Source organism: Aptenodytes patagonicus, chromosome 2 (genome assembly GCF_965638725.1).
Source record: "Aptenodytes patagonicus chromosome 2, bAptPat1.pri.cur, whole genome shotgun sequence".
In the NCBI taxonomy this organism is placed as follows: domain Eukaryota; kingdom Metazoa; phylum Chordata; class Aves; order Sphenisciformes; family Spheniscidae; genus Aptenodytes; species Aptenodytes patagonicus.
The window spans coordinates 7,404,648-7,693,005 of NC_134950.1; the positions used below are offsets into that span (position 1 = coordinate 7,404,648).

Here is a 288,358-nt window from a genome sequence, read left to right on the forward strand (position 1 = left end):
AAAAGGGAAAAGAAAGAAAAAAGACAAAATCACTACATGCCCTAATTTATACCATTCTAAGGCCCATTGAAGCAAATTAATTTTGTGCTAATGTAATTCTCATCCCACCTAAAATAAATCCCAGCCTGATTGCAGCCTGCCTGCATACAGTATAAGGACTCACTAGGGCACAATGCAAATTATACCAACTACTTACCAACATAGCTGACCTCTGCGCTAACCGAAGGAGAGAAATGGGACTGCACACCACCATTTTCTCTTTCCTTCCTAAATTGATGAGGTGGTCATTTTGTGTGTATGTGTAATGGCATGAAAGCACAATAGCTTGGAGCTGGTAGGCATTACAAAGAGCTAAGCTAGCCTGGATTTATATTCATGCAACTTTTCCAGTTGGTGTAGTTACGCAAGTGCAAGCCTCCATAGTGGGACTTCCACCAGAGTAAGTCTTGCACAGATTTACCTTATGAACGAAAATTATCCAACCAAACTAAATCATTTCAGTACAGAGCAGTTGTAAGAGCTGGTTTACATGAAGCTACTCAGAAAAGTAGATCTGAATTTTTAAGTGGATTAGTTAAACTGCATTAATTAAAGCCCTTTGTGGGAACTGTCAGAATTAAAGTGGCTTTGATTTGATTTGGTTTACTTCTCTTCCAAGGCTAAGTCATATAAAGGCCACTTTAATTGTGAAACGGGAGGTTTAATGCAATTTAGCTAATTCACTTTAAACTCCTGCCTTTAGTTAATTTAAATCAACTTTCTTGATTGTCCCTGTACAGACATGACCAAGGAAAAGCAAAGACCACTTAAATAGAAACACCTAAGGGTAACTTTGGAAAAAATCCAAATATTTCACTAGCACATCCAGGATGTTACTATCTTCATCACCAACAAGCTTTGGGAATTGCAGGTAACAACGTCAAGGCCCAAGGAGACACGCTGAGAAACAGATCCTCAGTGCTGAGCTACAGCTACTTATTAGAGACAGGATGGCCAATCCTGCACAAAAACTTTACTCCAGCCTAAAATAAAAGATGACAAGTTAAGAAAATGCCTCTCAGCCCTCAGAAAACAACAGGGCTTGGGCCATGGGCTGTGGAGGGGGAAGAAGAGAGCTGCCTGAATATGAAAGAAGAAGGAAATTTTATTTAAAGCTCTGGTGACAATTTCTGCATCCTTTCTCCCTCCTGAGCCAGAAGGCACAAACAATATTGGTAAAATGCTGTTGGAGGAGACCTGGTAAGAAGACCTGGAAGTATCATGCAGACCTGTTTCAGGCACTGGTACAAGGTAATAGCCATGCAGCAGCCTGAAGCTCAGAGATTTAGAACGTGGAGGCATACAGGTGACTTTGCATGGCATCAGCCCCAGCTCTGCAGGGCCAGCACTGAGCTGATCTGCCAGACCATCCCAAAATGTTACCTATGAATTGAAGAATTCAAGGTGAATCTTTGAAAACTGTTTATTTCTACAGGTGCAGTTGCTTTCATAAGACACTTCAATGCCTACGAAAATCTACACCCTTTTTGCATCATCTTTTTAAAGCTCATAGACTGGCCTTATGCAATAGCACTGCAGACGGTTAACGTTACGGTGAGCAGTGTTTCCAATGACAGGGTTACTCTCTGCACCAGATGAATGATTAGAGTAGGAAACTGCCACATTAAATGAGAGGGAGTACAAGACAGGCTTCTTGCGCTGCCGAGATCCATTTTAGTATTGAATCATACTCCAAACGGCAGCCTAAGTGAGAGTAGAGGTGGTGATTAGTAGGACTGTGTCTGTTTGGAGATGGCTGTATGCATGACTGAGCATGAATGGCCTGATTATGAGTGGGTGTAACTCCACTCAAAGGGACTGAGCGGGCAGAGCTGAGGTAGCAATGATTAGCTGTCACGCGAGGTAAGTTATTGTCTCCTGTGATGCTAAAGATATACTGTACTTAATAGTTCATTGGCTAAATGCATTCAAATGGTTGATATTACTGCAGCCGGAAACATTCATTCATGTAATTAGTTTACCTTCCTAGTTTAAGCCAAATGGAAAATCCCCCTGTAAAGCACTCTTAAGCTGGTGGTTGTGCCAGTGTTGATCAGCACAGTCCTTTTGACTTTGCAAAGTTGCCCGGTTTTCTCCAGGAGGAGGCGAGGTCCTTTAATCCTCTACCTTATCACAATGCCTTATCACAGCCATTACAGGGATGCTCTGGAATCTTCTCTGGATAACCTGACCCCAAGATTTGTAACAGCAGCCACTGAAATCAATGGAAAATGAGCCGTTGTGTGACAGGTTTGTTACCCATCAGTGATCTTAATTCCAGGTGTGTGACACGGAGGACAGGAGATGACTAATCCCTTGTCAGAGATCCTCTGTGTCACAGATTTGCAGTTATACCTTTTTCCAGAGGAACCTTTGCTACTTGCCCGTAATAAATGATCTTCAGGTGACTTCCTCTCCTTTCTCTGTGAGTCATGAATATTTGACTTAACAAATTAATCTTTTCACTCCCTTCATGGGAAGACAGATACCTTTATATATGGAGTGCATGAGACAGAAAATAAAAAAAAAAAGACCATAAAGGAAAGTGTCTGATTTTCAAGTAACTCTGTTCATCAGAGGGGTTAGGCCAGACCCTCAACTGCAGCAGTGCAATGCTATTTAAATCAGCAATTGTACGGCCCCATCTTTTTCTACCTCACTGGCCCAATTTTGCAGGCAACAACATTCAGAGTCTAGACCTGGGTCTAAAATCAGCGCTGACCCAAACAGTTTCAGCATAATGGATCCTGTCATCATCCTCCAGTGGTGGTTAGGAGGGAAGTTGGACTTTTTATCCCATGAAGCTGAAGAGTTCAAACTGAATTTCCCTCTCTTCATAAAGCTCCTCAAATGTCAGGGCTGGGAAGGAAAGAATCCTTCAAGGTCCTCAACATCAGCATAACCACATCATCAAATCTAGCATAATTTATCGTTTTGCAAAGGAGGTACCCAGCATGCTGTCTTCTAGTGACTCTGTTTCAGAGAAGTAGAGCTTGGATTTGGATTAGCTCTCTTAATGCACAGGTACGTGGCTTTAGGGGGAGAGGACCCTGATATGAAGGTCTGGTGCTAATATCATGCTCCATCACCTACGTGGCCAGGAAGAATAACAGCAGTCAGTGGTGGTGACAGCATTTTGTCACTGCCGTGTTATTGTATTTGTTCTTTTGTTTTGAGTCTTTTTGTTAAGCCTTCAGCAGCAGGGCTGGGTTCTGGAAAGGGCTGCTTGGATGCTCATAGTCCTCCTTGTGCAGTATTACATCCCATGAATTGCTCACTAAGTACAGGCGATACTTAAATTTCCACACACCACTTACAGTCATCCCCAGAAGGCTAATTCTGCTGCGGTCCACAGCAGGATATCAGGGTCTCGATCCTCGTCCGTCTGTTTGCTTGTATTTGCTTCTGCATTCTTTGGTTTTGACCTATCAGATGCGTTATTGAGCCCTGCAATTATTTTTCCATTCATCTTCTTCTTTCCTGACTCATTTAGCAAACAAATACTTCTTGACCTCCTGTGCGTTGAGAAGCACTATCCAGCTCAGTGTGGTGGAAAGTGTGAATCTGCTGCCTTTGGAAACCCTGCAAGCCAATAGCAGGGAACAGTTATGCCCTGGACATTTTCTAGTTCCACTCCAGTGATTGCTCATGTAAGAAAGTAATTTTTTGGTCTGGATTCATGCAAGAAGAACAAAACAGCTTGCCCATTTCCTATCTTCAGGCAGACTTCCCAAAAGGTATAGGAATAGGATCGGTGGGGAGCCTAGGGGCTTCCCTGGCCGGGAATGCAGCAGGTGATCAGAGCATCGGTCGAACAAGCACATTGGTACAGTCAGGAGGCTGCTGTGTCCCAAAGCAGACCAAAACTGCTGAGTGCCACAGCCTACCTGCTCGCTGATGTCCCTCCTGCAATGAACTGCATCATAACTGGGTCTAACATAACAGTGCAAGCCCAAGAGGCCGCCACCCCAAAGGCTCTCACTGCTGTGTTGCTGCTTCTCTGCATTTTCTATGAAGGTATGAGAAAACTAATGTAATGTAATGAAAGATTTGTTCAAACAGGGGTGTACTGCGTGCACCAAATGTCCAGGATGAAATGGCACACCCAAAGCTTCCATGCTGAGCTGCCAGGGTGTCCTCAAAAGCGTGTCTCATCGCCACTGTCTATTTGTGATCACAAGGTGGCTATTTTAATCACAGAGAAGTCAACCTGCCTTTCTTCCAGCATTTCTAGTGCAGAACAACACTGTTCTGTTGTCCTTCTGCAGCTGAAGGGGAATGCGTTGGGGCCGATGGAGCTTCTGTGATGCTCTTTTGCCACTCCCTTTTGTTTCATGCTCTTTGTTTAGTGAGAAAGGCAGGGCAGGGACTCTGGCCTTATGCGAGGAAAAGCAGTTTTGCTATCAGGTAACAGAAGTTGCTACCCAAAAGGAGAATTGGAACAAGGATGAAAGATTGGAGCGTGTTTCCAAAAATTGAAAAAGGACGTGTGCCAAGAGCTATTGAAAGGTGAGTCCTTGCAGTCAAAGAGTTGGTCTGTCTGGAAGAGCCTGACAATGGGGGCTCTTTTCCTAAGATATTGAGGCTTACGCAACACTTATGCAAAAGGAAAGGCCCCAGAAGGTTTTCCCAAAATGACAGCACAAACCAGAAGAACCAGTGAATGGGTTCATTAATTGCAAACTTTATTTTGAGGTAAGTTTCACACAGATATAGTAGGTAGTGCAGAGCTCCCTTTCTCCACGGCTACAGGGAGCTTCCGGCTGCCTATAGGACCATGACAGGGTACAAGGATGGTGGGTGGTGTGGAGCTCCCTTTGTCCATGGCTATAGAGAGCTTCCAGCTGCCTGTAGGACCATGACAGGGTACAGAGACGGTGAGTGGTGCTGAGCTTCCTTTGTCTACAGCTACAGGGAGCTTCCAGCAGCCTGTAGGACCATAACGGTACAGACCAGGGTTATGTGTGTTTCCTTATTTTAGGTCAATGACCTTGTAGAAAGTTGCAACACTCTCTAGCTGAGTGGTAGAGGAAGGAGAGGACAGGTGCGTGCCATGATCTGGTCATGTCCCTGTCTGGGGATGTAGCTGTCAAAGACAGGAGCATCAAAGAACAGAGCAGCCACCCCCCATTGCCATGGGAAGCCCCTGCCTCCCTGCCCAGGGCTCTTCCAGCCTCACGTCAAGGCTGTCCATCCCATGTCTCCCTGACAGACAGGAGACACCCATCCTGGGCCAACCATGTCACCAACCCCACTGCAACGTGGACCACCACTAGTGTTTTCCCTGCTGTGACCTGGATGCTAGGGCTGGTGCCAGGAGCTCCTGTGTGGCCCAGTCATTGGTTACCTGGGAAAAAAGGATGCATGGCTTTGTCACGGCTGGGGGGAGCTCCCCGCTCCCTGTAAGACCATAACGGGCTATAGGTTGGGGCTATCTTATCTGTCCTGTAGCACGCTGACAGCTCTCTGGCTGAGTGTTAGAGTAGGGAGAGGACAGGAGTGTGCCATGGTCTGGTCACGTCCCTATCCAGGCATCTGGCTGTAAATAGACAGGATAATCATAGAATCATTAAGGTTGGAAAAGACCTCTAAGATCATCGAGTCCAACCGTCAAACCAACACCACCATGCCCACTAAACCATGTCCCTAAGCGCCTCATCTACGCGTCTTTTAAATACCTCCAGGGATGGGGACTCCACCACTTCCCTGGGCAGCCTGTGCCAATGTTTAACCACTCTTTCAGTAAAGACATTTTTCCTCACGTCCAATCTAAACCTCCCCTGGTGCAACTTGAGGCCATTTCCTCTCGTCCTATCGCTTGTTACTTGGGAGAAGAAACCAACACCCACCTCGCTACAACCTCCTTTCAGGTAGTTGTAGAGAGCGATGAGGTCTCCCCTCAGCCTCCTCTTCTCCAGGCTAAACAGTCCCAGTTCCCTCAGCCGCTCCTCATCAGACTTGTTCTCCAGACCCCTCACCAGCCTTGTTGCCCTTCTCTGGACACGCTCCAGCACCTCAATGTCCTTCTTGTAGTGAGGGGCCCAAAACTGAACACAGTATTCGAGGTGCAGCCTCACCAGTGCCGAGTACAGGGGCACCATCACTTCCCTACTCCTGCTGGCCACACTATTGCTGATACAGGCCAGGATGCCATTGGCCTTCTTGGCCACCGGGGCACACTGCCGGCTCATGTTCAGCCGGCTGTCAACCAGCACCCCCAGGTCCTTTTCCCACAGGCAGCTTTCCAGCCACTCTTCCCCAAGCCTGTAGCGCTGCATGGGGTTGTTGTGGCCAAAGTGCAGGACCTGGCACTTGGCTTTGTTGAACCTCATACAATTGGCCTCGGCCCATCGATCCAGCCTGTCCAGGTCCCTCTGCAGAGCCTTCCGACCCTCGAGCAGATCAACGCTCCCGCCCAACTTGGTGTCGTCTGCCAACTTCCTGAGGGTGCACTCGATCCCCTCATCCAGATCATTGATAAAGATATTGAACAAGACTGGCCCCAAAACTGAGCCCTGGGGAACACCGCTCGTGACCGGCTGCCAACTGGATTGAACTCCATTCACCACAACTCTCTGGGCCCGGCCGTCCAGCCAGTTTTTGACCCAGCGCAGAGTACACCTGTCCAAGCCGTGAGCCGCCAGCTTCTCTAGGAGAATGCTGTGGGAGATGGTGTCAAAGGCCTTGCTGAAGTCCAGGTAGACCACATCCACAGCCTTTCCCTCATCCACTAGGCGGGTCACCTGGTCATAGAAGGAGATCAGGTTGGTTAAGCAGGACCTGCCTCTCATGAACCCGTGCTGGCTGGGCCTGATCCCCTGGTTGTCCCGCTCATGCCTTGTGAGCGCCCTCAAGATGAACCGCTCCATAATCTTCCCCGGCACCAAGGTCAGGCTGACAGGCCTGTAGTTCCCCGGATCCTCCTTCCGGCCCTTCTTGTAGATGGGCGTCACATTGGCAACCCTCCAGTTGTCCAGGACCTCCCCCGTCAACCAGGACCGCTGATACATGATGGAGAGCGGCTTGGCGAGCACCTCCGCCAGCTCCCTCAGCACTCTCGGGTGGATCCCATCCGGCCCCATAGACTTTTGAGCATCCAGGTGGCGTAGCAGGTCATTGTCTGCTTCCTCTTGGGTTATGGGGGGTTCATCCTGCTCGCCAAGAAGCAACAGAGGAGGAGCAGCCACCCTCCATCACCATGGGCAGCCCTCCCCTGCCCTCCCCTCTCAACCCTTGGTCACCTGGCTTCTTGTCTGCCAGCCTGGTCTGGAGCAGCCCTTTTTATACCCGTCCTGGGCCACCCACGTTACCAACCCACCCTGTGACGCAGCCACCACCAATATTCTTTCTGCTGTGACACAGCCATGACATCAATAGGGCTGGTTCTAGGAGCTGGTGGCTGCCTGCTGTAACATAGCCATGACATCACCAGCGCTGGTGCCTGGAGTTAGTGCTGCATCACTGTGACACGGTTATTATCTTCCACCATTCAGGCGAGAAGAAACAACTGTATAATAAAAATTAATTACTTAGTTAAATTAAATAAATAACAACTGGCAATACGGGGGTGGGAAATTAGGTAGTTGTAGCTCTATTTAAGGAACAGGACCTCAGCAAAGGTTAGAAAAGAATTAAAAGCAGCAAGTCCTACCCACTGCCCAATTTTAAAGATGTGTGGTACTTGCTGCTGGGATTTGTGGGTTTGAAGACTAAATTCTGGAAGAAAAATGCTTGTCAAGTTGACTGAAGGTAATGTTTCACACCTTTGGAATTAAAGACATGTCCAGTGCCAAACCCTGCATCCGCAAGTGGCTGACAGTGCTGAGCATGGTTCAGGGTGAACTCCAAGATTCACATCCTTCTTTCCCTGAAACAAGATTTTGCCAGGGACTGTCCTGTGCTACACGCTTCAGCTGGACACTAAAATGAAATACATGAATTAGCTTCCTTCTGCTTCGTTCACTGCAGGCTATTACATACAACCTCTTTAACTGACAGGACCAGAGGCAATGGGCACAAACTGAAACACAGGAGGTTCCCTCTGAACATCAGAAAACACTTTTTTATTGTGAGGGTGACCGACCACTGGCACAGGTTGCCCAGGGAGGTTGTGGAGACTCCCTTCTTCATGATATTCAAAAGCCGTCTGGACACGGTCCTGAGCAACTGGCTCTAGGTGGCCCTGCCTGAGCAGGGGGATTGGACCAGATGACCTCCACAGGTCCCACCCAACCTCAACCAGTCTGCAGTTCTGTGATTCAGGCACATGGAGGCTTATTGCAAATCAGCTGACACACGGTAACTGTTTAAGCTCCATTAACCTTCTTTCAAGTTTGGCCCAAAGGCAGCCACTACAGTAACTGACTGGTAAAGTCAGTTTGTATGATGCCACAGCTAGTGGCATCCCACAATAAGCAGGCAGGGACCACATCCTCTGTGTGCAAACTCTGACCTTCCTTTGGAGACCACCAAAACGGTAGATAATTTACAGTTATCAGATGTACAGTTATCAGGAACACCAGCGGTGTTCCTCAGGGCTCAATTATAGGGCCAGTTCTGTTCAATATATTTATTAATGATCTGGACACAGGAGTTGAATGCACCGTTAGCAAGTTTGCTGATGATACCAAACTGGGAGGTGCTGTTGACTCTCTTGAGGGACAAGAGGCCTTGCAGAGGGATCTAGATAGATTGGAGCATTAGGCTATGATTAATGGGATGAAATTTAACAAGTCCAAGTGCTGGATTCTGCACCTGGGATGGAGTAACGCCAGACACAAGTATAAATTGGGAGAGGAGTGGCTGGAGAACAGCCCTGCAGAAAGGGATCCGGGGGTGCTGGTCGACAGCAGGCTCAATAGGAGTCAGCAGTGTGCCCCAGCAGCCAAGAGGGCAAACCGCATCCTGGGGTGCATCAAACACAGCATAACCAGCCGGTCAAAAGAGGTGATTATCCCGCTGTATTCAGTGTTGGTGTGGCCTCACCTTGAGTACTGTGTGCAGTGCTGGGCCCCACAGTTTAAGAAGGATGTGAAGGTCCTTGAGGGTGTCCAGAGGAGGGCAACAAAGCTGGTGAAAGCGCTGGAAGCCATGTCCTATGAGGAGCAGCTAAGGACTTTGGGCTTGTCTGGTTTGGAGAAAAGGAGGCTGAGGGGCGACCTCATTGCTCTCTACAGCTTCCTGAGGAAGGGCAGTGGAAGAGGGAGGTGCTGATCTCTTCTCCCTGGGATCCAGTGACAGGACACGTGGGAATGGTTCAGAGCTGCGCCAGGGGAGGTTTAGACTGGACATTAGGAGGCATTTCTTTACCGAGAGAGTGGTCAAACCCTGGAACAGGCTTCCTGGAGAGGTGGTCAATGCCCCAAGCCTGTCAGTGTTTAAGAGGCATTTGGACAATGCCCTTAACAACATGCTTTGACTTTTGGTCAGCCCTGAAGCGGTCAGGCAGTTGGACTGGATGATCGTTGTAGGTCCCTTCCAACTGAAATAGACTAGTCTAGTCTAGTTATTCTATCAGATTATAATTATCCAGGCAGTGGACTTGTTAGCTGTGCAGTTTTCAGCTGGGAGAAATTAAAATCCCAGAAGGCTCCCTAGTCCTATATATTTTGGACTTAAACCAAGAAAGTTGTCTAAGGCAGCTCATCTGCTGCCTTCAGGAGCCATATTGCCCTTGAGGAAAGCAGGTGTTTTGACATCAGTAAAGCTGCTGGGATGAGAACCAGACTGAGCAGCTCTGAACAGTTCATTATCTTTTTCTGTGCCTGTGTGCGAAAGAAGGTGCTGAAATGCTGTAATCCTCTAGCATTTTGCACCTTCTTTGCCTTCAGTCTTTGCAGAGACAAGTGGTTACATGGGGTGCAAAGCAGTGACGACTCAAGCCTGCAGTGTTTCCAGATGGGACGAACAGCACTGGTGCCTGAAAGACCTCATGAGAGCTCCTGCCTGCATTTTCAGACACTAGGATTTCATTCACTTCAGCTAAGCTCCAGATAAGCATGTGGACTTTGTGATGCTCTTCTGAATTCAGCACAAGCTCTGAACTATTTAAAGCTTTTGTTCACTCATCATTTCTCATTTCCTCCTTTTACCCAGAAATCTTAATCCCTTTGTGAAGATACTGTTTCAACTGTCTCAGCAACGAAAGACATACAATATAAGAAAAGGAGTAAGTGCACCTTGGCCAGGTTTAAATGCTGCAGGAGGTGCTGCAGTTTAGAGATGACAGAGCAAGTCAATAGTAAATAAATCCTGGCTGCATGTTTTTTTCACCTGTTTCCTCTATAATGAATCCTTTGGAAATCTGGCAGAGCTGGGACCTGAGTAAGGGGCTCTTTGGCTCCCTATTTAGCTGCTCCATCATGAAATGTAGTGATAGAAAAGTAACTGCATAAAAATGGCACCTAGGTGCTGTAAATATGTGTTCTCTGTGGGTCTCCTGAGGCATATGTGCTGAGTTTAAGGACCATTTGTTTTTTTGCTCTCTCTCTTTCCTGTAGCTAGGGATGTGCTAGCCATGTCACGCTCAGCTCTCCTGCCTCTCCCACAGTACTGCCAGTTAATGCCTGATTCCAGAAGCTTTGCAGTTGGCAATGTTTTAATAAGCAGAAAGAACACAGCTTGATTCTCAGGTAACAGGCTGAGCTAGCTGTGCTGGCAGTCAGAGAAAAAAACATAGTATTGACTTGAAGACTGAGTGAATTTGGAATAGAAATTGTGGAGGAGGAATAAATGTGGCATACCAGGATGTCACTTTTACACTTTCCAGATGATAACTGCACTTTAAAGTGGAGAATCTCTGACAGTGACGTCCTCTTTTAAGCATCCAACGTCTATGCCCGTACTTGGTCCTCCTGCAAACCCCCTGCTTTTCCAGTTCTGTCTGACTCACATTGTGTATTCTTCACAAAATACACTGACACAGTCTCTGTTTATGAGAGTTACTCAAGTTTGTTTCCAAGTTAGAACCATCATTTTATGAGGAGGTGGCTGGGTTAAGAGAGGAGAAGTTTGCACTTGTTGGGCAAGGACATTGAAAAGCACTCACCGGGAATAAAAGTTGCAAGCTAAGTAGCACACATCTGACCGTGTTGCATAAAAAAATGCCTGGAAACTCTTTTCTTGCCCCTCACTGCAATATCTTTCAGGGCACCGTGAGATCAGCATCCAAGAGAAGTTTATTTCATCACCTTCTGCTACACCATTCACCACGGTATTTATTCCTAGGAAATTAGTAGATCATCTGGAATCTGTCAATTGGCTAAGATATTTGGGATGTCACTAGTGGTACCACAGAGGGAACAGAAGCTTTCTGCAGGGCAAGGCTACATCTGGGTGTGTGACAGCGGCGTGCCCACAGTGGCCTGGTACAAAGGGGAAGGGGAACCATGGCAAAAAGGCAAGCCAAAGGCTAAAAGTAGCTAGTGTCCTTTCAGGTGGTAGGATCAGTCCTTGCTAGCAGACCCTGTGGCACTGAAATATCTAATTTATTTTCAGGAAAGGGTGAAAAAGGATTAAAAGCAGGAGATCAGGCTTTTTACTTTTCTGGAAGAGAGAGGCAGTTTGATAATAAGCTGCTTTCCCATCAGCAGCTCAGGGCAATGCACTTCCAAGAGCCACGTCCCTCAGGACAACACCCTTGCTCAGTGCGGTTGACCCCCTAGAAATCTTGTTACAGTGTGAAAGTGAATGTCTGTGTGCGAAGGATGCTAAAGCCTCTTTCAGAGGGTGAGGAGCTGACCCTGCAGGGAGGGATGTTTCACAAACTGACCTGCACTGGGATGTTTCCACCCCCAGGAGAAAAACACCCCCCCCTCCGTCCCCTGCATCTGCTCCCAGAGGCAACCCCTCTCTTCCAGGGCTCCAAAGACATATCCAAACAAGTGTCTCTAAAAGACATTAAATCACTATTTTATTAGGCCACATTTGGCACCAAAGATCAAAATCAAGCCTATGTAAAAATCACTAGAAATATGTGATTCAAGGAAAAGTCAAAAGCACAATGAAAAGAGTTATTTGTTTGCCTCTAAAAGATATGTTTGCAGCCTGATTATAATAGTCCTGGAGAACGAGAATGTGAAAATAACTACAAAGAAAGCTCTGAATATCATACTTCACTGTCCAAACCCTGCATAATGTAAACAGTGAATAAATGTTCCTAATGGAAAAAAGGTGAGTTATTTTTAAAATTTATTTTAATGGTTGCTGTGTTATTAATAATATATTTAGAGAATTATTTTCAGCTACCTCCCTAGATCCAGTAAAATAATTACATGCTCCAGAACAGCAGTAAAAAGATGAGGAACTACATATATCTTAGTGACCAGTTCTATAAATATGCTACTAAAAATTAGTAATCATTGTCATAGCTGGCTCAAGAGAGACTTGTGAACTAATTATAGATTGAGCTGAGCATTAAAATTGAAGCCATTTGCAAGATATTACAGCAAATGTAATGTTCCTGAGAGATAATAGATTGACAGTCTTGGAACTTCAAGTGGCTGCGTAACCTCTGCCACTTGGTCAGCGCAAAAACAAGTTTTCAAACATTATTCCCCTGTCATGCCTCAAATCAGACTACGTAGAAATACTACTTGGCCATGGAGTCTGTGACCTCTCGAGATGCTGCCAGCTGGGGTGAACATGTGTCTGGCGAGGTCTGGTCTGAGATCACACCACACGCTGCAGAGACCACCAGGACGTTTTCACATTTTAACAGCCCTGGACTAGCTGCCAGATTGAAAAAGCACTTAGGCACTTTTTTCAGCCAGCCCTATTTGGGACCTCACTCAAGATAATGCGTAACCCATTGAACTTCTTGACCTGAAGACCCTGTAGCAGATGTGCTAATCACAACACAAATTGCCCCAGTAAACTACTTAGATATTTTAAGATCTTAGCTGTTACTGTCTGGTTTTGTGTTTTACGGTACTTTGTGTGATGGGATCTCGGTCCGTGATTAGTAGCCTTGCCACAATATAACACACACAGAATAATACCAGAGGCATTATGCTCCTCAAAGCTGTATTTCAAGAATGTGAAGTTTATTTCCTGATTTAATGCTGCCACAGTCAAGCAGATTTGGTGCATTACATGGGCCTAATAAGAAGACTTCGTAAGTATTTTAAAATTGTGGATAACTTGAGAAAAAGGAGAAAGAGAGTATATTGGCAAGTAAATCATACTTTCTTGTAAATCATACACAGGATTTCCAGAATTTTATCTTGGAGCAAAATCTGGGGCTGAGTGGCTGACAAAGGTTAAAGCCCAGTGAGCACAGACAGGGAATCTTTATCACCTTCCACTGCAGCTCGATCACTGAAAATAAAAAATAAAAAAAAAAAAAAGAAAAAAACAATACAGAGTGCAACCTTGAACATCAAAAGGACTGAACAGGCTGTCAGAGAGGAGTGGGTTACTTCCACTTGCTTGATCTTTTTGCTCCGGCTAAAATATTATTAATATTTTAGTATATTGACTGCTGTATACTTTTCTGGAGCAACACCTTTAAAAACCAAGCCCATGCAATAGAGAGATGAACCTGGATGCTCACTGGTTGAGATCAATTACAAGAGACAATGCTGTAAAAAAATGGGCAAAAATATGGAGTGAAGCTATGCCTTCTTTTTTTTTAATTTGGATTACATTTTCCATTTACCTATGGAGAACAGAGCATCTGGTTGCAAAGAAGATGGTAGCTGGACTGCAGCATTCAATTACAAGTAATCTGCATCACTAGATACTCTTAATGTGCCTGAAAACTATTTTGATCCAACAGAAATTGGTTTACTGTATGCATTTACAGGTACACAAAGAAAACAAAAAATATGACTGAGCTAAAATTCAGCTCATTATTTGCTATTGTGGCATTAATTATTGACCAGATTCTTATGATACTGTGCAGTTTAAATCTGCCACTAGCAGTAGTCATTCTTCTGAACAACATGTTGGAAGCTGGTATATGAGAAATGAAACCTTAAAATGTAGAGTAATAGCACAGCCCAGTGGCTTACCAAAGAATAAACCACCATTTAGAGATCCAGTGATCTGGACAATTTCATGTTGTATTTTATTAAAAAGTCTGGAAAATGTGAGGAGGGGAAATTATTCTCGGGTCAGGTAGAAGTAAGAGATCTTTATTCAAATCCCTTTTCTGTACCCAAAATCACTCTGAAAAACTGCTTCCAGTTATGCTGGCTATAAAGCCCAGCTGTCACTCTCGTGTCATTTTATGTAGAATTATTTAGGGTTATTATTCAAAACTATATTTAGAATAATACTTTTATTTAGAATAATTTATGCTCTAAATTATGTTATTATTATAATTCTATTGTTATAAAGAATTATTCTGTATCTCATTATTCTCTTACATACTTGCTTGGATCTGCTTTTATTCTCTTGTACAATTTGCATATATCCCAGCAGTCATCTGAAATCTGTCTGCACTGGCTTGCATCCACCTATTTATTCCAGGAAATAGTTGCTGTCTATGATAATAGTTGCATTTCATATGTATGTATGAAAAACATACACCTCACCACACACCCACCCCCAATTAGTCCTGGGTGTCTTATACTGTGCTACAGCTACACGTTAGAGGAAAGGAGTGGCTTGCTGTTGCTGCGTGGGCACCAGTCTGTATGCTGGGGGTTTCAAAAACACCCACAGACCAATGCAGGGTACGTGGTGGGGAGGCATCTTGTAGCACCAGTTGCAGCTCTGGTCCTCAGCCATGCAACCTGAGGGTCTTCCTGAGACCCTTCTGGCCCACACATGCAGGTCTCCTCCCATGAGCAGGAGGGGTGGTGGGGTGGGAGGATGTTGCGTGCCCAAGTCTCATTCCATTAGGAAGACAGGATGCATTTGGGGGTGCCCTGGGACACAGGACAGGGAAGAGCTCTCCAGTTCCTCACAAACAGTGCCTGGCTGGGCCAGTCCATGGGAGAAGGGTCCAAACAGGGCTACTGGACACCTGAAAATGGAGCCTATGCATGTTAGCACATGGAGAAGGCAAATACCTGACCAAGTCACCAGGAAATACAGTGAAAAGTACTGTGCTTTAGGTCTGGCTCCCTGAAGCAAACAGAATATCTTAATTCAAGAAGCACTGCCCTTTCTCCTGGGATGAAGTGCCGACCCCATCCCTTCACAGGCGACACAGCTTGGGTGTTCAGATTGCAGCAAAACCTGCACAGAGTCCAGAGTACGGATATGCCAGCTGGGAGGAAGGGGATGGGAACCCCTACTGTTAGTGAAAACTTTTGAAAGAAAAAAAAAGATCATGCAGTCACCAAACAAGATAAAAAACCCTGCCAGAGAAGTGGCAAATGAAACGCAATTAAAAAAAAGCGTATGAGGTATGCCACTTGAACCAGAAGTCAGGTCAAAGAGCCTGTGTTGATAGCGTAGCAGACACAGGTCCCCAGAAGCCAGATAAGCACAGATTGACTAGAGGAAACAATGCATCTGTCCTAGATAATTCCCTAAATTAATTCTACCAGAAGATGCTACAGATAAGAGGTGACCTTGCACACTGAGTCAGTTCGTTAGACAGGGTATAGCTGACATAGCTCAGTCCTGCACACCACAAATTTCTGAATCTGAATTTTAGCATTGTGTGGTTTAGATACGTCAATTCAAGTTTCCATCATCGCTAGTCCCATGGGTAGCAAAGAATGGGATTAAAATAACAATTAATAATTATTTGTTTTGAAGGTGTGTGGTGATGTTTATCTGTATTAGTGTTGCCATGACACTTGCCTTCAGGACCAAAGTGTGGTCCCTGGATGGTTTTAGTTGTTAGGACAGAGGTAGCAGACAGCTGTGAAGCAGTAACCTGGTGCACTGCCTCGGCATGGAGGTGAAGCAATGCAGCACTGGAGTCCTTGCAGAGAGTTGCTTAGAAATCCCTCAGGACTGGAAGGCAATCAAAGATGAAAGTGCCTACTGTGGGGCTTCAGCTCAATGTAGCCACCTAAAATAAGGGGCAAAGATAAAGGGAAGGAGCTCTTATCACACACATGTCTTTGGCAGCACCAGTTTCAGACCATGTGAAGCAGCCATGCCATGCACATCCTTTCACTCGTCTAGAGCCCGAATGTGGCCTTGCCCAAAATACAAAGTGTGGTTCCCAGTAGTCCTGCTCAGTTACAACCAAATGTCAAAGATGCCTAAATTTGGCGGGCCTTGCTGCTTGAGTTTACAATCCTACAGGAGGCTGCAGTGACACTTCTGTACCGCCGAAAACTTCCCCAGACCCAGCACGGCTTAGCAGAGCATCCTTCCAAAAGCAGGATCTCTTCCACCTATTTTCTCTCAGACCCAATCCAGTAGGTGCTGCCAGAGGATCTCTTGCATGCATGTTCCCTGGATGACAGAGAAGGGACCTCAAAAACAGGAGAAAGTCCACAACTGTGGAGCCCAGCTCCATCGAGATGCTTCTCGGCAAGCCTTCATGTGGCACTGCGTACTGTGATGGAGGACGTCCTGTCCTAAGTATTCTCCTGTTGATCAGCCGTAGGCAAAAGCATACTGAGTAGGATCATTTTATGTGGCTCCCTGTTCAGCAGCTCTCATTTTCTTCTGTGTATCATTCTTACTCTAGGTCTTGATATCTGATTAGGGTTGATGTTGTCTCTTCTCCTTTTTTGGCAGGGCACAGTGTGCTTCCTTGCTGTTCAGTTTTCCTTCACCCTTTCAGGCACCAAGTCTGTTTGTCTATCCATATTTTCCTGCTTGGGTTTGTCTCTTTGACTGAACTTTACGCTTGTGTAGTTGGTGCTCCAGAGCAGCTCTGCCCTCCTGGCTCTCCTGTTCAGCAGGAGTCTGCAAACTCTTGAATTGTCTGTACAGCCTTCCTTCATTGTTGAATCCATCTCTGGACCCCGTGTTTTCTTCACTTGCTTCCCTGTAATCTCTTCCATTAGTTCTCTCAATCCTCTCTGGACAAAGAAAACCTCCACCAGGAACTTCCTCAAGAACCATGTCCACAATTAGAAAATTAAACATGTGAAGATCTTTTGATCCAAAATAGCAAGGGATTCACCTAAGCATTCACATTCTGGCTTATAAATTAATTGTCCTTGATGAAATATAGGTTAAAACACTAATATTTTTATGTGTAAATTTGGAACTATTATAATACCTTCCCTTCTCAGATACTTCATAGAGGAAATATGCAGAATATCTTTTCTTATTGTTCATGCATTGTTCTGTTACCGTCGTCTATTTCCATTCTTTTATTTATTTATGATAAACTCGTTCAAAGTTTCACTAAAGTTTCACAAAGTTTTCACTAAAGCATTGCCGTATGTCATCCTTTGTCTTGGGAGGACTGTTACCTGAAGGTCCTATTGTACAAAATAATATCATATCTATGGTTCTCCTGCCTCATTTTAGCATTTGCCATAGTCTCTTGAAGAATGTTGTGATTTCCAATGGTGAGCATGTGGTACTGAAAGTTGCAGATCCTAGAAGCCTTTTCTACTTAGGAAAAACAGCGGGATGTCCTTCAAAATATAGTTCAGCTTTTCAGATATCTAATCATGATCCTTGGTTTTTGTTCCTTTTCCCTTTGTCCAACCACTTATCACAGTAAGGAAGATTATTTCATGCTATTCTTTGCCTCATCCCTCATGAACTTTGTCTTTTCCGTGTGCATATATTATGTTTGATTTTTGCCTTCCTCTTTCAGCATCTGAATTTATACAATTTAGGGCTTGTAATGGTTTCAGACAGATAAAATATGTCATTCATGAATGGCTTGGACTGTGCTTGCTGTGTTTCCCTTCCTCACTCAGAATGTGAAGAGTTTCAATAAAATAACATCCTTTTTGTCTAATTTCCTGCTTTGACTTGGTCTTTTCACTCTCCTTGAAAGCAGAGTGAGTAAGTACTTGGGGACTATGTAATTCACTTATAATTGAAACAATAGACCATAAAGGCTCCTTGAGAGTAATTACATCTATCGAGCCAACGAGTCGGTTGTGCATTTGCACTAAGTCCGAGTAGTAAAATATATTTATGATTTGTTTTTTAATGAAAGTTACTGTTCGCTTAGTCTTTAGAGGCAGCACAATGCATCATGAGACAGGGAGGCTTACACATGAATCTACATGAGCAGTGTGCGTGACTCGTCATGAAAAAAGGGCGCAATATGCTTTGTCTGGGCATGCTGCATCCAACCAAAGAGTTAGTACGTGTGTGATTAGATCCAGTCTGAGACGTAACGTGTAATCTAAGAAAATGGAAGTAAAAATTAAAGTAAATTTGAGAGCGTGGTGCTCAAGACTAGACAGTGAAAAGGGGATAAACTAAATAAAATAGTATATTACTAAAATTAGAAGTGCCTCAATTCCTTTGTTTGCTTTTATCCTCAACTATGTCATAAGCTGACTCTGCTGACAAGCTTAGCTGAGGGCAGAAAAAAGTTACCCTCAGTAAGTTTGCAGACGACACCAAGTTGGGCGGGAGTGTTGATCTGCTCGAGGGTAGGAAGGCTCTGCAGAGGGACCCGGACAGGCCAGATCGATGTGCCGAGGCCAACTGTATAAGGTTCAACAAGGCCAAGTGCCGGGTCCTGCAGTTTGGCCACAACAACCCCATGCAGCGCTACAGGCTTGGGGAAGAGTGGCTGGAAAGCTGCCTGTCGGAAAAGGACCCGGGGGTGTTGGTCGACAGCCGGCTGAACATGAGCCGGCAGTGTGCCCCGGTGGCCAAGAAGGCCAATGGCACCCTGGCCTGTATCAGAAATAGTGTGGCCAGCAGGAGTAGGGAAGTGATTGTCCCTTTGTATTCAACACTGGTGAGGCCGCACCTCAAATACTGTGTTCAGTTTTGGGCCCCTCACTACAAGAAGGACGTTGAAGTGCTGGAGCGTGTGCAGAGAAGGGTAACGAGGCTGGTGAGGGGTCTGGAGAACAAGTCTTCTGAGGAGCGGCTGAGGGAACTGGGGTTGTTCAGCCTGGAGAAAAGGAGGCTGAGGGGAGACCTCATCGCGCTCTACAACTACCTGAAAGGAGGTTGTAGTGAGGTGGGTGTTGGTTTCTTCTCCCAAGTAACAAGTGATAGGACAAGAGGAAATGGCCTCAAGGAAAAATCTCTTCACTGAAAGGGTTATCAAGAATTGGAACAGACTGCCCAGGGAAGTGGTTGAGTCACCATCCCTGGAGGTATTTAAAAGACATGTAGATGTGGTGCTTAGGGACATTGTTTAGTGGTGGACTTGGCAGTGCTAGGTTAATGGTTGGACATGATGATCTTAAAGGTCTTTTCCAACCTAAACGATTCTGTGATTCTATGATTATAAAGCAATTAGACTATATTAAGCCATCTGTCCAAGTGGGATTCTGGACAAATCAAATCCTGTGCAAGGCATTGGACTACAAATGAAGGAGCCTGGGATCAGCTACTAACTGTGTCGGAAACATGGTTGCGTGTATGATCCTGGGATCCAGCTGTGTCTGTGCCCTGTAACCCTCTGTGACCCTGGGCAAGCCACTTAGTGGGCTACCAATACCCAAATGATGATCTCCATAAAATGTAGAACAAAATGAGCCTTTTTTTCTCCCCCTGTCCACCAATAGAATCATAGAATCATAGAATGGTTTGGGTTGGAAGGGACCTCTAAAGGCCATCTAGTCCAACACCCCTGCCGTGGGCAGCGACATCTTCAACTAGATCAGGTTGCTCAGAGCGCCCTCCAGCCTGACCTGGAATGTTTCCAGGGATGGGGCATCCACCACCTCTCTGGGCAACCTGTGCCAGTGCTTCACCACCCTCAGCGTAAAAAATTTCTTCCTTATATCTAGTCTCAGTCTACCCCCCTTTAGTTTAAAGCCATTCCTCCTTGTCCTGTCGCAACAGGCCCTGCTAAAAAGGTTGCTGCCATCTTTCTTATAAGCCCCCTTGAAGTACTGATAGGCTGCAATAAGGTCTCCCCAAAGCCTTCTCTTCTCTAGGCTGAACAACCCCAACTCTCTCAGCCTTTCTTCACAGGAGAGGTGTTCCATCCCCCTCATCATTTTTGTGGCCCTCTTCTGGACCCGCTCCAACAGGTCCATGTTTTTCTTATGCTGAGGGCTCCAGAGCTGGACGCAGTACTCCAGGTGGGGTCTCACCAGAGCAGAGTCGAGGGGCAGAATCCCCTCCCTCGACCTGCTGGCCAGGCTTCTTGTGATGCAGCCCAGGACACAATTGGCCTTCTGGGCTGCGAGTGCACATTGCTGGCTCATGTGCAGCTTTTCATCCACCAGTCCCCCCAAGTCCTTCTCGGCAGGGCTGCTCTCAAGCCCTTCATCCCCCAGCCTGTAGTGATACCGGGAGTTGCCCCAACCCAGGTGCAGGACCTTGCACTTGGCCTTGTTGAACCTCGTGAGGTTCACATGGGCCCACTTCTCCAGCTTGTCCAGGTCCCTCTGGATGGCATCTCGTCCCTCTGGCATGTTGACCACACCACTCAGCTTGGTGTCATCTGCCAGCTTGCTGAGGGTGCACTTGATCCCACTGTCTGTGTCATTGATGAAGATATTAAACAGTACCGGTCCCAATACGGACCCCTGTGGGACGCCACTCGTCACTAGTCTCTATCTGGACATTGAGCTGTTGACCACTACCCTCCGGATGCGACCATCCAACCAATTCCTCACCCGCTGGACAGTCCACCCATCAAATCTATACCTCTCCAGTTTAGAGAGAAGGCTGTTGTGGGGGACTGTGTCAAAGGCCTTACAGAGGTCCAGATAGACGACATCTGTAGTCCTTCCCGTGTCCACTGATGTAGTCACTCCATCATAGAAGGCCACTAGGTTAGTCAGGCAGGACTTGCCCTTGGTGAAGCCATGCTGGCTGTCTCAAATCACCTCCCTGTCCTCCATGGGCCTTAGCAGAGCTTCCAAGAGGATCTGTTCCATGATCTTCCCAGGCACAGAGGTGAGACTGACTGGCCTGTAGTTCCCCGGGTCTTCCTTTTTTCCCTTTTTAAAAATGGGGGTTATGTTTCCCCTTTTCCAGTCAGTGGGAACTTCTCCGGACTGCCACAACTTCTCAAATACGATGGAGAGTGGCTTAGCAACTTCATCCGCCAGTTCCTTCAGGACCCGCGGATGGATCTCATCAGGTCCCACGGACTTGTGCACCTTCAGGTGCTTTAGATGATCTTGAACCTGATCTTCTCCCACAGTGGGCAGCTCTTCATTCTCCCAGTCCCCGCCTTTGCCTTCTGTGGCTTGGGAGGTGAGGCTCGAGCACTTCCCAGTGAAGACGGAGGCAAAAAAGTAATTGAATACCTCCACCTTCTCCATGTCCTGGGTAACCAGGTCTCCCGTTTCATTCTGGAGAGGGCCCACATTTTCCCTCGTCTTCCTTTTATCCCCAGTGCACCTATAGAGTCTTTTCTTGTTGCCCTTAATATCCCTGGTCAGATTTAATTCTATCAGTCAGGGCTTCAGCTTTCCTCACCTGATCCCTGGCTGCTCAGACAATTTCTCTGTATTCCTCCCAGGCTACCTGTCCTTGCTTCCACCCTCTGTAGGCTTCCTTTTTGTGTTTGAGTTTGTCCAAGAGCTCCTTGTTCATCCATGCAGGCCTCCTGGCGTTTTTGCCTGACATCCTCTTTGTTGGGATGCATCGCTCCTGAGCTTGAAGGAGGTGATCCTTGAATATTACCCAGCTTTCTTGGGACCCTCCTCCCTCCAGGGCTTTGTCCCATGGCACTCTACCAAGCAGATCCCTGAAGAGGCCAAAGTCTGCTCTCCTGAAGGCCAGTGTGGTGAGCTTGCTGTGCGCCCTCCTCGGTGCCCTAAGGATCTTGAACTCCACCATTTCATGGTCACTGCAGCCCAGGCTGCCCTTGAGCTTCACATTCCCCACCAGCCCCTCCTTGTTGGTGAGAACAAGGTCCAGCATAGCACCTCTCCTCATTAGCTCCTCTGTCACTTGGAGAAGGAAGTTATCATCGATGCATTCCAGGAACCTCCTGGATTGCTTATGCCCTGCCGTGTTGTCCCTCCAACAGATGTCAGGGTGGTTGAAGTCCCCCATGAGGACCAGGGCTTGTGAGCGTGAGGCTGCTCCTGTCTGTCTATAGAGGGCCTCATCCGCTTGGTCTTCCTGGTCAGGTGGCCTGTAGCAGACCCCCACCGTAATGTCACCTGTCCCTGCCTTCCCTTTAATTCTGACCCTTAGGCTCTCGGTCAGCTCCTCATCCATCCAATAGGACACCTCCTTCTTCATTAGGCACTACAGAGGCTGTAAACTCCATGGGGGCTTTGCACAGGTGTAGCAGCCCAACCCGACAGCAATATGTAGGAATTTAGCCTTAGGCTGAAAGAGTAGCTCCTCCTTGTGCAAGACAGAGCCAAGGAAAAAACATATTCAGGCCCTCACTGTGTTGGGGCCTAGCAGCTACACAGTCTCACCAGCCTGGAGGTCCACCCAAGCTAGATAGCTCCATAGAGTACCTGCAGATTAGTGCGGTAAGAGTTTTGCACTAACACGGCTGCACTGCTTCCAGCATCTGGGCCAATACCCCATGTCTTCAGTGCCATGTAAACACAGCAGCACATTTGGAGGCTGCTCAGATATCTCTGCCGCACCTCTACAGTGTGTCTTTGCAAGAAATACGCGCTTTATATGCTCTATGTGATGAGGCTTGTTCTCTGCTCCACAAAAATGCTCTTTTCCATGGCGAGTCTTTCAGCTCCCTTTTAAAATAACCATGCGTTAAAGTGCTTTTCACAATGGAGATAATTGAATACATGTACATCTATCACAATAAAAGCCAAATCTCAGACAGATACTAGGGCACTATCAAAGACAAAAAAATAATAAATAAGAATTCCTAAGGCTTTCAGTCCAACACTTTCTGTCTGCCAGCACTAAATCCATTAAAAAAAACTCAAGTGTTTGTACAGCACCTAATTCTACAGAGTATATGGGCACTACTGCAATACAAATAAAACTTACAGCTATTACTACTAAAAATAATTAACAATGTTGTCATTTGTAAATTCTTCTTTTTTAAAACTGCTTTTCTTTTTTGCTTTCTGAAACCTTTTATATTTTTCTACTTTAAAAATATTCAAGTCGTTAAAAAGAAAATTGAATGTTTTTATAACAAATACCAAGTAACAGCAAATGTGTACATCCAGGTTATAAAGATGAGGTTTATAATGGCAATACTGATAGATCGTTCCTGTTACCACATCAGCAGGGCACCACCAGAACATAGTGCTCCACAAAAATGACATACCGAGCAGTACTGAAAATAACAAGAAATTTCTTGGTAGGCCTGATTTTTTTACTGTTCCATCAATGAGCCAGCAACCCTGGTTTTCTTAGTTTCCTTGTTTGGTTTGGTTGGTTTGTTTGTGGATTTTTCTGAGATGGGGAGGAGGTTACTAGAAAATGTGGGTGCTTTTATCTGTGCCATTTTAATGTTTATATTTCCCCTGAATTGTCAGCGACAAAATACTATTTAAATACCAGTTTTACAATACTGGTAACAAAGAGAAGAGAGACTATAACTTTCATGAGGTCAGATATTCTTTAGGAAAAACATAGGCTTTTTACAGCCTTTTACGGTTTCTTTCTGCTTCTTCACAGAATAGCAGCAAATTCTCGAAAGGACAGGCCATCTGTAATTCCAGCTTCATTGAAAAAGGGATGGAGGTACTTTGCCGGATTCAGGCTAGATTCCGTATTTACAGTGACATTTATTTAAAACTGATTAATGGGTTTGTGCTGACAGAGCTAATGCTCAGGAAGAAAACCACCTGTCACCAGGCTGGACACCTCATCCAAGCTCGTGTGCCAGGTGGTCAACCTCATCGACCATCAGTTTCTGAATCCTCCACGCCATTACTTCTATGAGCATCCTTGGTATGAGCATCCCTGGCTCCTCCAAGCTTCAGTATCCCTTCCTGTACTGGCTGATCCTTTGCAGGCATTCCCAGAAAGTTTATGAACTTTTTGCTAAGACATAGATCTGCTGAATTTTAAAAGTAATAATAAAAACCCTTAGAACACTAGATTTCCTAATTTGGAGTATGCATAAGGGCTCCCTCTTAAGTTTCTGAATTACACAAAGCTTAAGACATTTCATACAGGTTTTGGATAATTGCCTCAAAGACATGCAAATGCCTCCCCCTCTGCTCCTTAAGAGCTCCATTCATTAATAAGCTAAAGTGTACAAAGCAACTTGGCTGCAAAAAAAAAAGTGCAGTGCAATACAATACAGCTATTCCACATCCAGTATGCAGTAGGAAGGAAAACAGAAGTAAAATAACTTTCATAAGATTTTTAAATGAGACAAATCTGAGGTACACTGCAATGAGCAAGAGTCTTGTAGTTTGACCCATGTCGGCTGGGTTTTCAATCCATGGCATAATGAAAATGTATCTGTAAAATCTGCAGGTGTGATGCATCTGTGTCTGCTTGTACCTGCCTTGAGCACTCATGCAGCAGCACTAGTATGCACACCACTTACACACACGCACACACAGAGTGTGTGACATGCTATGACTGAACAACAAGTTGGGATTAGGGCAACTGATGCAAAGCTTGAAGCCAACTGCAAGATGCCACAAATGACTTGCAAAGGTCACATTCCCTTCTCTTCAGGCTTAAACAAAGCTCAGGTTGGGAAGCTCGTGTGCCTATTGACCACAGCCCCACTTCTACCCTCCTGCAGGGCAGAGAGGAAACAAACACAAGACGGTGCAGATTGAGGCAGTTCAGAAAATAGCAGTGTTTGTTTTGACAACTCCTGACTTCTTGGGCATGAGTTGGTATGATTTTCCTTGGCTTTAAAACTGTAGTTTCAAAATTCAACATGCCCAAAATGACTGTGCCAACAAATTAACACAATTTCAGACGTGGGGGAGAGCAGCTAATCAGAGTAGGAGGGTGGAGGAGCTGAGAGATTCTGAAGAAGAATATCCCGGAGGAAGAAATTGCTGCCCTTTCTTCTGGATACTGTTTTGATTGCTTTTTGGTTGTTGCTGTTGTATGTTCTTCACAGTCATTTGATGAAAGACAATAAAAAATGTAACACACTAAGAACAGGCAAACCCTGAAAAAATAATATATCTGTCAGGGAGGGTCTAAAATTAAGGAGAGAGAGGCTGTGCATTCACTTCTTACTGCCTTTTCTTCAGGCTAAGGAAATGGTGTGAGCTGCATCTGTCCTTCAGGCCTCCTCCTGCTTCTCCAGCCACCCATCTCTGTCTCGCCAAGCTGCTTTGTGTTTGTGAGCCCTCCTCTGATAAACTGTTGCTGACCTGGCAGCTCCTACCTGAGAGTGTAGGACTGCAGAGAAAACACTGTTTTTCTGTTCCCTCACCCTGTCTGATCCCTTTGGCCTGCGGCCGTGGATCTGGCCAGCTTCCAGAGAGTGAGTGTGGTGATAAGGGAAGGCAGAAAGGATTTGAAAGGCATAGATACAGTGATACACCGGGCACCAGCAAGGAAGGTAATGTTATTACTGTGATGCTGGCATGCGATACAAAAGGGCAACATAGTGCAAACTCAACCATACAGTCGCAATTTATCCCAACTCTTGGGAATGACTGAACTAAATATTCAGTTAAAAAAAAAAAAAAAAAAAAAAAAGTCATTTGTAATAGTACCAAGTGAAAAAAGTAACAATTCTTGCTTTAAAAACATTATCAATGTGAATTCAATGGAAAGTTTAAGAATATCCTAAGGGATAAGAACAGAGAACAGACATCAAAAAAACCAAAGCCACCTCCTGTTTGTAGCCACTGGAAATGTCTCCTGCCCTGCTGTGGAGACTGACAGAAAGCAGGGAAATGGGCAGATGCCTTTCTCAGGAACCACAGTGCCAGAGGGGAACTCAAACCGTACCACCTCCTCACTCCAAGGTGTGATGAAAGGTACCTACACCCTCCAAAGATGCCTGCCGCCTCCATCCTGGGCTTTCATAGCCTTCCCAGTAACGTGTCCCAGTATGTAATTATCCTCCTAATTGCTAAGTGTTTCCTAGTGTCTAAGCAAGGTTGCTCTTAGTGTATAACAAACACCTCTTTAGTCCTGTCCTCAGCCTGAGGAACAAATGGTGAGTATCCCCTTTGTAGCACTGTTCTCTGTTTGAAGACTGTTTCCACATCCACATTTGATGCTCTCTTTATTAAACTAAACAACCCTCCTTTGGTCACCCTTTCTTGATAGGTCATGCTGTCTAAATCTCTTAGCACTCCTGTCGCTCTTGCTGAGCTCTCCCCTATACCCACAGATGTATGCATGCACATACGCACACTCCTTAAAGTATGTGTGCCCAAAATGGGACACATACCCCAGGAAAGGTCTTGCCCCTGCTAAATAGAGTGGAATAATAGCCTTTCATCTCTTACATGTGACATACACGAGAATGGCTCAACAGCATCTTATCTGCTGGCTAATATTCAGCCTCTGGTCTAATACAACCCTGTACTCTTTTTTTACTGTACTGGGACACAGACCAATATTCACCATTTTGGGGGTTTTTTTGCATTTCATTTTTCTTTCAAAGGTAAAACACTTTGCACTCACTGTTATTGAATTTTACTTTGTCAATTATAGGCTATTTCTCAAAGTTATCATGATTACTTGAACTCTAATGCTGTCTTCCAAAACACCTGCATCTCTTCCCAGAATGCTATCTTCTGCAAACTGTGTAAGAGTACGCTCTATATCACCAGGAAACTCGGCAACAAGAACATCCAACCATTCTGGAATTGGGGCAGACCTGTCAGCCCCAAATTACCTCGGTGGTGGAAAGTGAATAATTTATAAGTCCTCTTTGAGCATGACTTTTTCAGGCAGTTGTGCTCTCCGCCTCGTAGCAATTTCCTCCGAACGAGGACGTTCCTCCTTCTCAGACAGCTTGTGCCTTCCTCCAGCTGGTGGAGGCTTCCTCATGCCTCATCACAGAAAGTGGCCTCAGGGACTTGATGTGCTGGACTTTGTCTGCTGATGTGGGGTATCATCTGGGTTAAGCAGTGCTCACCTAGACCAGTTTTCTTAGTCTGTCAGTGAGGACATTTCACAGGGCTATGCCAAGAGTTTTACTACAGCCAAGACAAAAAGACAGTTTTGCCTTTATCCACTGGGTTAAAGAACTAAACTGAATTAATGTGATATGCTTTATTCTTAACAAATCCATGTTGGCTGCTTCTCATAGGCTTATAATCCTCTAGGGATGAGCAAATAATTCATTTCAGTATCTTTCCAAGTATCAGAGCTGCAATGTTTGATTTATAGTTGTGGGTCCTGCCTTCCCCTGTTTTTTAAAGACATAATTTATTTTAACATAAATCAGCAGAGCTGCCATGCAGGTTACACCCATAGAAATGGATGGAACAATGCAGGGAAAGTTCCTGGGCACTGGGACTGAATCCTCCCTATCTTACAATGGGAGAAGAGTGATGGTTTTATCTCAGCCAGCTAGCATTTTCCCAAACAATTCCTGCACACCATGCAAGAGCTGGTGCAATCTGGATGAGGTCGTCCTGTTTTGGATGGTAGAATTTTAAAAATATAACTGTAGCCAACCATGCCAGTCAGCCTTGAGCAAGATAATGGCCCCAATGTTTTTGATTTTGTAGAGTTTGCCTCGCTGATCACTGTAGAAAAAAAAAATAGACTACTTTCAGAGATCTGAAATAATTAACCAAGTAGGTAAATGAAGGAATGTGATCCACTTCCTACAAAAGAAAGAGACTTTGGGGAAATGGCTGGCGCCAACAATTTTTGTATATTTGATATATCCCCATCAGCAGGGGTCTGATACAGTAAAACAGAGCACCACACATGGCCCTTCAGGATCACAGCTCAGTTGCTGGGGCTGGATCACTCCCTCTGCTCTCCATCCAGTCTGTCCTCAGCACCTGAGGTTTTTCAGAAGAAATTTGGATGGGGTACAGTTAGCCATAGCAATTAATTCACAGCCAGTCTCTGGAGCTACATTAAGCAATGTTTCCAATAATGTTTCCAATTAATTTTTAGGTAATAGTGGTGCATGCTGTTCTGCAAGGAACACTGAAGGTTGGTAGAGGTCCATTCATCAAAAAATGATGGGAATCATGGCCTCTGTGGTGTACACAGATGTTGTTCTGATCTAGGGAAACATTAGAGAGAAAAGTTAACATAGCAAGACAAAAGATGTATCACAGTAAAATATTTCTAGCCTTATAATTAAAAAGAGAAGAGGGTAAAAGCATATCTATTCAGCAGAGAGAGTGGAGTAATAACTAAAGATAATCTAATTACAGTCTAAAACCAGAAAGAACACTTTTTTTTTTTAGTTTTCAGTGAGACAGATGAGACTGTATTGTGGAGGAGACTCAGAAGTGAGCAGAGACTATAATGATCTCCAGCAAAATCCTTCTGGCACGTGTAGCAGGAGAGCAGAGGTGTGACAAGGGCGAGATGTGATGGCAGGTTTGACGCCCTGTGACGGGACCAGAGCGGAGCCAAAGCCTGACGGCAGATCCACTTGCAAGTTGTCCTCAAAGTAAGCACACCAAACCACAAAAAGAGAGTTGACTATGAAGAGTTTGTTTTTATTAGAAGACAAATTCAAACAATCAATTTTTAAAATAGAGAAAATTGGATGTTCTGGGTGAGAGACTTCAGTGTTAAAGATTTTCTAAGTCAGTTTTCCTCCGTATGTTCTCCACTTGTGAAACAGTCAATGAAAACTTCTCAAGGGCAGATCTTGCCTGACCAACCTCACATGATGAGCTGAGGGGCAGCTTCGATGAAAGTCGAACAGCCCAGAGTGTTGCTTTTGGCAGGGTCTGGCCACATCCAGGTGCTGGCAGCTGGGGCTGCAGTGCAGCCTCTGTGAGGAGAGGCCGGGGCTGCCCCGTGCCGGACACAGCCGGTTCCAGCTGGTCCCAGCCGGCTCCAAGGGCCCCACCGCAGGACAGGGCTGAGCCCCTCGGCCAAGCTGGGGGCGCCTGGGGGAAAAGAGGTGCCAGAAAGGGCAAAAGGCGGCACAGGCAGAGGAGGAGGAAGCCAAGGAGGGAGCAGCAGCAGAGGGACCCCGAGGCCGGAGGAGGAGGAGGAGGGCGGGAGGTGCTGCAGGCCCGGAGCAGGGATCCCCTGCGGCCCTGGAGAGACCCCGCTGGAGCAGAGACCCACCCTGCAGCCCGGGGAGGGCCCCAGGCCGCAGCAGGGGGATATTTCCTGCAGGAGCCGCGGCCGTGGAGAGCCCAGGCGGGAGCAGGTTGTCCCTGAAGGGCTGCAGCCCGGGGAAGGGCCCGCGCTGGAGCAGGGAGAGGTGTGAGGAGGGAGGATGTGGGGATGGGAATTTTAACGATGGACATTCCTGAGTTTGATTTTAATGAGCAAACACTGTACCACCTGGCACGACAAGGCACATAAGCAGAAAATAACGGAGAAAGGAATGTGCAGCTGGAAGGAGAAAAACAAGATAAAGACCATGAGGGCATTTTGCATGATCAGGAAGAACGGGCCAATCTGCTAGAGCATAGATGCACGTGAACACAAGGCTATAACCTATCTGCAAGCTGCAGGTAGCGTGTGTATACTTCTGCTTGCTATAAAAGATGCTAACAAAGAGCAATAAAGGTCTTTGGTTACTGCCTGCCAGAGTCGGTGCCGCTTAATCCCCACAGGAGGAGTGGCCGAGAGGGGCTGTGATGGGCTGACTGCATCACAGCCTACAGCTGCCTCAAGGGGGGCAGCGGAGGGGGAGGTGCTGATCTCCTCTCTCTGGTGACCAGCAATAGGACACGAGGAAATGGAATGAAGCTGCGTCAGAGCAAGTTCATGTTGGACATTAGGAAAAGGTTCTTCACTGAGAGGGTGGTCGGTCACTGGAACAGGCTCCTCAGGGAAGCTGTCAGGCACCAAGCCTGTCAGAGTTCAAGGAGTGTCTGGATGACACCCTTAGTCATATGGTTTAGTTTTAGGTAGTCCTGCAAGGAGCAGGGAGTTGGACTCGATGAGCCTTATGGGTCCCCTCTGACTTGAGATATTCTATGATTCTATGACCGTAACCCCCATGCCCACCCCCTGCCCCACTTGTGGGGAGAGGAGTAAGGGTTAAAAGTGAAGCTGGGTCTGGGAAAGGTGAAGGTAGGAAAGTGTCATTTTAATTTTTTTCTCTTTGTTTCTCACCACTTGAATCTATTTTAATTGGCATCAAACGAGAATAATTTTCCCCAAGTCGAGTCTGTTTTGCCTGTGATGGTACTTGGTAGATGATCTCCCTTTCTTTATCTCTCACTTTTTCATCCTCTTTTCTCCCCCTGTCCTGTTATGGAGGGGGAGTGACAGAGCAGCTGAAGGGGTGTTGGCTGCTGGCCAAGGTTAACCCACCACACCCAGATAAGATTGACTTTAGGACAGCTTTCAAGACAATCTCTCACCACAGTCTCACCTGGGAGCTGAGGAAGCCTGAGCTCAACAAACAGAAGGGAAGCTGAGCTGGAAAACTGGCCAGGTCGCTGGCTCATGTGGTTGCAACCAACGGATGAACGTTCAGCTGCAAGCTGGCAAGGGAGAACCCCGGGGGCCACCACAGGGCTCCACACACACTCATCAGCAACCAGGAAGATGACACAGACTGCACCCTCAGCAAACTGGCAGGTGATAGTAAAGTGGAGGGGGCAGAGAAGAAGAGGAGGCTGACACAGTGAATGGCAGCACTTCTACCAACAGAGACAGGCTATGATAAACCCAAGGACGGGGCCAAAAGAAACCTCATCAGGTTCAAGAAGGAGAAGCACAAAGCTCTGCACCCAGGGCAGAGGAACCCCATGCATCAGCACAGGCTGGGGAGAGCTGGCTGAGTAACAGCCCTCCTGGAAAGGACCCAGGTGCTGGGGCAGAAGCCAGCTGAAACGGGAGCCACCGTCTCACTGCAGAGAAGGCAAACCACAGAGAGGACTGCAGGTAAGGGATGTTATCCCTTCTCTGCCTGCCACTGGCAAGGCCACTCTGCAGATACCGAGTGCTCAGGTCAGGACCCCCACTTCAACGGGATGCTGAGGAACTAAGGAGGGTCCAGCCCTGGGCTACCAAGGTGGTCAAGGGCCCCAGGAACATGGACCTGTTTTCTCTGGCAAACAGTAGGTGAGGACCATCTAAGAGCTGTCTACAGCTACCAAGATGGGAACTATAAAGACAGTCAACCCAAACTCTCTTAGCACTAGCAGACAGGATAAGAGCGAGCAATGGCCTCAAAAGGCAGCATGGGAAATTCAGGTTGGACACCATGACAAACTGTTTCATCACTAGGAGGGTGGTGAAGCCCAGGAATAGGCTTCCCAGAGAGGCAGTGGATTCTCTGTCCTCGGGGGTTTTCATGGCTTTGCAGGACAAAGCCACGGCTGACCCCACCAAGTGCTAGTTAGAGCCCTGCTTTGAACAAGTGGTTGGACCAGAGACCTCCAGAAGTCTCTTCTGACCAGCACTTCAATGACTCTGTGACTATAACAGCTTGTCCTGGTTTCGGCAGGGATAGAGTTAATTTCCTTCCTAGTAGCTGGTACAGTGCTGTGTTTTGGATTTAGGATGAGAACAAAGTTGATAACGCACTGATGTTTTAGTTGTTGCTAGGTAATGCTTACACTAGCCAAGGACTTTTCAGCTTCCCATGCTCTACTGACTGAGAAGGCTGGAGGTGCACAAGAAGCTGGGAGGGGGCACAGCCAAACTGGCCAAAGGGACATTCCATACCATGTGATGTCATGCTCAGTACATAAACTGGGGAAAGCTGGCCGGGGGGGGGCCGCTGCTCGGGGACTGGCTGGGCATCGGTCGGCGGGTGGTGAGCAATTGTACTGTGCATCACTTGCTTTGTGTATTATTATTATTATCATTTTATTTCCATTATTAAACTGTTTTTATCTCAACCCACGAGTTTTTCTCACTTGTGCTCTTCCAATTCTCTCCCCCATCCCACCGGGTGGGGGAGAGTGAGCAAGCGGCTGCGTGGTGCTTAGTTGCCGACTGAGGTTAAACCACGACAGTCCTTTTTGGCACCCAACGTGGGGCATGAAGGGTTTGAGATAATAACAGATTAACCGGAGTGTATTAAGGAACTTATATCTGTTAATAGTTGTGGGTTACAGTGTTGGTTTCTCTGTTCTCGATATTGATTTGTGTAATCTGCATCGTGCTCCTTTTTTTGCTGTACATGTTAAAGATTGGTGTTGGGTTTTGCAGTTTGCTGTGGTCTGCAGTGATTAGTGATGTCTCGCTTGTGAGGTTTGTTTTTAGAACATTGACCTTGACCTTAGTGTGGTATGTGAGTTTCGCAATGAAGCTGTTACTGTACCACGGATACCATTTCGTGGAGACAACTAGCAATTACAGTAAAATTTCTGAGAGTTTTTTTACAGAGGAAATACAGAATGGCAGTGTCACTACCTTCTTCTATGATGTTTCCTCCTTCATTACGGTAACTTTTTAGTATTTTGAACAGCCTTGGGTAGTTAAGATACTTCTGTTGGTACTTCTTGGGAATATTGTTTCGGTTTTGTCTAAAGTTGGTAAGCAATTTAAGAATATCATCCAGAGATCTGCCCCAAGGCTGAATAGTTATGAGTGGCAGGGTGTGTGGGACAAGATGGGCAAGTACCTAGGCCAATGGGCACCCCCAGTGTTTTGGAACTTCACCCCTGAGCAAGTGCAGAATCCTGAAAAGTTAGTAGAATATTTGGAAAAAGTATGCTGTCACCCTGGCAACTCCAGAGAGATGCAGCTCATTGCAACGTGCTGGGGCCTGGCCCATGCCTACCGAGCCCTGTTCAACACCATTCAGTACCCTCAAAGGGAAGAGAAGGTCTCTGGATCTGATGGTAAAACGACAGGCCCCGTGGCCACTCAGACCCCGGCGACAGGCCCCGTGGCCACTCAGACCCCGGCGACAGGCCCCGTGGCCACTCAGACCCCGGCGACAGGTACTGCGGCCACTCAGACCCCGGCGACAGGTACTGCGGCCACTCAGACCCCGGTGACAGGTACTGCGGCCACTCAGACCCCGGTGACACGCCCTGTGGCTGAACCAAAGAACCAGCCTGTGCCGGTATCAGTCGCCCCTGTACACAAGAAGAAATCTTGGAAGCGGAAGTCGGCTCGTTTAGTAAGGGAGGAAGAAGCTTCTTCTAGAAGGGAGCTGGAGGAAGAAGTGTACGAGACAGACTACCCTGGAGAAGAGCCATCACGAGAACAGGAGGAGGAGAGCCGGCCGCTGATCGGGGAGGAGGAAGAGGAAGAACTCATAAATGAGGCAGTGACCACCCGATCTCTATCCCTGAGTGAGCTGCGAGATATACGAAAAGATTTCAGCCGTCATCCAGGTGAGCATATTGTCACCTGGCTGCTCCGATGCTGGGATAATGGGGCCAGTAGCCTAGAATTAGAGGGTAGGGAAGCCAAGCAGCTGGGATCCCTTTCTAGGGAAGGGGGCATTGACAAAGCGATTGGAAAAGGGACATGAGTCCTCAGCCTTTGGAGGCGACTCCTGTCAAGCGTGAAGAAAAGGTATCCCTTTAAGGAAGATGTCATATGTCGCCCAAGCAAGTGGGCCACCATGGAGAAGGGTATCCAGTTTCTGAGAGAATTAGCTGTGCTGGAGGTGATTTATGATGACCTGAACAATGAACAACTATCCAAAGATCCAGATGAATTCAAGTGCACACAACCCATGTGGCGGAAGTTTATAAGGAGCTCACCATCGTCATACGCCAATTCATTGGCAGTGATGACCTGGAAAGATGGAGAGGAACAAACGGTGGATGAATTGGCTGGTCAACTCTGGCAATATGAGGAAAGTCTCTCTTCCTCCCTCGTCTCGGCTGTGGAGAAACTGTCCGAAAAACTGTCCCGGGAGATCCAGCAACTCAGAGAGGATAGGTCCTACTCCCCACCTGTACGGATCAGTATCTCGGCTATTAGGAGTCAGCGTTCTTTTGCTCAAGAGAGAGAATATAAAGGATACACACCACGGGGCACTGATGGGAGTGAGCGAGCGGCTGCGTGGTGCTCAGTTGCCAACTGAGGTTAAACCACGACACAGCTGTAAAACAAAAATGTGGCTGACTAGTTTTGGTAAGTAAGGAAAGTAATACAAGTCAGGAGGTGACACAGTGAATGTCACAAGTCAGGAAGAATATTTGCAGTCACTGCAAAAGAGTTCCCATGTTTGGAATAAGGAGTTTGAAGGTTAAGTCCTCTTGAGGAAAAACTGCAATAAAGGTAAAGGTGATATAACGAAAGTTGGTGAGATCATAAAGATAGATGACCTGGGGGATCTCACCTTCTTTATTTTGAACATTTATTTTGTTTTGTTTTGCTTTTTAGAAAAAAACCCTGCTGCTGTCTTTTCAAGGGAAGCATAGCAGGGAATGCTCCTTGAGCAACTGCTGCTGTGTTCCTACAATTGCTGGACGGCTGGTGGGCCTGGGGTCCCTCACAGAGCCCCAACAGTGCTGCTCAGCTGTGTGGCAGCATCTTTTCCCTGTGCACTCCAAGCTTTTGGTGCTTGGACACAAGTGGCGGAACCAAAACTAAGCAGGAGCCGAGAGTTGCCATCTTAAATACAGGTATGAATCCAATTCATCTTGTGCAAAGGGTTTCCGCACTTCTAGAAGTGAGGAGGAGTGGGAATCACTGCCTCCCTGGAGGCAAGTTACCACCGGTGAGAGGATCTGCAGGGTCCTGCCTCTGTTGGGGGGGAAGAGCTGAGTCTGAAAACCCACGTCCCCTCAAGTACTCCACTGGGAGGAGCAGAAATGGGATGTAGGGACCATGACTGATAGCCGTTATGGATGCTGTAAGTGCATAATGACTGGCAAGGCTGAAAGCAGATCTCCGAGACCTGTGGTGTGCAGCTATGGTCCCAAGCAAACGCTGCCGTCTATGCAGCCTCTTTGAAAAACTGTGATCACATCTGACTGACTGAGTTCAGAAAAGACAAATTCAGTGTGGACTAGGTGAAAGGAAGGGCTTTTTGAAGGACCATGGGAATGGAGAGTCTATTTTATAATGTCCTGTTTCATAATGAGTCTTGTTTAGTCTGGCAGAAGAGTGGCTGCAAGGGAACATGACTGCTTTCTATAAATACAGCAGGGAGGGAAACACTGGGGAGAACTATTTAAGTGAAAAGCCAATTCTGGTGCAAAAACAAGTGGTATAAATTGGCTCAGAAAAAAATTAGTCCAGAAGATTTCTAACCAGCTGAATAGGGATGTCCTAACACTGACTAATAGCTGCAGTGTGTTGAGGGGGGGCATCCAAACTATTTTTCTGACAGAGTTTGACAGGTTTTGAACCAGATCATGTGTCTTTGTAATAGCAGACAATGGGACTCAGTCACCCAGGAGCTGCTCTGCCTCTGGCCCTGCAGAGCTGGTGTGTTGGAAGGCAGAGATACTGCACCCCCCTCATGCTGTGCTACCATCAGTGCAAAATTACACTGCTCTTTAAATTGCTTTTGTAAACACAGCCTAACTGTTTTCTTTTGCTTTCACAAACTTCTTGTTAATCTCAACACTGTTCTTCCTTCTTTGTTTGCCTGGTGTCCCGGAGAGACACTGTAGTCCAGCCAAAGGACCGGTGCCGCCTTCTGTGCTTTATCCTCCATTTTTTCCAGCATTGGAAACACTGCCTCTGAAGCAGCATACCTGTTATTCCCTCTTCTCCTTTATCTCTGTGTTCTCCCATCCATCTCACTCTTCCTCCTTATCACTTTTCTTCTGCCCTGTGCTACACCTGCTTGATCTTCCCTATCATCCTGGATCTCTGACTTCAACTCCCAGCTCTTCTTCCACCACCATTCATCACTTGCCTCCCACGTCTTCCTGAAGAGGGGTTGATATTACTTACCTGCAAATTGATATTACATGGGAATCGATGCCTAGCAGATTCTGTGTGGAGTGTGTGCCTAACAAGAGTATCATATGATGGAGAACATAAATTAAACAAGAGCAGATATACATTAATATAAAGTGTGGCTTGAGGGACTACAACTGCTCATTTCATAGAATCATAGAATCATTAAGGTTGGAAAAGACCTCTAAGATCATTGAGTCCAACCGTCAACCCAACACCACCATGCCCACTAAACCATGTCCCTAAGCACCTCATCTACACGTCTTTTAAATACCTCCAGGGATGGGGACTCAACCACTTCCCTGGGCAGCCTGGTCCAATGCTTCACAACCCTTTCAGTGAGGAAATTTTTCCTCACGTCCAATCTAAACCTCCCCTGGCGCAAGTTGAGGCCATTTCCTCTCGTCCTATCGCTTGTTACTTGGGAGAAGAGACCGACACCCACCTCACTACAACCTCCTTTCAGGGAGTTGTAGAGAGCGATGAGGTCTCCCCTCAGCCTCCTCTTCTCCAGGCTAAACAGTCCCAGTTCCCTCAACCGCTCCTCAGAAGACTTGTTCTCCAGACCCCTCACCAGCTTCATTGCCCTTCTCTGGACACACTCCAGCACCTCAACGTCCTTCTTGTAGTGAGGGGCCCAAAACTGAACACAGTATTCGAGGTGTGGCCTCTCCAGTGCCTAATACAAAGGGACAATCACTTCCCTACTCCTGCTGGCCACACTATTTCTGGTATAGGCCAGGATGCCATTGGCCTTCTTGGCCGCCTGGGCACACTGCTGGCTCGTGTTCAGCCGGCTGTCAACCAGCACCCCCAGGTCCTTTTCCTACAGGCAGCTTTCCAGCCACTCTTCCCCAAGCCTGTAGCGCTGCATGGGGTTGTTGTGGCCAAAGTGCAGGACCCGGCACTCGGCCTTGTTGAACCTCATACAGTTGGCCTTGGCCCATTGATCCAGCCTGTCCAGGTCCCTCTGCAGAGCCTTCCTACCCTCGAGCAGATCAACGCTCCTGCCCAACTTGGTGTCGTCTGCAAACTTCCTGAGGATGCACTCAATCCCCTCATCCAGATCATTGATAAAGATATTGAACAAGACCGGCCCCAAAACTGAGCCCTGGGGAACACCGCTCGTGACCGGCCGCCAACTGGATTGAACTCCATTCACCACAACTCTCTGGGCCCGGCCGTCCAGCCAGTTTTTGACCCAGCGCAGAGTACACCTGTCTAAGCCGTGAGCCGCCAGCTTCTCGAGGAGAATGCTGTGGGAGACAGTGTCAAAGGCCTTGCTGAAGTCCAGGTAGACCACATCCACAGCCTTTCTCTCATCCACTAGGCGGGTCACCTGGTCATAGAAGGAGATCAGGTTGGTCAAGCAGGACCTGCCTTTCATGAACCCGTGCTGGCTGGGCCTGATCCCTTGGTTGTTCCACACATGCCTTGTGAGCACCCTCAAGATGAACCGCTCCATAATCTTCCCCAGCACCGAGGTCAGGCTGACAGGCCTGTAGTTCCCCAGATGCTCCTCCTGGCCCTTCTTGTAGATGGGCGTCACATTGGCAAGCCTCCAGTCATCCAGGACCTCCCCCGTTAACCAGGACTGCTGATAAATGATGGAGAGTGGCTTGGTGAGCTCCTCCACCAGCTCCCTCAGCACTCTCGGGTGGATCCCATCCGGCCCCATAGACTTGTGAGCGTCCAGGTGGTGTAGCAGGTCGTTAACTGCTTCCTCTTGGATTATGGGGGGTTCATCCTGCTTGCCGTCCCTGTCTTCCAGCTCAGGGGGCCGAGTACCCTGAGGATAACTGGTTTGCCTGTTAAAGACTGAGGCAAAGGCAGCATTGAGTACCTCAGCCTTTTCCTCATCCTCGGTGACAATGTTCCCCCCCGCATCCAATAAAGGATGGAGATTCTCCTTGGCTCTCTTCTTGTCATTAATATATTTGTAAAAAAATTTCTATGAATGGACCATCAAAGACTCCAGGAGATTGCAAAGCGTGTGTTGGGGGACAGAGAAGCAGCACAGCTGGGTTAAGGAGGACTTTTTGCTTGGGAATTTGCCTTCCTTTTTGAGGTATCGGCCTTCTAGCTGGAAAGAAAGTCCCAGATCCCCAGTCCCTTGCTACATGGCTCCTTCTATGTGTGACTGTTGTCTGGTGTGCAGAGAGCGTTTAAATTAGTTGCCAGCGTGCTCACTAAAGAGCAAAACACATCCTGCTTTGAAAAATGTGTCATCTGAAAGTCAAGCAGAGAAGCATGATGATTATATACCCTAAAGTGGACGCTTAAGGTCTGGTCGACTGGACGCTCTCTGGTCTCTGCTGACTGGATCTCCATTGACTCTACTGGGAATTTAGACACCCAGCTCAGAGCTAGATGCCCATACACAGACAGTCACATTTAACCAATTGATATGCAAGTGTCAAGTGTCGTTGGAGATGCCCCAGGGTATCTCAAATGTATTTATGGGACTAGCAGAAATTACACACGATCTACAGTGGACTTGTGGCCTTCTGAAGCAGGAGCTGGAGGTTAGGCAGAGTCCTCTAGGACATCTTAAATGGCACTGAAGTTCTATGTGTAGGCAATTGAATCCAGCTCTGTGTATCTTAATCTGGAGCTGGATCGCCCCTGAGGCGGCTTACAGCTAAAATAAAATTTTCATGTGCGGCTGAAGAAACCAAATAAGCTGGTTTTGCAAGCTCCGGAGTTTCAGTGCAACACTTGCAACTCGATATTGATTATCCACTAAGAACAACAGAGACCTAGAAAAAAAGAAAACACTTATGTCTCCAAAGAGGAGCAAAAGCAAAGTCTGAGTGAAAAATTATAAAGGTAGGTAGGTGACTGTTAATTGATTTATATCACAGGATACAGTGGCTGAAGACTTTGACACTGTAAATAAGAAAACAGCGTTAGAAATGGCCTAAACTGAAATAAGACCAACTTTGAATGAAAACAAAGTGTTCACTGGCTCAGAGGTGTGAGATTAACTTGGCTGCTGATTCAATGGATCAAAAATTGCATTGATCTAATGCCTCTGACTTTCCACGTTATGTTCAGAAAATGTAACCTACGTACAGCTAGACTGGAAGATTGCTGCCTGGCAAATGCTTTTTTTCTTCTTAATGGAAAATTTTGGCTCAGTTTTTCCAGCGGTCCAAAGCATCCCCTGCTTCCCACATTGTGAGATGACAACAACGCTCAGCTGTCTTTGGCCGGAGTTATGGCACCGTGCCAGAAAGTATCTCAAGTTGTGAAAAGTCTTAAATCAACACATTTTACCACTGAAGAGTGAGGCAAAACAGCTTCTCAACCATATGAAATATTCATGTCTAGCATCTTGTGAGATACCATCTGTTTAGATCAAACCAAAGCAGAGCCGATAGTGACACAGAAACACACTGGATAGGAAGTAGGATGACGTGACTTGAAGATTCATTGTTTCATGACCTACAAAAGACCACTGCAAAACCAGCAAGCATTACTTCAGGAAAAAATAACTTTTCAAACAAAGAATAATCCGAAAGAGAAATGCTGATTGTTTGGGTCTGTTATTAGGAAAATCATAACGTACTTCAGATAAAATCATGCCTCTCATGAAGGCATTGACAATTTAATTGCAATTTAATATCTGCCTGAAGTGTCTAAAAAGAAAAAAAAAAACAAACCCAAAACTACCAGACAAGCACTTCTACAGCCAGAAGAGTGAACAAAGGACAAATCCTGCTGCAGACATTGTAATCTCCCAGCATTTTATATTTATATTTCTAGAAGTAAATATGTCCTTTTTTCCCTAAAAGCCATTGTTCACAGGGCATAGTACTGGGACTTGGGAGACCTGAGTTTTTCTCCTGCCAGAGCTACTTTTCTGATATATGACCTTGAGACAAACATTTTGCTTCTGTTACTGCTTCCCCTCCCACTTTCAGTCTATTCCAGACAGAGACAGTTTTACTGTGCCTTATACGATGGGGCCTCTAGGTGCTATTGCAATGTAAATAGTGGCAGCACAGGTGCAGTTGCGAGTGGAATATGGCTTTTATTATCCAGTTACAAGGTCACTGTTGGGTGAAAGGATTGCTGCATAAAACATTACTGAGCCATCAGCCTATGGCTGCCTCACGGTTATATAATAATGTTATTTCAAACACAGGGAAAGTATTTGAGGCTCTCCCAAGCTCACCAAGTTTGCGGCGCCGCGGAGCATCAGGGGTAAAACGGCCCCACGCAGGTGAGTATGAACACGGAGATGCTTAAACTGCCGTGGCCTTCCCCACTCCGTCCCTGTTGTTTGCAATTTACCCATTCCTTCTCTCAAGGTTAACTAAGCTTCGTGACACCTTGGAGAATAAGAAAATACTGTACCCAGTTCCAGGAAAGATAAAGAAAGCAGACATGAAATAGCTGCTTTGGAGTGGCAGAGCCGGAATCGGGACCAGGGTAATCTCCCTTCCCTCGCCACGCTACGTACCTTGTGATAAAACTAAAATGCTACCACTTTAACAGCAGTGTCAGTCACACAGTGTGGGCTCTGCACCAGCTTTGAAAACCAGGGAAGAGAGCATCAAATGTTCCAGCCCACTTAATTTGAAAGCTGCCTATAATAAACCCTTGGGAACATGTAAAACAGACAGGTCAAATTACATAGTTACACAAATATCACTGGATTTCTGGCATTTAGGAGTAAAAGGCTTTGATCTGTTCAATTTAAAAGTGCCTAAAACATGCATACGCTATGTTAAAATCTAACATTAAATGCTTTTCTTTTTGTATTTTCCAAAAGCTTAGCTAGAGACAATTTGTACACAGCATGACAAAACTTTCCCTTAATAACATAAATATCTATGCACAAGTAATTTGGCACAGTGTGTCATTGCAAAATATTTTATATTCAGTAAAATGACAGCTCTTACCTAGTTCTTATACACAGAAACCCTTAAAGAAACAATGTATTGCCCTTTAAAAGCCCCTCTCTATTCCTCACTTTCCCATCTGTCTTATTTATAGCTCTCCTTTGTAAAGCCCTCCAAGATCTAAGAATGAAAAGTACTCATAAAAACTCCGTGTGAGCCGGGATTTGAAATCAGCAGCGCTTATGGATGTTATGCATATGAAGGAAAGACTTCAGTGCAACACTCCAGTATTCAAAATCAACCCTACATCAGTGTCCTTGTCAACAATTTTGCTTTAAACCAGCACTCACTCGACGTCTGTGTAAATGCATCAAAATGCCCCTTAGACCTCCTCCCACTTACTTTCAGCAGGCGTTTCACCGCATCTATGAGCAGGGATCCTCTCTCCCTGTTTTCCCTCATTGCACAATTGGCTTTCCATGGGCCTCTTTGGCAGCTCCAGCCCTTTTGGAAAGCAGAGTTTATTCCTCCCCTCCTCTTTCAGCCTCGCATTGAGGAGGAGGTCTGTGGCGGGGACTCGATGCCACAGAATGTCAATGCCAGAAGTGGCCTTTCTCATGGAAATCAGGCGCGGGAGTTCGGCATTGTCTGTGCAAGAAGGAAAGACGTTGCTTTTTTGTTTTTTCCTCTCCCTTTCTGGGAGATTATATTTGAACCGATGAGCTCTGGCTCTCTCATGCCTCGCGAGTGCCAGATCCTTCCTCAGGACTGATTTCTCCATCTCCTCCCTCACCTACATTGTTGCGCCACCTCCTCTTCGTCACGTCCAATTAGTCATTACGGGCTTATCTTGGCATTTTTAAGATTTCGTGGATAAAAATGCCAAGTAAGTGGATTTGACATGAACTTACTCATGCTGAGGACTGTATTTATCTATCCCAATATATGGCACACAAGCACTGCTTACACCATTTGGCCCCCCCAGGAGAAAAGGAAGTACTCTGCTCGACGAACCAGTGGGCAACAGGAGATGTGCAGGGAGGAAACGACTTCCCTGGGGACACACTGGTGTCGTACTGATATATCCCTGGTGGCATATTTATTTATGCCCTTCCCAAGAGTTTGCTGTTAAAAGCCTTCCTCCTGATCTGACTCAAGAGGGATTTGGGGGGGGGATCAGTAACACAGATACTGCAGTTTTCCAGCGTTACAAATCTGAAGGCCCAAGTCCCAGTGTCTTAATATGCCGCTCATCATGGTTGAGTCACATCGGCCCCAGATGGTTGTCTGGTGAATAAGGTCACTCCTGGTTGCTGCCGACTGGCCAAACTCATCCCCTTTGCAGTCCTGCGAGCCGGCCACAGTCAGGCTCGTGGTTTGGAGACTGAAAAAAAAAAAAGAAAAAAGAGCCCCATCAAAAAGCATGCTCCAGCAGAGCTGCAACCTACCAGAACTGCTGCGCAAAGCCAGCTGATCCACGCACAGGCTCCCTGGGACAGGCTGGCATTACACTCACCGGGCAGGTCAGCACCTAACCCTGCACACCCCGCGCTGCACCTGTGCAAGAGCCGCCTTCCACTCGAACGCTCCTGCTCTGAATGTCACCAAATTTGAGTGTTTTGCTGGCAGTCGGAAATACAACGCTAAATCCAGTTGGGGTGATGAGAAATGAGCCATGGCACAACTTCACTGACAGTTAAAAAACTCTCTTTAAAATGATTTCCTTATTAGATCTTTGCTGTCAAATGAGCAAGACCCAGACCATGTATGAATTCAGACTGCAGATCCTGGTCTTGCCGTGATAGGGTTTAAACTGGTTTGTTAATACTCTGGGAGAAGGGTATTGTGCATTTCAAAGGCAGGGAAACTGTATCCGTGCCCTTTGATCCACCATCAGGAAGGGTTTAGTGAATGCACCTCAGTATGTATTTCTGATGAATGTTGAATTGTATTTCTGAATGAATATTTCTGATTAAAAATCGCTTGGAACTGTCGTTTTGGAGCTCTGACAGACATGTGGCACATATAAAGTACACAGCGTGCTCCGCATGTAGGGCAGATGAAAGACGCAGTGTAACTGCTAATTGATAGTGTATTTAAATATCATGCCTGTGTACTTATCTCAACTTAGAGCCTGCAATACGTAACGTGTTGTTAATGCATACACCTTTCATGAAACAAGGTACAAATCCAAAGAGTCTAACACACCGACCTTGCACAGGTTGCATGCTGTGTGCGCGTAACCTTTTCACAGCTGACAGTGTCTGAAGCAAAGTGTTTACACATAAAAAATTTATGCACGCATTGTGCACTGAGGCTTTGAGATATGCAGCCTTCCATATGTTATACATATTACATACATGATATCTATGCCAAGTATTTCCAAGAAAGTAAATGCAATTGCCCATATGCTCCCCAAACAATGGGAACGTGCAGTAGGTTGCGGGACCAGGGAAGCAGCTTGATCCTCGGGGAATACTGAAGCACCGTGGGATAAGGAAGAACACTAGAGGTGGAAAGGAGGCGGCAAACTACGCCGCCACTAGCTTGGCTTGTGTATGTGTGCACAGACGAAAGGCGGCGTTTAAATTCGTGTGTTAAGATTTCCTTCCTCCCCCTGGAGAGGAGGGAAGGATTCACTCCACTGAGGGGTGTGAAAGAGCACCTCCTCCCTCTTCCACCCCATCTTTCCACCGAAGGATCAGAGGCCTTTACTTGAACACACCGCTCTGCCCTCGGCTCCGCAGCAGCCCCGCGCAGGCCTCCTCCCGCTCCCGCCCCACACCCGCCGACCTCCCACCGCAACACCTCCCCCGAAAGAACTTCCTTTTCCCTCTGGTGTGCTCTCCTGCACGCTCCACCACCAACCCTCCCTCCTGCATGGCCGACAAGTGTTTCTAGGGATTGCGGGGGGAAAGCGCTGAACCGCACGCCGGTGGTGGCCGCAACCCGGTGCGCAGTACAACGCGAACGACACGCGCTGCTCACCACGCGCACATACAGCGCACCACGGGCTCCGTAAAGACCGTGTGCACCGCGCACCGTATACCCCACGCACCCTGTGCACCCCAGACACCATGCGCAGGCTGCAGGCCGTACACCGTGCTCTCGGCGCAACGACCAGCTACGCCACGCGCACCCGCACCCGCGCACCCTGCGCGCCACGCACGCCGCGCACCGCGCGCACCCCGCCCACCCGGCACGCTCAGGGCGCGCGCCGGCGGGGGGCGGGGGAGGGGGGGGGGAGCGCCCCGGCGCGCGCTCATTGGCCAGCGGGGAGGCGGCCCCTCCTCTCCCTGCGGCGCGTGCGCGCGTGCTTGCCTGCCTGCCTGCGTGCGTCCGGGGAGCGGGCGGGGAGGGGGGGCGGTGCTGGGGGCGGGCAGCGCGCGCGCGAGGTGGAAGGGGGCGGGGATTGGTTGCCATGGGGGTGACGTCAAACTGTGTCGGGGACAGGGAGCGGAGACACGGAAAAGGTCAAACTAAAGGCGAGGAGGAGACGCAGCCGCGGCCGGGCCGGGCCGGGCCGGGCGGGGCGGCTGCGCGGGACCCGCCGGCCGAGCGAAGGCGAGGGGCCGCCAGCGGGGCGGGCGAGGCAGCCCGGGCGAGGCAGCCCCGGCGAAGCAGCCCCGGCGAGGCAGCTCCCCCGAGGCAGCTCCCCCGGTCCCCGCGGCGGAGCCGGCCGCCCCCCGCCGCCTCTCCTCACAGGTACGGGCGAGCGGCGCCCCGGCGGGGCCGCCCCGCTGTGGAGACGGGCTGGGGCGGGGGCCAGGCCGCGGCCTCGGGCGGCGAGTGGGGCGCGGGAAGGGGGCCCTGGGGCGGTGGGACGGGGGCGGGGAGCGCCCTTACTCCGCCGAGGGGCGGAGGGGTGCCCTGGGCAGCGGGGCGGGGGAGTTCGCGGCCCCCCGTCACCGGGGAATGAGGGTGAGCCTGTGGAGGCCCCCCCTCCCCCCCCATTGCACTTCGCGGGGTGGGACGGGGTTCTTGCGGGGAGGGAGAGGTGCCCGGCACCCTTCACCGTACTCCCCCGGGCCGGGGGGTCCCTTTCCCACCGCACAGCCCTTGGGGACTGTGCTCCCCCCTCTCACCGCGATTTGACCCCGTTGACCTGGGAACAGAAGTTGGGCTTCTTTTTTTTCCTTTTCTTGTGGGCTGTAGGGACTTCTGCCCCCCGCCCCGGCCCCCAGCTTTGCATAACTTGTCTCCCGAGTTGACTGTCCCTTCCTCCCTGCACTTTGCCCTTGCCCGGTGGTCTGTAGCATGGGGGAGTAAAACTATTCAAGGACTGGGTTGTTTTTTTTCTTTAGTGAGAGAGCTGCATCACAAACAAGGCAGACTTCCTAATAATATATATATATACACACACATCCCTTTTTTTCCGTGCAGCAGCCTGGTGCTGAAGTAGGATTCTGTGATAGTATAGAACAAGGCCCTTGGGCGTGATTTTTTTTTTTTTTTTTGAAAACCCTGGAGTGAAGCTGCTATTGGCATGTAGAGTTTGAATGCCACAGGCAGTCTGTTGTCTCTTCATGTTCAAAGAATAATTTAGAGGAGCAACAATGACTCACTAATAGAAAGAAACCAGGTGAAGTTCCTTACTTTAATACAGACTTACTCTGTGACCTTGGATCAGTCTTTCTGCATCAGTCCTCTGTTTGCTTAAGAATCAGGAATAGCAATGCTTTCCAAAAATGTCCTGTGAATAAATATACTAAAGACTGAGAGACACTTATCTGCTACAGTAATAACAGGTAGATAGCGATATTATTTCTACGGTAGTAGCACAGAGGCTGTAGCTGGGATGCGAGTGTTTTGTTTGCAGAATTTTCCTGTAGTAGCTACGCTTCGATGGAGATAGGCGCTTGCTTAACAAGACGTTTAATAACCTGTGATATTGCATGATCTGCGCTGTGTGGTCATCTTACACTTCATATTTTTATGAAGAGTGAGCTCTAATATGCTTTCAAGGAGCTGCCATTCCACAGTGCAAATAGTTTGTGGGTTTTTCTTCTCCTGTTTGCCTAGAACAAAGTTGGTGTCATCTTCCACTGCTAAGGAAACCTTGGAATTCCCAACGTGGCTGATCATCTCTGATAGCTGGCATCTCTGAGCTATATGGTGTTAGATTTGGTGTTTTGGTAGGGAACTGGAAGAGATATACTTGATACGATGAAGAAATTACTTCTGGCATCAGTTTGTAACTTACCATGATACTATTTAGTTGTACTTGCCAGGGTTGGGTAGTTGCATTAACTTGATGCTATCTCAGGGTGCTTCTGTATTTGCAAGAAAATACTAAAGGGAGTGACAATAAGTTCCTTACATGCATAATGAAAGATAAGATGAGTAGTTCAGTTCTAGGAACAGTAGTTTCCCTCTTACCTTATATGATGCTCGCTGTAAAAGATCAAATGCTTTAAGTATGCCATAGGCAAAAACTTCAGTACAGGGGTCCTAGAACTGTGGAGGAGTTACCTGTCGTGGTTCACATGCTGCTGCTCTGAAGTGGTGTGCAGCCACTGCAATAACAGGTGAAAGCAGCCAAGCGCAGAGCTAGGAGCTGCTGCTGTGAATACTGACCTGAGTGAGCTAAGTTTTCCCTCTTTACAGTTTTGCTTTATGCTAACTTGTGCAGCTAGATTACTTGTCTCTCTTTTTTTTTTAAAAAAAAAAAGCTATTGTAGAAGGATACACAAGGAAGAAGCACTATTTGACTGATATCTTAGGGGTTTTTTGAAAGTATTTTGATCTATAGTTTCTCACTTGTCTACTGAAGTTAATACGAAACTTCCATAATCAGTTTTAACATTAAATAGGAAAGCTTTTATGTGTTGAGGAGGAGGTTAAGCACAACACAGTTGGGGTTGTTTGTTTGGTTGGTTTTTTTCCTTTTTTCTTAACAAAACTGAAAGCCGCTCTGGTGAAATGGCAATTTACTGTTAATTCATAGTATGTAGGTGCCCTGGAAAAATCAAATACCTGGTTTCATAGCTACCCTTAGGCATCTTTAATTTATGCAAGCAGGGCTCACTGGGTAACTACTCTAAGTCTCATTGACCTTAGTAGGTTTGCAGAGGTCATATTTTAACACAGATAAGTTGTGCTTGAACTGTTTTTTCAATAAATATTAGGAGCAAGTATTTGTGTGCATAATTACATGCTTTTTCCAGTTCTCCATTACATTTTCTTTTTCTATAGCTTCTTGCTTATAAGTGCTACAGTAGATCTAGAGTCTTCTTGGATTTTATTTTTTTCTCATCTTAATATTAGGAAGAAACACGGGTTTTTGAAAACAAGTTCTTTTTCAAGATCTCGGTAAAACAGAGCAAACTGTGAGGTTTTACAAACAGCTAGAAAGGCCAGTTTTAGGATCAGAGAAACTTGGCATCCGGAAAGCCAGAGCAACCCAAACGTATACGAGTGACATCAGCATTTTTCGGAGCCATTTATGCTATTCACTTCTGTTGGTTCCCAGCAGTGCCTTGTGTCTTATGTAAGCTTGCGCTGTACATCCTGTCCTGCTGTTCTCATGCATGAAAATTCATTGGTGTTATCTTACTGTAGGTTTTGAGAGCGGAATAGTTACTGGCTGCTTGTTGTCTCAAATGTCTACATGCAAATTTCTTACGAGCGTGCCAAAGAGGTCTATGCCGGGTGTCCTCCCAGGAGACATCGGAGGAATAACACAGCTCGTCCCCCTGCTTCTTTTGGTAATGGGAACTGTAACCACTGTGAAGTAATGTGGCTGTGGAGATAACCGTGAGGGAGAGGTTTTACTGGACAGAAGTCTCAATCTGTATCATCCATAGATGGACCGCTAATGCAGTTGTGATGGCTGGTGATAAAACAGCCACAAAACCCGAAAGACTTAAGGTTTCAAGAGAAGCTTGAATAATATTAGGACTGGAAAATAGAGGCTTTTACATACTATTACTGTGCACTTCTTGTTAGAAGGTCTCGGAGAGGAATTGTGCCTTCAGATACTGATGCTTTAAACTTGTTCTTGTAGTTAGCATTTAGTCATGCATAATGAAGATACTGTCACTTGATGGGTGAAATTGAAGCAAACCCTCCATTATAAGCTCTCAAAAACAAACATTCCTTCTGTTTTTCTTGCCTGCTAAATCTAGCTGAAGCTTGCTGGCATAAAATCCTGCAGTAACGCAATGTTTATAGTTTAATTTGAAGTAAATCGGGCACCTTCTTTGAACAGTATCTAATGTTTCAGTTAAAAAAAAAAAAAGTTTCTTAAATATACTCTAGTTTCTTGTCAGTGCTCTAGCAGTGTGAGGGAGCCAAATTCCTGGTTACCTGTCTTGGTGAACATGGTTGTCCTTGTCTGGCTCCACGGCTTGTTTTGAACAGCTGGAAAGTTTCTTTATGAGCACTGCTGTAGCGCAGTCATGTACGTGACTGTACAAGACATAGCTCTGCGGTGGAACCATATACAGAAGGGAAGAAGGGTTGACATGGAGGAGAAGCGCACCTGAAGAGGAGTACTGATGTGGAAGGCCCGTGGAAGTAATGAAGAAATCTTTCCTGTCACTTCCCACAAGTCATCTGTTCCATACAAACAATCTCTTATTGTAATGGAGAAACAAGGGGAATATAAAACTTGACAAGGAGGCTGGTTGTCTGAAAAGGAACAGGTGCAGTGCTTTGACACTTAAAAGCTAAACAAATTCCTGTAAGTGAGCTGTTCTTGCAGAGTTTAAGGAAATTTATTGGCAAAACTTCTAAGAGAGACTTGAATTTTCATTTTGAGCAGGGAATTGAATTATCAGTATTGCTTTCATCACACAAATCTAGGAATGCATGGGGGGTTTCTTTTTAGCGCTCTTGTTATTTTTGGAGGATATGCAAATCTGTTTTAAAACCATATGCAGGAAAATGGACAGCAATGCAGTTGTATGCATTTTAGAGACTTGTAGCAGCTGTAAGAGTAAACCTCATTTAAAAAAGAAATATTTCAAAAGCACCTGCATGTAGCACGTTCAAGATTCCATTACGTTATATTTTATTGCTTTACAGATACTTATGTGAATATGAAAGTCCACATATATGTTGTCATTATTCAATAGTCTTTTCATTTTGTAGATGTAGGCAAATAAAATGTAGTCTGGATGCTTAAATCTGCTAAAATATTTATAAGAAAGTTGGCTTTTGGAAAAAGTTTCCCACAGGATGCAGTGGGTGTCAGGTCTAAAGGTCAGTGGCAGACAAAGTAAAGTGAAGACTCTTTTGGATTTATTTTTCTACATTTTTTTTTTTAAACAAACCCTCCTTATGTAAAGAAGCGTGGAACCTTTCTTTGTTACTTCCTAAATTTCCAGATGCTAACATGCATTTACAGGTTCATTCGTACTTAAGCATTTTGTTGAAAACTTTCTTTTTTTCTTTAGGAGAGGAGAGGAAAAAAAACATCAGTGCAGTTAACATACTCATGAACTCTTAGCACGGAAGTTCCTGGTGTAAATCAAAAAAGCCAGATGGAGTTTTAAGCAACTGTCATGTACAACTTAGGAAACGAACATTCCTGATACTAATAAAAGGGCCAGATTGGAACTACATAATTAATTCCAGTGTCCTTTTCAACACATGATAAGATTTGGCTATAACAGCCATAGAGTTAATGGAGACAACTGTCAAGTTCTATGAAGCAGTGGATTGTTTGCCTAAAATGAAAATACCTGCATGCTTATTCTTGTACGTATCTACTGGTGATTAGTGCTCATGCTGCAGTTCAAATGGGAGAATAAGCGTGAGTAGTGGCTGACTTGGTCTTGAATCTATTTCCTGTCTTAGATATTTATATTTATATAAATATATCCTGTCTTAGATATTATATATTTATATACATATTTAATATGTATAACTTATCTGCATACTTATTTTATGTATATAAATATATTTAAAGACAGGAAACAAGTATATAGTTTTTTTGAGGTGTTGCATGACAAAACCTTCTCTCCATTGGAGTCGATTTGAAATGTAATGGCTGGGGAGCCCTAGGAAACAATCTTGCAATTAAGTTTATTCGCTGTATGTATCAGTGACCTGGAAGAAGTGTGCAGGAAAGTGCTAAAAAGAAAAAAAGGCTTATGAGATGGCACAAAGTCTGTGTCAGAGACAGACAGGAGGAGGAGTGGGCAGATGGCAGTCAGTACAAAACAGGTGAATAATCAGATTGAGAACAAGCTGAATAGACTGTGCAAGCGAGTATGCTGTTTGCATGCTGCTTGCATTTTTGGTTTAGTTAACGTGATGGGGATTTTTCCTGTTGTGATCTATGGAACAGAGAGGTAAAAATCTTGTCGCTGGAAGCATATATAATGGTGAAAGTATACCTGCCATTGTCAGAGGGAACTTCTGGGATGAGTAGAACGGTCATTGCTTTCAGAACTATCTGGATTGGAGAACCTTAAAAAAAAAAACCTGTTCGGTTTTATAGACTTCACCTGCAAGTTTATTCAGATCTATCTTTGGCATGCATAACGTGGAATAATATTAAAATGATCTAAAATCTTAGTGCCTGGATAATATGGATGTGCTGCGTGATGACAGGTTTTGTTGGTTTTTTTTCCCCTGAAATGGTCTAGAAGGTAGCAAGACGTATTTGTGATAATTTGTTTACGTAATTTATTTTATCTAGTTTGTTTGAAAACTTTTTGGGTTTTTGCCTGGCTCGGTGATCTTTTCCAGACTGTTGCTTGGAGGCACTATTGGAGTGATGAAGGTAAAGAAGAACAAAGGGATGGTTGTACTGATGAATGATTGATCCCGTGACACCTAGCACGATGCTAAGGATTATTAAAAAAAAAAAAAAAAAAATCCAGAAACAGAAAAACTCCTCCCCTGCTGATTCTTGCTTCAAAAAGGTTATATCAGCTTATAATAATAATAAGGCATACACATGGAAGAGAGTATATTTAGATCCTGTTGATCAGCCTATTGCTAACTTTGTCAATACAATAGCAATGTCGGTCTTTCCTGTTTATATTTGTTTCAAAATGTTCCTGCTTTTTTGGGTTTTTAGGGAGTTCTGTAAGTTACAACAGCAATGAACTGGTCTAACTGGAGAATGCCCTACTACCCAATAAAGAGGCATTGCTTTGTCTGAGCTGGCACTTAATAAGACGCACAACCCACCTTGCAGTTTAAAATTTATGTAGTACAGATAAGTTTTCTATGCCTGAAGTTACCCTTTAGTAATACCAGTTTGCTTCTTGTATGCTGTCTTCTTAGGATGCCTCAGTCTGAACAACACCAGTAAAGAGTTCTAACAGCACAAGAAGGTTGTGCTGCATTTCTGCAGAAATGAAGGTTAGAAAGATAAAGAAAAAAAGATTAAAATATTCACAAGAAGTGCCCTAGATAAGATTGTTTCATGTCTGAGGGCATGTTGAATCCTGTGGGAATGAGGAAGGTAAACTGCTAAAAAGCTGTTTAATTCTTACGTTTCTCACTAAATCAACACGATGTTAGATATTAAAGTGCTATTAGTGAAATTTGTAAGAACATGGAAATTTTATATAAAGAATATAGAAATAAAGTAAGTCCAAAACAAATCTTTTGCTGTGTCAGAGCTGTGTGGAGAAAGAACGTTGGAGGCTTAACATGAGTATAATAAATCAAAATGCTAGATGAGCCTCAGAGGACTTTGTTCATTCACTTCATTGTTTTCTCTGCAGATACAGCATGGTTCAGCCAAGTGCAGGGTTGTCGTCATTCTGGTGTTCAAAGTGTTTCTGAGTGTTCCTGAAGACTGAGCTCTTTTCTAATGTGTTATCTTAAACTGCTCAGTTCATCATTTGGAGTGTTCAGTGCACTGAGTACTTTTAACATGCAGAAATCACAGTGAGAGTTCGCAGTTTTGGGTGAGTGGTGAGGTATGTTGTGTACTGTTGATAACCTACAGAAAAGGCTCAAATTTGTACCTTCTGGAAAGTACTATTTCCCAAAGCTGATGCCTGGCAACAGAAGATGCCCTGCTGACCCTCTGCAGCTTGGCAGAAAATGCTCCTTAGTGCATGAGCTTCCTAAGCTTGTATCCCAGGGTACAGACTGCTCGGGGCTGCTGGCACAGAGTATTTTTTTTCTTTTTTTAACCTTCACCAAACTGTCTCCTTTCCCCATATCCTCAGTACCAGGCAAACAGAATAGTAAAATAGAGGGCAGAGTTATTTAGTAAGACAGAAATTGGAAACAAAAGGGTTAAAGTAGATCAGACTGAAAACTCTGTTCTGGTTTAAGCAAATGGTGACCTGTCTAGCTGTTTAGCTACTGTTACCTAGAATTTCTAAGGCATGTCTCAGCTGGAGAGTCAGTACTCAAAGCAATAGTCTCGCATCAGTGTTAGCTTTGATTAAGTGTTTAAAGTTAAAATTGCTGTGACTTTTCCATCACATCTTCCTTTTTTTTGCCTCATCCTTACTAGCGCTCTGGCTGGGGGTGCGAGAGTTGTGTATTGTTTGTGGCCCCTTCCCTTCCTGGGGGTGGGCACCTTTGTGCTTAAAGACTGTTGCTTTTTCTTTTTATCCATATTCATTCTGCTGGCTGACTGGTCCATATGTGGTATGCATCGTTATTTTAACATACATCCTTACAACATACTCATAGGCTTAATGTAATGTGTATTGTTAACCTGATGTTTTCTGAGAGTATCTTTAGCTTTTTATAGAGACAACATGCGATAGATTATTAGCACTGCTGATAAATTTTCTAACTAAATGATCTGATTATATACAGACCATGCTTGTAAATAAATAGTCTTTCTCATCATTGCCCCTCAGTCTATGTCTTTTGGAGTTTTGCTTAAATTTTTATTCAGTAAACTTCACCAGTAAAACTTTAACTTAAGAGTAATCAATATTGCACTCGCTTCTAGAAGGATAAGTAAACACGTTTTTTCCATCAAAGTAGGTTAAGACAAGAAATATTGCAGCTAACTAATCTTTAATATTAGTTTGACAGGTATATACTTTATCCCAATAAGACAAAGGCAGTGTTTCAAGAATGTTTTTCTTGATGGTGGTTCTGTGAGCCTAACTCTAATCTCCCTGTAGGTCAAGGACATCTTCATTTTCACATGGCCCTTTGCTGTGGGATAACTAAGCTGTCTGCTGACAGGATCAGGCACTTTCAGGTCACTGGAATGTTGGGAATGTTCTAGGATGAGGGAAGCTAGTTGTTCTGCAACCTGTCCCTCATCTGTTCTGACTATACCAAGGGAGTATTTAAGGAAATATCAAGGAAAGTTAAGGTGACTTATAGAGCTTTATGAAGATTGGTATGCTGTATCTCTAGCCTTTGTAGCAGAAGAGAAAACTATAACACTAAACAGAGCTTGCCATGTTCAAAACTTGAATCAGCTGTTCAAGAACCAGATTCTTTAACAGAGCAACTTGTGATATTTTCTTTGCTTAAAATACACATCTATTTTGACGCTTCCCTCTCCTCTGATTTTTTTTTTAATTACTCTGTAACGTGAAAAATGAGTTGCTGCATCTGATCCAATGCTTTTAATATTCTTAATTACAAAATAATGCAGTAGTTGATATCCTCAGATATGATGTGATTAGGCATGATTGTCTGGTCTTGTATTTTTCATTTGATTTCAGCCTGTATGACTGCTTTGAGTTCAAAAGCCTAATCAAAATTTTACAATGAATTTTTTCACTTTGAATATGGTGACTAAATGACTTGTCTTGATAAACACACTAGTTGGATCAGGAACTGCTAAGCTGGTTGTTCAGTTAAAAGTCAGGTTATGCCAAATATTAACTAGAAGCAGTAAAATCTCAGGAAAGTAAAATGAATCTATGTACTTAAACATTCCTTCGTTCTAACAAACTGATTGAGGCTGTGATTCTGTATGTTAATGTGAAGTTGCATACTACAATATCAGGGAGAAGTACTGGTTTATTTGTTGCTCTTTCTTATACAACACAAATTTCAGTGTGAAGTTCCTTGTTGTTACAGTTCATGATACCTGATTTCCTGCTTATATGTAAATTAAGAAACAAGACATTTATTTAAACAGCTTGAATTGCTGTTGTGCATAGTATTACTTCAAATTTCTCCTAAGAATACCAGGCATCCCAATAAAACCAAACCTCTGCTGCAGTTCTCAAAGACTGTTAATCATTAATTATTTTTCTTTTTGTGAAAAGAGGAATGTTTTCCTAAGTCACCTGCTTTAAATGAAAAGGTGAATACTGGTTTTCTGTCAATTTACTGATAAACTACAAATCTTCTATTGTAGAATTTTCCTTAATAGTTTAGACAGTTTATAATATGCTGTTAACTTGAACTATGTGGCTGTCTGCTTCAGTCATTTCTTCACCCCCTGTAGAGTCAAGAAGCTATTTTAGCCGTCTGGTTAATCTTTGCGCAGATAGGACTTTCAGATCATTGGAGACTAAAGCACTGTGGTGTACAGGTCATTGATAACTCTGTGATGTTTCCTGTCTTTTAGGCTACTGATTTAAGTTGGAGAATATAATCGGTTTGAGGAGTTCCACTTTTAAGTAGTATTGTAGTTAAGTTGGAATTTGAAAGATTAAAAGTGAGATTTCATTTGCATATGGAGCTTGACAAATATTGCCAACTGTGATACTCTTTCTTGAATTTAAGTGGAGCCTAAGGCAGCTGACTCTTCAGAATCATAGAATCGTTTAGGTTGGAAAAGACCTTTAAGATCATCATGTCCAACCATTAACCTAGCACTGCCAAGTCCACCACTAAACCATGTCCCCAAGCTCCACATCTACATGTCTTTTAAATACTTCCAGGGATGGTGACTCAACCACTTCCCTGGGCAGCCTGTTCCAATGTTTAACCACTCTTTCAGTAAAGAAATTTTTCCTCATGTCCAATCTAAACCTCCCCTGGCGCAACTTGAGGCCATTTCCTCTCGTCCTATCACTAGTTACTTGGGAGAAGAGACCGACACCCACCTCGCTACAACCTCCTTTCAGGGAGTTGTAGAGAGCGATGAGGTCTCCCCTCAGCCTCCTCTTCTCCAGGCTAAACAGTCCCAGTTCCCTCAGCCGCTCCTCATAAGACTTGTTCTCCAGACCCCTCACCAGCCTCGTTGCCCTTCTCTGGACACGCTCCAGCACTTCAACGTCCTTCTTGTAGTGAGGGGCCCAAAACTGAACACAGTATTCGAGGGGCGGCCTCACCAGTGCCGAGTACAGGGGGACGATCACTTCCCTCCTCCTGCTGGCCACACTGTTTCTGATACAGGCCAGGGTGCCATTGGCCTTCTTGGCCGCCTGGGCACACTGCCGGCTCATATTCAGCCAGCTGTTGACCAACACCCCCAGGTCCTTTTCTGACAGGCAGCTTTCCAGCCACTCTTCCCCAAGCCTGTAGCGCTGCATGGGGTTGTTGTGGCCGAAGTGCAGGACCCGGCACTTGTCCTTGTTGAACCTCATACAGTTGGCCTGGGCCCATCGATCCAGCCTGTCCAGGTCCCTCTGCAGAACCTTCCTACCCTCGAGCAGATCAACACTCCCGCCCAACTTGGTGTCGTCTGCAAACTTCCTGAGGGTGCACTCGATCCCCTTGTCCAGATCATTGATAAAGATATGAAACAGAACTGGCCCCAAAACTGAGCCCTGGGGAACACCGCTCGTGACCAGCCGCCAACTGGATGTAACTCCATTCACCACAACTCTCTGGGCCCGGCCGTCCAGCCAGTTTTTTACCCAGGAAAGAGTATGCCCGCTCAAGCCATGCACAGCCAATTTCTCCGGGAGAATGCTGTGGGAAACGGTGTCAAAGACTTTACCCCGAGAACAACTGGTCTCACTATTACAGACTGAGGCAAAGAAGGCACTAAGTACATCAGTCTTTTCCTCATCCTTTGTCACTGTTTTTCCCCCCACATCCAATAAAGGATGGAGATTCTCCTTAGCCCTCCTTTTGTTGTGAATGTATTTATAGAAACATTTTTTGTCTTTTACAGCAGTAGCCAAATTAAGTTCTGGCTGGGCTTTGGCCCTTCTCATTTTCTCCCTGCAGAACCTCACGGCATCCTTGTAGTCCTCCTCAGTTGCCTGCTCCTTCTTCCAAAGGTCATAAACTCTCTTTTTTTTCCTGAGTTCCAGCCAAAGCTCTCTGTTCAGCCAGGCCAGTCGTCTTCTCCGCTGGTTCGTCTTTCGGCACATGGGGACAGCCTGCTCCTGCACCTTTAAGATTTCCTTCTTGAAGAACGTCCAGCCTTCCGGGACTCCTTTGTCCTTCAGGACTGCCTCCCAAGGGACTCTGTCAACCAGTCTCCTAAAGAGGCCAAGGTCTGCCCTCTGGAAGTCCAAGGTAGCAGTTCTGCTGACCCCCCTCCTTACTTCTCCAAGAATTGAAAACTCTATCATTTCAAGATTGCTATGCCCAAAGCAGTGGCTTTGTGGTAGGGCGGTGAATTTTGGTCTGTTGTTGGTGCTTGAGTTTATTTTACACAATGACTGGAAGCCTGTATTTGCAGCATTTCCTTAAGTGTACTTCATTGGTCCCATTGTACAGGTGAACTTTTATTTAACTGATTTTACAGAATATATTTGTTCTAGAAATGCTATGGCTGATGCTTATTACTCTACTACCAGTTACGTTTTAATTCTTCACATTGAAAGAAGATTACAAACTGCACATGAATTTTTTTTTTCAATTGAATTTATTTCACAGAGGAGTTTCTTCGTTTTTACAACATTTCTATTGAGCTAACGTGGTCTCCACTGACCTCTGCTTGAGATACAACAGTTCTGCAAAACTGACTGAGAATTTGCTTTTGGTCACTCAGATAAAGAATAGAAGTAGTGGGTGTCTGTAAAAAGTGCTTTCAGTAACTTGTCCCACACTTGCAGGTAAACAACATAGAAGAGGTTGAGGAAAATAGCTGATTTACCAGTTGAGTCAATCTCCAAACACCCTGAGAGTTTTCTTCAATTACCTATCCTGGTTTCTTTGGCTTATAAGAAAGCAATTGAAACAGATGATAGTCCTTGTGGAAAGCTGAATGAAGATATCTTTCAGCTCTTTCAACAGTCTTAAGGACTGTAGTATCCTTTCTCTTCAAACCTCTTTCAGGGAACATCATCAGGTTTATGAACTGAGGATGGCAGGATTCCTATTAAGAGCCACGCGTTTGCTTATTTTTTATTTTTGTAAACACATTATTTTTCATATATAAACGTGGTGAAATGAGGTGGGCAGCTTTATTTTTTTGGGGCGTGTGGGAGGGCATTTGTTTTGGGGAGATGCCTGGCTTTAATGAGATTTTATTTTGGGCACTAGTAAAGTTCACTTTAAAATCCTGATAAAATCAAGTTTATAATGTAGAAAGTCTAGACTTAATGATGTTTTTGTGGGGGAGCTCCACTTTTAGGCTTGGCTTGCATCTCTCATGCAAATTTTTCTGCAGAGCTGTACCCTTGACCTAAAGAGGTAACTAATGTTAACACGTTAGTAGCCGGCCAACCACCAAAGGAGGGTTGAACCACATCCTTGGTTAGAGGTTTTCACAAATATTTTTCAGGAATATTTGTATTCAGCAATGTATTATACTGGCAAGTTCTTCAGGGGAGGTTTTGCCTTAGGTGCTTTAGATGCTTTGGACTACTCGGAAACATTTTTGTTTATTTTTGCATTCTTTTGGTTTGTCTTTGCCTCTCCAAGGTCAGGATGCTTTCTGGACTAATTTGCACTGTCCGCATACCAGCAGGTGGAGCATTGGTAACGTAAGACAGACTTCTGACTCTCTGCAGCATTTAGGGAAAGTGATTGCCGTGTAACTCTTGCTCAGTTGATTTCTGTGGAGGTAGTGTCTGCTGACTGTGTTTGGCAGAGACGTCTGTGGGAGCAGCTCCGTGTTAACATGCAGTGTTAACAAAAAATGCTGAAGGACAGTTTTCAGACTTGCAGTTGGGTGAACTTTGATGCAGAGAGTGAAAGGCAACCAACTCAGTGTTCCTCTGCTGGTTTTTTCAAATGTCAGTTTCCTGCTGCAAGGCATGGAAGTATTGAAGCTACATCTGTATGGTTATAAAGTTGATACTACCTTTAAGGGAGCATGATTTTGCCAAATTCATTTTTTTTTATCGTTGTTTACTGTGTCTTTATGAGATATACAGCTCGTTCACATTACTGTTCCCCACTCAAAAAGTTGATACCAGAGGTCTTAAGTATTGCTATCTTTTTCTTTTTCGGGGGGGGGGAAGGTTCCTGTTGTGGTTAAACAATCCACCTATATTGATTTAACACTGTATTGCCACCAAAACAGGCAGTCCTGCCCTATACAGTACCTTCTTCCGGTCGGTGCGAAGGATTGTACTGCCATCCAGTAACTGGATACCTGCTGTAGCAGAAAACTGATCTCTTTTCTTTTTTTTTTTCTCTCCAGGATTGGTTTGCAGCTAATATAGTGGTTGTCTGAGTAACTTGCATCATGAAATTATGAAATTCCTGTAACAGTGAAGGAAGCAGGAATCCCTCAGCTGGAAGACAGAGAGCAGGACTACTCTTCTGCCCCAGTGTTCTTACCATGTTCAATTTAAACCATCCTGAAAGCGCACCAGTAGTCAGGCTCTGTGGCGTGAGTATTCTCTTCGTGTTTTTGGAACAGCCATTGTGCAACAGCCTCCCTCATTAAGATAATTATAAAGCAATACTAAATTGCACTAAATGATGTTCTTATTGCACAGTTGTTTTCTATTTGAGGTGTGACGAAGATCTCAGCTGCATGTAGTTGTTGCATTCATGCATTACTCTGTATTTTGCAGGCACACACAAAATTTAAGTGTTTAGGTTCTGTGACTTCAAATGCAGCTAATAAAAATTGCTTCAGGATTAACTTTGGAATAACTGTGCGTTATTATCTCCAGAATGCTTATCACTGTAGGCTGGATGATGGCATTCTTTGCTACTGATCCTGTTTTTTTCCCCTAAGACATAGATTTTTTTTTTTTGGTTGGTTGGTTTCAGAGAGGAAGATGATGAATCCTAAATAATTTTCTTTGAGAGAGTACTTTGCCAAGACTGAATGTAGGAATAATTTGTAGCCTATCCTACAAAATTTTTTAAAATCCTGCTCAGAGCAGGGCTCCCCAAATAGTAGAAGTAGCTCTGACCGGACAGCATTTGGCAGTGCAGGTTTAGGATATTTCTTGACATTGTGAACATTGATGTGTACCCCAGAATGGACCTGTAAATTTCCAACTTTTTTAGAAAATTTGCTGCCAAATGAAACTGCATTGGGATATTATTCTAATTCGTATTGCTGAATTATATAATGGCTTAAAGCTTCAGAAAGGCTTTCCTGCTGCATGTGCTTCTCCTGCCACTTACTTTGGCACACAGTGGACGTCTCACTAAACTGATTCAACTTGCACAGCAGTTGAAAGGTCATGTAGTGAACTACATTCATGTTTTAACTGGGATCAGGAACGCAATTTTGACATGACTGTTCTGATGGTCTCCAATTTCTGTTCTGCTGTTCTTGTGGAACATGCAAATCGGCTTCTTTTGGATGAAACAAAATTGAAAAGTGTGCTTCTCTGGACTTGGCTAATGCATTTGTTTTAAGGCTATTTAGACCATAGGTAGGACTAGAGCTAATTCTGAAGTGAGATCCCCTGGAATATACGTAGTTTGAATATTGTCTTCAGCACAAATGGTTTTGTTTTGCAGATTTCCTCCTCTTGCAGTACACTACCCTCTAATGTAGGCATAGGGTTTTTTTCTTTAGATTAATACATTGGTTATTTTCCACACCAAAAGGTGTGGGGAAAAAAAAAAAACAGTCAATGGAAGGAAGTGAGAGTTCATTTTAGTTACTAGTATTATTGATTAAATTGAGTACCTTTCGTTCTTATTTTGAAACTCAGTGACAGCATGAGATAATTCAAGGTTCACTAGACCAGAAGTACCCAAAAAGCGGGATTATGTCAGATGAATGACCTAGCTTTCCCCTTCACCAAGCTGTTTTGTCTATTGCATTGAATTGTTGCTTAATCTGTGTGGTCCTAGGAGTGAGTTGTAGGAAGCAGTCCTTCTACTCTTAAGTTACTCCCAAACTGTTTGTTTACTGTAATTGGTTTAATTCTGATTCTCAGTAAAGCTCTGCATTTATAGTGTGACAAAAGAACAGTTTGATGGGTCATACTGTCCATCTTCTGTATTTAGCTTATTATGATTTGAAAAGCTATATTTAATACTGGGAGGAAACAAAATTGAGACTTGCTAGGGAAAAATAGAGACTTAAAATCTGTAGCCTCTCCTTAAATGTAAGGCATCCTTGTGTATTGCTTAAGAGTGAAATTTTAAAAATTTCATGTTCAAAATTGTCTTGTGGGAAACATTCTACTGCCTTTTTCAAATTTGAGGGAGCTTCTATAAGCAAAGTAAGTGAAAATATCTTTCATATTGCCTGGTCTTAAAGAAACTGGCATAAAATTATAATCTTGAGTTTTTTTTTCTGGAAGGACATTATGAGTGATCTACAAAGGTGACCATGGGATAGTGTTTGGCAGCATATTTAAATTCAGTAGGCTTAGGTATGTAATTTCTATTTTCTCTGTAGTTTATTTTTTAAAATATTTGGCACCAGCTGATTAAAATAGTTTTAACATTAAATACTTGTGATTTTGAACTGTCAGAGCTGCTGGCACTGTAGTCTATTGATGACACCTGGCTATTTATAGGAAAGTCTGTACTGATGTCATCTATGGATAATTCTTTTTCCAAAGACTTACTGACTTCATCATGTCTGAGAATAATTATATAAACAAGGCTGTATTGCTGGAAGCATATTACAGGAATTAATGAGATCATGGAGTTGCAAGTGTAATGGTCAGAAGAGACTTCTGGAGGTCTCTGGTCCAACCACTTGTTCAAAGCAGGGCTCTAACTAGCACTTGGTGGGGTCAGCCGTGGCTTTGTCCTGCAAAGCCATGAAAACCCCCGAGGACAGAGAATCCACTGCCTCTCTGGGAAGCCTATTCCTGGGCTTCACCACCCTCCTAGTGATGAAACAGTTTGTCATGGTGTCCAACCTGAATTTCCCATGCTGCCTTTTGAGGCCATTGCTCGCTCTTATCCTGTCTGCTAGTGCTAAGAGAGTTTGGGTTGACTGTCTTTATAGTTCCCATCTTGGTAGCTGTAGACAGCTCTTAGATGGTCCTCGCCTACTCTTTGCCAGAGAAAACAGGTCCATGTCCCTGAGGCCCTTGACCACCTTGGTAGCCCAGGGCTGGACCCTCCTTAGTTCCTCAGCATCCCGTTGAAGTGGGGGTCCTGACCTGAGCACTCGGTATCTGCAGAGTGGCCTTGCCAGTGGCAGGCAGAGAAGGCATAACATCCCTTACCTGCAGTCCTCTCTGTGGTTTGCCTTCTCTGCAGTGAGACGGTGGCTCCCGTTTCAGCTGGCTTCTGCCCCAGCACCTGGGTCCTTTCCAGGAGGGCTGTTACTCAGCCAGCTCTCCCCAGCCTGTGCTGATGCATGGGGTTCCTCTGCCCTGGGTGCAGAGCTTTGTGCTTCTCCTTCTTGAACCTGATGAGGTTTCTTTTGGCCCCGTCCTCGGGTTTATCATAGCCTGTCTCTGTTGGTAGAAGTGCTGCCATTCACTGTGTCAGCCTCCTCTTCTTCTCTGCCCCCTCCACTTTACTATCACCTGCCAGTTTGCTGAGGGTGCAGTCTGTGTCATCTTCCTGGTTGCTGATGAGCTTGGGCTTCCTCAGCTCCCAGGTGAGATTGTGGTGGGAGGCTGTGTTGAAAGCCATACTAAAGTCAAAGCATGTTACATGTGCCGTTCAACTTTGAAAGTAGCCCCCCAGCTCTTCATGGGAGGCTGGTTGGGTACATTCTGCCTTTGATAAATCTTCAACTGTTCATGATTATCTTTTTGTCCACATCTTTAAAAATTAATTCCAAATGAACGTGCCTTCCAGAAGTTGGTGGTACTCTGTACCTCCTCTTTTGACTTTCTCAGACATGAGTATGGTGGGTTTTGTGCTTGTCAGGAACCTTCTGTGAATGCCATGACACCTTCTTCTAGATGATACTGGTAATTCTGTATAGAATACAGCAAAAGAAGACTAATGCATTTGGTAGTTGGTAAGCAAAATTTTTAACAGTCAGTATGAAAATCAAAGATTATTTTCATGATATAGAAAAAAATTTCCTGCTAAAAGTCACTTCTGTCTTCTCAAAAAAAAATGGAGTGCCTCTTATTGTAGTCCCATAACTAAATGTTAAATGTTATATTGCTCCAACTAAGGAAACATGACTCAAATTTGTCAGATATACTTCTGGCAAATATACAGACTAGGAAAGTCTATTTTAATTCTTGTTGTGTTATAAATTATTGAAGGAGGTGGCTTGATTATAGAGGAAATGGTGTTTGAGAGGCTATGAAAGTAGTAATTTTCTAAGTATATTTGTCAGATCCTATGTAAAATTGATTTGAGAATATGGAGTAATGTTTTAAAAATGAACTGTTTTGCCAGCGCATTATGTCTGTTTCCAGTTACTGTCAGTAAATTCTGAAAATTATTTTCTGAAAAGAACTTGGTGAGATTTACATTTTAAACAGAGATAATCGTTCTGAGAGTAGTTGAAAGGTGTTTTGTATTTTTTTTATGTTGTATGCTTTTTGTTTTGTTTTTGAGATTGTTGATCCTGAAGTGGATGCCATGACTGCATGCTGTTCTTGTGTGGACTGTTTCCTTTGTGGAAGCAGGCTGTATATGTGTACCTAAAAGAATGGGTCTCTTGGGTATTATTGCAAAACAAATAATTTTTTTTTTAACTTGTGTATAAGGAGAAAGATGCTTTGTAAAACCAGGTGCCATGGACTTACCTGATGTTCGTGACTTGCATGCTTGCTGGGTTGAGCTTATTTTCTTTGAAGTAATTAAAAAAAATTGTATATGCTCTGGGAGCAAGGTTAGGATTGATACTGGTGTACAGATAATTTCGCAGTCTGATATCCTTCAGATTTAATTGCAATGCAGGAGATGAGCTCACTTTATACAGCAGGGGAAATATGCGACACTGTACTTTCACCAAAGTCCACAGGCTGCAGTAACAATCTCCAAAATTGGAGCTTACCAAAATTAAGTGTGAGAATGCCAGGATTTGTCATATTTGCAACTATCCTCGTTTGCAAAGATTGGAATAAGTTCACATGGGATTACCCTTAAAATGGGAACACTTGTCTTGTATTGCCTGTAGATCTCTTGGTGCCCTGGCCCTTACCAGCTTCTCCAGCAATCTAGTAATACGGCGTAGCCTTAATTGTTGGACTGCTGATGTTAACAGACTATCCAAATGTGTCCTTGTTCAGCAAAGGTAAGCAGAGGGACTTGGCAGTATGAATGTCTCCTTGCAATTCTCAACTTGTTTCCATCACAGTGTTACAGAGAACTATTGTTGGCAGCTGATGTCACCAGAGAATTATAATTGCAAATGTGAGTGAAAAGTCATTAAGTGAAGGAGTGTGCTAAATGTGTCATTGATTCGAGTCTGCTGCACCAGACTTAATTGATATCCACTCAAAAAAAAAAAAAAAAATCCCAACAACCTAGCCTAACAAATGACATATTTATATAGCTTTTTTTGGTCCAAATCTTTTCACGGAGGTTTTTCCATTCATTCTTGGCCATGTTTGAGTCGGCAGGCATGGAGGGCTTCAACATTTTAGGAAACTTGCTACTGGAAATAGTAAAGACTGAATTATTTGGTTTTAGGTTATTTTTTTGTGGGTAGAGCTCTTCTGATACTACTGCAAAGAACATTTATTAAATGTATTCTTTGTTTCTGTTTCTAGTCAAGTGTTAGGGTGGTTTTTTGCCCTCCTGCTTCTGTCTTCCACTCTCTTAAAGAGAGAGTGATCAGATCAGTTATTGTATAATCAGTAGTGTGAACTTTCTTTGTATTTTTCAGGTTGGAGGATCTTCTGAATCCTATACTTAAAGATGTCTTTAAAAAGAAAGAGCTCATTTTCTACAGACAGCTTTGTCATCTTGGACCAGAGATATTGGTTACCTTGGAAGAAGAAAAGGCAGACTATGGGCCTAAATTAGGAATTGGAAGACTCTTCAGAATAACATGGAGACATGTCATGTAGAGGTAGCAGTAAAATATTTAAAGTGATTTGTTTTAATAGTTTTTAATTAAGTATCTCCAAGAATCTACCCCAGATTAAACAATCTACTTTCAGTGTAGCTCTTTACCAGGAATGAGAAATTCCTTTCCTGTAAAGGGGACCAAAAGAGAAAGGTAAATAGCTGAAACTATTAAATTAGAACTGTACTGTGGACAGCAATATTGAGTTATATGTTAAATCCATTGAGCTTGTATAATCAAAATTTCTTGATAAATCTGAAGAAGGAATATATTTATGGGATCATCAAGAAAGGGAGCGAATCTTCATGTGAAATCTGGCCTAATATGTTCAGAGTATTCACATTTGTCCTAAGTTTGTAGTTCTAGTTGTTCAGGTTTCTCTTATGGTCAATGCACTGCAATGTAGCTATCCTGCTAGAAAAGTTTAAAATCTAAAAAAGTGAAAATAGCAGTGCATGTTGCTATATATCACACAGCAATATAAACTGCTGAACGTCTGTGCTCTGAGGAAGAGAAATACAAGTAAGGGTGCTAATATTCTCTCTTCCTTTTTCTGTTCCTGACTGCAGGTTGACTTATTGGTTGGGATTTTTATGAGGATAATTCATTATGATAAGTTTAGTGTGGCAGATGGATTTTTTGGGGTTTTTAGTTCATTTTTAAAGCAAAATGATCTTGGATTAGCCACTTCCTGCCCCCTGTGGTGAGTGTGGAGATGACAGATTACTGCAGAACTTTCTAAGTTACCTGAAATAAAGACTTAATTTGGCTGAATAACTTCTTGGGTATGTTACTCCACCTAATGGAGAGCCAAGATGGTATTCTGTAAATAAACATATGGTTTCTTCAGGCTGAACTGTGTTGCTCAGCCTGAGCAATACAAGACTGTGGTGGTGGGGTGGGGGATGTCTAATTGGTGCCATCATTCTTAGCCATAGCAGACTAAATTTATTATTTTGTTCTAACTTTGTTCAGGCTCAGATGTGGGGCAATTGGGCAGAGGCCCTTCTGAATCTGAACTTTATTTTGGCTCACACCATCATCCTTTTCCTGTAGTTTGTCCTCCTTAGATCTCCTTTTGTCAGGTAAGAATATTATTTTACAACACAGACTTCTAGGTGTTTGTTTTTCTGAAATGATTATTACGGCATATGTGTCCAGCCCTCACTTAAATTCGGTCTCGGCTGTGTTAGTAACGTTCTACTTTCATGCTTTCCCATATATTTTTAAAATACCAAGACACCTTTTTTCCCCTCTTTCTTTACAATTGGTAATATTAGATTCAATCTCTTTCGCTGTTTTAGAATTCATGGCCCAATTTACAAAAAACCTTCTACCTCTTGTACCAAAATTGCTAGTTGTACCACGTATGTATTAGTGATCAAAAGAAGCAGTGTGTGCTTTCCTGAAAATACACAGGAAATGCGGTGTTAAAACTACTCATGTACGCTTCCTACTTCATCATAATTCATCATGCATTAACAACTTCTGGTGCTGCAGTGAGCTCTCTGTGGGTGTTAGAAGCTCACTACAACATACAATCAGTATTCAAGGCAGTAACACACATCTGAATCACTGCATGACATAAGTGCTATTGGAGATGATGTGATTTGGATTACATACAAGCTGCAAGCTACGGTTCTTAAAATGTAGTGCTGATTCAGACACACTGTTTGACCCAGGGCAAATAGCTTCATTTATTCTTTGCGATCCCTGAAAAAGTGGAATAAAAATGCTTGTGAACTATAAGGCTAGTTAAAACTGTATAAAAATGGTGAGAATTTAATTACTTAATACTTCAGAGTTGGATAAATTTCTTTGAGCATTTAGTTTTGAAATAAGCTGTCTAGTGAAAAGAAGTTGTTCTCCCCTCCCTGATCCCCCTTCCCCCACCAAAGAAAGAAAGAAAAATAGGGACTTGAGTATAAAATCTGTTCTGGCTACTTAACTGTAGTATCAGAGGAATGGGTTTGTATTTAAATAGTTTGGTATAATTGCACTACTATAAGGTAAAAAGGGAAAGAATCTATTCAAAATAAATGTTTGGATTTATATTAATCTCTTTTCCTAGATTTATACTTAGGAGGAGTTTGTGGGGGAAGGAGAAAAGAGCATAGTGAGAGCATATCAATTCATGTAGCGTTAGTCTTTAAACAGACTATACTATAGTATACAGTAGAATTTTAAAATCCAGATTTAACTACTAGAAAACTGGTGAATGCTGGCTGTTGACTTCCATTGTGAAGTTCTTCCTACTATTTTTTAAATTTGTGTGCAGTTCAAGAATCCCTTTTATATTTAGGATTTAATGTTTAATCCTCAATTCTGTTCTGGTCAATATGCGACTTTAAAAAAAAATCATAGGAAAAGTGAGCATCTGTCTCCCTCTGTCAGTTCTAGTCACTTTTTTGCTTGCATCAGGCATCTGTGGCTAAATTGCTTTGACTGATAGATGGACCGATTGACAAGACCTTGACTCCAAAACACACACACACACACACACACAAGAGTGCATGCAGACGGGCTCCTTTGACTCTGTTTACATTTAACTATTTGTGTGACAGCTGAGGCTTCAAATTCAATGAATTATAGTGGTCATGCTGGTTGTAGAGTGAGGACGTCTTAAGGGGTGGGGAGGAGAGAAGGAAGAAGCTGTCTTCGGCAGCTTCCCTCCTCACCCCCCTTCCTTTCTCCTTCCTCCCCTCCTTCCTCCTATCTTGTTGAGCTCTTTGCTCAAGGTGCTCACGTAAGGTGCAGTAAAAGTTCAGTGTGACTGGTAAAATAATGCCTGAAGCTTGGGAAAACTGCAGTAAATCTCTGTGGCCTGCATGGCTTTGATTTGGAAATCGTGAATGAACACAAACTTAAGTATCATAATGGTGTCCCTTTTTTAGTATTAAACCTCTTCTGTTATTCTGGGCTATTGTCAGCTGAAGAACAGTTCCTAGGCAGGTGATCATACATTGCTGTTGGAAAATGAGAAATAGGTAAATTTCCTGTGTCAGAAGGACTTCACGTAGTCTTAAAGATTTGCATTGTCTGCATGTTCTCTACATGTGCAGTTAGGAGGGGATTTCGCACTTCAAAGAATGATACTTTTATTGCTGTTCTTAACAAAAACAGTTAAAGGCATTAACAAGAAGCCAGCAGTCAATATTCCTTGGTTTGTGATGACATTAGAATAAATCCTGTTTGTTTTCAGTGCTTTTAAGCTTTACGCAAATGAGAGGGCAGTGCCTTTGACAAAAGCTGGAATAAGCTGTCTACTGATATTTGTTTACAAAAAGAAAGTTTGGGAGAATAGCTGAACATGCTTTGTAATAAATATACAGCTTCAATTTTGATGGAACTTTTATAGAAGTTGTATCTTTCAAGCATGTAGTTGTACAAAGTGATCTGTAATGCCTCTACCTTCTTTAACACCACATTTGGAAATGAAAATTTCAACTCCTTTTATACAAATATAATCACTTTCTAAGATGCTGTGTAAGTATTTGTAGTTGACAGTGAGTTTGATAAAGCAGCAAGAGACTTCATCGTCATGTATATTGGCTATTTTATGATGATTTACATGTTAAAACAAAAGGGGGTGGTGGGGAGTTTGTTCTCTTTGGGCAGGTGACATTGTAGTAACCTTCATTATTCCTTAAGAAGTAAGTGTTAAAGGAAAGCAGTCTAAGAAATGGTTCATTGCAACTTAATGCTCAACAACCTAATTAGTCAAATACCATGTGCCTACCTCTGCATGAAATAGCCTATTTCTTTCCAATGTAAAATAGGAATTTTTAGTTTTGGAACAGCCTGTAAGAGGCCTTTGTTGCAAATGACCACTGGCTTTTTAACTATTTATTCTCAAAAATAATGAAGGTCAGCATGGTATCCATAGTGACTGCATGCAGCTTCCTCATTAATCTTGGCATACTGCTGCAATAACGAAATTCACTTACTGCTAACAAGTTTTCATCTTTCAGGAGGAAACCTTTATTTGAAAACTGGATGTGATTGGGTTTCTGTAACTGAGAAATCTTGAATATTGTAATTTTTCTTCACTTTTAAACTCCTTGTCATAATTTCTTTTTTTATGAGTTGCTGTGGAGGCCTAAACAGAATCCCCCAGAACAAGCAACCTTAAATTGCTGAAGTCTACATATAATCTGGCAGTAGAAAACTTTTTACTGCCAAAATTTTTTCTTTCTGAAGGGATAAAGACTGCTAAATGGGAGTATATCAATATGCTTTCAGCTCTGTTAGTAAAAGGAAGACATTCCACTATAAACTACAAAATGAAAGGCATATAAGTATTATGTGAATATGATCAAGCCAGAATTACATGGTTAAAAAAAATCTGCTGATAGCAGTTTCAGACCCTTCACGTCCATCGCAAAGCCGGGGGAAACTTCAGCAACAGCAGGAGCGCCACGGGAGCCCTTTGAATTTTGACTTTTGGATTACTTCTGTGCACAACAGTGGGGAATCAGAGCGTTAGGAGAATATGCAACAACTAACTCAGTGCAATGCACTTAATAAATTACTTTGGTTTAAATTAAATTATTTCCTCTTTAAATGTTATGCATCATAAATACTAATTTTTACTATTATAAAGGTTCTTTTAACTTAGAGGAAATTGATTGTTGCAGAACAGAATGCAGTCTTGTGGGAGTTTTGATAGTAACTTGTTGAAGATGGGAAGTAAAATGGTTCCATCCTGAGGCTGTTACTGTTTTCCCTCCCTCCCTGTCCCTCTCCCTCAACGCTACCCAAAGATAAGTGGTTTGGTGTTTGGTTTTTGGCTTTGGTTTTTTTTTTTTATTAGTTGGTTGTAATAGAGCTTTAAACTGATCAGGTAGGATTCTGACACTGAAAGTAAATGTTTTCAGAATTCTGTCACGTTTCTGTTTCTGATATTTTCTTTATTATGAACGTGGCTTGTTTTGCTACTGTCTTTAATTTTGCATATGGCCTTATTTAAAAATATAAATAATTATGAAAGGATAGCGATCTGCAAAATTCATAGGATGTTCAAAGTGGAAGTCCATTCATTTTTGAAAGCTCCAGGAATGAGGGTGTAGGGAAGTAAAGTCAAGGGATCTTTAAAAAAATTGTAGTCTATTTGATTTATATATATTTCAAATGTAGAAATGAAATACCTATTTATAAATAAATATAAAAATATAAGTAAAATAATAAATAGATTTGAACCTAAAGACATCTTAAAATGTATATTAAAAATTGAGAATTTGTATTCTAATATGTTGCATTTAGAAACTTTGTTAATTTAATGTCAGTTGAGAATCTAGAACTGTATTTTTGTTACTGAATGTGAAAATAAGGTTTTCTTCAGAATTAGCTGAACAGTAATTGGTTGGAATGTTATAGATGCAGCACGTCTTAAATCTTTTCCTTTTTATTTCCCCTCCTCTAAAGGTGACCGGCTGCTTTGTACTGTTAGCCAGTTGCAGTGATCTATAGTAGTCTGTTGCTGTAAACATCCCCGACTGGAAGCTGTACCAGTTCTAGCTTTCAGTCAGATGTTTGCTGCACCTGGCTATTCTTGGGCAACATCAGAAGGAAAAGCTGTCATAAATACATGGGCGCATATATCTCTCTGTAATGCTGTTTCTATAGACACAGTTGAATTGCCTTCGAATGAATTAACCTGATTGTTATTAATAGTGTAGGTATGATTTCTTGAAATCTAGTCTGAAATGGAGATGCAAAGCTGTTGCACATGTATCACTCAAAACCGAGTCCTTCGCTGCCTTGTGGTATGAGCTACGGAATTATGCTTCACTGGAACACAGCGGCGAGTGATGGTTAACTTCTTGTACAATCATCCATAAACCAGACTTGCTTTATGAATTGTCTGTTTTAGCAGCTTCTGTTACTCATGACTTTTAGGAAAAATTATTATAAATGCTGTCAAATATTTAGCAGGCATTTTACCTAATGTGCCTTGCTTTTTGTTGTTTTTTCTGAAATTCCACGTTCTGAGTCTCCTTATGAGTGGGTGGTGCTCTTATTGTTTGTAAGCTGGATATAACCCAAGGCCAAAATAAAGGTTAAAAAAAATACGACACGGGATGTATTTTTGCGCTAACAATGCATAGCATGCATGCTTGTTTGTGGTATGGTCATCTTGGTTTGTGCTACCCCCCACCATAGCACTAAAGGTTTTATTTTTCATGTAAGTAACAGCTATTGAAAGTACTTCTCCAGAATTAACTCTTCACTGATTCAGTTCCAAAATGACTTAAAACAATCATGTCAACAGGAACAGCCATCTGCAAAAAAGCTTCAGTGCTTGCCACTTTTCTCAGAGTGGGAGCTGCACGTGCTGTTTCCTGGATCTTGTCTGGGATTTCTTTTCTCCTTTGTTTCTCTCTAGTCTTCTATTTTTTAAAGGAATGGCCTATGCAAGTAACTTCTGCTGCTGCTACGACAAAGTATTCTTGCACTGTTTTAGCTCTCCTTTCTTCCCCCTCCCAAAATGTTGTCTTTTTATTCCCTAACACTTCAAAGAAAAACTGTTTAATTTATTTGATAGTATAGTAAACCTAGGTATTATTTGTATTATATATATATATAGCTTTGCTATAGCGATTCTGTAAAAGAAGATTATGTCCAAAGATACAAATACTCAGCAAAGTGAAAGATTTTCTCTTTAATTTATCAGAATTAAAACTCTTAGGATTTCTTAGTCCTGGGAAGGCTAGACTAATAAGCATTAGAAAGGTAATGATTTTGAGGCGGGCAGTGAATGATCAAATGTGAACCAAGAACATCCATTCTTCTTCTGTGACGGTCCCGTGACCGTAACTGTTTTGTTTGTTACCTGGGTGTTCTGTCTGGTGACATAGGAACACGTGCGGCGATAGGAGGTACTGAACTTACTTCTTGATCCAATTCATTGCTAGCACCTCTACAAAGATTTGTTTTTAAAGCAACTTAGCAACTTGCACACTTGATACAATCTCAGTTAAAACCAGGTTTTTTAAATATTATCTCTTTGGCTTGATCATTCATGTAGGTGTATTTATGAAAAGGACTTTGAAGCAGAATCTACAGATCTTAATTTCCTTAAAAAAAAAAAAAGGTGCTGGTAGTTGTTTTCCAGGCTTTCTTTGCTGTAAATATTTAGCATTTCCTAGTTGTGTATAGTATTTGGACTTAGAAGAAAGGAAGTGTTCTCTGTTAACAAACTTCTCTGAATGATCAAAGTAAACATGTTATCTCATAATTAATCTAATAGTCATTTTGGTTAGTGCTGTCTTAGCCTTTCCACATGCCAGGTAACAACAGTGCTTTTTTTTTTTCTTAATAAGCTTAGTTCACGTGCAGTTTGTCAGTCCAGTCTTGTGGAATTTTACTTATGCGTACATTTATATTGTACTAGTATCTAATACATGTACTCAAACACAGCTGTCATATGTCTTCACATGAAAACAAATTGAAGTGGCTTGTAACTGCAAGAAATAAATAAATCTAAAAAAAACACACTGCATTTTTGTTTGAGGTTTTTTTGCCAAGTGTTTGAAATACAAGGATCTCCTTTTTCTATACATGACACCCAAAGTACTGACCATCTTAACACATCTCAAACATGGCCGTTGTTTGCAACTGAAGAAGGTGGGGTCTCTCAGAGCGGTGTCCAGATGCGTATTTACGCCATGGTTCCAGGTGAGCTCGCAGGACAGGGATTGCCAGAAGGGATGATGGAATTTGGCATGTTAGCTGTGCAGTTCTGCTGGTGGGGAGGAGGACTTGAAGCAACTGTTGCAGAATTAGGCAGCACAGGGCCACAACTATGCCAATGAATTTTGGGAATGGAAGAGGCTTGACACGTCAGCCTGGTGATCAACAAGCAAGTTACCCCATCGCATTACCGTGGGGCCCGTGACTATTGCTTGCATTATAAGGGGTCATGGATCAGTCTCTGATGTTTTGCAGTGCACTGATTTCGAAGTGGAGGAAAATACCTGAATGAAAACCAGGTTGGTGGTGCAGAGGCCAGCAGTGAAACTGCAGGGACACAGCTAGTAATTTTGGGTGGCTGTCATACGCTGTATATGCAGGTGCAATGTACCTTTGGAGATGGAGCTAGGGAGGAATACAAAGGTCCTCACTGGCTTAGCAAGTGGAGTGCCTGTGAAGACTAGTGTTTGGGGTCTGGATTAGCTGCCTGTGGTTTTCCTCTGAGTGGTTTCTATGACCGCTTAAGAGCAATACTTCAAAGTCCTCGATGACTTTAGACTGGCCTCTGTGAAGCACTGTCTTCCCTTGCTGTGACCTCACAGCTGCATTCAGCAGAAATGCCTGAGCTCGTGGTTTTTCTTCATACAAAGAACAACTGTGAAACATTTGGGGGGCTTCTCCCCCTCCTCTATGTGTGAAATAATCTGCATCTGTGGTTCCTTCCCCCCAGTAAATCAAAACACCTGTTTGGAAGAGAGCTTTGAGAAGGCTGAGGCCTGCCTCTTGGCTGATTGAGTTTATTGAAGTATTATTTTCCTGGACTGCTGAGATCTTGTTTGAGACTGTAGACATTAAATTAAACATACCTGTAAAATCTAAGATAAGGTGTTGAAGCTAAACAGTGTTCTGCTCTCTTGCTGTTACAATTACTTGTATTTCTGAGTAGCTAAATCCATGTGGAGGAAAACAAGAATGAAAAAGATTGAAATAATGGGAGTACCTTGAAAAAGTTCTGGAGGAGGAATGGGAATTAGTTTAAGAAAACACAACACAAATAGGAAGACGTACAAATGTAGCAACAAAAGCTGTAAAATTTAGCACACTAAGGAAACTGTTGAAATGTCCAACACCACAAAGATTTATTTTTGCATAAACAGTTTGAGATGGACATCTTTGAGGACTGTTACCCAGTTTGTGCCACCCCGTTAATCTCCCGTATGTATTTTGGTGGTGTTTCAGTTTTGAAAATTACTTGAATTTGCGATTTCTAGAAGGTGCCTATTCTGAGCGTCAAGGGCCTTGGCAGGTAAGTGCAACAGAATGCTGATCTCCACGGGCTGTGAGAAACCTTTCTCCTATTTTCCTTCTTGTACCTCTACAGCATCGGGGACTGCAGATGTGTATTACCGTGTTGTGGTATTTAGAAGATTAAATGTTAAAAATACCTGTTCCAACTTCATAATGTTAGTAAGGCTTAAGTGTTGCAAGTGCCTTATGAGCTGCGCAAATTGTAGCGCTCACAACATACTGAAGTATGTCTGTGCAGATTCATTTTTGGATACCTTGAAAGCCAATGCTGTATTTGTATTGTTAAGCTAATTTTTAGTTCCTGTAAACATCCTACACTCAGCTATAACAAGTGGTAGGGCTGGGGGGTGGATGTTTACTTCAACTGACTTGGAAAGGCAGCTTTCCTCAATGATCAAGTGACATATTGGCAAGAACGGAATACTATTTTTCAGTAGTATTCAAATAAACATTGTATTGTAAATAATTTCTGTGGAAGTAGTATGTATTTCTATAAATGTCAATATTCAAATTGTGATTTATATTGGCTGTATAAAGGCATACATGTTTATCGTGAAGCAGTCTAACTGATGAAATCTGTATCTTTTTCTAATTGCAAATAAACTGTGATAATACATCTTCGCTTGAAAAGTAACTTCTGATGCCCTGATGATAGAGAAGTAATCTAAAATCTTATATTGAACGTTCAGTTCTCAGCTGCAGCAGTGATTTATTACTTGTTACCTACTTGCTCACTGTCAAAGGAGGAATAGATACATTGGGTAATGCTAAAAAAAACAAAACCCAAACCAACAGATCATTAAAGCAGTAAAACTACTAAGATTTAACCATTTCTGCTGCCCTTTATATCTAACAAAATGAGAAACATCTCATTTTGACGGGGAAAATCTGGATAGGAGAGCGAGGAAGGAGACGAGCATCTTTCGCTTTTCGTGTAACTCTTCTTACATCGTGTCTTCTCTCCTGGAATCCCATTCCTACTAGCGATGGATGCGTTGTTAAATGAAGTATGGCTCCAGCATTTGGAGAATATCAAGTACCAAATCTAACTGTTCAAAAAGAATGCAGATATTTTTATTAAAATGAAAGAATGAAGGACATTGGATTCGTCATCATTGTGAAGCATAACCTGGTTTCTTGAGGACCATTTTTACAATTTTGTATGTCCATGAGTTTTTGAAAGGCTCAGACCCTGAGGTGTAACATTTCTTACTTGCAAGGCAAATACATTATCAAAATTATCAAGAGAATTTTTCTGCATTTAAATTCACATACATGAGCACCTTTTTGTTAAGAGTTAAGCTCTTTGCTGTGCTTTTTATTTTTTGCTTCCAAACTAAAAGAGGTCTTTTTAACTTGCAGAAGTCCTTGTGGGTGGGTTATGTGTAACACATGGCACTGCAAACAATTGCATGCAAGAAAATGCATCAAATTCTCTATTTACACAGAATTCTAGTGTGTGAACACTGCAGTACAGCCATGTATTTACTGTGTGTACATGTCTATGCATGTGAAAAGTTCTAGTGGAGTTTGATTTAGTGCATCTGTTTAACGCATTGACTTTTTCCAGCTGGGGTGAACTAAGGAAGCATGAGGGATGCGAGTTGTCCTCCTCAGGAGGGACCGTGTAGTTCAAAAAAGCTTACCTCCAGAAAAGAATCTGCATGTCTCTCTGTTCCCCAGAGTTAGATGCCTCGTGGCATCCCTAACTATGTCTGAGAGCACTTCGCTCGAGGTTGCTGCGGTATATCTTCTCTCTGTTCTGAAGAAGCATCCTACTGTGAGTTGCCCTGCTCTGGGAATGTCGGGTTTTGACAGCAGGACAGAAGCACGGAGAAGGCGGTGAGAGGCGAGGATGTACCTGTGAAGCTGGAACATGTTGCAGCTCTGCTTTTGTGTGTTACGTGGTGATTAATGTTGACATATGCTCTTGACCTATTTCACTAATGATTTTCTACCCTTGCTCATTAAAAGGAACACGCAGTGCATGCACAGCTCTGTATTGCATCACTGAGTGCGGTGAAATGCACTTGCTGTTCTTTCTCAATCTGGGTCGGTTCCCTTCCTCGGTGTATTCTGCGGCGCCACATACTGCTGTAGCCGAGGGATAGTGCAGTGACCAAAAAAAGGGTCTGATGGCAAGAAAGAATCCTCAAATCAACATTACCGCTGACCAAAAGGGGTAAAGATTCATCTTTTCAGCAGGTGCCTCTATCTGGAACTAATTGGTAGGGTGGATAGTGAGTAAACAATCTGAGCAGATGTGGATGTGTATTTGGTGTTTCAGCAGGTTTGTTTTAAATGCATTTGAGATCCAGAATTCATATTGCAGAAATGTAAATATGACCAAAACTAGAGTCTTACTGGTTTTTTATTATCAAAAGAACAGTTGTGACTGCTTTTGATGGGACAGTTAAAAATCAAGTAGGGGTAAAATGTTAAAATTGGTAAAAACAAAGAGCCTATTGAAGCTTGAAATTTAATTACCATATTTTGAATATTTGGGGTCTGCATTAGTTTGAGTTCTATAATGGTTTCACGCTTGGGGGGTTAAATTTTGTTTAGCTACTCCTTGGATAAATGGGCAGTAGAGTAGGTTATAATGATACTCTCGTAAAACAATTTCAAGTAGTTTGGCTCCTCCTAAGGGAGACAACACACTGAAAAGTGTCAGGACCAGTGTCATGAGATGAATTTTCTAATGGTAAGCCAAGCTGTTGGGGTGTTTTTGTTGGTTTTTTTAGGGAGGCTTTGATAGAATGAGCATTGTGCCAGTGCATCCTTCTATGTGCTTGGCTGCACATGCAGATGTTGTAAAAGCGTAAGCTGCTAACTTATTTTACTTTCTGTGACAGTCTTAATTTGAGAATTAAATAGATTAATTCCCGTACTCTTTCTCCTCAGCCATATTTATTGGGTAATGTTTGTCAGTCTAGTTTGTGCTAAAGTAAAACAAGAAGTTAAACTTCTAACCTAGAATATGTGTTCAAAGAGTCCAAGCATAAAATAACACTGCGGAATTTGAAGCTCTGCGTTAAATCACGTAGTTCACTTTTTTCTTCCATTGTGTTGCTGCTTTTTAAACAGATAAGTCATAATCCCATGGTGCCAGTGACGGCATAAAACAAAATTGGATAAATAGCTGGGAAAAGGATACAGTGTGCATGACTTATAAGATTGTCTGGAAGTTTTACATAGATACTGCAGCAACGGTAAGTCACTTAACGTTAGCCAAAAATTAAACTTCTCTTGAAAAACACATAGGCACAGTTAATGGTTTTTTTCATGGCAATTTTGAAAATGCGCATTTCCTCTTCTGATTAATTCCTCCTGGTTTTGTCTTATGCTAAAAATCCAAACGCTTATTTAAATGAAAGTACATTGGATACCCACCTTTCTTGTCTGTTGTGGCGTTCACTGAGATTGTTCTTCCCCTAATTCAGTGCACTCCCTCTTAAGCAGCTATGCCAGTTCTAACCAGCTTAGTTCACGTTTTGTAGGGGTTCTGCCTGTGTGGCGATTAAGGGCATAGGTAAAACCACTTAAAACTTCCACATAATACTCTTGAATCACTACTGAATCCACACGATTCTGTAGTAGTTGAGTGTGCGTAGTAAGAGTCTTAACTCTGATGCTGAAGTTCAGGAAAGCTCTGGGTTGTTTGGGGTTTTCTTTCCCCCTCTGTTAAGGAACAGCAGACCCCTAACGTGTCCATCTTTAAAAGAGGGGAAAGCCTCACCCATGAAACAATGCTTGGGGCCTGTAAGCCGAATGAAGGAAATGTCGTTCATGTCAGTCTGGATCATTTGTTGTCTGATAACATCGCTTTCTCAGTAGAGAAATAATTTCCTGTAAACAATATGGCTTTATCTATCTTTAAACCCTGCCATTTTAATAAAGTGGAAAATTGTTCTTCCAAACTTTACACAAGCTTTATCTTTGACAGGAAAAAAGGGAGGTGGCAGGGATGAAAGATGCTTTGTGAACTGAACTCTGTTTACTTAAGGTTATGGAAAACATGCTGAAAACATATACATTAAGTGCATAGCTTAATGCATTTTTTTATAAGCCATTTCCCCAAATAGTAATAAATCAGTTGAATTAACTATCTACTAACTAGGAGAAAATGTGATATATTAATAATCTTTTTTGGAGATGTTTCACCCTTAAAGTCTAAGGAATTTGTAAGCTAGCAAATCTCACCTTGACCTGGATTCCAATTTAGTATTAATAGTCAACAGAAACGTTACAGCTGAGTGCGATTTCATGAAATATGCTCTCTTTTGTGCCTGCTGCACATGAAGCCTTGTCTATCCTATTAAACTGTCTGCTGGAGCTATTGTAGGTTGCTTCCCCCCTCCTACCTGCAATGGAGACATAACATATACCCAGTATTTCCACTTTCACAGCTCCTCTGGTTCTCCAGGCGCAGGCACTTCTCGGTTGCCTCACGTGCCGAGGGTTTTACTGGTCTAGCTCTGTCAGCTGGAGACACAAATCTCATACAGTCGCCTTCAGAGAAGCGTTAATGAAATCCTTCTTCTGCTATTAAACAAAGAAACACCCCCTACCCCTTCTTGCATAAATTAGTCTTTAAAAAAGCTGGTGTTACGGGACAGAGGCAGGAAAACAAGAAGCAAACTGGATCTTAACAGACTGAGGAATCTTCATGAGAAGGGGGAAAAAAAGGTACTTTAAAATAGAGTTTTCAGGTCAGAGGCACAGTGTATGCGTGGTGTTGGTGCTAGAGGCCAAGGCCAAGAGAAGATCTGTTGGCTTCTGCTTCAAGACACCGAGTTAAGTGAAGTGAAAGCTGCAGCTACAAACTGAAAAATTGCTTCCTAACTTTTCTTTGAAAAGCTGAAAAAGGGGAAAAAAACCCAAAAATGGCTATCTTAACTGAAGTAACCTGTTGTCTTTCAGAGAATTGAGGTATTCCTTTGTATCTTAAATTTACTGCTGCTTCCCAGTTTTATTTGCTAAAGCTGATTAAAAAATCAAAGAACACCACAAAAAAAAAAAAAAGGAAAAAAATAAACACCAACCCTGTCATTTTTAGATGCGTAGAGACTTGTTTTCTAGAAAAGTTACTTCCAAATTAGAAACCCAGGGAAGGGAAGGAGGAGCGCTAAAATTCGGAACTAAATTTTTTAAGAATCTTATATACGCAATATCAGTTTCAATTCAGAGGACACTTGTGCAGTTTGAGATTTTTCAGTCAACTGTGTAACTCTTTGAGTAGTTTTTAAATGACAGCTACATGCTAAGAACAGAAGCACCGCTTTGCATAAACAGTTTCATACAGGGCTGTTTGCTGCTGCACCTCTGTAGTTAGACCATATCATTTAGAAGTTCTAATGATAAATCCTTAAAATGCCAGATTTGAATTGGAGATGACAAAATTTTAATGCTCATTTTGATGCATGTTAATAAACTTAAACTTTTAAAGAATAAAATAGGTTGTTTCTAATTCCAGTCAAGGAGCATTCAGAAGATGCTTAATTTTGGTTAATATACCCACTCCATATATTCAATAATGTGAGAAATTCTTGTTTTCTACAAGGGAGTTATGCATAAGTGGGATTTACACTTATTTGTATATTATGTATGTAAACAAAGCTGTTGAAGCCAGTTTAAGCTCCAGGGAGAGCAGGACTGGACTTCTGTTTTTGTCTTAACTTCTTGGGACGACATTAAAATGCAGAGACATCTTTAGTTTTGCCAATTTGCCATATAAGCTTTCTTTTCCCTTCTTGATGCCTAAATACCACAGTATGTGCCATGTGTGCTGCTAGAGAGTAAGTGGGTGGCAGTATGATAAGAACATTTTCCATTATTTCACTTGTACATCGTGCTTTGTATTGAAGTTTGGGTCCAAAAATGGCTCCAGATTAATTTTATATGCATTTATGCCAGAACAAGTGAAAGTGTTTTAAGCTAAATGGAACCAAGATACTCGTTTTCTCACGTGGAGTTAATCAGGAACAGCTAGGGGTTTTTAACTACTAGGATATGTGCTCTCAAATGCTACTACTGACGTTCATGTTCTTGCATTATTTGTTTACTTGAGCTGAATTTTTCAAACTCTGCTTCATATTCTGCTGCTTGGTAGTGAACTTCTGGAAGCGCGGACTGGTTAGTTTTTGGCTTGCAGGGGAGTGGTGGTGTCACTAGTCCATCGCATCCGCTCGACCTGTTCTGTTACCTCTTGCCTTCACAACTCCCGTCGGACCTGGGGGGAAGCGTCTGTGCAGAACCAAGCCTGTCAATACCTGTGACCTCTTCAGCAGGGGCGAAATGATTTCGTTCAACTGCAGAACGCTTGCCTGTATTGTAAAATACGTTGTGTTTTAAAGACTTGTTTTAATTCAAATCGCAATGTTGAAGAGAAACTTCCACTTCCAAGGACCTGATTACATTTACCTAAGAAAGTAACATCACTTACTGAAGAATTCTGCATGTCAGCAAAGTGCTGCTTTACCTTGTTGGAGTCTTCCTTTTTTCTGTCAAGTAGTCCAGGCTCCTGCAGAGTTTTGGGTCCAAAACTGAAATTCTGATGATGAGGCATATGTCCCACTACCCCAAACTATTTTGATGCAATTAATATAAATGCTATTTAAAGCAAGGTTACTTAAATGAAGGAACTGATTATTGAAAGGTGTCTTCCTTCCTCCGCTCTTGCGGCAGGACGTTCCCGCAGCGTTGAAGGGTCCTACCAGGCTTGTGTTGTGTTTGTCTCAGTTCGTACACGACAAAAAAGTCTGAAGCTTCACCCACTTGTATTGAGACATTCTGGCTCTCACGTGCTGTGCAGAGCACTGCTGGTCCTTGGGAATATACCAGCTAGCTGGATGATGGGAACAAAGAACCGCCTTGACATAACCATCACCAATTTCCCTTCCTGAAGATTGCTCCTGTGGCCACAAGGGCTAGTTATTTTCTAATGAACGATTTAAAAAAAAAAAAAAAAAAAAAGGGAATAGGCAGAACACATTGTAGTGTGGCCCTAATCACAAAATGGCGTTCCCCACAGCTTGCCATTACTGTGCAGTGAATTTTCGTGCAGGAACTTAGTATTGCTATTTCTGTAATAAAGTTTACGTACTCCCATTAAGTAAGTAAGTAAAGTAAGTAAGTACTCCCATTAATAAAGCCCGCAGTATCAAGTGATGTTATCAGACACACACGCACGTATAGATCTGCCCCTCTATCTGGACAGGAAATACCGGCACGTCACTACTTCCATTGCACTCTTCCTTTTTCTGAAGCTTGTGGTCCCCACTGTGTATACCTGCGTGTCAGAAAATGAGAATTACTAGGCTTCTGAATTTTTTGGTGATGTTGTGGTGATGTAGGGTTTTTTAACTGGACCCTGTTGATCTTTATTTTTTTTTTCTAGAAATAAAAACACTTTGGCACTTACATTGTTAGGAACAAATGTTTTGGGAATTCCTAGATTGCGATGTTTAAAAGACACTTTTAAAGCAAATAGAAGAACATGTTTATGGCGAATTTATATTTATTTTGTGGGGTGTAGTATTGGTCCTCAAGGTTGGTTTTTTTTAATCCACTCACATAATTAAGGTTAAGAGCTTTGTCCAAACTTAGAAATTGTAGAGCGTTCCAGTTGGTTCTTTTCAGACGGAGAATTCCGTTACTTGCAATAAAGGAATTCTTTATCTTTCACTCCTACTTGTCTCCTCAGAAGTAAAGGAAGAGTTCTCCCTCTCAAGGAAAGAGAACAGGGAAGCAAGTGCTGGTAAGGCAAAATCAGAGTGTCTCTGGTGGCCTTCGTCTGAGAAGACAGGAAAGGGAGGAGCGAATCCTCCAAGTTTAACAAAGACAGAGGTACGAAGGACCTTTTTTTGCCAGTTTCCAGAGTACAAACCTTATTTGTAGACAGTAAAGAGAAGAAAGGATTATCCAGTGAACCAGGTTCACTGGATAATGTTCACAAGGATCCAGAAATGTTCACAAGGATCTCTCTCCCTTTTTGTTTGTTTTATAGGAGGTGGCTTTTTGCTTGGTAGTTAAATTTGTTAGATGCAGCCATCTGAATGCAGTTTTGAAGAATTGCTGTGGCCTAACAGGGGTTGTTGTAAGACTGCCTTGATCTCTAAGGGTTGAGCAAGTTCAGGCTCCCTTTGCTTAGAGCCAGTATCAGGAACAGGTACATAATTTTTCGCTGCTCTAAACAGCCTGTTCTTCACTCCGAGCTCCACGTAAAGGCATGGAGTTGGGAATATCGAGCTGGTTTGTGTTTTAAGGAATTTGCATTATCAGGGTTAGTTGCAGCTAGGAATATTTCACAAGGGTATCTTCCAGGGGGTTCACAAGACGGCATTTTCTTAGGTGTGGAAAGATACCAGGCAAGTCTTGCAGATGATATCGTCCGGGGAAAGAGGATTCACCAAATCCTCTAATTCGGAGAACGCTTCTGTGAAGGCCCAAAAGCTTAATTGGTATTATGAAGATAAACGGTCCATCTCTGACAACCAAATTGTCATAACAAACATTACATAGGACAGAGCCCAATCTCAGAGGTTTCTGGACACGTGGCGATCAGTGTTCATATTTTATGTAGAATAGGAAAACTTCACAGAGCGTAAGAATCCAAACTTTTTGAGATTATGAGTAAAAAAACAGAAAAAATCAAAAATATGAAAGTGAATCGGGTGAGAATATCCCACTTACAAATGATTTTCTAATTCTCAAGGATTATAAGGTAATTAGGTGCTGAAGTAGCCCTGAAAATAGTATTTCCCAAGTCAGCATGCTACGTGACAATTTTATCTTCTGCTACTTGAAGGTTTGCCAATGTGTGGTGTTCTTATGACTTCTGTCACAGAGATGCAACAAAATATTAAGCAAAAGGAAGTATTCTGCGTACTGTTTGATCACTCTTGGTTTTAAGTACATTAGACGTACACTGTGACACAGACCCACTCAACTGACTGGTAAATACGGGAATATGGGGAAACTTGCTCCTAATTTATTCTCAATGTTATGAGAACACTTTTATAAGGATTTTCAGTGCTTTGTAGGAATAGTTTAAATGGCACACTTTGTAACTTTAATCCTGAGAATTTTTTTTGCTAGTTAAACTTTCGTTGGCTAGCAATACTTAAACACAGAGTCGGTGGGGAGAGAACAAGTAATATGTCTCTTTACTGTGAAATGGAAAAAACCTTCATTTCTTCAAGGTATCTAAGAATCAGTATTTGACCATACTATAAACTGATTTTTCTGAACCAAAAATGGGATGTAATTTTACTGAAGTATGTTAAATATAAGGAGACTAAAAAAAAAAAGTATCAGAGTGGTAGATTCTGTTTGCCCATTTCTTTTAAACTAAGATACTAAAAAATGGCAAAAATGCCTCCCCCCCTCAAAGAAAAAAGAGCTTCATGCCCAAACTGAAACTCCCTATTTATTTTCTAGTAAATCATGATGTGACAACATACACAAGCAGCCCATCTGTATAATGTCATCTATTTACTGCCACTGTCCTGAGCACAGCTGCTCTTTGGAGTTGCTCCTTCTGAACATCTGTTAAAAATGAACTCATTACCCTCGAAAACCTTCATTAAAACTCGCTGTGTGTCAGGTCTGATAAGGCTGGGTTTTCCATCAGGGTTAGGTGCTGTTCTGAGACAGCTGCCTGCCCCACTGAGCAGTATGCCATCTGACTCATATCTGTATGGATGTTGTCTCTCTAATGCCCTATTGTAAACACGGTGGGCTAAGGACCTTTTCACTTGCTTGTTTATAGTCTTTCTGTTCTGCAGGAATGCTAACAGGGATGTTACATCTCCCACTAGTAAATATATTTGCATCTACATTTAGCTCTGGCTTCCTCTCATTAGAAAACTTGGTGAAAACTAAGTTAAGAAGTTGTGAGGAATCTTTTTCACGTGTGTTCTCTACGTTATGATTACGTGCTTCTTGATCAACTAAATTGATTGGCCCTCTGTAGGCTTTCGGTGAAGCACAGATTTCCCAGATTTCTAAATATTTTGCTCCTTTCTGAACCTTTTTGAGTTTTTGCTACTGCACTTAAAAGTCCCTATTTTTAATCAGTGACGTCAGGAAATGAAAACTTTCGCCATTTCACATGTTTAGTAGCAGACAATAAATATTTAAATAATCTTGGATGGTCTTTCATGGTAAGAGTAAAGTTTTAGATATAGTTTTTCATCTTCATTTTTTTTAAGACTAGAAAAATCTATTGCATGTTGAACAATCAGAAATAATTTCCATACAGATCTTCATCTTAAAACTTTTTTTCTGTTTCTTTTGACTGCTTAAAGTGCAAGTTTAAGGTATTGTCCCATAAAGGCTGTATGCATGGTAGTGGTAAGAAAAATCAAGATCTAATGAAGTTTTTTCTAGGGCTACGCTGATAAGAATGTTAGCTTATTACTACTTCAGCTGCTGAAGCAGTAGTCAGTATTGTGGGATGTACAACGAAGTCTGCAATACCTTACTAAAACAGCCCCTTTTGATGTAGAAGCATTTTAGTTAAACCTCATATCTCTTTTTTTCGATAAATGCCTTTTTTGATTTTACAAGCAGGCAAGTACATTCTGTGCATCTGCGAACTGTTGTATAAAGTTAGGAGGAGTTTATGCTCTTTGGTTTAGGGATAGAAAAGTTTCCTCCTGTAAATAAGATGTAGGCTAAGACTTGAATCTGTCCAACGTACAGGCTACATCAATACTGATAAATACACTTGCTCCAGGGAGTGATTCTTTTCCCCCGGCTCTTTTCCCACCACCACCCAAAAGACTGCACCCACAGTGCTCAGGGCTGTCCCCTCTAGACCGGCTGCACCCGCTTTACGTAGCGCTTGACATTGGATCTCGTCCATCACCCGCGTAGTGCCCTGTCACAAGACAAATACATGGGTGTGTATTCCCTCCTTTCCTTTTCAGAAGTGTCTGAGACCAGGGGGCTGTGCTGTACCTCATTGGAGCCGTGTTCTCGGGGCAGGAAACTGAGGTACATCTTGCATGCCTGGGGGTGATGGTGGGGGTGCATTCTGGTGCCCCAAGGTGCAATGGTAGCATTGCTTGGGTGATGTTAGAGGACTCTAGGGCAAGAGGAGCCCACTTGGTGGGCTAGTAGAAGGTGTTCCTGAAGCAAAATGGTCTTAAAACTCCAGGGTGACTGTTTTGGAGGGAACCAATTCTGCACAGTCCGAAAGAAAGCTTGGGGATTGATATAATCAATCTAAGATGTTATTTAATGGCACAGACATACTCATTCAATTCCTACTTTGCTCTAGTCTGTTTCTTGCCCTCCTTCCACTAACTGTGCCATTCAGCCCCCTCATCTTGCCACCAGTATATCCTAGTCAGGTATGTCCATGGTTGTAGTCATCATCATACCTTGATGTGGAGGGATTGGGGAAGACGCTCAGCTGCTTGCTGTTGCTCTCTGATACACCTCGGTGAATGAGGACAATACCTTCTGCAGACTCCACAGCCATGTTACGGCCCTCTCCTGGACTACTGATGGCGCTGCTTCCCTCCAGGAGTAGAGGAACAGGAACATCTCTAGTGCATTACATGTCTTTTGTGAGGGGTGACTGAGAAAGGTTGTCCAGGGATCTGTATGGGCTTGTAGATGGTGGAAAGAAAAGTTGAGTTTCCGCAGTTCCAAACCAATTGTTGGGGGACGGAAGGAAGGATGGAAGGGGGGAAGGAACTGTGTGTCAGAAGGGCTAAGAAGGCAGACAAGATAGGAGAGGAAGGGCTACAGGCCTTCATTGCCAGGCTGGTAGCTTTTAGGTAGGCATCAGCTCTTTTTGGGGGGAAGGGGAGAGGGAGATGCAGTGATAATTCAAGCCTTCCCTAAAGCCATAGATGGCAGGCTTCAGTTTGCCCTGATGGACAAACAATCACTATCTGGGCTTCCCCAGTAATAGGGATGAGAAGCTTTCCCTGCCTCTCAGGAGTCAGGGAGAGGACTGAAATGCGTATTTCTGCGTGACAGTGGGCATGTGGAAGTTTGCACTATGCCAAGCTCTGACCTTTCACTGACAGCTTCGGTACTGAAGCTCTTGCAGACATGGCCTGCATGCATGAGAACTGCAAGGTACATGAAGGTTCTGCTGGTCCTTGGACAGATTTCCTCCAGTGTGTCTAGATGGGATATTGGAAAATCCTAGAGTACTGAACTTCCCTGAATTTTTGTTTGAGGTGCAGCATGGGTGAGGAATTGGTTAGGTGGTCGCATCCAGAGGGTAGTGGTCAACAGCTCAATGTCCAGATGGAGACTGGTGACAAGTGGCGTTCCACAGGGGTCCATATTGGGACCGGTACTGTTTAATATCTTCATCAATGACATAGACAGTAGGATCGAGTGCACCCTCAGCAAGTTGGCAGATGACACCAAGCTGAGTGGTGCGGTCGACACACCAGAGGGATGGGATGCCATCCAAAGGGACCTGGACAAGCTCGAGAAGTGGGCCCGTGTGAACCTCATGAACAAGGCCAAGTGCAAGGTCCTGCACCTGGGTCGGGGCAACCCCCAATATCACTACAGGCTGGGGGATGAAGGGCTTGAGAGCAGCCCTGCTAGAAGGACATGACGTACTGGTGGATGAAAAGCTGGACATGAGCCAGCCATGTGCGCTCGCAGCCCAGGAGGCCAATTGTATCCTGGGCTGCATGAAAAGAAGCGTGGCCAGCAGGTCGAGGGAGGGGATTCTGCCCCTCTACTCTGCTCTGGTGAGACCCCACCTGGAGTACTGCGTCCAGCTCTGGAGCCCTCAGCATAAGAAAGACACGGACCTGTTGGAGCGGGTCCAGAAGAGGGCCATGAAAATGATCAGGGGGATGGAACACCTCTCCTGTGAAGAAAGGCTGAGAGAGTTGGGGTTGTTCAGCCTGGAGAAGAGAAGGCTTTGGGGAGACCTTATTGCAGCCTATCAGTACTTCAAGGGGACTTCTAAAAAAGATGGGTCAAACTTTTTAGCAGGGCCTGTTGCGACAGGACAAGGGGGAATGGCTTTAAACTGAAGGGGGGTAGATTGAGACTAGGTGTAAGGAAGAAATTTTTTATGCTGAGGGTGGTGAAGCACTGGCACAGGTTGCCCAGAGAGGTGGTGGATGCCCCATCCCTGGAAACATTCCAGGTCAGGTTGGAGGGGGCTCTGAGCCACCTGATCTAGTTGAAGAAGTCGCTGGCCACGGCAGGGGTGTTGGACTAGATGACCTTTAGAGGTCCCTTCCAACCCAAACTATTCTATGATTCTATGATTCTATGATTTCTGCTAGAAAAACAGGTAAGTGAGGTGACACTAAACTAATGGCTTCCAATGCCTTGATCTCAGTGATAGCTCAAATCTATTAATTAGATGTGATGGCTGTTTTTATAGCAGAATAGTAGTGCTGACTTGAGAGCATTTAATCAATCTGTAGTTGTTGTGGCTGAAGGCCAGATTCTGACTCCATTAAATTTCATTACATCTGGGTGACTTCACTGATTTCTAAGGTATTTTCTTCTGGCTTTCATTAATATGAATGAGATTATAATCAGGCTTCAGTTATGGTTCAGAATGTATCTGGAGATACTAAATATGAGCAAATGTGAACAGTCATGTAAAGCACGTGAAGTGTACACAATACATAAGTGGGTTTAATCATAAACAAGTTTTGCAAAATTGACAGCTGAGATATGACAGGGATGACTAATTTATTAGCATAGCTTCCCTGTACGAACACGAAAACTGAACTCATGCATTTTTGTTAGATGTTTAAGTAATGGTGTCTGTGTTACAAAAATAAAACCCCAAAAACCAAAACCCTTGACGTGATGTACTAATGAAAGTAGACTGAGCAGATGGTTTTCAGGGACTTCACATATTACGCAACTGTGCTGTTCTTTCAGAGAAAGAGAAGTAAGGCAGAAAGAAATATAGCTAAACCTTTAAAGATTAATTTTTCACTCATTGTTAAAATAAAAGAGAAAATGACCTGAAAACCACTCCAAAAATAGGGGAAATATTCAGGTATGCAAGCTACAAAACTTCTTTTCTTCTACCTTCCAATTTGAGCAATTATCTCATTAGAGCACTGGCATTAAAAACTTGTTAAGTGTGTTTAATTTGTATCAGGGAGAAGGGAAAAAAAAATCACTCCTGGACCAGGAAAGCCCTGGTAGCACGGCCAAGAGAACGATCCCAGATAGAACATACAGTTGCTTGGTTTTGAGATATTACAGAATGAAACCTGAAGATACTAGCTTAAACTGAAGGAGTAATAAAAAAGGAAATTCAAACAGCGTATACCAATTAAGGAGTTTAACTGGAGCCTCTAGATGGAGTTTAGAGAAATGAACTCATCTTCTCTTACGCGGACTTCCTGCAGACAATCCAATTCTGTGTTGTTATCATTACAGTTTAGTAGCTGGAGTATTCAAAAGATGAGCAATATTTGTGATTTTAGGAAAATTGTAAAACTGTAAATTTTCCTCAAAACTTTTTGTGGTGTAATTTCTATACTACCTTCAAAATTCATCTGTAAGAGAGATGGACGGGTTTTGGTTAAAGAACCCACAAACACTGTGCAGTGCATGTGTTTTCCTCCTTGTAAGGAGCAAAGAACGAATAGGTGGTGATAGGACTTTGCCAGTCAAGCAATAGTGCTCTGAAAAAGGACTTATTTGCAGCTTCTCCCTTTTGAAGGATGTTTTTCTGTCATCAATATTTACTACGTCGAAGAGTGAATTATCAGGCTGTGATAATTGTGGAAGCTGCAATGTAATATGCAAAGACTAATGAGCAAATCAATGATATCAACACTGCACAAGTTAGATACATACCTTAACTTTTTTCTACCTTGTTTCATAAGTAGGCACGTCTTCCTTTAAAATGTTGTTTAGGTGGTCGCAGCAGTCCCATCAGTCTCCTCCTGCAGTCAGGGGGAAAGTCTGGATGCTTCTGAGGACCTCGAGAAGGTGTGGGCAGACAGGCTCTGAAGAATTTAGCTGCAGATTTTTTTTCCATATATCAGCTTGCTTGTCCATACGGAGCCAGGAGAGGAAAGTACGCCCATGCCTCAGCCAGTGCTGCTCAAAGCCCAGCATCTTCACTTCAAATGCTAGTGAAAGGGGGTTTGGGGTTGCCTGTGAGCTGAGGGCACTGAAAGGTGCCATCTCCGATCCCCAAGAATGGGAAATTCTTTACTTAATTACTGTCTTACGTAAAAAATGGAGTTAACAGAATAGGGATAGTGAATGTTATACTTTCAGACTGCCTGAATTCTGTGGTGATTTTGTATGAGAAGGAGCAGTGGTCTTTGATTTTAAAAACATTCAGTTGCATGTATTTGATAGACAATCATCCGAGTTTATAACTAACAGTGGTATTTTTTACTAGAAAAGGAGATCTTTCAGTAAACAGAAGAAACAAACTACCTTTTATTTACTTATAAGGAAATCCCCATCACTTTTCCTTTCTCCTTCTCTGGGTGAAAGTCCTAGGGATACAGTAAAGTATGTATACTGTTTCTTGTAATTTTAAAACATTTTTAGTAATGAAGCAATGAGTTCTGAACAAACTTACGGTTGCCTTACCCATTGAGCTTGATGGATAGCTGAAGGCGTATCATATTCAGTTTAAGTTAAGTTTATTGGGGGGGAAAAAAAGCACCAGTGGTAAATAAAGTCTGAGACATGCATTTCAGTAGCACAAATAAAGTGTGTGTGGAAGAAGAGAATGGGGTAACTGGGTGTGCATGTAAAATATATATATGTATGTATTACTTAATTGGAGGAACTAAAATGATTTAGGTAGGTAGTGGTGGTGGTTCTCACTTTCCTAGGAGGGAACTTAAGGTATGAAGTATTTAATGACATGCTAATCTTGCAGAAAATTGATGAAGATTAAGAATAGAACAGTAGTCTGCTGAGGCGAAACATATGATGCAATGTCTAATCAAATCAAAATCACACAAATCATGTAGGAACTGTCAGATTTGTATAGTTTGCAGTTTGGGTATATCATGGTTGTCAAATTCCTACTGCAGAGTTAATAAATCAAACCCAGCACGATTGGTGCTGTTTTTCCTCTGCTCTACTACCCTATAAATAGCTCGGTGTTCAGTGAAAGCCGTGCAACTTTCCCGGTAGGAATACGATAACAAAGATGTCTGTCTTCTGCACCTGTCTTTGTGCCTTTTTCAATACCCTGTCTCTTAGTGGCACTGGGAGTGTGCTATTCGTACTATGAATTTACTTTTTCTATTATTTGGTACATATATATTCCTCTTTCCCTGAGTTACAGCAAAGGTGAAGAGAATGAAATCAGGGTGCCATTTGGATGTTGCACTGTATTTTTTTACACATCATCACAAATATAAATAATCTTCTATTTCGACAGTGCTACATTTTGAAAAGCTTCTGGCAAAGTGTGCTTTCTCACATGCATTTCTATCTCAGTCCAGCTGCACGGTGTTCATTTTGTACTAGACTGAAGAAACAGCACGTAATAATGTTTCTTCTTAACTATCATTTTTTAGGTATCATCTCTTGTCTCATAGGAGCCTGTGTAAGAAAGCAACCCTCAATCAAAAAAGTCCTTAAAAGAACAAGGAAAAACACCATTTAAATCCGCAGTGTTCCAGCTGTGCTGCTGTCTCCAGATAGTCTGACATCACTTAGCAAAGGAAAAACACGCTGTACAGTTGTGATAGGATTAAACAGTATAAACCTGTGAGCAGAAATGTGATTAATATGGGGTGTTTCTAAGTCCTGCAGTGATTATATTGCTACACTGAGAAAATGAGAATCTGTTTATTAGAAGCATTTTCAGTATGTATATATTTTTTTCTGAAGTTATTTATAATTGTTGCCTTTCTCTCAGGCCTGCAGGAGATAATTTTTAAACTAACTGTGCAGTGTAATCAGTATCAGTAGACGACACAATCCTGAGATGGCAAGAATTATGATAAGCCTCATACTAAGCTCTGGAGAGATTTTTAAATGTGCAGTTTGCACTGCCCCATTTTTATTAGCATTTTCATTATAAAGTTGTTACTGGAAGCATAAAGTTAATGTTCTGTAACAAGAAACAGCAATTATGCAGTCCTAAACACAGAACTCCACATTAAACTTAGCAGATAAAAATAACAAGCAGATACAGTTACTCCAGACAGATACTGTGGAAAAAAAATGAAGCATTTGCAGTAAAGCAATGACAACTTTTCTTTCTTAAGCATAAAACTAGTTGCAAAACAACCTCCTATAATTTCTGAGCATTCATCTCCTTTGCATTTTCAAGTAGGACTTCCAAAGTTGCACAGCATCAGCTTGAGTTGTTTTCCCTTTGGAATCAATGGGAAAATAAAAGTGAGGTAAAAATTATGTGCTGAATAGCTTTGAAAATTTCTCTTAAACCTGTGTAGTGGTGGACTGACTTTTGCCACACAGATGATCAAACTGATTGAATAGGGATAAGGGGCAGTATTATTCCCAAGAAGATGAAGGTAAATTCACTTGAAGCACCTAATATTTTTGTTTAATATATTGCTTTGAGCTTCTCTTTGGAGGATTCCATGGTTTTATTCAGTTTTTTTTTAAAACTTCAATTATACACCTTATATACTGTAAATTATATATTTAAAATACTTTGAGAATGCTCTCCTTCATGTCCTCTCCCAGAATCTATCTTAAATGGACACTGTTGAACACCTCCACAGCTGTAAATATGGCTAGAGTTTTCCCTTAGTGGAAAAACAGTTTACAAAACCCAGGAAGAACTACTTAATTGCTTAACAAACTTTAGCCTTCGCTCTCAGTAAACAATGGTGCTTTTATTTTAAAAATAATGAAACACGTTCCTTACGGGGTAATACATGTTTGCCCAGGTCTCCGAGTTGGAGGCGAAGGTGATGGACTCAGACTGTCTCTACAGCGTAAAATGAAAGCTGATAGTTGCACTGATTGGTTTAAAACCTGTTTAATTAACTAAAATTAAAGAATAGATGTTATGGATCAACGAATGGTGATACAACTCCCATTCCCACTCTCTCCTGTCTGCTCCGTTGTTTCAATGCAGTTGTCTGTGGGCTGGTTGAGAGAACTAATCCAGGTTACAAATAACTCCTTTTAAACAAGTTTTCTATGTAGATTGTTTTGCAAATTGAATATAGAGCACTTGGCTGCACAGCGTTTAACAGGTATAGTTAGATAGCAATAAACTTACTGGCAAGGAGGACTGAACAGCTCAGGGGAAAAAGCATGGAACCGTTTGGTCCCCAGGAAGCTGTAACACCCTGCGCTGAAGACGTTAAGCCTAGAATCAAGTGTCCGTATCTTACCTGGCTAGACTCGTGACTGAGGAACTGGTACGTCCAATTTCAGGATTGTAAAGCGGGCATTAATCTAGAGTGTCTTTTGAGAGTGTAGTTTGAAAACTTGTTTCAGCGGCAGTGCCACTGGTTGTTGGGCTATTTGCAGGCTAATGAGGGTCGCTGCCCACATTCACTGCGCAGCGACTGAAAGAGGTGTCATGGTGTAACTGCATGGGCCAAGCTCTGGCTAAATTTTTGTAATGTCTGTAATGAGTGTTACGGCCTCAAAATGACCCCAAGGGAAGTCTAGAAATATGAATTGCAGTGACAGGTGGGGAATGCAAAATACTAAAATTTATGGTATGGTACTACTGGCAAACTGGGCAATATTTTTGTAAATATTTGTATTTTTGGTTCCAAGAATTCAGTTTTGGGGAGTAGGAAACTTTTGTTCTAGCAATTAAAAAAAAACCCCTAAATTCTGGAAGTTGTTTTTTTAAAAGTTCAGCAGTAATAAAGACGCATCTCAAAGTGGGAACATGCAAAGGGGGCTTCAAGTAGTAAATACTCTAATTAGTATTAACACATCAGCTTGAAAGAATAATTCTATCAAAGATCAGTTATGTTAAATTAAAATATTTTAACTACATGAAAGGATAACAACTTAGTTTATCAATATTTTATTCTTTAAATAACATCCAATAAAATACTTCTTATCCCTAGAGAAAAGAATCGTAGTTCCTGACGTGCTAATGAAAAGGGAAGAAAATTGTGTAAGAGTGCTGTTCATAAGACTTTCTGAATTATCTGATTTAGATCACAACTGTCCCATGCTGCAATGCCCTTTGTCATGAAAGACGCGGGAAAATCTTCACGTGAGTTTGTAAAGCGATCTTATCTGTATTAAGAATATACCTTCCATGTTTGTCTAAAACTGCTTTTTGGTCAAACTGCTCTTCTAAAAAACAGGAAACTGGAGAACAACACTACCAGTTCAGTGAGAATTTTGTACTTCCCCAAAAAATTGTTTGCAAGCAAGTGCAGTAAACTCACATGCAGTAAAGTGCGTATGTACCGTAGGCTCCCTTGTGTTAGTAAAGACCCCCAACAGACGTTTTGGGTTGGTTTCTTCAATTCCACAGCAAGCGTACAAAAAGTTGTTTTGAAGATACTGTTTTTTACAATATTTCTTACAATATTTAGTTTGGCATATCTATGAGTTCTGCACTTCTGTTAGAATGCTTTATGCATTCTACTTCATAAAATGCTAAAGGATTTTTGCCTTAAAAATACTGGTATTATAATAAAAATCAGTAAGGTTGGAAAGTCAAGCACGGGAAGCCTACTAAGTGTCAAAGTCAAGACTGTCAGCATACTTCGGGTTTTATCCTCTAGCTGCTATTGTCTGTTACAGATCCTTAGGTCTGTGATCACATAATTTACTGTCTTCTCTCACAGGACTACTGCTTCACTTAGGCAATTAGATAGCACTTGGTTTGTGTCCTATACAGAGCTTTGTATCCTCCCTGTGGCTTAATTAATTTTCTTGTGGGTGCTTATGGGGCATTTCTATTGATTTGCTTCTTCAACAGAAACAGCTTTTCACAAAATGCTTGGGGGGAAAAAAGGGAAAGTGATGCATTGAAGTTTAGGGTAAAAAGTTTCCCTAACTTTATATGTTCAATTTAAGACATCTAGTATGAGGGGGTTTTAAAGCAATTATCACATTTAAGCACAGATGCAAAAAAAATCAGCTATAGAAATATATGATACTTTTCAAAGCACACTGCAAGATGCCATGGTGAGCCACCATAATAGGAGGAAGACACAATTAATGAACACTGTTTCTAGATCATAAATGAACTCTTTGAGAAAAGTATTATTCTCCTGAAAAATCTATTCCTAATTTCCCTTCGTAAAACCTCACATTTACTTCTCAGTATTTTCCAGCTTCTGTAACAAATGAGGCAGAGTCTTGTTTTACAGACAAACCCCTTTGCTATGTAGCCCTAATTCAGATCTAGGCCAGGTCCATCGACAGTGCTAAATGACTTCGCTTTAATCTGGCTCTGTGACCTGGCCAGGCACCCCAGCAGGGATAGCTTTTCTCCTCCTCTTCTGACCTCCAACAGACAGAGCTCCCAGAACATTTTGACTAGGCCAGACACCAAAGCTCAGAGATTCCAGCTCTGATTTTTCATCTTTGCTAAAGAACAGGCCTTCATTAATGTGGCCTTTTACACAGGCTTGTGATTGTGCGAAGCAGAGCTGTATGAAATAACTGTTATGTAAAAGTACCAAACCACGTGTCATATTGATGCTTAACCGGTGGTTCTAACTACGTGAAAGATTTGGGACAAGTACTTTTCTTGGCAGGAGAATCCACCCTACTTGCTGTAGTGAGGCTGGGTGACTCAAGGACCAGAGAATGTTCTTTCAATGCCAAGGTAAGGATGAGTATTACTCATGTCCTAAAAAGAGCACAATCCCTTCCTTTCATGGGTGGTGTGTGTCTGAGCATGCATGTGCTTTCATCTTTATTGCTCCTAGTAGAAGACATTCTCCAGAAGCTGGCTGATACACTAGCGAGCAGGGATGGGAAGAGGGGCAAAAAGGGGCACTGGGAGTCCAGAAGGTGAAGAGGATGAGTCAAGGCAGCAAGCTAAAGACAAAGGCATACTCCTAAATGTTGCTTCTTATCAGGTCAGAATATCCATGCATGACATTCAGACCAAACGAGACAAACTAAGTAAATTAGCAGAGGAGTGTGACCACAGCCTCTGGAAAGGTCTGGTCCTCCTTCCCTTCTGCCTTGTATTTGGGTCCCTGACATAAATTCCAAATAACACGTTTCTGTATTAGCTGTCTCATGCAAGTCATGCTGAGCAAGAGGAATATTGGTGGGGTGAACACTGGTAGAGTACCGCTGCTCAGCCAAAGTCTTTCTGCTGCAGCCCAAGACTCAGCCTGGCTCCGGCCAAGCCCTCCTTGGCAGTAACCTTTCTCTGTCCTTTCATATCTGCATCTGTAGCAATTAATGTAGCAAAACTCAACAGAAGACTGTTTAATGCTGCAAGTAGCGTAACAGAGCAGGTTGTGACACGAGCTAGGAGAGGCGATGTTGGTTTACACACAAATGATTTCACTTCCTCACGCTCGCGCTTTCATATGCATAAGCACCAAGGATATTTGTTCAGGTAGTCCAGCTAGAATTACTTGTGGTGACACGGAGGACAAGGGACACAGGCCACTGAGTCGCCATCATCATGTCTCCTGGTTGTTCCTCGATTGGCAAGCTTGGTGTTTGGATGTGCCTTTTGCGCTGTTTAGGAGCTGACAGTAATTTTCATCTTTTGGGTGTTCATTTTGCCCCACCCCGTGAGTCATTGGCAACACCGCTGATTTACTGTTGCGTGTCTGCTCTGGGTGCTGTCTGCCCTCTGCTTTCCTGATCTGGGTGTCTTGAGGAGCTACGTGTAGACGTGCCATGGTATCAATGACCTGCTGAGCACACGCCCTTCTTCAGCTCCTTCTGCTCCCAACACTCACACTTCCATTCGTAACGATCCTAACGTTTCTGTTAGAAATCTCCGCGCTCCCACCCCTGCTAGACCCTTGACTGCAGCGTCCCATAGGTCCCGGTGAGTTAAATAACAGGGACCCACCTTCCTTCTGGCTACAGGGCTGTAGTTTGTTCTCTGTCTTCTTTTATATCTGACCTAAGGGCGTTTGCTTCAATGAGCCCTTATAGGTGATGGATATTTTCTGTCCAGGCCAAAAGACTCTTACAAGAATAAAGTATGGGGTCAAACTCTGAGGCTGGCTGTTTTAGGCCAAAGATCCTAATTACTTCAGCATCTGGCAGAGGTGGCTAGAAAATAAAAATAAAAGAGGAAAATCACAGACATTAGCCCCCACCGTTTTTTGAGATGGGGTGGTGGTAGAGAGGCTGCTTCCACCACGGCGGGAAGATGACCAAGATCGCACTGGTAACGTTACAGCAGAAATGGTCAGGAAATGCCCGAGTGATGGCAGAGATGGCTCAGTCCCAGAGCTGCAGGGAATCGGGTTTGAGGCTCAGGGGTCGATATTTATGATGTGAATCATCATATAGATATTTTCTAGGTTAAAAACTGTTTTGTCAGACTAAGAAATATATAGGTTTTGTGGTCTTCTGCCTGTGGCTGAATTTTACTTGTCACAATGTAAGCCATTGTGCAGCGGGAGAGATATGAATTAGTCGCCATCACAGAAACATGGTGGGGTTACTCCCATGATTGGAGTGCTGCAATGGATGGCTATAGACTCTTCAGAAGGGACAGGCGAGGAAGGAGAGGCGGTGGGGTGGCCCTGTATGTTAGGGAGTGTTTCGATTGTACAGAGCTCAACGATTGTGATGATGATACGGTCGAGTGTTTATGGGTAAGGATGAGGGGGAAGGCCAACAAGGCAGATACCCTGCTGGGAGTCTGTTATAGACCACCCAACCAGGATGAAGGGGCGGATGAAGCGTTCTACAAGCAGCTGGCAGAAGTCTCTCAATCACTAGCCCTTGTTCTCGTGGGGGACTTCAACTTCCTGGACATCTGCTGGAAATACAACACGGCAGAGAGGAAACAGTCTAGGAGGTTCCTGGAGTGTGTGGAAGACAGCTTCCTGACACAGCTGGTAAGTGAGCCTACCAGGGGAGGTGCCTCGCTCGACCTGCTGTTTACTAACAGAGAAGGACTGGTGGGAGATGTGGTGGTCGGAGGCCGTCTTGGGCTTAGCGACCATGAAATGGTAGAATTCTCCATTCTTGGTGAAGTAAGGAGGGGGGGCAGCAAAACCGCAACCATGGTCTTCTGGAGGGCGGACTTTGGCCTGTCCAGGACACTGGTTGAGAGAGTCCCTTGGGAGACGGTCCTGAAGGGCAAAGGGGTCCAGGAAGGCTGGACGTTCTTCAAGGAGGAAGTCTTAAAGGCACAGGAGCAGGCTGTCCCTGTACGCCGTAAGAAGCATGGGTGAGGAAGACGACCGGCCTGGCTGAATGGGGAGCTTTTGCTGGGACTCAGGAAAAAAAGGAGAGTTTACCGCTTGTGGAAGAAGGGGCAGGAGACTCAAGAAGAGTACAGGGATCTCGTTAGGTCATGCAGAGAGGAAATGAGAAAGGCAAAAGCCCAGCTAGAACGCAATCTGGCCGCTGTCGTTAGAGACAACAAAAAAAGTTTTTACAAATATATTAATGACAAGAAGAGAGCCAAGGAGAATCTCCATCCTTTATTGGATGCAAGGGGGAACATTGTCACCGAGGATGAGGAAAAGGCTGAGGTACTCAATGCCTTCTTTGCCTCAGTCTTTAACAGTCAGACCAGTTATCCTCAGGGTACTCGGCCCCCTGAGCTGGAAGGCAGGGACGGCAAGCAGGATGAACCCCCCATAATCCAGGAGGAAGCAGTCAACGACCTGCTACGCCACCTGGACGCTCACAAGTCTATGGGGCCGGATGGGATCCACCCGAGAGTGCTGAGGGAGCTGGCGGAGGTGCTCGCCAAGCCGCTCTCCATCATGTATCAGCAGTCCTGGTTAACGGGGGAGGTCCCGGACGACTGGAGGGTTGCCAATGTGACGCCCATCTACAAGAAGGGCCAGAAGGAGGATCCGGGGAACTACAGGCCTGTCAGCCTGACCTTGGTGCCGGGGAAGATTATGGAGCGGTTCATCTTGAGGGCGCTCACAAGGCATGAGCGGGACAACCAGGGGATCAGGCCCAGCCAGCACGGATTCATGAGAGGCAGGTCCTGCTTGACCAACCTGATCTCCTTCTATGACCAGGTGACCCGCCTAGTGGATGAGGGAAAGGCTGTGGATGTGGTCTACCTGGACTTCAGGAAGGCCTTTGACACTGTCTCCCACAGCATTCTCCTCGAGAAGCTGGCGGCTCACGGCTTAGACAGGTGTACTCTGCGCTGGGTAAAAGACTGGCTGGACAGCTGAGCCCAGAGAGTTGTGGTGAATGGAGTTCCATCCAGTTGGCGGCCGGTCACGAGCGGTGTTCCCCAGGGCTCAGTTTTGGGGCCGGTCTTGTTCAATATCTATATCAATGATCTGGATGAAGGGATTGAGTGCACCCTCAGGAAGTTTGCAGACGACACCAAGTTGGGCGGGAGTGTTGATCTGCTCGAGGGTCGGAAGGCTCTGCAGAGGGACCTGGACAGGCTGGATCGATGGGCCGAGGCCAACTGTATGAGGTTCAACAAGGCCAAGTGCCGGGTCCTGCACTTTGGCCACAGCAACCCCATGCAGCGCTACAGGCTTGGGGAAGAGTGGCTGGAAAGCTGCCTGTCGGAAAAGGACCTGGGGGTGCTGGTCGACAGCCGGCTGAACATGAGCCGGCAGTGTGCCCAGGTGGCCAAGAAGGCCAATGGCATCCTGGCCTGTATCAGAAATCGTGTGGCCAGCAGGAGCAGGGAAGTGATCGTGCCCCTGTACTCGGCACTGGTGAGGCCGCACCTCGAATACTGTGTTCAGTTTTGGGCCCTCACTACAAGAAGGACATTGAAGTGCTGGAGCGTGTCCAGAGAAGGGCAACGAGGCTGGTGAGGGGTCTGGAGAACAAGTCTTCTGAGGAGCGGCTGAGGGAACTGGGGTTGTTTAGCCTGGAGAAGAGGAGGCTGAGGGGAGACCTCATCGCTCTCTACAACTCCCTGAAAGGAGGTTGTAGTGAGGTGGGTGTCGGTCTCTTCTCCCAAGTAACAAGCGATAGGACGAGAGGAAATGGCCTCAACTTGCGCCAGGGGAGGTTTAGATTGGACGTGAGGAAAAATTTCCTCACTGAAAGGGTTGTGAAGCACTGGAACAGGCTGCCCAGGGAAGTGGTGGAGTCCCCATCCCTGGAGGTATTTAAAAGACGTGTAGATGAGGCGCTTAAGGACATGGTTTAGTGGGCCTGGTGGTGTTGGGTTGACGGTTGGACTCGATGATCTTAGAGGTCTTTTCCAACCTTAATGATTCTATGAGATATAAGCAGTGGTGTTTAAAAAATACTTTTATAATCTATTTCTCAGTTAATATGTATGCATTACTTCTCTTACAACAGGAAATTATTTAGGTTTATTACTGTAATTAACACTGAAATGAATTCTTGTTTTCACAATTTTTACTCTTCACACTTAATTGAGTACATCTGCTGTATGACAAAAAAAATAATATAATACTGTTAATGTTTAGGAAGTATAATGAGATTCCTACACAGTCATTTGTACTGAAATTAACTACAGTAACAGACATTATGGAATTCAACACTAAATTCACTAATATTGAATACATACAGCATTTATGATAATTTAAGAGCGAAAGTGATCAAACTTGTATTCAGTGGTTGTTAGTGTAGAAACAAAACAGAAAAGCAACAAAACAGAAAAACATGAGGCAGAAGTGGGTGTTTGTGAGTATTCCAGCGGCACTAGTTGTGCTGCATCATGCAAGTACCTGTCTTCAAGGTCCTATTGAGAAAAAAAAAAACTAAAGAAATAATTTAATACCCAAATTCATAACTTAGGAGCCGCATCAAAAAATTAGGGCGATTCACCAGGCTGTTGATACATGTTGATATATGGCTTGCTGAGGCAAATGTAAAACTTCTGAAGTGCACTCGCATAAAAACAAACTTGTAGAACAGTCACGGTCCTAGGCATGAGGCTAAATATCCATCTGGACTACACATCACTAACGTTTGTTCATGGACTTGCTAATAAGGTGGAAATTGTATTTTCCTCCAAGCTTGTCCAATGATCTTGTAGTAAATATGCAGATGTACCAGGTTCGTTAAGACACCCGTTTGTAATCATTGGTGGTAAATTAAAACGGCTTCGGTATCGAAGGGCTGTGTCAGTATGAACCGTGCGAGTCCCAGCCTCCTCAGGGTCCCGGGGCAGGGATGAGGCTGCTCCCGGCCCGCGCGGCGGAGAGGGGCACGGAGACTTCACCTCAGTGGAGCCTCGGGTCAGCCGCGGCTTGGGCGGTGACCGGAGGGGCATCCCCCTTGCCTCCCTGCTCCCGAGCCCTGTCCCGCCGGGATCCCAGCCCTTAACGGCCCGCGGGGGGCGGAGGCGGAGGCTGCCCCGCGGGCACGGCTGAGGAGACCAGGCAGCGCGAGCGCGCGCCCGACGGCAGGACGCGACGCCGCGACCGCGCAGGCGCCGCCCGACGGTCCGCGGCTCAGCCGTGCGGCGGCGCGTGCGCTCCCTCCCTGCCCTCGCGCCCCGCCCTCTCCCCCTCCCTGCCCTCGCGCCCCGCCCTCTCCCCCTCCCTGCCCTCGCGCTCTCTGTGCGACGGCGCGGAGGAAGAAGCCGCCGTGTCGGGCGCGGCAGATTCGCCATAACCCGCCGGCCGGCTTGTCCCGCCCCCGCCGATTAAAATAATATTTTCTTTACCGAACTGGGGGGCCCGCGGGGCCTCGGCGCCGCCCGCCTGAGCCCGGCCCGCTGGCGCGGAAGTGATTTCGGTTTTTCCCTTCCCCCCCCCTCCCCTTTTCTTTTTAAACCGGGGCGCGCCGCTTGGCTGTCGGTCAGCTGCCCCGCTGCCCCCCCGCCCCTTCCCCGCCGCGGTTATGGAGGCTGCGGCTGCAGGTGAGCGGGGCTGTGCGGTGTGGTGCGGGGCCGGCCGCAAGTGGCGGGCCGGGCAGGGCGGGGGAGCGCGCACGGATCCTCTTGGAGCGGGGCCGGCGCTGGCTGGAGGGGGGGGGAGAAAGTAGTTCCGGCGGGCGTTTGTTGTCACGTCTCCGTCCGCACGAGAACTAGTTCCCTCACAGGCGGGCCGGCTGCTGCTCCCCCCGCCCCGACCGTCGTCGCGCCTTCGCTGGCGGCAAAGGGGGTGGTGGTGAGGGGCAGCGGCTGTCAGCCGCCCTGGGGGTTTGTGGAGCTGCCTCACCTGGGGAGCCGGGGCCTAGGCCGGGGGGCGCCCCACGGCGGGGTTGAGGAGGGCCGCGGGCCGCCGTGTGCCTGTGGGGAGGCGCCGGGGCTGCCCCAGCGCGGTCTCCCTGCGGAGGAGGCTGCCGTGGCCCGCCGGGCCGAGCGGGTCCCTCCGCCGTCAGGGGGCTCCGGGTGGTGCCTGGGAGGGCGCCGGGGGGCTGGGGCAGCCCGAGCGGGGGAGCCCCGGCTGCCTGTCCCGTCGCTCCTCTTCAGGAGCGTGTCGGGGAACACCTGGAAAAGAGCAGCTGTCGGGCTGCCTGCTGTTTGTATTGGCCTCATGCACATCTGGATTTAAAACACGCTTCCCTTTGATGGCTTGTGTAGTTTTAGCTTAAGAGCCTCAGAGTTCAGCTGCAGAAGGGAGGTAACAAGTTAAAGTTAGACGCTTCCACAGCACTGTCATCTCAGTCCTTTATGTGCCTTATATTGGCCTGACTTCCATGGGGATGACACATGTAGGTAAAATTACGCAGACATGATAGCCATAGTAATACTGTGTACATGCTTTCTGCGTTTCACAATCCCTGTGTGTTCGTGGCAGTACAAGTTTGTGAAGTGATGTTGCAATAATTTGGTGCTAGTTAATTACCCTGTATGCTCAAATTTGGCTTTCGGTTGTCATTCCCTGAGATGACATTTTAATTTTTAGAATCCTAAGTTATTTCTATCTGTCTTGTGGAGTATTTGCAGACAATTAGTTTACAACTCAAAGAGGATTTTATGCCAAAGAGAACATCACTATCGGGAGAAAACTTGTGTCTAAATAGCTGAATATCTAACGTGCTGTGTTACTTAAGTACTGTTGTAAAAGCATTCCAGGACTGCTTTATATTCTCTGATCCAACTTTAGGTGAGAAATTAATTCTCTTACTACTAGTACTACTACTGCTGCTAATAAATCCATATTTATTCAAGCACGTTTGTCTTAATGAAGAGTGTTCTGAGGGTAGTTGAAGCCAGAACTGTCACAAGTGTCCAGTATGTTCGATGTTGCAACTGCAGAACTGTATCTGACTGCAGATGCATTTCTGTCAAGTGTGCTTCCAAAAATCAGGTTCAGAACATTTCAACCAGGGCATCCTGATGCCAATGTTCGTGCTTATTCTTTTGAGAGGTGCCCAGTGTTTTCGGTATCTCTGGTAGCATGGCTTAGGTTACGATACTGTCTGACGGTGTGTTTTAGTGGTAACTTCAACAGTGTTGCACTTAGCCACATGAGGGCGATCTTGGAACATTAAAAAACCCAGTGTTTTACTGTAAGTGTATATAATAAGGTGCTTTTTTTTTAATGATGGAAAGATACTTTGTTTAGAGGTTTGATAAACTGATTATTCTAAACTGCTGCAGATAAATTAGTTTCGTAGTTATTAGAACATCCTTTTTCATCCAGTTCTGAATTTTGTATATTCTAGCCAGGATAAGTGTGTGTTACGTATGTTTTTATGTGCTTTTATTAGCTAAATTTCAGCAGTTTTAAACACAAGTTTCTTTTGACAAATCTAGTAACAGACTAGTTAAATACAGCATGCTTGGTTGTGGTGAGAGTGTGAGGACGTGCCTCAGACGAAGAAGAGAGATAAGAGCCTTGTGCCCTTTTCCTGTTGGGGCAGCTGTTTCATCATGTGGCATGAGGCAGGCTCTGGTTTTTGGTAGTATCTTAGACAACTAACTCTGAAGCAAGTCAATGTAACCTGGATACTTAGACTTCCAATAACCCAGGTTAACCATCTAAAATTGGTCTACCGAAAAGCAGAACTCTAGCCCATTACTAGTCTGTTTCTCTACCTTTGTATTGGAGATAAGGATGTCTTTATGTCAAATATTTGGAGATTTTCAGAGTTGCTGTGTTACATTGGTGAAATATTTGAATGCTGTAGTAACTGAGCTGTGTTAGAGTCTACATTGTGTAGTGCTATTGTGATTTAGAAGAAATCTAAGAAAGCATAAATAATCTGGATCTTAATTTTGTGGCTGCCTGACACATCGTCTCTCTAACAGTCACTCATGAGGGATGTCTAAATAGAGAAGTGTAAGAACAGGGCAAGTGCACAGTGATATTTGTCCAGAATACTCTCGTAGGCCTTCTGATGGCCTTGCTGAGCCCTGAACAGTGTCTTTCCACTTACTAGTTCTTGATGGCCTTCCCTTCCAATAATTTTAACTCCAAGTGGATGTGATCTTGCAGTTATACGAAGAACTGCCTCCTTTCATGTTCTCTGCTTCTTCTAGTGCAGGGAAGGATCAACTGGGAAGAGCAGACAGTAACTTCAGAGGGATCATTTGCTGGTCATCTCCCCCATGTCACATGTGATTTCATAGTTTTTCATTCTACTCTTTGCCTTTTCTCCACCCCTCAGCTCCATCCTTCCCAGGCTGGAAAACTCTAATTTAAATGCTTCTCGTATGGAACTGTGCTGTGTTGTTGATTGTCCTTATCTTTGTACCTTTTAAGAATTATTTTTAAATTGTTACCGTTATTTTTTTAGTTTTTTAGTTTTTCAAGTTAGAGGAACAATATCCAAAGATGTAAGCCCAGTATGGACTTCTGCAGCAGTAATCTTCTTTTCTGTTTTTTATAGGTCTACATGTTATAGGACCATCTTTTTTATAGAACTGTCTATTGTAACTGTAAGGTTTTGGTTTTGAGTAGTGCAGTTCTTAGCTTTGTTTTGAGGCTGTCTTTAAAGTGTTTGCCGGAATTGAGAGGTCTCATAGAAAACCTCTCCAACCCCTTATAGAGCGGCACCAAATTAAAAACCTTGTTTTGCTACGGGCTCACCTTCTTTGAAGGGTCTTTTCATACACAGATTACTTTTTACTGCACAGGCTTTCAGGCAGGCCTGTTACTGTTGAATTGTTTTTTAAAAAAATGCTGCATTCTGCTTTTTATTTTTCAAGTTGATAAAATTATCCTTATTGACCTGCCTTGCTGTGTTTTTACTTTTAATTTGTCACAATTTCCAATCTTTTTTTGTTTTCCTCGGTGGACAAAACTTTAACTTTTATAAAGATGTTTTCTTCTACTAAAGCTTCCTTTCACTGCTATTTAGCTGTGCTAGATATTTTCCCTCCCCTTTCTAAAATCTTCTTTGATGATTAGCATCAAATATGATGCTTTTAAATAGTCTTCATGCTGCTTTCAAGGATTTAACTCCTCTTGAAGCCTTTTTAGTCCTTTTTGTGGTTTGTTTTTGTTTTGTTAAAGATTATCTTTATATAGTTCACATTGTTGATGTTAAACACAAACATTTGGCTCTTTATCACCCTTTTAAAGGATTTTTGAGTGCTGCTTTAATCACGGTCACAGAGTGTGTCGCTTTGAATTCAGTCCTGTGTTTTACTTCTGATAAAGTCAAGAACTGTTTCTCCTCATGTGGTTTCCCTGACTGCTTGCTGGGTGAAGCAGTCATTAATGGTGTCTGAACATTTAGTCTTGGCATCCTGTCCTGACCTGATATTTAACCAATCTGCATAAGGGTAATTGAAGCCTACAATATATTGTTGTTTCTGTCTTTGTAACCTCTTTTATCCCCTTCAGTGTGTCACAGTCATTCCTGCCATTGTGGTCAGACTGTTGCTAATGTAGTCCTAACGCTGTGCTTTTCTGTACAAAGTGAGTATTTCAGTCCGCAGGGATTCTGTTACCTTGTTAAAAAAGCCCGTTAATCAGATTTGACCCTAAGCTGCTTCTAACAGATGGCATTGCTTCACAAACAATACATCCTACGATAATTTGAGGTGGTAGTGTCCCACTGGCATTACAGCAATATTTTTCAGAAACTTGTTTGAATGCATGTCTGTCAATAATCCTCGTCGCAGCTAGGCATTCTGGTTTTGACACCTTATTAGGCTTCTTGTATGTAGATTTATCTTTATAAAAGCAACTACAAAGAAATGGAAAGCAAACCCAACAATTTGTTTCAACTGTTCTTCGTTGTTTCCTGTTAAAATTTTACTAACTTCTGTGTCATCCTTCATTTGAAAATAGTCTTCACCACTGCAAGGTGAATCACCTTGATCTTTGTGGTCTTTTGCATTTGCCACCTACCCTTCAGTCTTTAATTTAAAAACATTTTCATAATCTCTTAAATTTTGGGTTGGATGAAGCCCGTTGCTCCTCTATGTTTTTCAACTTGTAACGTTCCCTTAGGTATATATGAAACTATCAACTTAGTTCTGCTCGCAACAGCACCGTCATGCATTCATGTCTCAAGCACCTTAACTAGTGCTTTTTTTCCCCCTGCTTTTATTTCCTCTGTCGTAGTGTATTTGTATTGTGTAGATTTTTAAATGCAGTTTATTTCTTAATCAGAAACATTCATAAACTTCAGTGTAATTTAATCTTACATACTGTGTACCTTTCTGTAATATCTGAGAGCCTCTATAGATGTAGTTTACCTTGTAAACTAAGCTTGTGGCCTTGTTGGAAAAAATGTTGAATGTATATGATTAGGTTTTCCATAAAACCATCATATTAAGTGGTATTGATTTTAGTATCATCTTTTAGTTTTTGCAGGAATACATCCTATATCAACATTGCCCTACCTTTCTTTCTTAATGTTAAAATAAAAAATGTTTGTGGCATTTAAATAATGATAATTAAGTTGTCCTGATTTTCCTTGGCAGCTAAAAGTGAGAACAGACGTGGTCCGGTGCTCCTTTTCCTTGACTGGACGTATTCTGTGTTGCAGGTTTTGTCTCAGTAGTCAACCTGTGCTGGTGAATTAAAAAATAGTTGCTTACTATTCAGAATAGTTCAAATTCAGATGAAGGAAGCCCTGAAATAGCTTTCTATTCTCTCTGGCCTGCTGCTTTTAGTACAGTTAATTTGTTAGCTTTGAACATGGGATACTTGCGATGCTGCTGTTCTAATGGTAGCAAATAGTGGCAGGTTTTATATACCCTTTTTTTTTTAAACACTTAATGAAGATAATACTTTTGATTTGGAGATATGCCGTAATCCTGCCTATTAATTTCTTGATTAATCAAAATAGAGAAAATAGCAGGAAACAAATACTGTTTTTTTTTCTTTTTTGCACTATCAAATGAAGAGAAATAAAATTAGTTTATACCAGCGTCTTTATTAAAATGATAACTAAAATGTTATAAGGTTGAGGAAGAGGTCTAGGGAATAAATCTATGCCTAAATATAGCCTTCTGAGGTTGAAGTGTATGTAATCAAAACTTACATTCATTTAAAGAGCCTTTTTTTGTAAGATAGAAAAATGCAGCTGACGGTTATGTACATTTTACTGAAATTATGAAATAGTACTGATTACTTGAAGGTATTAAAAACGCATAATCATACATTTCACAGTATTTTAAAAAATATTTTGATTTCTTTTTTTAAACAGAATAAAGTAGATTTTAAGTAAAAAACCTAACAACAAAAAAGTGTCCCTCCAGTTAAGTAATAAAAATCAGAGCTACATTATAACCTGTTTTTGAAAATGTCATGTATTTGAAATAGCATTGAAAATGAAAAAAATCTCTAATGCATACAGAGGAATAAGATCTGATGTCTAAGAAAAATATTTTTCATGTATTTGACATTAGTATAGGATATCATAACTCATTGTACTGTATGTGCCAATTCTTTCCTGTTCAGTTCAAATAATTTTTTTGCTGAGGAATAATGTTGCTTGTATTAAACACAAATTACTGGCTTTTTACCTGTTGCTCTCATATTAACTGTTATCTCATGGTTTCAATACTTCTACCTAAAGAAGCTGTCAAGGAAAAGTCTTGTTTATTCTTCTTAGACACTTCAATATCTTACATGCTCAGCACTTGTGTATGAAGAGTTCTTTAATAAAAACAATAGTTTTATTGGAAGAATTGTGCCCACTTTTTATTGCACTTGAGATTTTAACAGAAATCCTTGTATTTTCTCAGTAATTCTCACATTAGCCTATTATTACATTGTTTGGTATTACAATGGAAAATTTAACTCCATTGAATAAAGACAGCTTGTAGGTAATAGAGCTGTGATCTAATAATTGCAGATTTCAAGATAACATAGTGCAGGGGGAGAGCAGTGGCAGAACAGTGAGGAAGTCAGGTACTGAAGTAACATAAATCTCTTTTTACAAGCTTGTTGGACAGTGATGCAGTGCTATGCTTTGCTGGTAGATGAAACTACAATTTGTTTCTGATTGTATTGTAACGTTTGTGTTAGCTAGTAGTAGACATTGTTAAAGTGTTAGATATTGGGAGTTTTTATAAGCATAAGTAATTATTTTAGGAGTATTTTGAAATTAGTGCAGGATTTTAGGCAGTTATCTCTCACTATAGTCCAGTGCTGAGATATATTTAGGTGGGACCGCAGGATTTGTTTTTCCTTGGTCCTCAAGCATAGCTGTTTTTATAGGTATGGGCTTGCAGATTTGAGAGTAGCACACCTTAAGGAAGTAAAACTTGTTGGAGAAAGATCAGAAACAACATTCTGGGGGGTATCCTGGGGGAGTCCCTGTCGCAGGCTGATGGACGTGGCTGCTGCTTTCCCACTTGCAGACTCAGCCAGCGGCAGAGCTGAGTATGTATTCCTGAGACATACTCTGCACACACCAAACAAACGAGACACCAACATGGGAGGCACTGCCTTCAACAGCACCTACGTACAGGACTCACGTAAAATATAAGTAGAGACAGCCAAGTCCTCCTCTTCGGCTGGTAGAGATTGAAGTTCACTGGTGAAGGCACACACAGAGCACTCTCTAGATTCACAAGCACACGCATGTTCACGGATCCCCCGGGTACTGGCGTGGCCCCTCTGTCCATCCAATATGACACCCACACACCAGGTTTGGGGAAGATGCAGACGCTTGTCCGTGCCCCACCCAGCAGCTGGCACCAGGCACACGGGCTGTGACCAGTGGTCCCACTCCAGCTGCTGGTGCTGAGCCCCTTACTCACTTCACTCACCCCAGCCCCCCAGTAGCTGTGCCTGGGACACGCAGTGGTCCCATCCCAGTGGCTGGAAGTGGGGATGGTGAATGGGGGTTGTGGTCAGCTCGTAACACGTTGTCTCTGCCGCTCCTTCTTCCTCACGCTCTTCCCCTGCTCCAGCATGGGGTCTCTCCCACGGGAGACAGTTTCTCACAAGCTGTTCCAGTGTGGGTCCTTTCCACAGGGTACGGTCCTTCAGGAATGGACTGCTCCAGCGTGGGTCCCCCATGGGACCACAGGTCCTGCCAGAAAACCTGCTTCTGCATGGGCTCCCCTCCACGGGCCGCGGCCTCTGCCAGGAGCCTGCTCCTGCGTGGGCTCCTCTCTGCGTGTTGCAGCTTCCTTCAGGGCACATCCACCTGCTCCGGCATGGGGTCCTCCATGGGCTGCAGGTGGATATCTGCTCCACCGTTAACCTCCATGGGCTGCACGGGGACAGCCTGCCTCACCATGGTCTTCACCACGGGCTGCAGGGGGAATCTCTGCTCCGGTGCTTGGAGCACCTCCTCTGCCTCCTTCTTCACTGACCTTGGTGTCTGCAGAGTTGTTTCTTTCACATGTTCTCACTCCTTTCTCACAGCTGCTGCACAACGTATTTTACCCTTTCTTAAATATGTTGTCACAGAGACACTACCAACATCACTGATGGACTCAGCTTTGGGCAGTGGTGGGGCTGTCTTGGAGCCCGCTGGAACTGGCTCTGTCTGACATGGGGGCAGCTCCTGGTGTCTTCTCACAGGAGCCACCCCTGCAGCCTCCCCTCCGCTACCAAAACCTTGTCATGTAAACCAAATACACATAGTCCCACAGATGCTCCTAAAGTATCCCAGACCTTCTTGTTTCCCTTTTCTTACCAGTGACAAAGTCCAGGTGGCCGTCTCCAAAGCTGTGCCTGCAGTTTCTTGGTGTCCCATCAATTAGTAACTGGAGAGTTTTGGTCCTTGGCATTCTCTGTTACCTCTTGTCTGCCAGGTTTGTGTCTGTGTATTCTTGTTCATCATTTATCCCGTTAACTTATTGACCTCCTTTGCATTGAAAATATTGTTAATCAGATAGCCCTAATGAAGCAGACTCTCACCTTCCACATTCCCTTATAAATGATAAGACTAAAATCTTATTTAAGAAGTTGATGTTTCTCATCTCATTCTTGGCTCACTACATTCTGTTTCCTGGCTGTACCCTTGGATGCACAACAGAAGAAAGACTTTCATACAATTATTTTTAAGAGCTTTCATACAGAGAGTGTTAAAAAAACAAAACAAACTTTTCACCTAATAATTGAATTTGCAACAAGTGCTGCGTGCTATGGCATGACTTACTCCCGAGTCGGAAAACCTTAGTGGCGAAGAGTAAGCGGTCCTGCGGACCTGCGCATCAGGTGAAGCGATGGAACGTCGGGGCTGCTGTGTGCTCCCCGCTGCACCGCTCCCTGTGCGCTCTTGCCGAGCTGCCCAGTGAACTGGAGCAGGGAGTTGAGTGACCCACAGCAAACTGGAAACGGGGCCAGACACTGGAGAAGGAGTCGGTGGTGTGGAACTGGGAGAAGGAGAATAGACCCGAGGACGTGATTCTGAGCTGAAGGCATGCATTTGTGTTTCTAATAATTCTAGCAGGTTCCATAAAGAACCTACCACCACCACCAGGCCTTTCTTTGCAAACCTTGATGTGCTTGTAGATAGGAAGATAGAAGCAAAGGGAGTTTAGGTTTGAGCATGTGAGGAACCATGTCTGTGGCTAAGTACATGGAGATCCTCTAGCTGTTTTGCTGGGGTAGAAAATGGCAAATCAGTGGCTTAAATTGTGTCTTTACAGGAAGAAGTACTGCTGGAAGAGAGACATGGTGGTTTTCTCTGTGGTGTAACTGGGTGTTAACCCTGGAAATAAAGATAGAGTTTCTTACTTAATCTGAGTTAATACCTGAATCTTCTGGCAGGATTCAGTAAGGCAGTGTCTGGTAGCCGTACGGTATAATATGCCCGACGAAGACTGTGGTAGCTTTAGATCTGACCTGTCTAAATCTTGTGAAACCTGGAAGCTATGTTTACCTTTAAGATTTTAAGCTAAAACCAAGTACTGTTGGATTCCAACCAGGCCTCAACAGAGAGGGGCAAAGTTCTTGTAGCTGCAAGAAAAAGGGAGGTTGGAAACAGAAGTACAAGTTAGCATGAGTAGCTATGTTGAAAGCTTGGAAGTGTGTAGTAAGGAACAGGGAGAGAGAAGAGAGAGTCTGGTAGAAAGCATGGCATAAGAGATGCAGGAGACAGAAAGGGAAAAGTTAAAAATGCATGATAGGAAGTGGGGGGGGGGAGGGAAGAACTGGAAACAAACACTAGTATAACTTAAGAGGTAAAGGAGTTACTAAACTGAGAATAAAGATTATATTACATATGCTGAAGGTGGGAGGAAATCTTTTAGATTTAATGTACTTTATTCTTTTTTCACTTTCACCATTAGCATTACTAATTGTCTGTAATACAATCACAAATACCTGATTGTCATTAAAAAAAATAAAGGGAAAAACCCAACAAGAGAAAGTCCTAATATAAGAATAACATACGAGATTTTTAATTGCAGAAAGTTCTTGTTAAGGATTTGATGGTGATGAGGCAGCAAGGTTTGTTTCAGCTCTGTTGTAAGTTTAGAAGTAAATAAGCAGTTGTTCATATTCAGAACTTGATTGCTGTGTATTGTAGGAAGGTTGACCAGGTGCATAAGTATGCGTACCATCAACTTCGTTATTCCACAGGCCGATAGATATCCGGTGAATTTTTATTTTTGTATTTAACTATGGAGTTCTAGTTCCTTTTAACAGCTGCAGAACTTCAAAGTCAATTACAGAAGTTTTCAACTATTGCCTGCACTGAAAAGGGTGGTGAAAAGTTTTGGATACAGTAGAATGATTTATGGCATATAAATACAGATTTGTTTCCTTGCTCTGTGTTTCTTGTGATAATAGTTACTTAAAACAATACCCAACCCGTAGCTTGCCTTTTATGCAAAATTAAAGTTTTTGATTAGTTAAAATTAACTCTGGACTAGGTTTTGTCATACAATGATTGAAAGTATATATGGCAATAATGTATTACCTGATTCCCTTAAATACTGTTAATTTCAGTGATTTTTCTAATATAAGTGCTTCTTTCTGCCCCTTTCTCTCCTCCCACTCCAACTTTAAAGTGAAACAGGACACGTACTGTTTTATACTTCATGAAAGGGAATGGGAATAAGGGAACCCGCTTCCTAGTCTTCAATTTTCTATTTGTCTTTAGTAATCCATTTGTTGATCTCCCTTTGCTGTATACGTGCTCGGTATAAAGAAAAAAAATTGACTAATTAAGAAATACCCTGAGATCTTTCGAAGAATTAAAAAAAAAAAAAAAAAAAAATCGAAATAGCTTCACTTACATTATAGCTTAATTTGCCACTTCTCCATTTTAGAAGAAAATAACTGGTATTATTTATTTCAGTGTACACTTAGCACAGTTTATATGGGCAAACTGAAGACAATGAATTAACACAAAGCATGTTTAGTGAATGGAATGTTCCAAATTGGTTTTGGCTGAAATTCCTGTTGTTTGTTTACCTGCATACTTGATTACTCTTCCTTTCTTTCTCTGCATATTTAATTGCTGTCTAATTAATTGCTCTGTTGATTTCCTACATAATTAATTATTCACTAATTAATCATTGATTCCCTGCATAGTTAATTAACTTATTGCTTATTTGATTTTTACACTTAATTGACTATAATTCGTTGCTGTATTGCTACACCACCTAATTGGCAACTGGTTAATCAGTTATTGTTTACTTACTCCTAATCTAGTTGTTTAGGCCTGTGACCAGCACGGTTTATCCTCTGCTTTATGATCTCCTTTTCCAGTCATTCTTCCTAAAATAATTTATTTACTCAGTTTTGTTTCCACCTCTGAGCAAAGCACGTGCATCTTCCGCGTATTCTCCTGATGCTTTCTGCACCTTCACTAACACTCACACTGTTCTCTGCCACCTGGTCTGTTCACTTCTGGTTTTGTTCCAGCTTTACTTCTGTGTGATGGTTTCCCGTGGTTTTGTTACTTCGTGTGAATCCAGAATGCTTCTTGAAAAGAGTTTAAACTAGGGTTTGTGTAATCAGGCACTTTAAACAACCAAACAGACTTTCTCTTCTGCCCCTCTCCAAGTCTTCACCAGGAAGAGTGAGAGATAAAGCAGCATTACAGCTGTTGAAGGAGGAGACAGGAGACACAAAGCAGTGAGCCTGAACTTCTAGGGAAAACAGCTAGCAGGTCAGGAAGCAGAAACAGTGGCAAATAAAACACCAAAATAGAAGTGTCAGCTAAATCATGGAGTTTCAATGCTCGATGTTAGTTAAACCTCTTGGTAAATGCTCATAGGTTTTGTAGGGTGAATCTTAAATGTGCATTTACATTTAGAGAGAACAGTCGTCATCTGCTGGGTCAATAACAGGCTTCATTCACTTTTTTATAAAAATAAAAGAATAATACTAACTAGAGCAGAACTAGTTCAAAGGGACTGATTCAAAGGAACATTTCCATTATAAACATACTGCAATCAAAATAGAAATGCATGTGTGCTCAAGACAGCAGAATGCCTGAGAAGGAACCCTACTGAGCTCCTAAGAACACGTTGAGTGTATTTTACATTTTACATAGCTGCTTGTGTGTGTAATATAGAGTATATTTCAAACAACAGGAACAGTATTTGAGTTGTTTTTCAGAGATGTTTTAAAAGAGATGAAGGCATACTCTGCCTTTTAGTTTTGAGGTAGTTGTATTGTTTCTGAAGATGAGGATGCTTTTGTTATAGTTTCAGGTGCAAATAACTGTAAAAGAGAGCCAGCTCTGCTGTTCTTAACATTCAGAACACCTTAAAGATGGATTTTTCTTGAGTGGGGTGAACCATATAATTAGTGTGTCATGAAGGGAGGGGAATAATGTTGAATAGGGGTGGTGATCTTTGCTTGGGATTGTTTTGAAAACAGGTCCCAAAATGCAGTTTCCCTGTTCTCTTCCCCTCAGATTCATCCCAAAGTTCACTAAATATCACACTATTTCTGTACTTACCTGGCTAATCTGTGGTTTGGTTTGTACCTCAAATAACATTGGTTGTTCCAGTTTGATTTCAGTGAGCGCATGTCCCTAATTGTCCTTAGGGAGGAGGAGGGGAGAGGAGCAATTGAAACCAATCTCTGGGCCAGGAGTTTATATATGTAGCTGAAGAACAAGTGTGCTGTTAAAATGGTTCTTGGTTGTTGTTAGCTTTCATTGGACACTGAAGGGAGTGGGGACTGTTGGAAAAAATCAAACCATTACAACAAATGACAGCAGTTTTAGAAAGCAAATAAAGTCCTCTGAATTAACTCTCTGCCAAAAGTTTGTGAGCTTTTTTTTAGCAGGATTTTTCTGAATTGTTAACTTTATATTAACCCTTCTTTATTGTTATTTTCTCTCTTGTGGCTTTGCTTTCACATCACACCTCTAGTACCTATGAATTAAAAAAAACCCACAAAGTTTTGCCTAAAAAGTTCTGTAAAATTTCTGTTTAAAGCATTGACCTAGGAAAGTTTTAATGACATTCTTCATTTGCTGCTGTTTCAAAAGTTTTTAGTTTGTTGGGGGTTTTTTTTGAATCAACAGGAATTTTTCATAGAACTTGTATGTCAAAGCGTATGAAATACAAGATGTTTTTGTTAATGTCAAATGTTAATATTGCCTCTGAGGCTGATATGATGTGTTTTGTTTTGAGAGCAAAACTTTTTTTCCCCTTCTTAATTTTTCCTTCTATTCCTGTCCATTTTTCTCCATGTAGATGGGTCAAGATGAAGTCTGATTTTTTTTTTTTTTCAAATATTGGCATAAAAGAAGAAAAACTTTGTGTTTGTACAGCTCCGAAGTGAATGGCTAGAAGGAGAAAGGAAGATGATGTGATTGCATAGCTGTGACTGTCATATGATACAACATTTTGTGGTCTACAGCGCTGTAGATGTTTTGACCTTCCTCCCCACTTTTTCATTAGTGGCAGAGCCACACCTACGGATAATGACCCCTGAAACCAAGCACTTAACACTTTTAACTCACGGTGTATGCTCATGATAACGTGCTAAGGCAAAAATGACATATCAAAGCATACATTTATTATGAAATATATTTATTTTCTAACAAATGTTACTATAGTGAAGGAAAAGCTTCCTTTTATCTTTTATGGTATTTAATTCTTTCTAACCTTCTTTTGTTTCCAGCACTTACACAGCTAATTAGAGCATTAGACTTGTTTAGGTGAGTTAAGTAGAAAGGTTAGGTACGTGTAGGAAAGAACAGCGAGGTCTATGAACATAAATTAGTATTTGGGGCCCAGCTTCTCTGTATTTCAGAGCTGCTTTGTAAAGGATAAAATGTTCTGCATTTATACCAATATGATACACATCCAACCTGGACAATGACTTAATGTCTTACATAATTTTATCAGATGTTTAGAAAAATATGAAATTGTAATGTTGTCTGAGGCTGGAAGGGAAAAAAAGGTCCTAATCTATCCTGCTTCCTTTTGGGTCTGGTTACTTCTAAGATTTGAGCCAGAAGAAATTTTTTGCCCTGTGAGGATCTGGGTAGAAGTTTAACCACTTCTTCAATTAATTAATTTTGGGATTTATTATGAATGTCTTAATTTAACGGTGTAGCATTCTTCGTTTCAGCTTGTTACTGTCTGTTAAGTGTATTAAGTTAACTGATAGTTACTGTGTTAATTGAACCGAAATCTCAATAACTAGTGGTAATATAAATAAAAATTTGGGAATATTAACTCCTCTTTTTAAACTTATTTTTCAGGGATCAATTCCATCTTCATGTGCAAGCTTTGTAACTTATTTTCACCAAATCAATCAGAACTATTGTCTCATGTCTCTGAGAAGCATACAGAAGAAGGGACCAATGCAGATGACATCATTATTCCGCTCCAACCTCTAACAGTACCCACAAACATAAACAAAGATGGAGAAGGTACATTCATAAATTGAGAGGAATGTAATTTTCATACAGTAATTTATTTTTTTCATAAAACCTGTGGTATGGTGATTCTGCATTGTGTATAGAAGGATTTACATAGCTTGTTTCTATAATGGTCACTGTATGTTGCCAACCTGAATTTCATTCAGTGCAGAGTATATGGGAGGACAGATGTGGATGAACTCAGCATGTGACAGAGGATGATGACATTAATTTTAAATGTCAAGTATAGCAAAGTCTGCTTCCTACAGCTTTAATTTGAAGCTGTGTAATAGGAGTGGGAAGATTGTGTAATAGCCGTGGAAAGGAACCAGGACACCATGGGTGGGGGTCTTGAGGCTTAGGAATGGTGGTGCCCTTTGAATTGTCTAACTTGTTCCTTGTTGTGTTTCAGATAATATTAATAGTTCTATTCCAAAAAGGAAATGGCATGATTCATAATTTATAACTGTGCCTTGATATTGGCACTAGTAAATAAAGCAATCTGGTAGTCAAAGGTTGAGTTAGTTATACAGAACAACTTTACTCTGCAGTGGAAGAAGTTACATTCATTCCATTTTTAACTGATTATAGTTGCAATCCCTCGTAATGTTAGCAGTGGGTTCAAAATAAGTCAGACTTCGTAATTATATCTTCTTTTAGACCCTTACTGAGCAATGGATTTATATTGTTGGCAAACCTCTTACTTAACACAACTACTAGGATTTTCCAGTCTTTATGATTTCTGGATTTTAAGAAGTAAGTGCTTATGAATAAAAACCACTCTAATATCATATCTAAAAGAATTTTTTTATCATTAACATATGCATGTGATATTTCTTAATTTATTTACCAGAAGTAATTCAATAGTTATATTAACTTCATCAACATAAGAAGATATTTCTAATAATGGTCATATAGTATTCAACTATAGCTGCTATCTCACCAGATGGTTGGTGAGGAAAAATTGCACCAGATTATTAGTTCACACAATGCCTAAAATTAACAGTGTGCAGAAGAAGATGAATAAATATCAGATCTACATCAAGTTTCAAAATGCCATTCTAATTTTATTTTAATTGTACAGAGTTGATTTCTCAGGCACGCAGAATGCATCTTCCTTTTTTAAATCTTTGTTTCCTTTTAGCCCTTCATTAAACTATTTCTGAGCACAATGAGACTGGTACTTTGTAACGTATTCCTTTTAGTAAAAAGACTTTTATGTAAACTCCTTTTTGCATTTATGTCAGGGACTGTCTGCACTTTCTGTATTGTATGTTGTTAAGCATGCATTGTACATTTATGAGAACGGTATGTAATCACTGTTATGATCTGAAGCAGCAGAAATGACACATGCAGCTTTCAAGAAGGTAACTTTGCAAATCTAATTATATAAAATATAATATTCATATGTTAAGTTATGTATTCGTAAGTTACCTTTTTCATTATTCTTGGTAAATACTTCTCGTCATCTGGTATGATCATATGATGCCACCTTTTTCAGATTGTGTAGCCCAACTCTTTGCCATCTGCTGTCATTATGAATGGCAAGGAAAATTACTTTCACATAGATTTCAACTCGTATTATAGACATACTCTAATATTTCTTCTTTTCCATCACACAGACTGATTGGAGAAGAGGGTATTCTGTTCTGAAGTCCTGTTTAATTATTTCCTGTGTTCTGTTTAAAAAAAACAGGGTATTTCACAGTTGAATATAGGAATTTGAAGAGTTTTTCTTAAAAGGCATCAATTTTTTCCCTTCTGTTATGGAATCTGCAGCAGATAAAACTTTAAAGGTTTATAACGTATAATTTTTTTTCAGTGGACCCTTCTTTGCAGTAATTCAGTATTGTCACTAAAAGGAGAAGTGATTGATGAATGACAGTCTAGAAATTGCAACTTCCTTTTAGTACTCGTTGGCTGATAAATGAACATCTTTTTGTCCTTTGAAAGCATAGTTTCTCTTCCAAGTATTGGTAAACGCTGTAGCTACTCCAGAATTGGTATAGATGAGTGAATGCCGAGTTGTTAATGGAGCTCTGTGTTCTGCCTGAGTAATAAATTAATGATTTTATAAGTACTGTGAACAAGTAAAATGCTAGGTAAGTAATATGTGTTTATTACTCTAATGTTATTTTATTGGCAATGCTCTCTGCTGAATTTTATTTAGTCATGGCACTTTGCCATAGTTAGGTCATGATATATTTAGAGTTGATTTGTCCTAACAATTTCGGTAGGATGATGTTAGAATTTTTTTATCAAGTGGAACCAAGGGTACTGGGCAGATCATAGAATCACAGAATAGAATCATAGAATGGTTTGGGTTGGAAGGGACCTTTAAAGGTCATCTAGTCCAACCCCCCCGCAATGAGCAGGAACATCTTCAGGTACATCAGGTTGCTCAGAGCCCTGTCCAACCTGATGTTTCCAGGGATGGGGCACCTACCACCTTTCTAAGAGATCTCTAAGAGATGTTGCTGTTACACAAATTATGCATAGGTCACATTTTGTTGAGCGCTGGAGTGTGGCATCTTTGTTTGGGAAATGACAGGTGTTTACTGGTTAACTGTAGTCACTCATACTCCACTTTTGCATAGGGTTTCCTTTAATAACTTTTCATAATGAACTCCATCTCCTTCAAAGTGCTTGTCAAAACTCTCTTCTTTTTTTGCTTCTACTTAGTCAGATTGGTAATGGTTTGAGGGACAGCATGGATGGCCCTAGCTTCATCTGTTAATAATAATATTCCCTGATGGATCATTGTTTGTTTTAGGCCATATCTGCATGATGGGATACATGCTCTCTGCAGCACAGTCTCCAGGCCTGATCTATTGATTATGAAACCTGGAAGAAAGTTAGAATCTGGGTATCATAATTTTCTCCAAGAAAGGGATTGTATTTTCCATTATCGTAATGTTCTCCAAGAAGTTTAACTCATTAAGGTCACTTTAAAATGTGGCATATGCATCAGCCTCATCATTACTTGAATACAGGATGCAACTAGAGCATGCATTAAGGTGTGGGGGATAAGAGGTGTTCCTAGGTGCTGTGATATATATACACATAACGATAACAATATAAGGCTGTGGATGAGATTTATTTGCACATATTTGTATGACACCTTGTGCAAAAGATTGCTATACTGATGTTTGAGGAAGGATTCATGTTGCATAATGCATCTAGCTGTTAAAATTTGTTCAGGATGTTTAACACTTGCACAAGTGTTTTGTGACTTCTGACAAACCTTTTGTTTGAATCATGCTACAGCTAACAGTGTGGTGACTGGGTTGAGCTACTCACTTACACAGGTTTGGAGGAAAAGGGCCATTTGATAGGGATCACTTACATCTCCTGCTCTTCCAGAGTCAGAGATATTTGCCCCATTATAACATTAAAATGGTTTATTGAAGATCTTTTGTACATGTGTAACTTTAATTACACATGTAATTGAGTTAAGGCTGAGGGGTAGAAAACCAGAGGAGAAAAATCTATGAAACACTTACAGTGTATAGTCTTATCAATGTATTGCATTTTCCTGTACATGATAAAGTAACTTTGGAAAATCCTACCCTTAAAGGGTGTTGTCCTTTAGTGAATCAGTTTTGGTAAAGCTTGGTTTTAAGGCAAACACTGTACTGAGGATCATTAAGCCCAGCAGAATCCATAGTGCTGGTGTGCCATGATCTACATCATCTACAGTCTAATCTATGAAGAGTTAAAAATGCTCAACAGTGAAGTTACTGTTATTTTAATTTTGTTTACTTTTATTCAACTTTATTTATTTAAAAAATAAGCTTTAAAAAATGTTGTCTAGGAGCTGGTGCTCTGGCGGTCTGGTTGTGGACCTCTATTTTTATATAGCATGATCCCAGACAAGTAATTCATGGGAACTATCACAGACCTCAGTAGAATTTGACTGAGATAGATATATGTGTTTGTGTGTGTGTGTGTATATATATATATATATATATTTTGCTTAGCTACACTTCAAGGGATTAATTAAATAGAATTCTGCTGTATAATAACATGAAGGCCTCCTAAATGGAAATGTTCTGTGCTACTCATGTTTTGAACATTTTTGAGACAATTGATTATTAAATGGACTGATTTAGAGAAGCTTACGTGAATACTTCCTATGAAGGAACAGTATAAAAATAGGCTTATATAGTTTATTTCATTATTCTCTTTCTGAAGTACCTTTTTTATGTCTTTGCATACATAATTATATAGCATAGCACAGAATATCTTCCCAGAATATTGCCATTGCGCATCCAGTACCAGTCAATTTAAAGATGGCTTTCAGTGAGTCTGTGATGAGTGTAAAATCCCCAGAAACAACTAAGGTGTTCATGGGGAAACAGGATCTTACTTTTAAAATCTTTTTAATGACCAATTTACAACTTCTACTTCTAACTAATCATCTTTGAAATAAGCGTTTGTTTTTTTTTTTAATATACTACTTTATTTTTAATAGTAAAGCAAATTCTTTTTTCTAGGCAAGCGATGACGTTTCTGATAGACTTGGTTATGTGCTAACAGATGAATGACAATGTACTACTACTATTCAGTTACTGTGTTTTCTTAATCTTAGGTGGTGCTTTGAACTGTGATTAGTACAATGCAGCGTGAACGCCTAGCTGGTGGCAAGCTGGGTAGAGAGAGACAGCTGGAATTTATGGTCATGTGCATTGTTAAAAACTTAATTCTGGCATTGCTAATTCAAAGTAGATTGAGATATGTTTTGTCCTGGAAAGAGGAAAACAAGGAGCAAGGAAATGAAATGACTGTCATAAGCCTCAGAAGTTCTGGTGATGTATCAGTTGCCCATATGAGTCCTGTTCCTGTGTATGTTGCTACACAGCGCTTGCCACCAAGCCTTTTTAAATGTTTGAGAACTGCTGTAAATTCTCCTGATACAGTTATACAACGATATAAAAGAGTGCTTGCAGTGTAATTTCTGTAAAACTGTGGCACTTTGACATCTGCTGATCTCAGTAACACGTTACTGCTTTGCAGCTAGCAGAAATGCCAACAAATACCGTTTCTTAAAAATAAGTTTGTGTGAAGCTAACCTTTCTTTAAGCTTTAGGGATAGAGGCTCTCGAACTTCATTTAATATTCCTATTTTTCAAAGATCGGATGGATATTAGCTAATTAGCTGTGGAATTTAATTATAGCTTCTTTTTAACTTTAACTTTCTTTTCTAGACCTTCTTGTAGTGAAGAGGAAAAGGGGCAGACCAAAAGGGTCTACTAAGAAGTTCTGTGTGGATGAAGATGTGGCAGAAAATAACCCTATTCCAAGCGAAGAAACTCCGCCTGGGACAGAGGAAGGATCGGAACTGGCTGAAGTCTCACCAGGCAGCTTGGAATGTAGGAAATGCAATCGGAAGTTCTCCAACACACGTCAGCTGAGGAAACATATCTGCATTATTGTTTTAAATGAAGGAGAGGAAGAAGGAGATGGAGGTAAGAAAATATCCAACAAAAATGCATGAAGCATGTTGCAAAACAGTGTGTTTCCATGCTTTAACCTGATTGGTAACAAATCGTAATCCCCAGTGTTAATTTTAAATAGAATTGAATTGTCTGTTTCTTTTAAAGTAAAAAGCATGTTGAAGCAAAACTGAGAATAAAGTTAGAGAAGGTATTTTTATTTTTTCTTAAAAAGGTCAAAATGCTTATTGCACTAATGATTGTCTTAAACTCCCTGAAATGCTTCTTTTGCATAAGCAACTGTTCTGTTTCTCACAAAGAGGAGTACAGTTTTCCAGTGAGAAGTGGTATGGGCCACACAAGTAAGTATCACACGTAGGTGAGGAAGGATGATCCTGTAGAGGTGTCTCTGTTAGGTAACCTGGGAAACCTGAATTCTGTCCTGTTCTTTTGATAGATTTAAAGACTGCTTTTCTGGATGGCTTGTTCTACTGTATAAAAAATAATGCCAAACTCCCCTCTTCTATTTTACAAAACTTTATGTGAATGACTGCCTTTGGAGTATGACAGTTCATTGTTTAAATTTAGCTGGAAGATTGATTTGAATATATTCAGCCTCTCGAAGTTTTAGACTAGAATAGATTTTTCAATTGGAAGGGACCTACAACAATCATCTAGTTCAACTGCACTTCAGGGCTGACCAAACGTTAAAGCATATTATTAATGGCATTGTCCAAATGCCTCTTAAACACTGACAGGCTTGGGGCATTGACCACCCCTCTGGGAAGCCTGTTTAAAAAGACAACAGTGAATATTCATTTAGAATAGAATAGAAGAGAGCAGAACAGAACAGTTGGAAGGGACCTACAACGATCACCTAGTCCAACTGCCTATTTAACTTTGCTCAAAGGTGAATGTCACATGCATACAAAGTAATACATTTGTCCAAGTTATGTGAGTTTTGTGTTTGTGTTAAAATTGTTTTTGCTTTTGCTATAATTGCTTAGCATGATATCCTGTTAATTCTACTTGTAGACAAAACTTGCCATTGATTTTTCTCCAGTTTTCTATTACCCTTTTGTGTCCAGTCTGTCATTATGGTACACAACTAGTATGACTATTTTACTTTCAGTGGGATGTAGAATTTAACTTCTGTGGCAAAGAATAATTAAAATGGGCTTAGAATATGTTGACAGCACAGAAACTCTTGCTTTGATAAAGTACCTTGTTATTTTTTTACTATCATCAGTGGTAGGATTTTTCAACTGTGTATAGTGACCTTCACTCCAGCTGTCTCACCTCTGACATCACAAGTGTCCATGACCTTTGCTGTTTGTATGTGCTGGGTATGATGTTAACATCTGCGTTATTTTGGCAGTTGCCTTGTCTAATGTCCTTTTAAAATAAAATCTCAGATCAGAGTATAAACTCAAATTAACTGTTCTTGACCTGTTAGCTCATTAGAGCTCCTAAATCTTATCTAGAGCTGTTTTGCTACAACACACTGGCAGATTTTTCAAAGTAAATTGCTCAGCCTTTTCCTTCTTTAAAAAGAAAACAGCCGCAATTTTGGGCAAATGGAACATTTTTTATTTATTCTCTGGGAAAAGCGAAGCAATCAAGTGAAATAAGTCATTCTTGAGCAGCAAATAACAAGGGCTTCCAGTTGTGGGTGACTAGGGCAGCTAGAACATCTCCAGCCCAAAGCTTCCTACCTTGACTGCAAACTGTGAAGGTATTGGGGGCTGTTTTTATCCCTGAAGGGATAATTCTTCCTTGGAATACATCTGGGAAATTCAGTCTTCAGTTGTCTACTGATTACTGTCCCATCACAGGAAAACTTTTCACTTCTGGCTTTACCATATGAACTGCTTTGGGACAACTTTTCAATTTCTGAATATGTAGTTAAAAGTGGCATGTGTATTATTATTATCCTTTAAGAAAATGTGATTACACTGAGTAGCTCAAAACTTTCTGAGGAGTGGACAAGAACGATATGGTCTATGCCTAGGTTTGTTTGTTATACTTGGGTTGCTTTACCAGCTCAGAAATCATGAACTGTTGAAATTTAAGCTGTTCTGTTGTTATCAGACTCAAATTTCATTATGAAGAAAGTTTTGAGCATGATGGATGAACCTTCTAAATGTGAACAAAAAAGTCTAAAATTGAAACGGTAAGCAAATAATGAAATTGTAAATGTACTTTTAATCTGCTCATGTAATTTCATGAGGACCTGCTCATAATTTAAAAATAAAAATACTTGGACAAATGCACCAAGATTCTTAGTTGTCAAAGTTGTTGACAGTCCCTGAACTAGAGGTTTCACCCGTATCATTGGCAACTGAAAGCTGTTAAACCCTTAATTTATCTAAGTGGGTTACAAAGCTGTCTGGTTTCTAGTTTTCAGTATGTTCTGTGTTAATGAGTTTAAGAGCATTATTACCTAGTTTGTGAAATAGTGGTACTTTTGATTGTTTCTTAAACCTGATGCTGCTCATTTCATTGGGTGCCATCTTGCTCTGTAACTCTGAGAAATGGTGAATAATAATGCTGTATTAACCTCTTGCACAAGGTTCATAATTTAGAAATCTTCATATTTGCATTAAGATTATTCTTATCCTGTATGAGTCTTAAGTAACAGACTAACTAGACAATATGGAAGTTGCTTATGCATCTGGTCAGTCTTATCATTCTTCTCAGCAACTCTGCTGTAACTGTTTTAAGATGGAGGACCAGAACTACAAGTGGTGTTCAAGACACAAGAGCATCTCTGGTTTATACCATGGCATAATTTTTTTATTTTTCTTTTCGGTTCTACTCTTTTCTTGATGATTCCTCAGATTATGTTTGCTTTTCTGACTACTGCTGAGTATTGAACTTACGTTTTCAGGGAACTATTTAGACAGACAACCAGATCTTTCCTGTGTTGTAAGAGTCAATTTAGAGCCCATTGTTTTATCAGTAAAGGTTTTTTCTTTATGTGCTTTGCTTTGCATTTATTGTCACTGTAGGTGGGAGTCTACTCCATAGTAGCACCTGTCTGCATATATGTGTTTATACACAAGGTTTTCTAAGCTTTAATTATGCTCGGCAAAGATCAAGTCAGTACTTTAGGGGAGCCTGTGGAGCGACACAGGGTTAGGTGAATTGCTCGTAGGCTCCATTGACTGTATTAACTAGAGCTCTGTCTATAATGGCAATTTAAACATGTAGCTTGTAGGTGCCTTAATCTGGTTTAATTCCAGGTTATTCTGTCACCAGTTACTGATTATTGAGAGATCTTTCTGTAGCTTCGTTGTGATCAGATGGTGTTGAATCTAAATGTATCATACACAGATAGTGGTGTAGCTGTCTCAGCACATAGTACTGCAAGTATTACACCAGGTATTTATTTTGTGTGTGTGTTTTTGTGTGTGTATAATGCTCAACAAATATTTCAGTTACTTGAGCAGACGTGGTTGATACCAACATTTTCTAGAGTAAACTATCCCTGAGACAAAAACTGCTTGAAGTCACACTTATTTTGGTGTATATGAGAAAAGGAGTACTGAAACTTCTAATTTGATGAGATTTGTCCTTTGCTGAAGTTCTTAGAGCTAGATGGATAATTTTACTGAGAGTCTTTGAACATTCCAGAGTTACAATATCTTTTTTCTCATTTCAGACATAGTAGTTCAGAGTAGATGGCTAAAAAATCATAAGGAGCTTTGACTGCAAGTTCTTCTCCCTTAGTATTTGATCTCTTACCTAGTACATATGAGGTGGTTTTTTCCCCCTTTTCATCCATGTCTTTCCAACTTGAAATTACTTCTGTCTGTTTTTCTAATGCTTCTGTGATTTTTCTGTAGTATTTTTTTACTACTGTCTCATGTTTTTAATTTTTTTGCAAAGTTTAGCACCGTATGGACATCTGATTAATAATCAAGTATGTTTTCACTTTGAACTGCGTCTGGCTGGGATGGAGTTAATTTTCTTCTTAGCAGCTCCCATAATGCGGTGTTTTAGATTTGTAACCAAAATAACGCTGATAACACACTAATGTTTTAGCTATTGCTAAAATATGCTAAACATATCAATATATACCTTTTCAATATTTATATTCTGTGTGATATTCTTTATTGAGAGAAACATAATGTATGTATTGAGCTGAAGTTGAAATATTAGGAAAGTTTTCTAAGTAATAAAATGTTTTGCTGTCATTTATAGATCAACAAGGGAAGTGGTGAAATCCTTATCATATTGGACGTTTAAAATGACAATGAATAAATCACTATAAAACTGTATTGAAACTGCAGTATGTATAGGTCAGAGGAATAATTGGTGGATGTAATAGGCCTCTGCTGTTCTTTGCTTCTGTGATTAGTGATCCACATTGACCTCTCAGAGATCAGTGTCTCATTGATAGTTCTCCCACTCTGTCAGGAGTCACCAAGCCTTACTGGTTACTGACATCCCCTGTGCATCTAATTTAATGCTTTGATGCGTAACGATTGACTTCATCTTGTGGGCCCATTTGCTAAAACAGCAAGAAAAAAGTGTGTTAATTTTTTGCACAGAATTAAAAGATGTCCACTGTGCTTACAAATCCGCCATGTACATGCTTAGTACGTGTATTTTTTTTAATAGAGGGCTAAGAAAGTTGCTGTGATTTAAGCAGAGCTGTGTGTACACCTATTTCTGGTTTTATTTGGTTAAACCAAATTGACGGTTTTGGCTAACGATTTGGATCTGGCTGGCTGGAGGTACTGCCATCCATTCTTTTTGTCCTAAGGCAAAACTAGAAGAGTTGAGATTCTTCCCGAACAGCCATGTGTCTTCACTGTGTCTGCCCCCAGCCAGAAAACGGAGCTGCTTCAGGCCCCAGTGCTGGGATGGGATGGGTTTGGGGATTCTGGCTGTTGCTGGATTGGATCAGTTCCCCAGCAGCTGCCTCTAAACTTGCTTGTTTTGAGAGATAGACAACAGGTAATTATTTTAACCACCATCCCTCTCCAACACTGCAGCATACCTGAATGTCTGGCAGATATAAGAGAGGACATTTGGTGGCTGAGGAATAGGATTTGGGTGGAAGACAGATTACAGCAGTGGACAGCCCAGATTCTCTTCTCTGGAGTGAACCATTCATTCCTAGTTAATTAGGACCCTGCATAATTTTTAAAGATGGCACTTTTGGCCTTAGTTTAAAATGTTTTTGCCATCAACTGGATTCTAATTTAAATGAGTTCTTTCTGCAAGTAGTATGTCAATCTCTGCAGGAGAAGCAGTTGCATGTGTTAATTTTGAATGGCCAGTTTCTTTTTTTTTTCCCAAGCTACTCTCTTGCTAGTATGAAATACCAGCATCTTTTAGGGGATTAAAAAAAATAATTTGAATGAAGAGTAGTTTAAAAACATGCCAATTAGGGATGTGTAGCTGTGCCTGCAAAATGTCATACATCCAATTACGAATGCAAAGAGCAGTACCTTCAACTAATGACTCAAACAGAATCATGGGACAGATGAACAATCTAGTTCGACGGGACTCTGAAAGCAGTGATTCATTCAGAGTTGACAGTAGCTTTACTCCACAACACCGACATGGCCATTCCTTAAATGTGTTAGAAGGCACAGGCACAGCCTTGTATTTCTTGCACAAACAGAAGCAGGCATTTAAAATGCCTGTCGCTAGATAGGGGTGGTCACCTTATTCGTCTGTTGAATCGAAGTGCCAGCTGACAAAGCGCTAAGCTGACTGCTTAGCAAGGGAGATGCAAAGTGAGGCAGTTTGTCTAAACAAATCTGTTCGGGACCAAGCAAAGACCCTTACCACTTGGAGAAACTTTGCTTCGCTGTTCTAAGTTGCATATACTCCATTTTCTCCTAAATCATCTTAAAATCACTTAGGGGTGTTCCTTTATAATACAACAAGAATTGTTGTATTATGCAGATGAATTGTCCTAGTTGTGAGAGACAAAACACTTACCTTGACTGTCTAATTCACAATAGTAACAGTTCAGTAATTTTTTTTCCAGGAAGACAACTAAATTACTGATGAGATGGTCCCGTATTATGGAAAGGCAGTTTGAGCCCTGTGGTCAAAGTTGAAGCTCTTGTTTTTCATTAAAACATGCTTCTGTCCCCCCCCTCTATCCTTTCCTAAAGCACACCTTCTAGTTCAGAGTTTTTTGGTGTAGAGAGAGCAGGAAGAAAGCAGCTGTCATTGAGAGTGTCCTGGTTTCAGCAGGGATAGAGTTAATTTCCTTCCTAGTAGCTGGTACAGTGCTGTGTTTTGGATTTAGGGTGAGAACAATGTTGATAACTCACCGATGTTTTAGTTGTTGCTAGGTAGTGTTTACACTAGTCAAGGACTTTTCAGCTTCCCATGCTCTACTGACTGAGAAGGCTGGAGGTGCACAAGAAGCTGGGAGGGGGCACAGCCAGGACAGCTGACCGAAACTGGCCAAAGGGATATTCCATACCATGTGACGTCATGCTCAGTATATAAAGCTGGGGGAAGAAGAAGGAAGGGGGGGACGTTTGGAGTGATGGTGTTTGTCTTCCCAAGTAACCGTTAGGCGTGATGGAGCCCTGCTTTCCTGGAGATGGCTGAACACCTGCCTGCCCATGGGAAGTAGTGAATGAATTCCTTGTTTTGCTTTGCTTGCATGTGTGGCTTTTGCTTTCCCTATTAAACTGCCTTTATCTCAACCCATGAGTTTTCTCACTTTTACCCTTCCGATTCTCTCCCCCATCCCACCGGGGGGGAGTGAGCGAGCGGCTGCGTGGTGCTTAGTTGCCGGCTGAGGTTAAACCACGACAGAGAGTTAAGATTTTTTTTGGTTTGGTGATTTGATGGAGAGTGTTAGTTTTGGTGGGGTTTTTTTTAAGTCTCTATCAGGTTACACACAAACTGTGAAATAGTTATCTTTGTAGCAAAAGATGTTGGCAACGAGTGCAGCTCCAGGTCTTCATCAACAAATCGCTTCTGGAAGATACTTGTTTCTCTCAGAAAGGGGAAGAATGGGGCTACTGCCATCAACACGCATCAGATTAGTGAATAAATTTTAATGTTTAAGTATCAGAACTTGACTTGACCGCTCTGTAGAGAAGAGATTTTATTTTTTTTATTAATGTGTCATGTGAGTGTTGAGAGTGTTCATATAAATATTTAGCACTAGTTGAAGATGTATGATCAGCAAATCAGTTGAATTTTCTCTCTTGCCTGTTTTTGGCCAATATATGTGTGGGCTTTTTTTGTGTTAACAAAATTTGCATAGCACTGAATACCTTCCTCGCATCTTTGCAGATACTGAATGTAGTCCTGTTAGTTGCTGGATGTTCTCAGCTCATATTGAGAAGGTGAAGTTGAGGTTCAGTCCTTTGCTTGAAGTACTTAACAGCTTTGGGTTTATTAAGAAAATATTTTCACATGGCCATAATCTTCATATTTAGTGCTTAGCATCCATGTACAAGGTTTCTGTGCATATGAAATAGCGACATTTTAATAAAGAAATCTTTTTATTTTGCAATTTTGTATATTATCTTAAAATCTCTTTTAAAATAGCATTTTTGGAGTTCTGTTTTGAAAGCAGGGAGTCATAGTCATCTATATTTATTGTAACAGGTCTGTTCTTTTCCACAGCTTTTACCCTTGGTTGAACTGAAGGAACTAGCAAACTGATCTGCCTGATAGAGGCACATTAGGAAAGAAAAACTGCATGAAACATGAAACTGCATGAACATGCTTGTTCGTTAGTGTGGATCACTAACAAACTCAACTCTGTGGTTTGTCCTTTTCTTCCTTTTCTGTTTTTTTAGTAGAATTCCAATATTAACTTTTGAATAGAGTTACAGATTAACATGAAAAGACAATAAAATGGTTTTGTCTTTTGGTTTCAGCCACTTTATTTCCTCATTAAACTGACTAACTCTTACTTTGTAATGGTTAGGAAGGAGGATTTAAGGAGTGGGGTGTTTGGATTCTGTTCATATGCCTACTAGGAATTCATTATGTGATCCCAAGCAAAATGGAGAAAATTACGTTGTCCTAATCACAGCTTTCCTTTCAATCTATAGTTCTGGATTTCTGTTAGCTAAAACATGCCTGCAACTTGTGCGGCTCACGCGACAGTGGCTGACGAGACCTAGGCAAGGCCAGGAGCAATGGAGGGAGATTTAAACGTGGTGTAACAGAAACTAGCACTCAGTTGCTGAAGCGAGCAGCTCCGGTGCCGGCACGATCGGCAGCCGAGTGCTCTGGCATGGTGCACAGGGGCATTTCCTGAACTGGGGGAACCTCAAGGGGAGCAGAGAGACCCCCCCAGGAGCCTGCAGCTCGTGCCAGCAGGCACCAGGAGCAATGGTGTCCAAGCTGCCCCCCCCCCCCATATAAAAGAAGCCCCTGGGGAGCACTAGTGACCAGGGTGGGCAAACAGGTCGTGGCACGTCAGCAAAGCTGTGGCATGGCAGTTTGCGCAGCAGCTCGCACAGCAGGGCATGCAGGAAGGGCGCTGAAGCTCTGCCAGCTTGACCAGGGAGCAATGGTATCCACTGGCAGAAAGCCATGGCCTCTCGTAAGCTCTGCACCCACCACGACTGACGCAGCTTCCCAGACAGAGCTCCAGTGGGAACACGCTGCCACCCAGGTGTCAGGCCGCAGGCTGTGCCCTGCTCTTACACCAGTACCGGACGGCAGCAGTGAGCACACCTGTGGGAGGTGCGCCCAGGGAGAGGAACTCCCCCGCTTAGTGACAGAGCTCCAGGAGCAGGTGAGTGGGTTGAGGAGTATCAGGAAGAGCGAGAGAGAGAGACTACTGGAAGCGCACCCTACCTTCCCTGAGACAGGCCCAACAGGCAGACAGGATGCATGATACGGAGGATTCCCTATCCTCTCTCTGCCTGGCTGAACATGGTGACTTAAGGGATGGGGTCAATGGCGACAAGTTCCTGCCCAGCGCAGCAGGCACATCTCCTCTCTGACTCCCTCACCTTCCCAGGTGCCCTTGCATAATAGGTACGAGGCTCTGCAAGTGGAACCGAACAATAACAAGGACAATGGTTCATCTAGATCGGAGGTGTTGCCAAATTTAAGTTGGCCTACACCCTGCGTCAAAACCAATTCGATAAAGAAAAAAAGATGGGGCATTGTTGTAGGAGACTGCCTTCTGCAGGGAACACAAGGCCTAATATGCCGACCGGACCCACTTCTTAGGGAAGTCTGCTGCCTCCCTGGGGCCCAGGTTAAAGATGTGATGAGAAAACTTCCTACCCTGGTACGGCCCTTGGATTATTATCCATTATTGTTTTTTCATGTGGGCAGCGATGAAGTTGCAACTAGAAGTCCGAGGGTGCTCAAGAGAGACTTCAGGGCCTTGGGATGACTGGTTAAGGGATCAGGAGCACAAGCAGTGTTCTCTTCTATCCTTCCAGCTGCAGGAAATGATGAGGGAAGAAACAGGAAGACCCAGCAGATCAATACCTGGCTCCAAACCTGGTGTCACTGGCAGAATTTTGGGGGTTTTGATCATGGGTTGGTCTATACAACACCAGGTGACACATGGGGTACGCCTGTCTCAAAGCGGGAAAAGGATCTTTGCGCAGGAGTTAGCAGGGCTCATGGAAAGAGCTTTAAACTAGATTTGAAGGGGGAAAGGGATAAACACAGGCTCGCTAGAGATAAGCCTGAGGGCGGCACGCCAATGTTTGAGGGATGGTGTGCTAGCGAGGTCCTTCGGTCTGCCATCTTAGTGGAGGTAGGGGATGGAGATCCATGCGGCAGCAAAGACACAAGGGTTGTGGATGTGTTAAAAACCACGGAAGTGCCTGAGAAAGATCACATAGGAATTAGAGCTTCTTCCCCAAAAAGGTGGCAGGATCAATAGCCCAACTGAAGTGCGTCTGCACCAATGCATGCAGGATGGGCAACAAACAGGAGGAGCTGGAAGCCATTGTGCAGCTGGAAAACTATGATATAGCTGCCATCATGGAAACATGGTGGGATGACTCGCACAACTGGAGTGCTGAAATGGATGGCTGTAAGCTCTTCAGAAGGGATAGGCAAGGAAGGAGACACAGTGGGGTAGCCCTGTATGTTAGGAAGTGTTTTGACTGTCTAGAGCTTGACAATGGTGATAAAAAGGTCAAGTGTTTATGGGTAAGAATCAGGGGAAAGGCCAACAAGGCAGATATCATGGTGGGAGTCTGTTATACACCACCCAAACAGGACAAAGAGGCACACAAAATACTCTATAAGCAGCTGGGAGAAGTCTCTCAATCGCTAGCCCTTGTTCTCATGGGGGACTTCAACTTCCCGGACATCTGCTGGAAATACAATACAGTGGAGAGAAAACAGTCTAGGAGGTTCCTGGAGTGTGTGGAAGACAACTTCCTGACACAGCTGGTGAGTGAGCCTACCAGGGGAGGTGCCTCGCTCGACCTGCTGTTTACAAACAAAGAAGGACTTGTGGGTGATGTGATGGTTGGAGGCCATCTTGGGCACAGCGATCACAAAATGATAAGAGTTTTTGATTCTTGGAGAATTAAGGAAGGGAGTTAGCAGAACTGCTACCTTGGACTTCCAGAGGGCAGACCTTGGCCTCTTTAGGAGACTGGTTGACAGAGTCCCTTGGGAGGCAGTCCTGAAGGACAAAGGAGTCCCGGAAGGCTGGACATTCTTCAGGAAGGAAATCTTAAAGGTGCAGGAGCACGCCGTCTCCATATGCCGAAAGACGAGTCGGCGGGGAAGAAGACTGGCCTGGCTGAACAGAGAGCTTTGGCTGGAACTCAGGAAAAGAAAGGGAGTTTATGACCTTTGGAAGAAGGGGCAGGCAACTCAGGAGGACTACAAGGATGCCGTGAGGTTCTGCAGGGAGAAAATGAGAAGGGCCAAAGCCCAGCCAGAACTTAATCTGGCTACTGCTGTAAAAGACAATAAAAAAATGTTTCTACAAATACATTCACAACAACAGGAGGGCTAAGGCGAATCTCCATCCTTTATTGGATGTGGGGGGAAAAACAGTGACAAAGGATGAGGAAAAGACTGATGTACTTAGTGCCTTCTTTGCCTCAGTCTTTAATAGTGAGACCAGTCGTTCTCGGGGTACCCAGTCCCCTGAGCTGGAAGACAGGGACGGGGAGCAGAATGAAGGCCCCATAACCCAAGGGGAAATGGTTAGCGACCTGCTACACCAACTAGAAACACACACGTCTGGGACTGGATGGGATCCACCCAAGGGTACAGAGGGAGCTGGTGGAAGTGCTCACCAGGCCACTTTCCATCCTTTATCAGCAATCCTGGGTAACCAGGGAGGTCCCGGATGACTGGAGGTTGGCAAATGTGATGCCCATCTACAAGAAAGGCCAGAAGGAGGATCTGGGGAACTACAGGGCTGTCAGTCTGAGCTTGATGCCGGTGAAGGTTATGCAGCAGATCATCGTGAGTGCCATCACGCGGCACGTACAGGACAACCAGGGGATCAGGCCCAGCCAGCATGGGTTTATGAAAGGCAGGTCCTGCTTGACTAACCTGATCTCCTTCTATGTCAAGGTGACCCACTTAGTGGATGAGGGAAAGGCTGTGGATGTGGTCTGCCTGGACTTTAGTAAGGCCTTTGACACTGTCTCCCACAGCATTCTCCTAGAGAAACTGGCTGCTCATGGCTTGGACAGGCATACTCTGCGCTGGGTCAAAAACTGGCTGGACGGCCGGGCCCAGAGAGTTGTGGTGAATGGAGTTCAATCCAGTTGGCGGCCGGTCACGACTGGTGTTCCCCAGGGCTCAGTACTGGGGCCAGTCGTCTTTAATATCTTTATCGATGATCTGGATGAGGGGATTGAGTGCACCCTCAGTAAGTTTGCAGACGACACCAAGTTGGGCGGGAGTGTTGATCTGCTCGAGGGTAGGAAGGCTCTACAGAGGGACCTGGACAGGCTGGATCAATGGGCCAAGGTCCATTGTATGAGGCTTCATATTCAACAAGTTTCAGTGCCAGGTCCTGCACTTCGGCCACAACAACCCCATGCAGCGCTACAGGCTTGGGGAAGAGTGGCTGGAAAGCTGCCTGTCAGAAAAGGACCTGGGGGTGCTGGTCGACAGCCGGCTGAACATGAGCCGGCAGTGTGCCCAGGCGGCCAAGAAGGCCAATGGCACCCTGGCCTGTATCAGAACTAGTGTGGCCAGCAGGAGTAGGGAAGTGATTGTGCCCCTGTACTCGGCACTGGTGAGGCCGCACCTCGAATACTGTGTTCAGTTTTGGGCCCCTCACTACAAGAAGGACGTTGAGGTGCTGGAGCGTGTCCAGAGAAGGGCAACGAAGCTGGTGAGGGGTCTGGAGAACAAGTCTTATGAGGAGCAGCTGAGAGAACTAGGACTGTTTAGCCTGGAGAAAAGGAGGCTGAGGGGAGACCTCATCGCTCTCTACAACTCCCTGAAAGGAGGTTGTAGCGAGGTGGGTGTCGGTCTCTTCTCCCAAGTAACAAGTGACAGGACGAGAGGAAATGGCCTCAAGTTGCACCAGGGGAGGTTTAGATTGGACATGAGGAAAAATTTCTTCACTGAAAAGGTTGTGAAGCACTGGAACAGGCTGCCCAGGGAAGTGGTTGAGTCCCCGTCCCTGGAGGTATTTAAAAGACGTGTAGATGTGGTGCTTAGGGACATGGTTTAGTGGTGGACTTGGCAGTGCTAGGTTAACGGTTGGACTTGATGATCTTAAAGGTCTTTTCCAACTTAAATGATTCTATGGTTCTATGATTCCCTGCCAAAAATGACTTAGAGTTTTGTCCACAGGTATATCAAATCTTTTTTTTTTTCCTAAAACTATCACTAACTCTTATTGTCCACTGAATAAAAGGACAGTGATGAACCAAATTAATTTTTGTATTTGTTGTTTAACAGTATGTGAAGTAGCCTCAGGGAAACACAATTTAATAAGCAACTTATGTTCTTTGTGTATTCTGATTCTTTATGAGAAGACTTTTCTTCTGTTGGTGGCCTGGTCCTGCTGTGAAATTTGTGACGATTTGTTTTATTGTTGATAATATACTAACAGAGGCTGTTTCATGAAGAAAATGTGGAAAAATGTGTTTATTTCCTCCCACGCCTCTTCATCCCACCAAAAGAAAACACTGCACAAGCAGATTCTGGTGGAAGGGGATATTTCTTTATATTCAAATATCCCTTTGAAGTATTGCAGAGAAATGCCAGTGTTAGAATTACTTGGTTTCAATATCAATCAATAATTTACAACTATATTAAGGAGTTAAATGGGGACATAGTGAGACCCTTTATACCTATAAAGCAGCAATATTTTCCAAAATCATAGAAATCTACAGAGAAAAAGGTAGTTGAGAAGAGGCATATATCAAGAAATTTATATAATGAAATGGAAGAAATCATTAGCAGGCACTGAAAAGCAGGAGGCTCTCAAGGCAGAGCATAATTTTCTATAAACTAGAAACTGGAAGCTGAGGCAAAAACATTGCTAACGTGACTCCATAGAAAGATGGCTTGCTAGCCATGTTTGAATTCAGTTTGCTATGTGGTTGTTGCTCATTCTAGGTATTGTAAATATGAATTTCAGATTTACAGATTAGCATCAAGCCATTAAAAGTTGTTGGTATACACGTTTCTGCCTCAGTATGCCTGAGAAATCTAAACTAATTCCTACATACCTTGTTTCCTTCTGGTTTTGTGTCTTGTAAAGAGCTTGCAGTTTATCCAGGTGCTAGTTACTTGATCAGTCCTAACTATGTTACTTTAGTTTGTGCTTGTGCCCTTCATTTTTTTAAGGAACAGCCAGCACTCTTAATCCCCTTGTTTCATTAAGGTAAGACCATGGGAGACAGACTTGTTTGAATCTCAGCTGAATATTAACAAAATATTACTGAAATTAAAACGCATATCTGCTATTTTTTTGCTGCTTTTGCTATTTGCATGCCATAAACAACTCTAGACACACTACAACTTTGCTGTTACTGTTTTTTATTTATATATTGTTTCCCTATCTCAGTAGAGCAGCTATAGCATGTTACGAATATATATTGAATGACTTATTCTGGAGATTGTGTCAGCTGCTTTATATTCAGGGAAGAAAAAAATCTGAAATTCACTGGGTTCATTTATAATTTTCTTTCTTCCATCACGTTTTGCTTTCCTTACTCATTACCTCTGGAACGTTTGCATAATGCCTTAATTTGCCAAGATAGTTTTCTCTAGCCTGCATTTTCTATCACTTCATCTAATATAAAGAAATTTTGTTGGTATAAACTTGCAGCCCTCTGTTTTTATTCTTTATGCTGCTAATTCTTTATATATAATTTTTTTTTTTTTTTTTAATTTAAGAATTTCAGTAAGGAATTCCTCATTTGTTTTAAGGAAGAAATAGCTTCAAGGAACAACTTATCTGATTACTGGTTATTCATTCTCATTTCAGATGAGTGTTTTGAATACAACTGTTGCGTTGCTTTCTAGTTAACAGGTCCAAAAGTTATCCAATTTAAGAGGCTGAAGACGTTCTGAACAGCAACAGTGAGGGGATGATTTAGAAGTGCAGGCCTTCAAAATGAAGAGTTACATGTCAGGAATTAGGTTGAACCAAAGAACTGTTTTGAACCTTAATTCTTTTTGAATCGATACCGAAAAAGAAAAATATGTTTCTGGCTATTGATTCAGAGTAACAGTGGGGAAAAAAAGCCTAATCCAGAGAGGCTATTGGAAGACTTTCCATTAAATAGGATGGATAATGAATCCAGTACTAGGACAAATAATCCTAAAGTCATCAGAACAATTACGTATGGAAAGGAGAAAAATATTTGTTCATTAATGGTGAAATCATAAGAAATTCTACAAAGTTTGTAGAATTTTCACAAAAATCCACAATAATGTCAAGCTAATTTAGAAACACAAATGTTTCTGAGAGTCTATTTTTAAAATTTTGATTTTTTCTTTGTCTATTTTCTCTATTTGTGTAAATATCGCAATAGTTTTATTAAATAGATGGAAAAAAGTTCCCCTTTAGGGACTCATGCAGCACGTCTTGTTTTGATAACATGTATTTCTTTCTACAGTAGCATTAATTTTCTCCTAATTCTTTCTTGTAGTGTTAGTGACTGTGTTACCTGCATTTCTTTTGTACATAGTTACATTCTTTTTGATGTTTGCTCTTTAGGTAATGATTCTGACGTTGACCTTGACAGGAAGGAAGATGAGCGAGAAAAAACTCCAAAGAGGCCCAGAGTTCAGAAAACAGAGAAAACTCCATCAACTAAGGAGACTGAACAGGTTTCAGGAGCTAAAAATCCTATTATAAGTGTGGTTTTGACAGCCCATGAAGCTATTCCAGGTAATCAGAATCACCGATTATATAATAAATTTGGTTTTGTCCATGCTGATGCTGTATAAAATAATCATTGGTCTAAGACTGAACTGCTTAGGATATTTGTTATCTGAAAAATATTTAGTATTATTTGGTTATCTTGATACAGAATCTCTGCATCTGGCAGCTACATCATTTTAGAACTACCGTCACATTTGTTCCTGGGTATGACAAAAGCTGGACCTGGGTGTAGTTATCTGCATTAACATCAGTTATGTTTAGTCTGTGAATAGTTTTAAAGAAGAAGCTGAAAAAATCAGTGATCAAACAACAGGAAGGTGTTTTTCCCCTGGAATATTTTTATTTCAGCTCTTGATTTATGTGGATATTTATGATTAATGTAAATTTGGTTATGAAAAAACAAACAGCTTAGTATATATACAACTTCATGTTTATGCATACAAGTAGTTTGACAGAAAATACATATATATATTTGTAAATCAAGTAAAGTTTCTGTATAATGATTAAAGGGTTCTTCATCCATAAATTTTTATAGTGCCTTTTCATCGAAGGATTTTGGAATAATTTCAAACTATTTATTTTAAAACTAGACTTGCATTTGCCTGTTTATATAAACCAGTCATTCACCTGACTGACAGAATCCCTTTTTATAGTTTTGTGCATTATTTTCAGCTTTGCAGCTTTATTGTTCCCCTTTTCATTATTGGTAACGTTTCTGAATATTTGTTTTGCTTATAGTTCTCAGAACAACTAGAATGTATTTATTTTATTGTTGTGGGTTGGAAGCTAGCTGGATTTTCTGTGTTGTTCTTTAATATCTTTTGATATTGAGATCTGTGATATGCTTGGACTTTGTTTGCTAAAATGCATTTCTAATTGTGATGGTGGAGGAAGCTGGATGAGCTCGCCTACGAATATCCTGTGTGCTTAGAAGGGAAGTAAAAAACACCTTCAAATTCATTGTTTGAGGAGCATCACACAGGGTTTTGGACTTACACTGAGCTGTTAAAAATTTGGTCTTGCAATATTGGAAATACGGGGGAAGGTTCAAGAGGACTGGTGAGCACTGGAAGTGTGGAAACCTGACTTGAGGGTGGTTTGAGGTCTGTGCCGCTTTGTTTCACTAACTGCAGGCGCCATTTTCTCGTGTGATACAACCCTGGGCTCTTTCCTAGCTGTTACTAAACACTCATTTTCCCACTGTGTCTCCCACCTCTTTTGCCTGTTTCCCACTGCATGTACCTTCTCTCCCACCCTGGTGCCCATTCCCCTCACTGCCACACGTGAGGCTCCCCTCATGTCCTCTGTTCCTTTGACTGGGCAAAGGAGAACATGCGATGGCTGGTTAAGGGGCTCCTATAGGTGTTAGTAAATGGGTTCATATAGATCTTAGTTTATGGATTTATACATGCACCCTCCCTTCCTCAGGGCTTTTGGGAAGAGCTGTAATTGGGGTCTCCTCTCTCTCCAGGTGCTAAATTTTATGAACCTTGTAAGAATGTTTGTCTTTCAGATCTTTACATTTCTGGCAAGCACTAGAAGAATTTTCAAGAGGGGAAGGAAAGACATGCTAGACAGTGCAATCAAAGACGCATTTTCTTAAGAAACCAGCCTGAAGAGGCGAATGAAATAATAGTAAATACAGATAATGAAGAAAATGTAGTAAGCATGTGATGCGGGAGAGGAAATGAAAATCTAGAGGAGACTGGTGCCTTAATTACTACCTAGTAACACTTTTCTTCAGACAACAAAAAAGTTTGGGTTTTCTTTACACATATGCTTTTTGAGTGACTCAAAATATTAAAACAGCTTCAACTTTGGAGCTGTTTGTGCATAATACATGTTACATTCAAAAGGCTTTAATGAACCGAAGAGATTTACAGTCAAATGTGAACCTGCAGCTATTTTTGAAGGTCCTCTCATTTATTTGGTTGACAATTAGTAATCTTATTACGTTGAAGTTCCCAGCTAGAATATGTGTAATAAAAAAGTCATTGTTGTTAAGACAGTTATGAATTATCATCCTACTTTTCAGAATTTGGAAATTCTAGAAGATATTATGTAAGTGGTTAACTCTTTGAAGATTCAAAAGAAAAATATTTCATTTAATACCATTATGTTTTAATTTATTTTTCATTGCTTTTCCTTCTATTTTTTTCATTAATTTCCATGATCTAACTATATTTTAATGTCACTAGCAATTCTTAGGCTGTTCCACTTCGTCAGTAATACTTTAATGTCTGGAGTTTTTATAAAGATCTTTCATAGTCTTTTATTCCATTTTTCTGGAGATTTATCATGTGCTAAAGAAGTGAGTTAGTGCTATAGACTGCTGTTGAAGAATACAAATAGATAAAACATTTCTCCCTTCTTCCCTGCTTTCTGTGTGCTAGATCATCTGTAAAGTTAAGTTAAAAATAAAATTTAAAAGTGCTTAAGCACTATCAAAACTTAGTCAGAAAGAGGAAATATTCAGAGTGTATGTCTCCCTTCTTAAATGAAAGATGCTTTTAGGAGTATTATATTAACAGTTTGCTGTAATTTTGCTACACGCTATTTAGGTTTGAGACACTGCTTTACATCATGCGTTCAGTAGATTATGACTAAATTGATCTCTTCAAAATCCCTTTGAACAAACAGTTTAGTTTTTAACTTCCCAGAAAGGGCAGTTGGACAACATTGATTTTTCCCCATGTTCCTTTTCTGTAATGTTTACTTGGGAGGCATATGAAAGGTAATAGATTTACAGCTTTAGAAATTTGAAAGCTTGCATTAACCCACAGAGTAAATACACTTTGAATAAAAGTGGTAGATTTTTTTTCTGTGCAGGTGTTGAAGTACCTTGACAGGCTAGAGACGTGGGCCTGCACGAACCTTGTGAAGTTCAAGAAGGCCAAGTGCAAGGTCTTGCATCTGGGTTGGGGCAATCCCAAACATGGATACAGGCTGGGAGATGAGTGGATTGAGAGCAGCCCTGCCAGGAAGGACTTGGGGGCATTGGTGGATGAAAAGCTGGACATGAGCCAGCAATGTGCGCTCACAGCCCAGAAGGCCAATCGTGTCCTGGGCTGCATCAAAAGAAGCGTGGCCAGCAGGTCGAGGGAGGGGATTCTGCCCCTCTACTCTGCTCTGGTGAGACCCCACCTGGAGTACTGCGTCCAGCTCTGGAGCCCTCAGCACAGGAGAGACATGGACCTGTTGGAGGGGGTCCAGAGGAGGGCCACGAAAATGATCAGGGGGCTGGAATACCTCTGCTATGAAGAAAGGCTGAGAGAGTTGGCGTTGTTCAGCCTAGAGAAGAGAAGGCTTTGGGGAGACCTTATTGCAGCCTGTCAGTACTTAAAAGGGGCCTACAGGAAAGATGGGGAAGGACTCTTTTATTAGGGAGTATATTGATAGGACGGGGGGTAACGGTTTTAAACTGAAAGTGGGTAGATTTAGATTAGCTATTAATAAGAAGTTCTTTACTATGAGGGTGGTGAGACAGTGGAACAGGTTGCCCAGAGAAGTTGTGGATGCCCCCTCCCTGGCAGTGTTCAAGGCCAGGTCGGATGGGGCTTTTAGCCACCTGATTTAGTGGAAGGTGTCCCTGCCCATGGCAGGGAGGTTGGATGATTCTGAAGGTCCCTTCCAACCCAAACCATTCTGTGATTTTACAACTGGAGGGACCCAAAGACCTTGAAGAGAGGGAGTGCTGTGTTCATGAACACGCGCATCTTGTATCAGATTAAACAGAGTACAGTTTTTTGTAAGTATCGCAATTAAGAATGAGAATGAATAACTACAATTACATGCATATCTAAAAATACTTTGTTGTGAATGGCAGATGCTTTTGTTCATACTCTATTTTTAAGAACCAGTGAGTAAACTCTGCCAAATATTCAATCTTCTGTTTTTTTATGTATTTTATTTCCCATGTTTAAATTCTGTAATATTATCAAAGCTTCTAAAACCAATGTATTATTCATGCTTAATTAGTTTGATTCAGGAGAGATTCTACTTTGAACATTTAAATTGTTGTTTTATGTGAGTCCTGTAATATTTTAAAGACTCAGCTTGTTACTAGGAGAGTTGTTTTAAGTTCCTGTAAAGATGGTCAATGGTAGAATTTTTGGGGTTTTTTGGTAGAGTTCAAGATATGCAAAAATAGCATTAAGTATTTAAATTCTTGATGCTAATTATTTTGTGATTCCTAAAGGAGTTGGATTTTTTTCTCCTACAAATTCTTAATACAACGCTGTGCAGGTTTTTCTCTCCCCAATTTCCACTAAGGAACCACTTTCCATAAAAGGCCAGCTGTGTTCTGCTGCTGTACCCTGTGCTGTAATTTATGAACACTTGGTTCCTTCTCCCATCGAGATTTTGGGAAGTAGGGAAGAAGTGGAAGAATGTCTGTTTTGCTTACTGTTTTGGGACTGACTTAGTTTAACTGATAACAGTCTTTTCTGTTGAAGATGACTTTTTTTTTGTAGCTCACGGAACGATGGTTGTGGGTTTATGACACATCTGAATGGATTTAATATCAGACTGTTGCCAAGGGAGCTTTCCTACTTGTCTTTTATTTCCCACTTTACTTTCCCTTTCTTGCACCGGCACTAGTGCTTGCATCAGCCTGCGGTAAACTGATTCAAATAACTGGCAAAATAAATACATATACATGTGCACATGCACATACACATACTCATTTTCTCTATCAGAGAAATTTTTTTCTACCCGTTTTGCTTACTGAACTGTCTCACATTGGGGCTGCACAGTTTTGGAAAGTGGGAAAGTGGTGACAAAATGAGTCTCTCAGGGAAAAGGAGGAGGATTCAGACTACCCCTTTTCAAAGTAGTTGAGTGGCTTAAGTCATTAAGCCCAGTACATATAGACTGCTGTCCCAGGGGCAGTGCTGTCCTCCCACCCCACCCCCTGGCCACAGATTCCTGTCCTTTGGAGCATTGTACATGTTCATGCAGTTTTGTGGTAAAACACAGTAGAAAACTAATTATATATTTGCAGAAGGAGACACGTGGTGTAAATTTTAGCCAGATTCATTCTCTGATCATCTTTATAAACTCCTATGCTGGCACTTTTAAGGCATCACGAACATGTAGTCGAGTGGAGGGCTAGAGAAAAGAAGCTAGCCTTATGTTGATTTAAAGCAACTGTGGAATTAAGCAAGGTTAGGAAAATTAAAGCTTTCCCCTCTGAATGTGAGCAGGTATCTGTATTACCATGGGGTTACAGATTGATTTAGCTCAGCCAGTCTAATGTCCAGCTCTGTTGAAAGGGGTAGTAATCTTCATCCCACCAAACACAGGTCTGTGATTCTGTTTCTTTGTCTGAGTTAAAATGTGTTTAACTTCATCATGAGCTAACCTATAAAAATATTAAAAGGTTCTTCTGCCCTTTTTTAGCTTTATTTTGGGAGTGAGGGATGGGTTTCCATGAGGAACATTGAGGGTTAGTTTCTGTTGGTTTCACTTTCAGAGCTGTCTTACCAGGGGTCATATGCGTTTGGAGCACATTCCATAGGATATTGTAGAAATGGAGAAAATACATTCGTTCAGAAAAAGATTGTAAGAAACAAATATTCACTTCATACCCTTAACAAATTATTTCATCTATACAGACCAAGGTACCTACATTATGCAGGTTTTTTTAAACTTAAAAAAAAAAATCCATCGCTAAAAGATTGATCTAGTTGCATCAGTTGTCTCTAAAGGCAGCTTGCAGCATGTCTATAGGGAGGAAATAAGAAACTTCTTATGTAAAGCCTCCCAGATTTTGACAGCCATTGAGCTGGTGGTTGCATCTGCATCATCGTGTTTAATACATATCTATTAATTTGTCTCATTCCCTTCTTGAATACGTTTATATTTTCAGTCTCTGTAACATCGTGCAGTAATTGTTCCATAATTTAATTACACACAGGGTGAAAGTGTACATTCTTTTGTTTTGTTTTAAGCCTGCTGACTGCTTATTTCTTTAAACTGCTCTTTATTCGTGGTTTATGAGATAAAGAATGATTATTCACACTTTTTTCACAGTATTGCTAATTTTAGAGGTCTTTCTGATATTTCTCTTTCATTTATCTCTCTGCCAAGCTGAAGGTCTCCAAGATATGTATCGCTTTTCCAAACAAAATACTTCTGATTTTGTCTTTGTTACTGCTTTCTAGTTCTTCTATATCCTTCTTGTTGTCCATACTTGAAGTTGTAGGAGGTTCATGGAATTTAGTTGGATTTTAGTAGGAATTTGGTTGATGATGTCTTCTGTTTTATTTTGGATCCATTCCTAATAATTCCTTCCATTGTGATTACCTTTTAGACTGTTGATAAGTATTGGAGAGTTCTACAGTAAAGGGCAAGATACTTTTCTAAGGGACAGACTGTAAGAGATTAGAGGCCGTCACTGAGTTTGAGCCAGAGATAAGGCACGCTGGGTAATGCTTATCTGTAGAAGTTGCTGTCAGAATGTCATGAGGAACTCAAATCTTATTACTCTTGAAGCAGGTTTCCTTAGAACAGATGATATTGCTTGAAAAGAGGAAAGCAAAAGGCATAAATAAAGTCTAGTAAACTAAAGTCCATTCTGCATTTAAAAAAGAGATATAATAGTGCTGGAGGAAAGATTTTGTTGAAAGACATGATCAGTACAGTTAACCTCTTTTTTCCCCCTGGTATTTGTATACTCTTACTTATTGAAATGGTTGTCCAAGGAAACAGTTAGGAAAACTTTTATCTTCCTTATTGGCATATGATATTTTTAATGGAAAACCAGACCTTGTATCTGTTTGCCTTGTTCTTACGCTCTTCCCTAGACTGTGGCTGCTTTTAGAGACATGAATATTGAGGGTATTCTCCTGGGATGTGGGACATGTGGGTTCACTACCCGCTAGGTTGGGTAGAGCCTAGAAACTAAGTTTCTCACTTTCTGGCCATATGCGTTAGTCATTAGTTTATGATATAGCAGTGAGTGCTGTGGCTACTGGTCCATTAGTAGCCCACACTTATGCAGCATCCCAAGTGGATGGAGGCATCTAATGTTTCTTAATGCTTCCATATCTTCTAAGGGTAGGAAGTAACTACCTAACATGAGGGGACGTGATTGCCTACCGTGAGCAAGTACTCTATCAGTATGTTCGAAGAATTGGTTCTCCTTTAGGTTTTTAGAGGTATTTGCCTCTCTATTAACTGCATGGGGAATGTAGACGGTAGTGTTAGGATGACCTGGAGCATTCTGTCTGCTCCAAGTATACAAAATATGGGTGAGTTAGTACTTACCTAGTCCACCTAATTTAGGTGATTAAAATTTTATACTGATAACACAAAAGTCTATTAAAACGTCCAACAGTCTTTTCAGGAAATGCTTAAACATCCTGAAAGTCAGAAGGGCACAGAGGAGGTGTGTGTGCAGGGCACTTAATGAGGATCTGTGTCTCACATTCAGGAAATGGGAGGCCTGAAAGAGGTAGCCATGCATATAGAGCAGTTCAGGATCTATTTTCTTTTAACTGAGTTGTTCTAAATATAGAAGAATTTGCTTCTATTTTAAAAATATTGAAGTATGGGAACACTGGTCTGGTGTCTAATGTCTGTTTTATCATCTTTATACTGAACCCACTGATTGAACCATGTCTCCTGTAGTGTAATGACAAGCTCCCGTCTCACTAGGCTACTACTGTGCAATTTGGGAGATGCAGTCCTGCTGGACAACCTGGCATTTGTGGGAGAGGGAGTGACAGGAATAACAGAAGTTACAATGTTCTGGTAACATTTAGGTTGAAAACTTGGATGATCAGTTCTGATCAACTGGCAGAATCTTTAGTACAGAACTGAAAGCACTATTAAAAAACAGTAGTAAAAAAAAAAGCCATTTTTAGATCCAGCCAGTTCAGTGAGCAACAGAGCTATTACAGTCTGTTTATTTACAGAGTTGGCTGATGTCCCATCTGACACAAAAAGCTTCAATAGCCTTACATAATCCCAAATGGCCTCTTCTCAAAATCTCCATTTCCCACTTTAAATCACTCTGAAGGACCCACAGGATCTCCATCTTTCTCCCTTGTCTACAGCACTGCTTCCTCAACTTAATGTCCTTAAGTCTTTCATACATGTTATTGGGTAGCCCGCTGCTTATTACTGATTTTTCCCATATACTCTACTTGCCTTTTTCCTGATGTTTTTGCTAGTCTGCAGGCTAAAACTTTTTTTAGGGAAACTAGATTTAGTAATTTGCTAACCAGCTAGGTTTTTTTGGATAGTATACTCTCTGTGATTTAGTTTTGTTGTTCTTATAATTGTTGTTTCAGAGCCTTTATGTTAGTACTGCATATATTTCATAAATAATATCTTCAGGAACATGCTCTTTGAGTGGAACAAGAATTAATTTAATCCTTTTGTTAAAGGAATAGCTCATACATCACTCTTTGAACTTTCTTGTTTCTATTCAGGTGTTTCATTTTATAGATACTTATATAACAGTGAGAATCTGTTAAAAATATGTTGAGCATGTTGACTCTGTCTTTTGCTTTCTAGGTTCTTTCTAGGCTTTCATGCCTCAGATTTCTTTGATTCTTACTGTAAATTCTTTCCTCTGTCACAAAGGTGTATTGTACTTTTTTTCCCCCCTCAGCTTCTAATCAGGTGAATTGAAATGAGATCAGATACTAATGTAATATCCAAGAAAAAGAAAATAAATGGAAAGTTAGCAAATTTCATTTTTACCTGAAGTTTTTAACTTTGTTATTTAAGTCAAAGATATTTTCATGTGCAACCTCTCTTGCTTCCTTGTCCCCAGTATATGATAGAACAATCCTTAATTACAGGTTCTGTAATACTTTTTTCCTAGGATGGATGGGTGTTCATCTATTACTACATATTCCATGTCTTGTTTTCTTTTTGTTATTCAGTATATGGTCCCTCATTTACTACTCATTATTCAGTATCAGACCAGAAAGCATATATTTTTTCATAGAAACATAAAATCATTAAGGTTGGAAAAGACCTCTAAGATCATCAAGTCCAACCGTCAACCCAACACCACCATGCCCACTAAACCATGTCCCTAAGCGCCTCATCTACACGTCTTTTAAATACTTCCAGGGATGGGGACTCCACCACTTCCCTGGGCAGCCTGTGCCAATGTTTAAACACTCTCTCAGTAAAGAAATTTTTCCTCATGTCCAATCTAAACCTCCCCTGGCGCAACTTGAGGCCATTTCCTCTCGTCCTATCGCTAGTTACTTGGGAGAAGAGACCGACACCCACCTCACTACAACCTCCTTTCAGGTAGCTGTAGAGAGCGATGAGGTCTCCCCTCAGCCTCCTTTTCTCCAGGCTGAACAACCCCAGTTCCCTCAGCCACTCCTCAGAAGACTTGTTCTCCAGACCCCTCACCAGCCTCGTTGCCCTTCTCTGGACACGCTCCAGCACCTCAACGTCCTTCTTGTAGTGAGGGGCCCAAAACTGAACACAGTATTCAAGGTGTGGCCTCACCAGGGCCGAGTACAGGGGCATGATCACTTCCCTCCTCCTGCTGGCCACACGATTTCTGATACAGGCCAGGATGCCATTGGCCTTCTTGGCCACCGGGGCACACTGCCGGCTCATGTTCAGCCGGCTGTTGACCAGCACCCCCAGGTCCTTTTCCCACAGGCAGCTTTCCAGCCACTCTTCCCCAAGCCTGTAGCGCTGCATGGGGTTGTTGTGGCCCAAGTGCAGGACCCGGCACTTGTCCTTGTTGAACCTCATACAGTTGGCCTCGGCCCATCGATCCAGCCTGTCCAGGTCCCTCTGCAGAACCTTCCGACCCTCGAGCAGATCAACACTCCCGCCCAGCTTGGTGTCGTCTGCAAACTTCCTGAGGGTGCACTCGATCCCCTCATCCAGATCACCGATAAAGATATTGAATAAGACCGGCCCCAGTACTGAGCCCTGGGGAACACCGCTCGTGACCGGCCGCCAACTGGATTGAACTCCATTCACCACAACTCTCTGGGCCCAGCCGTCCAGCCAGTTTTTGACCCAGCGCAGAGTACACCTGTCTAAGCCATGAGCCGCCAGCTTCTCGAGGAGAATGCTGTGGGAGACAGTGTCAAAGGCCTTACTGAAGTCCAGGTGGACCACATCCACAGCCTTTCCCTCATCCACTAGGTGGGTCACCTGGTCATAGAAGGAGATCAGGTTAGTCAAGCAGGACCTGCCTTTCATGAACCCGTGCTGGCTGGGCCTGATCCCCTGGTTGTCCCGCTCATGCCTTGTGAGCGCCCTCAAGATGAACCGCTCCATAATCTTCCCCGGCACCGAGGTCAGGCTGACAGGCCTGTAGTTCCCCGGATCCTCCTTCCGGCCCTTCTTGTAGATGGACGTCACATTGGCAAGCCTCCAGTCGTCCGGGACCTCCCCCGTTAACCAGGACTGCTGATAAATGATGGAGAGTGGCTTGGTGAGCTCCTCCGCCAGCTCCCTCAGCACTCTCGATCTTTTCAAATCTTTTCAAAGATTTTTCTGTAGTTCTTGTTAGTAGAATATGAAGATTTCACAAATATTTATATAATTGTAATATATATGTGAATAAATACATAAATATACAAATATCTAGAATTTCAACTTTTGAAGATAATAGCATTCCCGTTGAACACGTGGGTGGATGAGTTACAGACAGACAAAGAAGTTAAAAAGGAGGGGATCAGTCAATAATGGGTGCTTGGTTTGATATACATGAGGTTTGGGGGGGGGGGGGTTCAGTGTAAATAAATATTTGTATGGATTTTCGTTACCTTCAAATGCTAACTATGGATGCCCAGCATTAAGTTTTCCCTGCCACTGTTTAGAAAATGAAAAAGACCCAGCTAAATAATCTCAACACAATCACATCTCAAAATACGAGGTTTTTTGCCTCAACTAACTGTAAAGCTCTGAGGGATAGAACCTGATCTTACCGCGTTCAGTAGAGCCCCTGTACTCCTGCTTGTAATGGAGATTGAGAAGTGCACATGGAACATATTCTTTTATTCTGAGTGGATGGCAGCATGCCCCAAAATATAAGCAATAAAAGATCTGTTTAAGGAAAAGATGTGCAGGCTTTTAAATACAGACTAAACAGTGTCTTTTCCCCAGCCTTATTTGTGGAACTGATTGAACAGCTTGGCTGAAGTTTTCAGAGGATGTAGTATGAGGCAGAAACAGAAAAATTAAAGTTGCATTTTGAAAAGTTACATTTTTTTAAAGGTGGAAGTATTTGGATATAGGATCTTATAATAGTAGCCATCAAGCACCATGAATAATCCTCAGAATCAGCAGTCCTGGCATGTTATTTCAGCAGATCTGTGATGTAAGTAGTAATGTCTTCTGGAAGTGTATCCATCATTTTATGCACGTGACTTTAACAACAGAAACTCAAATAGTTAAACTGATGATTACAGAGTTTAATGTTTTGCTTACACTTGTATATTATAGACAGTGCACATTTTAATATGACATTTTTAATGAGCATTTTTTGTTCTTGCTTTTAGGAGCCACAAAAATTGTTCCTGTTGAGGCTGCTCCCCAAGAAAGTGAACCCACAACTCCAGAGGCAGCAGTTCAAGACTCATCACAACGAAGAGGATATCAAGAATATGCCATTCAGCAAACCCCATATGAACAGGCAATGAAATCTAGCAGGTAATTTTGAAGTACTTATATTTATGTTCATGCAAAATATGACGAAATGCTTCCCTATCCCTTTTCATGAACCTCAAATATTTTCTGAGCCTTTTAAATAAAGGAACAGCTGAAAATAATCTGTGCATAAGCTGTAGAATTTAAAAAGCCTGTGGAGAATACCTTTTTAAAATAAATTAAGTAAACATTTCTGTCTATTATGATCATCTAGGAAAATTTTGACACATTATGTCACTAAGTTTCAATACTGTAAATATAACTGGTTTGGTTTCTTTTTAGGTTGGGTCCAACTCAGCTGAAGATTTTTACATGTGAATACTGTAACAAGGTGTTCAAATTTAAACACTCCCTCCAGGCACATTTGAGGATTCATACAAATGAAAAACCTTACAAGTGTTCATACTGCAGTTATGCCAGTGCAATCAAAGCCAACCTTAATGTTCATATGCGGAAACATACAGGGGAGAAGTTTAGCTGCGATTATTGTACGTTCACTTGTCTCAGCAAAGGTCATCTCAAAGTCCATATTGAAAGAGTTCATAAGAAAATTAAGCAGCATTGTCGCTTCTGCAAAAAGAAATACTCGGATGTTAAAAATTTGATCAAGCACATCAAGGAAACACATGACCTTCAAGATAAAAAAGTGAAAGATGTTTTTGATGAGCTTCGCTTGATGACACGAGAAGGCAAAAGACAACTTCTTTATGACTGCCATATTTGTGAACGCAAATTCAAAAATGAACTCGATCGAGACCGTCACATGCTTGTTCATGGTGATGAAAGGCCTTTTGCTTGTGAGCTCTGTGGTCATGGAGCCACTAAATACCAAGCCCTTGAGCTTCATGTGCGAAAACACCCATTTGTTTACGTGTGTTCTGTGTGCCTGAAGAAATTTGTCAGTTCTGTAAGACTCCGTGCTCACATCAGAGATGTGCACGCAGATTTGCATGAGACTTCTGTTTTTAACAGTTCTATCAATCAAAGTTTCTGCCTCCTTGAGCCAGGAGGTGATATCCAGCCGGAAGCCCTTGGTGAACAGCTAGCACAAAGTGCAGATGAATTGACTATCATGAGTACTGATGCTATTAACACACCACAACCATCTGCTTGTAAAGGTGAATCAACAGCTGCAGATGTAAACCATAATGGTCAACATAATGGTGACTTAAAAATTGATACAGTCCCTTTGTTAGAATTTGAAAATCCTCCAGTGGAGAATGTAACAGAGACGCTGTGTCAGACAACAGACATAGCAGTCCCAAACATTCAGTCCTGTGTAGCATCAGATTGCTTTCTGCTGAAAAATGGTACTTCTGGTTCTGATGAGTTAAAAGTTTCTCCTGCAAATGAAGAGGAAGTTAATCACTGCAGTTCCATAAATGAGCAGGGTGAAGAAATTCAGCTTTTGCTGTCTGAAGACAAAAGTTTAAATCCGAGTCAGAACAATTCAATAACTGAGAACCTTTCAGTCTCTGAAGAGAGAAATCAATCTTTTCCTTCTAGTGAATCAGAAACAAGCAATCCGCCAATTCAAAATTCAGCAGAAACCACAAACCCTTTGCCAGCACTAGAAGCTAATGCAGCCATCAGTCCACAGGCAGCCTCCTCTAATGCAGTTACATCAGACAGTGGGAGTGGAGCTGTTGCCTTTATGCAGATCTTGGACAGCTTGCAGAAGAGACAAATGAACACAGAGTTGTGTGAGAGGATAAGGAAAGTTTATGGAGACTTGGAATGTGAATATTGTGGTAAGGAGTAATAGAATGATGTTTTTTGTTGGGTTTTTTTTTAATGTTATATAGTGAGCCATCTTTTTCCTGCTCCACTGGTTTAGTTTTTGATATGTTTGTGTGTCTTTGTAGCAGTATTAATTTTGTAGTTCAGTATGGATTCTGGGGTCCAGCGAGATTTACTTTGGGCTGTATAAATAGTGTGAAATGACTCAAATCTCCATTAAAAAAAAACAAAACTAGTGGAATATAGCGTAGCAGTGCTTTGCTAGGCTCAATTTTCTGTTGATGTGAAATTTGATAGAATTAGATTATTTCTGTCCATATGCCCCTCCCCACCTCATAACTTTCACTAGGGCCAAAGACAGCAGATTTAGGCATGTGATCAGCATTAGTCGGTCCATGCTTTAATGCTTAAGCTTCATTATCAGCTTAGTATAAAATTCGGAGTCTTTTTCATATAGTGTGGAAGGATGTATGATAATACCTATTCTGTACAATAGATACATATACTGGCATATTTTTTTTTACTTGTTTTGAACCAGTTTTTTGAGATGAAAATTTTCATTGCATAGTATAAGATCAAGACTGTTCTGACTGTATTTGGTTTTCTGAGTTTATGAAAGTGGGAAGAATACACCGTTCCCATTTATTCTAACTGAAAATGTTTGTGTTTGCATAGCTGGAAAGGAAACAATTTGGGATTTATTTTGTAGCCTTCATTCTTGAGAAGGGAAAGGAATCAAAGTTTGAAAAAATAAAAAAGTTTTTCAAACACCATAACATTGTATGTTAGATGAATCGCTGTGCACCTTTTCTTTTTTGTGCCATTATGTCAGAAAAGCTTTTAGGAAGGAATAACACAAAAGGAAGTAAAAAAGATTTTGACAATCTCTTTTAGTGTACAGTTACATTCAGATTCTTTCTATAGGAGAACAGCTTTAAAGGACTTCATTAGGAAAAAGATCATTGATACGTATTAAAGTTGCTCTTGTTAGTCTGTTTCAGGACATATGACATAATCTTTTTAGACAAAAGTGGTTTTGTAAACATACTTTCAGTAGTGAAGGGTCTTTAGGACAAGTTTTCATTAAAGACAAAAGGGACAGGGTTCAAACTGTGTTTTGCCCAAAAAGAAAACTAAGTACATGTTGGAATTTTCACTAACAATTGTTTAGAAATTACTTTCTTCGTGTCTAATTTTATTTTCAGGCAAGTTGTTTTGGTACCAAGTGCATTATGACATGCATGTTCGTACGCACACTCGAGAACATTTATATTACTGCTCCCAGTGCAGTTACTCTTCCATCACCAAAAACTGCCTTAAGCGTCACGTCATTCAGAAACACAGTAATATTTTGCTGAAATGTCCCACAGAACATTGTGACTACTCTACTCCAGATAAATACAAGCTCCAGGCACATCTTAAAGTTCACACAGAGCTGGTAAGTAACAAGCAAAACAGTATGTTTGTCTAAATTCAGTGTCATCATCATAATGTTTGGAATTGTGTGGCAATATTTGAAGACATAGGTAAGAGTTCTTACCTGAGCGCTCTCTGCATACTTCTGTACCGGGAATGCATGAATTACAGCAACTAGATATTTGGTCCCTCTCATAGTAGTTTCCAGTAGAGTATGTCTCTGTCCATTTTCTCCCTTCGGTTTTCCCAGTATTCTCAGATTCTTTGGATCCTGAGGGAGTAAAATGAGGTCTGGTACTATTGTTACTTTACTTCATTCCTTGGAATTCAATTCCCTTCCTTCATATATAGATGATTGTGAAAAAATGGAAATATGTTCCTCTCTTAATTACTATAGACAGAAGAAGTTTAAGTTGTTGAAAAGAATTTTTTTTTTTCCAAATAGCTCCAACTAGTTGCAGCCAATCTCTTTGAACATCTATCATTTTCTGTTGTGGTTACAAAGATGAAGAGATCATGTTTTAAAGGCTCCTATCTTATTCAGTAAGCCTTCCAGCTCTGAATTCCATTGTGTGAAAAACAGGTCTGGTCTACTTCTCCAACGTGCCCTGTTACATGTTTTCTTTGCGACTATGCAGGGGGCTGCATGCCAGACTGGAAGCCCTCTTTGTGCAAGACACTGCTCTGTGATCTTGCTCTGATCCAACATTATCACGTGAATAATCTTTGGAGGAAAAATGTTTTCTACATCAACCCCCACTTGCATTTGTTTCAAAAGTATGTTTTAAAAAATATATTACGGTATTCGAATAAAAAATATTTTAAAACTAAGGAATGAGATTAATCATTGTTGATTAAGATGCTTTTTTAGAAGTGAAACTATTTACATGCTTTTCTTGGAAGATTAAGAAAAAACAATTATTTTGTTTACATTAGTGTTGCCTTCTTTTCCTACCACGTGGCAGGATCCTTTCTGCTTGCAAGGTATAGTTGATCTGGGACATTCTAGACTTGTGTATACCCAGAGAGGTTATAATGTGCATACACTCACATAGTGTATGAACACAGGTAGGTTCCTTCCTGTTCCAAACTGACCTCTAGAAAAGGATATTTGGTAAGTGTCTGCTCTCCCGGAATAATGAATTTAGTCCACTTTTGACTGTAGTCTTGCCTGAAGGCCATACGGAGTGCTTAGGTGGAACATATGACTTCATACAATTTTATATGAAGATACTGGTATTGAATAAAGTACAGTTTAGGGTTTCATAAAATGTTTGACAAGCATGCTATTTGTAATTAAACTTTCTTGACTGATAATGCCAGAAAATTGGTGTGAACTACAGCCTTGCAATTTGGGGTTTTAATAATTTATGCAGTAAAATATTTCCAAAAGGTGATTTACCCTTCTCCTGAATTTATTTTTATTCTTATTCCAGCAGAGGAGAAAATACCAGTTGTTCAATTGCAACACTCACTCTTCTATCCTTTAAGAACAAGGAAATACTCACACAGATGGGGCTTTCTTCCTTCTTTCTACAACATTATGGTTTTCGCTGGCATTGTCTTGTAAATAAATCTTACGCACCCTTGATAGAATGCACCACATATGACACATTCCTCCTAATCACATGAGAAAGCAACATCACAACTCACTTAGTCCTGTGATAAATATTGTTGTTACACTTCCTTTTACTAGAGAAATGTGATGCTTGAATTAAGGATTTATGTTAATTTTTCCCCAGATGTGGACAGTTTCTGCATAGGTACTTAAACAAGCGGTTACCATACAGTGCCTAGTGGTTTCAGGTCATCTTCTGCAGTCAGCAGGTGGGCTCTTGGCCGATATTTCCAACAGCTGAAGTTACCTTAAAGGTGTTTGTAACTGAACAGAACACTTTACCTCCTACTCTTGTTAAGTACTAGTCTTCTGTAACTGCAGGACAGCTTTAAAAAAACAAAACAGGTGACACAAAAGGGAACATTTTTTCCCCCAATTCTGTAGTATTTTAAACAGAATCTGAATTTGTTATGAAATGTGCAGAAAGTTCACATAATAGATATTCTTTAAGGCTGCTTTTGAATTTATTATGTTTATGATGTCCTGATGGCAAAAATGTGTGTAAATGATATCTGAAACTACTTAAGAAAAAAGAGCCTGAAATTAGATATCCTATATCCTTACGTAAGTACCTGTTTTTCAAGTATGATGAATGTCCAACAGCTCCCACCAGGAGGATCATTTTCATGATACTAAATAGAACCGAGAAAATGCATTTCATAATTAAAAACAGTGTGACAGTGAGATCTTTCAGAAGTATGCTTCTGATGCTTACTGTCAAATATATCTGAGTATATAAATGGATTGAAAAATTCATGTATTAGAATTCACTTAGTAACTAAACTTGGCAGTTCTCATATTGGCCTTTGTGCCCACTGCTTGGTGTATTTACTTAATGCATACCTCACTGAACAGGACCACTCATTCCAAAATATAGTATTTTAACAAACTATGCACAGTTAAATGTAGAAAGCTACTTTAATGTTAATTTTAGTTTGCAAAATCAATTCTTAATAAATATTAAAATTAAAGCTTCCCTGGAGATAGAAGATATCAAAATCTCAGTTCAGTTTCTTGTATGAATGCTTATCTTTTGTTACCTTGTTGCTGGCTGCTTTTCAACTGGATCCCTGTCTTATTTGGTGAACAGGATAAATGATGTCTATTAAAAAGCAGCTTACTGTTCATCCCTGTCACTCAGTATATAGCCACCCATTTTATTCTCTATGCACCATCCAAGTCTTGCACTGAATTTGGGATTGTTTATTCCCTGGGGGATGATGATGGTGACTTTGTATGTGCTGCCTGTTGCCTCAGTATTGGCTACACCTCATTGTTACGGGGAAGATTTTTACTTTTGAAGTCTGGGAATTGAGACTCGACTTCATTTAAAACCAAAATTTTGCATATATTCTCTGATTTGCAGTACCTGTCTGTTACCTCTAAGGCTTGTGTAGTGGTTTTTGACAATTCTTGGCATTTATGGAACTCTTTAGAAGTTCAAACCATGACATGTGTGATGAATCCCTTCAATGTCATAGTACCTAGGAAAGGGATGGGCAGTTTATGATGACTTTAGAATAATTTACAGTTATGAATGAGCTAGTGGTAATAGTAGGGACAGGTTGTGGAACTGAACAATGCTGATGTAGGTACCAGAGTTTGTTTACAACCTCCAGTGGGTTTTGCAGTACTCGGTATGCTGAGCAGATAAACATCACAGAGAGGTTTGTCTCTGAAATTATTTTAAATCTATATATGTAATTGATACTGCAAGGTAAGCACCTCTATAAAACTGGAGTTCAGACCCAGAACCACCACTTGCTCTTACATCTGCTTTCACGTACATTTTGGGATGTAAATGATTCTTGTCTTTGGAAGGATGCTTAGAAATTTCATTATGCTGCTGACCTTTCGTGTAATAGCGTAGTTAGAGCTTTCTGTAGGAAGTGAGATACTTGAGCTCTGATTGCTTATTTCCCCTTCCTGAGGAGTGCTCATTTTCAGACCGTCACTGGGCTGGCTGTGATACCTTTGCCTCTGGAGCAGTGCCAGTATGTAGTCAAGAATGCAAGGTACTGGAAAGGGAGGGAATTAACCAAAAAATCTATGATCTGATGATCGGGCACTCAATTGGAAAATGGCTTTTGCTCTTGGTCCTTGCTTCCATAATGAATGTCAGCTACCCATTCATTTTTACTAGTGGTTATTTCACGAAAAAATGCTTAAGCAGTACTGTATGCAGGTGCTTGTCATTTTGTGAGCTGTTTGGTCTCAGGTCACAAACTGGTAGCGTCCAGGACCCTTATTCTCCTGTTACCTCCGAATTTCTCTTCCACAGCGCAGGGGTCTGTCTCTTTTTGATCCAGTAATCTTCCTTCCACGCTCTTCAAGAAGTTTTCTGTCCCCCTGAAATAACTAGTGAAATATCTGTTTTGTAGCTTCAGCTCGCCTTTTACAGTTATCTCTTGGTAGTTTGGTAGGTGCATATCTCCCACCAGGTAATATATTATCTGGTTATCTGCCTAGTTGTCAGGACTAACTAGACTTCACTCCATCTGTTGGTTTGATAATCCATTCATATGTTAATCTGGTCAGTGCAGAGGTGACTAGATGACCCACTCATTTGATTGAGCATCCAGTCTGTTGTGTCATCAGGTGCTTCTGGAAATAACAACCTCTTCAATTTATATAATAAGCAGCAAAGATTATTTTAACTTGGGTAATTTACCAATTAATGGAGAAAAGTCCTACATTTTTATGCGGAGTTAGATGTGTTTGTAAAAACATTAAAATTACAATTACACTAAAATTGCATATAGGAAGAAATTGCATCAAAACTCTCCAGTTCAACTTGTTTGATGGTGTTAAATCTTTTATAACATCAGTGACACTGATAAAAGCCAGAGTAGTCTGTAAGTTTTTAAATCAAAGTAGTAGAATAATACTTTATTGGTAATACACAAAATGCTGAATATTTATGAAGTAGTTCGAAATAAGTAACGGCATCTGTCATTGTTAAGTTTTCTGCTCAATTTCAGGCCATTAAGTAGTAGTATAAATACACGTACTGGTGGATGTCTTCAGAATAATGAGATCTCATCCTTAGGTTTCAGAAGAGTGGACTTGTGAAGAAACTGAAAAAACCCTGAATATTACTGCTTATATCAAATATGTTTTCTTCTGTTATGTGACTTGATCTTTCAACTCTTGATTCTCCAAAGAGTCAGTCAGAAGATAATGCTTACATTTATTGTGCATATTCTCATGTGCTGTAACTTGGAACCCTTCATTTATGAGGATTAATGATGTGCTTAGAATACTTTCATATTTCTCCTTCACTTACTTCACTATAAATATCTTCATTTTGTCCTTAAAAACTGAACCTTCAATTATAACTTTGTTGAGAACCATGTATTACTGAATGACTATAGTGATTACACCAGTAGACTGATAATGCAATCTCTTTCTTTCTTTCTTTCTTGCTTGCTTGCTTAAGGATAAAAAGAGTTATTCCTGTCCTGTGTGTGAGAAGTCATTTTCTGAAGATCGACTTATAAAATCTCACATCAAGACAAATCACCCTGGTAAGAAGAAATCAAGGAAAATGTCTCAGTCTATTGCAATAAATGGATAAAGGTTTAGAGTGAGCAGTGTAATGTGATTACATTCCAAAGAAAGAGAAGAGTCTATGACTAATTTAACTGGTTTAGAGTAAGAATTGTATTGGGTTTGCAGATGTTAAAATTTAGAGTGAAAGAAGTTATTGTTCCAGCTTGTGTGTTGTGGAGTTTATCAGGTAATTGTGCTAAGAAATCTGTCTTCATCTGGCAAAGAACTCATTTCCAAAAGAGGACCTAGGTGAATTCAAATTAAGCATTGGGAAGTTTGGAATATAGACATATAGACATCCTGTAACAACCTATGAGACATAAATTTCCCATTGGCCATACATAAACTGACAGAAATGTGTTTATTGCACATTATTTTGTCTGTAGGTAATTGACGTGAATGCAGAGGTCCGTGAGCTTACTCTACGCGTGCTCAGTTACTGTGTGGCTGGGCTTTACCTCCAGGGCCAACTGAATTCTGCAGCAGGGCTCTTACTAGAACCAGCTGTGATGTAGTATGGCCAGTATTAAGCTGGAGCTGACCAGCCTGGCTGGATCCAAGCTAACCACTGCAGTCCATTCAAACTCTGTTTATACCATGCATTCTAGGGCCTTGATATATCAGTGCAAGCACACCATAAAATGAATGCGGTAAGTCAATGTGCTGTGCCTGAGTAAACAATCCTTTCTCAGATCTTGGGAATTCAGTGACAAAGTGCTCAAGTGACTGGTGCAGGGACTGACTTAAATCTGATTGATGTGAACTCAGCAGAGACGCATTGGTGTGTCTGTACTTTCCTCCTCAGTATCTGTGTTATGTTGGATAGAAAGGCCCACTGCTACTATGGATGAAGGAGAATTGACTGCATTGGCCAATATAATTTAATTAACTCATTTACAGTGTTACTTATCACCTGACATAATTTGATATTAAGAAAGAAAATACTGGCCATGCTTAAACTGAGTTTGGGGAAGAAAAAATCCAATTAAAATTATGTAACTTTTCTTGTCTTTGTCAGAAATAAAACGTAATAGGTAAAGCAGTAGTTTCTTATCTTCCTACTGCCACTAGATAGTGCTAGACCCGTGTTTTAAACAATTTCCTTCACTTGAATTTCAGACTAACTCACACTTTAGCTCTTCAGTTACCAAACCTCTTTATTTGCAGACCACTCCACAACAGTGTGGTTGGAGGGCTTGTCATACATCAGGGGACATGTCTGATGCAGCAAATTGAGATGAGGAAAGGCTTCTGTGCTATACTGTAGTCAGGAGGTATGTCACCCAGTAAGCATAGAAATTGAATCTCAAGAGCTGTGCCTATAAAGCCTTTGTGCTGTCTGAGCCAGGGAGTATAGGAGGCCTCCCTAAATAATGTGATCTGTGAACTAGCAGTACATGATGTACTGTGCCTTTACAGGTTGCCGTTGGTCTGCACTGGTCCATTGACTGCTGAATTATTAGTGTATGCTGTGTCTGGGATCCAGAAACACCAGTTAACTGTGGAGCCCTGACGTGCTAAACTCATGCATTTAAAATACTTTTTAACAATTCATTTGGTATCTGTATCCCTCTAAAAGTATAGTGTAAATTTGTTGATCCAGGAAAGTGGTTCTTTTAAACTCTGGGTTATAATAGAGGTAAGGTTAAAAAAGAAAATCTGCACAGCCTATTATTTTGTGTCTTCATTTTTAATTCATATATCACAGGCAAATAGAACTTAGAAGCAAAATACCAGATTTATTAGATATATCTCCATGGTACTAAAGAAATACTACACATAAGATATGCCTATGCAGTAGTTATGCAACAACACTGTTTAAATACACGGGGGAGAATTAATGCACAAATCTTTTTCCTCTGCATGCTGTCCTTGTAATCAGGAGGAAATCCTTTATTCGTACAACATACTTAATTACAAGCCAAATAAATATGAGGGGTCTGATGGTATAAGCTATCAAGTATTGCAGTGGAATGAGTGCAATTGTTTTTAAAAATGTAAATGGAAAAGAATAAAGATGAAAGGAAAAATGGATCCTGTTAAAAGGAATTGAATTTTAAAACGACATATCAAAAATTAATTTAAATTGAAACCCTTTCATATTTATCATTAAAAGGCTATTTCTGGAGCTCCCCTCTCCTTCCTTTCTTAATATCATTCAGCATGACCCCTCTCTTGTCTCTTCTATTTCATCAAGTAGAAAGTATGAAATAAAACAGTACTCTTTCCTCTTTTAGGTTTGCAGAGAATAGGAGTTGAATTCTGGTCCCGTGAAGGCAGTGGGACAAAAATCTCCGTAGACTTTGGTAGAGCAGTATTTCAAACCAAAGAGATAAGAGAGCTTGGCTTTATTGCCAAATGATTTGGGTTCTCAGCAGTGAAGGAGGAGTCTTGGATACTGGTCCTAGCTCTCAGAATTATCTACCTTTTCATCCACTGTCTGATTTTAATATGATATTTGTTAATATTCAACAATATTGACATGAGAGGCATCAGCTTTCATAGATCCCTACTGAGCAGACATACTAGCCTGCGGTCATGAGTGAAGGATCTAAGCCATAGAAGGCAGATGAGAGTTCAGACTTGTGTCTGTATTTTTCTTTTTTGGGTACTTTAGAACATATCTCTGCTCAGTTCATGGGCTCCTATATCTCCCTTTTGAGGTTGTTTTCCTTGTGCATATGAGTTCAGGCAGGATTTTTGATTGCATTCTGGGACCAATCATCAGGAGACTAGGTATGACAGTTCATATTTGGTAAATATCTAAGTTTAGACTGTAACTTTCAAATTTTGTAAGATTTTTGGCATAATAAGTAATCAGCTTTCATGTCTTAATGTTTAGATTGCATGAGTGCTGTACTTTTATTGAGTCATGATATTTAGCATTTTATTTATCTGAAATTCATTGAGTAACTGGATTTATTTTTTAAAAGCATTTGGATGTTTTCATTTTGTGTGTTTGGGACATTTTAATTTAAACTTCGTTATTTTGAGCTTTTTCACTGTGACAACCAAAACATTAGATCGTATGAAGGAAGAACTTAGAGAGCTGAGTGTGTTTAGCCTGAATGAGCGAAGGCTGGGAGAGGAATCTTAGTTGCTGTCTTCAGCTATCCAATAGGAGATTAAAAAGAAGACAGAGCCAGTATCTTCTTGGAACAGTGAAGGGACATGAGTTGAAGCAAGGAAATTCTGATTAGAAATTGGGAAAATAATTTTTACTGTAAAGATGGTCAAACACTGGAATGGGCCAAGAGGGGCTGTAGAATTTCCATCCTTGGATATATTCAGAACAGGACTGGATATGACCATGAGCAACTTGATGTAACTTCGAAGTTGGAACTCCAAAGTTGGCCCTGCTTGGAGCAGGTGACCTTAGAGGTCCCTTCCAATCACATTTATTCTGTGAGTGTGTTTTTTCCTTTAAAGTTTCTGGTTATCAGGCATTCTGATCATTATAGCTGTGGCTGAAGTGATTGTCTTCAGATCCTTCACATCTGGAAATCTGGGGTGAAATCGTGAATAAAGTCTTTTGAAAATATTGAAGAAAAAAGTGCCAAATTAGCTTATTGGGAAAGTTCATAGTTGGAACATGATTTCTAAGCCAGTGACACACCCAAGACTTTTTTATATTTAAAATATTTTTTTTTTAACCAGGCAGTGGGGACACTGAGTACACAAATCAGGAGAGAAAGGACAGAACATCCTAGAAGCCCTAAAGGAAGAAAGGTCCTTATGTTCTTTGCTCAGGTCTTATCTGAGTGGCAGTAGGGGAAGTAGAGCTTTTAAAAAGTTGGAGTGAATCAGGATCTAGCTCTTCAATATTACTTATAGAACAAATTCCCTCATGTCCTTCTGGTTTTTATTACCTTTTACATTTCTCTCAGAGGTTTCAATGACTACTATTTCTGAGATTCTTGGCAGAAGAGTTCAGCTGAAAGGACTTATTGGAAAACGAGCTGTGAAATGTCCCTACTGTGATTTTTATTTTATGAAGAACGGATCAGACCTTCAACGTCATATTTGGGCTCATGAAGGTAAAACTCTGGTTTTAAGCTTTTGGGCATATAATCAGTCTCATTCCACACAAGCTTTGCTGACATAAAAAGGAATTCAAATTTATTGCTATACCTGAATCAAAAGCTTAAAGCTACAGTAGAGGTTAAATAATTAGTTTAATAGATTCCGGATCACATATGGAACTGCACGCTCATAAAATGAATAGACAGCTTAAATGTTTTATAAAATTAATAAGTTTCTGATTCATTTTTTTCCAAAACTCATTCATAAACATCTATAAAATATTCTATAATAAATGTGAGTAAGGAGAAGTGAACTAAATACATGCTCAGTCTCTTAAAACAAGTAATTTTCTGCATCTTCTCATGAATAACTGCTGCTCCTTTCACATTTGTCCAAAAATACTTGGTCTGGAAACCTATTAGTAAAACAATTGAAATCCAGTTGCTTTGATGTATACATATAAATTCTGTGTGTATTTTAATTAAATCACACTGAGCATGGCAGCTAGCTGACACGGACATAAACAGTGATGAAAAACCCATAAGATAATGCTGATCATATCTATGACTTCTTAGGGAGAAATACCAGTGATATGGCAACACACAGGTTAAAAATCCCTTGAACTTAAAATCTATGCCCAGTAAAATCTTGTGTCTACCCAGTCTGTCTATTTTTATAACAGGTGGAAGACCACTCGTATGCTCTTTAGTCAGTTAATAATCTATGGAACAGATTGCCTATGGCATTTGAGCATTATTTTGGATTCTTTAGCCATCCCTCTGCATGAAAGGGGATAATGGGATATGGTACTCTCAAACTGATATTTTGGTTCCAAAGTGTTTGTTCCCATGCAGATAGTTCAGACATTTATACTAGTACTGCATATTTGAATGCTTTAACTATGAGCTTACCTGCCTGTGTACTATAGTAGTGGTCCTCTCCAGTAGCCTTTACTCCATTAAGGAGTTTAGGTAATGCAAAATTGTAGGCTTAGAGCAATTACTTGTGTATTCCATAGATACAGTTTGTTTATTCTGCCAAGAAAGCTTGGAACCCATCTCATCTAACTAGCAGAAGAAAGAGGTGAATAGAAATTTATTCCCAAATCAAAGTGTGCAATCAAGTCTGCTTAAAGTAGGCTATAATTCCTCATGCTTGTAAATCTAGTTTTAAGGTCATGAATATCAATCTAAACCTGCCAGAGCCTCATGAAACTGTTGAACTACTCTGCCAGTTCAGATTTATTCAACTTTTCTTTGAAGGATTTACTTTGTTCTTGTAGACCTTCTGCTAGATGACATACTGTGCGTCTCTCTATTACATGCTTTGGACTGTTTGAGAGAGGTGAAATTGTAAGTGCTTGCATCTTACCGAGGGGGGGGGGGGAAGCTACTACTGCGTGAGCCATTAGCAAATCTCATACTAACAATAAAACACAGCTTTGCACATTTAACTTCCGCTTACATATTAAGTACCTAATGAACCAGTCCTCCTTAAAACAGGTTTCTTCATTCTTTATTGTAGTAAATAGACACTGATAGTTATCTGAAGACTTTTAGAGGGAGATTTGGTATGTACCAGCTAGACATCAACTTAGGCAGTCTGGATTCTACTTTTAAATGAAGGATGGACACACCAAGACCGAAATATTAGTATTTGCTTTGTTAAACTCAGTACTGGGCTTCAATAGGGAAGTATTTAATTCTAAAAGAACCCCTCCTTTCTCTTAGTAAGTTAAATGATGCTGTCAAGAGCTCAGTATCATTTACACAGAAGCTATAGATGAAATTTCTTAAATGTAGATTTCCAAATTTTAAAATGTTGACCTTGTTGTCCATGTTGCTCACATGATCTTAAATTTCTTTCAAGCAAATGTCCACTCTCTCATCAAAAGGTACAGCTTGTTTGTTTCAGAGTATATTTTTTTATTTTTAGGTGTCAAACCCTTCAAATGTTCTCTCTGTGAGTATGCCACCCGCAGCAAGAGTAACCTGAAAGCCCATATGAATCGTCACAGCACTGAGAAAATGCACCTTTGTGATATGTGTGGGAAAAAGTTCAAATCAAAAGGCACTTTGAAGAGCCATAAACTCCTCCATACTGCTGATGGTAAGTGCATGTTTATTAAATCCAAGTTTATTTTAGGGCAGTAAATACTGGCTGTACAGTCCGTGAAAGACACGGACCTGTTGGAGCGGGTCCAGAAGAGGGCCACAAAAATGATCAGGGGGATGGAACACCTCTCCTGTGAAGAAAGGCTGAGAGAGCTGGGGTTGTTCAGCCTGGAGAAGAGAAGGCTTTGGGGAGACCTTATTGCAGCCTATCAGTACTTCAAGGGGGTTACTAAAAAAGATGGTAGCAGACTTTTTAGCAGGGCCTTGTTGTGACAGGACAAGGGGGAATGGCTTTAAACTAAAGGGGGGTAGATTGAGACTAGCTATAAGGAAGAAATTTTTTACGCTGAGGGTGGTGAAGCACTGGCACAGGTTGCCCCGAGAGGTGGTGGAAGCCCCATCCCTGGAAACATTCCAGGTCAGGTTGGACGGGGCTCTGAGCAACCTGATCTAGTTGAAGATGTCGCTGGCCACGGCAGGGGGGTTGAACTAGATGGCCTTTAGAGGTCCCTTCCAACCCAAACTATTCTATGATTCTATACTATAGGGCTTTATTAACAAGCATTTTTCAGTTGAACACTGAGTGCTATTTACAAATTTTGTTTATTCCCAGGAGACATTGTTTGTGAAATAATTCAAAACTTTGCAAAATTAATTTCTGTGAAAGACAGCTGTCTCTGGAATACTTGATTTTTCTGAAATTTTGTGTTGGCTTTATATCCCTACAGAGAATTGTTGATCTCAATAGAAATTTGAAAATACAAATAGTTCCATGATTAAGTCTCTTACTGCTTTCTTCTGTGAGAATATTGTTAGGAGTTGCTGAATCCCGTAGCCCAATAGAGGCAAGGCTACTGCAGCTCTGTGTCCCCAGGTCTAGTCAGCCAGTGGCGAGCCTGAGCCTGTATTCTCTATAGGCACACATGCAGCACATGCATTTGCTCCGTAATTTTAATATTTCTGTGATGATAACAGAAAAAAGTGAGATACAAATTGAGAAAAATACCATCTTTTATATCAAAATTTGGGACACAACAATACTTTATTCCTCTGTGATTATCAAATTGAAGTAAATAATTTAGCAGGATAAGTTGTACAGACCTTCATTATGACTTAGTACCGTGATCTTTGTTACTCATGCAACCTTGTGAAACCTCATTCTACTCTGTATTGACCATTTCATTTAAAGTCTTTTAAAAAAAAATTTGCATATTCATTAGCATTGTCCTTTCACAGAAAGCACACAATGCTCTGTTACATCTTTAGAATATATGTGAAGTTTTTGTATCAGAGATATTTATTTATTTATTATGTTTATGTAAAGAGGTGATCCCTTTTACATTCGCATGATACATATTACAGGAAGCATATAGTTACTATAGTATTGCCAAAGTTGCTGTAGTATTACCATGAGTTAGTAAATCACTCGTTACTCAAAAAGTACTTGCCAATATTTTGAAATAACTTGGTCAGTAACAAGCAGGTGTTGCACATAGGTCTAAACTTCATATACAAGAATCAAGGTTTTACTTGCCAAATGCAATCCTCAGCTGATTCCTGGCTGGGAGAAGGAGGCAGGTTGTATTTGAATTAAAAGGAAATTTGGAGCACGATCAGACTATAAAGAAAAAGAAGGTCTCTTTGTATGGTGCTGTAAAAAAATCTCTGCATGGGGTTTCATTTCAAAACCTTTCTGTTTTGTTTTCACCATCTGGCATGTCCAAATAGTGAAATTCAGCAATGAAAGTTGAATTTGTTTTTACCTGTGAGTTAGTTCTATTTCTTGAACAAAATATGTGTGTGTGTAAGTAATCATTGCAATTCAGCTGAGGCTGCTTTGGAATTTGGCACGGTTAAGAATAGCACTATAGTCATGCAGGAGCTAGCCTTGTCTGGATTTGGTTTAAAGGTGTGAAGTTAGTTTTAAACATTTAATTGCATGCAAGGAACTGTATTCTCTTGTCATTTTCTGCTAGGTCAGGCTGAAACCTTGACTCTAGAGGCAGTGTTATTACCAGGAGCCTTTTTTATCTGGCTTCAGACTGTCATCATCTTCTGCAATAACTGAGGTGACTGCATGTTCCTTTTTGATGCACCTCCCTTTTTGACTGATACAAATAGATCAAAGACTTAACGCTCTTTTGCCTTGCTTTTTACACTTCCAAAAGTGTTCCAGGAAATTCCCTGTACCTTTGGAAAATGCATTTTGCCATTGGCTCCAGTGGAAACAGAATCTCACTGTCTGTGGAGTCTTAAGTAATTTTCCTCACTAAGTCCACCCCAGTAAACTTTTCATGCATTTCAAACACTTGTGAAAAATAAGATAACATTTGTCACCAGGAATGTAGTGTATGATTTGTCAAGGGACTTTCAGCCTCTTGAATGCTGACAGTTTCTCTTTGCCCAGTGTCCCTTTCTATAGTGACAGCACTTCAAAAGTTCTTACTAGTGCACATCTAGTGTTCTTCAGCTATTTCACAAATAAATTAATTTGAAAGACGTTTCGCTGTTTATGAGTCTTGACTTACGAATCCAGGCAATTTTTGTTCAAATATCAGCCCTGCAAGGTCAGTTTAATCAGTGGAATATAAAGTAGTTTTCTGTCTGCTTTATTCCTCTCCAGGAGACAGACTTCTCAACAGTGGCATGATAGAAAACAATTCCATAGTCCAGGCTTATTACTGTTTGTGATAAGCAATAAAGCAGAAAACCTGGTTTTTGTTATTTTAATTAGACATCAGAAGTTGTCTTAAGGTTTTTCTTAGCTGTGTTTTATGGAAACTTTCACACTCAGTATAAAATGCTCGTTAACTTTTTTTAGCAAGATCCAGAATCTAAAGAAACCTGATCTCTTCAGGATAATACAGAATATTCTGTATAGTACTTCTCCATCCTTCCTTTTGGTTCTTTTGCTTTTGGAGTAGTTTTTAGCACATACTTATTCTACATCAGTCAAATACAGTTTGCCAGCCCTGGGCATTTAATACAGGAATGAAGTCTTTCTGTATTTAATACACCTTGTAATTTGGCTGGAGGTAGCAGGACTGATACAATCTTAAAGACAAAATATGGGGAAAGGGAGTATGAAACCCAGAGAATAAAAGGAAGGAAATTGTGTTATTTTAAATCATAAGGAAAAAAAAGATTTGGAAGAGAGAATGCTTTGAAGGGAAATTGATAGAAACCTACAGAATGGTAATATGTTTGGGAGTTTCACTCTCTGCAGAGCTTCAAACAGCAACAGATGTTTCTCAAACATGTCAGAGAGAATTCATTCCTGTTAGAGAATCCTAACAATATAACATGAGAAAATCTGACCATCTTGCCTTAAGAAGGACTAATGATTTCAGGGCCAAAAGCAGACTCTTACGATCAAAAATCTGATCTCTTGCAGAGTACAGGCCATAACCAATCTAATAATTTTGCATCACATTTCTGCTGGATTGTAGTATATCTTTTTAGTAAGGGCTAAGCAGACTTGATTTAAAGACTTAATATGACAGGACATCCAACTGATTTCTAAGTAAATTGTCATAGTCATTAATCATGCCCTCTGTTAAAAATACTGACTTTATTTTAGACTGAATGTTCTGAGCATCAGCTTTCATTAATTGAAATGCCAGTTCTTGTTCTTCAATTTTATTGTTGCTATTTCAGGTTGGAGGGTTAGTACCTTCAGTATGGATGTCTGACTAGAAAGCTCATAGGCATGTAAAGAAATTCCAAGTATAATGTCTTGTCTGTGGAATTTAAAGTAATACCTTTCTTTGGATGATACTTCTGAACTGAAGTAACTTTTTTTTCCCACAAAGCAGTATATATAAATTGCATTGACTCTACTTAATTGCATTATGTTGTGTAGAAGACCTGCTTACAATGCAGACTTTCAGTCTGCCAAGTACCTGGGAGACAGAGACTGTCTCAAATCTTTCAATGACTTTTTAGGTCGGTATCTGAAGTAGCAATGTTTATGCAAGTATGCACCCATTGTCTTTACCCCTCCTCTGGTCCACTCTATGATTTTTGAAACAATTGGTGCAGAAGAGAAGAAGTCCAACAGTTACTTTAACTCCATACATTTTGAGAAAATTTGTGCCCAAATAAAATGAAGAAATATAAATCAGCACTCTCCAAGGAACCTACCCATTATCCCTAGTGTTTGGTAGCCACCAGTGTGTAAGTCACCGCATATAAAGCATGAACTAGTCCCAGTATGTGTTTTCTCTTGCCTTGTGTGACTGTATGTGAGACTTAGGGTTACTGCAGAGATTTAGATGAGAAAGGACAAAATGTCATGATGAACAAGGCAAGCAGGCATCATTCAATCCGATGTTGATGGAGCAACTTGCGCCCGTTGATTTAAAATTGTGTAAGCAAAAGTGAAAGGTCAAAACACAAAACCTCTATATTATTTGCCATTCCGATCTTATTTTTGTCCATAGCACATTTTATTTCTCCCTGTATCCAGGGTTAAGCCAGTGTAGAAAACCCTTTTATGATAGTTTGAGTCATTGTTGGAAGAGTAGTGCTAAACACATAACCAAATCTTGTGGTAAAAATAATAGGTCATGTCATACCCTACTAAAAAGACATCAAGAAAACTTATAGTGGAAAAACCAAGAAGTTTTAAACGTATTTGAATCATAACTATTCAGTGCTTGGGACAGAAGTCGGGAAAAACACGTGAACATGACTAAACATCTGTGTTTAAAGGATTTCCAAATTTGCTTTACAAATAGCAAAATAACTGTGCCTGCAGTTGTAAATAATTTATTTTCGTCTTCCACTTTGGCTGCACTATAATGATTCTTTTTCTTCTTTCCCAAGTGACTATCCCAGGAGCAACTAGACTATTTAATGCTTATAATTTAAAGATGGCACTTGAGCCTTTTTTCTTCCTTACTCTGCTCTTAACTCTATTTAACCAAAATTTTGCAGAGCAAGTGCTGTACTTCTAGTATTGTTCATTGTTCATTCTTAGCATTTTGGAAATCATCTTTATGAGGAAATATAATCAGTAGTTTTCTGAACTTAAATAGAAAAATGTTATTCCATTTCCTATTCTCATTTCAGGAAAGCAGTTTAAATGTACAGTGTGTGACTATACAGCTGCCCAAAAACCACAGCTCCTACGTCATATGGAACAACATGTCTCTTTCAAGGTAAGAAAATATATAAATCATGCTTATTGATAAGTCATTTAGAAATACATGGAACTTCAGACAACAGTTTTAAAACTGGCACATTTTCCTGTTTGGTGACAATTACAGCATCTTAACATTTTAATATTTTGGGAACTTTGACTTTATATTCAGACTTTTGAGATGGGGTTATTTTGTTGATGGACAGTTTGTAATTAGTATCTTTACTTGACAAAAATATGTGTATGTTGCAATATGAAACAAACTATTGGTTTTTTTGACTGTCCGTCCTTGAGAGTCCTAATCTAATATGTACCTTAAAATGTGCTAGGGAAGTAAGAGAGTAAATCCCATACATCACTGTTCATTGCCCACCTTAATTTTCTCTGAAGGTTTGCCAGTCTAATGTACTATAGATGAGTTCATATACTTGAAGAAAATTGAAGAGAATTAATTTTAAAACACCCCGTTTAGCTGAAACGTGTCTTGGAAAGAGTTTTGAAGATTGTTAATGTTTCTATGAAGTGTTTAGTTTAGTGATATGGTTTATTTTAATAAACTGTAGTATGATTTTATTTCTAAATTTCACATTGGTTCTCAGCATGATAGGTCTTGATGTAATGATTGTTAAATGTTATATTGAGGAAGTAGAAATGATACTAGTTTCTTTTCCAGAAAAATCCAGTATTTTGTATGTATGAAAACGTTCATTTTAATGTAACACTTTATCTTGGCAATGAGCATATTTCTTACTGAAAACATCATACTATTTTCATGTGCAACATCTTTCATTATCTAACAAATCATTTTGCTTCGCTAAAGAGTATGCTTCAGCCATTCTTAATAAGTACCAATGCTACGTACCTCCATAAAGCAGAAAGGAAGACAGTCTTTTGATTCATGGTTTAAATTTTGGAAGAGAAGACATACAAGAAAATGAAGCAAGTCATCTAAAGAGATGATACATTTTGAACAAATAATTTTTATTTCTTAAGTATGTAGTTTTGCTGTGGACTTATCTTTTTAAAAGGATTTTTTGTAAATGAAAATACATCATTTTCCTTTTCTAATGTCTAACGGGATGCATGTACTCATAATGCAGTTCTTGAAATATAGCTGGTTCTGACCTTGGGATCAGCTTTAGAACTGTTGACTCAGCACCTCTTTTCAGTCCTCTGTCAGCCTGCATGTAAGTGTGGCTATTCAATGCATTATCAAGAGAACTGCACAACACTGAAATAGGTCAATCAGGAGTATTTGTCAAAAGGAGTTTGAAAACTGTCTGTTAGTAACGTGTTACCTCCTTCTGGGACAGTTGTTTGCATGCATACCAAACTTGGAGGAATGTCAGTAGTTATGTGACCCAATGATAATTTAATCCATCGTATTTCCAAGCTCCATGAATTTGCAATCCTGCTATTCGATAGCAGGTAACATACAGGACATGGAAGTATGTAGAGAGTGGTACAAGAACACAGCAGTCTGTCTGGATTATTTTCTTGAAAAAAAGACAGTTTCAGCAATAGAAAAGGAGAGTACCCCTCTCTGAAAAATTGAATGGCTGAATGTTACAGTACCTTCTGAATTTTAAGGTTAAGGGAATCTAAACACCACTTTTCTTCCTTATTTTTGCTGTTTGGAGCCTGAAGGAAGGTCATGAGCAGCAAGCTTAGGGAAATGTTCTGGTCAATGGACCCTGACTGCAGACATTTCCCTGCTTTAGATTCAGCTTCTTAATAAACATTTCTGTACCAACCATTTTCTGCTGACTAGCTTTAGGTGGGCCTGGTTGCTGTGCATGAAACATTTTGCATCCCATTCTGAGGTACTTGACTTTTCCCCGAGGACTTTGGTCAATGTGTGCATTCTTTTCCAGGACCCTAATGGTTGTGTCAAGCTTCCTGTAACTGTGACATATCTCAGTCAGAAGGTTATTCTCAAAGGCTAGCTTTAGGCACAAATGCTTGTTTTCCTAAACTTTTTTCTTTAGAAATGTCTTTCCCTGTCAGTTGAAGGGAGACCTATGTTCTTAAAAATTAATTAATTTAGTTCCCAAAACTTAGCTCACCAAACGGTCAGATGAATGCAAGTGCCAGTGAAAGGGAAGCAGTTGCAAGCATGTTGGAGAGAGAAGGAAAGGAAAGGGAAGAGATCAACCCTGTCAGGTACGGTTATCTGTTAAATTAGGTTGGCTGTACAATCATATTGTACCTTCAGTTACTTTAGCTCTCTTACTCCCCCTTTTCAGACCAAAGCTCACGGCAGCTGAGTCATTTCCTTGTAGTAGAAAGTCTCCACGTGGTCAGACCTGTGATCATCAATTATGAAAACACACAGTTTACTGAATTACGAAAAGTAGGTAATAATCTTATAATGTTGAGAATACTTGGTGTCTTGCACATAATAAAAAGTACCAAATCTTAGGTAACGTTTAGTTACAACTTCCATTTATATTGAATTTTGGAAGGTCTCCTTGGAAGGTGCCTAAACCAGAAATGAACATGGTTTCTCGGGATCAAACATTGCAGCTTAGACCTGTGTTCTAACATTTTCCTTTTTGCTTCTAGCCTTTCCGTTGTGCACATTGCCACTATTCCTGCAACATATCTGGTTCCCTGAAGAGGCATTACAACAGAAAGCATCCTAATGAAGACTATGTAAATGTAGGTTCTGGGGAGCCTGCAGCAGAAGCCCTTATCCAACAAGGTACATCTCCACCATATAAGACTTGTTATTTTTTTTGCTGAAGCAAACTTGGTGTAAAGGTAAACTTTTGTGCGATATGTGTTCCTCAGTTTATGGGGTGTTATGTGATAAATCACTACTACTTTTTAGTAGTTCTGAAATGGCCACCATTTATACTTCATTCAGTGTCCTTTGTTCTTGGTTTCTAAGGGTGGATGAACGAAAGTTTTGATTTACCTTGCCTATGCTATTCATTGTTGCATACATTTATCTTTTTCACTTGTTTGTCTCCTTTTGTAAGTAAAGTGTCACTGTGTTGAAATGAATGATAAGTATCTATCGTTCTACTGATAAATTTCTATGACAATTTTGCAAGGTTGAACTAAAGGTAAGGTTGAGCAAATGTAAGGAAAGAGACTGAAGAGTAAATGGCAGCAAGTTATTCCCCCACTAGAAAAATGGGGGAAAAAAGAGAGTACAGGTAAAACAGGTTATAAATTGTTATGCTCAGAATCTTGTTTATGGGCAAAGGAAGCACACCTTACCTGTGTAAGTAAAGCCAAGAATTTATTGTTAGTATAATGGAAATCTTAACGGTCTGGTTCAAGAATCACCATTAGTCTAGATCTAATTACTATTTTAAAAAATAGTAAAATGTAGTTAGAGTACTTATATACAGAAGAAGTCTCAATAGTATTATTATTAAAATTAAAATGGTAACACACACTTCTTAGTTTCTATTCCTTTTTCTGGTGTTATGGTCACCCTTCCACTGTTTCTCTAAGTCCTGAGATGGGTGGTTTCCCTCTGGTGTTGGCTTTGTGATGGGGGTTTCAGTAAGTTGTCAGCATCTGGAGTTCTTCGCTGGGAGGAGTATGATGCTCATCTTGATGGCCAAAGAAGAGCAACGAAGCTGGTGAAGGGTCTAGAGCACAAGTCTTATGAGGAGCGGCTGAGGGAACGGGGGTTGTTTAGCCTGGACAAAAGGAGGCTCAGGGGAGACCTTATCACTCTCTACAACTACGTGAAAGGAGGTTGTAGCGAGGTGGGTGTCGGTCTCTTCTCCCAAGTAACAAGCAATAGGACAAGAAGAAATGGCCTCAAGTTGCACCAGGGGAGGTTTAGGCTGGATATTAGGAAAGATTTTTTCACCAAAAGGGTTGTCAAGCACTGGAACAGGCTGCCCAGGGAAGTGGTTGAGTCACCATCCCTGGAGGTATTTAAAAGACGTGTAGATGTGGAGCTTGGGGACATGGTTTAGTGGTGGACTTGGCAGTGCTAGGTTAAAGGTTGGACTTGATGATCTTAAAGGTCTTTTCCAACCTAAACAATTCTGTGTTTCTATGATCTTCCTCTGCCCTTCCAGTTGGGGCCATTGTTACATGTTTGCCTACACACATTTATGCTTTTCTTTTTCATTGGTGTGTAGCTGCAGATTAAATCCAAACTTACTGTTTATGGTGCTCTTCATGTATGTTAAATACTATTTTTGTTGTCCCTAAACTGAGTTTTATCCAGCTCCGGATTTGCGTATTTTTAACTGATTATTTCTGAGTTATTTATAGCTGTGGGTTCTTCAGTGCCAAGCTTGTGCCCCGCTTCTTATCACTCCATGCCTGCCCTCCTCTGTGCTGCATCCTGGGTCTCTACTTCTCAAGGCTGTCATACCAGGCCTGCATTTCTCTACATCACATTTCTGTGTTGAAGTCCTAAATATCTCATTCTGCCTAGAACAACTGCTTGTTACTGCTGTCTGTGTAAAACTTCTAGTCGTACCACGCAAAGATAAAGACAAATAAAACTAATTAGATATAGACATTTGGTCAATTAGAGAAATTGCTGTCACAGATAAACTAAGTAAAGGCAACAAGGATTTTGGGGAGGATCAAAAATTCAAGATTAAGTATAAGAGCTAATGGAATGCCAGGGGAAAGAGAAAATCAGATTGTTGTAGTTTTTACCACATTTATATATAGCATAAAAAGTTATATTCCTGGCTGTTGTTGTCTTTGTTTATAAATTTTGAACCAGCTGAAGTCCTATATCCTTCTGAAAAGATGGTCAATGCCACTAGTTGCTTTATTTCTGCTTGATACAGGTGTCACAGATTGTAACTCATTCCTTGCAGTGTCTGGATGCTAGCAGAGGAGACGTGTACAGGTTGTCTGACTTCCCATAAGTAGTTTTGCTATTGCATACTGGGCAGGTGAACCAAAGCAAAGAATTGACTATGCAGTCAGATACCTTTTTGGGTGTAAAGCTCCTTCAGTTCCTAGTGCCTGGTGTCGAGGGAAGTGGGGAAGAAGAGGAGAAAGCCAAACTAAATATTAAATTGTGTTGAAAATATTTTAATGCTTGGTAGAGTTGAGTTTCTTACTTTGTTTCTGATAATTTTAGAAAGTGTTTTCCCTATTTTTTTAATAGAAACTACCAGCCTTTTTATAATATCTTTTGGGATCTTCAAAATTTCTGGTTTTGTTGAAGAATAGAGACCAAAATAATGCTGTTGTATTAGATAATGACTTAAATATAATTCTTCTAAGATGACATGATTTCTAAATAGTATTTCCAAATTATTCGTCTAATGCAGAACACTTACCTATTGAAGACACTAATCCATGTTAATACTGAAATCATGACGCACAGAAAGGCACTCAAATTAAAGTCTGAGCCTCTCCCTTTAAACTTGCACTATACTGGAGAAATGTATAACTACATGAAGGAGTTTGAGCCTGTGTTATTTTTATATGACATTTCTTTGTTTTCTTTTTGTCAAAAAAACAGAAATAATTTAAAAAGTAGATCTTTGTCTATAAATTTCAGGGCAGGAATGTATAGTGGAATTTTATGATTATTTTCACAGATAGTGAAAGTTGTCAGGGAACCTGCAGTTGTTTTAAAGAGGTAATATTTACTTGCTCAGTACTCAAAGCCTCTCTTCTGTAGTCGTGCTGGTGAAGGAAGAACTGTGCACTATGGGGAGCTTTGTTTAACTTTCCAAATGTCTGAGCACTGCAAGGAATTATTTGTCCATAGCCACTCTTAAGAATAGGTACCTGAGATTGAATTCTGTTAATATGAAATTAAGGATCATATTTATAATGTTTTGAACAAATAAAATTAATCATATGCTAGTTAGGTTTTCCTTCCCCTTTGGGAGCCAGATAAATGCACTTCTGAAAATAATTCTTTTTCAATTAAACAAAAAACCAGTAAAGTTGTTGAGAATGCCGGAGTAGTCTTATAATGAAGACCTTAGAGTGAGATGAGAGAGAACAGCCTTTAATTTTTTCTTCGGTGGACATGCTTTGTCCATCACATTGGTGCATTGGGCAATGATTAATGGGATGAAATTTAACAAGTCCAAGTGCTGGATTCTGCACCTGGGACGGAGTAACGCCAGACACAAGTATAAATTGGGAGAGGAGTGGCTGGAGAGCAGCCCTGCAGAAAGGGATCCTGGGGTGCTGGTCGACAGCAGGCTCAATAGGAGTCAGCAGTGTGCCCCGGCAGCCAAGAGGGCAAACCGCATCCTGGGGTGCATCAATCACAGCATAACCAGCCGGTCAAAAGAGGTGATTATCCCGCTGTATTCAGTGTTGGTGCAGCCTCACCTTGAGTACTGTGTGCAGTGCTGGGCCCCACAGTTTAAGAAGGATGTGAAGGTCCTTGAATGTGTCCGGAGGAGGGCAACAAAGCTGGTGAAAGCGCTGGAAGCCATGTCCTATGAGGAGCAGCTAAGGACTTTGGGCTTGTCTGGTTTGGAGAAAAGGAGGCTGAGGGGCGACCTCATTGCTCTCTACAGCTTCCTGAGGAAGGGCAGTGGAAGAGGGAGGTGCTGATCTCTTCTCCCTGGGATCCAGTGACAGGATGCATGGGAATGGTTCAGAGCTGCGCCAGGGGAGGTTTAGACTGGACATTAGGAGGCATTTCTTTACCAAGAGAGTGGTCAAACCCTGGAACAGGCTTCCTGGAGAGGTGGTCAATGCCCCAAGCCTGTCAGTGTTTAAGAGGCATTTGGACAATGCCCTTAACAACATGCTTTGACTTTTGGTCAGCCCTGAAGTGGTCTGGATGGACTGGATGATCCAACTGAAGTTGGACTGGATGATCGTTGTAGGTCCCCTCCAGCTCCAATATTCTACTCTACTCTTTCCATCTCTGACTTTGCACCCTTTGTTCTCTTCCCTTCCTTACACAGCATTTATATTTCCTGTGCTACCACTAGTGCTGTGCCTGCTTTCCACGTGTTCACCTGCTGTGTGGAGTTTTAGAGCAGTAAAGGGGCTTCAAATCCGTGTAGTAGCTATGAAGTCAGTGCCTCTTACCAGGACAGTGCCATGAAGAAAGCCATGTTACTAGGTGCACTTTTCCCACATGCAACCTTCTTTGCCAGCTCCATTTCCTGCTCTATGATGCATCACATGGTTCTTACACGTGGGCTCAAAATAAAAACAGGAGACCTGCAGATTTCTTATCATACTGTAGAAACGTCAGTTTTTCTCAATGTTTTGGTATCTCACTGGGAAAAAAAAAAATGTTCTTTGTTGGAGACTTGAGTTAATTAGGATTTGCATTTGGAGTTGATAAACATGAGTCCTATTGAAGTTAATAAAAATTTTCCTGATTTTGGAATCAGAAAATCTTCTGTATCTGGGTCACACAGCACAAACAGATCATTGTGGACATATTATGCAGTATGACAAGGTATGTGTTTCTGACCTGCTTGGGCTAGCAGTTGCAACTTGCTGCCTGACTAGCTTCTATCAAGTTTGAATTTACCATATTCATAGATCTGAAAAGCAATTTTGGAAAATTATTCATGTATTCATATAAGGGAAGAAGACCCTTCAGACCTGATATTAAACAAATCCTTTGAAATTAAAGGACTATAGGCAAAAAAGAAAAGGCAGGAGAACTAGGAAGTGAAAGGGTTTGGAAAAAAAGTGAGAAGGGAAACTAACAAAGATTAACATCTAATACAAGCTATCTATATCTATTCATATTGTATTCTGCTTGTTCTAAGCTACCCACTGAGCCCAGAGTGAATTGCCTCACACTTGCACATCTTTTCTTCTCTACTCTCAACTGTTTTTTGACTGCATTGCAGACATTGCAAATAATCTTAATTGGGAATATTTATATGAATACAGACTGCTGGACTCTACTCAAGATTCCTAGAATGAGTTTATTAATAAATGAATGATTCATAGAATAGAAGAGGGAACATGCTCATTTAAGCAACTGCATTGCCAGGGATGGACAGCAATATTTAATTTCTGGGCTTATATTAGAAATTAGGATCAGCCAGGATCAAAGAAATGCTTGGGGTTTTGGGGGGGGTTTTTTTGTTCGTTTGTTTGTTTAAATAGAAGTCTATGATCTGACATTTATTTTAGTATTTTAAAGTAATAAAGGAAAATAAATACTATAAGAATTTGATGTATTCTGCATAGGGGACAAGAGTATTATATATGCATTACTGATTAGGTTTTTTTGTGAGACCTTGCCTGCTGGCTCATTTGATAGCTTCCTTTTTTTAGTTTCATTTGCTTTGTGTTGGGCAAGTCACATAAAATTTTTCCCAAAATTGTTTCTTTTCTCTTCACTGATATTCCCTGCCATCCATTGTTTTGTTTACGTATTTCTGCACTCCCTGGGAGTCGGATTTTCTGTTTGTGTTTGTGCAGCAACTTGTGCAGTACATACGTGATGATCCAGTTGTGGCCTCTATGTTCCATTATACTGCTATCATCACATGCTTTCTTTTAACATAAAATCATAGTTGTCTTATGGAGATTTTAGGCCAATAAATAAATTGTTTGGAGAGCACGTCAATGCCAAGATGGAAAAAAGTTGTGGAGATGTATAATATTTGTGTGCATTATTTTGTTGCAAGCATCAGTTTTGGTACTGAAAGTAGATAAGGTATGTAATTAATTGATTTTCTCTGTGTGTTGCCCGTTACTTTAAAGAATCGTCTAGAAATTAATTTTCCTGAGTTTTCATATCAAGTCTCTGACGTGGAGTTATATATTACCAGTTTAATTCTATGCTTCCATTTTTTGTTCTTTAATTAAAGTCATAATGACAAAAGTTACAGCTTTAATTCATCTGGTGTATTGTTATAATAGTGTCACTACCAAAGTAATGTGGAAAAGTGTCCTCTCTTTCACGACAGCAGTTTTTTCCTAATACTACAGATCGGTGTGAAATGAATATTTAATTTCATTTTCTGTAACCGATAATATCTTTGTCCTAATCTGAACGAAGGTATTTTGCTTTTGTGAACTGTTAAAGTGTTAACCCCTTGATAGGGAAACTATTTCAGTTTTGTATAGAGACAGAGTATTGAGCATCTGCTATAATGGTGAAGACTTAAAATACATTGAGAGCAAAAAGAGGAAATTGTAGAGGGATGTGTCAGTGAAAGAGTGTCAGTGAAAGACCCTAGTGACTGAGTGTAGTTACATTTTGTTTTATCAAAATAAAAAATGTATTTCTATTCATGTGGTAGAATAGCATATGGTAGGTTTCCATTACTGTAAAACTGAATGCTCTTTCTAATCACCTTCTTCATAAAAGACTATGTGCAATGAGAATTTGGCTTATAACCAGCTTATGAGAGTATATTGGAAGCATTTGAACATGATGGCTAAGACTCATCATTTGCCGTGATAATGTGGAGACAGCCATCTGGTGGCATAGTTCCTAAAGTGGCATAACGCCCTTCCCTAGATACTAGATTTGTTAAGAGTGAGTTCTGGTCACCTAATGCAACAATTTATCACATGCAGATTATTTCTGTTCTGCTTTAGTCAGTAGGGGGGGGGGAGAGAAATACTTATTTGCATAATTACAAGCAACTGAGATCTGACATTTGACCAAATGACTTTCATAAGAAGAAGAAGTAAAAGCTGTTTAATCTAGTGTGGAAAATCGGATGCTTATAGTTTCGTCATGCTTAGTTTTTTACCTGTAATGCTGCATAGTCAGACAGTAAACATTGTGCTAAATTCATGCTATGCATCATTTTGTACATAGTCAGAAAACTTAGATTTACATTTTTGTATGTTAATGTAAACAGTAGAAACTCTCAAAAGGAAAGATAGTTGGGTGAAGATGACATTACATTGTTAACTCTTCCTGGTTTGCTTTGATAATGTGCCAAAAAACTTAATGATGTTTGTTTGAAACTTGAGAAAACTAGAACAGCTGCCTTAGAGAAGATACATTTTTTAAAAGTTATTGAAGTATGCCACTACTATGTATGTTAAATATTAAGATCTCAGTGTTGTTTATAAGCACGTAAAAAAAAATCCCAGCACTTACTGCAAGAGTATGGTGCACTATGGTTTCGCATTGTGTCCTGAAGGGCAGCACACCAGGGCTTTGTAAGACAACAGGGAACTGACGTTTCAAGCTGAAGCTTGTCAGAGACCTATCTTGTAGATTTTTGGACTATACATACAATTTACATTTGAAACTGCAGTGACATGTAATGGAGTAGACATTAAAACTAGTCTCTAAGGAACTCTATGATTTGAAATAAAAGAGTATTTATAGGGCAAAAGCATTAGTTCCACATTATTTAAAATATGTGCTAGGCTTTGTTTTTGGTGGGCCTAAAGCAGAACATAAGTCATAGACACCCTCAGACTGGAAAAAAATTTCACTTGGAAACTATGACTAGTTTTCATTGGTGCTGCTGAACTTCAATTTCAGCCAGAATCATGACTGTGGGAATGATTCTGCACAGGCTGAAGCATCCCCTGGGTTTGCTGTATTTTTTGTGGCCAGGGGAAAAAATGGGGTGGGGTTGGTCAAACTTAGTATGTTGTTATTCCTTGAAAAAACTTTCCCTTCTCTGATGTACATGCCACTTCTAGAATGGCTTTTGTTAGCAAAGCAAGCACAGGTTCTCACCTGGTAGATAAGTTATTATTTACTTGGCAATTTTTGTTCTCTGTGTTACCATTTGGCTATCTCCTTAACATCTAGCTCCTGAGAGATGAAACCAATACTTCTTATGTCGACCTAATTGCGGAAATGACGCTGTATCCGAGACTAATGCAAATAATTGTCTGTTCCTGTTCTTTCTTTCTAACTGGTCTGTGGTAGTGGTTCCCCAGGGATAGAGGTGTAGAGGGAGGGAAAGATGGGAACAGCATTCCTGCAACTTCACATCCACCAAAGGGATGCATACGGGCAGGGAAGCAGAATTGCTATACCTTCCCAGATATATGAGTTGTTCTAGACTCCTCCCATTACCATTATCCAAAATTGCCCTTTAAGAATTGTGAGAGTTCAACCACTTCCCCCCCCGCCCCTTTTTTCATGTTGGACACCCTTAAAGGAAAGGTTTCCTTAAAGGAAACCCTTTTAAATTACAGTTATGTGGCTTGATTGAGATGGGGTCAAATTAAATGGGTCCTTACTGCCTTGAAAAAGAACTTACATGAAAATAACTCAAGGATTTATTTGTGTTTCCTTATAGGTGGCATTAAGTGTCCTGTCTGCAGCTTTGTGTACGGTACAAAATGGGAGTTCAACAGACATCTTAAAAACAAGCATGGAATGAAGCTAGTGGAACATGATGGGGAGACCAAGTGGGAGGTAAAGCAAAGTTGCCATGGCTTTGGCCCTAAGATTTTAAAAAATTCTAAGGAGAAAAGTAAGGATAAGAATAAGAAGTATTCAAAAATGTGTTCTTGACTTTATACAAGATCAGGAGATCATGTGATCTCATCTCCATTTTGAATGCATACATTGCTATGACTGTTAAGCTTGACTGCTTTAATATCTGGTAGGATTAACAACATTTTAAGTGCTTATTTCTGCATTTTAGGGCTCTAGTCCTCTATTTGCAGCAGAAAGGGTGAACGTTTTAGCAAAAAAATGTGAAATTGAAAAACTTACTTCATTTTGTTATATGATAAATGTTCACTGGTGTTAACTGCAAGATCCTCAAAGCTGCAAACTTATGTTGAATTAATGAAGGAAGCTTATGTCTTGGTCCAGAAAAGGTTAGAATCTAGAAAACTGAATTTGTGAATTGATCAGCTAAAAAAATGGTACTGTTGTAGAGTAAGTCTTCTGTAATTTTTTCTGTGTTTCCAGCTTCATTCCAAAGTATAAGGAAATCACAGTATCACTAAGATCACACCTTAAAAAATTTAAGTTAGACCTAAGAAGCTGGGTTAGAAAAAAACCAAACCAACAACCTGAATTTTCTCAGTTTGGGGTGGGGTAGGGCAGCTACCTTGAGAGGGCTTACCCTTTCAAGCTTTCCTTTGCTGTCATATGCGTAGCTATTTGTTTTAAAATGAAAACTGTTACTCTTATAGAGCAGAGCTGACTGTAGATTCAGAAGCTATGGGAAAACCACAGAGCTATCTAGACACTTTTATTTTAAAAATTACAGTGGGCAAGCTGAGTCTTTTCCACTGCCTGAGTAGGGTATTGTTGGTGTCCAATGAGAGGAAAAAGCCAGAAGTCAACTGCAGTTGGCTGACCTCCACAGTTTAAGACCTGTTCTGCTAAATTTCAGGCAGTCTAGCCCCTGTTATAAATCTAATGCCTGATTTGGAAGAGCCGTCCTGCAGTTCTTGTTTAACAGTTTTTGAGTATCCACAGATAGAATGTTAAGTCCTTGAAAAATACCAGAGTAAGTTCTATATGGACAGTTATTCAAAGAAGACAGGGCAAGCATTTTAAAATGTAGTCCTTCAAAGTCTTGTATCCACATGAATTTCACAAATGATTCTCTGTACACTCTCCCAGTAGATGCCCAAACCTGAAAAAATAAGAGGACATTGAGGATGCAAGCGTGTCTCTGCTGCTGAAACGGCTATAAATAAAAAAGTCCCATCAGAGCAGGAATACATATTGACAGCTTGTCTTGAAAAAACTTCGCTATGGAAAGGATAATTTTTCTAAAACAAAATGCCATTTTCAAACTTCAGAGGCATTTTACCAGATCTGCAAGGACATGCATTGTAAACTAATTTTGCCCAAAAGGTCTTTACTAGACCCTGATACAATAGAAGTCTGTTGTTAGGTGTAACAAAAATGAAGTCAAGATAGTTTAGCATGCTTAAAACAACTCCTGAAGTAGAATCTAGAAGAAAACTATGGGATGATACCCCGACTCCCACGTAATACTCTTCTTGATTCTGTTTCACCCAGTATTTCTGTAACTCTTGTTACAATATTTGTTGTCCAAAACTCATTCCTTTAAACTCAGAATTTTCATTGTTCTCTAAATTGCTAAAATGAGAGGGAGATTATTCATGCCTTGTCTGGGTTTTGTTTTCAAGTTAACTGCTGAAGTTTCTGAAGAAGCATCCACTCAGTATCTCCAGATCACAGAGGCTGGAGAAGATGTTCAAGGCACTCAAGCTGCTGTAGCTGCATTACAGAACCTTAGATATACTTCTGAGAATGGTAAGTTACCTTTTTTAGGTTGGAACACAAAATATATCTTTTTTCATAAATACCTAATTCTTTTGAGTATACTGGGCAATATATGATCTCCTGTGAAACTATTAAAAATTACGAAATTTGTCATCCAGAACTTACTTTTGGGGGGTTATATTTTTCTTTGAGGATAAAAAAAATGAGAAATGACCATTCTTTATGAATTTCTATATCCTTAAGTCATTAATACTTATCACACTCTGGTTTGCACTTTATTATTCGGTGTGTGGAATTTCCTGCCTGTGTTATTAAATATATTGTGAAATCAGCTATCTTGGCAGCGTAGATGGTGTGTATCTAATGGCAATTCTCTAGCTATTATTTTTCTTCCTGCTTAAGTCAGCCAGACTGCAGAAGTGACACAGTGGAATAGCTCATTTACCGTGTTCCCAGGACAGTGCTAACAAACTTAGTTCTGATGGTACACAAAACTAAGTCAGCTATTCTGTATCAGATTGAGGAAGAACGAGAGTGGGATTAGATAATGATTGCTAAGTGGGAAATAACAAAAACTGGAAGAAAAGAAAAAATGTCCAGGTTTCTGAGAGTGTTAAAACATCAGAGACTAGGGTAGGTGTTCATATGTTTTTTTATATATATAAATAAATGCGTTGGTTATCAGAAGATAGCGTTTTACAATTGTTTACCATTGTGGTCTTTGTAGTTCATAATACAGATACATTTCAAAACCTCCCATTTTTAATGGAATTTCCAAGCTTGTTGCAATTAAATTATGTTACTGACAATTTCTGTATATTATTTTATTTTAATGACTGGGAATTCTGAATGAGTAATAACCTCTTGAGAACTTTTCTTAAGCTTTTATACATTTAAATTAAAATAAACATGATCATGGAATATGCTGTACATAACAGTTTTGATTTTAAGTGTGAGGCTGTAGTTTTCACAGTAGAGTGATTTGCTTTGTAGTGCATCCAACTTCAGATACTCTTCTAGCATATTCCCTCTAGGTATGAAAAACAGTAGCATCTTGTCTAAAGGCAGTTATATAGAAAAAAACCTAAAGCAAGCAAACATTTTTCAGTACCCAGCTAAACTTGTTTCTTACGTAGATAACAAAATATAACTACTTTCTGTTTGAAATGAAATTATCTGACCTAGATCCCCATCACAGTATCGACCTCAGTTTGAAAGGGTTTGGGGTTAAGAGATGAGCTTTATTCTATTCACTGTCTCTTTCCTAGTTCCAACAGTGATTACAGCAAATACAAGGCAGCTTTAACATGACCCTGACAGTTTCTTTCCCTTTCTGACATATCCCTCATGCTGACACTGGGCATGTGGGAATGGTGGGCTACAGGAGGGGAATTCATATTCCTGCATAACAAAAAACATTTTTCAACATGCAAATCTTTTTTTTTTCACACTTTGGGAGAAGTGAGACTACAACTATGTGGGGTTTTTTTTGTAAACTTGCCTTTCCTTTGGCAGGGCTACACACATCAAGAGGATTTTAAAAAAAAGGGCAAACATGTTCTGATCCCATGCTTATAAAATGATAAGCATGAGCTCTTTCAAGCAATTAACTTTTCCCTTTAGCACGTTAGTGATAACAGTACTTCTTTTAGGTTGAAGGGTATTGCAGATGGCTGGACAGATCATAAACACAGGTTTGTAATACACCAAATAGCTGTTGTGGTTATAGGTATAGAGTTCAGGTTCTGTTTAAGCTGAATGTCTGGCAAATACACATATGGATTTGTAAAGTCTGCAGCTTCCTAATTTACAGTTACTGCTATGAGTTGTACCTGTTGTTTGTTTATTCAATGTATTCTTTTAGATCTCTTTCAAATAGGCATAAAAATGATCAGTGTGGCTTCACTTGCTGATTCATGCATTCCTTGGGCAAATTTGTTTTGTGAATCCTTTCCTGCCATAGATCTATTATTAAAGTGTCATGTTATTGAGCTATTTGAAATTTATAAACAGTGCTGTGAGTCAGGGTTAAGGCAGGGGGGAAAGAGTGCCTGTAGCACTTAGATTCACATACCCTTAGAGTTGTTTTACTGTAATGATCTTATGGTTACTGTCTTTCTGATAAGGTGAAAGACTTGATCCAACAGCTGTAAACATCCTGCAGCAAATCATTGAGTTGGGTTCGGAAACCCATGATGCCACTGCAGTTGCTTCTGTAGTTACCATGGCACCTGGCACTGTGACAGTGGTAAAGCAGGTAAGAGCTCTTTTCTTCTCTAAAACAGCTATATTTAGTTTTCATATATTTATTGTGAAATTAGTATTATTTTGCAAGAGCTAAATTTTGAATGACTGTGCAAGACACATACAGAATTTTTCCTAATGTTTTACTACATATTGTGTGTATGTGTGTTTATATGCCCACACACATACATGTTTATACATATATACACATAGATGTTTATACATATAAAAATGCATACATTTTTGCATGTATATAAAATATGAGTGAACAAATGCACATATATATGTACGTGTGTGTGTGTGAAAATACAGCTTTTTTCTAGTAGGTGTTTTCAGGCTTTTTAAAATAACACACCTGCATCGTGCATGGGCACTTAGTTCCATTGTCATCTAAAAGAATCAGGAGGTCTTTGGCACAACATTCATCCGGATACAGAAGAGCATGAAAGGGCATGAAAGGGCATTGCTGTTGCAGAACTGTGCATGCTCTGCAACCGTAGTGCTGTAGGACCGTACCCAAAGATGAGCCATTGTCGTTAGTCTGTACAGTGCTGTCCCATGGCTGAAGTTTGACAGACTTGTGGCGTCCTGAAGTCATGTACCCTGGGACAAGTGAGACTACTCCTCAGTCTGAGTTCACGCTGCCTTTCTAGTGAGGGCTGTAACACAAGTGATCTGCAGGCGCAGAACAGCTCCGAGAAGAATATTGCAGGTGCTCCTTACAGCAGTTGCTTATGTGAGACAAAAGTCAGTCTGGCCACCCACATTTGAGATAAATAAAGAAAAATTCAATTGACTTGTAGTTGGTTGAAAAGATCTGTAATTAATTTTGTTGTTACCAGGGAAATTGTGCAAGACTAGAAGATACAGATCAATATTAAAAAAAAAAAGTGTAAGATTGATTGTTAATTTCAGGCTTTTGCATGAGTTCTCTTTCCAGAAAAATCATAGAATCATAGAATCATAGAATCATTGAGGTTGGAAAAGACCTCTAAGATCATCGAGTCCAACCGTTGACCCAACACCACCAGGCCCACTAAACCATGTCCCTAAGTGCCTCATCTACTCGTCTTTTAAATACCTCCAGGGATGGGGACTCCACCACTTCCCTGGGCAGCCTGTGCCAATGTTTAACCACTCTCTCAGTAAAGAAATTTTTCCTCACGTCCAATCTAAACCTCCCCTGCCGCAACTTGAGGCCATTTCCTCTTGTCCTATCGCTTGTTACTTGGGAGAAGAGACCGACACCCACCTCGCTACAACCTCCTTTCAGGGAGTTGTAGAGAGCGATGAGGTCTCCCCTCAGCCTCCTTTTCTCCAGGCTAAACAGTCCCAGTTCCCTCAGCTGCTCCTCAGAAGACTTGTTCTCCAGACCCCTCACCAGCCTCGTTGCCCTTCTCTGGACACGCTCCAGCACCACAACGTCCTTCTTGTAGTGAGGGGCCCAAAACTGAACACAGTATTCGAGGTGCGGCCTCACCAGTGCCGAGTACAGGGGCACAATCACTTCCCTCCTCCTGCTGGCCACACTGTTTCTGATACAGGCCAGGGTGCCATTGGCCTTCTTGGCCACCGGGGCACACTGCCGGCTCATGTTCAGCCGGCTGTCGACCAGCACCCCCAGGTCCTTTTCTGCTGGGCTGCTTTCCAGCCACTCTTCCCCAAGCCTGTAGCACTGCATGGGGTTGTTGTGGCCAAAGTGCAGGACCCGGCACTTGGCCTTGTTGAACCTCATACAGTTGGCCTGGGCCCATCGATCCAGCCTGTCCAGGTCCCTCTGCAGAGCCTTCCGACCCTCGAGCAGATCAACACTCCCGCCCAGCTTGGTGTCGTCTGCAAACTTCCTGAGGGTGCACTCAATCCCCTCATCCAGATCATCGATAAAGATATTAAACAAGACTGGCCCCAGTACTGAGCCCTGGGGAACACCGCTCGTGACCAGCTGCCAACTGGATGTAACTCCATTCACCACAACTCTCTGGGCCCGGCCGTCCAGCCAGTTTTTGACCCAGCGCAGAGTACACCTGTCTAAGCCGTGAGCCGCCAGCTTCTCGAGGAGAATGCTGTGGGAGACGGTGTCAAAGGCCTTACTGAAGTCCAGGTAGACCACATCCACAGCCTTTCCCTCATCCACTAGGCGGGTCACCTGGTCATAGAAGGAGATCAGGTTGGTCAAGCAGGACCTGCCTTTCATGAATCCGTGCTGGCTGGGCCTGATCCCCTGGTTGTCCCGCTCATGCCTTGTGAGCGCCCTCAAGATGAACCGCTCCATAATCTTCCCCGGCACCGAGGTCAGGCTGACAGGCCTGTAGTTCCCCGGATCCTCCTTCTGGCCCTTCTTGTAGATGGGCGTCACATTGGCAACCCTCCAGTCGTCCGGGACCTCCCCCGTTAACCAGGACTGCTGATAAATGATGGAGAGTGGCTTGGCGAGCACCTCCGCCAGCTCCCTCAGCACTCTCGGGTGGATCCCATCTGGCCCCATAGACTTGTGAGCGTCCAGGTGGCGTAGCAGGTCATTGACTGCTTCCTCTTGGATTATGGGGGGTTCATCCTGCTCGCCGTCCCTGTCTTCCAGCTCAGGGGGCCGAGTACCCTGAGGATAACTGATCTGCCTGTTAAAGACTGAGGCAAAGAAAGCATTGAGTACCTCAGCCTCTTCCTCATCCTCAGTGACAATGTTCCCCCCCACATCCAATAAAGGATGGAGATTCTCCTTGGCTCTCTTCTTGTCATTAATATATTTGTAAAAGCTTTTTTTGTTGTCTTTAACGACAGCGGCCAGATTGCGTTCTAGCTGGGCTTTTGCCTTTCTCATTTCTTCTCTGCATGACCTAACGAGATCCCTGTACTCTTCTTGAGTCACCTGCCCCTTCTTCCACAAGCGGTAAACTCTCCTTTTTTTCCTGAGTCCCAGCAAGAGCTCCCCATTCAGCCAGGCCAGTCGTCTTCCCCGCCCGTTCTTCTTACGGCGTACAGGGACAGCCTGCTCCTGTGCCTTTAAGACTTCCTTCTTGAAGATCGTCCAGCCTTCCTGGACCCCTTTGCCCTTTAGGACCGTCTCCCACGGGACTCTCTCAACCAGTGTCCTGAACAGGCCAAAGTCCACCCTCCGGAAGTCCATGGTTGCGGTTTTGCTGCCCCCTCTCCTTACTTCACCAAGAAGCGAGAATTCTACCATTTCATGGTCGCTAAGCCCAAGACGGCCTCCGACCACCACATCTCCCACCAGTCCTTCTCTGTTAGTAAACAGCAGGTCGAGCGAGGCACCTCCCCTGGTAGGCTCACTTACCAGCTGTGTCAGGAAGTTGTCTTCCACACACTCCAGGAACCTCCTAGGCTGCTTCCTCTCTGTCGTGTTGTATTTCCAGCAGACATCCGGGAAGTTGAAGTCCCCCACGAGAACAAGGGCTAGTGATTGAGAGACTTCTGCCAGCCGCTTGTAGAACGCTTCATCTGCCCCTTCATCCTGGTTGGGTGGTCTATAACAGACTCCCAGCAGGATATCTGCCTTGTTGGCCTTCCCCCTCATCCTTACCCATAAACACTCAACCGTATCATCATCACAGTCGTTGAGCTCTATACAATCAAAACACTCCCTAACATACAGGGCCACCCCACCGCCTCTCCTTCCTCGCCTGTCCCTTCTGAAGAGTCTATAGCCATCCATTGCAGCACTCCAATCATGAGAGTCACCCCACCATGTTTCTGTGATGGCGACTAAGTCATATCTCTCCTGCTGCACAATGGCTTCCAGCTCCTCCTGTTTGCCGCCCATGCTGTGTGCGTTGGTGTAGATGCACTTGAGCTGGGCTATCGATTTCGCCCCCGGCATCGGCACGCCACCCCTAGGCTCATCTCTAGCGAGCCTGGTTTTATCCCCTTCCCCCTTCGAACCTAGTTTAAAGCCCTCTCAATGAGCCCTGCCATTTCATGAGCCATGATCCTTTTCCCCCTGTGAGACAGCTGGACTCCGTCTGTCACCAGCAGGCCCGGTGCCGTGTAAACCTCCCCATGATCAAAAAAACCAAAATTCTTCCGATAGCACCAGCCCCTGAGCCACGTGTTGATCAGGTGTGTTTTCCTGCTCCTTTCAGTATCCTTCCCTGCCACTGTAGGGATTGAGGAAAACACTACCTGTGCTCCCGATCCTTGAACCAGTTGCCCCAGTGCCCTGAAGTCCCTTTTGATCACTGCAGGACTTCTCTCTGCAACCTCATCACTGCCAGCCTGTATAACCAGCAGCGGGTAGTAGTCAGAAGGCCGTACCAAACCAGGGAGTTTCCTAGTGATGTCTCTGACCCGGGCCTCAGGGAGGCAGCAGACTTCCCTGTGGGACGGGTCCGGTCGGCATATCGGGCCCTCTGTTCCCCTCAGAAGGGAATCGCCTACGACAATTACCCTCCTTTTTTTCTTAGCAGAGGCAGTCATACTGCGTGGGGCTGACTGCCTCACCCTAGGCGACCCCCTGGACGGACCTTCGTCTACATCCTCATTTGCCTCGCCCTCAAGTTCGAGGGCCCCATATCTGTTGTGTAAAGGCAACCGGGAAGGTGAGGGAGGCCGGGCAGGGGTTCGCCTGGCACGCCAAGCAGGGACCCGTTTCCATTCCCCCCCGTCGCTTAGGTCCCCTCTTTCTACCTGGTGGCAAGAAGGCAGGGGATTCTCTGCTTCTCGCGGAGCCTCCATCTGCTGCCTCTGCCTCAGGGACGGTAGGGTGCAGCTCCACCAATCTATCTCCCTCTCACACTCCCGGATACTCCTCAACCTTTCCACCTCCTCCTTCAGCTCTGCCACCAGGCCGAGCAGATCATCCACCTGGTCACACCGCACACAGGTGGTGTCTCTGCTGCCCTCCGGTACAGCTGACAGGCTCAGGCACTCCCTGCAGCCAGAGACCTGGACAGCTGTATGCTTGCGTGAGGGCTCTGTCTGGGTCACCACATTCCTTCTGGCGACGGCTTTCGGCCGAGTGGAAACCATAGCCGGTCCTCTTCTCGGAAGCCGACGATTACCAGTTGAGTTGGCCTCTAGAGCCGGGAGCGGGGCTGCGCCTTGCCCGCTCGCCTTCCCTGCACGCCCTGCTTGCGCGAACTGCCGCGCAAACTGCCGCGCCACGCCCTTCTGACGCGCCACGTCCTGTTTGCCCGCCCTGTTCGCCGCGCTCCGAGTGGATTCAACTGATAATTAAGTGACATAATTTGTGGTAGGCAATATAGTTCCTCTTAAAATGAGATAAACCTTATAAGATATTGGTAGAAGTAACTTTAATCTATGTATATTTTTCTTGAAGTTTGGTACTGCACAGTTTTTGCTAAAAATATTTGCAACGTACAGTATTACTAAAGCACTTTAGAAATTAAGAATTATAAGATACACAAAATCAGCAAGTAAAAGGAAATAATTTTCAATTTGAGGAGGCTATTGAGTGCAAACATCAAGACTTCTGCTCAGCATTTCTTCCTCATAAGTGGCTGCTGCCTTTGTTGCTGACATTTTACGTTTCTCCTCACAGTGTTCTCCAAGCTCCTGCTGTTCCTCCTGTTTCATCATACCTCTCTGCTTATCCCTTTTCCCAGTCTGTTCATTGATTCACTGGGGTCTCTGCACTCAATGTGGTTGATAGGTGAGGGAAAGACAGTACAGGAGAAGTCTTAAATTCCTGAAGAGTTTAAGTAACTCCTTTTATTTAAATGAACCAAAACTCTGATTATTCTGAGTGCTAGAACTAACTTTTGAGTTAAGTATTTTTTTGTAGTGTTGTGAACGATGAATTCATGAGAGCTCCATAGAAGTGGGAAGTCCTTGGTCTGTGAAGGCGGTATTTGGATAATTCCTAAACTTGCTGCCCAAATGTCAGGGAGACAAGGCAGAATTTCAAGACAAAGCATTTTGAGATGTTCCTTTGCAATACTTAACAGGTATTTTGATTAGAAACCATGTAAGAGTTTTGGGGTTTTTTGAAGAATAACAGATCCAAATTTGGAAACTAAATTCAGTCATTAAGAGAAGAGACATTTTAGTCCTATTATGTGCAAGTTTCAAAACAACCTTAACAGTAGAGTCACTGCCAACATGTATGCTGTGCTATCCAAATGACCTATTTAAGGGTTGAATGCAGTATTAGCCATTGGTGTTTGTCTGTGCTGTCTGTCAATATTACTGAACCCTGTTCTTCCCTTAAAAATGCATCTTTTAAGGCCCTTCTTCTAAAAGCATAGGAGAAAGTGACTGTTGAAGTAGCAGCTGCCAAGGAGAAACTACATTTTGATATTTGAATGTTAAACTTTAAAAATACATAAATAAAAAAATTCAGTGATTCTTCCTCCTCCAAGTATTAAATCTGATCAATGTCTGATTCATCTTAAAATCTATCATCTTCCTTGTTAGACCGTCCGAATTTGTGGATAGATTTTTGTAAGTAAATGTTTATATTCCAAATTAATTTTCTCCCTCACGTCTTAATCCGTATTTCTAGCCTTTTGAGTTTACAAGCTGCTAAGCATTGATTACTCCTTTTTCCTTTGCCTTGTATACATCAGTGACTCTCACTGGTCTGATGTCAAACTGTTAGAAACTCCACTCCTATATCAAATCAAATATTGAATTCTCAGAGCACAGAATCTCTTTGCTGCTTTTCTTTTTTGTCCCACCCCCCCCTTTAAAGTCTTGTTAATATAAAATGCCTTTTTTTCCCCTAACTTGAAGTTGCACAGAAGCAAAATCAGTGAAGAATGTAAGTACATCTCAAGCTGAGTGATCTTGTGCTACCCCTGTTTACGCTGGATTTTACTAATGCCTTACTTTGATGCTCGAAGCACCATTCCTCTATTAAAATGCGTGTACTGGAATGCCTATTCATTTCTTTCTCTGGTAGCCTCAGTGACTTTTCGCGTTGTGTGTGCAGAAGTGTGCAGATCTGTGATTTCCCAGGGGAGGATCAGGTAGCAGTACGCCTGCTGACAGCAGACTGACTGCTTAGTTACCTTTAGTTGGGCTTTATGGTAGAGGAAGGACCAAGGGAGGTCTGTAGATGATGACGATGATGATGATTTCTCTTAAATTTCTCCCCTTCATTTTTCTCTTTTAATTTTTTTCTCTTTTAATTTTCTATATAAATTAGTGTTTTATCAAGTTCTGTTTATACAGCTTTAGTTAGTTTCCAGTTCTTGTCTTCCCACCAGAAGATTGCTTCAGAATTACAGCTACACCCATTTTTAATTTGATGGAAAGAAGTCTTTAAATGTTATTAACGTGACTGTAATCCTCTCCTATTCAGAATTGTCAGCTTTTCTTTTTTTCTTCATTACTGAGTTGCTTTCTGTGGGGTATCACTCATTTGTATGTACGACTTTGTCAGGTTTTAATTATGCTGAGTTCCTAATTGTTAACCTTGAAGTGATCTTAAGACATGTTCATATTTCACTTTCCTACTGGAAAATTTATTCCACACTTTCTTCTGTGACCTTCAGCTTCTCTTGTGGATTGTGAGACAAAAAATTCATTCAGGGTGTCAGCAATATATCAGCATCATCTGTCACTGAATTTCCACTCTTGTTCTTTAATGGCCTCACTGAGTCCTTGCTTAGCAGCTTGGTTCCATTTTTTTTCTTAACAACATTTATTGTAGTTGTTCTGATTTTTATGCTGTTATGTTGGGTTTTTTCTTTTTCTCTAAAGACATACATTATCTAGTTTTTTCATCAGTTCTTACCTTCATATCTCATTTTTAGCTAGCCCTTGCAAGTTGCCTTCATATTTCTATATTTGCACCAAGAAATTTCTATTAAATCCTAAATTATTAGAACGTTTTAAAAGGATTTTTTGCTGTAAATGTTACACTGTATTGTTGCTATCTTTGTCTCCCATTTCCTCCCTGGAACTTTCTCCCACAGCTGTCCTCTTCCTTACTTTTCGCCCATAAAAGTGCCATTTACACTTGATCCTTAAAATTATGTGTGAATCCAGATGTATCTATCAGTAATGCTGCCATCTTCATGCTTTAGCACTTCCCCTAACCTGTGTGCTCAGATACCTTCGGTGTGCAGTGCTTGTACTGTTTCAGGTTAATGCAAGACTTTTGTCTGCAGAAACAAACACTGCCTTTATCCATAAGTCGTTTTCAGCATATTGCAAGATGTCCCGTGTATTAACTAGATCTGACTGGTATATTTTTAAAGTTGTTTTCTACTGAGTCACAAGACAGAAAGGATACCATGTTTGAGGTGTTCTTCTATTAAATTCTTGTTCTAGTTTGCATGTAGTCTTATTGCAAGTATCTTAAATCATGAGTGCACATTATAATGGAGGTGAAATCAAGACCAGATTGTCTGTTCAAAGCCCCCAGCTCCTGAATTGGGTGTTGAGAAGAAAAAAATTTCATTTCTGACTTCAGAAACTTTATATTTTTTGTTCATAGGAATGATTTTATAAAAGAAAACACTTTGACAACATAGCAATAACCAATCCCAGCCTGAATCGGGATTCAGCTTACGATTTTAAACCCAAAAAATGCAAAGTTAGCCCTATTTAGCTTGGATTATGATTGGGAAATAGGAATCGTTGTTGGCTCTGATAGTGTCATGTGTATGAGGCCTTTCAAAGGTTGTATCTAGAGCCCGAAATGACTTTAGCTCATTCTTGTAGTATACTAACCTGTTATCAAAGTTAAACTTTTTCTGCTATCTAATTTGGGAAAAATCTTGTTGCGTGACAGCTATGAAAACATACAGCTGCTAAGGAACATAATACACACCAAGTGCCCAAGAGAAAAAGTTAATAATGTGAAGTTTTACTAGTATGATCTGAGATTGGCAAAAATCCACACTGAAGCTTTGATCACAGCACGGCAGGATAAGTGTATCCTTGTCAGTTTGAGTCCTTTTCAGTTACTAGTGATCCGGTCTGGATCTCTTTTTGACAGAGCTAATGAAGGTATTTCTTTATGGCGTGATATTTGAGTTGTTCTGCACTGCTTAAAGACAAAAAAAAGTAACAAGGTGGGGAAAAGGTGAGAGCAGAGAGTGCTAAGTTTGAAGAATAACTAGGAAAGAGGCTAATAAATGCTTAGAAAAGGCAGGAAATATTGTTCATTTTGGATGATAAACACAGACAAGAAATTGGGGAGAAAGCAGTTTTGTGGGAACAGAGCACATAGCAAGGTGGAGGGACTGGAAATGTAAAACAAGTCACTTTACTTTCTGCACATTTGACTCCCTGTGTCCTATTATAGATATACTTTTGCCCTCATGCCTTAGGGTGGAGATGGATTCATTTGGGTTTTTGTTTATTTTGCTAGCAGAGGCTGTTCAGTCCATTATTTATATAGGTGGACTATTTTCCTAGCTCACGTGCTGAATATAAAGGCAGGATTGGTGAATGAGCAGTCATGCCAGTATCACAGCCACCCTTGATTTACAGTGTCTGCAGGTCTGTGTTCAGAGACTTGTTTTTCACACAATACATCTGTATGTAGATTAGAACAGAGAGAGAGTGTTTAACTACAAACTGCCTTGATGTATAGTTATTTCTTTCAGTTAGCATATACATAAAATAAGGATATTAATTGATCCTGAAGAAGTTGTTTCTTCCAAGTTAAACATTTGTTTGATTTAAATACTGTGAAGAAACATTTCCCTCAGAAATGAGCACTCCTGTTATCTTTTTTTTTGCAGAGGGGACTCTTTCAGTGTGTAGTGTCTGTAAGTTTTTCTCCAGTGAGACAAGATTCAAAGTGCATTTTCTTGGTTTCACAATATGAACATCCTTGAAAGTTTATTTCCTGAGTCCCTCGCTGCACTGACAACATCAGAAGAGTTTCCCCTTCTTTGTCTGTGTCCATCAGCTCTAGTTTTTGTTACAGTTGTTGCTCTTCCATTTCCAGTGCTTGTTAGCAGGAATGTGTAATGGTAGCAAGATACTTTCTGTTTTAATTAATTTATTTTTTGTAAATGCAGTGTAGTACTTGTACCAAATCTCTTTGAAACAAAAGGTAGAAACTATGTCCAAATTTGAATTTTTCTTTTTGCCTCAAATTACTGAACGAGAGCAGTAGATTTTTGGATTCCTAGTCTCAACCAAATTTTTAAATCGGTATACTATAGTAACCAGTTAAATTTGGTTGCATCTTAACTGTTTTTCGGACTTTTTTCATTTAGATAGGTAGACAAATGTGCTGCTACTTTGCCATGTTTAGGCCTGTAATATGTTTTATGTGTCATACTGGACCAGACATTATTGTCCTGATGTGAGAAACTCATCAGCAGATGATTGTGCAAAGCTTTAAATCTTTCCCTCAATATTATTTTTCCTGTCTGAACAAGCCACTGAGATCCCTCTTCATTCAGAGCAAATCCTGACTGCCTCGTATACAGAGAACTGCTAGAGAGCAGAGCAGTAGTCTTTGTTCTAACAAAACAAAACCAACACCTCAAAAAAACAACTAACCTATGCCCATGGTCTTGTTCACCATGTCAACTCCCTGTTCTTTTCCTTAATTTCTAATTCTTCTGAACAATATATCTGGGTGAGGACTGCAAACAGACGTTTTTATGCCACCTTACTTGTAGCACATTAGCATGTAAAAGCTTTAGTCAAAAATCCAGAGCTTCACATACTAAGTAATACACAGGCATTTGACTTGCATTATCTTTGTTTGCAAAATTACATTGCCACTCTAGACAATCTTCTCCTGTCCCAAGTAAATGATTGCATCTATCCTCTAAAGTTTTCCTGTTGCTCTAGAGCCATCACTTCAAACTCACTCTGAAGATGGCTAAGAAGATTGTATTCATCACTAATCATTATTATTAATCACTAAGATGATTCTATCAGTCTTTCTGCCCAACTGTTCATCAGTAGTCCACTTTCTTTTTCAACACTATGGGATGTAAGTCTGTCCTGTTATTCAAGCCAGAAAGCTGATGTCCTCTTCAGGTAGGATTCTTGGGTCTTGCATGCAGGTGCTTAGCTAAACAGTGCTGACTTGTTTTGCATGACGACTTTTATATGGTCTCTTATTTCAACCACTTAGCTAAAATGGTTGTCCAAGCCATCATTATTTTATGTAACAGTTAACTCTGATAAGTCTTTTTTCTGACATTCGCAGATGATGTTTTTCCCCTTTGTCGTGGTTTAACCTCAGTCGGCAACTGAGCACCACACAGCCGCTCACTCACTACTCCCCCCCGGTGGGGTGGGGGAGAGAACTGGAAGAGTAGAAGTGAGAAAAAACTCGTGGGTTGAGATAAAAACAGTTTAATAATTGAAATAAAATAATAATAACAATAATAATGTAGTAGTAGTAGTAATAATAATAATAATAATAATACACAAAGCAAGTGATGCACAGTGCAATTGCTCACCGCCCGCCAACCGATGCCCAGCCAGTCCCCGAGCAGCGGCCCCCCCCCGGCCAGCTTTCCCCAGTTTATGTACTGAGCATGACGTCACATGGTATGGAATATCCCTTTGGCCAGTTTGGCTGTGCCCCCTCCCAGCTTCTTGTGCACCTCCAGCCTTCTCAGTCGGTAGAGCATGGGAAGCTGAAAAGTCCTTGACTAGTGTAAGCACTGCTCAGCAACAACTAAAACATCGGTGTGTTATCAACATTGTTCTCACCCTAAATCCAAAACACAGCACTGTACCAGCTACTAGGAAGGAAATTAACTCTATCCCTGCCGAAACCAGGACACCCTTTTGTATTCTTTCAGAAAAATGCAGATTGCATTTCTCTGCCTCTCTTGGCATCACCCTCTCTTATTCTGTTCACTTGATGTTCCTTTTTTGCCACATCAAATAAAACCTTGTTTTCATTTCCAAGGCTTTTTACTCCTTTCTGACTTAGTGTCCCATTTTTCATTAGCTGTAAAGATTTTGACTCCTACCTTTGCTTAGTCCATGAAGATTTAATTGCTCATTACTTTTTTTCAAACAAGTTTCTTAATGCCTTCTTCCATATTGTGCTTAGTTATGTGGATTTTTAATGAAGAGTAATTTGTACCTCATTGTCTTCTCTCAATTACTCTTCAAAAATATAATGACAGTAATTATCTGTAGTTAGGCTATTGGTATATTGACACTAATGCCTGTCACACAAAACTGCCACTGTCTCATTTATGTTGTACTCCCCCACCTCCCTTTTTCTGTGTCCGCTTACTGTGTCTTGTTTATATTGAAATTATAAGGCCTTTGGGGCATTAAATACTTTTTGCATGTAGCATACCTGATACAGTCCAGGTCCTGGTCCAAAGCACTACTCTCATATTAACATTGAAGAGCAGTAATTGGCTGCTAAATTCTTTCTCTTTTTCTCCCATTCAGAAATAAGAGACAGGACTGATGTTCTTACTACCTCTGTAGCTTGGAGAGTAGGGTTAACTCTATTCCTGAAAAGCATAATAACCTATTTTCAACCTAGACTTCTACATAATTTGCTCTGAAGATTAAGTATATCAACTGTTTCACTAACTAAGCAGATCTTTATCAAGCTTAAGAAAACACTGGATTTCCATGCATTTCACACTTTATTTTAGTTCCTTTCATCCTTTTATTCTGTGATCTCTTCAGGCTCCAGTAAAATCCTACCATGGTAACAGTCACTTTCTTCAAAGTGACAGCGGTAGCAATGCACAGCAAAGATTACACATCAGCTTGAAGCTGATCACAGAACAGAATTTTATAGTGTAAGATATCTTCGAAAATAAATATGTAATAATATTAGCATGGCTGTCATGTCAAAGGCTACTGCACGTTGTACTTCAGCAACACACCTTATATTTCAATCTGGCTCTGATTTGTACCTACATGATGCTGGGTGCTGTTGTTCGTCTAGAAAATTTGCCAATACATAGAGTTCTATATAGGTTGATTGTCAAGTTTGCGGTTGCTTTAGGACATGGAGCAACTTGATGCTTAACGTGACAGTACCAGCAAAGGAAAGTTTTAACTGGGGGCAGATGGCCCTGTTTTCTCAGCCTTTGTGGAGTTCTTGTCATCTGTGTAACATACAGATAAAGTCTCATATCAAGATTACTGTCCTGTTAGAGCTCTTGAAATGATGGCAATGTTGCCATACTTCTGAGAAGGAAATCTGGTGATACGGCGTTTTGCCAGATGAGTGAAGTTGCCAGTCACGGTCTCTCTGTCATCATTTATTCAACCAGCCAATTGCTAAAACTTTTTAAATATCTGCATCACCGGTATGAAGATTTGTTTGCCACCTTGCATTTTTTTATTTTATGCAAAGCAAGTCTTTCATATTCAAGCCTCTTATTATTCTGAAACTATTGTGTGCCAGATTGTCTTTGTTTTGTACCTCATTATAGAGGTTCATATGATGAAATTACAGTGTTTTCTCCGTGTGTCTGTGTGTCTTTTTCACACAATATATCTATATGTAAACTAGAACCGAAAGAGAGAAAGAGTTCAAATTATTCAAATAGCACTGAACAAAATGGTAGAGACAGTCCTGTAGGCACCAACATAAGCTGGCACATCACATATCCAGGTGCTCTCTGTGATCTAGAATGCTTATATTCACTTTTCCTTTTAATCCTTCTGTAGATATTTTGTATATTTTCTTACTGTGGTGCCTTATGATATAAATAGGAGCATCTGTAACCTTGGGTAAGGTTTTGAAATCCTGCAAGATCTCTGTGATTAACTTTTCTTCTTCATGGTAAACTGAAAGGCAGCATTCGATCTGAAATCAAGGGAGAGATTCTGCAGAGGATTTTCGGTCAAGCCCAGCAAGACTCTTTTAAACAGTATGGACCTGCAACTCCTGCTGACTTCAAAGAAAATTGAAGATATTCATTATTGCTCAGGATGAGCTCTAGAATAAGAAAGAGGCTGTAGCATCTTACTGCAAATATTTTTTTCAGGGAAGGGAAGAAGTATATTTTCCTTAATGGCTTGAATTAATTTCTCTCAAATTAAAAAAGACTTGCTTGTTTTGAGAGGAAGAAATTCCTGTAAGAGATACCCATTTTTAATGTCACTTACATGTATTTGGATGGTCCTCGGATATTTAAATTAAGAACATTTATAATTTAGAAATGTTGAGCTTCTTATGAAGACATGGGGGTGAAAGTCCCATTGGCTTTTGTGAGACACACATTTAGCTACTAAAGAATATTTATGCAGGTACTGAATTGATTTAATACGCCAGCTGTGTGTGGCTTCAGCTTCTTGCTGTCATTCTTTAGCGAAGGATAAGCAGACAGATGCTTTTCAGCTGGCTCTCAAACAGAAAAGAGGTCTTGGATGCTACTCTTCAAAAGATTTCAGATGCCAATAAAAAGAATTGAGTGTAGTGACTTCATTCATTCTGATGGCAGCTGTCCCACTGTTTCATCAATTTGAGGGATGTAAATTAACATTTTGAGATTATTCCCTGTGGAACAGTCTAATAGGAACCAACCAGAAGCATGTCAACATTGAACTGATTTGAAATGTAAATATCCAAAATAATGTGGTGATTTGTCAAACTAAAAGGATTACAGATAGCTGTCCAAAATAGATACTGAAAGCTAGAAACACCAGAAATAAGGGCATTAGTCTTCTTTACCCTGCATGACAAGGGTAATAAAACCACATCGATAAAGTCAGGTAGGGAGGTTAAATTAACTTTCTTTATTGGCCATTTTCATTTCAAAAGCATATAAAACTGAGTAAGTATTAGATGGCTGCTATTGAATTGAATGAGATTCTGGTTTCATTTCATTTTTGTGTCAACTGTGGTTTATTTATTTTCCTTTCTTTGTTATTTTTGTACACTCACAAAACTGTATTTAAAATTATTTATGGGTTTTGATTTAGAGTGACTAAAGTGAGACTGTATGAGATCCTTCTCAGACTGTGTTGTGCATTCTTGCAGCTCTTAACAAATGTAGTGTAATTTTTCTGGCCTGAGACATGTTGTCTGAGGATTATGTATAGTGCACTAACACAGGAGTAGTTAGTGTATATTACATAAATAAAGGGCCAAATTTCAGACACCCCTATTTGCGTATTTGTTTGAGGACCTCTAACATCAAGGGCTGTAATTGTGACCTGATTCATAACAAGCTGTGAGATTTTAATTATCTAACATTTGTAACTGCAGCTTCCTATCTGAATTTGCTAGTGATTAGACTTTTGTCTGCCTGTTATGATCTTCATTAGTAGACGTTGTGTATGTCCTTTCCTTTCACACAGGAGCTGACACTGGAGCAGGTAGCCTCAGGAAAGAGGAGAGGACAGTTATGAAAAGGGAGTCCTGTGTATGAATTCACAAAATTCCTATTGCTTTCAGTAGGACTTAGGGTTTCTTTAATAATTAAAAAAAAAACAATAAAAAAACAACCCGGGGTGTGTGGGGAGGAACAAGAGAAGGAAGTTCACAGTGCTGTGTTTCTTTTCATGATTTAGCTCCTTGTTTTTTGAAGAGAGGCTCAAGCTTCCATTAGTAAAGGGTACCTTGGTGACACCCATATTTTATGACAACATAAATTAGTTTTTCTGAGGGTGGTTGCAGATTTTACTGTGTCAAGACAAGCATCCAACATCACCCACTTTTGTAGGAAGTTGAGCTTGAACTTCAGTAGAAGCTGTTTAAAGTAACTTTCAATTAAAACATTCAGGTATGCTTGGTAAAAGAAACAGAACGTGGAAAGGAGTTCAGCCCATTCCTGTAGCTTTATCCCTATAATGTGAATCCTGCGCAACAAAGCCAGAGTCAGCATCAGTAGGTACGATTGTGCTGTTGCATTAAGATCAATGACAATGGCAAGATTCTCTTTAGATGTTAAACCTTTCACCAGATAAAATCCACATATATTTCACTAATATATTACAGGCCTCTGTACTCTGGGACCTCTGAATAATTTAACACCTGAACATACTTTTTAAGAAAAAGCTTTGTATAGCCTGATGAATTGAGTGAAAGTTCAAAGTGATATGAAGTCCTAAGGGGTTTGTGCGTCTCTGAAATCTTCTTCATCTGACAGATATTTTAAACACGGAATAAAAAAGTTAAAAGTCAGTGTACAACAATGGGAATGGTTGCTTAGGGAAAAAAAATGAAATTAGAAAAGAGCATCAGGAAAACAAGCATATAGAACTGCTTTTTCTCCTTGCTGGTCTCTAAGGAGTCAAACATACGCTTGGAAGCTTCGCTGTAGTTCTTCCCTTCTGTTCCCACTTCCCTCTTAAGCAGCAATACTGATCTTAATTATATTTTCTTGAACTTGATTGTTCTAATACTACTGTTTACAAAACAATGTCATATAAATGAGAATTGGAGAAGAAATTTTGAATCGGCTTCTAATTAAAAAAAAAAACCTTTCTAATTTACATAATTTAGATTCCACGCTTTGTGGAATCTACCATGTTTGACCTATTCTTTTCAAAATCGCTTACGAGTTCAGTGCTGCCAAGAGCACACCATATACTGCTCTGAGATACAAGGGTACACTGAGATCCAGTAAATTGATATCTGTCAATCCTTTGTTCTCTTCTTATTACACTTCGTACGGTTATTGGAAATACCATGGAGTTTTGCTTTCCATCATGAGATGTAGGTGAGCCAGCAATTCTGTCTTCATTCCCTGTGGTTTGTGTAAGTGGACAATTTATAGATGCACTTGATGATATGAAAAAAGTATTTGTTGTAGAGAATGTGACTTACAAATTCAATCAGCTACTTTCTTACAGTCAGAAATAAACATGATTTATCTCTGGAAGCTTACTTCATAAAACACTTGCTAAGCCTAAATGAAAGAGAAATAGGCCTTAACAAAAACAACCCATTTTCTGAGAAGAGAAGGAAGACAGGATTTGATTAACTGCATGTTGCAGTTGCTGGTGGGTTGGCATTTATGATCCAGCAAATAAAACAGCTCTCTTCAATGAACACAGGGAGCGGTATTGTACTGAAAACATCTAACAAATGCCTTTGCATATCAAAAAATCTGCTATTCCATTCTCCCCTCAAAAGTACATTATTTTATCACTAACACTTGAGAGAATGCATTTCCTCCACATGACTTACAGTTTTCTGATGTGTTGTTACTGGCCTCGAGTACTGTGCGTAGGAATTTTGTATGGATCTGGTAAAGAATTAAGATTTGTTCTTGAATTCTCGTAAGTACTGTGTTTTAATAATTGGCAGGGAGCTGTTTGAACTCTTTGAAATTTGATACCAAATTGTGGGGTTTTTTTCTTTTTGACAAGAAGCAAAATGTTCAGTAAAAATTCTGTTATTTTCAATTGTCACTATCCTTTCAATAATGTAAAAATTGCTGCCTCAAAAACAGTAGGTCTGAGGGTTCTATTTCAGTAATAATTACATTTCAATTTTCTAATAAAAGTCCATTAAGGTTTACAATGACGTTTTTACTTCTATGAGCAATCAGTTGGCTGGGGGGGGAGGGAGAAAAAGAAAGAAATGGGTACAGTAGATGCTTTTTCATGTGGATTTTGATGGATTCTCATCTTAGTGCCACTAGAAGAATTGTTTGCCTTCAGATTTATTCAAATAAGAGCTGTTTTGAATGAATGACAGCTGAGAGATTAAAGCTGTCTCCAAAGACTTATGTTCCTGGAACTTTGCAGCTCTCTGTGCGTGTAACTGAGATGCTGTGTTACTGCTTTCAGTATTCTGTCTAGCTATACACTTACTAATTGGAAGTGCTCACTACAAATTTTGTGTAAAACTGACATTTTCTTTCAAAACTATCTGATTTCTAATTTCTGTGCTGTCTTTCCATTAATCATCACAATACCAAGTACTTATTGGAAAGGTGAAATTTCTGTAACCTCTTCAATTTCTCCTTAGGTAAAAGAAGAGGAGCAATCGGCCAATCACACCTTGATGATTCAAGAGACACTGCAGCAGGCTTCAGTGGAGCTGTCTGAGCAGCATCACCTGGTGGTCTCATCAGATGAAGTGGAGGGAATTGAGACAGTGACTGTCTATACGCAGGGTGGAGAGGCTTCAGAATTCATAGTTTATGTTCAGGAAGCTATGCAGCCTGTAGAAGAACAAACTGTGGAACAATCGGTGCAGGAGCTCTAGAGAACAGTGTTCAAAGGAGATGGCTACTTGATTTGCCAAAGCCAAAAGTTTGGGGTTTTCTTCCTAGCCAAAAGCAAGCAAGCTGACAAATTTTCAGTTCACTTGTGAAGCGAGAGCTTGTTACTAGATAGCGATCTGACTGGTTGGATTGTATCAGTAACTTAGACATATTATGTACAAAACCTCCTCAGATTTTCTTTTTCTAAAAAATGTTCGTATTTTGAGGAACAAGTATTCTTCCCCTTCTTAGAAGATCTCTCACTTGATTCCTGTAAATCCCCACAAATACTGTCTGTTCAAAACCATGTTATGCCACAATCATAAAACATCTATAAAGGTAGCTAGAATGTCTAGAAAAGTCCATACAACCCATTTTATACGTACTTAATATGTGCTTGACTTGACTGGAAGCAGAGTTGTTTTTTCTTTAAATTAGAAGGTCTTCTTATTTCTGAGTACATGCTTAGAATGTGTTTGCTGAGTTGTGGATCTAACCCAAACAAAGGCTCAAGACTTTAATTAGAAACATACCACAGATGGACTGTAGTTTGTACTTGTGAGATGATCCTTTGAGTTTGGGAGGTATTTAAAGCCATATATGATAATTCTGGGTACCAGTAGGGGGACTGTTATTTAGATAATTGAATAACGATAACTCTTTCCATCCCACTGGATAAATACCTGTCCAGTATCATATGATGAAACCAAATCTGTCAAATCAGTTAAATATTCTTTTGTTTTTAAGAAAAAAATTATATTCAAATGGTTTGTAAATTCTATAAAAGATGTATGTTCATATGTTTTAAACAGACGTGCTTGTAAATATGATTGTGTGAAAGAACTTGTACAAAAAACTTAAGTAAATATTGACAAGAATCTAGATATTCTTAATTATGCATGTATATAGTACCAGATTTTTCTTCATGATTCTTGAATTGTTTCTGATTTAATATTTTTAAATTTGAGCTATAAAAGTTATTAATTAATAACAAAATTGTCATGTTTTCTTCTAATGCTCTAATTTCTTAAGTGTTGGCTTCCCTTTCACAGCTAAGTAAAAAATGCTGTTTGGCATTGACTCTGTAAATTATTCCTCCCGTTAGTAGTCTCTAATGAAGAAAGTAGCGTAATGAAGTCTAGGCGGACCTTTCTATGTGATTGAACTTATTTATGGGCGTTCTGGGTAGAAAAATGGAAAAAAGCTTTTGACTAAGTTGACGTAATATAGTGAGTTGGTTGTCTGCCTCAGAATTCTAAGTCTGCTGGGTTCTATTAATGCTATACAAAATCAGAGTGCAAACATTAACTGTGGTGATAGGGAATTTAAATTTATTAATGGAAAAGAACTGAAAATTGTTCGACTTTGGTGGTAGCTGTGCTCCAGTTGTCTTTTGTCTGGATTTGGAAGGAACAAAAAGGTAAGACTTAAATCTTCCTGTTTGGCAAGCTCTGCTTCTGTTATCACCTAAACAGCACAGGTTGTTTTTAGGGTAGATTCAACTCCTTTATCCAATTAATCTTTTCTGAGGGTTAAGTGACCTTTTCAGTTCAGGGGAGACAAGCAGCTATAGTTTTAAGTTAGTCAGGTAGCTCCTGTTTCTGAAGATTATACACTCTTCCCACACACTAGTAATTTTCATTAGCATTTACTACACTGTATGATCTTCTGTTTTTTCCTCTTTCTTTGACACCTGAGGAGTATCCTGGCTTTAGGCTAACACTTGGCAAATATTCCTCCTTAAAAGCTTATGCATGCATAGATCGAGTAACTGATGGGCTAACTGATCTGCACAGCTAAGAACACATCAAATGTTTCTGGGAATGCGTTGAGCACAGAGGAGACGTAGGTCTTGGAATCGTGCGAAGATTTTAAAAAATGGAAAAAGGAAGCTGCAAATAATTTTAGTGGCAGCAGGGTCTTATTTAATGGAGGCTAAGATTATGATGCTTGAAGCTGACTTCTTCGAAAGGTCTTACAGAAATTAACTAGGAACATGAGTTCTGGAAGGACCTCATGTTACAGAATGGTATAAGCATCTGTACACAAAGGGGAAAATTTGGGCCTCGCGGGGCAAAAGCCACAGGAGAGGGTATGGGAAATGGATGTTCCAAAATTTTTTACATCCCTTATTTATTATATCCACAGAGGGTAATTTCTCTTTCCTGAGTAGAGAAGAAGATGGGATCTACCTTTCTTTCTGATGTGGTTTGGTTTCTCTGGCTGGTTGTCGTTCCTCTTGATGCCAGCACCGTTTCTTGATACTAGTGATTTTAACCAGCTGTCGTAGCATCCTAACTTACATGAAGCTGCACTAATAGAGGTTTTGTGCTGGATCTGTGTCACTTACCTGCAAAATCCATGGGATGAAAAGAGAAAGGAACTGCATGCTTCTACTTTGCTCTTTCACCTCAAATTTTGGGTTGTATGAAATTACAGCTAGAGACGAGAGTACTACAGAGATGATAATGTTAGACCAATTGTTCCTACTATAATAAGGAATTATACTCTTTGAGTATATATACTTGAAATGAATGCTTTTAATGGCATGTTTTCAAACAAGATTACAGAAGTGACATTGCTGCAAGTCTGAGATTTTCAAAATGTTCTAATAATTTTTGTCTAAAGTTACAAAGTTCTGAGTCCACACAGCATCCTAGCGCTGCCATATAAAATATGGCACTTAATCCATTCGGTCTTAATAAAGGAAAAGAAAAATGCTTTCACATTCCAATAAATTTGCTCACAACATGGACATGTGCTTTACAAACTTAAAAAAAAAACAAACCAAAACACATAAAACCCCCCTGCATCTCAGGAATGAGCAAGTACTGTTAGCACAGTAGAGAAAGGAAGAAAGTAGCAGAAATAATATTGCAAGATATTCAGATGTTCAAACAAATGTTTTAAGACCCAAGTGGGAAGAGAGTTTGGCATATGAGGGAACTTGTTGGAGCTGTGTTCAGCTGCAGGGTCAGGACTTGATTTTTGGCTTGAACTCTTCGTGCCTGCCTATGGAGGAGACTTATCATTAGCTGCTCCAGATTGTTGAAGCTTCAGTAAAGTCAATGGAGATATGAAAATTCACCCAGTGAGGAAGTTTTAAGTACCTGGCCCTTCTGAAAATCAAACTCTTGGCTAAAAGCATATTGAATTCTTGAGACCGACCACTTTGGGACAACTTTTTTCCAAAGTCGCACCTAATCTTTTATGGAGGTAGGAGAATTATCTACCAGTCTTCTGCCTTAAAAGACTGCAAGCCTGTCTTTTCTTGTCTTGCTTAAATGTGGAGTTGTATTTCTGTAAGAACAGTGACATTCAACTGAGGATTGTGCAACTAGTATTGAATTGAAAATCGATTTTTATTTTTTAATTCTTTTGATCTGAAAATAATGATAACTGTTATCAGAGTGCACATAGCAGAGCTGTGTGAAACAGATGGTGTACACAAAATCGTAGCGTATCGATTGTTACAGTTCGTTTTGTGGTTTGTGTTGGGTTTTTTTTTACACCAGATTACAATTTCTGCTATTTGTAGGTATGTTTGAGCGCTATCTGAAAGTTTAAACAGGGAAAGACATGAGCTCATTTGCAGACTGCATCATTAGCAAAAATGTGGTTTCTTTAGGTAGTGCTAATAATACCATCTTTGCTCATAAAGTGATAAACTGCAGATGTTCTTTTCCCTTTTGTAGTATGATGACAGTGAGGTTACTGAGTTGTACTGCACATGGTTTGACAGCTTCTCAATTTGCATTTCCAGCTTGCCCATCATTAGCGGACATAACTTCCATCAATAGCAGCACTACCCCATTTGTCTTTTTTTCTTCCTTGAAATGAGGACAACTTTTCATCTTGGAAGACTTTCACGTTCACTCAGTCACAGAGATGTATTTTGGCACGTATCAAACTTGATATTATGACATAAATATGCAGTATCATCTCTGCTGTAATTCCACAAGGTACAGGTAATTGGTTAGGTGATCTTTCATGTGTTCCTGTTCTCAACTCGCCTGTATTGGGCTTTAGGTGATTAAAAGCAGTGCCACACATTTCAAAGGACTGCAAATTACAGAGCCCTTGTTGTATGTTCCTAACAAAAAATTCTGTTCAAGTCTGTTGAGTTCCCCTCTGTCAGTCGTCAAGATGGTTGAGGCAGAGAAAGGAAGCCGTCACGTGTTTCTTGGTAAATACTAATGGATAAAAATGCTCTGCTTATATGTAAACATAATTCCTTTCAGTCCGGTACACAGCAGATCACAGTGCAAAATCACCATCCCAGAATGACTTTTTCTTTCTCAGAACGTGTTTGCAATGACCAACCTGATCGTCTTTTCTCAGACTAACCAGCAAAATGTTTGAGTACAGAACATGTTGATGCTTATGGGAATGACTTGCCACATCATTGATAAAAAGCCATCAACTATGACAGATATTTGTCAAGGGGTACAGACTCAGCCCTCAGTTGTGGTCGAGCTGAAGTTCAACGTAAGAATGCTAGAAAGAGACTACTGCAGCTGCAGCAGCATCTGGTTGGCAGGTGACTCCAGCTAGGCAGTATATTCCTGATCTGATAGCACTGTGTGCAGGAGGGGACTTCAACTGAAGAGTTCAAGAATTGCTTGCTTGTTTTAGTGCAGCTACCTATTTTCCTCTCTCTGCCCTCTAAATGAAGTTTAAGGTGCCTAATAAATTAATTTGTAAGCCCTTTGGATGAAGGAAAGGGATGGCAATAGTTATCCTAGTTTAAAAAAAAAAAAAAATCTTACATGCACACGTTGCTCCCACACTCTTGACTCTTCTCCCCCCAAGGGGCGCAGGGGGTGGGGATGGGGGTTGCGGTCAGTCCATCACAGCCCCTCGCGGCCGCTCCTCCCTCCTCACACCTCTCCCTGCTCCAGCGCGGGCCCTTCCCCGGGCTGCAGCCCTTCAGGGACAACCTGCTCCCGCCTGGGCTCTCCACAGGCCATAGTTTCTTCAGGGGAGGGCTACACTTGGTAGAGCTTGGTGTAACTGGATTGGCCTTTTTTTTTAACTCAGTGGGTTTTTTTCTGCTGAGTTCAGCTGGTTCCTTATCAGCCTACAACTCCTCAGAAACCAAGACAGGAAGAAATTGGAGCTAAGGATTACAGAAAATGTTCTTTGTCCTTTCCCCTCTCTCTCTTGAATTAGGTTTGCATAAGTTGACCAGGTGATTGATGCCAAGGGCCCATGTGTTCAGTGATCAACAATAAGGATTTAACCAGAGGAGAATAGGCAGGGCTTAGTGTGACAGAAAAACATGAAATGATGGGATGTCATTGAGTAAAAGAAATATTAGGCCAAATAACAGTATTAACGTACTGTTGGGGAGAACTATTAGCTTGAAAGATAGTATCTGAAATAGTAGAAGCTCCTCTTCTTGAGTTGCTCTGTTATTGCGCTGAGTAAAATACAGCCAGACATTAGGACTGAGCCTGGTGGGGAGAACAGGGCAGCTGACCTCAACGGATTGTCTTACACCTCAGATTTCTGGGCATTTAATAACAACAAAGGAGAAAAAAATGACATAAGACCTGTTTTATATTCAGAGCCACACCTAACAAGGGTGCTTGTCAGAGCTTACTCTGAAGGAATTGATGGGATGGGCATTGATGGGATGTTAAATAAGAGCAAAATTGTCACTTACATTTTCTCATTCTTATGTCACTTATTCTTCATGAAAAGTCCAGTGCAAGACTTGAAGTGAGTAGTGGTTGCCAGTAAAACACAAAACCAGAAAATAAACATCTCTGACAGTGCTATAAATGACCTTTTTATTCTCTATAAAAATATTTTTTAGTCTTATTTGCTAGAAGTGGATGAAGAGGGAAATTACAGTCAATACATTGTGCAGAGCTCTGCCTGATTTTTTAAAAGCTATAATTTTTTGTAGAAAGCTGGAAATAAGTATCAGCCTCGGTAAATTAAAAGGGATCAAAAGGTCTTCAGTGTTTTGGAATGAAATAAAACAATTAGTAGAAATTTATAGAACAAGCTTTGTTATGTTTTTTTCTTCAGTTCAAGGAAAGTTATCTTCTGGAAAATAAGAGATCATTTTGTGTCGTGCACCCAAATGAAATACACTGTAAGTTTATTTTACAGGAACACATAAGTTATATGAAAATGAGCTACCATAGGAGCTACCTCATTTGTAGTATTCTTTACGGGCTAGCAATGAAATAAAGGACAAAATATCACAGTGGATTACAGTGCTAGTCAATGTTTTTACAATTTGTTTTGAAAATGGTTCCCCTTTTTGAATAGCCTTGATAGCATTTATTTTTCTACTACCATTAGGAGTGAAAATACTTTCTGGGAGCTGAAAGCTGAATGGGCTTGGAGTATTAAAAATAGAGTACAGACTTTTTTGGTGCTAGGTGCTAGGTGCTTTGTTCAAATCCGTATTCAAATGGTAGTAATCAAGTATTTCCTTCATCTAATGGTACCTGAATGAGTTAAAGAGTTCAAATCCAAGATATGATAGGAAAGGTCCAAGTCAAAAAATCTCCATGTAATTGGGAATGAAGTAGCACGTCAGTTTTTACTGAAACAACAAAACTCCAAGCAGCCACGTGGAGCCTGAATTTAGGTCATCCTCAGAGTAGTTGAAAAACACATTAGTAGATCATTGGAAAAGTTTCTGTGGCTGTTGTGATACAAGTTCTATGCCATGCCTTTTCTTCTCTGAAAATATGATTTACAATTTTGGTGATGACAAGTGTCGGGTAGTTGGCTTTTTAGCTTATTCTGTCTGAAAGCTAACATCCAGTACAGAGATATTTTGTATTAGAACCATCCGGTCCAAGCTGCCAGAATTGGAATTTAAAAAGAAAAAAAAAAAAAAGATTTAAAGAGAACATGTTTTTGATGAGAGCACTCTTCACGAGTGGGACTGGAGTCAGAGTGGGAAGTAAATAATCCTAGGGCAACTGTAAGAACTTCGGACTGGAAAAAGAATGGAAGACAAATGAAGAAACTTTTTTTTTGTGGTCATGTTACCAGTTTTCATCATGTAACAAGCTCAGGACTTGTAATACACACCCAAATTTCATAAAAAAAAAAATCCTTGCTGATTTCACCTTGTGGCTTGTGTTGTCTCATTACAGCAAGTGCCTGTTCATGGCTCAACAGAAATAGGGTACATGAGTGATGCTCAGGAATACCAGTATATTATAATTTTCTAACTGATGTAAAAAAGCCTGGATGATTTATCCCCTATCTTTAACTCTGGAGTTGTTTTGTGCATACCTTTTACCCCTTGATCAACAGTCAATCAGTTTATCCAGCAGAAACAGCCATCCTTCACTTGCCACAAAGTTAGCCTAGGCAGCGACGTTCTATTTAAAGTTTGTTTTTAGTTTTTCTGGTTGCATTTTAAATCTTTAAATAATGAATTGCATGTGAAGCCTTGTCTCTTTAGCAGGTGGTCCCACTGGTGTGGAGCTGCTTTCCATTTCTGTTTGGGTGATTCCAGTACCTTGGGTGTTGACTTGAACTCCTGGGCACTGCCACGGCGCAAGAACTTTTTACTACAAACTGTAGTACTTGCAAGTTCTTCTGGCATAACTGTGCTCTTTTGTGAGGTCAGAAAACACTTGAAACTACCAAAATTATTTACTGAAGTGCTAGACAGATGTCCACTTTTAAACCTAGAGGTGTTCACTAAAGACAGTGTGGTCCTCAGGTGCTGTTCTCTTCCATTTGCTAGAGGTTACTCGGTAGCTTTGACAGCAGAAAAGGTCATGCAGGAGCTCTCTAATCTTCTCCAAGGAAACTGGAACATTAACTTAATCCCATACACTTCCCTTGAAGCATATTAGAGAGTTTCACCTGAGCCCTCTGCTCACGGAGCTGCTGGGCAACCTCAAGGAGGTGGCTGATCATGAGCGTTTGGGGACTTCGCTGTTATCAACCAATGTGGTCAGCTGTGGAAACGGGTGCAATGGTGACCGGATAAAACTCCGTACACGGGTATAGCTAAGGCTGGGAATATCAAAGACGTTTTAGTTTTGTATTACTTGAATATGTTTCTTATGTAGAATAAATTATTTTCCCATTTGCCTGAACAGAATATTTTTTTCCTGGCAAAAGGTCATTGCTAACACAATAGCATCTGCATTAGAAATGTATCCCACTATAGCTCTCTCTCTCTCTCTTAAGGTGTGATTTAAAAAAAAAAAAAACAAACCCAAAATATGAACAAAGCTGTAGATGGTGTACTTCAGCCAGTCTCAGTGCTTTAATTTTCCTGGGTGAGAATAGAAAAAAAAACCCCAACAAAATCAAAACCAACTAGCTGACAGAGAATTTAAATTTGTATGTACTTTAGCAGAAAATAAATAACAGAGGGCCTGCCACAGTGGTTGTGTTATACTTTTTAGTGATTAGTCTAATACTATTTTTATTTTACTTTTCCTGAAGCTACAGCAGAACTTCCAGCTTTCCATGCGATGCATTTAACTACAGAGCCTCTCCAGAGCCTTGTCTGAGTGAGGAAAAGAAGGGAAGCCCGCAATACTATGAGACTTTTGTGTAAAGATGCAACATGTTACTTTTGACTAAACCTAACATTTATTTAGTCAAAACAGGGAGTCAGGGTGAAATCTATTCCTGATATTCTATACTAAGCAAGATGTACTATGTGCAAAGTTTACTAGTTTTTTGGTTTGGGTTTGGGTTTGGTTTGGGTTGTTTTTTTTTTTAACCATCACCTTAAAAACTGTTACAGCAGGAAGCAAAGTGTTAACACAAGATCTGGCAAGAACTGATAAAATGGAAATATATTACTATGTCTTATATTCTGGAGTTAATATAGGCCTATTTATTTTGCTATTAGTTTGTACTAGAGCAGAATTTAGTCACTGGTCGATCTTGTGGTAGGTGCTGTAAAATCACACCAAAAATCCTTGCCCAAATCATCTTACTCTTTAAGGAGGCAAGATTGATATGAGTTCTTAAAATACAGTTTTCCCGTATCTGTAAATGGAGAACTAGAGTAGGGGGTAGCTGTAAATCTGTGGCAGAGCCAAGAGAAGCCAGGTATCCTTGTGTTGTCTTTCCTCTTGAGATACAAAACATAAGGAACATGTTGCAGAAAAGACTACAGGCAGGTGGAGGGAAGCGTATGTGGCACCTCTCCTGGAAAAAAGCTGTTCTCACAGCTGAAAGGGGTCTTGACTGACATTCCTCTCTACTGTCTTTGTACAGTGCAGTGCCTTTATGCAATGCAGCGTGGAGACAGTGCCATACATAGCTGGGTCTGCGTGGGTCTGTAGCTCTGTGAACAAGTGAGTGCCTGGAGCTTCTTGAATCCTGGGAACTGGTATTTCTGTGGCAGGGGGAGTGGAAGCATGAAAGGAGAGATACCGGCTGAAGGATGGCAGCATGCTCTCAGTTGTTAACGCTGGTTTTCAAACGGTTACATTTTTGGGTAGTATTCTCAGCATGGGAATCTAGGTGGGACTGGCTTTCAAGATCTGTAGATGCATAAAATGGGTGTATTTTGTCATATAGCTACTCTCTAGCCTCTAGTGGTAGACATTAGTAGATACCAAGGTAGAAGTGTAACACCAAAGCAGGTGTAAACACAGCTTGCAAAACCACAGGTAAGGGATATTCTTGAAAAGCCCAAATTTGTCATGTTGCAAGAGAGAAGTATGTCTGTGTTGATTTAACGATATTAATGTATTTAGCAGCAAAATTCTGTATTTATACTCTTCTATAGGTAAGCCACCAGGACTTCTTTCCCTCTGCTCACCCCTCAAAGCAATGAAAGTGTGTTGTCTTAAGCTACAAACTTTGTTTTTTACTTTCTTCTCTCTTTTCACTGCCTAGTTCACTAGCTGTTAGTGTCTGTACTTTATGCTTAAGTTGTTTCACAAAGACTTCAGGGCACTGAGTGCTGTGAGGCATCAGTAAGGTTTCTACGCTAGGTGTCCTACATCACAGTTCACTGTAAAGCCAGATTGCCATTTAATTGCATATTTCCCAGTTGAGCCAAGATCCATCTGAATTGGACATTCATGCTTATTCCCTTGCGCTATATATTCAGAAGAATATGCCTTGCCACTTTTGCTCTGCGTTCAGATCTCTTGATGCTCTTTTGTTATGCTGAATGCTTAGCTTGGTCCATTTTTCAACCTTTGTTCAAGGCAGTTTGCTTTATCCACATACTCTGAAATTTAAAGGGATTCTGTGTATTAACGGATTTTACTTGTTCTGAGACGATAGATCCTGCTTATAAACCAGAAGGCACTAAGACTTGGATGCTGTGTGATTTACTGCGAACCCAAACCATTTCACTGAGGCTGACACCACAAGGGTATACAAAATTGTGTTTAAATCACCCTCCCAGTGATTTAGAAGGACTAGTTAAATACCTGATTTAGAAACTAATAATTGAGCCTATGTGAGCTGGCAATTATGCATGCAGTAATTGCATGTTAGGAGCATGTATCATGAAAATGGGAACCAATGGGATTATACCACTTCTCAGGAGGTTTTAGAGATTGAGAGGAACAGCTAGTGTGGTTAAAAACAAAATTAGCTATGCATATGTAGAGATTATAAAGCATCAGCACACAAACAGCAGAACTAATTCTCCAATGCCAATGAGCTTGGGAGCTCACCGCCACTGAGCGAGCATCCAGCTGCACAGTGGGTTGAGGTGGGAGCTGGGTAGTAATTGCTGCGCTCCTGCCACACAGGTGGCTGGGGGACTCTTGCAATATCTGGAATACGAGATGAAGCTGCTGTAAAAATAGATGCTCAGGACTTGCTGAAGAGCTGCACCACCGGTTTCTCAGCATCCAAAGGTCAAGTCTTATTTGCACAAAACAGAGCATTGCAACAGCTCTCCACGCAGGTCACAGCCTGCAAAGATCCCAGTATGCTGCGGTGTGTTTTGAGCCAAGTGCCCTTGCGATGATTTTTGTTTTCATAGTGTTGTAGGCAGGGGGTGAGCTTCTAAGAACTCAGTCCAGTGAAAGAGGTAGTTTAAAACTTTCACCAGTAACATGTACGTTACCCTAGCAGAAATACACAACTAATAATAAAGCATTTCTCCCTAGATGTAACTCTCTCTTACATTCAGTTATACAAAACTTGTGAAGCTGTCTATAATAAGGTTGTCTGCTGGCTGCAAATAGTGTCACAGTCCTTCTGAGTTATTCTTGCCCTTCTTTTTTGTCATTTGTAAGATAAAAATAGTAGAGGTTAAAGCAGTATCATTCTTTAGTTAGTGACAGGTAGCTACAACTTAAATAAGGATGCAATTCCTTTTTTGATTGAAAATGAATTTTAGTAATCTTAAAAAGGAAATTCATAGGATGATGATCTTGAAGATTTCACAGATCTAGATGTCCAGGTCTGGTCATCAGAGGTGAGGAGTACTTTGCATGCCCTCTGAAGTGTTTGAATATCATGAAGTTTTTGAAAATCAAGCAGTATGTAACACAACCTAGACTTCCAGTCTTAGTTTCTCCTTTCTTAACATGGGTATCAAGAGTACTTGCCTACATCATGACTGGCATAACAATATGCTTATTAAGTCTGCATAACAGAAAACCAACAGAGAACAGAAGGATTTTGGAAGCTGGGATCAACATTGAAGATGTCGTGGATATCTTGGAGACGTGTCTGGCCTTGTTTCCTGAAAGGACCTTGGACCTTGGTTGTAGGTAGCTTGTCTCCAGTCCTGCTTCTGCCCCTGTCTCCTGGCTGGACCTCAGACCTACACTGTAGCTTTGTCTGCAGCCATGCCTCCTGCCCAGTCTCCTGCTGTTCCTCACTGTGTTCCCCAGGTGAACCCTGGACCTGATTCATCACCTTGCCTTGTCTGGGACTGCTGATGGACCCTGTTACAACCACCGGGCTCTGCCCATGCAGTTTTAGGTCTGATTGAAAGACTGAACAAAGCAGTTGGACCCTAGTGTGTGACGGCCTTGTGAGTGCTACTGCAATATGAATATTTGGGAATAATTAGCTTGACCATTTAAACATGTCTAATGCTCTCTGTGGCCTTTACGTAGCTGCAAAGCACAAATACGAGCCAAAGCAAGTACATCTATCCCAACTTCATTATGTGTATTTGTAAGTAATTTGAACATTCGTTTCCTAAACACTTTTTAAATTTATAGTGTAAAACTAGAATTTCAATTCTAAATCCCAAATTAAGTTGTTCGGCACTAAAAAGAAACGTGGAAAATTAATTCATCTGTACATTAAGAATGTTAAGCATTGAAAGACTTCTTCCACACTATCTATCTATGCTAAGGTCTGAGATGTCGCTGAAATTTTGAAAGGAAAATGTTGCCTTAATGCAAAGTAAACTACTCTATTTAATTTTTTTTCTAATCTGCATATTAATTACTGTCACACAGCTGATGCAGTGGGCTGCAGCTAGATTCATCCCATTTAAATCAGTTTAATCCTTTGCAAGCTTGTGAAAGTAATTATTCTGCATTTCCATCTAACACTGTGTAATAGAAGCTTCAATCCATTCAGCTCCTGCTCCAGACCCTTGGTGACCTTTCTGCTCATACGCCAGCAACACTGACTGCAATTAATTTCTTCTCTCACTGGGAGCCTTCTTACATTGATCTACTCTTCATAAAAGATGGTAAACTCCTACTTGCTGGATTACCCTTTGAATAATCTCTCTCTCATTTTTATTTTTATCAACTGCAAGGTTTGGGTCATGCATTTCATGGCATGGCTTTCTTGTTCAGCGTGTAGACCATATTGCCGTTAATTTCTGGTAGCGTTTCCTTGCTTTGGCCAGCTCAGCACTCTCTGGGAGTACAGCAGCTTCTCTGCATCTGCTCCGTGTGTTACGTTTCTGCCTTGGCAACAAAACGTTCTGTGCCGCTTAATTTGTCCTTTGGCTGAATTCGTCTGCTTTATCAGCTTGATTTAACTGACCATCTAGTGAACCTGAGGTGCGAGCCATTTCATCTGACTGGGGGGCGGCGTATTACAGTGGGTAGAGCCACTTTGTGGTGGTGATGCAGCGAACATTAATGTGGCAGAGATCTCCCTTAAAAGGCTTGAATTTCATTCTACTTTAGGACTATAGAGTCCACAGAAAATCCTCACAGATTTGGGTTTCAGATTCTCCCATTTATTCCTTACCTCTTTTGCAAAATTCATTTCCAATTCAGAGCTCATTGAGCCTGAGCCTTTCTTCTATGGCCATCGTTAACACAATGATGGTAATCACTCTTTCATGAGTGTTGCTATTATCTTGCCTGGTTTTCAGAAGTGTTAAGAGAAAACAGTGAAGACCTCACTTGTTGTCAAACATATATAGATAGATAGATAGATAGATAGATATTTGCATGGCATTCAGATGAACTGAACAACTTGCAGAGCTGTGACTATTTCTATCAAGTGGCCCAGAATAATTGAAGTTATCATTACAAGCATCTTGTAGCCTTTCTTCTGGGTACAGGTGACAGTTTATTGCAATCATTCTACATAGCTAAACAAGATGTAGAAAATGCGCAGCTCTATAATACAGGGCAATTTCACAACTTTTCAGCCTTCACAGGTCACTCAGAGATTAGTCCACCTACAATTTTTCCTACGTTACTTAGTATGTTATTTTTATGTGTATGTTTAATCCTTTTATATAATCCTGCTTCCTTGTTAATCTTTCAAGGACAGATAATTACAACTGTTTGAACTGGAATCTCAGCCATGTTGAGACCGGTGGGGATCCAACAGTAATGCAGAAAGGTGAGCAAGATGGAGCTTATTGCAACTGCTATGTTTAGATATGTGCATATTATTAACTAACAGATACCATTTTATTATACATGATGAAATTATAGAGCAATGATAATCATTTACTTACCATTGTTAAATATTTCTGTAGCTGTAGCAACTGAAACCTCAGTTGGGGTCCTTCACAGTAGGTGCTTCCTATGCACCTGAGAAATTACAGTCCAACCAGTCTGCAAGTTGAATTCTGAGGTACTTGCATTGTCCAGTGAACTGTCTTACCTGTAAAGTATTCTGCCAAAAACTGATCAAACTGTTACTGCACTGCTAATAAAGGACCTAGTGTCTTGACAACTTGGGAATGATGGAGAGATGATGATCCTCAGCTGCCCACCCTTTCACACTCTCCCCATGGTTTTTGCCATGTGAAGCAGCTGCTAAACTTCTGATTTGCATTCTGATAATACAAGGTAATCTCAGATCATATTACCATTGTGCATCGGGTTCAGTACTTGCTTCGGGAGCAGCTGAGCTGTTCATACAGCAAGAGAGGGAACCCTTAATGGCGGGTAGTGTCAGCAGGTGCTGTGGCCATCTGGGCACGCCGCCTCTGCTCACTGGTCAGAGCCCTACAGGTGTGAAAATGAAAATTTGGCCCCAAATGGTCAAGGAAATTGCAGGAGGAAAGGGAATTTTGATCTCCCAACACAGTCACTGTTGGATCAGTTTGTCACTCCCTGAGATCAAGAAGAGTTTTGTTGATAATTTCAGAGGCAAAACTCAGTGCACTTTCCCACCATGGGACTGGAAAACATAGCAGTCTAGATGAATATGGAAAAATGTAACATAAAATCAAATTCTCAAACGCTCAAGAAATAGGTTTCATTCTGTATAAAGGAGAAACCCATCTGGTGGCTGCTGATGATTCAAAATGTCAAAGATTACATGTTAATTGACTCTCTAGCTAGGAGTTTCTTATTACCTTTCAGTAAAGTCTGTGCACAAGACAAATTGAGCTTTGAGAAACGCGTGGAACAGCCATGAAAGTACTCTAATGGGAAAAAACATCATGTGCAAAGGACATCAAAAGTCTGCCCCTGTTTGCTGTTCTGCCTCATTCTTTCTCCCTTTCTAGTTGCTAATAGTTCCAGCCCCGCTATGCAGCTTTTTAATTAACATCTTTTATTTTATAAAAGTGGTGGGGGTAATGCTGCCCCAACCTCCAGTCACTGAGTGTATAGACTGGAAAACAATCATTTCTAGTCACAAACATGAGATGGAGAAGTAACAAAAGAATGGGAAAAAAAAAACTGCTTTCTAAACCACCAGGTCTCTCTGAGTCTGATCCAAAATCCAATGAAAGAAAGGAGATCCTTTTTCCATCGGCTTCAGTGGGCTTTGGGGAGAGTGCTCTGTTCGAGCAAGTGCCAGCTGTTCTCCTTTAGTGATTGTAATTGGTAACAGCGCTGCTGTAGCTAAGGATAAAGGAAGCAGCATTCAATGTCTCCATGGGAAAAAGAATGCCCTTGTAACATCTTGTCCCCTGGGTTTACAATAGCAACACGTAGCGAACGTTTGCCAAGGGTATGACGGTTGAATGCTGGATATGCCCCGTTAAAGCACTGCAGCCTGCTCTGAGGGCACGGTGGATTCAATAGACTGGTATCGGCATCTCTACCTATGATGACTTAATCCTCGATTCGCACTTGCCTGCATCCATTTACCTGGGAAGATCAAAGTGCTGGAAATTAGGAAACTCATTAAGGCTCCCAGCCCCTTCTTGGAATCAGCATCCTGAACAGGTGCTTAGATACTCTGTAATGGACATTGCATATTAAGTGAATAGAGCAATTTTGTCTAAATGCATCAAGCATGTGCCCCTCTGTTGCAGGCAGGGAGGGAGGGAGAGAGGGGGGCTGCAAGTTGCTGTCAGACTCAGAGGGAGCCCCAGAACGCTTTGTGCTGCCTGTTGAAAACAAACCCACCGCTTCCAAGCGTCTGAGAAAGGAAGCAGGATTGTTTTCTTTACGAACCTTTGCAAAGCAGTTTGTGATGCTTCAGCACATAAGGAAGGTACGCGGCATGTCCTGCATGCACGATCCTGCACAGGTTTTGGGAAGCCTCCAGCAGTGCTGGGGGTTAACCGCGCCCTGCCAGCTCAGGCCCAAAAGCTCCTTAGCACCGATGGGAAACAGTTCTTTCCATTTGTGGTCTTTTATTATCTGTCCTAAAAGTGTCTCCTATCACTTTTGCTAAAAAAAGAGAGCCTTTTTTTTTTCCCCTCAACTCCCCGGAGACACCATTATCATACAAGCTTTAGCTGGGTGCTGATCCCAAAGCAGCATTTAAAGTTGGTGCTTTTTGAAGTGCGGTCAATCCAAATATGTAACCGGAGGAAAAGCAACCAGCAGAAGCAGACCTGCACATCACCAGGCATCATTAGCATACAGCTTCTTCTCTGGGGGACAAGAGTGCAGACCGCACATTGAAAAGTGGCAGCTTTCTGTTATCGGAGGGTGAAGAGAATGACAGGTCACGCCAGCATTTGTCACAACTGCGTCAGGGATTGAATGACACAGGACGGACAGCAATGTGTCTCTCCCGGCAGATAGTCAAAGATAGTAGCCTGGAGTCAGAGCCACCCTTGTCACTCAGCCATTGTGAAATGCTACAAAGAAACAGCAGCTGCCCTGCCATTTAGAAGCAGCATGAATTATTAATGGCGCACTTGTAAAAGTGAGTTACCAAAAAAAAAAAAAAAAAAAAGAAAAAAGTCAGCATGCTATGCTGCAAATACAGTGATAACAATTCCCTCCCCTCTTCTTTTCTCTTTTTATCAGACGATGGAGCATTCTGGGTTGGTTGCTTCTATTCCCACTTAATAAGCGAGCGGGGTAGGAGTGACACAGCCTGGGTTCTGAACAGATTCTGCATGTTTTTTCCCTAGTAAATGTTTTGGATCTCTTTCTCCCTTTACAAAACCCTCTATATAAAACCCTGAATGCAAACGGTAAAGTTTCTCTCCCCCCCCCAGTCCCTTCCAATAATGTAAGTTCTCTCTTTTTTTTTCTGAAAAGTTTGTCAACTTGTGCAAACTGGCAAGATCGGGTCTGCTCTGTTGTTGACTTTTAAGTGGAATACCAATTTTTCTTTTCACAAAGTATAGGGGATTGTGGGGTTAAAGTAATGAATTGGATTTTAAAGTTTAATCGCTGCTGGTCTGTTGTCCAGAGAAATTTCTCCTTGAGTGCTCAAACTGAAAGGCAGCTGTGTAGGCAGGCAGTAAATAACAAACTTGAGATGATTTGCATTAGTGTTTTTAAAGAAATCAAGGATTTATAACCTATTACTTTGTACCGGTGCTCTTCTAAATCCCGGCTGCAGGATTTCTTTGAATTAGTGATGTACTTGTGCTAGCCTTTAATTTTTTCTCAAGTGCTCTTAGGTCCCTTCCTTCTATTTTGCCCTCACAAAGACACACAACTTGGGTCTGACAGCCTGAAAACATTCTTGATGGGTTAAAATTAGCTCCTTTTTTCACCTCCTTTGTGTCTAAGGTGCACTTGTAATACTGGAGATGATTTGTAACCGCGCTGCCAGCAAAGCACAGGGAAATGGAAGTTCTGAGTCATCATTTCCATAAATGCGGTTTGTAGGACACCGTGGGGACCCTTCTGGGGTGTGAATGGTTTTGTGCTCTGCTGGGTCGAGGGAAATGCTCTGTGTGTCTGTATTCCAGTTCATGCTGGTTTTCTGTCAAACATTTGTTTGTTCCTGGCCCTCTCTAATCCTCAGCTTACAAAATAACTCGCATATTCCATCTCCTCCTAACTACTGCGCTGTACAGCTGCAGAAAGGCAGCTGAGCCCATCTGCAGTATAACAAAATGTGAGAAAACAGAAAAGGGCATCGGCAGCACTATCAGATATTGCAGTGAATCCCTGGATGCAATGTTTTGTTATTAAGTTCATACTCGATAGTCATTCTGAGGAGTTGTTTTACTGGGCTCTGAATACTTTCCCTTAGGAGCAGCAAGGATAAACTTCACACCGATTTAAGCAAAGGCTGTGATAAATCTGAGTGAGGTTAAATGTGATATAAATATCTGCATTAACAAAAAGACAGCTGGCAGCGGCTATATCTCACAGGGTGAGATGAAGGGAGTGAGATACACGTGGTCTAGTGGCAGCATGGGCTCTCTGTGCGGGAGGAGATGCTGCCCTGCAGCCCTCTCACCACTGGTCCCCAGGACTAGAAGTCAAGGAGGAACGGTCCCTTGGGCATGGGGCACTGCCCTGGCTGTTTTATGGACAGATGAACAGAGGATCTGTGTTTATGGCGTTGTCTGGCACCTTCCAACAGCGTTAGGTACAAACACTTTTTAAAAGGAAGAATAAAATCCTCACCTCCCACAAGAAGTGAATAGAAATATGTCTCCTGCTACTGTGATGCTGCCTATAACATAAATAGAGCTTCACGGTCCTCCAAAAGCTCTTTCATAGCCTTTTAAACAGACATGATAAACTGTTCTTGGTAGTAGACAACAAACCTTTCTTTGCATGATTCTGACTGACAAACGAGCAGAAATGAACATACACTGTGGCCAACTATGGAAAAAACCTGACACTTTTTCATTTTTTCAGTTTAGTTTCATTGCACTAGATTTTCAGATACCATTTTTTTTTTTCCAAATAATTTTAAAATTAAATGAGTCCTCCTCAGTCTGGAGAAGGCAGCCAGAAATATTGTCCTCCTTTTCTTAGTCCTGCCCCGTACCAGCGTAGTCCTGGGTCCCTGGGTCATGACAGCAAGGATCGTGGATCTGGCCTGTTTAAGACTGGAAAAGCAGAAAAGACCACAGCCCACCCGTTTCCTGAGGCCTCGGTAACTGCCCTGCTCTGCACAGACTGAGCAGTTGCATTTTCTGATCGTAAGGGGTGCTTTATGCATGAAATACTGTGAAAAACGGAAAGCAATTTTCCTTTCAAAATGTTGGCACTATTACATCCAGCTGAGATGCGGCTGCACAGGAACGCATGAAAATGAAAGCTTACTTAGGAAGAAGGGAATTGAACTAAATATCCAGACTCATTTCAACGACACAGCACGGCTTTGGAAACACAGGTATTTTTCCAAATGCTGCTTCACCCACCTCCACCCACTGGCCCAGTGGCCGGGACATCGGTGTAACTAGAAAGAGAGATCATCATCTCCATTGCTAAATTTAACAAGAGGGCTTTGTAACGGTGTAATAAGTAAAAGTAATTCTCTGTGGGGAAGATGAAGTGATTCATTTACCTTGTTTTATAGAGGTGTCTTCCAATAATAATTTCCTTACAACTTCCCTGTTGGGAAGATACTGTACACAGGGGAGGCTTGAATCTCTTTACCTCTGCCATCAATAATACATAAAAAAGGAAAGGGGGGGAAAAGCCTATAAAAACAAATCTTTTACTCACAACAACTTTCATGTGCAGCTTGCAAAGAGGTGTCTCTATAATATGACAGTATGCTTCATCAGTTTGAGGTGGTATATTGGTAGCAGGACAGAAACAGGCCAGCCTTGGGACTGGACAGGCTGCCGTCTGCTCTTGCAGCGGGCAATGGTCTACCACTTGCACTCAAATCAGAAAATATAAATTAGATTTTTACACAAACCAGATCAAAACTTTACATTACTGAATTACTTAGCTCTTGGCTTTGAGTGCTGTAAATCAGGAAGCTCACCTGTATTATAACCCCAACTCCTTAGCCTTGTCATTCAGCATATAAATAAATATATGAATGCTGTGAGTTGTTTCTTTCCCTCCTCCAAGGCACTTAGTCTGTGCATGACAAATGTAGAAGAAAAATCAAATGTTATCGTTCCTGCCTGAGATGGCATCATTGAGATTCACAGCAATGAAAAGAACTCTGTTTTCTATTACCTAGTCATGGCTACTGCTATTTCAAATGAACCAGAAATACTTTTGAGTTTCATCCTTCTAAGTTATCACACTTTCCCCTGCTGGGCTGAATGTAGCAAAAAAAAAGTTTGTCAAGAGACTGGAGAAACTTTCACATGAAGCTTTTAAAGAGAATGCTTAAGGAGACGTCAATCACGAGCACATGCACCAGAGGCACCGGGGGCGGTCTCCTCCTTCTGGCTTTATTCCTAAGGTGACTTATCTGCGGTTTCTGAACAGGTTTCCAGTCTTCCTTTCATGAAGTGACTGGGATGTTCAAGCTTCTCATTTTACGCCTGAGTGAAGTCTAGTAGTTTTAGTAGGGGGAATGCTTGGCACCTTCTGAAAAACAGAGCACATCTCAACTGTTTGAATTGGACACTAGATTGGGCTCTTGCAATAACTTGCTATTTTGGGAAAAAAGTGCATTCTTAATTATATAAATAGGCGAATATCACTTTCTGGGTGCTGCCTAGTGTATCTTCCGTATGGAATCATCTAACTTCTCAGTCTTAAAGTTATTTTTCTTGAATCCAAGTTACCTTCTCATAACTTAAGGAAATGTGTTTATCAGGTCAAATTTTCCACTTGGACTTCACTGAAGTTCTGCCTGCTTTTGCTAGCAGTGTATTTGACCTCTTGCCCTTAACTTAAAGAAGATATTTTGCTTACAGAGACATTTATCTAACAGCGACCTGTAAGGGAAGAAAAAATTTGGTTTACAGATGACTTGATTGCCTCAAGGTACGCGAATCAATCACGTAAATTGCAGTGTGTCCTGCACTTCAATCAATAGGGGATTAAAACTCTAGTTTCAGTGTGGGGAAAATAAATGCCCATACTGATGTTATTAATAACACCTGGGATTACTAAAAGTGTACTGATGCTTTAAAAATCTCACCTTTTAGCACTTATGTGTCTTGTTTGGTATTTCCACTGTTTCTTTCTGCTGGAAGGGTGAGAACAGAGGAGGAACTTTGACTTATCCTAACTTGCTGCCAGGCATTGCTAAAAAGGTTTATTTCCCTCAGTTTGGTACCCTGTGTGTTGTGTCTGGCTTGGCCTGGCTGCAGCAGAATATTAGCGTGAAAGTAACTCATGAACAAAATTAAGAAGGACCTAGGTTAACACATTTTTTAGAGGGTCTCTGCTCTGCCATGCTGGTCCTTGCTCTGCCACACTCTTCCTACGTTGCCTTGAGCAAATCACTTAGGTAAAAACTGCCCATGGTCGCATGGCTGTAGGATCCCTAATTCACAAGCAGGTATTTCTGTAGAGCAATTCAGGATGTGTCTGTACTGCTGCATCGGCATACCTCTCCTTTGACTCCAGGTTTCTGGTCCATCCCCAGCCTCACTAACTGCCTACTAGTTTTTTCCCCATCTGCAGTGATTGACCTCTTTTAGAATAGTTTTTTTCAGATCCGTTAAGATCTGTATGGCTGGGGGGGAAGGGATCGCTCTGGTGCCACCCCAAAATACCGTCCCTGGGAGCAGGGTTCCTCTCCGGGGGATGAAACAATGTTCTGGTAGAAAATGAGGGGTGTTTTTCACACTGTCTGGGAGCAGCCTGGAGGCAAACAAAGGAAATACAAGTTCCTGATGCAGTGTTGCATGTTATGCTTGTTGGTCTGCTGTGTGGTCAGAGCTTTTTGGTCTTCTTGCAGAGATGATACCTATGCTGTATCATCTCTGTCGAGACGAGTCAACGTTGTACATTGACTACTTTTTCCATAGCATGTCCAGAGTCTGGGACACCTCCATTCAATTCCTTCCCCAGGATGAGAGGACTCAAACTTGCATCCATCGCCTGGATGTGGCATTTTCTATAAAAGTCACTTGGTTCACAGCTAAAGCCACTGAGCTACACGGGAGAGCAAACAGCAGGAGGCCTTGCTTTGTGGAGTAGGCAGATTGCTGGGTCCTGGTCCCTGCTACAGAGACCTTTTCAGTGTCTGATATCAGACAGGATACTTCGGCCCATTTCACAGGCACCCCTTGACAACACTTAATGGTCTGTCTGACCTCTTACAACCTTTTGTTTTTTATACAGAGCTAGAGAGTCCACTTCACAACTCGGAGCCTGATCAGTTTGTAGGGAAATCACAAACTCAGTATGTAAAAATCAGTCTATGTGTTGCCTACCCCAGTAATGCTATTTTACTAATACTTCTGTCTCTAGAGCTGCATCTATAACTTCACTTGAGGCTGGTACTGAACATTTTCACCTTCTGATATACAAGCTTAAAAAAGAGACAGAAGTAGGTCTCTACTTTTTAAATGCATAAAATACTCTTTAAAGAAGAGACCATTCTTTGTTGGGATTAAGATCTGCTGCCCTAGCATTTACTACATCTTCTGACAGGCCTTTCCAGCCCTAGACAAAAAGCCAGGTTTACTTATACATATATTTTTGCTGGCCCACATCTATTATCATGTATTTTGTTCTTTTGTATTTAGAAATTGGAGCTTAAATAATATATTTCTTCAGTGTCGTGGTTTAACCTGTCTTCAACTAAGTACCACATAGCTGCTTGCTCACCCTTCCCCCCCGCCCCTTCTGGTGGGATGGGGAGAGACTCGGAAAAAAACCTAAAACCTGTGGGTTGAGATAAAGACAGTTTAATAGGACAGAAAAGGAAAGGATAATAATAATAATAATAATAATGATAAAAGAATATACAAAACAAGCGATGCACAATGCAATTGCTCACTACCCACTGACCGATGCCCAGCCAGTCCCCGAGCAGCGGCCCCCCCGGCCAGTTTTCCTCCAGTTTATGTACTGAGCATGACGTCACATGGTATGGAATGTCCCTTTGGCCAGTTTGGGTCAGCTGTCCTGGCTGTGCCCCCTCCCAGCTTCTTGTGCACCTCCTCGCTGGCAGAGTATGGGAAGCTGAAACGTCCTTGACTTAGTATAAGCACTATTTAGCAACAACTAAAACATCGGTGTGTTATCAACATTATTCTCATACTAAATCCAAAACACAGCACTGTACCAGCTACTAGGAAGGAAATTAACTCTATCCCAGCTGAAACCAAGACATTCAGAAATGAAATTGATAGATTATGCCACATCAAACGTTATTTCCATAGCAGTGTGCTTTTGAGCTAATAAATCCATTGCAGTTGTTAGTTAGAATGATCTCTTGTCTGCTTTAGATGGTTGTCATTGATTTTGAAAAGTGCTTGATGTACATGAAATACGGTTTTGTAGATTGCATGGTTTAAACTTTGGAGACTTCTGCTTTAATTTACTACAGCTCTCAAATGTTTTTGGCAAAGGAAGCAGCCTGCCTCATGTAGGTCTGAAACCAGATGTAATTAGGAATATTTCCCATCAGGAGGAGTCTGTCCTGGCTCTTTACATGATTGTTTTTGTATCATCATTTTCTGTGAAAGCTGTTGCAGGGAATTGGTGTCTGTCTTCACTGCAATCTGTCAGTGACTGTGAATCTTATAAGCTTTTTAGTGAATTTTGACTCACCAAAGACAAAATCAGCTTTAGCCAAGCCATCCTGGTAGATGATGATCTAACCTGCTTGTAAACATCTCTGAGCAACATGGGCTCCACAATTCTCGCAGGCAGTGTTCTCGCCTGAACTGGTCATTAAAAGAAATGACCATTCAAAAGAATGCTGGAAATTAAAAGTCCAGCATTCTTTGTACATCCCTCATTTGAACAATTTCTTTCCTAAATTACCCAAACTAGTCTCCAGCTGAGGTCTTATGAGGGCTGCATGAGGAGGAAAGATGTACTTTTGTGGCTGTTGTCATCTTCTGCTGTCGGTGGACTGCGTCCATTGATCCATGGTCTTGCTTTTCACAGTATGACCACAGGCTTGGTTTGGTGGCAAAAAAATCATCCAGGTTTATGGGTGTGGTGGGTGTGGTGGGTTAACCTTGGCTGCACATCAGGTGCCCACCAAGCTGCTCTATCACTCCCCCTCCTGAACTGGACAGGGGGAGAAAAAATATGATGAAAAACTCATGGGTTGAGATAAGGACAGGAAGAGAACACTCAGCAATTACCGTCACGGACAAAACAGACTTGACTTGGGGAAATTAATTTATTATCAATCAAATCAGAGTAGGATAATGAGAAATAAAACCAAATCTTAAAAACATCTTCCCCCCACCCCTCCCTTCTTCCCGGGCTCAACTTCACTCCCAATTTTCTCTACTTCCTCCCCACGAGCGGTGCAGGGGGATGTGGAATGGGGGTTGCAGTCAGTTCATCACACATTGTCTCTGCCGCTCCTTCCTCCTCAGGGGAGGACTCCTCACTCTCTTCCCCTGCTCCAGCATGGAGTCCCTCCCATGGGAGACAGTCCTCCATGAACTTCTCCAATGTGAGTCCTTCCCATGGGCTGCAGGTCTTCACGAACTGCTCCAGTGTGGGTCCCTTCCACAGGGTGCAGTCCTTCAGGAACTGACTGCTCCAGCGTGGGTCCCCCACGGGGTCACAAGTCCTGCCAACAAACCTGCTCCAGCGTGGGCTCCTCTGTCTCCACGGGTCCACAGGTCCTGCCAGGAGCCTGCTCCAGCGTGGGCTTCCCACGGGGTCACAGCCTCCTTCAGGCACATCAACCTGCTCTAGTGTGGGGTCCTCCACAGGCTGCAAGTGGATATCTGCTCCACCATGGACCTCCATGGGCTGCAGGAGAACAGCCTGCCTCACCATGGTCTTCACCACGGGCTGCAGGGGAATGTCTGCTCTGGTGCCTGGAGCACCTCCTCCCCCTCCTTCTTCACTGACCTTGGTGTCTGCAGAGTTGTTTCTTTCACATATTCTCACTCCTCTCTCCATCTGCAGTTGCACAGGTCTTTTTCCCCCTTCTTGAATACATTATCACAGAGGTGCTACCACCATCGCTGATGGGCTCAGCCTTGGCCAGCGGCAGGTCCGTCTTGGAGCCGGCTGGCATTGGCTCTATCGGACATGGGGGAAGCTTCTGTCATCTCCCCACAAAAGTCACGCCTGTAGCCCCCCAGCTACTAAAACCTTGCCATGCAAACCCAATACAGGTTGGTTAACCTTGGACAGCCACCAAACTCCCACTCAGCCAGTCACTCACTCCCAGGGCAGGGGCCGGGGCAGCAGCTCATGTCTCTGACTGGGGTATCAGGGCTTTCCCAGTGCCCTTGTGCCCCTGGGCTCTGTGCGTGTGCAAATGAGCCTTTTATCATATAACCTAATATTATACACTGGTCAAAACAATCCTGTATTATTTTGTTTAATCTAGAAAAGTGCACATTCCATTTCTGGCGAAGGATGCCACGCATCCTGTGTTTAATAAATTTGTCTCCCGTACCCCATTTTTGCAGAACTGTTCACCTTGTGACATCCTCCTGACCTCCTTAGCATTATCTTAGGCAAACAGTTCATCTATGATCACATCTTCTGTGAGACCTGCTCTCACTACTGTGTCAGCAAAACCTTTATATGACTACAAATACTAATCAATGTCTACAGCAAGGTCTGCAGCTTCACAGCTTCTGTAGGCTGCATGCTGCTTTTCACGCATCCCGGGATCGTTTTTGCTTTTTCACACACCAGGACATTGTTGACTCAGCTCCAACTTGTGACTCACTATATCCCCCATCTCCTTTTCTGAATAGCTACTGCTTGAGGAGTTAGTCCATATTGTGTGTTTGTACAGTGGATTCTTCCTGCCTTGCATGCTTTCGTATTGAATTTCACCCTGCATGTTTCAGACGTCAAGATCATCTGGGAATTTGACCTTGTTCTCAGAGAAGCTCAGCAGTACCTTCATGCTATTTGAAAATTCATTAAAGACTCGCTGTTAAACAATGAGCAGAAGGATGGCACCCCACCAGATGCATTTTTCTCAAACTGGCAAAGAACTACTGATAAAAGTCCTGAGCAACACTATGAACAATACTAGCGTGAAATGTGAAAACTAGTGCAGAAACTATTTCTGCACCTACTATATATGATTCTGTTTAGACTGTGCTTTTTCTAATTTATAATATGATATCTTGGCAAATAGTGTCCAAAAAACTTCTTTGCTGCCATGTGAACTTGTATCTAGTTTTGGAAGGAAATTAGATAGGTTCAGTCATTATTTAATTCTTGGCACATTGGTATTTTTCTTATCTAACTCCTTCTCATCTTCTGGATTCTTACGCATGGCTGGTCTAATGATTTGATCCAGAACTTCATTGTGGATTTAAGCCAAGCTGAAGGGTCTGTATTTGCCCCAGGTCCTCTCTATTCCCTATTTTCAGAACTGGGAATGGTTTTGACCTTCACAGTCTATTGGTAGTTTAACCACCCTTTACAAATTCTCTCAGCTGACTACAAACAGACCCCAAGGTTAACCTCATAAGGCCAAACTGTATTGAGAATATCAAAGGCTCAAATGAATTTTTTAAACATAGAGTGGCATTTGGGATGCCTGAGCGTGTCTGAGCATCTGCATGGTGTGTAGGGTGTACCGCACGTTTCTGTACCAGCAGCTGGAGGTGGGGTAAACATCTCAAATAACACTAGCTACCTATGGTTAAGCAGTGCAGTAAAAGGCCAGCTGTGTGTATCTGCCTTCTCCTCTTTCTCATTGGCATTAAATGCTCCCTCTGTTCAGCAAAAAAGGAAAGTCCCCTTTTGAGTTTCTCACCATCATTTGTCAGCAGTTTCCCCTATCCACTGAGAAGCTGATTGACAATTTCTGTTGTCTTCCTTTTACTGCTAATGTAGACCTGGTTTCCTCTTCCTGTTCTTCTGTGTAGAGACCTCTTTCTACCTTCCTTTTCTATAGGCATAGTTAACACTTTTGCTGTGAGTATATTTTCCCTGAGGAACTGCCAATCATCCTTTGCTTGTCTTTCCTTCAGACTTACCTCCTGTGAGATACTACGGGCTGTGTCACTGAGATTTATTCAACGCCAAATGCTAAAGGTGTTTATGGAGTGAGTGAAACTTCTGGACCTGAGATTACAGTGAATATCATTGGGACCTGCTCTTTTGAGAACAGATATTGGAAGTTAGAGGACTCCCACCACTCATAGAATCATTTAGGTTGGGAAAGACCTTTAAGATCATCATGTCCAACCGTTAACCAAGTTCACCACTAAACCATGTCCCTAAGCGCCACGTCTACACGTCATAAATACTTCCAGGGATGGTGACTCAACCACTTCCCTGGGCAGCCTGTGCCAATGTTTCACCACTCTGTCAGTAAAGAAATTTTTCCTCACGTCCAATCTAAACCTCCCCTGGCGCAACTTGAGGCCATTTCCTCTTGTCCTATCGCTTGTTACTTGGGAGAAGAGACCAACACCCACCTCGCTACAACCTCCTCTCAGGTAGTTGTAGAGAGCGATGAGGTCTCCCCTCAGCCTCCTTTTCTGCAGGCTAAACAGTCCCAGTTCCCTCAGCTGCTCCTCATAAGACTTGTTCTCCAGACCCCTCACCAGCCTCGTTGCCCTTCTCTGGACATGCTCCAGCACCACAACGTCCTTCTTGTAGTGAGGGGCCCAAAACTGAACACAGTATTCGAGGTGCAGCCTCACCAGGGCCGAGGACAGGGGCACGATCACTTCCCTGCTCCTGCTGGCCACCCTATTTCTGATACAGGCCAGGATGCCATTGGCCTTCTTGGCCGCCTGGGCACACTGCTGGCTCATGTTCAGCCGGCTGTCAACCAACACCCCCAGGTCCTTTTCCGACAGGCAGCTTTCCAGCCACTCTTCCCCAAGCCTGTAGCACTGCATGGGGTTGTTGTGGCCAAAGTGCAGGACCCGGCACTTGGCCTTGTTGAATCTCATACAGTTGGCCTCGGCCCATCGATCCATCCTGTCCCGGTCCCTCTGCAGAGCCTTCCTACCCTCGAGCAGATCAACACTCCCGCCCAACTTGGTGTCGTCTGCAAACTTCCTGAGGGTGCACTCGATCCCCTCATCCAGATCACCGATAAAGACATTAAACAGAACTGGCCCCAAAACTGAGCCCTGGGGAACACCACTCGTGACCGGCCGCCAACTGGATTGAACTCCATTCACCACAACTCTCTGGGCCCGGCCGTCCAGCCAGTTTTTTTACCCAGCAAAGAGTATGCCCGTCCAAGCCATGCACAGCCAGTTTCTCCGGGAGAATGCTGTGGGAAATGGTGTCAAAGGCCTTACTGAAGTCCAGGTAGACCACATCCACAGTCTTTCCCTCATCCACTAGGTGGGTCACCTGGTCATGGAAGGAGATCAGGTTAGTCAAGCAGGGCCTGCCTTTCATAAACCCATGCTGGCTGGGCCTGATCACTTGTTTGTCCTGTACGTGCCTCATGAAGGCACTCAAGATGATCTGCTCCATAACCTTCCCCAGCACCGAGGTCAGGCTGACAGGCCTGTAGTTCCCTGGATCCTCCTTCTGGCTGTTCTTGTAGATGGGTGTCACATTTTCTAACCTCCAGTCAACTGGGACCTCCCTGGTTAGCCAGGACAGCTGATAAATGATTGAAAGTGTTGTCTTTTATGACAGTAGCCAAATTAGGTTCTAGTTGGGCTTTGGCCCTTCTCATTTTCTCCCTGCATAACCTCATGGCATCTTTGTAGTCCTCCTGAGTTGCCTGCCCCTTCTTCCAAAGGTCATAAACTCCCTTTCTTTTCCTGAGTTCCAGCCAAAGCTCTGTTCAGCCAGGCCAGTCTTCCCCTCTGACTTGTCTTTTGGCATGTAGGGACATCCTGCTCCTGCACCTTTAAGATTTCCTTCCTGAAGAATGTCCAGCCTTCCGGGACTCCTTTGTCCTTCAGAACTGCCTCCTAAGGGACTCTCTCAACCAGTCTCCTAAAGAGGCCAAGGTCTGCCCTCTGGAAGTCCAAGGTATCAGTTCTGCTGACCCCCCTCCTTACTTCTCCAAGAATCAAAAACTCTTATCATTTCGTGATCGTTGTGCCCAAGATGGCCTCCAACCATCACATCACCCGCAAGTCCTTCTCTGTTCACAAACAACAGGTCCAGCGGGGTGCCTTCCCTAGTTGGCTCACTCACCAGCTGTGTCAGGAAGTTGTCTTCCACACACTCCAGGAACCTCCTAGACTGTTTCCTCTCCGCTGTATTGTATTTCCAGCAGATGTCCGGGAAGTTGAAGTCCCCCATGAGAACAAGGGCTAGCGATTGAGAGACTTCTCCCAGCTGCTTATAGAATATTTTGTGTGCCTCTTTGTCCTGTTTGGGTAGTGTATAACAGACTCCCACCATGATATCTGCCTTGTTGGCCTTTCCCCTGATTCTTACCCATAAACACTCAACCTTTTTATCACCATTGTCAAGCTCTAGACAGTCAAAACACTTCCTAACATACAGGGCTACCCCACTGTGTCTCCTTCCTTGCCTATCCCTTCTGAAGAGCTTACAGCCATCCATTTCAGCACTCCAGTTGTGCGAGTCATCCCACCATGTTTCCATGATGGCAGCTATATCATAGTTTTCCAGCTGCACAATGGCTTCCAGCTCCTCCTGTTTGTTGCCCATCCTGCATGCATTGGTGCAGATGCACTTCAGTTGGGCTATTGATCCTGCCACCTTTATTGGGGAGAAGCCCTAATTTCTGTGGGACTGTTCTCAGGTGCTTCCATGGTTCTAACACATCGACAACCTTTACATCTTTGCTGCTGCATGGATCTCCATCCCCTACCCCCACTGAGATGGCTAAGGTGCTGTGAGCATTAGTACAAGGACATTTCAAATGTGCTCCAGTGTACTCAGCACAGTGTGGAGCAGATTGAAGGACCTCGCTAGCACACCGTCCCTCAAACATTGGCGTGCTGCCCCGAGGATTATCTCTAGTGAGCCTGGTTTTATCCCTTTCCCCCTTCAAATCTAGTTTAAAGCTCCTTCAATGAGCCCTGCTAACTCAACGGTAGATACCATTGGTCCCTGGTCAAGCTGGCAGACTTACAACACCCTTCCTGTGCACCCTTCCATGCCAACTCCCACACAAACTGCCACACCATGCCCAGTTTGCTTGCACTGTTCACGGTGGTCCCCAGGGGTTTCTTTTATACATGTTGGGGCTTGGCTGCCATTGCTCCTAGCACCACCCAGGTCTTGTCAGCCACTGTCATGTGACCTGCAGGCTCCTGGTGGGTATCTCCACCCCCCTGAGATTTCCCCAGTTCAGGAAACCCCCCGTGCACCAGGCTAGAGCGCTCTGCTGCCGATCGTGGTAAGTTTTCTTTTGCTTCTTTCATTTTGCTCCTTTTATTTGCTTCATTTACTGTCAAAATACAAAGTTTCTAGCAATTCTTTCCATCTCTACCTAATGTCTTCTAGGGTTTCTCTGCTGAAAAAAGGCAGCATTAAGAGAATTTGCATTTTCAATCCAGTACACTCAGTAGAAAACACAGTGCTGTGGGGCAGTTATAAATCAAATTTTTCAAGTAAATCATGGAAATGAAGTGTTGAAGATTATCGGCATGTAGCTGTTTAGAATTGACTTAAATGGCTTCATCATAAAAGAATATCTAAGTAGTTCCAATAATTAAACCGAACCAAGTTCTCTGCTCCGACCTATTAAATACTGCCAAATGCAAACTGGTTTTTGTTGTATCTCCAAAATTGAAAGCACGTTCTCCATAAAAAGTTAATTGTTTTAACCTGGCTTTGCACTTACTCCTAAGAAATAACTATGTTGGCTGTAGGCCTGTGTCCATGAAAACAGCATGGTATTGAAAATCTTTACTTCTTTCAAGCTTCTCTTTTGATCATCAGCATGCTGGCTCCGTTAATAACTCTTTAGGTTACTGGAATCTGTGCTTTGAGAATGGAAAGAATGACCTTCTTATTTAATTACATCCAAATTTTTCCCTTTTCTTCTTTCTTTTTGTTGCTGTTTTGGTAAACTGTTTCTGATAGAAGGCACTGATGATTCTAGTTGCACCAAAATCCTTGGCAAGTAAATATTGATGGACCTTTAAAAGGCTGGTACTAAGGTACTGGTCAAAGCCTCCTTCCTCTATGTTAATAACACAGCATTTTGACAGCATGGAAATGGCATACATCTTTAATAGTATACACTTAAAAGTAGGGGATAACACAAAATCAATGCAACTTTCAACCAAAATAAACACACAGAACATGATATACTCTGCCCATTTTTAAGTTTCACATTTGGATGATATAAAACCTTTTTCTGTTAGTTAAGAGAAACCACCACCAACTTTCTGCTATGAACAATAAAATCAGTACAGCAGCATTTATGCTATTATTTTAATCTTAAATTCAGTTTATTTTATGATGTTTTTTCAGTTTGCTTTATGATGATTTTTTTCTATTAACAATGCAACGTTGCATCATGAAAACTAGTTCTTGTTAATTAAATATGTTAGCCTGCAGTGCTTGTTAAAACTCAAATTTGGTCCAATAGTTAAATAGATGCTTAATTCCTGTGTATTTTTCAGATCAGTCACAAATAAGGACAATTTCCTGAGTCATGGGTCACGCTGTTCTTTGGTACCTTGCAAGATCAGGCTGTGCTATTTTACTTTACCTAGAATATTAGACTAGAAGGATCATCAGACTCTGCCTCCTGCTATTACAGGTACACACAGTTTCTTATCCCTGCGATCAGCTGCTGACGATCTGTCTCAAAACTGCTTTGTTCTTGTTATTGAAGTTTACTGGCTGTGATCCAGGCTTTCAGCGCTCAGAGATTTGGAAACTTTCTCCTGGTTTCTATCTAAATGTATTCATGCCCAGTTTATATGTCCTGCATTACTCTAGTTCTGCCCCTCTGGAATTGAAAAAATGGAGGGAAGGAAGTAATTTTTAAAAAAATCTTTCCTCCTTTTGTCATGACAGCTTGAGCAAGCCCTGTGTTCCCAGTTTCCTTTTGCACAGCAGCCCAGCTGCATTACAGGCCTTTTCTTCACCGTGCCCAGTTTGGGTTCTCGAGTGTGGGACCTCTCTGGCTCAGAGCACAGCAGGTTAGGTTTCTCCAGGAATAAGGACACCAAGGTGCTGTGAGATACAGTGACATTTGCATTTCACTGTATATACTGGAAAAACCTCATCTCATATGTCCTAGGAACACCTTTGCCTTTCTCACAGATGCAGCAGTGGTGACTCTCAGTCTCTCATGATGGGCAAGTACCAACCAGCCTTTGTCCTCAGTTGTTCCAAGTTATTACAGCCCCATATAAATTATTCCGCTAGCTAATTGACCTGACAACTAAATGTCAGTGATCACTTCCAAATAGCATGCTTAAATTTCCACTCTTACTGACATTATTTTAACATTCTCTAAATATTGTTTATCGCCGTATCTGTCAGGTGTTTGTTCTCTATACCGTATGCTCTAACTTCCTTTAGCAGTTTTTGTCATGTCACACCTTTAAATTCTTCTGTTGGACTTGTGGCCCTCATCTGGCATTATTCCACTTTATTTCAGACTTTTGGATGCCAATATATATCCTGTTTCTGCATGTCAAAGCATTTGCAAGGGTCAGCAGGAAATGTGCCATTGTACAGAATCCTACTCTCTAGGCAGAGCGTCCATTAGGCAAAAGAAACAGGAGACATTTCTACTACTTCACTTAATATCCAAAAAAATGACTCGCTTCATGTTGTATGAACTCTTTGGGACAGCCTGTGGAAGCAACAAAATTTAACAGAAGGTTAGAAACCATTGTGTCATTTAAGTAAATGACACATTGCTCCGCAATGCTCCAAGCTAAGTTGTTTTTCTGAAGCCCAACATTTTTATGTCTAAATATATATCCATGAGGGAAATTTATCCATTAATGCATACATATGTATAAAATAAAAACAAGCAAATAGTAAACCAGCCACTATTAAGAATTAAGTTTTTAAAGACTATAGGAAAATACTGTGAAGGTAAAATAGGTGTTGTACTCACGTCTCTGTGAAATATTGTACTCTTTCAAATCAATTATCCTTTTACAGATGTGATTTCATAAAGGGATAATTAGTTCATGTCTGGAACTGCATCAGCAAAACCAATCTATTTTAATTGTTTCTGTATCAGTGAACTGCAGCACATTTTTTCTAGCCACAAAACAAATTTAATCAACTCTGCCAAATAAGAAGTAATTTGTCACTTGAAAGATGAAATTGTTTATTTTTACTGTCAGCCAAAAAAATATTTGCCATATATCTGCATGCATATGTTTTTTGCATCTATAAATGCACCTATTTTGGCCTTTTGTAAAAATCCACTTGCACTGGAGAATCATATAGGTGATTCTCCTTTTCTTCCATTACCTTTCATAGAAGCTGTTCTTGGGTGTACAAGGACTGTGCATGGCAGAGGTCCTCTTGACTCCTATTTAAAGGCTTCTTTAACCAGGTGAAATTAAAAATCTCTGCCTGCAAGGTCATTTTTGAGAGTCACATATGACACATGAATGATGAAACATTGCTTCTGTTTTTCTCAGAAGGAATTTATTAAACGGACCAAACTAATACAAAGGTGAGAAAGCTCAGTGGATAAACAGCACATTTTGAGTGAAATTCAATCAAAATATGGTAAATATTTCCCCATATACATGAATATGGGAGGTGCACGCCAAAGACTTTGCTCCATCCCAACAGAGTGGGTGGATGTGGATGTATAGACCCCTACAGGATGCATTTTGCAAACCTCAGGTTCCAAAGGCAATGGATTTGCCTGGTCCTCTGCCATCAGCAAGCATGAGCCAGTGCCCTACAACCAGCACCGGGAGCTGTGGGTCTGCCCCATCCAGCCTGGATGTGCCGGCACTGAGGAGGGAGCAAAACATGTCACCAGTCCATGCTTTCTAGTCTTCTCTGTGCCGTGACTTCTCTGTTACATGATGGACCAGGTGCTCTAATTCATGTGTGTAGAGTAGCCAGCCGTACTGGTGACTTTCTTAACCATATCATGAGGGTTGGTTGCTAATGAGCCCTACCACAGACCTTTCCATCACCATTCCTGCCCTACCAGTGAAGTACCAGTTCTCCATCCATTTACACACCAAGGCTGCCTCTGTAATTTCCAGCATACTCCTGGGCACAGGAATAAGGCTTGATGTGCTAGTAAATCCCTTGACTGTTCCCTGTCAAGAATTTGTCCTGTTCCAACCTGTGCAGTCCCCAGCAGTCCCTGGATACAATTCAACAGCTGGCATGGTCCAGGGATCATTCCCCAAAGTGGTTTGTGTGCAGCCACCTTGTTTTGGGGACTACCATGGTTTACTAGCATGGGTGTGGGCTAATGTGTACCACTTGACTTCAGGGTCCAGGAACATTTATTTGTCATCATAGGCAGCCAGCATGTCCCACCACATCCTTTTCTCTGTGCCTGTCAGCTACCCTGCAGCACCTGCCATTTCAAATCTCAGCAATAGACCCTTATTTGCTCTCAGTCCAAACCATTTTCAAAAGCCTCCTGCATGTCAAGATCATGTCTGTGCTCAGATGTGAGCTAATCCCATCACTCAGCAGCAGGCACAAAGCTCTCTGCTCCTACTGAGGCTTATTCCAAAAGGCACAGTCTAATTGTAGAGCAGCAGCTCTCGCATCTCTCAGCCTGTCATTGATGTAGCTGCCAAGTGAAACATTAACTGCAACAATAAATAGTCAGAATTTTCCCTAGAATATGAACAGTCGGGATCTATTTCCTGGCGTATTTCTTTCCTAGGCCTTGGAATACAATAATCTGATAAAATTCTTATTAATGTTAATAATAATATATTGTCACAGCTTGATGAGACAATTGGAATAGCTTAAGTCTACCCACAGTATTTTGAATCATGTCTTTTCTGATAAGACTTAGACCTCTGGAGCAGAGGGCAGAGATTTGCAACATGACTCTCATGACTTTGTGCATTGATGGTCGGATAATTGGGAAAACAAGGGCAATTCAGACTCTGGTTCACATTGGATTTACCTGCAGTGGCTGAAGCAGTTACCAGCCTGGAAGATAAACTCTTCAACTGTTGCAGCTAAATCGGAGATGATTGTGAATCTGAATTGTCAGCATGCACGGTTTACAGCTTGAAGTTTTAAAGTCAACTGAGATTGATAGTGGTTTACATTTACTGGCAATAGTGAAATCAGCACCACACCTAATCAGTAATCTGAGGGACATTTGGGGATGGCAGGCTTTTAAATCACCCTGGCCTGAAGTGCCAAATCTTGTGAAAAAGGTGGCTTTAAGGACAGGACTGTAATATCTGACTCTGAATTCACAACCCCATGTTCATCAGCCCTGTGAATTTCAGTGGACTAATGAAAAATAGCTGACCTGTGGTATTGTGATAAATATTTTTCCTCCACAAAGTTTCTCTGCATATCTCTTGATCTCATCAGAGATCTTGTCAAATCAGATGACTGGAGTAGCTTTATCAAAGTGGGTAAAAAAAAAAAAGAACTTGCTAATTAAAACCCAATTAGTATGATGCCAGTTATATCTAAGACTTTAGAAGAAATTTTTAAGGAAAATATAGATGTACAGAGAAATGAATTAATATGCTACAAGACTTTGTCAAAAACACGTTATCCAGAATAATTTGAAGTCTTCTTTGATAAGATATGAGATTCTATAAATTAGCTGACAAAACTTTTTTCTTTTGACATGTAAGAAATTATTACTTAAGATGAATAAACTGGGTATCAGTAAAGAACTGTGAACTGAGTAGGGGTTACATTAAAAGGAAATTTACAATAGGTTGTGATGAGGGTTAAATTATCACAGGGGAAAAAGGTCTCTGGCTTTGGAAACGAATATTTAAAAGCATGCATTAACAACATTTACAGAAAAAGTAGGGGTAAATGTATGAAAATTGCTTATGTGAAAAATGAAGCAGCACTTTCATCTCAGAGCAGGCTAGGGATATAATTTAGGAAGAGTTAGATGACCATAGGGTGGCGGTGGTCTAACACGTATCAGAACGAAATACAAGTCACACAGGGCTTGAGAACAGGAATTTTGGCTGCAGCATGGGAGATCATGCTATAAAATAGAGGAGACATACCTGACTATCCAGTCAAATGTACTTCCAAGATTAGGATTACCTGGCAAGATGCTTTTAATGGAGATAAGGAAATATATGACTCATGAGACTTTATCTGGAATAACATGGGAATTCTGGTTTCCCATGCCTGAGAAAAAGAAATAGGAACTGAAGTAGGTAGAGAAAAGGATAACCCAGCAGTTTATTTTATTGGAGGAAACCAAAAGAGCTTAATTTATTTCACATGGAAAAATGATACCAGAATACATCCATGATAGGTGTGTGCCTCCATCCAGGGAACACAGTTCCTGGTGGAGAAGACTGGCGGGTCCCCTTCAGTGCTGCATGCCTGGTAGGGAAACAGTTTGGTGCCAAAATGGTTCAAAAGAAAGCATTGCAAGCCATTCTGAAAAAGTATTTCAGTTGTGTAAAGGCCAAAATGTTTCACTGTCCTTTGAAAGTTCCGAAGCAAGCATGTGACATACGAAAATTATTAAATTGGACGAGGTGAGGGAGATCAAATGGAGAGATGGGATCTCAGCTCCTCGGTCTCTCACTGCGTGGGAGTGCAGAGGGACGTGACTGCCTTGACTTACTTTGGTTGAAGGCTTTCTTGTACATTTTCTGGTCTGTGCCACCTGCTGCAGATTATCCCAGGCACAGCTTGAGTGCCAGCAGGGTCCAGGAAACCTTTCCAGTAGCAGTTCGCTGACACCTCAGTGACAGCGTGGGCAGATCCGAGGAAGACCATGGTACTCTGCCCCAGCTTGTGCAGTGTCTGCACTTCGCTGCAATGCACTGAACTAACAGTGAGTGGTAGTAAAACTCATGGGCTGTGGAGTCCAGACCCAGGCTTGTGAGGGAAAGATGAAGTTTCCTATCAGAATTTGACGTGAAAGAAGGAATTTAATAAAAATATCAATGCTAGTATGTCATTCAAGCTCTATGAAGAACCTCAAGGCTTGTTTATCCATTGCTTAAATAGACGTAACAGACCTTGCCTGCTTCAAAGAGGATTCATAAGAGACGGCAATCAATAAATACTTGTGAAGACCTTTGATGCTTGAAAATGGCAAATGCTATTTTCGCTAGACTAATACAACAATCCAATTACTGTTTTGGAGGACCAGAGGGAGAAAAACAAACAGATTTGATCAAGACCGAGGTTCTTCGCCACGATTGCACTGAGACCTAAATATAAAAAATAATAACAATAGGCTAGGAAAGAACTGATTCAAATAATTATCTTCCAAACTGAGAATAAGTACAAGATCGAGAAATGTAAAAATATGGAAGAAGATAGGCAAAGACCCTTCTGTCAGATCAACTGTTTCTGTGCCAGGACTAATGGAAGCAGTGTATCAGGTTAGGAAGGCACAGTCACAAAACTAATGAAAATATAGGGGGATGATAAATGTGTTTTGATACCATCCTAATACCTAGGTGTCCCTGAAGAGCTTACTGCAGAAGTAGGTGCAGGACACAATTCAATTCCATGTAATTGCAGTGAAGGCAAGATTAAAGTCACCTAAATTAAGACTGAATTTAGACTAATGTTCTGCAGAATTTGGATACCAACCAGCTCAGACCACTGCTTCAAAACGGCAATTCTCTTGATATTCTCCTTATTGTCCATTGTCTGTGTCTCCCTTTGGTCATCCCCAAAGTTCCCTATCCATATAAATGCAAACATTGCACATCTCTGCTGTCACCCATTCAGATCAGGTAGGTGCCCATGTCACCTTCAAGATCCCTTGACATTCAGATTTGGGCACCAATGCCTAATCCCATCCAAGACCCTGGAAAGCTGCTGCTATACTTGCAGGAGCCCTCTGCCATGCATACATCCGTATGGCTGACAGACTACAGATGTTCAAACCCATGACAGTGAAGAAGTCAGTACCCGGAAAGCAGGAATTTAACCTTGTCTGATGTGAGGGGTTTCGAGTCTCTGTCTCTCACGTCCCCACCCATCATGCTCCAAGGACATGCACTCCATCCCTCCGGACACACAACTAGGAGTTCAAGATTTGTGAGACCAGGAGAAGAACAGAGAAAGAACAACCTGACTCTACTCTGAAAGAAGCAGGTGAGGTTTCTGTCTGAGGTAATAAACCTCTTTGAAGGAGAGAGCAAAGGTAGGTTTTGACTGGTCCTGAGCACTATTGTAGTAACAGTTTAGCAGTTGGAAAGTTCTGCACCACGCACTTGTGTGTGAAAAAGACCTGCCAGACTGACCTTTCTTGTCATTAAATTTTGCTTCCATTGTGCAGACTTGTTTAAAAATGCCTCTCTCCATGCATTTGTTATGTGCTTTTCGATCTGTCTCCTAGAAAAGGAAAAAATGTCATTTGAATATAATGGAAAACCTACTCCCATGATTAAATGCAATGAAGAAACCATTGAATACAATGATTTTCTAGCAGGAGACTAATACATCTTTAAATCAATAGAGTTGCATTTGCTTGCTGTGATGAGCGAACGACCCAGCTATGGCTGGCAGAGGCTGGATCAGCTGGCAGGCTGCAGGACTCCTGAAGCATGTATTATAAAAACATCACAAAGAGCAAATCTGTCCTGTCAGCTGTTTTGAGAATAAATCCTGTGCTGGGCAGTACACGAAGACTGCACCACAATCGATCTCCTACCTAACATCTCAGCCTGTCTTTTATAACTCTTTTGTGCATGTGTAGTCTCACCACAGCCCTGAATCTGGCCCTGATTCTGCCCTCTTGCCTGCCCCATCTCTTGGCTTTATCACTGTGGTGACATCATCAACCTGCCTCTTTGTCATAATGTGGGCATCTTCCCTTTCCCCTCTCCTGCCCATTCAAAGCACTGCTGCTCATGACATCCATTATGTCTTCCAACTGCTTATGCTGTTCACTGGCTTACAGTATATCCAGGAGAAACTAGTTGAAAATATTTCACAGCCTACATTTTTTGCCCTCTTTTCCTCACTTTCCTCATCTTTCTGTCTTCAGTCGGGCCTTGGCATCAGCTCGGTTGCTTGCTTTCTGCTTTCAAGCGAGCTCCTCTGTGCCTTCTCTGAAGTTTCCCCTCACATTAGGCAGGAAAACCTCACAGATCGCTCTGAAACTAGTCTGTTATGATTCTCCTCTGAAATCCTTCCCTAAAACACCTGTGTGAGCAGGGCTTAGGTCCTTCCTCTCCTGGAACCACTGACCTTACCACTTTGACCAACGGTGTGTGCTGGTTTCCTTGTATTTTCCTTGCCTGCCTTTTGCCTCTCATCTTACATTTACCCCGTTAGCTCTGCAAGGCAGAGCGCTCCCCTTTTCCCTGTTTGCAGAGTGTTTAACTCCAGGAGGAGGACTGGTACAGAGGTACTGTCCAGCTAAATTAATACCCTACAGGCAACCGTTTGTTCTTTTTGTTAAGATAGGATCCATTTTCTTCCATTGTGTGTCCATGTTATTTGTCATGCTCACCCCTATGGACAGAATATTCTCCTTATTACTATATGGCATGTACTTTTTTCCTCACCCTAACCCCTAAAAGAGGCCTACATTTTTACAACAGCTCTCTTAGACTCCCAGCTCTCCAGGCTTGGCACTTCTTTTGCTGTGGATTTTATTTTTAAGCCCAGAAAGGATCCTTGTTAGGCTGACCTTTGCTGCAACCCATGCCAAGATAACAATATTCCACCCTGCTATGCTGAATGTCATCAAGGCCACTGGGCTATTGGGAAACACACTCAGATTGGTCCGAAAAGCCCAGAGAGAGAGAGTTATCAACTATTTAGTTATCAACTATTTCTCTTGGCTCTGGCAGAAATTTCTGCAGCTGTTGCTTTAAAAAGAGATTTCCAGGCTGGATTTTTAAGTTTCAACTTTCAGCCCTCTTATCCCAATTATGTCTTCATTAGGCACATGAAAGAACTCCTTAAAACCCAATATGTTCTACAACTGCAGTCTGGTCACTTTTCAGCCATATCCTATACATTCAAGAGTATAATAAATACCATAATGAAAATAATAACTAATAATGACGACAGAATCCATTATTCGCAGAAGAGACAAAACACACAAAGTGCAAAACATATGGAATCAAAAGTGAAGGCTTGAGCATAGCCCAAGACATTTCATAGGCTGGAACAAAATCGCTCTTGATTTCTTTATATTGGCTTTTTATCTCAAAGAAGCCAGATGATGAATTGCCAAGTGATTTATCATAAGTCGTTAGTACATGGTTTCCCTCTCTTCCTCCTCCTCCTCATACCCTCCTCCTTTGCCTTTGGTTTCTTTCCTTTTGATATTTGTAAGCTTACACAATTTGGAAAGGACAAAAAATGCAGAGCACACGCCTTTTAAACTCTGCAGCCAGCGGGCCTCCTTCTTACCATTTACACACTGCAGTTGCACTCGGGGAACTCAGTCATCTTTGGTGTTAGACAAACCCATTTAAGAAGGTGCTCCTGCCCTAAAAGATTTGCACTGAATAGATGAAGGATTTAAGAGAAAGAGAATAAATGAGAATGACTCATCCTGAGTCAGCGGGCAGGCAAAGGGCAGGCCTGGGAAGGAATTTATATCTCAGTGGTGCCTTAGTCACTGCTTTTCCCATGAGCTAGTGTCCTTTTTTTAGGACAAAGAATATTGTGGCTGAGAAATTGCATGTTTCTCTAACCCATCAATGGCCAGCCAGTCCATAAAGGACCGCTAGGGTGGTCCAATGCAGCTTAATAATCTTTCAATGTACCTATATCCCTGGAGAGCACAACTGCATTTTTAAACTGATAGTCAGTTCTAGGTTTCCTGGGAAAAAACAAGGGAGAGATTTCAGCACGCCTTCTTCCCCTCGCCCCAATTGATCCCATTTCTGTTCCTCCATCACGGCACTCAAACCTTGAGCACTGTGAATGTTGGGGCCCTGGCACTGCCCACCCTTTGATCCTGATCGCTGGTTGTGGGCAGCTGGAGACAGCTTGCAATGCTGGCAGCATCAGTTTATACATTTTTCATCCTCCCTGTGATAGGAACGGAGGTGAGGAGTTCAGCACTCTCCCTCACCTCCACTGACATCAGTGCTGTGTCAGCCCTGATGGTATTAGCACAATCTTTTAAAAGCAGTTCATCTTATCACCATGGTGTGCACTCCCTGAAGGCCAGAGACAAATGTTAAAGTCTGGAAGTGCGTGTGATGTCATGGAAGAAATATGAAACAGCAGCTGAACTGCTAGCTGCTACAAGGGCAAATTTTGGTTAATGTTTCCTATTAACTCCCAGCTCCTTCTGTCATCCTGCTATCGTGGTAACGAGAGACTAAAGGAAATAGCTCTCTCATCTTCTGCTCAAAATTGCCATTTGCCAAGGATTTGCTAGAGGTCTAATTAAAGCAGAATAAATGTATTTTGTGTTTCTCACCCAAGAGGGTAGTTTAGCTCATAATCAGCGGAATGAATACAGCATGTTTCTGACTGAATTTCCAGTGCTAATGAAAAGGGATACTCTGAATAATGAAGACAAATGTACTTCAAATGAAGAATTAATACTGCTCATAACAGCACAAATATGAAAATCCATATTCTTAGAACAAATGCTTTGCTACTATTAGGCACTTATGTGTCTAAATCTCTGTTAGAATCTACAGCTGGAATACATAAATAAATAAATATTTATGCTGATATTTACTACTTAGTACTAATGTGGCTGTAATTTATATTTCCCCATAATCATGTCAGAATGCCACTTTGTGTGCTTGTGCTGTGGCATTTCCACTTCCAATTTTAATGTCCCTGAAGCAACTCTTCGTGGGGAAACCCATTCTTCCAGCCAAAGAACAACTGTTCTCAAACCTCTGTGGTGCTCTCTGAAATACAAATAATAACACTAATAAGACCCAGAAGCTTCTGCACTGAACAATACACAACTAGCTTGTGAGAAATGTTTTCTTCACAGATGACCTTATGTTCTTAAACAAGATGCATCAAGTGATTTTTGCAAAAAGCAGTTATGGAGGAAAACCATAACTAGCCAAGATATGTGGTTATGAAGGCTATCTATAAATGTGAGTTGCAAGAATGTCTTGTTTTTACAGACAGAAGCAAACAAAAAAGTGTTCATGAGATCACAGGCCTTACTAAGCAACAGCCTTGCTTGCTCCTGCCCCAGGATCACTCAGAGACACGTGTCCTCTTGACAGCCTTTGCACTGGATTAGCCCCCAAACAGATGCAGGCTTACATCTGCAGAGGTTCTTAAAGACGGATGAGATGTTTAACCAGATTGCTCTCTCCCATACTCTTTCTTGGAGCTCCCACAGCTTCCCCTTGATCATGCACTTGAAAGCACATTCTTGACACCCTCAACTCACCCTCCCTGTCTCTAGCAGGCCAAACAGGAGAGCAAAGCACATATCTCCAGTAACATGAAGGAGCATGTCTCATCCCCTCCTAGGGGAAGCCTGAGCCTGGCCACATAAAGCTTTCCCACAAAACTAAATTGAAGCCCAATTTCAAAACTTAACATACGTTCCTGAGGGCTTTGTTAGAAGAGTGGTGCAGATTGTTGAAGGTGGCAACTGGTGGAGGATTAGGACTCTGAGATCAGAAACATATTGTAAAATCTAGGATATATTTTCTTCCTAGGTCTTGCTTTTGCATGGTGATTTGCTGTCACTGTTTTTCAGTGAAATTTCAGTAGTGGTGGATTGTCAGTTGGTTGGAGAGTAACCTGGAAGGCTTCCTCTGTTCAAATCTCATTTTGTTGACATAAGTGACTTGAATAGGACTCGGGGGTGCAGAAGTCTTTAAGTAGCCTTTTGGCTCACAGCTGCATTTAATGATAATTCACCATGATGAACTCTATACCATAATTTGTCTTAATCTCTCAGTCTACTTTTTAGAAACAAAGATAGCAATCGGCTTTGCAGAACTATTATGTCATCCTACAGAAGATGATAGTATTTTAACCATTGCTATTAATACCTTAAATGTATTATTCAACGCTTGCCCCATCCTTGCCTTGCAGACTGTAGCTGTCTGCCGGACTAACTCCATTTGCTCCCATTTAATAAAGTGTTGTCATAGTTTCTCCAAGTTCTTTTTTTTGCAGGTTTTCAATGAACTATTGCTATTTACTCATGAAAAAAGTCATTGGTGGTATCTTGGTTCCTTGTGATAATGAAGATATTGGCTTACACGGTGAATAGCTGTTCCTTTGCCATCGAGTTTATGTTAACATTCACAATATCAATTAAACAACATTTGAGGATCAAATATGTGACAATAACTGGAGGGGCTGAAATAATTGCAAAGGTAGGTCACAGTGATCAAGCTTCCAAATGCATTTTACAGACTGCTGATGTGAAGTCTGCAGGTTATTTCTTCTTCCTTCAGGTGTCAGAACTCATTTAGGCTTTAGACACTGCATAAAAGGCAATCAGATCTTCCTTTCCAATCTCCAAAATCATTTTAACACAAGTAATATCAACAGAGTCACATCATTTAAAGCCTTCTCCTACCACTGTACAGCTGCTCAGGCAGTTAATTACAATATGTTCCCAGGATGAGAGGCTGAATAGGCAGTCACATTTCTGTGCTTCATTAAAATGAGCTTAGCAAAATTAGGCTGATAGGATAATGGGGATACCTTGTGCAGTTTCCACTATTCCCAGCAGCAAGGATCGTGCCAGATGTTTCTCTCTTTCTGTAAATTATATACCTTGTATTTGTTGATTAGGAATAAGTAATGGGCACATGCTTTCATCTTACATCAAGCTGCTAAACAGAACTACTTTAAAGCCTTATAAATGAATGCAGCATCTACTCATGCAAAATAACAGTATATCTACTATCAAGCTTATCATTTAGTGCTGAGGAGAGATAGGAGCTTGAAATATTTTTGTTAGGAAAGTACAGGAAACGAGCCACTCCACGAGAACAGGTGCCTTACATGAAATACGTCGGTTTTGCATCTTCATCATTTCAAGTAGAAATGTTCTTTCTAAGTTTATGCAGCTCTTCTCTCTCACCTTCAAGAGTTATTAAGACTGGAAATTCAAATCATTTTAATAGCGTTGATTTGTCCATTTCTGATGCATTTGCAGTGGGTCAGGGCCCCAAAGGTGGGATTAATCTGACCTGTCTTTCTCTCTGAAAAACTGTCATCTACTTAGCTACATTCAGTGTAAAATAATTAGGGGAACAAACTGCCCTTCAGGGAAATCTGTCTTAGGAGAGGAAACACCTTTGCTTACCCAAAGAGCTCCAAAACCAGCTTGAGACAAATCAGCTAAATGTGAGGCATCTAATGTCAGAAAGGGTGAATTCAGGCCAGAGAGGCCCATTTTTTGAACCCATCCATTAGGAAGCTTCATTTGATTAACAGAAAGATGTCAGAGTCAGATAAAATAAAGTTATTTATTGTTGTTTGTTGTTTTTTTTGGGGGGCTGTTGTTGTTTTTTTTATGTTGTGTTTTGTTTTGTTTTGTTTTTCAGGCTGTACCTCTTAGTTTCTGTTTTTCCTTTTCATGATAACAAATGAGGGACTTTGGCACTCCCTAGCATCCTCCTCTTGGCTTAGCACAGAGCAAAACAAATATCGGAGTGCAGGTTATGCTTTACCAAGCCCCTTTAGCCATTTCTCTGAGCGGATAATGAGGGGCCAAGTGTGTGTGGCTCCCATGTATGAGGTAAGGGAAAGAAAAGTGCTATGTCCTGTTCCAGAAGCTGGTTTTGGTCCTCATCTCTGGGACATCTGCAACAAGCTGAGTAGAATCTAAATTGGAGACTTCCAAGACCCAAACAATGAACAAGACTATTAAGTCTGACTTCAGGTGACTCATTCACCGTCAAGTGTAGCCCACTGGATATTGCAGACCAGGTCCTTTTGCAGAGGGAGCATATGAGGCATATTCTGCTGGATACTTCAAACAGTACACCTGCAATTTTGGAATTTCATGGTCAAATGCCAAGTCAGAAATAAGCCTTCAGTGTATCTGTTCATTTACTAACCACACTGCAATGAAAAAGACAAATAGTGTGAGGCTATTACTTTTAAATGGCCATGGGGGGGAAAGTAGGTGTCCCTTTCTTTGCTGTTAGCAAGAGCTGTATTCTAAAGATAAGTGAGTGAAGCAATTGCTGAGGAAAGACAGACATTATTCTGTACACCATCCATCACAGATATACCTATTATTTATGATATATGGATAAAACAGGAGGGATATTCATTTTTTTAAAAAATGCCTATTGTTCTGTAGCAGTGGGGTGTGTGTTTTTATGAACAGACATACGTGTAATTCCAGTGTGTGCAGTTTTATTGTATTCAGAATTGCTGAAAATAATTAGCATTACCAATTTCCATTCTGGAGCTTAAGAAGTAGGTTGAGAGCAATGGTGTTATTAAAAATAATTTCAGAGCAGTAAATATAGCTATCTAATCATCTATAATGGCAGACTAAACATCTACATTTGACTGAAATGAAGAAATATATCACTGCACATTCTATTTCAGTGAAAATATACATACATCTATCCTGCATGCAGCAAATGTGATGTGTAGAAAATATTTTCCAAAACGTAATTCCTTCAGTGATCAGCTCCTAACCGTCACTCTTGCCTCCAAAGTATTAAAACCAAAACACTTTATAGAATATTTCATCTATTCTGTTATGCATCTTGATCTACTAAAAAGTTGGAATACTTTAAATATATTTTATATAGATATAAAAAACACTCTGGATCAAAGCCTACGTCCCGGAAGACAATGAGACTCTCACTGATGGTTCAGTTGTTAAATTGATAAGGTCCTGGAGATCTTGTTGATCTTCAGTACTGGGTCCACATGAAAAATACAAGTCAGTAGTTGTGGAGCTGCGTTAACAGATGGGACTGTTGCTCTCAGCTCTGGAGCAGGCAACATTCATGCCTCCTGACAGTAAAGCATATGGTCTAATAAACATAAATGAGGGTCAACATTTAACTATCTGCTCTTGAGGTATTTAGTATTCACGTAATGCCCTACTGACAGAAAGCCTAATGGGACATATGTGGCCAATGCTTTCCATACAGCATAAGTATAACCATTTATATCCTGCTTGGCACATAGTATTTAAACTTCATATTTTTAGTTTGTGAAGTCTACAACATTTAACAACTTTTATGATGCTGCATTTAGAGATGAGACCAGTAATATAGAGAGGTGGCTGAGGCCAAGCTTGTCACAAATTTTGCAAATTTTATTGTCTTCAGAGAATCTCAGTGATACAGACTGACTGTGACCATAATCTGGGCTCCGTGTGTTCAGCGCCATGCACTGGTCCGCATCTCTTGGGGCAGGCACTGCAAGCCAGAGCTTGCCCTCACGGGAGGAGAACCAGGTGGACTGACCCTACAAACTACAGCTGGTTTTGCTAAGGTATTTTAGTAGATTACATTTGCTAAGATATTTTAATAGAGTCATACACTTTGTAAAGGAAAATTAGATTATCAATCAGGTTAAGTAGTTTGACTTCTGCAGTGAACACCAGTGTTAGATGAAAATCCCTAGTGCTGTTTTCCTGTTTCCAGGTGAGATCACCTCTCTGCTCATATTCACTAGTCATCTCCCATCTGCCCACAGGTTGATTTTGACTCAGCAGGGCTCATGGTGAGTTGCTCTTCCCTGATCCATTCCCAAGGTATGGCTTGTCTTAGGTACTTCCATGTGTTTTCTCACACGGGCCTGAAGTGGAGCAGGTGACTCTGTGTGACAGATCTGGCTCATCAATATCTGGTATTTCATTGGCCTAGGTGTGGTTTGCAAACTTTATCAGGGTCCGTACAGATGCACTTATTGATGAACCTCATCAGAAAGATACCAGGTGGCTGACAAAGGTGTATTCTGGGGATCAGGTAGCCCATTATTAAAGTTTTAAATATGTTCATCATTTCTACTTATTTACTTTTCTAATAATCATATGACAGTAAGTTATAACTCAAAGGACCTTCACTACACACGGTATGGAGTGAAAACCAGTGAACAGCTTAGGCTTGCTGCTGTAAGTAAACTTCACCCTCCCATTTAACCCTTTCTCCATTTAAAAATAGAGCAGGGGTGTTAGTTCATATCTCTATGGCTTTTCTGAGCTTGGGAAGTCTTTGGGTATTACTTTCCATCTGACAAGGAAGAAAGATAAGAAAATGTGTCTCTATTCAGAAAATCAGCATCAGGCACAGCTTTTCAGTGTGGTTTATTTTTTTGCTCTTTAACACTTTTAAAGTTGTATCACCAGACATGACAAATAGTAAATGTGCTATCAGAAGACATTTAGCACAGAGAACATTAGTGTCATCGCTGCTACTAGTTAAAAAAAAACAAACAAAAAACCCCAACAAAAACCCCACCCTCCAATGATTAGAGCTGTTTTCTTATGTAATTAAACCAACCAGCTCATTAGCATTAACCATACTACACATTCTAATGACCCAATTTATTTTAAACTACAGATCCAAGCAGATCTGATAAGGCCACAGTATCCTAATTCTAAAATAATTCCCAATTTAAAGCAGCCTTCTAGGCATTGGCTGCCACAACATACCACGTCCCATTACAATTGGACTTACTCAGCAGACCAGTCCAGTTCAACATGAAGGAATTGAGAGAGAGAACTTGCAAGCTTTTGTCTCAATATGTTCTTTATGGGAATTTGCTGAATTTAAATTTAAATGTATCTAAGGACTAAAAAGCAAAACTATTATGGAAAATGAACCCTTTCCTTTATGTTACAGATTCTTCTCTCTCCCAAGGGCAGCATCTGGCAGATGGTACGATACATCGTGCTGGAATGCAGCTCATACGTATTTAAGAAGCAAGCTGTAATTACAAAGGCAAAGCTTAGAGGACGATTTCTTCTGACATAGCACTTTAGTCCTAAACACCAGCCAGACTTCTTGGCCCTCCTTGACTTTAGCACTTCAGATGAGGAACCATAGATGCATTTCCAGTAGTTTTATGATGCACCCAGAAAGTGACCATGCTTACATGATGGTGACTACCTCAGAGCAATGAACTGCCTGTGCTCTGAGCCCCCAGAATCCAGCCCAGGTGCCATGCAAAAGCTGTGTGACTCTATCAACACAATGCTGAGCCTGACCTCCTTCTGCTTGGTGCCACCCTAACACGGTCAAGGGGTTTTGGCCAGCTCAAAGCACAGGCATAATGTGTTCACGTCTTCACACAGCATATAGTGTAGCCATACATTGAGTGGAGTCACTGGCTGCCACACTGGGGTCTCCCCTTCCAGACAACTTCAGTGCTTATCAGTGATCCTTGTTAGGAGAGGATTTTGAGTTTAAATCCAATAAGATCAAGTTATCTTCAAAGAGGAAGGTCATTTGCTGTGATAAGATGAGATGACAGACACTTGACTTTCAGAAGAGCTCCATTAAATGAAAAAATAAACCTCTCATCAGCGAGAAATTTAGCTCAAGATGCTAAAAATCTACATCCTGGTATTGATTCTGGACACACTTAGTAGACAGATTAATTCAAATGTTTGCTGTATCTAATCTTTCATTATGTGCATCTGGATGTTTCATAAACCAATTTACCTTATGTATGGAAAGATCAAGCAGTAGAGATGCAAACTATATATAACTTCTATGCAAGAGCATCAGAACATGACATTAATCTCCTTTCTAATTTCCTACGCTCCCATTTTTGTCATACAAGGTGACATCCCTCACAGCAACTGGGTGATTTATATTGTGGAGGGTAATTATTCTTAACTATCTTTAATATTGGTGCAATAGCTCATCCATCTTAAAGCAAATGATATATGCAAGATTATTTAGTCAGGACAGGCATTGAATCATTTAAAAAAAAGTCTTATTCCTGGATAAATACACCATATATGTGTTTGTCTCTCTGGTATCAAGTAAATTACATGTGTCCATTACAAGTATATGCAACTTGCCCCAGATAAACAGACTCTAAAATCTTATGGTGAAATAACTCTCTGAAACAGAATAAGGACTTGAAAAATAAAACTAAAGGGAACTTATCCTCTTATTTCCACAAGATAAAAATTGATATAAGTACCATGAAATGATGTCAGAAAAGCAGAACCAACAAAATAATTGTATGTAGTCTATTCTAGTCTGACAGTGTCAAGGATTTTTATGTGGACTGTATGAAGGGCAGCATTATGGTTTATCCTTATCTATGTATTAACAACTTTATGTGTAATAATTAACTTCCTCAATAACACTGTGTTTTTGATAGACTTGACACTTTCTTTGTTATTTCTTCCCAAATTGATAAAGGCTGTCAACTGTAATTGCCTTAAATTTCTGCTTGCTTACGTCTGGGAATGAATGAGGTTGGGCTCTTTGACTACAGTCTGGTGACCAGAAATTTTGTAGAACCTGTTTGGGTTGACTGCTTTCCATTGAGAAAGCATGTAGCAAATCTAATCTCCTAGGGCTGCATGTTATGTGTGGAGAGGGGAAGGATGATGGAAGTCTACTATTTCTTGTCTTTAATTGACAAATGCTCTCTTTTACTAACCAGAAACACCCTGTAACACAGGGACATGAGAGGAAAATGAGGGGATCCCAGTGAAAGGCATGGCATGGTGGGAACAAGATACTTTCTCCCAGTTAAACATTGAGCTACTGTTTAATGCCGGTTGGGTAGCTCTTCTGAGGCCCACCCTAGAAGGGCTCATTCAGGACCACACTTCCCTAACTAACTTCTGAGGATGTTGTGCAAGGCAGCACCCAAAGAAAAAAAAGCCTTGTAAAGGCTGGATATATGGTGCCTGCTGCTTCTTCCCCAACCCAGACCTCTTGGTCATTCACAAACAGTATCAGATTGCTCTGAAATGACATGACAAATCCAAGTCTGTAGTTACCTGCCACTTCATTCTCTTCTAGATGTTCAGATAGTTTGATTAATTTTATGCTGTTTTTCTTCCTACTACCATGTGCTTGCACCAAGGGTCCCCCACAGTATAACAGCCTCTGTACTTCGAATTCCTCCATAGTGATAGTAACAAAAATAGCAGCTGCCATCATTGCTAAGTTCAGGGCAGTCTTGACCATTTTTTTTTTTCCCTTTGATTCATTTATTCTCATGACAATATTGCTCTCCATCTTCTTTCCCTCCCTAGTAATTGCCTCCTTGTGGGTGAGCTGCCTTGTCTCTTCTGAGCTTTCATTTTGCTAGTCCAACAAGTCAATTTTCTATAGAGGTAGCAGAGTTAAATATTGCCCACATCTACTAAAAGCAGAGATAAGAGAGAGGTAGAGAGAAAACTCAGAACAGAGTGAGGAGTTCTGGGATAGCATTGGAGGACTGTCAAACACAAGCTGAAAATGCAGTTTTAAAAATTTTTGGTCTTGGTTTTCAGTTAAAATGCTCATATTCAATTGTTTGCCTCAAATTAAACATACAACCATTGAGAGAGGACGGTCTGTTCATTTTTAAGCACAGTTGGCTACCTCATGCTGAAATCTAGGAAAATAGAAACCAGCAGTCTTAGAAGCCAAGCAAACTTCAGCTTGCCCTGATCCAAAAGTCATGGAGGTCAATGGAGAGATTGTCACAGTCTTCAGTGTGTTTTGAATCAGTTCTCCTTGAGAGCAGCCATGATCAATCCCTGCTGTGAGGAGGACAGAGAAAAAACCAAAGACAATCGGAATAAAAATCCAACCCTCTATTGAACCCCCCCCCCCGGTCTTTATTTAAGTGTCAAATGTAGAAGAACAAATTACTGCAAATTTTTCTTTGATGGGAATTACCCAAATAACTTTTTGCTTTGGAACATTGGGGTTCATGTTTTGTGGCATCTCTTTTCTTTCTTTTACAGGAATTGCCTCAAATATAAAATTCTTGCCTGAAGAAAGAAAAATCAATCAAAGCATAATAACTTATTCAATAGTATAGACTAGTGCTGCCAGTGAAAATTGATAAAGGAATAATCAGAGTGCATTAGACCCCATCCTCTCCTGAATTACATGAATGCAGCTCTTGATGTAGCAGAGGCAGTTTTGATACTTCAGGATCTATACAAAAAGCATGGACCCAAATCTCCTTCCATATTAATTTTATGCCAGGGTAATTTCATACATTTTAATGAGATCACTTTGCACTTACACCAGTGAGAGAGACAGAAGAAAAAGCTTCTACAAATACTGTCTCTTTTTTTTTTTTAAATAGGGGGAAAAGCTATAATTTGGACATAGTAATTTTCAGAAACACGATTATTTTCCTTTGTGGAAGGATGATCTACAATAGCATAAATACAAATAATGGCCATTGAGCAACGTTCATATATTATACTGTCAACAAAATACTGACCTGAAGACCAAAAACAGAAAAAGAAAAAAAAATCCCTAATAAAAATATTGATTCTAACATGGGGTCAAGTAAATTAACTTTTTGTTATAAGAGCAACCATCTAAAAGGGGGAGTTTCATCCTGAACTATTTAGCTTTCTTTTTTTGTTGTTATAATTTTTTTTCTTTAACCTTCATTCAGTCTGCATCCTGAAGAAGGTCTCTCTGCTAATAAGGTTATTCGTTCAGCCCTTCTCACCTCCTGTAATTTGCCTAAATTACGGAAAGTAAATTAAGCCAGCTCAAAACAATATTAACAGACTGGTGCTACCATCATAATTAAATCACAGCAGATGCAAAGGGACGATGGAGACTTGGTTGTAAATATATCAAGTGGTTCTGATGACAGTAATGCATTTTATTAGGGAAAACTATCATCATTTTTATGATCTAATGCACATTTACCCTTTTCTTGCCCTTCAGTCACCAGGTAGGACATAAGGTAAATTGGATTCCTGTATGTTAATGTTTTTTTTCCTAGTTAACTGATATTAATATTATATTCTATGTTACTTAGTGGTTGCTCTTTCACCTACACTAGATGCTGTCAATAAGGGAGTATCACTTTTTTCAAGAGGTATTAGTCCTGCACTGTTATTTCAACAAGAGCCTCATGTAATGGGCTCCACAAGAGACACAGACTCAGCTCTGCCTCTTCTTCCTCTGAGCAGCCACAAGCCTCAGTGTCCTGAGCTGGACCTAAGCAGGAGCTGCAAGTGGGCTGTGGTGGAGTAACAACAGGACCGCGAGGAGCATAGGACGGAATCTTCTCAGCTGGGGGGAGGTGTGAACCCGAATTTGTAGTCCCTGGAGGTGTGCACTAATCACTCAGTTAGCAGCAGGCCCACTGCCTCCTCCAGCCATAATTTAAGAGCGTGCAATAGGATATTTGACAAAAACAGCTACCGGTGTTTGCCATCAGATGTGTAGTTGGAGCTGAGCATCAAGGAGGAAGGGATGTGTCACCTCGAAAACTCAAATGTCATTATAGTTTCACATGATGTTCTGTGCAAATGGGGTTAATGGCACCTTCGGATACATGGACTTGGATACCTCAAATCCTCAGGCCAAAAAGAAATGTCAGTCCTTGGTGATTCCTTAGTACCCTCCTCTTTTGGGCTCTGTTCCAAGGCACCCTCCTCTCACCCTGCTTGCAGGGCAGGTGCCTCAGGGTTAGGACTGGACTTGAGCACTGCTGCACTCCAAATCCTGACCAGGAGGGAGCACACAATATGGTGTTTATACTTGCAACATGCTATAGGGTTGTCACACATAGCCCATCTCTTTGGGTATTTATCAGGCCACCAGTGTGGGTGGCCAACCTTGGAGACACTGATGCTTTTTTAATTGCCACAGGACTCTGGGGTGTACTCAGTTCTGATATCCTTCATTTGATTTTAGCTTGTTGGCTTCCTGTGCTACCCAGTGTACACATCTCTGCTTGTTTACACTTGAGAAAGAAAATCAGCTTAGAAAAAACAAGGTTCTTTTCCTTAGCTTGGAGCATCAATCAAACCAAGCAAGGGGAAATGAAGTGGAAATGGAGTGTGACATCTGGGGAAAAGCCTTCCTTTGATCTTTCTTGATATTGTTGGTTACAGCTAAAGGGGAAAACACTTCACAATTCCTTCATTACTCTCTGGCATGTGAAGTAATTGTTTCGGATAAGGGTAGTGGTTGAATGTCTACATCCTGCAGCCTATGCTGGGGAACAATGCTGTGATGTTAATGTAATACAAACCACAGAGGACAGCTTATCTGACGGGAAAACCTAATTAATAGACTTGTGTTCATCCAGACCTAATATTACCCGTAAATTGTCCAACAAATTTTAATTATGTCAGAGAGGCTGCAAGATAAAGACATGATTGGAATAGTGTAGACACCTTCCATTGCACTCCTTCTCCTATTACAATGCTGTATGTGCTTGCTAACTTGCCTCTATATCATATTTGTTTATTGGATTAAATATGAAATACCTAAATTTTACCCTACTAATTAGCCCTTCAGTGTTATCCGTGGAGAAAGATAGCCCTACTGTCTTCTCAGGTTTGATAGCTGAAATTAAGGTCTGGATGGCTTGTGGTTGTAGAATAGGTGCATGAAGACATCCTAGATGGTAGTGCACTTGTAAACATAATAACTTTTCCTGGCACCAGGTGATAGTAACTTTAATCAGAAGAAGGTATTTCTCATAATCAGAATGAACGGAGAAGGTGTTTCAATCATAGATGACATCTGAACTCTCAGTTCTGCAATTATGAACTTCAGTGACCTACAAAGCATTTTTTTTTTTTTCCTTTTAATGACAAACAAAGCAAGTTTTGCCCTGGAGCAAATGATGGTTTTGCCAGTCTAAACTAGGGATTTATACAGATTAAGCTAACATTTGACAGGTTGTACTTTCCAAACACTTTACAGTCAAATCCTCTCTCTCTGTGTAGTCAGAGAATTCAGATGCATCCATGCCTTGGATGCTCTTTTCAGACATATATCAAAACATTCAACCTTCCAGAGTGCGACAATCTGTGCTTTGTGTGTGGGATCCCTATATGACAACTAGAAAACAACAGCAGAAGGCAGCTACCTGTGTCTGGAGGAGCATATTACACCTTGCAGAGTGTGTTACACTCAGGACTATCACTGATCTTAGTTTCCATAGTATCTTGGCTAGCTAGAAGTCCCGATGCCTTCTTAACCTACAATGATCTGAATCCGGTTAACCACACTTACATTACTTTCCACTTAGATGATCACTGCTTGCCAAACTGTGGAAATCCCGTTAGCACAGGACATCACAGTGGCCCCTGCGGTGAGGTGAGTACCTTGGCATCCTCAGACCTGTTCTAGCCCCTCTGACTCCTAAGTCTTGGTCCTCATCCTCAAGGCACACAGCAGCCTGGCATAAGCGTTTCTGAGTGGTGCCCTTACAGTTTTAAATCATTCCCATGCTAGAAATGTGATCAACAGTTCTGCGTCTCAGGCATAACAGAGTTAGCCAAAAAAGTAGCTAATTCCCCCAAAACTCAAGGGGACATTTCCAACACCTATTTCTTCCATTTTTCTAACTTCTTCCATTTTCATAACTCTTTATAAGAACAACAGACATTAAAAAGATGCAAACATAGCACTGAGACTCTCACACCGACCTTCTCTGGAAACCAAGAGGAAAATGAGCCAAGCGTGAAAGACTAGGCACGTCAGTGCAGTGCCAAGAGGTGCGGAGGTGCTCAGTGATATGGTGGTATGGGCAGAATAAGACACCTCTGCAGAAGAGAACAAAACTGAAATTCCATTAACAATTCACTGTTATGGTTTTAAGTAATTAAACCAGAAAAGTTTTCAGCCCTAGCAGCTTGTGAGGTCCTCTCGTTTCTTCATGAGCTTTACAATTCTCCTGATTAAGCAGGCAAAGGCTGGTGACTGCACAGTCCCAGTTAGTGGCTTCTAACGCTGCCACCCGCTACATCTTTTTATCTAAGTGCCTCACTGTCCATTTATCTTCAAGCTGCTCTGTGAAGCCTATTCACTATTCTAAACAATCTGGGTTAATATAGAACATAAATTCACATAAAGGATACTTTTTTTTGATTATATGTGCAATAATATCTCTAGCAAGTTTCTTTTTCTGTGACCTAAACATTATAAATGAAAAAACCAGAACATAACAGAATACTGTGGGATCATTGGAAGTGTCTGCCTCCAATCTTGTTGGTCTGACAGACATTGAAGTAAACAGTTCAAAAAAGGGGGTTTTGGTTGGGTTTTTTTGTGTGTGGTAAAGCAACAAAAATGGGATATTGTTTAACCACTGTTCTGAACAATTCAGAATTTGAGGAGCATTAGATCTAGATCCAGAGATTGTGATCTATGTCACTAACAAATGATCAGTTAAAACCAGACATCTAGTTTTGAACTTTGTGTTTGGACAAACGGCAATGGTCCACATCAAAACCATGCAGTAGAACGCCTTTCATCTCTGGTTTCAGGTCTCTTCTCTTCCCAGATGAGGGATTTCTTTGTTACTGAATTAAAGCAAAATTCACTAGTCAGTGAATTCACTAGAGTGCTCTGAAAAACTGAGAAACAAAGTGATTATTACTAGTTTCTCTACAATAGCAAATTGCTTCTGTTTTAAATATTTCCCAGGAAGGACATTTTTTTTTCCAGGTCCCTCAAATAAAGCCAACAATTCCAGAGAGGGTAGCAGTACTTATATTTATTATCTGACAAACCTCATGTAGCAAAAGATTACATCTGTCTATATTTTTTGGCTGTTTTGTGGGAGCTGATGCCATCAGAAATGAAATAACCAACTTCTGAAAATGCTTCCTTTTGGTTTATTGCCTCATTTTGTTTTATGAATGCAGCCTCCATAGTTTTTTGTTTTCATTCTGGCATTCCATGTTGCTGTGCCTGCTACTCTAGCTAGTTGTGTCATCACTTACACTGTAAAACCCAGGGGCTCTGTCTGGACATAAAGATAACCTTATATGAAATTTGTGAACCTCCACAAAATGAATTTGAAATAACAACAATAATAAAAAGCTTCATGCATTTAGAAACAAGTCAGTTTGTCCTTTTTGTAATGTAAAAAAAAGAAATCTTAAAAATGAAAGAGGATAAAATCCCACCTTTGTCTCAGTTACAAGCCCTCTCTGTAACTAGCCAAAGGAGCAAATTTCTCCAGCAGAGAAAGCCCATACAGAGACCACGTGTGCAAGCTTCTGCTCCAACCAAACCCACCCCTTCAATGTAAGGAGGACATTGCAGGAGAAAAGAGCTGGGGAACTGACCTCTTATGCCAATTCCTATTCAACATACAATCTCACAGGCCAGGGGGTATGAATGCACGTGGGGTTGGGAGGAAAGAAGAGGGATGAAGGAGAAAAATATAAATTTCCCTGAATAAAATGCAAGTTTCTTTAATATATGTCTCCCTCCCCTTCTCCCAAGAGCACAGATTTCTATCAGATCTTTCCTGAACCTCATTTGATTCCCAGCAGTCCTCCATGCCTTTTCCTCTGGAGGCCTTGCACATGTGCACATATTCCCGTTCTCATTTGCTGTGTCTGTGCCTTCTATTTTTCAAAGCTAATAGAAGAGTCTGATGTTTTCTACTTTTTTATATTCTGGAGGAGTTTTCCAGCAAAACCTTGTGAAAAATTGCAGTATGCAGCTTTTACTCGCACGCTGCAGGTTGCACCACGGAATTGGAGCCCTGTGATTTTCTTCATTTGACCAAACAGAATATGCTCCATGTAAGGCAGAGATGTCAAAAGCACTCAGAGAAAAAGGACAATTACAACTTTTAGCCATGGTCTGTAGTTTTTGTCTGTAAAGTTTGAGCCTCATATTACACTCAATAAACAGCCGCTCTTTAAACTAAATATAGATCACTTGCTCATGCAAATTACATTATCCCGAGTGGAGCATACCATTACAGTAATTGCATTTACAAATGATGTGAGCATGCCTAAGTCTTTTGGGAAAATTTTTTTTCTTCCACCTACATTAATCTTAAATTTCAAGGCTCCATTGAGACGAAGGGCTTGTTCACACCTCAGGCTCCCTGTGACAGCCCTCCATCAATTCAGGTTGGAGAGCTGCCCTGGGAAGCAGGAGGAGGAGTGGCATTTGGCCGTGATTCTCCAGCCGGTGCTCTTAGTGTGGCCATTCACATCTGAGTGGTAAGTGAATATAAAATGCCCTCAAGTGAAATGGGAACATTTTACACCTCCTTTGTTCTGAAAGTAATTGCATAGAAAGAATGACAGCATCAATATGAAACTATAGTTTAAAAAAAAAAAGTAAAAAAAAAGAGTTGTTATTCTTAGGAAGGAGGTGCATAAGGAGGTGAATAAGGCTATGAAGCAAACCGAGATTATGGCTTTCCCCCCCACCTTTCTACTAATATTTATTTTTGAGAATTAAAAATCTCTTTGCAAATGCAAGTAGTTACATAGAAAAAATCACCTCATAAACCACTTTACTGCCTCCAAATTTTTCTGGTGTGAAAACCAGCGACCAACTAGTAAAAAGGAAGATGGGAGTTCAGGTTCAGAGGAGGAAAATACCACATCAACAAGAAGGTATTTTTGGCACGTAAGATATAATGTGGTATATGGAATTTAGACACGATTTCAGCACTTAGACTCCATGGCTTATTCCAGAGCTGTGATGAAGATGTGATGGCCCAAAAAAGGCAGATCTAGGAAGACCTGTCTCATCTTAGAGATAAAACTCTAATTCTAGAAAATGGTGTCTTAGATAACAGAGAAACTCAGGAAAAAGGATAGGAGCAGGATAGGAAAAAGGATAGGACCTACACCAGACTGATATAACTGAACATATTTCAGAGGGTCTGCTAAGGTATTTTCAGCAGAAAAATAGGCAGTTGGATCTGATAGGAATTTCCTTGCCCTCATGCGGGGAGCAAAACTTCCGGAAAAGGGGACATGACCACATCCAAGCAGCTCCGCAGCCCCCTCTGCTCCTACCACCGAGTCAAAGGGAGACAGGGCACTCGCTAGGTAGAAGAAACCATTAGGAACCATTAAGGCTAAGAGCAAACTTGCAGATGTTCTAAAGGATTAAATAAAAGCATGAGAGTGGTTGCAAGGAAAGCCAAACGAGATCTTAAGCAGACTGCAGCCTGATGGCACGTTCCCTGAGTGATGGGAGACACTAATGGATGTTGGAGGAGGTAAGAACAGAAAGAAGAGATGCTTGCAGTGAGTAAATCTCTCCCTAGGGGGCAGATGAGCAAATCAGATCGATTGTGAAGCTCTGTGGCAGCAAACTCTCCACAGGATGGAGAGTAAGTAGGGAGGAAAACCGTCTCCCAGGTGGGTGCAACAAGCCCTGCGCTGGGCTGTCAGGGCAGCATCAGCCTGGCTGTCACATTATTAGCAACCACAAAGGATGAGGGAAGAGACGTGTCTTCTGCTGGACTGGTGGGACCAGCCAGGGCACCGGGGATGAGATGTTTCTCGTCTGCAGTCAGCAGTGGGGATTTGTAGATCTGTTGCTTACGTTGCTTACGACTGCTGGATAAGGTGTTGGGACTGCTGCAGCAGCAACATAGCAAATCAGCATTAAGAGCTGTCGAGAGGACACTATTATTAATGTAAAGCTGCTCTTAATCAGTTCAAGGAAGCTGCAAAATTAGCCTCCCCTAGAAGAGCAGCTGAACAAACGTGGCACAGAGAACAAGAAGAGGATTGTTTGGTAAAGTCAGTATGGGAAAGTTGGGCTAGAAACCCTGTGATTTCAGTCCCAAGAAGGGAAAGCCATACATTTAAATGCATTTGTATCTGCTTTCCCCTTCTGGTCCCCACGCTTCCCTTTCCTCCCAACCTCTCATTGGCAGCACTTGGCACATGGAGAAAATACATGTACAACCTTGCTGTGTCCATATCAAAGAGACCTTTTCCATGGACTTCAGGGGCAGAAGGGTGAAACCAAACTTTCCCGTGTGCTATCCACATGGCCAGACCCGAGGCAGGGTCCTTCTGCTTCACCAGGTACATGAGCACTGGCAAGGCACAGAAAGCAAGATGCCAACAGCAGTGAGGGGAAAGGTACGGCAGAGAAAGACCCTCCATGTGGATGACCTTTAGGAGTGACTATTTACAAGCATCAGGCAGAGATGAGAAGGAAGAATGAGTAGAGGACCTGCTGCTGCATGCAGTGTGATTTGGTCCCAGAGTAGAGAGTGAGGGATAGATTTGTTGGTGTTGTAAAGAAATATAACAAGGACAAGTGATTTTCAGCTGGCTGGAGCCTTAGGGGAAAGCATGAGCGCAGCAGCAAACATCCCGCTTAGCCTCATTAAACCAGAAAGCTCCAAGCTCTGTGGCATAGGTGTGTTGTAGTATTGCTGTTGTCTATAGCTCTGGGATGGCTTTTTGCTGGAGTTAGATGAAAATGCTCGGAAAGCGGAGAGTGGGCAGTTCTCAGCTTGCCCCAGGCTAGCTCAGCTCCCAGAGCAGCTGCCCAGGACACAGCGCTCCTGTGGCCTCACAGGACCTGGGGACCAAGAGCACCTCACCAGCTGCCTGCAGCAGACATTTGCAGGCAGTATCCTGGGGCTGCGAGGGTGCTGGCACTCCAAATGGGGCTCTTTCCTGGTATGGTGAAACACATGACTGCCCTGCATCAGACAGGCTCTGAGCCCTCTAGACATTAATTTCTCTGCGAAGACCCACGTATCCCCACCTCAGAGTCCATTTGTGCACCCAGACCAGCAAAAAGAGTTTATAAATGCACCAGTTATAAACTCACGTTAGACTGTGCCAGTACCCAAGCAGTTTCAGAGTGAGTTGTAGGTGTGCAATATAAAGATTCAAATATGCCATCTACTTCATTTCAAGCAAATCTTTCTCCCCAGGACATAAAACACTAAATAAAAGCTGCTGTAATGCTTGGGGTATTCAGTTTCTCTAATGGTATAAAGCAGACCAGCCTCTTAGGGATTTTTCTAATTGACAGAAGGTGATTAAACGCCGAGCGGTGAGACAGGAAGTGCCCTAGGTGTTAAATACTTAATGCTGGTTTGTGCCATTTTGAGTAAATGGAATCAATGCTCTGTATCATTATTTAAACACTATAATTAAATTTGGAAATTCAGGTGCTTAATGTTCCCTCTGGCCTGCAGCCAGAAAAAATTATGGTCAAAGGAGAGGGGGCCAATAAACCAGCAAGGCAGCTCAGGTGCGCTGGATATCAGAGGAGAAATTAGTTCCAGGGTACTAATTGAAATCAGTGCACTTAAAGTGAGGCCCAATCGATCTCAGGGAGCTGAGTGAGGTTTGCTCTCATTTTGTGTTGGTTCTGAGAGATGTTTTCTGGCACCCCATGCCTCCACCTTGGGTTGCTTCTCCATCATCTCTGTTGAAGTGACCATGGTGCTACCTTGGGGAGGATTTTGCAGTGATATTTCCCTTGAAAGGCTGCTGTTCTCCATAGTATCAGCCAAAGCACAGCTACTCTAAACACATCTTTAAACTTTCACAAGCAGAAGAGACAGGGACCACTGTTTCTAACGATGGAGCCCCGCTGTCAGAAGAAGGACCTATTCCTGTCCCTGAACAGATTGTCACTGCTCTTAAGTGGCCCTTGAGCACTTTTCTGCCCGCCTCCCATCAAGGGACAGCAATGATGCTCTCTTTGGCACCTCTGCACTTCGGTCCTTATGTGGCTCTGAGCTGATTATTTAGATAAGGGCCACAGAGAATGCCTGATATGGTCTCAGCCCAGGACTTATGGCTTAGAAACTAGCAGACTTGGTCTAAATTATGCTATACTAATTGAAGCAATTTTCGTGCCTTCTTTAGGTGGATGTACCTGTAACAACATAGAATCATAGAATCATTAAGGTTGGAAAAGACCTCTAAGATCATTGAGTCCAACTGTCAACCCAACACCACCATGCCCACTAAACCATGTCCCTAAGCGCCTCATCTACTCGTCTTTTAAATACTTCCAGGGATGGGGACTCCACCACTTCCCTGGGCAGCCTGTGCCAATGTTTAAACACTCTTTCAGTAAAGAAATTTTTCCTCACGTCCAATCTAAACCTCCCCTGGCGCAACTTGAGGCCATTTCCTCTCGTCCTATCACTTGTTACTTGGGAGAAGAGACTGACACCCACCTCGCTACAACCTCCTTTCAGGTAGTTGTAGAGAGCGATGAGGTCTCCCCTCAGCCTCCTTTTCTCCAGGCTAAACAACCCCAGTTCCCTCAGCTGCACCTCAGAAGACTTGTTCTCCAGACCCCTCACCAGCCTCATTGCCCTTCTCTGGACATGCTCCAGCACCTCGATGTCCTTCTTGTAGTGAGGGGCCCAAAACTGAACACAGTATTCAAGGTGCGGCCTCACCAGTGCCGAGTACAGGGGGACGATCACTTCCCTCCTCCTGCTGGCCACACTATTTCTGATACAGGCCAGGATGCCATTGGCCTTCTTGGCCACCTGGGCACACTGCCAGCTCATGTTCAGCCGGCTGTCAACCAGCACCCCCAGGTCCTTTTCTGCTGGGCAGCTTTCCAGCCACTCTTCCCCAACAGGCTGAATAAGGAGCATTACGTCACCTTCTCTGGATACTGCCTTCTGGGTAAGGCATTTTCCTACACTATAGGAATATTGGGTTCATGTCCCCATTTTTAATGTGACAGAGTGGGGGCACGATGGTAATATTTCTGCCTCCATCATCTACAGAGGATAATTTAATTTTGGTTCCCCTCAGGTAGCCTAATAGCTGGGAACTGATATCAAGGAAATCCATAGTGAAAATAAACTTTGATCGGCAAGGCCAGTTGGCCACTGGAACAGATTGCAAAGATTTTCCAGCTGCAATGTCTTCAAATCAAGAATGGGAAATTTCCTGAAAGTTACTGGTTAGGCAACTTACTGAGCTCAGCATAGAAGTAAAGGAGTGAAAGGCGCCTGATAGTAGGATAAGGTCAAACTGATCAAACAGTCCTGTCCAGTCCTCATCTGTGAGAATTTATGAATCATTAGTTCAAAAATTTTTTTGCACACTAAATTTGTGATGCAATGCTGGATTTCCTTTTTTTAATTTCAAGATTAATAGCTAAAGATAATTGATGCCAAGGTTTTAAAAGCAAACTTCATCTTATGTATAACCCCAGGACAGCAAATTATCCAATCATATTTATGCTACTTGTGGCAAAACTGTGCCTCCCATTGCTTAAAATATAATATCATGGAGCAAGGTTTGTAAGGGTGTTTCTTATTTTCATCTAACAAATTTTTAAGGTCAAGCTCAGTAGTTTGTCATTGACAGGACTTTTAGTCATTTTGAAGAATTGGGAAAATAGGACAATCAGTGGTTTTCAGTGTGTTGTCCTACCAGCGTTGCATTCAGAGAGAAAAGTGTCCTCATTCAAGTTGCATTTTTCTTAGCATATTTTAACAGGTATATCTGTCTTTGGCAATCCACTCTAGGGAAAAAGAAAATAAAGATCAAAGAAAATTACAATGTGAATTGCAGAAAGATACCTTTGAGCAGTTTCTATAAAGGTGAGATTGCCTACTAGAGATGATCTTTAGAGCAGTTGCCATGGTACGTGCAAATGACCTTAATGCAAAACTATGCCTGAGTCTCTTTCCGATGTTCCTTTATCTAAAACAAGCAGCATAAGTAGCTCATTCACACCACCAGCTTGCTTCACAAACAGCGCCACTGAAACCAGCAACAAGGATGGCAAAATCCGTCCCTGGGTAGTCATGCTTTTCAAGAGGATTTCAGTTCTGCAAGATGCTCAGCAGATCCTGCAGAGCTGACATGGACTTGGGGACAATTTAGACTTTACAGAATCAAACTGGTAATTATAAGGCTTTGATTAGTGTTACCTCCTCGGTATGAAGCTTCTATTTCAAGTTTTGATCTCGTAAGTAATTTCTCTAACTTTTTCTCATTGCAGCTTCTTGAAATAAAGTCATCAAATAACTTTGGCATACAGATATATGAATGCCTCAGTTTATTGGAGGTGATACTAATGACTTTTGGGGCATACTGATTAACTCAATGATTCTTTTACATTGTCCAGACTTGGGCAAATAAAAAACCCTGATTTTCAGATACGTTTCCTAATCTGTTTAACTATATATATAAATAAATTATATACACAAATACAGACATTTTTATATAGTGAGATGATAATTCTTATGTTGGTGTAGTACAGCCTAAACAAAACACATTACTTAGATGTGTATCTCTCACTGTTACATCAGAGGTGTCACCCTTAGATCTCAGGTATGACCCTTAGACAGTAAACTCCTTGGGGCAGGCAACAGTCATGCTCTTGCTATGTAGTAGAAAAAGTTGAGTTTACAGAGGTGTTCTGTTTTGTCCTTATGTTTGTATGAAAGAAGAATAGAAGTAGGGCTTTTTGTCTTTTATAGTAACACTTACACGTGTGATTGGTTGGATGGAGAGATTAAGGCTTTTGATGTGTAGGATAGGCAGAGATAGGGTGGGGTGTCCCATTCCCAAGAAATGTGGTGGGTATATAGTGGTTGCCTGTGAATGCAGAGGCCTGGAAAGTGTCCATCTAGGATCAGGGCTTTTGGTGCTACAGAGGTTCCCAGCAGTGGTGGCTGTGATAAGTGAGACCTCCACAACCTGCTCCATGAAACAATATTGACTTCACAGCATCTGCAGTTAAAAACTTGCTGATGTGCACGTTGATCTGCCAGACATTTCAAGATTTCAGATGTTTTGGTCTGAAACCTTTGGGACCACAAACCTATGAACTAGATCATTCATCTGCGAGGGAGAAGAGCTAGTTTCTTTAAAAGGAACAGCCTTTTAGAAAATAACGTGGATGGGAATTAGCCAGCTTGGGAAATAGCAGACTCTAGAGTATGTCACTGCCAGTTTACTTCTACATTTGCAGATAAAGGCAGTAGTACACATACGTGCTACCTCAAGCTGTGGCTGCTCTTCTGAAAAGGGTTTTAAGACCACACTTTATTTTTAGGAGAAAATCCTAAAATGAATCTTTTTTTTTTTGGCAAGGGCCATACTGGGGTAAGGCTAAACCACAGACACACATGGGGCTGCATTTGCTCTGCAAATAGAGAGCGTCCACCTCCAGTCCCTGCTGTCTGGCACATTTTGCATGTATTAATTTTACAGAAAAAACCCACAACATGAATTTTGTTTTTTTAAAGCAGATGTCTAATTAGCTACTGGCTGCTATTTTTCTCTTAGACATGTTTTTGGGAGATTAATGATAATGAAAAATTGCTGAATCCCCTTTATCCCAAAGAACATTCATTCCAATACTTTAGATCTAACGCCATAACCCATAACATACTCTTGGATGCTCTACTGCTTTCAAGTATAATCCCCATCTCTGTTTTGGGGGAAGGGGAGGTTTGTTTGGTTTTGTACATGCACGTCTGCTTTGATTCATACGTAATTTATGGTGTGCTTTCAACTGTTCAGTTAACTTGCCTTCTGCGTATATTCCACAAAGCGAACAGAGTTTATAAGTCAGTTACACAAACTTTGAAGAGTTCTACTTTTTTGAATTGTTTGATGGATTACACATATTTGTATAATAAGATGTGGTGCGCACATTGTCACAGACCATGCTTAATGGATTGGAAATAGGAAGCTTATAATCCCACTGTGAACATAAGCATCCGCTGTGTTTGCAGGCTACTAGTCAGAAAAATCAACTGAAGCAAAACATATGCTGCCAAAAAGGAAAGTTGTCTGCTGACAGTCTACCGTTGTATCGCAATGGGAAGAAAGGAGGCACTGTACTGTACCCTTGCATTGCGATGGAGGCAGGGAGCACAAAGATCTCCGTCTGGAGAAATTTCCTTGAGCTGAACTGTCTTCCTGCAAAGCTCCAGTTCACTCTCATTCTCAGCTACTTTCATTCAGTCTTTTTCTGCCTCTGCCAGAGACCTTTCTTCTTTGAAAACCCAGGGATGAAAAATCGATCTCCACTGTAACCGGAAAGTTAAGGGAGACGGCCCAAGGGTGGCTTCACACCTCCATTTTAGCTGCATTTGGCTGCAACCTTCACATCAGTTTTTGCCGTATTTTTTTTTTTAATCATACAGCCCTGACCTTCTAGCCCTCCAGAATGTGAGTAGAAACTCTTCATATCACACTATATACAATTTCTCTGTAATTGAAGTGTGCTATTGAAATAGAAACTCAGATGTTAATTGCACTGAGATATCTGAGTCTAGAAGAATATTCTTTTTCTTAATAAGTTCTAGCTATTTGATCTCTGCAAGACAAGTGATGAAACCCCACTATCACAGCGGTGATGGTAGATTGCTCTACCAAAAGGGCATCTCTTCAGTAGAATTATTTTTATGAACACTTTCAACTGTTGTTCCATATGTTGAGCACACTTGGGAGAGGTTTGGCTGTGCAGTGGGGCTTTACATGCCAGATGAAATGGCAGATCTCTTAGGAGCGAATTATTCATACTGATGTCGTGACCTTTCATTTATATACTCAGTTTCAAAAATAAACTTTAATCCTTTTTAATAAGTCTCCTTTCCTTTTTCTGAACATCTTTGTCTTTTAACTCAGGAACAGACAGATCCTAAAACTTGAATGTAAATTCCTGAGAAGAGTCTTTTTTTTAATCATTCCCCAACCTTTTTTTTTAATAACCTCAGGAAATTAAGAAATGTTCCTATATTCCTTTCACAAAACACACCATTATTTTCACCTTCCATGGAAGAAAGTTACTGTAGCCCTATGTAATTAAACTTCCTACCATATCCTACTAATTATATGCCACTTCCTTTAGGGAAATTATTTCCCAGTTCCTGTATCATATCACAAGAAATGTAAGGTATAATAATACTGATTTATTTTTACAGATATTTCCCCTCTCATACAACTAAGATCTGTTTTGATCCCAAACTTCTCTCAGCTCTTTAATATTCAAAGGCTCTTACCTTCTCATTAGTAAATAATAGATCTTTAAATTTCAGCCTTTTCTAAAAGTATTGCATTTCTCAAATATAAGGATTATCTCAGTATCATTATTTTTAACCCAAATTTGTGTTACTTGTAAGTTTCTGAATGCAGCACAAAGCTTTGCTTACATGCCTTTTTTTGTCTTTCATTTGCATTTGCAAACAATGGGTTTGTAAATCACCTCCTCATCCCCCAGTGCACAGAGTATTTTTTAAATGATTGCCAATACATCTTGGGTTTCATCTAATTAAACCATACTCAACTGATGGATGTGCTTCTGTTTTATCTTTCCTTGCACAATGATACTCTTTTCTTTACTAGGCTTTCTGGGTCACCTTCTCTTAATGCTCTTAAAATCCTGCAAAACTTCTGGAAAAAATAGTAGGACAATTTATCCTGGGAGTCCTAGTTCATTATTTCAGATTGTGTCTGATCCCATGCCCAGTGAAGTCAACAGAATGATGCCTTGTGATTTTTGATTAAATCTTTTGATTAAACCTGATGCATCCAACTCGGTTGTTCTCAAACCTCTTAGATCAAGACCTCCTCTTTCTTCTCCTCTTTAATAGCTTAAGCATGGGCAAGGGCCAAAAGAAAGGCTCTTTGCATGACTGCTACAGAATAGAGATCTTTCTGTGAGACAGAAGAGAGGAAGAGAAACTCAAATGTATAGATCAGAGGTAAAGACCTGGAGACTGTGCTTCTCTCCCCCTCTGACTGCAACCTGCCCCTTGCCATAGAGCCCATGCTCTCAAATCGCTCTTGATTTGAGAATCAAGAGTTGGCTTTGCTCATATCTTCTTCCTGGATATCACTAAATCACTCGGGTCAAACAAAGACCTTCCCACCCTCTTGAGAAGTGAATGCACACACATCCCACCTCTCAAGACCTTTGAGACACAGTCTGTGAACAAGAGCGATTATTCTACCTCTTTCTCACTTTTATAAATGAAAGTGATTAAATGCATATGGCTTTCTACCCATCATCACAGCCTGAATTTAAATACAGATTTTGTGGCTGTCTGGAAAGAGAACAGCATCATTTCTTAGGGACCTATTCCCGTCACAACTGTTATTTTGTCTTACTGAAGGAAGCAGTGCTAGTTCTTGGCTCTGGCTAAGATTATGGAAAAGGTGGCTGGGTTCAGAAAGGGGAACTTGGTTATCACAGTGCTGAATTTTTGGGTACCTATCTATAAGGCACCTTCCTCCTTAGTGCATTTCTTGGTGTTCAGGCTTCATACAAGGCATGGGTATTGTTAGACATCCAGGAACAGGAGTCACAGAGGCCCACGTGCTGTGCAGAGCTCTTAAACTTAGCCAATAGGATGCTTTAAGGGAAGGCTTAAACTCTTTGCTCTCTTAGAAATCCTCAGTGGAGTTTCTTCTATGAATTCACGCCTTGCAATGCTCCCTATTCCCTCTATCAGGGTTCAGGGACAAACATATTATTAGGGAAGAAGCAAAGCAAAAAACCTAAACACATGGAAAAGAAAAAAAAATCTGCATCTCATGTTGTACTTTGGTGATAAACTTCTACCATTTTGTCTGGGGTAACATCAAGACCCCTAAGGACTACATGGGTTAAGCATTTACATGACATAAGGGTTCAGATCAGGCAGATTACAAGTGTGATCATGCCTTTTGCACATTTTATGTGTCCTGATGATTAAACTGCTCTTCTACTCTGGTGGGAGTAGGGAGCTTTCAGTTCCAGTTTCAGCTCCTAGTACCATACCCAAAGGCAAGCAGTCCTTGCAGCAGGGGCCAGGACCATCGGGTGAAAGCATCTTTCTCAGAAGGTAAAGTTAAGAATGCAAATTCCCCCAGACCATGATCTTCTTGATCCTTGGTGAGCTACTATACAACACTTAGATGGGAGGCATAACACTGTCCCTTCTAGTCATCTTCTGTGAGGACCTTCGTCCAGTGTTTGGTAGGCACAATCCAAGCATACTTACGGGACTGTGTAAGCCTCTGGGTAGGGAGGCACCCCTCTGTACATGCCAGAACCACAGTGGAGGGCAGAACCATGCCCCTAGGCCATCTGTCAGCCTGACACCATTTTAGGCAGCCGTTCAAACTGAGAGAGAGCTGGGATTTTATCTTGGGGATCTCTAGGATGGTTGAGAGCAGCAATTCTAAGCAGCCTTTCCTAGTTCAGACACCGGAATTCCACTTGGTTTGAGTAATACGTGATGTTTACATGTTCAGAATCTGTCTCTGGGCATTTAATTCCCTCTTGTACATAGCCAAAAATGAGGTCACAAAAGCTTTATTTTGGGCAAATTGCTTTCAAATGTACTCAGCATGTACTTTCACAGATGACACTTTATTTATATACCTGTGCAAAATTTCATGAATCTTTCTTTAATTCTCCAGTTTTGAAAACCTTGTTGTAAAGCTTACATGGCTCAAAAGCTCCTGTTTCAGTGAATTAGAAAAGAAAGAAAAAGGCCCGGAAAATTGCTTGCAGTAGAATTGTTCTTGGTGTCAAGATACCGTGAAGTATAAATATCAGCACAAAGATTTGCTTTATTTATATACATATTTGAAACAGATATGGAGATACGTTCCTGTGGAAGCCTGCGATACTTGTACCAAATGCAGTGCCTCTTGGTTTTCATGTACTATTCTCCTTTGCACTTGACCTATTTGATTCAATATTCACTTGATCTTTTTGCACTGAATATGCAGCTAGTGCACTAATATTAATTTTGGCATAATTTGGCATATCAGGTAGCAATGAGCAAACCTCAAAAGTTTCATATAAGGATCTGCAGTCTATTCCTTATACCCTGCAGGTATTCCCCTCTTTTCACTAGTTACTTCTTACTAAGTTAGGGAGGTAACTTAGCCAACCACATAAAACACCATCATCAGGTAAAAAAAAAAAAAAAATTGCAGTACTTACTTGATCTTTTCAGAACTGACTCATTCAGATCTCAATGCCACTATTTGAGCTTCTTTGCTTTGGTGGAATTAATAAATTAATAAACCAGTTAAAAAAACTTGATTAAAAAAAACATCCTTGCATCCTGCTCTGAAGATAACCAACTTGATTCACCAGCAATTGCTTTATAAATGAGTATATGAATATTAATACTCATGTGATTTGTTGATGAAGCTATTCACACCTTTTCAGAATTCTGCATTTTAAAAAATATACTCCCTTCTGTACCTTCTTTGGAGTCTATCGTCTTAATAAAGAACACATTTAGAGCCTGCTCCTTCAATGTGTTGAGTGGTCTACTTAAGTCTTGAGTGCCCTTGGCTTGGTAAGCTCAGGGACATTTTGTGGAACACTGTTCGTGCTCAGCACAGTAACAGAACATCCAGTTTCTTTGCTCTAATCCTTTGGTCCTTCTGTTACTTAAATAGTTGGTTTATTTTAGCTTAGACAACACTGCTTCAAATAGCTCACCTTTTATGAATTTTATATTCCCTGTCAAGGCTATAGAGAAATGGCATCTGATGTTATTTGTTGTAGCGGTAGGTGTTAGAAAGTTCATCCTCAGCTTAGCAGGAATGGCCCAACCTCCCATCTGCCACAGGGTCTGTTAAGACTAGAGCATGGCAGACCCTTCCTGGAAGACATTTTTACAGTTTAATCAAAGGACAAAGTTAAGAAGCTGCATTATTAGGAACTGTGACTGAAATATATCTCCTGCTTAATTTCCCAAAGAGACTGCAGACTCGGCAGGAGACAGCTACTACTTTCTCTTGGGATCTTGCCTCAAAGTTACATGAGCGATACCCAAAGCTAAAGAAACTGAATGAGAGTCTCGTCTTTAAAAGTGGAAACACAAAACATGCTCACGGATTAACTTCTGTCCTGAGAGGATGCAGTGGGTGGTGTTACAAGGTTCTTGTTATGGATTTACGTATCTAATGCCAACATTAGGATAATACAGCCATGGAGCCAAAGCAGTGCTGGTATGTGCACGCAAAGGTCCCTTGGAATCCCATGGGTCAGTGGCAAAGGACTTTGGCTGGTGGAACGAGCTGTCCCTTCCTACCATGCCATACCACAGATTTTCTCAGCTGTCTGCATCTGCTGGGGGATTGGAGAGAAGCTGCAATGCTCTTCCCAAGGCTGTAACAGGGAAATAAATGGAACAGGAGAACTGAAGGTCCTTACCTCTGCATAACTTGTCCCTGAGTCCCTGACAGGATGAATACAGACTGTAGAAAAATTCCATGAAAATCATTTTTGCTTGGTTTGTATCCATCTGCGGGATTTATCCTTGGCTGCTCTATTCCGGTTTCTGGGAGAAACTGGGATTCTGAAGCAACTGGGCTGAACAGTGGCAGCAGTCCTTTCTGGCTTCTCCAGCAATGAGTCCAAGCTCCCAAGTTTGTCTGATCTCCCAAGCTCATCCTCTTCCTTGGATGCTGTCCTGTCTTCACATTTTTTATCATCTTGCCCTGAGCTTGCTTGTCTATAGTAAGAAAGGGGTTATCAACATGTTTTAGGCTTTAGTTGTTGAGCAAGGAAACAGCATTTTTTGGACATGCATAGATGGCCAGATGTATCGTGACGCCCATCTACAAGAAGGGCCGGAAGGAGAATCCAGGGACCTACAGGCCTGTCAGCCTGACCTCGGTGCCAGGGAAGATTATGGAGCGGTTCATCTTGAGGGCACTCACAAGGCATGAGCGGGACAACCAGGGGATCAGGCCCAGCCAGCACGGGTTCATGAAAGGCAGGTCCTGCTTGACCAACCTGATCTCCTTCTATGACCAGGTGACCCGCCTAGTGGATGAGGGAAAGGCTGTGGATGTGGTCTACCTGGACTTCAGTAAGGCCTTTGACACTGTCTCCCACAGCATTCTCCTAGAGAAGCTGGCGGCTCACGGCTTAGACAGGTGTACTCTGCGCTGGGTCAAAAACTGGCTGGACGGCCGGGCCCAGAGAGTTGTGGTGAATGGAGTTCAATCCAGCTGGCGTCCGCTCACAAGCGGTGTTCCCCAGGGCTCAGTACTGGGGCCAGTCGTCTTTAATATCTTTATCAATGATCTGGATGAGGGGATCGAGTGCACCCTCAGTAAGTTTGCAGATGACACCAAGTTGGGCGGGAGTGTTGATCTGCTCAAGGGTAGGAAGGCTCTGCAGAGGCACCTGGACAGGCTGGATCGATGGGCCAAGGCCAACTGTATGAGGTTCAACAAGGACAAGTGCCGGGTCCTGCACTTGGGCCACAACAACCCCATGCAGCGCTACAGGCTTGCGGAAGAGTGGCTGGAAAGCTGCCTGTCGGCAGCACCTGGGGGTTGACAGCCGGCTGAACATGAGCCGGCAGTGTGCCCAGGCGGCCAAGAAGGCCAATGGCATCCTGGCCTGTATCAGAACTAGTGTGGCCAGCAGGAGTAGGGAAGTGATCGTGCCCCTGTACTCGGCACTGGAGAGGCCGCACCTCGAACACTGTGTTCAGTTTTGGGCCCCTCACTACCAGAAGGACATTGAGGTGCTGGAGGGTGTCCAGAGAAGGGCAATGAGGCTGGTGAGGGGTCTGGAGAACAAGTCTTATGAGGAGCGGCTGAGGGAACTGGGGTTGTTTAGCCTGCAGAAAAGGAGGCTGAGGGGAGACCTTATTGCGCTCTACAACTCCCTGAAAGGAGGTTGTAGCAAGGTGGGTGTCGGTCTCTTCTCCCAAGTAACTAGTGATAGGACGAGAGGAAATGGCCTCAAGTTGCACCAGGGGAGGTTTAGATTGTATGTGAGGAAAATTTCTTTACTGAAGGAGTGGTGAAACATTGGACCAGGCTGCCCAGGGAAGTGGTGGAGTCCCCATCCCTGGAAGTATTTGAAAGACGTGTAGATGAGGCGCTTAGGGACATGGTTTAGTGGGCCTGGTGGTGTTGGGTTGATGGTTGGACTTGATGATCTTAGAGGTCTTTTCCAACCTTAATGATTCTATGATTCTATGATTCTGCAGTGACATACGTTTGTGTGTGCTTTTCTGCTGGTTAGGGCTATCTGAGGACATTTTTCTGAAGTGTGAGCACCTTTTTGGAGTGGCCCAAGTCCATCAGCTCATTTTGTAGAGGATCTGCTTGCCAAAAAGCTGTCAGGTGATAGTACTTACAGCCTTCCTGGCTGAGCTTGAATTGGTGACCTGGTGAGTTGGGTCTGAACTGTTGGTTTGTTCTTCAGGCAGTGATAATTCTGTGAGATCATCAGAAGCCTGTGGGGTCCTGGTGCTGCTCTCATTTCACCTCACAAAGTGATGTCCAGATTGATGAGGCAGGATCTGCAGCACCCACACTGAGGGACATCTGGTTACTTGCTATCTTTTAAGTGTAAGTGCACTTCAAAAAAGAAAGAAAGAAAACCTAAGCACCCACAGCTTAAACCAGTAGGCACATGAACATCCATGAGAAACATAATGTTTTACAATTGAACAGTTTCAGTTTTAATTTAATTTTACAGCTTTATTAGCCTGAATAATCATTTCCCAGGAAAAATTCTCAAAACTCATCTCCTGGCAGGAAGAAAACCAAACCCAACAAAACATTAGCCAAATGAGCAATAACGAAGACTAATCCTGTCTTGGCAATGAGAAGGAACAGATGACCAAAGAAGTCTTTTCCATCTCAGGCCATGGCGGTTCAATAACAGCACTCTGCCAATAGTTGGCTTAATCCAAAAAAAGAATCCCAAATTTCTAAGCACATCAAAACACAATGAAAGAACTGAATCACAGGCAAAATGCTGGATTACCCAATCTTCGCATTAAAGATGAAGAGTTAATTCCAACATGTCTTAAATTTTGACATCTTCACTTCTCAGCCCCAGGGCAGCTTACAAATATAATTTCATATATGGAAAAAACAGAAAATGTATAATGAAATATCAGTGTGCCCTAGCTAGATCATCAGGAGAGTTTAATCATTTAAATCCACAGCTCTAGATACTACAACTTGAGTGAATGGAATTCCTGATGCAAGAGGAGGCCCCTGTCTTCTAGGTGGGACAATCATTAGTAGCATGTTGCATTTGTGTACACGCAAACAAGAGGAGTGAGGTTTCTTCTAATTTCTTCCTTGAAGCAGATAAAGTGGGTGTGAGGTAAAGTGGCTGGGTAATGGATGTAACTTATGTCTCCTTCCTGGATGTTTACCAGTGTCTCAATTTGGGACTGAAAAAGGGGAATGAAATATTCCACAAACAAACAATCTTATATTTGTCACCAGAAGTTGGAGTAAAAAAACCTGAGTACTAGAAAACATGTTAAAAAAGTATAACTACCCAACTGTCCATATGCAGAGGAGCAAGTGGCAAACATACATTGAACAGTGTCCCTTGTGCAAAAATAGGTGTAGTATTTGCAAAATACGAGATTCAGAAAGTGAGAACAAATGACCAGCTGCCATCACAGCTAGAAATCTGGGATATGCCTAAATTGGCTCTTCCACCAAAGGAGTCCCTCCTCTGACCTCAGAGCAGGTTCCCAAAACCCCCCGAATTGTGTTACTGGGTTTGGTGGTAGGAAGGGACCCCAATTTTGAGAAACCATCTACCTTGCATAGCTAATCCTGGGAACCAGAAGCAAAAGGAAATAAGCAGGGTGCATTGAGCTTTGAAATGGTGGTATGGTGGTCCTCAGCATCATAAGCTGCATCTTGTCTTGTTGGCAGCTCATATAGGTATTTTAAGCTTTCAAAACCCAAGCAGTGTCTTCATACTTTCCAAGGGGATCCACTAGTATTTTCCAAAGTTGGACTAAACCAGAAAGGAGTAAAACGGTCACACCACAGCCTATGTGAGAAGGGCACTGGGGTGCATTCATATGCAGTACTAGATTCACTATTTGCACATACTACAAAATCTATAGCAGCACTCACATTTGAATCTACAATAGAAAGAATCATTTACAGACATGGCTCACAGCTTCAAGTGCTTCACTATGCTGACTTTATCTTGACATTATTAAAGCCATATGCTGCCCATTAACATGTTTTTTAGAAAAACAAGAGAACCTGTAAGATGTTTTTCTATTAGAATAAATTCCTGAATATAATTTATTCCAAATATTCTCTCCCCTTCAGCTGTGCTATTCCTAAGTTTACATACTACAGAGTACTCGCCTTCTCCAAATTAATTGCAAAACTCAGTCATTGGAATGCTGACAACTATTAAAACCTAAAAGTTCAGATGGCACAATTAGAACACAAAGGATGTGTTGACAGGCTGAAAAATGGACAAACTAAGCAAATTTGCCCTAGAAAGGTTTGGGAAAGCATCTTTTAAAGAAACAAAGATTTTTGTTGTGGTTTAACCTCAGTCGGCAACTGAGCACCACGCAGCCGCTCGCTCACTCCTCCCCCGCCCGGTGGGATGGGGGAGGGAATCAGAAGAGTAAAAGTGAGAAAACTCGTGGGTTGAGATAAGAACAGTTTAATAACCGAAATAAAATAAAGTTAAATAGTAATAATAATAATAATAGAATATACAAAGCAAGTGATGCACGATGCAATTGCTCACCACCTGTCGACCGATGCCCAGTCCCCAAGCAGTGGCCGCCCCGGCCAACTCCCCCCAGTTTATGTACTGAGCATGACGTCACATGGTATGGAATATCCCTTTGGCCAGTTTGGGTCAGCTGTCCTGGCTGTGCCCCCTCCCAGCTTCTCGCTGGCAGGGCATGAGAAGCTGAAAAGTTCTTGACTTAGTATAAGCACTGCTCAGCAACAACTAAATGTCAGTGTGTTATCAACATTATTCTCATCTTAAATCCAACACACAGCACTGTACCAGCTACTAGGAAGAAAATTAACTCTATCCCTGCCGAAACCAGGACAGCTTTCCCTCCACATAAATATTTTTTTTCTCTACAGCATTAAAAAAAGAAACTTTATATTGAGAAAAGTTTAACAAACAGTGTCTTCAAAGACAGGAAGAATAGTTTTCTATCAAAACACTCAATGGAAGAAATACACTGGATTTCTGAAGTCTTTTCAATAATTTTGGGCTTTGACTTTAGAGTGCAATTCTGCTTGAGAGAGTGAGAAGGTAGCAATGAGGCTTTCTTACTCAGCATGTTTTCTCCCTATGTGTATGCAGAGTCCCATTTGCCTAATGCCAGAAAACTGATCTGTAGTGCTAGCTTTCATGGGAGCTGGAAATGGGTTTCATTTTGGCTTATGTGTCATTGATTGGAGTCTTAATTAAAATATAAGATCTGATAACTTTGGGATATGAGCCATCAGGATGGAGAGAGTGATGAGTTTATGTTTGAAAATGAAATTACAAGTCAACTGTTGAAAGAGAAGGGAAAAAGCAGTGATGGAACATTTTTATCCCAAATTTGATGGAGAATCAGAGGAAACAGCAACTCCAAAGCCATAGCACAACAGCTGTCTCAGAGGTAGTCCATACACACCCAGATTATAAACTTTCCTTCTGTGTCAAGTCCGTATCAGCAAAGCTTTGCTGGAATGGATGATTTCTGAGTAAGAGAGAAGCATAAATTTACGAAGCATCATACCTAAATCCGGGTGGCAATGGAGCTTTTTGATGGAGCTTTTTGATGATAACCAGCCTAGCTTTAAGTACACAGAGACTGTTCCCAGAGGTTGCTGGCAGCATTCTGCAACTCCTAGTAGAGCAGAATTAGATCTAGCATAGGTACAATGGGCTTCAACACCCAGCAGACAGCTGTAGCAGAAAAAATCTGGAGTAATACAGCTGAGAAAACATTCAAGGATCCCCTGTCTTCAAACCCATGAGTAGAAACCAAGGCAGTTTAAGATCTTAAAAATAAATAAATATTTCACTAAGTTAATTAATTTTCATCTGTGAAGATGAAAAAAGAAAAACACACAGTGACTCATAGCTTGTAACTTAATATTACTGCCCAGAAGCAAAAAATATACATAAATCTGAAATACTATTTGATGCAGTGGAATATATCACAGGTCAGGTCTTCATGAGGGAAAATTACCCTTTTCAGTAAGTTATTCTTGGTATCTGAGTGGAAGTGGTGAAAAAAGATTTTCTGAAACACAAGGGTTGTAGCTGAAGTGGGAGTTTTAATGAGAGAAGTCCTGACATTTCAGTCAACTTCTTCAAAAGCAGTTTGGCAAAGCTTTAAAAAAGCATACATTAAAGTGTCCATCAGCGCACTAATGTTTTAAACATAGTCCATATTTTCATAGTGGCATGTGACTGAAAGACGAAAAGGACTTGTGAGCAGCAGGTCCCATCTGTGTGAGTGGAAAGGAGAGATATGCCAGGTGATTCCCCTCTTTCAAGCTCTGTATTCTTCAAAGGAAGAGTATTATTCCCTTCAGTCAATTGGGGACATTGAAAAATCCTATAGAAAAAATGTTTCTGGTCAAATTAAAGCTAGATTATATATTCTTTTTAAGATTTTATTAATTTCAAAGCTGATGAAATTTTATTTGACTCTAAATAAAATCTTTCATTTTAATTTGAGTTTGTAGAAACATCTTAAGAACTTATTTATCTCTCTTCCTCTCTCTTTTTTAGTGAAAGCTATTTTTAAACAAAGATGCTGCTTTGAACAAAATACAAAGAAAAATCTTGTTTTTTTTTTAAAAAAAGGTCAGAAAAACCCATACTGACATTTTATAAATGAAGCAATGTACCTGCAGAGAGGAGGAGAGTGTGATGCAGGTGTGAATAATAAGATACAGCACTATTTCAAAGAAGGAATGTAATGAAGAAAAAGAAACTTTTAATAAATTGCCTTCACAATGAAATGAGAGACTGAGCTCCAAGACTTCCCACCATCACTCTTGAGAGAGCTTCTTGTTCACGGAATACTGAAATTGGGCAATACATGAGGCACATACCCAAACAGTGATAGAAACGGCCTTTTCAAAATGAGCAGTTCAGCATCATAATTCAGGAGCCCTTTGGGGAGTCAAGATAACCAAACAGTTTATTTTGCCTGCAAGATCTTTTTATGTAACATTTGTGCCTTAGGCTTGCTATCCCAAAATGAATCAGATACATTCCCAGATGTTCCTATGTTTATAGTTAATTGACTATTTATATTTTTTTCAAGGATAGAGGAAAAATAAAATGTATCAGCATGACATAAGCACAACTTATTTGTTTCATTTTGATACTTAGGAATGAAAATTATTTTTAACTATTTTCAATCCACAGCAGCATAAGAAATGCCCTATGGACAGCAGCCTTCAGCAACTCTCTCATGGTATGCACAAAAATGAGGAGGGAATGTAGGTCAAGGTAGGAGGCAGGGAGATAAGGTGCTAAAAAAAGAGATCTTAGAAAGGGAGGTGGCAACTGAATGGTGTCTTTAGAAATATAGGAAATGAAAAAGAACTGCTGTCCCTCCTTTCTGTATTCCTGTCTGCAAGTGAGCTGCATTAACCAGCCCTGGGGAAATGCTGAAATCAGAGGCAAATGGTCTTTTCTGTTGTTGCTGGAGTTGGAGAGGCCCTTGCTGTAGTCACTCAAGTTTAATTTCTTCTTGAATTTCAAGATTAAAAAGTCTTATGTTCTTTAATGCAAAGAAAGGTTTCTATTCCTCAAGAATAAGTCAATGAGCCACTGCCCAGCATGGACATGATTGTCTCCTCCTCTACCCATAAAGCAAATCGTTGTCCTTTTCTTTGGGAGGGCTTTCCAAAGGGCAGATGGGATTTTTATCTTTCATTTTGGAAAAAGTACCAATAAAATGTCAGGAATATGAAGTCTAAGCTTTCCTTAGCTGCTCTTATAGGGCTGTAAACCTGAAAACTGAGATGCCAGGAGGCCCTAGTACTCAGAAGTTTTCAGGCTGCAAGTCTAGACATCCTGGTTCACCTGGAATCCTTTTTTTGTTTTTTTTTCCTCTTATAGCTGATCTACAAACAACAACCAATAACATCCTTCACAACCACACAAGCCTGGTAAGAGTCTTAACTGTCCAGGTTTCATGTTTCCCAGTTTTACAGCAACCACTGTTCATAGACGTGCAAGTGTTTTCTATCACTCAACAGCCCATAAGCAATGAAGATCAACATTCCTGGTTTTTTGGATAGGGAATTTGAAAGGAAAAATAATTTTCCAACATCATCCTATGAATAGTTGGCACAGTTCAGAACTGTGAGCTGTTTTCCTGAGTCCTGAACAGCAGCTGGAATATGGTTTTATTCCCACCAATAAAACCAGCAATTAAAAAAAAAAAAGTTTCAATAGAATTTTTTTGAAGAGCTGAGGTATTCCCCTAGAACACAGGAAGTTTTTATAAATTTATTTGGTTTTCTTCACTGAAAACACATTTTCCTATTAAAAAAAAGAAATATTCCGATGGGAAATGTTAACCTAACCTGTTTATAGTTTCTTGCCAAATCTCGAAGCTGATCGATCGCAAATCTTCAGCACTGAGACAGGGATTTCCTTTCAGCTAATTATTTTAATAAGCCACCAGCAATGGATCTACCTATTCTGCAGCTTTAGTCAATAAGTGTCAAGGGCTGGGATTTATTAACTGCTCGCTTATGCAAACATGGTTTTCTGCATTCAAAAGATTTGCAGTAGGAGACAGCACCTGAGCTGAGTTCCCTTGTCTCCACACTCAAATCTTCCCCAATGAACCAGAAATACTAGTAGAGAAATGTGATGCTACATGCACAGCGTGACTTACGTTGAGCCCAGTCAGGGGCAACATAAAACCTGGTTGCAGCTTCCACTAAGTAAAAGAAAAAAAAAAATACTGTAACCATTGAAATAGTAATTTTCATCCTTGCTAATTGTGTATAGTGCCAGCATCAGATAAATCCATACTTCAACTAGGTTAGATAGAGCTAAATTGTGTTATTCTTTAATAAAAGTAGAAGCTGATAGAAATAAACATGCATAAACTTCCAGTGCAGTTTATTAAACTTACTCCTCTGGCTTTTGCAATCTCTTTGGGTGTGATGAAGCACCAGTCTCCAGGTTCTAATTAACCCGCAATGATCAGGGAGGTAAGAGTTTGGGAAACCTTATCTCAGGCCAGTAACCACTAGCCACACTCAGGCTCAGAATGGATGGCAACCCATTTTTGCTTTATTGTGCAAAATTAATGCTATTTTCATTTGCTGACCTCCTGACAACGTTAAACTGCATCACAACACTTCAGAACAGTGACCGCACACCTATAATGAGCATATCAAGAGAATTAAACCTTGTATGGAAGCCAATTATTTTTTTGCTTTTCATCTCAATTGCTTCTATCAGACACACAAATATTAATTATTGCCCATTCTGTGTATAATGAATGAATCCCTTAAAAAAACCTAAAAAACCAAGTGGGAAAACAATAGTAAACTACTATTTTGTGATTTGAAACAGTAAAAAGTAGAGTTTCTCTTCAACTTTCCATCAGCGAGGGGAGATGGAAAGCTCTCTTGTGCTGCTGACAAGTTTAGGAGCCTCTCTAAGCCAGGAGAGAGGCTTAGAGAAAGGCAGTGATAGGACACAGTGTCCTGGTTTCAGCTGGGGTAGAGTTAACTTTCTTCCTAGTAGCTGGTACAGTGCTGTGTGTTGGATTTAGGATGAGAATAATGTTGATAACACACTGACATTTAGTTGCTGCTAAGCAGTGTTTATACTAAGTCAAGGACTTTTCAGCTTCTCATGCCCTGCCAGCGAGAAGCTGGGAGGGGGCACAGCCAGGACAGCTGACCCAAACTGGCCAAAGGGACATTCCATACCATGTGACGTCATGCTCAGTATATAAACTGGGGGCAGTTGGCCGGGGAAGGGGTGACCGCTGCTCGGGAACTGGCTGGGCATCGGTTGGCAGGTGGTGAGCAATTGCATTGTGCATCACATTTTGTATATTCTTTTATTTATTATTATTATTATTATTAATTATTATTATTCTTTTCCCTTCCTTTTCTGTCCTATTAAACTGTCTTTATTTCATGCCATGGGTTTTACTTTTTTTTTCCAATTGTCTCCCCCATCCCACCAGGGGTGGGGGGGAGGGGTGAGTGAACGGCTGTGTAGTACTTAGTTGCCGACTGGGGTTAAACCATGACACACAGGTGTGATGCCATCCCACCAGGGGATGTAGGAGCAGTTACCTTTTGCAGTGGAAACACTGCAAGACCATGTCACAATGAGAAAAAAAAACCCTCTGCTGTTTTTGATGACAATTACAGCATGGGGACTGGGTACCTCTATGTAGCAATGCATAAGGGATCATAGGGCTGTAGATAACCCAAGTTGGAAGGGCCCTCAGAAGCTCTCGTCTAACCTCCTGCTCAAAGTGGGGTCAGTTACGGCTCAGACTAGGTTACTGGCAGCTTTTTCTGGCCTAGTCTTGAATACCTTTTAGGATGGAGATAACAAAAATTCTCTCAGCAACCTGCTGTGCTGTTCAGCTGTCCTCACAGTAAAAAGGTATTCCTTATATCCAGCCATCTCCTTTCAACTTAGGCCCATTGTCTCTCATCCTCACACCATGCGCCACTGCAGAGTCTGGCTCTATCTTCTTGATGACCTCCCCATAGATACTGGGGGCTGCTGTTAGATCACCCTGAAGCCATCCCTTCTCCAGACTGAACAAGCCCTGGTTCCTCAGTTTCTGCTCAGTGGGCCAGTACTCCATCCCAGTGGCCCTCCACTGAACTTGTTCCAGTTTGTCTATCTTCTTGTAGTGGGGAGAAAAAACATTAAAGTTGTGATTGAACATGTTTTTAAGTGTAGGACTTAAGCCTACATGGTCTTAGGCCAGAATTTCCCTTACTCACAACCAGATGTGTAACAGTGTGTTGTAAGCCACCCAGCTGCTGACCTTTCTGCCGGCACCTGGTTTACTTCACAGATTTTAAAGGTGAGCACTGATCTGGTCTGATGTTCTGTGCAAAGAAGGTCCAGAGACACCTATTGATCACTGCATAAGCTCCAAACTTTATAGAAGGTACATAGAAATAACAGCTTGGGTTTTTTTAATCGCCAACAGGACTACAGAATATTGCATATTCTGAGTACAGTGCGAAGGTATGGAGAGTACGAGAGACAAGTAATCATTGATTGTTCGTCTTTGCAATGTCCACATTTGGCTTTGAAAGCAGCTGTTCAACTATTTATGTTTAAAAATAAAAGACCATCTGGTTCCATAGAGCTCTGGCACATCTGGATGGTATACGTGAGGAACATTTTCCATGTTTCAATGGCATCATCCCCTTTTTCCATATTTTCCAGTGCCCCAGAACTTTCTGTTTGGATATTAAAATGCAGAGGCCGGAGAGGGGCAGGATCACAATTCTTCAGTGCTTTACCTAGTTTCTTCTTCTCTATGAAATTTGGGTATTAACTCAAACACACTCACTTTCCTAAATTAGGGTAGCAACCAAGCTGATATGACTATTAACATCAGATTTTCATGTCTGTAAAAAGTCAAAAACAGGTTTCGATCATCAGACCACACTGTATTTTGTCAGAGATGCTCGCTCCTCAAACTGGATCATGTATTAGGTGTGGATCATGTGATACTTGGCAATGGAGCAAGAAAAAAAAGGAAAATGGAGGGGAATCTAAACCATCCTTGAATGCTGATTTCAAAAGAAACAGAGTGTTAAAAGTCAGGTCTTTATCCTTGTGGCCTTATTTACTGACAGGGTCCTACTGACATTGATGCACCTTCTAACAAAGGGATGAGAATCTAATTTAGGCAAAAGTGGGATTCCTGTATTTATGAGAAAGGACCATATCAAAACAATGGCCAAATTCTCCCTTGTTGAAATTTTTGTCTTTTGCTGTCACTCTCTTCTCCATCTTAGCTGAGCTAAGCTTGAACCAACTCATGCATCTACAGCTTTCTTGTGGGTTAATCAGGCTGTAAGAAGCCAACTCATATTTTGGAATTTTGGAATCTTTTCTTGATCCTTTGAAAAGATATCATTTTCCCTTTGAGTCCAAGGTGTATCTGATGACCTTGTGAGATGGAAAAGGCTCAAAGTAAATCATACTGCTTTTTATGGAGTTTTCTCTCTCTTCCTTAGCGTCTTCTTTCCATGGAAACACATTCTATTTATTTTTTCTGTTACTTAACAAACTCAAGCCCTGGTGTTTTATACACCCTAACCTCTGAGAACTTGAAAAAACCCCATAAGGTTCAGGATTCCATGATGAAAATCTGCCAGGAAAAAAAGTGTATAAAATAGCAAAACCAAGCCTGCAAGCTGTTCTCCGATCTGGTTTCCCGGAAGAACTACTATAGAGAAATCACAGCACACAAGTGATTCCTCTTTAGATGGACTCAATATTTGGTTCATGATAGATAGTAATGATGCCCACAGGAATTGTCATACCCTAAGCTTATGTCATGCAAGAGAGTACTATTACATGCACAACTGCTTGTGGGAAGAGCGATGCTAGCAATGGATGCTTGTACTCAGAGCATGTGGAGTACCCAACAGACCTACAATCTCACTACCAGAATCCACACATACCTGGAAGTATTGACTTGAATCTAGTCTGGATGCAATAAGTGAATCATTTTTGAGGTGTTCATTGGATAAGAGTAGACTTGTCTCTTGGAGATGCTGCTCATTGCTGTGACGCTGAGAGACAAGGGTTCTTGTTGGAGGTGGACCTGCCACTGTCTAGAGAGATGTTTGTGGGACCCAGAGGAAGGACCCCGAGTGAGGAGTCCTAATCTATGACCCTCTCTAACAATCATGAAATAAACTAGTCAGTTCAGACCCTTTTGCAGAATGACCTGTTTAGGGAAATCTTTCTGTAGAAACAAATTGTAGATAAATAGAAAAATGAAAGCAAAGTAAAAAACCCCAGAGTTTAATGGCTGAGTTCAGATACACCAAAGCAATATCCACTTCAATCCAATTATAAACCAGTTAGTATATAGTCCTTTGCCTGGAATACTGGACAGTGATGTACAACCTACATATACCTAAGAAATAAATGTTCAGAACCCATCAATAACCAAGTTCAGCATGAATTACTTTACTGAGCAATTTTCTGCTAGTCAAATGTCCCCAGACATGCCATAACGGAAACAGCTGTTTTCCTTGAGATTTTCTTTTGGCCGATAGTGTCATCAAATACCACCTCTTCTACAGTAATGACTCCTATTACTATTCCTCTAAATACAATGCTGGGAAAAAATGTCCTCCACCCTGTGGGAGTTTTCTTTTTTGCCTCATGAACCCAGAATAACTCATGATGATAATTTGACTCTACTTCTCAAAGAACACTCAAATAGGACTCATTTTCTGCACAGAAAATAATAATAATAATAATAATAATAATAATAATAATAATAATAATAATAATAAAATTGGAGATATTTACAACAATTCTTAACACAGGGGCTTTGTCTGGATAAGATTCCTTCAGAGCTGATAAAATCATTGGGTTTAGCTCAATGCTAAACTTCTTTGATGGCCAAAGCCTTCTGATGAATTTTAGTTTCATTAAAAAAAAAGACAGACGTTTCCAAATACTTGGCCTCATGGGTACTCAGGTTCTATCTGTTCCTCGTGGGTTTTGACATTAAGTAACCTCTTTCTGCAGTTTGTTGGTGGAAATGTACTGAAGTATTTTGTGAAGACCTTTGTCTTATTGATGTACATTAAGAATTCTCCAAGCACATCACTGAATTGTCTACTCAAAGGATGCAGGGAAAGGATTTTGACTATATAGACTATATAGAACCCAATTAGCAGATGTTTAGGTGTCTACAAATTTACGTGAGTTTGAGCATGTATCTTGGCCATAGTTTTGGAGTTTGGCATTTAAACATCACATAAGTCTCTTGTTAGACTCCTAAGGACCACTTGTTATTCAGCTCTAATCAGCTTGCCAAAAGAAGACAGAACTCCAGGCCACAACAGGTAGCAATATTCTATAACACTAAGTATCAAGTTAGAAACAAACAACAGAAATAACTTATTTTAGCAGATGTTTGCAAATTTAATCTAGTTGTCAATCATCTAGTGAACTTTAGCATTACCTTGAAATTACCACCACTTTTCTGCAATCGTAATTTTTGCTAAGAAAGTTGCCTTGAACCACTTAAATACCAGGTGATGACTGAAAATGGCTGTTTAGCATTCTAAGGAGGTGTTTCCTTATGAGTAAGCTTTGCAAGAGAAAGCAGTCCCCACTTAAGTTTCTCTAAGATCTGTTCTTCCTGAGATCAGAAATGTCATTATAAACAGCACTTCTTCTTAGCCTAATTGGTAAAGGTTTTCATCTTTAGTCAATAATTCATCAAAGCTAAGTAAAATGTGTAATATGAATTTTATCTAAATTCATAATTAGCAGATTATGAGGTCCTTTCCTGAGCTAGTTTCCTACTGATGCACAGTTGCCCTGACATGGATCTGTGTTTTCTGCTTTCAAAGTTTGCTTGGCTTAGGTGTCTCTGTAGTGCTCCACTGTATAATGCAAGTGTTGCCTTTCTCGAGTGAGGGGACCATGGGTCCTAAAATGTTGTTGCTACAGGGGACATCAGGGTTCAGTCCAAAATCTGATGATGCCTAGGTTTTTAACATGCGTTTTTAGGCAATTGTTGATATTTTGACATGTCAGTGACAAGCGGACAAGTGGAGCGGTTCATCTTGAGAGCGCTCACAAGGCATGAGCGGGACAACCAGGGGATCAGGCCCAGCCAGCACGGGTTCATGAAAGACAGGTCCTGCTTGACCAACCTGATCTCCTTCTATGACCAGGTGCTCTGCCTAGTGGATGAGGGAAAGGCTGTGGATGTGGTCTACCTGGACTTCAGTAAGGCCTTTGACACTGTCTCCCACAGCATTCTCCTCGAGAAGCTGGCGGCTCACGGCTTAGACAGGTGTACTCTGCGCTGGGTCAAAAACTGGCTGGACGGCCGGGCCCAGAGAGTTGTGGTGAATGGAGTTCAATCCAGTTGGCAGCCGGTCACGAGTGGTGTTCCCCAGGGCTCAGTACTGGGGCCGGTCTTGTTCAATATCTTTATTGATGATCTGGATGAGGGGATCGAGTGCACCCTCAGGAAGTTTGCAGACGACACCAAGTTGGGCGGGAGTGTTGATCTGCTCAAGGGTAGGAAGGCTCTGCAGAGGGACCTGGACAGGCTGGATCGATGGGCCGAGGCCAACTGTATGAGGTTCAACAAGGCCAAGTGCCGGGTCCTGCACTTGGGCCACAACAACCCCATGCAGCGCTACAGGCTTGGGGAAGAGTGGCTGGAAAGCTGCCTGTGGGAAAAGGACCTGGGGGTGTTGGTCGACAGCCGGCTGAACATGAGCCAGCAGTGTGCCCAGGCGGCCAAGAAGGCCAATGGCATCCTGGCCTGTATCAGAAATAGTGTGGCCAGCAGGAGTAGGGAAGTGATTGTGCCCCTGTACTCGGCACTGGTGAGGCCGCACCTCGAATACTGTGTTCAGTTTTGGGCCCCTCACTACAAGAAGGACGTTGAGGTGCTGGAGCGTGTCCAGAGAAGGGCAACGAGGCTGGTGAAGAGTCTGGAGAACAAGTCTTATGAGGAGTGGCTGAGGGAACTGGGACTGTTTAGCCTGGAGAAAAGGAGGCTGAGGGGAGACCTCATCGCTCTCTACAACTACCTGAAAGGAGGTTGTAGCAAGGTGGGTGTTGGTCTCTTCTCCCAAGTAACTAGTGATAGGACGAGAGGAAATGGCCTCAAGTTGCGCCAGGGGAGGTTTAGATTGGACGTGAGGAAAAACGTCTTTACTGACAGAGTGGTTAAACATTGGCATAGGCTGCCCAGGGAAGTGGTTGAGTCCCCATCCCTGGAAGTATTTGAAAGACGAGTAGATGAGGTGCTTAGGGACATGGTTTAGTGGGCCTGGTGGTGTTGGGTTGATGGTTGGACTTGATGATCTTAGAGGTCTTTTCCAACCTTAATGATTCTATGATTCTAAGTGAACTACTAAAGCAGGGTAAATTGCTTAGTAAACTACACAGAGCAGGATGAAACAAATCTGTGAGCCAAAAGGCCAGGCCAGAAATCTATCTTTATTAGTAAAACAATATTTGTAGCTCAAAAAGGGAGAGCTTCATCTGGAGACTGCGTTTCCAAAAGGCTGGGAAAAGCAACACATATACCTAAGATCAGCTGCTCTGTTAAAACACTTTCTTTTTCAATGACTATTTGAACAACAAAAAAAATTACAAAGTTCATAGCCTGTAACTGGTTTTAGAGATCACTGCTTCTTTTACACATCTGATAAGCCTAAAATGCTCAGAAACACAGATTTTTTTCCAACTGTATCATGCTGCCTAATATAATCTCCCTGCAAGTCTTTCTTCATTTGTCGACTTGAACTATAACAGTTACAGCAACACTATCCCTAAAACGAGATAAAATCCCATGAAATGGCACAAATAGCTTGCATAGATCAACTATCCCCTTGGGCACAGCAACTGGCCATCTGTGGTTCCAGAAAAAAAACCCAAACTTTTTATTCTTCCTATTTTCTGTAACAACTGAATCCACAGTGAGAGCAACGTAGCATCTATCCACATGCTTTGTGCACAGTTAGCGTCATGCCTTCCTATGAGGTATTTGCAATATACAGGAATTGGACTGGTAAAAAGGAAACGGTATCTTCTGTCATTGAACAGATAGTCACACCAAGAGACATGCCTGAAATGTCATAAGATGTCTGTAACACAGCCAGGAATTGCTCTGTCTTTATCTCAGTGACAGGCTACAATATTATCCATAAATCCAACCTTTTCAGGGCTGAATTAATACAGAGGTATCTGAATGAGAAATGAGTGCAGCATGTTGATTCTGCAACTTCAGTTAGAGATTTTTCATTTCTTTGTTTGCTTTTTCTTTACTGCATTAAGACCATCCTAAGGATGGAAGAAAATATTACAGAAAGCATTCATTGCATTTCAAGGCATAAGAAAAACGTTGGTAATACTCTCATTGCCTAGATGCAAAATGAATCTCAAAGCAATTAGAGGACAATAACAATTTTAAATTAAAATGTGTACAGTGTACAAATTGATTTTGCTAAAGGCAAGCATAATGGCAAAAAGACTCCTGGCAAAGTAGCTTTGAATATTTAGATCAAGTTTATTTCTTGATAAAGATTCCTATAAAAGCCACAAAGCCCTGGCTCTTGTGTTTATTTTTTCTACAATTTATTGCTTATTCTGCATATGCTTAGGTGAAGATGCAACAACTTTGTTTTATCCATGTTATTTGTTACTTTTCTCTTCCTGTTAACGTTTGAAATGGGGGGCTGAGAAGAGGAATGGTGGGGAAGATAATAGCAGATGTTTTTACACAGAGGCATGTTAATCTTCAGAAACAGCTTTTCAGCATTGACTACAGCTACTGTATGAAACAGATCAGTAGCTTTTTATGTACAGTAAGGCCCTTGAACATTGCAACCAGAAGCTTAAACACCTTCTGCTGTCTGCCACAGGAAGCTCCTAGCAAATACTGAGAACATGCCCACAACAGGCATAACTTCAGGCCAATGTTTCTGAACTTCCACGGGGCAAAGAACATCCACGTGAGCTCTTATGCTGGAGACTGAATTGTATTGTTGGTTGGTAGGAGACGCCATGGAGAGCTCCCACAGGGCAGCGTCTGTGCCAAATAACAGTGGTTAAGCTCCTGTGCATCACTGATAAATGTCCTGCTAGATACTGAACTGTTTTCTTGAAGAGTTGAAGGACACTTCCATGTTGGATTTAAACTCACAACAGTTTTGGAGTCCACCTTCCTTTCTCTCCTGTTGTGCTCTTATTTACTTTTCCTTTATCTCATGCATCTGATTAAAAGGGTGCTTGGGAACCAACAAGTTTAACAGACTGTTTGGTTTTGATAGTGCTTTTTTTTGGTACCTGATATACCCAAGAAATCAGTATGGAGACTTGACTGAGATGTGTTATAGGACTCCACTGTAGGAAATTAAAGAATGAATAGAGGAATCTCTAAGTACCATTCATGTATACACTTGCTTTGTGGGGGCATGGAAAATCTAGTTAAAAGAAATCCTTTTCTTTTAGCATAGTGGTGCCAGGAGATAGGTCTTCCGGCAAAGAAAATCTCTGACCTCATCTAGGAAATCCTCTTTCTTTAGAAATGCAAAACATATGAGGAGTTGAAGACAAGGAAAAGTGTCAGTTTCAAATTTATTTTCCCCACGCATCACTATTAAATTAAGTATGTCAATATATTGCTTAATTTTATGACTTTTTAAATTCATTTGAGCATAACAACCCCCCCAAACGTCTCCTGAAACTATTTCTACAGAGGCAACCCTTTACCTGAATTGCTGGGTTCTAGTACAGGTAGCCTTTTACATTCAAAGAAATATACAGTGACAATAAAGCATGTGAGAATGGCCACATCTCCAGGGAAGGTAGGTTTGACAGCCACATTTTTTCATGGCTATTGTTATCCATTAGTCCTTAAGTGAATTGAGCTGTGGAAGAAGAATGAAGAAAATGAGCATGCTTGTATCTTATTTTAGCAGAGTTAGGTCTTCCCTAGTCCAGGAGAAAAGCGAGAACTCACTAAATGGATATCCATTGGGTGTTTTCGTACTGATAGTGGGGAAAAATATATACAGTTGCATGTTAATTTGGAGGCTATGTTAAACAACAAAAAAATCCTCTGGACAAGCAATGTTGTGATGAAAATGCTGGCTCTCCCTGCCATCTCTAAGTCTGTGGATGTAGGAAGCTTTTGATAGAAGAGGCATATTTGATTTTTATATTAAAATTCATTGACTATATAGATAACAGATCCTTTCATTCAAGGAGTAACATACATGTTAACAATTATTTTTTTTACCAGGTAGAATGACAGTTTCACAGAAAATAACAATAAAATACATAAATACATGTTAAAGGTTAGTAATTAATATAGCCATAAGTCCCACAACTCTCAAAATGCTAGGCAATATCCAGCACCTGACAGCGGCTATTAGACATTTTAAAAGTCTTACACTGAAAACTTACTACAACAACAGACTTACTTATAAACAGACCACAATTTCTTTTCAAGATCTTTCTTCCACAGCTATCTGTGAGTTCTTTTCTCTCTGTGCCATCATCACTGCAGCTGTGAAGTCTCAAACTCACTGTTGAGAGGTTAACCGAGGTCTCATGGCTGCCAAGTGCCAAAGTAGCAGGTAGTTCAGTACCCCTCTCTGCATTATCCCTTTTAAATCTTGCTGGGGAGAAGGGTGCTTTTATCCTAGTTGGTGTGAAATGTTGATTTTGCATTGAAAGGGGATGTTTCCTCCACTGAAAAGTATATTGTTTCCCCACATTTGGCCCTTTGTTTCCTGCAACATACTGCAGACATGAAAACCAACTCTACATACACTGGGGAAAGTCAGAGACATTTTATGAGCCCAGCTGGGAAGAAGCACCAAGCAAGCGTCGGGTTTTTTCTGGTTTTTGTTTTGTTTTGTTTTGTTTTGTTTTTCACTGGC

General features: G+C 41.5%; 1 protein-coding gene and 1 long non-coding RNA gene across 3 annotated transcripts; both read left to right on the top strand.

Moving 5' to 3' along the window:
- The first annotated feature begins 55,990 nt into the window (after positions 1-55,990).
- LOC143157317 (uncharacterized) lies at positions 55,991-64,302 on the top strand. The gene is made up of 3 exons (XR_012994758.1): positions 55,991-56,075; positions 58,153-58,344; positions 63,694-64,302. It is a non-coding gene; the product is annotated as an uncharacterized LOC143157317 (long non-coding RNA).
- Positions 64,303-74,988: 10,686 nt separating this feature from the next.
- ZFAT (zinc finger and AT-hook domain containing) lies at positions 74,989-200,563 on the top strand. 2 transcript variants are annotated; one of them, XM_076329056.1, is made up of 17 exons: positions 74,989-75,058; positions 75,964-76,088; positions 113,917-114,087; positions 119,283-119,543; positions 134,653-134,826; positions 146,322-146,472; positions 146,752-148,220; positions 149,415-149,647; positions 154,683-154,770; positions 158,683-158,832; positions 160,754-160,927; positions 166,006-166,094; positions 168,641-168,779; positions 177,256-177,374; positions 179,078-179,204; positions 181,301-181,431; positions 199,237-200,563. In XM_076329056.1, the coding sequence occupies exons 3-17, from the start codon at positions 113,934-113,936 to the stop codon at positions 199,474-199,476; spliced, it is 3,699 nt and encodes a 1,232-aa protein (XP_076185171.1). In that variant the 5' UTR covers positions 74,989-75,058; positions 75,964-76,088; positions 113,917-113,933; the 3' UTR covers positions 199,477-200,563. The 2 variants fall into 2 exon arrangements, with proteins under 2 accessions (XP_076185171.1, XP_076185169.1); XM_076329054.1 differs by lacking the exons at positions 74,989-75,058; positions 75,964-76,088 and adding an exon at positions 99,496-99,784.
- The last annotated feature ends 87,795 nt before the right edge of the window (positions 200,564-288,358 follow it).

Bases quoted from the DNA above. Each gene is read 5' to 3' on its own strand.
- ZFAT (XM_076329054.1), top strand. The intron at 154,771-158,682 runs GTAAGAAGAAAT...CATTTCTCTCAG, and splicing joins CATCAAGACAAATCACCCTG to AGGTTTCAATGACTACTATT. The intron at 181,432-199,236 runs GTAAGAGCTCTT...ATTTCTCCTTAG, and splicing joins CTGTGACAGTGGTAAAGCAG to GTAAAAGAAGAGGAGCAATC.